Below are 288,358 nucleotides of genomic sequence, written 5' to 3'. Positions count from 1 at the left end.
TCGGAATCTATAACTAATGTCACAGGAATGGTTCAAGACGCAGTCAGTAAGAAGAGTCAGTCTTCTTGTCCTTAAGTCGGGATTGTTCCTTTTGTGTTTAATTCCTATGCTATTTCTGTGTTTCATCGGCAATAAGGTCAGAGGGATACAGTAAACCTGAAGTGAAGCATCGGAATCTATAACTAGTGTCACAGGAATGTTTCAAATATAGACAGTAGGAAGAGTGAGTCGTCTTGTACTTAAGTCGGCATTGTGCCTTTTATATTTAATTCCGATGCAATTTCTATGTTTCATCGTCAATAAGAAGATCAGATGGATACAGTAAACCTGAAGTGAAGCATCGGAATCCAAAACTAGTGTCACAGGAATGGTTCAAAACATAGACAGCAGGAAGAGTCAGTCTTCTTGTACTTAAGTCGGCACTGTGCCTTTTGTATTTAATTCCAATACAATTTCTGTGTTTCATCGTCAATAAGAAGGTCAGAGGGATACAATAAACCTCAATTGAAGCATCGAAATCTATAACTAGTGTCACAGGAAGGGTTCAAAACATTGTCAGTAAGAAAAGTCAGTCTTCTTGTCCTTAAGTCTGCATTGTGCCTTTTGTATTTAATTCCGATGCAATTTCTGTGTTTCATCATCAATAAGAAGGTCCAAGGGATACAGTAAACCTGGAGTGTAGCATCGGAATCTATAACTAGTGTCACAGGAATGGTTCAAAACATAGACAGTAAGAAGAGTCAGTCTTCGTGTACTTAAGTCGGCATTTTGCCTTTTGTACTTAATTCCGATGCAATTTCTGTGTTTCATCGTGAATTAGAAGGTCCAAGGGATACAGTAAACCTGAAGTGAAGCATCTGAATCTATAACTAGTGTCACAGGAATGGTTCAAAGCATAGTCAGTTAGAAGAGTCAGTCTTCTTGTACTTAAGTCGGCATTGTGCCATTTCTATTTAATTCCGATGTAATTTCTGTGTTTCATCGTCAAATTAGAAGGTCAGAGGGATACAGTAAACCTGAAGTGAAGCATCGGAATCTATAACTGGTGTCACAGGAATGGTTCAAAACATAGTCAGTAAGAAGACTCAGTCTTCTTGTTGTTATGTTGGCATTGTGCCTTTCGTATTTAATTCCGATGCAATTTCTGTGTTTCACCGTCAATAAGAAGGTCAGAGGGATACAGTAAACCTGAAGTGAAGCATCGGAATCTAAAACTAGTGGCACAGGAATGGTTCAAACATAGACTGTAAGAAGAGTCAGTCTTCTTGTACTTAAGTCGGCATTGTGCCTTTTGTATTTAATTCCGATGCAATTTCTGTGATTCATCGTCAATAAGAAGGTCAGAGGGATACAGTATACCTGAAGTGAAGCATCGGAATCTATAACTAGTGTTACAGGAATGGTTCAAATCATAGTCAGTAAGAAGAGTCAGTCTTCTTGTCCTTAAGTCGGCATTGTGCCTTTTGTATTTAATTCCGATGAAATTTGTATGTTTCATCGTCAATAAGAAGGTCCAAGGGATACAGTAAACATGAAGTGAAGCATCGGACTCTATAACTAGTGTCACTGAAATGGTTCAAAACATATACAGTAGGAGGAGTCAGTCTACTTGTACATAAGTCGGCATTGTGCCTTTTGTATTTAATTCCGATGCAATTTCTGTGTTTCATCGTCAATAAGAAGGTCCAAGGGATACAGTAAACCTGAAGTGAGGCATCGGAATCTATTACTAGTGTCACAGGAATGGTTCAAAACATAGCCAGTAGGAAGAGTCATTCTTCTAGTACCTAAGTCGGCATTGTGCCTTTTGTATTTAATTCCGATGCAATTTTTGTGTTTCATCGTCAGTAAGACGGTTAGAGGGATACAGTAAACCTGAAGTGAAGCATCGGAATCTATAACTAGTGTCACAGGAATTGTTCAAAACATAGTCAGTAACAAGAGTCAGTCCTATAGTACTTAAGTCGGCATTGTGCCTTATCTATTTAATTCCGATGCAATTTCTGTGTTTCATCGACAATAACAAGGTCCAAGGGATACAGTAAAATTGGAGTGAAGCATCGGAATCTATAACTAGTGTCAATGGAATGGTTCAAGACATAGACAGTAAGAAGAGTCAGTCTTCTGTACTTAGGACGGCATTGTGCATTTTGTATTTAATTCCGATGCAATTTCTGTGTTTCATCGTCAATAAGAAGGTCAGAGGGATACAGTAAACCTGAGGTGAATCATCGGAATCTATAACAAAGTGTTACAGGAATGGTTCAAAGCATAGTCAGTAAGAAGAGTCAGTCTTCTTGTCCTTAAGTCGGCATTGTGCCTTTGGTATTTAATTCCGATGCAATTTCTGTGTTTCATCGTCAATAAGAAGGTCAGAGGGATACAGTAAACCTGAAGTGAAGCGTCGGAATCTATAACTAGTGTCACAGGAATGGTTCAAATCATAGTCAGTAAGAAGAGTCACTCTTCTTGTCCTTAAGTCGGCATTGTGCCTTTTGTATTTAATTCCGATGAAATTTGTATGTTTCATCGTCAATAAGAAGGTCTAAGGGATACAGTAAACATGAAGTAAAGCATCGGACTCTATAACTAGTGTCACAGAAATGGTTTAAAACATATACAGTAGGAGGAGTCAGTCTACTTGTACATAAGTCAGCATTGTGCCTTTCGTATTTAATTCCGATGCAATTTCTGTGTTTCATCGTCAATAAGACGGTCAGAGGGATACAGTAAACCTGAAGTGAAGATTCGGAATCTATAACTAGTGTCACAGGAATGGGTCAAATCATAGACACTAAGAATAGTCAGTCTTTTTGTACTTAATTCGGCATTGTGTCTTTTGTATTTAATTCCGATGCATTTTCTGTGTTTCATCGTCAATAAGAAGGTCCAAGGGATACAGTAAACTTGAAGTGAAGCATCGGAATCTACAACTAGTGTCACAGGAATGCTTCAAAACATAGACAGTGAGAAGAGTCAGTCTTCTTGACTTGAGTCGGCATCGTGCCTTTTCTATTTAATTACGATGCGTATTCTGTGTTTCATCGTCAATAAGAAGGTCAGAGGGATACAGTAAACCTGAAGTGAAGCATCGGAATCTATAACTAGTGGCACAGGAATGGTTCAAACATAGACCGTAAGAAGAGTCAGTCTTCTTGTACTTAAGTCGGCATTGTGCCTTTTGTATTTAATTCCGATGCAATTTCTGTGATTCATCGTCAATAAGAAGGTCAGAGGGATACAGTAAACCTGAAGTGAAGCATCGGAATCTATAACTAGTGTCACAGGAATGGTTCAAATCATAGTCAGTAAGAAGAGTCAGTCTTCTTGTCCTTAAGTCGGCATTGTGCCTTTTGTATTTAATTCCGATGAAATTTGTATGTTTCATCGTCAATAAGAAGGTCCAAGGGATACAGTAAACGAGAAGTGAAGCATCGGACTCTATAACTAGTGTCACAGAAATGGTTTAAAACATAAACAGTAGGAGGAGTCAGTCTACTTGTACATAAGTCGGCATTGTGCCTTTTCTATTTAGATCCGATGCAATTTCTGTATTTCATCGTCAATAAGAAGGTCCAATGGATATAGTAAACCAGGAGCGAAGCATCGGAATCTATAACTAGTGTCACAGGAATGGTTCAAATCATAGTCAGTAAGAAGAGTGAGTATTCTTGTACTTAAGTCGGCATTGTGCTTTTTGTATTTAATTCCGATGCAATTTCTGTGTTTCATCGTCACTAAGAAGGTCAGAGGGATACAGTAATCCTGAAGTTAAGCATCGGAATCTATAACTAGTGTCACAGCAATGGTTCAAATCATAGTCAGTAAGGAGAGTCAGTCTTCTTGTAGTTATGTCGGCATTGTGCATTTTGTATCGATTTCCGAAGCAACTTCTGTGTTTCATCGTCAATACGAAGGTCAGATGGATACATTAAACCTGAAGTGAAGCATCGGAATCCAAAACTAATGTCACAGGATTGGTTCAAAACATAGACAGCAGGAAGAGTCAGTCTTCTTGTACTTAAGTAGGCATTGTGGAGTTTCTATTTAATTCCGATGCAATTTCTGTGTTTCATCGTCAATAAGGAGGTCCAAGGGATACATAAAACCTGGAGTGAAGCATCGGAATCTATAACTAGTGTCACAGGAATGGTTCAAAACATAGATAGTAAGAAGAGTCAGTCTTTGTGTACTTAAGTCGGGATTTTGCCTTTTGTATTTAATTCCGATGCAATTTCTGTGTTTCATCGTCAATAAAAAGGTCCAAGGGATACAGTAAACCTGAAGCGAAGCATCGGAATCTATAACTAGTGTCATTGGAATTGTTCAAAACATAGTCAGTAAGAAGAGTCCGTCCTATAGTACTTAAGTCGGCATTGTGCCTTATCTATTTAATTCCGATGCAATTTCTGTGTTTCATCGACAATAACAAGGTCCAAGGGATACAGTAAAATTGGAGCGAAGCATCGGAATCTATAACTAGTGTCAAAGGAATGGCTCAAAACATAGACATTAAGAAGAGTCAGTCTTCTCTACTTAAGACAGCATTGTGCATTTTGTATTTAATTCCGATGAAATTTCTGTGTTTCATCGTCAATAAGAAGGTCAGCGGGATACAGTAAACCTGAGGTGAAGCATCGGAATCTATAACTAGTGTTACAGGAATGGTTCAAAGCATAGTCAGTAAGAAGAGTCAGTCATTTTGTCCTTAAGTCGGCATTGTGCCTTTTGTATTTAATTCCGATGCAATTTCTGTGTTTCATCGTCTATAAGAAGGTCCAAGGGATACAGTATACCTGGAGTGAAGCCTCGGAATCTATAACTAGTGTCACAGGAATTGTTCAAAACATAGACAGTAAGAAGAGTCAGTCATCTTGTACTTAAGTCGGCATTGTGCCTTTTCTATTTAATTCCAATGCAATTTCTGTGTTTCATCGTCAATAAGAAGGTCAGAGGGATACAGTAAACCTGAAGTGAAGCGTCGCAATCTATAACTAGTGTCACAGGAATGGTTCAAAACATAGTCAGTAAGAAGAGTCAGTCTTCTTGTACTTAAGTCGGCATTGTGCCTTTTGTATTTAATTCCGATGCAATTTCTGTGTTTCATCGTCAATAAGAAGGTCAGAGGGATACAGTAAACCTGAAGTGAAGAATCGGAATCTATAAATAGTGTCACAGGAATGGTTCAAAACGTAGACAGCAACAAGTGTCAGTCCTCTTGTACTTAAGTCGGCATTGTGCCTTTTGTTTTTCATTCCGATGCAATTTCTGTGTTTCAGCGTCAATAAGAAGGTGCAAGGGATACAGTAAAATGGAAGTCAACCATCGGATTCTATAACTAGTGTCACAGGAATGGTTCAAGACATAGCCTGTAAGTAGAGTCAGTCTTCTTGTACTTAAGTAGGCATTGTGGCGTGTCTATTTAATTCCGATGCAATTTCTGTGATTCACCGTCAATAAGAAGGTCAGAGGGATACAGTAAACCTGAAGTGAAGCATCGGAATCTGTAACTAGTGGCACAGGAATGGTTCAAACATAGACTGTAAGAAGAGTCAGTCTTCTTGTACTTAAGTCGGCATTGTGCCTTTTGTATTAAATTCCGATGCAATTTCTGTGTTTCATCGTCACTAAGAAGGTCAGAGGGATACAGTAATCCTGACGTTAAGCATCGGAATCTATAACTAGTGTCACAGGAATGGTTCAAAGCATAGTCAGTAAGAAGAGTCAGTCTTCGTGTCCTTAAGTCGGCATTGTGCCTTTTGTATTTAACTCCGATGCAATTTCTGTGTTTCATCGTCAATAAGAAGGTCCAAGGGATACAGTAAACCTGGAGTGTAGCATCGGAATCCATAACTAGTGTCACAGGAATGGTTCAAAACATAGTTAGTAAGAAGACTCAGTCTTCTTGTTGCTATGTTGGCATTGTGCCTTTCGTATTTAATTCCGATGCAATTTCTGTGTTTCACCGTCAATAAGAAGGTCAGAGGGATACAGTAAACCTGAAGTGAAGCATCGGAATCTGTAACTAGTGGCACAGGAATGGTTCAAACATAGACTGTAAGAAGAGTCAGTCTTCTTGTACTTAAGTCGGCATTGTGCCTTTTGTATTAAATTCCGATGCAATTTCTGTGTTTCATCGTCACTAAGAAGGTCAGAGGGATACAGTAATCCTGACGTTAAGCATCGGAATCTATAACTAGTGTCACAGGAATGGTTCAAAGCATAGTCAATAAGAAGAGTCAGTATTCTTGTACTTAAGTCGGCATTGTGCTTTTTGTATTTAATTCTGATGCAATTTCTGTGATTCATCGTCAATAAGAAGGTCAGAGGGGTACAGTAAACCTGAAGTGAAGCATCGGAATCTATAACTAGTGTCACAGGAATGCTTCAAAACATAGACAGTGAGAAGAGTCAGTCTTCTCGTACTTAAGTCGGCATTGTGCCTTTTCTATTTAATTCCGATGCAATTTCTGTGTTTCATCGTCAATAAGAAGGTCAGAGGGATTCAGTAAACATGAAGTGAAGCATAGGAATCTATAACTAGTGTCACAGGAATGGTTCAAAACATAGTCAGTAAGAAGAGTCAGTCTTCTTGTACTTAAGTTGGCATTGTGCTTCTCGTATTTAATTCCGATGCAATTTTTGTGTTTCACCGTCAATAAGAAGGTCACAGGGATACAGTAAACCTGAAGTGAAGCAACGGAATTCATAACTAGTGTCACGGGAATGGTACCAAACATAGACAGTAAGAAGAGTCAGTCTTTTTGTATTTAAGTCGGCATTGTGCCTTTTGTATTTAATTCCGATGCAATTTCTGTGTTTCATCGTCAATAAGAAGGTCAGAGGGATTCAGTAAACAAGAAGTGAAGCATAGGAATCTATAACTAGTGTCACAGGAATGGTTCAAAACATAGTCAGTAAGAAGAGTCAGTCTTCCTGTCCTTAAGTCGGCATTGTGTTTTTGTATTTAATTCCGATGCAATTTCTGTGTTTCATCGTCAACAAGAAGGTCCAAGGGTTACAGTAAACCTGGAGTGAAGCATCGGAATCTTTAACTAGTGTCACAGTAATGGTTCAAAACATAGACAGTAAGAAGAGTCAGTCTTCGTGTACGTAAGTTGGCATTGTGCCTATTGTATTTAATTCCGATGCAATCTCTGTGTTTAATCGTCAATAAGAAGGTCCAAGAGATATAGTAAACCTGAAGTGAAGCATCGGAATCTATAACTAGTGTCACAGGAATAGTTCAAAACATAGACAGTAAGAATAGTCAGTCTTCGTGTACTTAAGTCGGCATTGTGGCTTTAGTATTTAATTCCGATGCAATTCCTGTGTTTCATCGTCAATAAGAAGGTCAGAGGGATACAGTTAACCTGAAGTGAAGCATCGGAATCTATAACTAGTGTCACAGGAATGGTTCAAGACGCAGTCAGTAAGAAGAGTCAGTCTTCTTGACCTTAAGTCGGGATTGTTCCTTTTGTGTTTAATTCCGATGCAATTTCTGTGTTTCATCGGCAATAAGGTCAGAGGGATACAGTAAACCTGAAGTGAAGCATCGGAATCTATAACTAGTGTCACAGGAATGTTTCAAAATATAGACAGTAGGAAGAGTGAGTCGTCTTGTACTTAAGTCGGCATTGTGCCTTTTATATTTAATTCCGATGCAATTTCTATGTTTCATCGTCAATAAGAAGATCAGATGGATACAGTAAACCTGAAGTGAAGCATCGGAATCCAAAACTAGTGTCACAGGAATGGTTCAAATCATAGACAGCAGGAAGAGTCAGTCTTCTTGTACTTAAGTCGGCATTGTGCCTTTTGTATTTAATTCCAATACAATTTCTGTGTTTCATCGTCAATAAGAAGGTCAGAGGGATACAATAAACCTGAATTGAAGCATCGAAATCTATAACTAGTGTCACAGGAATGGTTCAAAGCATTGTCAGTAACAAAAGTCAGTCTTCTTGTCCTTAAGTCGGCATTGTGCCTTTTGTAATAAATTCCGATGCAATTTCTGTATTTCATCATCAATAAGAAGGTCCAAGGGATACAGTAAACCTGGAGTGTAGCATCGGAATCTATAACTAGTGTCACAGGAATGGTTCAAAACATAGACAGTAAGAAGAGTCAGTCTTCGTGTACTTAAGTCGGCATTTTGCCTTTTGTGCTTAATTCCGATGCAATTTCTGTGTTTCATCGTGAATTAGAAGGTCCAAGGGATACAGTAAACCTGAAGTGAAGCATCGGAATCTATAACTAGTGTCACAGGAATGGTTCAAAGCATAGTCAGTAAGAAGAGTCAGTCTTCTTGTACTTAAGTCGGCATTGTGCCATTTCTATTTAATTCCGATGTAAATTCTGTGTTTCATCGTCAAATAAGAAGGTCAGAGGGATACAGTAAACCTGAAGTGAAGCATCGGAATCTATAACTGGTGTCTCAGGAATGGTTCAAAACATAGTCAGTAAGAAGACTCAGTCTTCTTGTTGTTATGTTGGCATTGTGCCTTTCGTATTTAATTCCGATGCAATTTCTGTGTTTCACCGTCAATAAGAAGGTCAGAGGGATACAGTAAACCTGAAGTGAAGCATCGGAATCTAAAACTAGTGGCACAGGAATGGTTCAAACATAGACTGTAAGAAGAGTCAGTCTTCTTGTACTTAAGTCGGCATTGTGCCTTTTGTATTTAATTCCGATGCAATTTCTGTGTTTCATCGTCACTAAGAAGGTCAGAGGGATACAGTAATCCTGACGTTAAGCATCGGAATCTATAACTAGTGTCACAGGAATGGTTCAAAGCATAGTCAGTAAGAAGAGTCAGTATTCTTGTACTTAAGTCGGCATTGTGCTTTTTGTATTTAATTCTGATGCAATTTCTGTGATTCATCGTCAATAAGAAGGTCAGAGGGGTACAGTAAACCTGAAGTGAAGCATCGGAATCTATAACTAGTGTCACAGGAATGCTTCAAAACATAGACAGTGAGAAGAGTCAGTCTTCTCGTACTTAAGTCGGCATTGTGCCTTTTCTATTTAATTCCGATGCAATATCTGTGTTTCATCGTCAATAAGAAGGTCAGAGGGATTCAGTAAACATGAAGTGAAGCATAGGAATCTATAACTAGTGTCACAGGAATGGTTCAAAACATAGTCAGTAAGAAGAGTCAGTCTTCTTGTACTTAAGTTGGCATTGTGCTTCTCGTATTTAATTCCGATGCAATTTTTGTGTTTCACCGTCAATAAGAAGGTCACAGGGATACAGTAAACCTGAAGTGAAGCAACGGAATCCATAACTAGTGTCACGGGAATGGTACCAAACATAGACAGTAAGAAGAGTCAGTCTTTTTGTATTTAAGTCGGCATTGTGCCTTTTGTATTTAATTCCGATGCAATTTCTGTGTTTCATCGTCAATAAGAAGGTCAGAGGGATTCAGTAAACAAGAAGTGAAGCATAGGAATCTATAACTAGTGTCACAGGAATGGTTCAAAACATAGACAGTAAGAAGAGTCACTCTTCCTGTCCTTAAGTCGGCATTGTGTTTTTGTATTTAATTCCGATGCAATTTCTGTGTTTCATCGTCAACAAGAAGGTCCAAGGGTTACAGTAAACCTGGAGTGAAGCATCGGAATCTTTAACTAGTGTCACAGTAATGGTTCAAAACATAGACAGTAAGAAGAGTCAGTCTTCGTGTACGTAAGTTGGCATTGTGCCTTTTGTATTTAATTCCGATGCAATCTCTGTGTTTAATCGTCAATAAGAAGGTCCAAGAGATATAGTAAACCTGAAGTGAAGCATCGGAATCTATAACTAGTGTCACAGGAATAGTTCAAAACATAGACAGTAAGAATAGTCAGTCTTCGTGTACTTAAGTCGGCATTGTGGCTTTAGTATTTAATTCCGATGCAATTCCTGTGTTTCATCGTCAATAAGAAGGTCAGAGGGATACAGTTAACCTGAAGTGAAGCATCGGAATCTATAACTAGTGTCACAGGAATGGTTCAAGACGCAGTCAGTAAGAAGAGTCAGTCTTCTTGACCTTAAGTCGGGATTGTTCCTTTTGTGTTTAATTCCGATGCAATTTCTGTGTTTCATCGGCAATAAGGTCAGAGGGATACAGTAAACCTGAAGTGAAGCATCGGAATCTATAACTAGTGTCACAGGAATGTTTCAAAATATAGACAGTAGGAAGAGTGAGTCGTCTTGTACTTAAGTCGGCATTGTGCCTTTTATATTTAATTCCGATGCAATTTCTATGTTTCATCGTCAATAAGAAGATCAGATGGATACAGTAAACCTGAAGTGAAGCATCGGAATCCAAAACTAGTGTCACAGGAATGGTTCAAATCATAGACAGCAGGAAGAGTCAGTCTACTTGTACTTAAGTCGGCATTGTGCCTTTTGTATTTAATTCCAATACAATTTCTGTGTTTCATCGTCAATAAGAAGGTCAGAGGGATACAATAAACCTGAATTGAAGCATCGAAATCTATAACTAGTGTCACAGGAATGGTTCAAAGCATTGTCAGTAAGAAAAGTCAGTCTTCTTGTCCTTAAGTCGGCATTGTGCCTTTTGTAATAAATTCCGATGCAATTTCTGTATTTCATCATCAATAAGAAGGTCCAAGGGATACAGTAAACCTGGAGTGTAGCATCGGAATCTATAACTAGTGTCACAGGAATGGTTCAAAACATAGACAGTAAGAAGAGTCAGTCTTCGTGTACTTAAGTCGGCATTTTGCCTTTTGTGCTTAATTCCGATGCAATTTCTGTGTTTCATCGTGAATTAGAAGGTCCAAGGGATACAGTAAACCTGAAGTGAAGCATCGGAATCTATAACTAGTGTCACAGGAATGGTTCAAAGCATAGTCAGTAAGAAGAGTCAGTCTTCTTGTACTTAAGTCGGCATTGTGCCATTTCTATTTAATTCCGATGTAATTTCTGTGTTTCATCGTCAAATAAGAAGGTCAGAGGGATACAGTAAACCTGAAGTGAAGCATCGGAATCTATAACTGGTGTCTCAGGAATGGTTCAAAACATAGTCAGTAAGAAGACTCAGTCTTCTTGTTGTTATGTTGGCATTGTGCCTTTCGTATTTAATTCCGATGCAATTTCTATGTTTCACCGTCAATAAGAAGGTCAGAGGGATACAGTAAACCTGAAGTGAAGCATCGGAATCTAAAACTAGTGGCACAGGAATGGTTCAAACATAGACTGTAAGAAGAGTCAGTCTTCTTGTACTTAAGTCGGCTTTGTGCCTTTTGTATTTAATTCCGATGCAATTTCTGTGATTCATCGTCAATAAGAAGGTCAGAGGGATACAGTAAACCTGAAGTGAAGCATCGGAATCTATAACTAGTGTCACAGGAATGGTTCAAATCATAGTCAGTAAGAAGAGTCAGTCTTCTTGTCCTTAAGTCGGCATTGTGCCTTTTGTATTTAATTCCGATGAAATTTGTATGTTTCATCGTCAATAAGAAGGTCCAAGGGATACAGTGAACATGAAGTGAAGCATCGGACTCTATAACTAGTGTCACAGAAATGGTTCAAAACATATACAGTAGGAGGAGTCAGTCTACTTGTACATAAGTCGGCATTGTGCCTTTTGTATTTAATTCCGATGCAATTTCTGTGCTTCATCGTCAATAAGAAGGTCCAAGGGATACAGTAAACCTGAAGTGAGGCATCGGAATCTATTACTAGTGTCACAGGAATGGTTCAAAACATAGACAGTAGGAAGAGTCAGTCTTCTAGTACCTAAGTCGGCATTGTGCCTTTTGTATTTAATTCCGATGCAATTTTTGTGTTTCATCGTCAATAAGACGGTCAGAGGGATACAGTAAACCTGAAGTGAAGCATCGGAATCTATAACTAGTGTCACAGGAATTGTTCAAAACATAGTTAGTAAGAAGAGTCAGTCCTATAGTACTTAAGTCGGCATTGTGCCTTATCTATTTAATTACGATGCAATTTCGGTGTTTCATCGACAATAACAAGGTCCAAGGGATACAGTAAAATTGGAGTGAAGCATAGGAATCTATAACTAGTGTCAATGGAATGGTTCAAAACATAGACAGTAAGAAGAGTCAGTCTTCTTGTCCTTAAGTCGGCATTGTGCCTTTGGTATTTAATTCCGATGCAATTTCTGTGTTTCATCGTCAATAAGAAGGTCAGAGGGATACAGTAAACCTGAAGTGATGCATCGGAATCTATAACTAGTGTCACAGGAATGGTTCAAATCATAGTCAGTAAGAAGAGTCAGTCTTCTTGTCCTTAAGTCGGCATTGTGCCTTTTGTATTTAATTCCGATGAAATTTGTATGTTTCATCGTCAATAAGAAGGTCCAAGGGATACAGTAAACATGAAGTGAAGCATCGGACTCTATAACTAGTGTCACAGAAATGGTTTAAAACATATACAGTAGGAGGAGTCAGTCTACTTGTACATAAGTTGGCATTGTGCCTTTTGTATTTAATTCCGATGCAATTTCTGTATTTCATCGTCAATAAGAAGGTCCAATGGATATAGTAAACCAGGAGTGAAGCATCGGAATCTGTAACTAGTGTCACAGGAATGGTTCAAATCATAGTCAGTAAGAAGAGTCAGTAATCTTGTACTTAAGTCGGCATTGTGCTTTTTGTGTTTAATTCCGATGCAATTTCTGTGTTTCATCGTGAATAAGAAGGTCCAAGGAATACAGTAAACCTGAAGTGAAGCATCGGAATCTATAACTAGTGTCACAGGAATGGTTCAAAGCATAGTCAGTAAGAAGAGTCAGTCTTCTAGTACTAAAGTCGGCATTGTGCCTTTTCTATTTAATTTCGATGCAATTTTTTTGTTTCATCGTCGATAATAAGGTCCAAGGGATACAGTAAACCTGGAGTGAGGCATCGGAATCTATAACTAGTGTCACAGGAATGGTTAAAAACATAGACAGTAATAAGAGTCCGTCATCTTGTACCTAAGTCGGCATTGTGCCTTTTCTATTTAATTCCGATGCTATTTCTGTGTTTCATCGTCAATAAGAAGGTCTGAGGGATACAGTAAACCTGAAGTAAAGCATCGGAATCTATAACTAGTGTCACAGGAATGGTTCAAAACATAGTCAGTAAGAAGAGTCAGTCTTCTTGTCCTTAAGTCGGAATTGTGCCTTTTGTATTTAATTCTAATGCAATTTCTGTGTTTCATCGTCTATAAGTAGGTCCAAGGGATACAGTAAACCTGGAGTGAAGCATCGGAATCTATAACTAGTGCCACAGGAATCGTTCAAAACATAGACAGTAAGAAGAGTCAGTCTTCTTGTACTTAAGACGGCATTGTGCCTTTTGTACTTAATTCCGATGCATTTTCTGTGTTTCATCGTCAAAAAGAAGGTCCAAGGGATATAGTAAACCTGCAGTGAAGCATCGGAATCTTTAACTAGTGCCACAGTAATGTTTCAAAACATAGACAGTAAGAAGAGTCAGTCTTCGTGTACTTAAGTTGGCATTGTGCGTTTTGTATTTAATTCCGATGCAATCTCTGTGTTTCATCGTCAATAAGAAGGTCCAAGGGATGCAGTAAACTTGAAGTGAAGCATCGGAGTCTATAACTAGTGTCACTGGAATGGTTCAAAATATAGAAAGTAAGAGGAGTCAGTCTTCTTGTACTTAAGTCGGCATTGTGCCTTTTGTATTTAATTCCGATGCAATTTCTGTGATTCATCGTCAATAAGAAGGTCCAAGGGAAACAGTAAACCTGAAGTGAAGCATCGGAATCTATAACTAGTGTCATAGGAATGGTTCAAAACATAGACAGTAAGAAGAGTCAGTCCTCTTGTACTTAAGTCGGCATTGTTGCTTTTGTATTTAATATCGATGCAATTTCTGTGTTTCATCGTCAATAAGAAGGTCAGAGGGATACAATAAATCAGTAGTGAAGCATCGGAATCTTTAACTAGTGTCACAGGAATGGTTCAAAACATAGTCAGTAAGAAGTGTCAGTCTACTTTCTTTAAGTCGGCATTGGCCTTTTGTATTTAATTCCGATGCAATTTCTGTGTTTCATCGGCAATAATGTCAGAGGGATACAGTAAACCTGAAGTGAAGCATCGGAATCTATAACTGGTGTCACAGGAATGGTTCAAATTATAGACAGTAGGAAGAGTCAGTCTACTTGTACTTAAGTCGGCGTTGTGCCTTTTATATTTAATTCCGATGCAATGTCTGTGTTACATCGTCAATAAGAAGGTCAGATGGATACATTAAACCTGAAGTGAAGCATCGGAATCCAAAACTAATGTCTCAGGATTGGTTCAAAACATAGACAGCAGGAAGAGTCAGTCTTCTTGTACTTAAGTCGGCATTGTGCCTTTTTAATTTAATTCCGATGCAATTTCTGTGTTTCATAGTCAATAAGAAGGTCCAAGGTATACAGCAAACCTGAAGTGAAGCATCGGAATCTATAACTAGTGTCACAGGTATGGTTCAAAGCATAGTCAGTAAGAAGAGTCAGTCATCTTGTACTTAAGTCGGCATTGTGCCTCTTCTATTTAATTCCGATGCAATTTCTGTGTTTCATCGTCAATAAGGAGGTCCAAGGGATACATAAAACCTGGAGGGAAGCATCGGAATCTATAACTAGTGTCACAGGAATTGTTCAAAACATAGTCAGTAAGAAGAGTCAGTCCTATAGTACTTAAGTCGGCATTGTGCCTTATCTATTTAATTCCGATGCAATTTCTGTGTTTCATCGACAATAACAAGGTCCAAGGAATACAGTAAAATTGGAGTGAAGCATCGGAATCTATAACTAGTGTCAATGGAATGGTTCAAAACATAGACAGTAAGAAGAGTCAGTATTCTGTACTTGGGACGGCATTATGCATTTTGTATTTAATTCCGATGCAATTTCTGTGTTTCATCGTCAATAAGAAGGTCAGAGCTATACAGTACACCTGAGGTGAATCATCGGAATCTATAACAAAGTGTTACAGGAATGGTTCAAAGCATAGTCAGTAAGAAGAGTCAGTCTTCTTGTCCTTAAGTCGGCATTGTAACTTTGGTATTTAATTCCGATGCAATTTCTGTGTTTCATCGGCAATAATGTCAGAGGGATACAGTAAACCTGAAGTGAAGCATCGGAATCTATAACTGGTGTCACAGGAATGGTTCAAATTATAGACAGTAGGAAGAGTCAGTCTACTTGTACTTAAGTCGGCGTTGTGCCTTTTATATTTAATTCCGATGCAATGTCTGTGTTACATCGTCAATAAGAAGGTCAGATGGATACATTAAACCTGAAGTGAAGCATCGGAATCCAAAACTAATGTCACAGGATTGGTTCAAAACATAGACAGCAGGAAGAGTCAGTCTTCTTGTACTTAAGTCGGCATTGTGCCTTTTTAATTTAATTCCGATGCAATTTCTGTGTTTCATAGTCAATAAGAAGGTCCAAGGTATACAGCAAACCTGAAGTGAAGCATCGGAATCTATAACTAGTGTCACAGGTATGGTTCAAAGCATAGTCAGTAAGAAGAGTCAGTCATCTTGTACTTAAGTCGGCATTGTGCCTCTTCTATTTAATTCCGATGCAATTTCTGTGTTTCATCGTCAATAAGGAGGTCCAAGGGATACATAAAACCTGGAGGGAAGCATCGGAATCTATAACTAGTGTCACAGGAATTGTTCAAAACCTAGTCAGTAAGAAGAGTCAGTCCTATAGTACTTAAGTCGGCATTGTGCCTTACCTATTTAATTCCGATGCAATTTCTGTGTTTCATCGACAATAACAAGGTCCAAGGAATACAGTAAAATTGGAGTGAAGCATCGGAATCTATAACTAGTGTCAATGGAATGGTTCAAAACATAGACAGTAAGAAGAGTCAGTATTCTGTACTTGGGACGGCATTATGCATTTTGTATTTAATTCCGATGCAATTTCTGTGTTTCATCGTCAATAAGAAGGTCAGAGCTATACAGTACACCTGAGGTGAATCATCGGAATCTATAACAAAGTGTTACAGGAATGGTTCAAAGCATAGTCAGTAAGAAGAGTCAGTCTTCTTGTCCTTAAGTCGGCATTGTACCTTTGGTATTTAATTCCGATGCAATTTCTGTGTTTCATCGTCAATAAGAAGGTCAGAGGGATACAGTAAACCTGAAGTGAAGCGTCGCAATCTATAACCAGTGTCACAGGAATGGGTCAAAACATAGTCAGTAAGAAGAGTCAGTCTTCTTGTACTTAAATCGGCATTGTGCCTTTTGTATTTAATTCCGATGCAATTTCTGTGTTTCATCGTCAATACGAAGGTCAGAGGGATACAGTAAACCTGAAGTGAAGCATCGGAATCTATAACTAGTGTCACAGGAATGGTTCAAAACGTAGACAGTAAGAAGGGTCAGTCCTCTTGTACTTAAGTCGGCATTGTGCCTTTTATATTTAATTCCGATGCAATTTCTGTGTTTCAGCGTCAATAAGAAGGTCCAAGGGATACAGTAAAACGGAAGTCAACCATTGGAATCTATAACTAATGTCACATGAATGGTTCAAGACATAGCCAGTAAGTAGAGTAAGTCTTCTTGTACTTAAGTAGGCATTGTGGCGTTTCTATTTAATTCCGATGCAATTTCTGTGTTTCCTCGTCAATAAGAAGGTCAGAGGGATGCAGTAAACCGGAAGTGAACCGTTGGGATCTATAACTAGTGTCACAGGAATGGTTCAAAACAAAGTCAGTAAGAAGAGACCGTCTTCTTGTACTTAAGTCGGCATTGTGCCTTCTGTATTTAATTCAGATGCAATTTCTGTTTTTCATCGTCAATACGAACGTCCAACGGATACAGTAAACCTGAAGTGAAGCATCGGAATCTATAAAAAGTGCCACAGGAATGGTTCAAAACATAGTCAGTAAGAAGAGTCAGTTTTTTTTGTACTTAAGTCGGCATTGTGCCTTTTGTGTTTAATTCCGATTCAATTTCTGTGTTTAATCGACAATAAGAAGCTCCAAGGGATACAGTAAACCTGAAGTGAAGCGTCGGAATTTATAACTAGTGTCACAGGAATGATTCAAATCATAGACAGTAAGAAGAGTCAGTCTTCATTACTTAAGTCGGCATTGTGCCTTTTCTATTTAATTACGATGCAATTTCTTTGTTTCATCGTCAATACGAAGGTCCAAGGGATACAGTAAACCTGAAGTGAAGCATCGGAATCTATAACTAGTGTCACAGGAATGGTTCAAAACATAGACAGTAAGAAGGGTCAGTCTTCTTGTACTTGAGTCGGCATTGTGCCTTTTGTATTTAATTCCGATGCAATTTCTGTGTTTCATCGTCCATAAGAAGGTCCAAGGGATACAGTAAATCTGAAGTCAAGCATCGGAATCTATAACTAGAGCCACAGGAATGGTTCAAAACACAGCCAGTAAGAAGAGTCAGTCTTCTTGTACTTAAGTAGGCATCGTGGCGTTTCTATTTAATTCCGATGCAATTTCTGTGTTTCCTCGTCAATAAGAAGGTCAGAGGGATACAGTAAACCTGAAGCGGAGCATCGGGATCGATAACTATTGTCACAGGAATGGTTCAAAACATAGTCAGTAAGAAGAGTCAGTCTTCATGTACTTAAGTCGGCTTTGTGCCATTTGTATTTAATTCCGATTCAATTTCTGTGTTTCATCGTCAATAAGAGGGTCAAAGGGATACAGTAAACCTGAAGTGAAGCATCGGATTCTATAACTAGTGTCACAGGAACGGTTCAAAACATAGACAGTAAGAAAAGTCAGTCGTCTTGTACTTAAGTCGGCATTGTGCCTTTTCCATATAATTCCTATGCAACTTCTGTGTTTCATCGTCAATAAGAAGGTCAGAGGGATACAGTACACCTGAAGTGAAGCATCCCAATCTATAATTAGTGTCACAGGAATGGTTCAGAACATAGTCAGTTAAAAGAGTCAGTCTTCTTGTACTTAAGTCGGCATTGTGCCATTTCTATTTAATTCCGATGTAATTTCTGTGTTTCATCGTCAAATAAGAAGGTCAGAGGGATACAGTAAACCTGAAGCGAAGCATCGGAATGTGTTACTAGTGTCACAGGAATGGTTCAAACATTGACAATAGGAAGAGTCAGTCTTCTTGTACATAAGTCGGCACTGTGCTTTATCTATTTAATTCCGATCCAATTTCTGTGTTTCATCGTCTATAAGAAGGTCCAAGGGATACGGTAAATCTGAAGGGAAGCATCGGAATCTATAACTAGTGTCACAGGAATGGTTCAAGTCATAGTCACTAAGAAGAGTCAGTCTTCTTGCACTTGAGTCGGCATTGTGCCTCTTTAAATCCGATGCAATATCTGTGTTTCATCGACAATAAGAAGGTCCAAGGGATACAGTAAACCTGGAGTGAAGCATCGGAATCTATAACCAGTGTAACAGGAATAGTTTTAAACATAGACAGTAGGAAGATACAGTCTTCTTGTACTTAAGTCGGCATTGTGCATTTTGTATTTAATTCCGATGCAATTTCTGTGTTTCATCGTCAATAAGAAGTTCCAAGGGATACAGTAGACCTGAATTGAAGCATCGGAATCTATAACTAGTGTCACAGGAATGGTTCACAACATAGACAGTAAGAAGAGTCAGTCTTCTTGTACTTAAGTTGGCTTTGTGCCTTTTGTATTTAATTCCGATGCAATTTCTGTGTTTCATCGTCAATAAGAAGGTCCAAGGGATACAGTAAACCTGAAGTGAAGCATCCCAATCTATAATTAGTGTCACAGAAATGGTTCAAAACATAGTCAGTTAAAAGAGTCAGTCTTTTTGTACTTAAGTCGGCATTGTGCCTTTTGTAATTAATTCAGCTGCAATTTCTGTGTTTCATCGTCAATAAGAAGGTCAAAGGGATACAGTAAACCTGAAGTGAAGCATCGGAATCTGTAACTAGAGTCACAGGAATGATTCAAAACATAGACAGTAAGAAGTGTCAGTCTTCTTGTACTTAAGTCGGCATTTTGCCTTTTGTATTTAATTCCGATGCAATTTCTGTGTTTCATCGTCAATAAGAAGGTTCAAGGGATACAGTGAACCTGAATTGAAGCATCGAAATCTATAACTAGTGTCACAAGAATGGTTCAAAGTATAATCAGTAAGAAGAGTTAGTCTTCTTGTACTTAAGTCGGTATTGTGCCTTTTGCATTTAATTCCGATGCAATTTCTGTGTTTCATCGTCAACAAGAACGTGCAAGGGATACAGTAAACCTGAAGTGAAGCATCGAAAACTATAACTAGTGTCACAGGAATGGTTCAAAACATAGACAGTAATTAGAGTCGGTCTTCTTGTACTTAAGTCGGCATTGTGCCTTTTCTATTTAATTCCGATGCAATTTCTGTGTTTCATCGTCAATAAGAAGAACCAAGGAATACAGTAAACCTGAAGTGAAGCATCGGAATCTATAACCAGTGTCACAGGAATGGTTCAAATCATAGTCAGCAAGAAGAGTCAGTCTTCTTGTACTTAAGTCGGCATTGTGCCTTTTGTATTTAATTCCGATGCAATCTCTGTGTTTCATCCTCAATAAGAAGGTCCAAGGGATACAGTAAACCTGGTGTGATGCATTGGAATCTATAACTAGTGTCACAGGAATGGTTTTAAACATAGACAGTAGGAAGAGGCAGTCTTATTGTACTTAAGTCGGCATTGTGCAGTTTGTATTTAATTCCGATGCAATTTCTGTGTTTCATCGTCAATAAGAAGCTCCAAGGGATACAGTAGACCTGAATTGAAGCATCGGAATCTATAACTAGTGTCACAGGAATTTTTCAAATCATAGACAGTAAGAAGAGTCAGTCTTCTTGTACTTAAGTTGGCATTGTGCCTTTTGTATTTAATTCCGATGCAATTTCTGTGTTTCATCATCAATAAGAAGGTCAGAGGGATACAGTAAACCTGAAGTGAAGCATCGGAATCTATAACTAGAGTCACAGGAATGGTTCAAAATATAGACAGTAAGAGGAGTCAGTCTTTTTGTACTTAAGTCGGCATTGTGCCTTTTGTATTAAATTCCGATGCAATTTCTGTGTTTCATCGTCAATAAGAAGGTTTAAGGGATACAGTGAACCTGAATTGAAGCATCGGAATCTATAACTAGTGTCACAAGAATGGTTCAAAACATAGTCAGTAAGAAGAGTCAGTCTTCTTGTACTTAAGTCGGCATTGTGCATTTTGTATTTAATTCTGATGCAATTTCTGTGTTTCACCGTAAATAAGAAGGTTTAAGGGATACAGTAAAACGGAAGTCAAGCATCGGAATCTATAACTAGTGTCACAGGAATGGTTCAAGACATAGCCAGTATGAAGAGTCAGTCTTCTTGTACTTACGTAGGCATTGTGGCGCTTCTATTTCATTCCGATGCAATTTCTTTGTTTCCACATCAATAACAAGGTCAGAGGGATACAGTAAACTGGAAGTGAAACATTGGGATCTATAACTAGTGTCACAGGAATGGTTCAAAACAAAGTCAGTAAAAAGAGTCAGTCTTCTTGTACTTAAGTCGGCATTGTGCCTTTTGTATTTAATTCCGATGCAATTTCTGTGTTTCATCGTCAATAAGAACGTCCAAGGGATACAGTAAACCTGAAGTGAAGCATCGGAATCTATAACTAGTGTCACAGGAATGGTTCAAAACATAGACAGTAAGAAAAGTCAGTCGTCTTGTACATAAGTCGGCATTGTGCCTTTTCTATTAAATTCCGATGCAATTTCTGTGTATCATCGTCAACAAGAAGGTCAGAGAAATACAGTAAACCTGAAGTGAAGCATCCGAATCTATAACTAGTGTCACAGGAACGGTTCAAAACATAGTCAGGAAAAAGAGTCAGTCTTCTTGTACTTAAGTCGGCATTGTGCCTTTTGTATTTAATTCCGATGCAATTTCTGTGTTTCATCGTCAATATAAAGGTCAGTGGGATACAGTAAACCTGAAGTGAAGCATCGGAATCTATAAATAGTGTCACAGGAATGGTTCAAAACATAGTCAGTATAAAGAGTCAGTCTTTTTGTACTTAAGTCGGCATTGTGCCCTTTGTGTTTAATTCCGATGCAATTTCTGTGTTTCATCGTCAATAAGAAGGTCCAAGGGATACCGTAAACCTGAAGTGAATCATCGGAATCTATAACTAGTGTCACAGGAATGGTTCAAAACATATACAGTAAGAAGAGTCTGTCTTCTTGTACTTAAGTCGGCATTGTGCCTTTTGTGTTTAATTCCGAAGCAATTTCTGTGTTTCATCGTCAATAAGAAGGTCCAAGGGATACCGTAAACCTGAAGTGTATCATCGGAATCTATAACTAGTCTCACAGGAATGGTTCAAAACATAGACAGTAAGAAGAGTCAGTCTTCTTGTACTTAAGTCGGCATTGTGCCTTTTCTATTTAATTCCGATGCAATTTCTATGTTTCATCGTCAATAAGATGGTCAGAGGGATACAGTAAACCTGAAGTGAAGCATCGGAATCTATAACTAGTGTCACAGGAATGGTTCAAATCATAGACAGTAAGAAGAGTCAGTCTTAATGTACTTAAGTCGGCATTGTGCCTTTTCTATTTAATTACGATGCAATTTCCGTGTTTCATCGTCAATAAGAGGGTCAAATGGATACAGTAAACCTGAAGTGAAGCATCGGATTCTATAACTAGTGTCACAGGAACGGTTCAAATCATAGACAGTAAGAAAAGTCAGTCGTCTTGTACTTAAGTCTGCATTGTGCCTTTTCCATATAATTCCTATGCAACTTCTGTGTTTCATCGTCAATAGGAAGGCCAAGGGATACAGTAAAACTGAAGTCAAGCATCGGAATCTATAACTAGTGTCACAGGAATGGTTCAAAACACAGCCCGTGAGAAGAGTCAGTCTTCTTGTACTTAAGTAGGCATTGTGGCGTTTCTATTTAATTCCGATGCAATTTCTGTGTTTCCTCGTCAATACGAAGGTCAGAGGGATACAGAAAACCTGAAGTGAAGCATCGGAATCTATAACTAGCGTCACAGGAATGGTTCAATACATAGACAGTAAGAAGAGTCAATCTTCTTGTACTTAATTCGGCATTGTGCCTTTTGTATTTAATTCCGATGCCATATCTGTGTTTCATCGTCAATATGAGGATCAGAATGATACAGTAAACCTGAAGTGAAGCAACGGAATGTATTACTAGTGTCACAGGAATGGTTCAAACATTGACAATAGGAAGAGTCAGTGTTCTTGTACGTAAGTCTGCATTGTGCATTTTGTATTTAATTCCGGTGCAATTTCTGTGTTTCATCGTCAATAAGAAGGCCCAAGGGATACAGTAGACCTGAATTGAAGCATCGGAATGTATGACTAGTGTCACACGAATGGTTCAAACATAGTCAGTAAGAAAAGTCAGTCTTTTTGTACTTAAGTCGGCATTGTGCCTTTTGTGTTTAATTCCGACGCAATTTCTGTGTATCATCGTCAATAAGAAAGTCCGAGGGATACAGTTAAACCGAAGTGAAGCATTGGAATCTATAACTAGTGTCACAGGAATGGTTCAAACCATAGACAGTAAGAAGAGTCAATCTTCTTGTACTTAAGTCCACATTTTGTCCTTTGTATTTAATTCCGATGCAATTTCTGTGTTTCATCGTCAATAAGAAGATCAGAGGGATACAGTATACCTGAAGTGAAGCATCGGAATGTATTACTAGTGTCACAGGAATGGTTCAAAACATTGACAGTAGGAAGAGTCAGTCTTCTTGTACTTAAGTCGGCATTGTGCCTTTTGTATTTTATTCCGATGCAATTTCTGTGATTCATCGTCAATACGAAGGTCCAATTGTTACAGTAAACCTGAAGTGAAGCAACGGAATCTATAACTAGTGTCACAAGAATGGTTCAAACATAGTCAGTAAGAAGAGTCAGTCTTCTTGTACTTAATTCGGCATTGTGACTTTTGTATTTAATTCCGATGCAATTTCTGTGTTTCATCGTCAATTTGAAGATCAGAGGGATACAGTAAACCTGAAGTGAAGCATCGGAATGTATTACCAGTGTCACAGGAATGGTTCAAACATTGACAATAGGAAGTGTCAGTCCTCTTGTACTTAAGTCGTCATTGTGCCTTTTCTATTTAATTCCGATGCAATTTCTGTGTTTCATCGTCAATAAGAAGGTCCAAGGGATATTGTAAACCTGGAGTGAAGGATCGGAATCTATAACCAGTGTTACTGGAATGGTTTTAAACATAGACAGCAGGGAGAGTCAGTCTTCTTGTACTTAAGTCGGCATTGTGCATTTTGTATTTCATCCCGAAGCAATTTCTGTGTTTCATCGTCAATAAGAAGGTCCAAGGGATACAGTAGACCTGAATTGAAGCATCGGAATCCATAACTAGTATCACAGGATGGGTTCAAAACGTAGTCAGTAAGAAAAGTCAATCTTCTTGTACTTAGCTATGCATTTTGTCCTTTGTATTTAATTCCGATGCAATTTCTGTGTTTCATCGTCAATATGAGGATCAGAATGATACAGTAAACCTGAAGTGAAGCATCGGAATGTATTACTAGTGTCACAGGAATGGTTCAAACAATGACAATAGGAAGAGTCAGTCTTCTTGTACGTAAGTCGGCATTGTGCCTTTCCTATTTAATTCCGATCCAATTTCTGTGTTACATCGTCTATAAGAAGGTCCAAGAAATACAGTAAACCTGAAGGGAAGCGTCGGAATATATAACTAGTGTCACAGGTATGGTTCAAATCATAGTCAGTAAGAAGAGTCAGTCTTCTTGCACTTGAGTCGGCATTGTGCCTTATGTATTTAATTCCGATACAATTTTTGTGTTTCATCGTCAATAAGAAGGTCCAAGGGATACTGTAAACCTGGAGTGAAGCATCGGAATCTATAACCAGTGTCACAGGAATGGTTTTAAACATAGACAGTAGGAAGAGTCAGTCTTCTTGTACTTAAGTCGGCATTGTGCATTTTGTATTTAATTCCGGTGCAATTTCTGTGTTTCATCGTCAATAAGAAGGCCCAAGGGATACAGTAGACCTGAATTGATGAATCGGAATGTATAACTAGTGTCACAGGAATGGTTCAAAACATAGTCAGTAAGGAAAGTCAGTCTTTTTGTACTTAAGTCGGCATTGTGCCTTTTGTGTTTAATTCCGACGCAATTTCTGTGTATCATCGTCAATAAGAAAGTCCGAGGGATACAGTTAACCCGAAGTGAAGCATCGGAATCTGTAACTAGTGTCACAGGAATGGTTCAAAACATAGACAGTAAGAAGAGTCAATCTTCTTGTACTTAAGTCGGCATTTTGTCCTTTGTATTTAATTCCGATGCAATTTCTGTGTTTCATTGTCAATAAGAAGATCAGAGGGATACAGTAAACCTGAAGTGAAGCATCGGAATGTATTACTAGTGTCACAGGAATGGTTCAAAACATTGACGGTAGGAAGAGTCAGTCTTCTTGTACTTAAGTCGGCATTGTGCCTTTTGTATTTTATTCCGATGCAATTTCTAAGATTCATCGTCAATACGAAGGTCCAATTGTTACAGTAAACCTGAAGTGAAGCATCGGAATCTATAACTAGTGTCACAAGAATGGTTCAAACATAGTCAGTAAGAAGAGTCAGTCTTCTTGTACTTAAATCGGCATTGTGACTATTGTATTTAATTCCGATGCAATTTCTGTGTTTCATCGTCAATATGAAGATCAGAGGGATACAGTATACCTGAAGTGAAGCATCGGAATGTATTACTAGTGTCACAGGAATGGTTCGAAACATTGACAGTAGGAAGAGTCAGTCTTCTTGTACTTAAGTCGGCATTGTGCCTTTTGTATTTTATTCCGATGCAATTTCTGTGATTCATCGTCAATACGAAGGTCCAATTGTTACAGTAAACCTGAAGTGAAGCAACGGAATCTATAACTAGTGTCACAAGAATGGTTCAAACATAGTCAGTAAGAAGAGTCAGTCTTCTTGTACTTAATTCGGCATTGTGACTTTTGTATTTAATTCCGATGCAATTTCTGTGTTTCATCGTCAATTTGAAGATCAGAGGGATACCGTAAACCTGAAGTGAAGCATCGGAATGTATTACCAGTGTCACAGGAATGGTTCAAACATTGACAATAGGAAGAGTCAGTCCTCCTGTACTTAAGTCGGCATTGTGCCTTTTCTATTTAATTCCGATGCAATTTCTGTGTTTCATCGTCAATAAGAAGGTCAAAGGGATATTGTAAACCTGGAGTGAAGCATCGGAATCTATAACCAGTGTTACTGGAATGGTTTTAAACATAGACAGCAGGGAGAGTCAGTCTTCTTGTACTTAAGTCGGCATTGTGCATTTTGTATTGCATCCCGAAGCAATATCTGTGTTTCATCGTCAATAAGAAGGTCCAAGGGATACAGTAGACCTGAATTGAAGCATCGGAATCCATAACTAGTATCACAGGATGGGTTCAAAACGTAGTCAGTAAGAAAAGTCAATCTTCTTGTACTTAGCTATGCATTTTGTCCTTTGTATTTAATTCCGATGCAATTTCTGTGTTTCATCGTCAATATGAGGATCAGAATGATACAGTAAACCTGAAGTGAAGCATCGGAATGTATTACTAGTGTCACAGGAATGGTTCAAACATTGACAATAGGAAGAGTCAGTCTTCTTGTACGTAAGTCGGCATTGTGCCTTTCCTATTTAATTCCGATCCAATTTCTGTGTTACATCGTCTATAAGAAAGTCCGAGGGATACAGTTAACCCGAAGTGAAGCATCGGAATCTGTAACTAGTGTCACAGGAATGGTTCAAAACATAGACAGTAAGAAGAGTCAATCTTCTTGTACTTAAGTCGGCATTTTGTCCTTTGTATTTAATTCCGATGCAATTTCTGTGTTTCATTGTCATTAAGAAGATCAGAGGGATACAGTAAACCTGAAGTGAAGCATCGGAATGTATTACCAGTGTCACAGGAATGGGTCAAACATTGACAATACGAAGAGTCAGTCCTCTTGTACTTAAGTCGGCATTGTGCCTTTTCTATTTAATTCCGATGCAATTTCTGTGTTTCATCGTCAATAAGAAGGTCCAAGGGATACTGTAAACCTGGAGTGAAACATCGGAATCTATAACCAGTGTCACAGGAATGGTTTTAAACATAGAGAGCAGGGAGAGTCAGTCTTCTTGTACTTAAGTCGGCATTGTGCCTTTTGTATTTAATTCCGATGCATTTTCTGTGTTTCATCGTCAATAAGAAGGTCCAAGGGATACAGTCGACCTGAATTGAGGCATCGGAATCTATAAGTAGTGTCACAGGAATGGTTCTACACATAGACAGTAAGAAGAGTTAGTCTTCTTGTACTTAAGTTCGCATTGTGCCTTTTGTATTTAATTCCGATGCAATTTCTGTGTTTCATCATCAATAAGAAGGTCAGAGGGATACAGTAAACCTGAAGTGAAGCATCGGAATCTATAACTAGAGTCACAGGATTGGTTCAAAGCATAGACAGTAAGAAGAGGCGGTCTTCTTGTACTTAAGTTGGCATTGTGCCTTTTGTATTTAATTCCGATGAAATTTCTGTGTTTCATCGGCAATAAGGTCAGAGGGATACAGTAAACCTGAAGTGAAGCATCGGAATCTATAACTAGTGTCACAGGAATGGTTCAAATTATAGACAGTAGGAAGACTCAGTCTTCTTGTACTTAAGTCGGCATTGTGCCTTTTATATTTTATTCCGATGGAATTTCTGTGTTTCATCGTCAATAAGAAGGTCAGAGGGTTACAGTTAACCTGAAGTGAAGCATCGGAATCTATAACTAGTGTCACAGGAATGGTTCGACACATAGACAGTAGGAAGAGTCAGTCTTCTTGTACGTAAGTCGTTATTGTGAATTTTGTATTTAATTCGGATGCAATTTCTGTGTTTCATCGTCAATAGGAAGGTCAGAGGGATACAGTAAACCTGAAGTGAAGCATCGGAATCTATAACTAGTGTCACAGGAATGGTTCAAAACATAAACAGTAAGAATGGTCAGTCTTCTTGTACTTAAGTCGGCATTGTGCCTTTTCTATTTAATTCCGATGCAATATCTGTGTTTCAACAACAATTAGAAGGTCCAAGGGATACAGTAAACCTGAAGTGAAGCATCGTAATCTATAACTAGTGTCACAGGAATGGTTCAAAACACAGTCAGTAAGAAGCGTTAGTCTTCTTGTACTTAAGTCGGCATTGTGCCTTTTCTATTTAATTATGATGCAATTTCTGTGTTTCGTCGTCAATAAGAAATTCCAAGGGATACTGCAAACCTGGAGTGAAGCACCGGAATCTAAAACCATTGTCACAGGAATGGTTCAAAACATAGACTGTAAGAAGAGTCAGTCTTCTTGTACTTTAGTCGGCATTGTGCCTTTTGTATTTAATTCCGATGCAATTTCTGTGTTTCATCGTGAATAAGAAGGTATAAGGGATATAGTAAGCCTGGAGTGAAGCATCGGAATCTATAACTAGTGTCACAGGTATGGTTCAAAACATAGACAGTAAGAAGAGTCAGTCTTATTGTACTTAAGTCGGCACTCTGCCTATTGTATTTAAATCTGATGCGATTTCTGTGTATCATCGTGAATAAGAAGGTCCAAGGGAAACAGTAAACCTGAAGTGAAGCATCGGAATCTATAACTAGTGTCACAGAAATGGTTCAAACCATAGACAGTAAGAAGAGTCAGTCTTCTTGTACTTAAGTTGGCATTGTGGCTTTTGTATTTAATTCCGATGCAATTTCTGTGTTTCATCGTCAATTAGAAGGTCAGAGGGATACAGTAAACCTGAAGTGAAGCATCGGAATCTATAACTAGTGTCACAGGAATGGTTCAAGGCATAGTCAGTAAGAAGAGTCAGTCTTCTTGTCCTTAAGTCGGCATTGTTCCTTTTGTGTTTAATTCCGATGCAATTTCTGTGTTTCATCGGCAATAAGGTCAGAGGGATACAGTAAACCTGAAGTGAAGCATCGGAATCTATAACTAGTGTCACAGGAATGGTTCAAAATATAGACAGTAGGAAGAGTGAGTCGTCTTGTACTTAAGTCGGCATTGTGCCTTTTGTATTCAATTCCGATACAATTTCTGTGTTTCATCGTCAATAAGAAGGTCAGAGGTATACAATAAACATGAATTGAAGCATCGGAATCTATAACTAGTGTCACAGGAATGGTTCAAAACATAGACAGTAAGAAGAGTCAGTCTTCTTGTACATAAGTCGGCATTGTGCATTTTGTATTTAATTCCGATGCAATTTCTGTGTTTCATCGTCAATAAGAAGGTCCAAGGGAAACAGTAAACCTGAAGTGAAGCATCGGAATCTATAACTAGTGACATAGGAAGGGTTCAAAACATAGACAGTAAGAAGAGTCAGTCCTCTTGTACTTAAGTCGGCATTGTGGCTTTTGTATTTAATATCGATGCAATTTCTGTGTTTCAACGTCAATAAGAAGGTCAGAGGGATACAGTAAATCAGTAGTGAAGCATCGGAATCTATAGCTAGTGTCACAGGAATGGTTCAGAACATAGTCAGTAAGAAAAGTCAGTCTACTTGCCCTTAAGTCGGCATTGTGCCTTTTGTATTTAATTCCGATGCAATTTCTGTGTTTCATCGGCAATAAGGTCAGAGGGATACAGTAAACCTGAAGTGAAGCATCGGAATCTACAACTAGTGTCACAGGAATGGTTCAAATTATAGACAGTAGGAAGTGTCAGTCTTCTTGTACTTAAGTCAGCATTGTGCCTTTTATATTTAATTCCGATGCAATTTCTGTGTTTCATCGTCAATAAGAAGGTCAGATGGATACATTAAACCTGAAGTGAAGCAACGGAATCGAAAACTAATGTCTCAGGATTGGTTCAAAACATAGACAGCAGGAAGAGTCAGTCTTCTTGTACTTAAGTCGGCATTGTGCCTTTTGTATTCAATTCCGATGTTTCATAGTCAATAAGAAGGTCCAAGGTATACAGTAAACCTGAAGTGAAGCATCGGAATCTATAACTAGTGTCACAGGTATGGTTTAAAGCATAGTCAGTAAGAAGAGTCAGTCTTCTTGTACTTAAGTCGGCATTGTGCCTCTTCTATTTAATTCCGATGCAATTTCTGTGTTTCATCGTCAATAAGGAGGTCCAAGGGATACAGAAAACCTGGAGTGAAGCATCAGAATCTATAACTAGTGTCACAGGAATGGTTCAAGACATAGACAGTAAGAAGAGTCAGTCTTCTTGTACTTAAGTCGACATTGTGCCTTTTCTATTTAATTCCGATGCAATTTCTGTGTTTCATCGTCAATAAGAAGGTCAGAGGGATACAATAAACCTGAAGTGAAGCATCGGAATCTATAACTAGTGCCACAGGAATGGTTCAAAACATAGTCAGTAAGAAAAGTCAGTCTTCTTTTCCTTAAGTCGGCATTGTGACTTTTGTATTTAATTCCGATGCAATTTCTGTGTTTCTTCGTCAATAAGAAGGTCCAAGGGATACAGTAAACCTGGAGTGTAGCATCGGAATCTATTACTAGTGTCACAGGAATGGTTCAATACTTAGACAGTAAGAAGAGGCAGTCTTTGTGTACTTAAGTCGGCATTTTGCCTTTTGTATTTAATTCCGATGCACTTTCTGTGTTTCATCGTCAATAAAAAGGTCCAAGGGATACAGTAAACCGGAAGTGAAGCATCGGAATCTGTAACTAGTGTCACAGGAATTGTTCAAAACATAGTCAGTAAGAAGAGTCAGTCCTATAGTACTTAAGTCGGCATTGTGCCTTATCTATTTAATTCCGATGCAATTTCTGTGTTTCATCGTCATTACGAGGGTCCAAGGGATACAGTAAAACGGAAGTCAAGCATCGGAATCTATAACTATTGTCACAGGAATGGATCAAGACATAGCCAGTAAGTAGAGTCAGTCTTCTTGTACTTCAGTAGGCATTGTGGCGTTTCTATTTAATTCCGATGCAATTTCTGTGTTTCCTCGTCAATAAGAAGGTCAGAGGGATACAGTAAACCTGAAGTGAAGCATCGGAATCCATAATTAGTGTCACAGGAATGGTTCAAAGCATAGTCAGTAAGAAGAGTCAGTCTACTTGTCCTCAAGTCGGCATTGTGCCTTTTGTATTTAATTCCGATGCAATTTCTGGGTTTCATCGGCAATAAGGTCCAAGGGGTACAGTAAACCTGCAGTGAAGCATCGGAATCTATAACTAGTGTCACAGGAATGGTTCAAATTATAGACAGTAGGAAGAGTCAGTCTTCTTGTACTTAAGTCGGCATTGTGCCTTTCATATTTAATTCCGATGCAATTTCTGTGTTTCATCGTCAATAAGAAGGTCAGATGGATACATTAAACCTGAACTGTAGCATCATAATGCAAAACTAATGTCTCAGGATTGGTTCAAAACATAGACAGCAGGAAGAGTCAGTCTTCTTGTACTTAAGTCGGCATTGTGCCTTTTGTATTTAATTCCGATGCAATTTCTGTGTTTCATAGTCAATAAGAAGGTCCAAGGTATACAGTAAACCTGAAGTAAAGCATCGGAATCTATAACTAGTGTCACAGGTATGGTTCAAAGCATGGTCAGTAAGAAATGTCTGTCTTCTTGTACTTAAGTCGGCATTGTGCCTATTCTATTTAATTCCGATGCAATTTCAGTGTTTCATCGTCAATAAGGAGGTCCAAGGGATGCAGAAAACCTCGAGTGAAGCATCGGGATCTATAACTAGTGTCACAGGAATGGTTCAAAACATAGACAGTAAGAAGAGTCAGTCTTCTTGTACTTAAGTCGACATTGTGCCGTTTCTATTTAATTCCGATGCAATTTCTGTGTTTCATCGTCAATAAGAAGGTCAGAGGGATACAATAAATCTTAAGTGAAACATCGGAATCTATAACTAGTGTCACAGAAATGGTTCAAAACATAGACAGTAAGAAGGGTCACTCTTGTTGTACTTAAGTCGGCATTGTGCCTTTTGTATTTAATTCCGATGCAATTTCTGTGTTTCATCGTCAATAAGAAGGTCCAAGGGATACAGTAAACCTGGAGTGTAGCATCGGAATCTATTACTAGTGTCACAGGAATGGTTCAAAGCATAGACAGTAAGAAGAGTCAGTCTTTGTGTACTTAAGTCGGCATTTTGCCTTTTGTATTTAATTCCGATGCAATTTCTGTGTTTCATCGTCAATAAAAAGGTCCAAGGGATACAGTAAACCTGAAGTGAAGCATCGGAATCTCTAACTAGTGTCACAGGAATGGTTCAAAGCATAGTCAGTAAGAAGAGTCAGTTTTTTTGTACTTAAGTCGGCATTGTGCCTTTTGTGTTTAATTCCGATTCAATTTCTGTGTTTCATCGTCAATAAGAAGGTCCAAGGGATACAGTAAACCTGACGTGAAGCATCGGAATCATAACTAGTGTCACAGGAATGGATCATAACATAGACAGTAAGACGAGTCAGTCTTCATGTACTTATGTCGGCATTGTGCCTTTTGTATTTATTCCGATGCAATTTCTATGTTTCATCGTCAATAAGAAGGTCCAAGGGATACAGTAAACCTGAAGTGAAGCGTCGGAATCTATAACTAGTGTCACAGGAATGGTTCAAAACATAGACAGTAAGAAGAGTCAGTCTTCTTGCACTTAAGTAGGCATTGTGGCGTTTCTATTTTATTCCGATGCAATTTCTGTGTTTCCTCGTCAATAAGAAGGTCAGAGGGATACAGTAAACCTGAAGCGAAGCATCGGGATCGATAACTAGTGTCACAGGAATGGTTCAAAACGTAGTCAGTAAGACGAGTCAGTCTTCTTGTACTTAAGTCGGCTTTGTGCCATTTGTATTTAGTTCCGATTAAATTTCTGTGTTTCATCGTCAATAAGAAGGTCAAAAGGATACAGTAAATCTGAAGTGAAGCATCGGATTCTATAACTAGTGTCACAGAAACGGTTCAAAACATAGACAGTAAGAAAAGTCAGTCGTCTTGTACTTAAGTCGGCATTGTGCCTTTTCCATATAATTCCTATGCAATTTCTGTGTTTCATCGTCAATAAGAAGGTCAGAGGGATACAGTAAACCTGAAGTGAAGCATCCCAATCTATAATTAGTGTCACAGGAATGGTTCAAATCATAGTCAGTAAAAGGAGTCAGTCTTCTAGTTCTTAAGTCGGCATTGTGCCTTTTGTATTTTATTCCGATGCAATTTCTGTGATTCATCGTCAATACGAAGGTCCAATTGTTACAGTAAACCTGAAGTGAAGCATCGGAATCTATAACTAGTGTCACAAGAATGGTTCAAACATAGTCAGTAAGAAGAGTCAGTCTTCTTATACTTCAATCGGCATTGTGACTTTTGTATTTGTTTCCGATGCAATTTCTGTGTTTCATCGTCAATATGAAGATCAGAGGGATACAGTAAACCTGAAGTGAAGCATCGGAATGTATTACCAGTGTCACAGGAATGGTTCAAACATTGACAATAGGAAGAGTCAGTCCTCTTGTACTTAAGTCGGCATTGTGCCTTTTCTATTTAATTCCGATGCAATTTCTGTGTTTCATCGTCAATAAGAAGGTCCAAGAGATACTGAAAACCTGGAGTGAAGCATCGGAATCTATAACCAGTGTCACAGGAAAGGTTTTAAACATAGACAGCAGGAAGGGTCAGTCTTCTTGTACTTAAGTCGGCATTGTGCATTTTGTATTTCATTCCGGTGCAATTTCTGTGTTTCATCGTCAATAAGAAGGTCCAAGGGATACAGTAGACCTGAGTTGAAGCATCGGAATCTATAACTAGTATCACAGGATGGGTTCAAAACGTAGTCAGTAAGAAAAGTCAATCTTCTTGTACTTAACTATGCATTTTGTCCTTTGTATTTAATTCCGATGCAATTTCTGTGTTTCATCGTCAATAAGAAGATCAGAGGGATAAAGTAAACCTGAAGTGAAACATCGGAATGTATTACTAGTGTCACAGGAATGGTTCAAATCATTGACAGTAGGAAGAGTCAGTCTTCTTGTACTTAAGTCGGCATTGTGCCTTTTGTATTTCATTTCGATGCAACTTCTGTGATTCATCGTCAATACGAAGGTCCAAGGGATACAGTCGACCTGAATTGAGGCATCGGAATCTATAAGTAGTGTCACAGGAATGGTTCAACACATAGACAGTAAGAAGAGGCAGTCTTCTTGTACTTAAGTTCGCATTGTGCCTTTTGTATTTAATTCCGATGCAATCTCTGTGTTTCATCCTCAATAAGAAGGTCCAAGGGATACAGTTAACCTGGAGTGATGCATTGGAATCTATAACTAGTGTCACAGGAATGGTTTTAAACATAGACAGTAGGAAGAGTCAGTCTTCTTGTACTTAAGTCGGCATTGTGCATTTTGTATTTAATTCCGATGCATTTTCTGTGTTTCATCGTTAATAAGAAGGTCCAAGGGATACAGTCGACGTGAATTGAGGCATCGGAATCTATACGTAGTGTCACAGGAATGGTTCAACACATAGACAGTCAGAAGAGTCAGTCTTCTTGTACTTAAGTTCGCCTTGTGCCTTTTGTATTTGATTCCGATGCAATTTCTGTGTTTCATCATCAATAAGAAGGTCAGAGGGATACAGTAAACCTGAAGTGAAGCATCGGAATCTATAACTAGAGTCACAGGATTGGTTCAAAGCATAGACAGTAAGAAGAGGCAGTCTTCTTGTACTTAAGTCGGCATTGTGCCTTTTGTATTTAATTCCGATGCAATTTCTGTGTTTCATCGTCAATAAGAAGGTCAGAGGGTTACAGTAAACCTGAAGTGAAGCATCGGAATCTATAACTAGTGTCACAGGAATGGTTCGAAACATAGACAGTAGGAAGAGTCAGTCTTCTTGTACGTAAGTCGGCATTGTGCCTTTTGTATTTAATTCGGATGCAATTTCTGTGTTTCGTCGTCAATAAGAAGGTCCAAGGAATACTGCAAACCTGGAGTGAAGCACCGGAATCTATAACCATTGTCACAGGAATGGTTCAAATCATAGACTGTAAGAAGAGTCAGTCTTCTTGTACTTTAGTCGGCATTGTGCCTTTTGTATTTAATTCCGATGGAATATCTGTGTTTCATCGTCAATAAGAGGGTCCAAGGGATACAGTAATCCTGAAGGTAAGCATTGGAATCTATGACTAGTGTCACAGGAATGGTTCAAATCATAGTCAGTAAGAAGAGTCAGTCTTCTAGCACTTAAGTCGTTATTGTGCCTTTTGTATTTAATTCCGATGCAATTTCTGTGTTTCATCGGCAATAAGGTCAGAGGGATACAGTAAGCCTGAAGTTAAGCATCGGAATCTATAACTAGTGTCACAGGAATGGTTCAAATTATAGACAGTAGGAAGAGTCAGTCTTCTTGTACTTAAGTCGGCATTGTGCCTTTTATATTTAATTCCGATGCAATTTCTGCGTTTCATCGTCAATAAGAAGGTCAGATGGATACATTAAACCTGAAGTGAAGCATCGGAATCAAAAACTAATGTCTCAGGATTGGTTCAAAACATAGACAGCAGGAAGTGTCAGTCTTCTTGTACTTAAGTCGGCATTGTGCCTTTTGTATTCAATTCCGATGCAATTTCGGTGTTTCATAGTCAATAAGAAGGTCCAAGGTATACAGTAAACCTGAAGTGAAGCATCGGAATCTATAACTAGTGTCACAGGTATGGTTCAAAACATAGTCAGTAAGAAGAGTCAGTCTTCTTGTACTTAAGTCGGCATTGTGCCTTTTTTATTTAATTCCGATGCAATTTCTGTGTTTCATCGTCAATAAGAAGGTCCAAGGGATACAGTAAACCTGAAGTGAAGCATCGGAATCTATAACTAGTGTCACAGGGATGGTTCAAAGCATAGACAGTAAGAAGATTCAGTATTCTTTTACTCAAGTCGGCATTGTGCCTTTTGTATTTCATTCCGATGCAATTTCTTTGTTTCATCGTCAATAAGTAGGTCCAAGGGATCCATTAAACCTGAAGTGAAGCACCGGAATCTATAAGTAGTGTCACGGGATGGTTCAAAACCTAGTCAGTAAGAAGAGTCAGTCTTCTTGTACATAAGTCGCCATTGTGCCTTTTGTATTTAATTCCGAAGCAATTTCTGTGTTTCATCGTCAATAAGAAGGTCCAAGGGATACAGTAAACCTGGAGTGTAGCATCGGAATCTATTACTAGTGTCACAGGAATGGATCAATACATAGACAGTAAGAAGAGTCAGTTTTTGTGTACTTAAGTCGGCATTTTGCCTTTTGTATTTAATTCCGATGCAATTTCTGTGTTTCATCGTCAATAAAAAGAACCAAGGCATACAGTAAACCGGAAGTGAAGCATCGGAATCTATAACTAGTGTCACAGGAATTGTTCAAAACATAGTCAGTAAGAAGAGTCAGTCCTATAGTACTTAAGTCGGCATTGTGCCTCTTGTATTTAATTCCGATGCAATTTCTGTGTTTCATCGTCATTACGAAGGTCCAAGGGATACAGTAAAACGGAAGTCAAGCATCGGAATCTATAACTAGTGTCACAGGAATGGATCAAGACATAGCCAGTAAGTAGAGTCAGTCTTCTTGTACTTCAGTAGGCATTGTGGCGTTTCTATTTAATTCCGATGCAATTTCTGTGTTTCCTCGTCAATAAGAAGGTCAGAGGGATACAGTAAACCTGAAGTGAAGCATCGGAATCTATAATTAGTGTCACAGGAATGGTTCAAAGCATAGTCAGTAAGAAGAGTCAGTCTACTTGTCCTCAAGTCGGCATTGTGCCTTTTGTATTTAATTCCGATGCAATTTCTGTGTTTCATCGGCAATAAGGTCCAAGGGGTATAGTAAACCTGCAGTGAAGTATCGGAATCTATAACTAGTGTCACAGGAATGGTTCAAAACATAGTCAGTAAGAAAAGTCAGTCTTCTTTTCCTTAAGTCGGCATTGTGACTTTTATATTTAATTCCGATGCAATTTCTGTGTTTCATCGCCAATAAGAAGGTCCAAGGTATACAGTAAACCTGAAGTAAAGCATCAGAATCTATAACTAGTGTCACAGGTATGGTTCAAAGCATAGTCAGTAAGAAATGTCAGTCTTCTTGTACTTAAGTCGGCATTGTGCCTATTCTATTTCATTCCGATGCAATTTCTGTGTTTCATCGTCAATTGCGAGGTCCAAGGGATAGAGAAAACCTGGAGTGAAGCATCGGGATCTATAACTAGTGTCACAGGAATGGTTCAAAACATAGACAGTAAGAAGAGTCAGTCTTCTAGTACTTAAGTCGACATTGTGCCGTTTCTATATAATTCCGATGCAATTTCTGTGTTTCATCGTCAATAAGAAGGTCAGAGGGATACAATAAAGCTTAAGTGAAGCATCGGAATCTATAACTAGTGTCACAGGAATGGTTCAAAACATAGTCAGTAAGAAAAGTCAGTCTTCTTTTCCTTAAGTCGGCATTGGGACTTTTATATTTAATTCCGATGCAATTTCTGAGTTTCATCGTCAATAAGAAGGTCCAAGGGATACTGTAAACCTGGAGTGTAGCATCGGAATCTCTTACTAGTGTCACAGGAATGGTTCAGAACATAGACAGTAAGAAGAGTCAGTCTTTGTGTACTAAATCGGCATTTTGCCTTTTGTATTTAATTCCGTTGCAATTTCTGTGTTTCATCGTCAATAAAAAGGTCCAAGGGATACAGTAAACCTGAAGTGAAGCATCGGAATCTCTAACTAGTGTCACAGGAATTGTTCAAAACATAGTGTGTAAGAAGAGTCAGTCCTATAGTACTTAAGTCGGCATTGTGCCTTATCTATTTAATTCCGATGCAATTTCTGTGTTTCAGCGTCAATAAGAAGGTCCAAGGGATACAGTAAAACGGAAGTCAAGCATCGGAATCTATAACTAGTGTCACAGGAATGGATCAAGACATAGCCTGTAAGTAGAGTCAGTCTTCTTGTACTTAAGTAGGCATTGTGGAGTTTCTATTTAATTCCGATGCAATTTCTACGTTTCCTCGTCAATACGAAGGTCAGAGGGATACAGTAAACCAGAAGCGAAGCATCGGGATCGATAACTAGTGTCACAGGAATGGTTCAAAACATAGTCAGTAAGAAGAGTCAGTTTCTTTGTACTTAAGTCGGCATTGTGCCCTTTGTGTTTAATTTCGATTCAATTTCTGTGTTTCATCGTCAATAAGAAAGTCCAAGGGATACAGTAAACCTGACGTGAAGCATCGGAATCATAACTAGTGTCACAGGAATGGTTCAAAACATAGACAGTAAGACGAGTCAGTCTTCATGTACTTAAGTCGGCATTGTGCCTTTTGTATTTAATTCCGATGCAATTTCTGTGTTTCATCGTCAATAAGAAGGTCCAAGGGATACAGTAAACGTGAAGTGAAGCATCGGATTCTATAACTAGTGTCACAGAAACGGTTCAAAACATAGACAGTAAGAAAAGTCAGTCGTCTTGTACTTAAGTCGGCATTGTGCCTTTTCCATATAATTCCTATGCAATTTCTGTGTTTCATCGTCAATAAGAAGGTCAGAGGGATACAGTAAACCTGAAGTGAAGCATCCCAATCTATAATTAGTGTCACAGGAATGGTTCAAAACATAGTCAGTAAAAAGGGTCTGTCTTCTAGTACTTAAGTCGGCATTGTGCCTTTTGTATTTATTTCCGCTGCAATTTCTGTGTTTCATCGACAATAAGAAGGTCAGTGGGATACAGTAAACCTGAAGTGAAGCATCGAAATCTATAACTAGTGTCACAGGAATGGTTCAAAACATAGACAGTAAGATAAGTCGATCTTCTTGTACTTAAGTCGGCATTGTGCCTTTTGTATTTAATTCCGATGCAATTTCTGTGTTTCATCGTCAATATGAAGATCAGAGGGATACAGTAAACCTGAAGTGAAGTATCGGAATGTATTACTAGTGTCACAGGAATGGTTCAAACATTGACAATAAGAAGAGTCAGTCTTCTTGAACTTAAGTCGGCATTCTGCCTTTTCTATTTAATTCCGATCCAATTTCTGTGTTTCATCGTCAATAAGAAGGTCCAAGGGATACAGTAGACCTGAATTGAAGCATCGGAATCTATAACTAGTGTCACAGGAATGGTTCACAACATAGACAGTGGGAAGAGTCAGTCTTCTTGTACTTAAGTTGGCATTGTGCCTTTTGTATTTAATTCCGATGCAATTCCTGTGTTTCATCATCAATAAGGGGGTCAGAGGGATACAGTAAACCTGACGTGAAACATCGGAATCTATAACTAGAGTCACAGGAATGATTCAAAACATAGAGAGTAAGAACTGTCAGTCTTCTTGTACTTAAGTCAGCATTGTGCCTTTTGTATTTAATTCCGATGCAATTTCTGTGTTTCATCGTCAATACGAACGTCCAAGGGATACAGTAAACTTGAAGTGAAGCATCGAAAACTATAACTAGTGGCACAGGAATGGTTCATAACATAGACAGTAATAGAGTCGGTCTTCTTGTACTTAAGTCGGCACTGTGCCTTTTCTATTTAATTCCGATGCAATTTCTGTGTTTCATAGTCAATAAGAAGGTCGAAGGGATTCAGTAAACCTGAAGTGAAGCATCGGAATCTATAACTAGTGTCACTGGATTGGTTCAAATCATAGTCAGTAAGAAGAGGCAGTCTTCTTGTACTTAACTTGGCATTTGTGCATTTTTATTTAATTCCGATGCAATTTATGTGTTTCATCGTCAATATGAAGATCAGAGGGATACAGTAAACCTGAAGAGAAGCATCGGAATGTATTACTAGTGTCACAGGAATGGATCAAACATTGACAATAGGAAGAGTCAGTCTTCTTGTACTTAAGTCGGCATTGTGCCTTTTCTATTTAATTCCGATCCAATTTCTGTGTTTCATCGTCTATAAGAAGGTCCAAGGGATACAGTAAACCTGAAGGGAAGCATCGGAATCTATAACTAGTGTCACAGGAATGGTTCAAATCATAGTCAGTAAGAAGAGTCAGTCTTCTTGCACTTGAGTCGGCATTGAGCCTTTTGTATTTAATTCCAATGCAATTTCTGTGTTTGATCGTCAATAAGAAGGTCCAAAGGATACAGTAAACCTGGTGTGAAGCGTCGGAATCTATAGCCAGTGTCACAGGAATGGTTTTAAACATGGACAGTAGGAAGATACAGTCTTCTTGTACTTAAGTCTGCATTGTGCATTTTGTATTTAATTCCGATGCAATTTCTGTGTTTCATCGTCAATAAGAAGGTCCAAGGGATACAGTAGACCTGAATTGAAGCATTGGCATCTATAACTAGTGTCACAGGAATGGTTCACAACATAGACAGTAAGAAGAGTCAGTCTTCTTGTACTTAAGTTGGCATTGTGCCTTTTGTATTTAATTCCGATGCAATTTCTGTCTTTCATCGTCAATAAGAAGGTTTAAGGGATACAGTGAACCTGAATTGAAGCATCGGAATCTATAACTAGTGTCACAAGAATGGTTCAAAGCATAGTCAGTAAGAAGAGTTAGTCCTCCTGTACTTAAGTCGGAATTGTGCCTTTTGTATTTAAGTCCGATGCAATTTCTGTGTTTCATCGTCAATAAGAACGTCTAAGGGATACAGTAAACCTGAAGAGAAGCATCGAAAACTATAACTAGTGTCACAGGAATGGTTCAAAACATGGACAGTAATTAGAGTCGGTCTTCTTGTACTTAAGTCGGCATTGTGCCTTTTCTAGTTAATTCCGATGCAATTTCTGTGTTTCATAGTCAATAAGAAGCTCCAAGGGATACAGTAAACCTGAAGTGAAGCATCGGAATCTATAACTAGTTTCACAGGAATGGTTCAAATCATAGTCAGTAAGAAGAGTCAGTCTTCTAGTACTTAAGTCGGCATTGTGCCTTTTGTATTTAATTCCGATGCAATCTCTGTGTTTCATCCTCAATAAGAAGGGCCAAGGGATACAGTAAACCTGGAGTGAACCATTGGAATCTATAACTAGTGTCACAGGAATGGTTTTAAACATAGACAGTAGGAAGAGTCAGTCTTATTGTACTTAAGTCGGCATTGTGCAGATTGTATTTAATTCCGATGCAATTTCTGTGTTTCATCGTCAATAAGAAGGTCCAAGGGATACAGTAGACATGAATTGAAGCATCGGAATCTATAACCAGTGTCACAGGAATGGTTCAAAACATAGACAGTAAGAAGAGTCAGTCTTTTTGTACTTAGGTTGGCATTGTGCATTTTGTATTTAATTCCGATGCAATTTCTGTGTTTCATCATTAATAAGACGGTCAGAGGGATACAGTAAACCTGAAGTGAAGCATCGGAATCTATAACCAGAGTCACAGGAATGGTTCAAAACATAGACAGTAAGAAGAGTCAGTCTTCTTGTACTTAAGTCGGCAATGTGCCTTTTGTATTTAATTCCGATGCAATTTCTGTGTTTCATCGTCAATACGAAGGTTTAAAGGATACAGTGAACCTGAATTGAAGCATCGGAATCTATAACTAGTGTCACAAGAATGGTTCAAAACATAGTCAGTAAGAAGAGTCAGTCATCTTGTAGGTAAGTCGGCATTGTACATTTTGTATTTAATTCCGATGCAATTCCTGTGTTTCATCGTCAATAGGAACGTCAGAGGGATACAGTAAATCTGAAGTGAAGCATCGGAATCTATAACTAGTGTCACAGGAGTGGTTCAAAACATAAACAGTAAGAGGAGTCAGTCTTGTTGTACTTAAGTCGGCATTGTGCCTTTTCTATTTAATTCTGATGCAATTTCTGTGTTTCATCGTCAATAAGAAGGTACAAGGGATACAGTAAACCTGGAGTGAAGCACCGGAATCTATAACTAGTGTCACAGGAATGGTTCAAAACATAGACTGAATGAAGAGTCAGTCTTATTGTACTTTAATCGGCATTGTGCCTTTTCTATTTAATTCCGATGCAATTTCTGTGTTTCATCGTCAATAAGTAGGTCCAAGGGATACAGTAAACCTGGAGTGAAACTTCGGAATCTGTAACTAGTGTCACAGGAATGGTCCAAAACATAAACGGTAAGAAGAGTCAGTCTTCTTGTACTTAAGTCGGCATTGTTACTTTTCTATTTAATTCCGATGCAATATCTGTGTTTCATCGTCAATAAGAAGGTCCAAGGGATACGGTAAACCTGAAGTGAAGCATCGGAATCTATAACTAGTGTCACAGCAATGGTTCAAAGCATAGTCAGGAAGAAGCGTCAGTCTTCTTGTATTTAAGTCAGCATTGTGCATTTTCTATTTAATTCTGATGCAATTTCTGTGTTTCATCGTCAATAAGAAGGTCCAAGGGATACAGTAAAACGGAAGTCATACATCGGAATCTATAACTAGTGTCACAGGAATGGTTCAAGGCATAGCCAGTAAGTAGAGTCAGTCTTCTTGTACTTAAGTAGGCATTGTGGCGCTTCTATTTAATTCCGATGCAATTTCTGTGTTTCCTCGTCAATAAGAAGGTCAGAGGGATACAGTAAACTGGAAGTGAAGCATTGGGATCTATAACTAGTGTCACAGGAATGGTTCAAAACAAAATCAGTAAAAAGAGTCAGTCTTCTTGTACTTAAGTCGGCATTGTGCCTTTTGTATTTAATTCCGATGCAATTTCTGTGTTTGATCGTCAATAAGAACGTCCAAGGGATACAGTAAACCTGAAGTGAAGCATCGGAATCTACAACTAGTGTCACAGGAATGGTTCAAAACATAGACAGTAAGAAAAGTCAGTCGTCTTGTACATAAGTCGGCATTGTGCCTTTTCTATCAAATTCCGATGCAATTTCTGTGTATCATCGTCAACAAGAAGGTCAGAGAAATACAGTAAACCTGAAGTGAAGCATCCGAATCTATAACTAGTGTCACAGGAACGGTTCAAAACATAGTCAGTAAAAAGAGTCAGTCTTCTTGTACTTAAGTCGGCATTGTGCCTTTTGTATTTAATTCCAATGCAGTTTCTGTGTTTCATCGTCAATATGAAGGTCAGAGGGATGCGGTAAACCTGAAGTGAAGCATCGGAATCTATAAATAGTGTCACTGGAATGGTTCAATACATAGTCAATATAAAGAGTCAGTCTTTTTGTACTTAAGTCGGCATTTGCCTTTTGTGTTTATTCCGACGCAATTTCAGTGTATCACCGTCAATAAGAAGGTCCGAGGGATACAGTTAACCTGAAGTGAAGCATCGGAATCTATAACTAGTGTCACAGGAATGGTTCAAAACATAGACATTAAGAAGAGTCAATCTTCTTGTACTTAACTCGGCATTTTGTCCTTTGTATTTAATTCCGATGCCATTTCTGTGTTTCATCGTCAATAAGAAGATCTAAGGGATACAGTAAACCTGAAGTGAAGCATCGGAATGTAATTCTAGTGTCACAGGAATGGTTCAAAACATAAACCGTAAGAAGAGTCAGTCTTCATGTACTTAAATCGGCATTGTACCTTTTCTATTTAATTCCGATGCAATATCTGCGTTTCATCACCAATAAGAAGGTCCAAGGGATGCAGTACACCTTAAGTGAAGCATCGTAATCTATAACTAGTGTCACAGGAATGGTTCAAAACATAGTCAGTAAGAAGCGTCAGTATTCTTGTACTTAAGTCGGCATTGTGCCTTTTCTATTTAATTCTGATGCAACTTCTGTGTTTCGTCGTCAATAAGAAGGTCCAAGGGATACTGTAAACCTGGAGTGAAGCACCGGAATCTATAACCATTGTCACAGGAATGGTTCAAAACATAGACTGTAAGAAGAGTCAGTCATCTTGTACTTTAGTCGGCATTGTGCTTTTTGTATTTAATTCCGATGCAATTTCTGTGTTTCATCGTCAATAAGAAGGGCCAAGGGATACAGTAATCTTGAAGTTGAGCATCGGAATCTACGACTAGTGTCACAGGAATGGTTCAAATCATAGTCAGTAAGAAGAGTCAGTCTTCTAGTACTTAAGTCGTTATTGTGCCTTTTGTATTTAATTCCGATGCAATTTCTGTGTTTCATCGTGAATAAGAAGGTCCAAGGGATACAGTAAACCTGGAGTGAAGCATCGGAATCTATAACTAGTGTCACAGGTATGGTTCAAAGCATAGACAGTAAGAAGAGTCAGTCTGCTTGTACTTAAGTCGGCATTCTGCCTATTGTATTTAAATCTGATGCAATTCCTGTGTATCATCGACAATAAGAATGTCCAAGGGATACAGTAAACCTGGAGGGAAGCATCGGAGTCTATAACTAGTGTCACAGGAATGGTTCAAAACATAGACAGTAAGAAGAGTCAGTCTTCTTGTACTTAATTCTGCATTGTGCCTGTAGTATTTAATTCCGATGCAATTTTGTGTTTCATCGTCAATAAGAAGGTCAGAGGGATACAGTAAACCTGGAGTGAAGCACCGGAATCTATAACTATTGTCACAGGAATGGCTCAAAACATAGACTGTAAGAAGAGTCAGTCTTCTTGTACTTTAGTAGGCATTTTGCCTTTTGTATTTAATTCCGATGCAATTTCTGTGTTTCATCGTCAATAAGAAGGTCCAAGGGATACAGTAATCCTGAAGTTAAGCATCGGAATCTATGACTAGTGTCACAGGAATGGTTCAAATCATAGTCAGTAAGAGGAGTCAGTCTTCTAGAACTTAAGTCGTTATTGTGCCTTTTGTATTTAATGCCGATGCAATTTCTGTGTTTCATCGTGAATAAGAAGGTCCAAGTGATACTGTAAACCTGGAGTGAAGCACCGGAATCTATAACTATTGTCACAGGAATGGTTCAAAACCTTGACTGTAAGAAGAGTCAGTCTTCTTGTACTTAATTCGGCATTGTGCCTGTAGTATTTAATTCCGATGCAATTTGGTGTTTCATCGTCAATAAGAAGGTCAGAGGGATACAGTAAACCTAAAGTGAAGCACCGTAATCTATAACTAGTGTCACAGGAATTGTTCAAACCATAGTCCGTAAGAAGAGTCAGTTTTCTTGTACTCAAGGCGGCATTGTGCCTTTTGTATTTAATTCCGATGCCATTTATGTGTTTCACTGTCAATAAGAAGGTCCAAGGGATGCAGTAAACCTCGACTGAAGCATCGTAATCTATAACTAGTGTCACAGGGACGGTTGAAAACATAGACAGTAAGATGAGTCAGTATTCTTGTACTTAAGTCGGCATTGTGCAATTCCTATTTAATTCCGATGCAATTTCTGTGTTTAATCGTCAATAAGAAGGGCCAAGCGATACAGTAAACCTGAAGTGAAGCATCGGAATCTATAACTAGTGTCACAGGAATGGTTCAAATCATGGTCAGTAAGAAGAGACAGTCTTCTTGTACTCAAGTCATCATTGTGCATTTTCTGTTTAATTCTGATACAATTTCTGTGTTTCATTGTCAATAAGATGGTGCAAGGGATACAGTAAACCTGGAGTGAAGCATCGGAATCTATAAGTAGTGTCACAGGGACGGTTCAAAACATAGACAGTAAGATGAGTCAGTATTCTTGTACTTAAGTCGGCATTGTGCTTTTTGTATTTAATTCCGTTGCAATTTCTGTGATTCATCGTCACTAAGTAGGTCAGAGGGATACAGTAAACCTGAAATGAACCATCATAATCTATAACTAGTGTCACAGGAATGGTTCAAAACATAGACACTAGGAAAAGTCAATCTACATGTACCTAAGTCGGCATTGTGCCGTTTGTATTTAATTCCGATGCAATTTCTGTGTTTCATCGTCAATTAGAACTTCAGAGGGATACAGTAAACCTCGAGTGAAGCAGCGGAGTCCATAACTAGTGTCACAGGAATGGTTCAAAATATAGACAGTAAGAAGAGTCAGTCTTCTTGTACTTAAGTCGGCATTGAGATTTTTGTATTTAATTCCGATGCAATTTCTGTGTTTCATCGTCAATAAGAGGGTCAGAGGGATACAGTAAACCTGAAGTGAAGCATCGGAATCTATAACTAGTGTCACAGGAATGGTTCCAAACATAGTCAGTAAGAAGAGTCAGTCTTCTTGTACTTAAGTCGGCATTGTGCCTTTTGCATTTAATTCCGATGCAATATCTGTGTTTCATCGTCAATACGAAGGTCCAAGGGATACAGTAATCCTGAAGCTAAGCATCGGAATCTATAACTAGTGTCACAGGAATGGTTCAAAGCATAGTCAGTAAGAAGAGTCAGTCTTCTTGTAGATAAGTCGGCATTGTGCTTTTTGTATTTAATTCCGATGCAATATCTGTGTTTGATCGTCAATAAGAAGGTCCAAGGGATACAGTAACCGGAAGTGAAGCATCGGAATCTGTAACTAGTGTTACAGGAAAGGTTCAAAACATAGACAGTAGGAAGAGTCAGTCTTCTAGTACTTAAGTCGGCATTGTGCATTTTCTATTTATTTCCTCTGCAATTTCTGTGTTTCATCGTCAATAAGACGGTCAGAGGGATACAGTAAACCTGAGGTGAAACATCGGAATCTATAACTAGTGTCACAGGAATGGTTCAAAACATAGACAGTTGGAAGAGTCAGTCTTCTTGTACTTAATTCGGCATTGTGCCTTTTGTGTTTAATTCCGATGCAATTTCTTTGTTTCATCGTCAATAAGAAGGTCCAAGGGATACAGTAAACCTGAAATGAACCATCGGAATCCATAACTAGTGTCACAGGAATGGTTCAAAACATAAACAGTATGAAAAGTCAGTCTACATGTACTTAAGTCGGCATTGTGCCTTTTGTATTTAATTCCGATGAAATTTTTGTGTTTCATCGTCAATAAGATGGTCAGAGGGATACAGTAGACCTGATGTGAAGCATCGGAATCTATAACTAGAGTCACAGGAATTGTTCAAAACATAGACTGTAAGAAGAGTCAGTCTTCTTGTACTTTAGTTGGCATTGTGCCTTTTGTATTTAATTCCGATGCAATTTCTGTGTTTCATCGTCAATAAAAAGGTCTAAGGGATACAGAAAACCGGGAGTGAAGCATCAGAATCTATAACTAGTGTCACAGAAATGGTTCAAAGCATGGACAATAAGAAGAGTCAGTCTTCATGTACTTAACTCTGCATTGTGCCTTTTGTATTTAATTCCGATGCAATTTCTGTTTCATCGTCAATAAGAAGGTCCAAGGGATACAGTAAACCTGAAGTGAAGCATCGGAATTTATAACTAGTGTCACAGGAATGGTTCAAAACATAGTCAGTAAGAAGAGTCAGTCTTCTTGTACTTAAGTCGGCATTGTGCCTTTTGTATTTAATTCAGATACAATTTCTGTGTTTCATCGTCAATAAGAAGGTATAAGGGATACAGTAAACCTGGAGTGATGCATCGGAATTTATAACTAGTGTCACAGGAATTGTTCAAATCATAGTCAGTAAGAAGAGTCAGTCTTCTTGTACTTATGTCGGCATTGTGGCTTTTGTATTTAATTCCGATGCAATTTCTGTGTTTCATCGTCAATAAGAAGGTCAGAGGGATACAGTAATACTGACGTTAAGCACCGGAATCTATAACTATTGTTACAGGAATGGTTCAAAACCTTGACTGTAAGAAGAGTCAGTCTTCTTGTACTTAATTCGGCATTGTGCCTGTAGTATTTAATTCCGATGCAATTTGGTGTTTCATCGTCAATAAGAAGGTCAGAGGGATACAGTAAACCTGAAGTGAAGCACCGTAATCTATAACTAGTGTCACAGGAATTGTTCAAAGCATAGTCCGTAAGAAGAGTCAGTTTTCTTGTACTTAAGTCGGCATTGTGCCTTTTCTATTTAATTACGATGCAATTTCTGTGTTTCACTGTCAATAAGAAGGTCCAAGGGATGCAGTAAACCTCGACTGAAGCATCGGAATCTATAACTAGTGTCACAGGGACGGTTGAAAACATAGACAGTAAGATGAGTCAGTATTCTTGTACTTAAGTCGGCATTGTGCAATTCATATTTAATTCCGATGCAATTTCTGTGTTTAATCGTAAATAAGAAGGGCCAAGCGATACAGTAAACCTGAAGTGAAGCATCGGAATCTATAACTAGTGTCACAGGAATGGTTCAAATCATGGTCAGTAAGAAGAGACAGTCTTCTTGTACTCAAGTCATCATTGTGCATTTTCTATTTAATTCTGATGCAATTTCTGTGTTTCATTGTCAATAAGATGGTGCAAGGGATACAGTAAACCTGGAGTGAAGCATCGGAATCTATAACTAGTGTCACAGGGACGGTTTAAAACACAGACAGTAAGACGAGTCAGTATTCTTGTACTTAAGTCGGCATTGTGCTTTTTGTATTTAATTCCGATGCAATTTCTGTGATTCATCGTCACTAAGTAGGTCAGAGGGATACAGTAAACCTGAAATGAACCATCATAATCTATAACTAGTGTCACAGGAATGGTTCAAAACATAGACACTAGGAAAAGTCAATCTACATGTACTTAAGTCGGCATTTTGCCGTTTGTATTTAATTCCGATGGAATTTCTGTGTTTCATCGTCAATAAGAAGGTCAGAGGGATACAGTAAACCTCGAGTGAAGCAGTGGAGTCTATAACTAGTGTCACAGGAATGGTTCAAAATACAGACAGTAAGAAGAGTCAGTCTTCTTGTACTTAATTCGGCATTGTGCCTTTTGTATTTAATTCCGATGCAATTTCTGTGTTTCATCGTCAATAAGAGGGTCAGAGGGATACAGTAAACCTGAAGTGAAGCATCGGAATCTATAACTAGTGTCACAGGAATGGTTCCAAACATAGTCAGTAAGAAGAGTCAGTCTTTTTGTACTTAAGTCGGCATTGTGCCTTTTGCATTTAATTCCGATGCAATATCTGTGTTTCATCGTCAATACGAAGGTCCAAGGGATACAGTAATCCTGAAGCTAAGCATCGGAATCTATAACTAGTGTCACAGGAATGGTTCAAAGCATAGTCAGTAAGAAGAGTCAGTCTTCTTGTAGATAAGTCGGCATTGTGATTTTTGTATTTAATTCCGATGCAATATCTGTGTTTCATCGTCAATAAGAAGGTCCAAGGGATACAGTAACCGGAAGTGATGCATCGGAATCTGTAACTAGTGTTACAGGGAAGGTTCAAAACATAGACAGTAGGAAGAGTCAGTCTTCTAGTACTTAAGTCGGCTTTGTGCATTTTCTATTTATTTCCTCTGCAATTTCTGTGTTTCATCGTCAATAAGACGGTCAGAGGGATACAGTAAACCTGAGGTGAATCCTCGGAAACTATAACTAGTGTCACAGGAATGGTTCAAAACATAGACAGTTGGAAGAGTCAGTCTTCTTGTACTTAATTCGGCATTGTGCCTTTTGTGTTTAATTCCGATGCAATTTCTTTGTTTCATCGTCATTAAGAAGGTCCAAGGGATACAGTAAACCTGAAATGAACCATCGGAATCCATAACTAGTGTCACAGGAATGGTTCAAAACATAAACAGTATGAAAAGTCAGTCTACATGTACTTAAGTCGGCATTGTGCCTTTTGTATTTAATTCCGATGAAATTTTTGTGTTTCATCGTCAATAAGATGGTCAGAGGGATACAGTAGACCTGATGTGAAGCATCGGAATCTTTAACTAGTGTCACAGGAGTGGTTCAAAACATAGACAGTAAGAAGAGTCAGTCTTCTTATTCTTAAGTCGGCATTGTGGCTTTTGTATTTAATTCCGATGCAATTTCTGTATTACATCGTCAATAAGAACGTCAGAGGGATACAGTAAACCTGAAGTGAAGCATCGGAATCTATAACTAGAGTCACAGGAATGGTTCAAAACATAGACAGTAAGAAGAGTCAGTCTTCTTGTACTTAAGTCGGCATTGAGATTTTTGTATCTAATTCCGATGCAATTTCTGTGTTTCATCGTCAATAAGAGGGTCAGAGGGATACAGTAAAACTGAAGTGAAGCATCGGAATCTATAACTAGTGTCACAGGAATGGTTCCAAACATAGTCAGTAAGAAGAGTCAGTCTTCTTGTACTTAAGTCGGCATTGTGCCTTTTGCATTTAATTCCGATGCAATATCTGTGTTTCATCGTCAATACGAAGGTCCAAGGGATACAGTAATCCTGAAGCTAAGCATCGGAATCTATAACTAGTGTCACAGGAATGGTTCAAAGCATAGTCAGTAAGAAGAGTCAGTCTTCTTGTAGATAAGTCGGCATTGTGCTTTTTGTATTTAATTCCGATGCAATATCTGTGTTTCATCGTCAATAAGAAGGTCCAAGGGATACAGTAACCGGAAGTGAAGCATCGGAATCTGTAACTAGTGTTACAGGGAAGGTTCAAAACATAGACAGTAGGAAGAGTCAGTCTTCTAGTACTTAAGTCGGCATTGTGCATTTTCTATTTATTTCCTCTGCAATTTCTGTGTTTCATCGTCAATAAGACGGTCAGAGGGATACAGTAAACCTGAGGTGAAACATCGGAATCTATAACTAGTGTCACAGGAATGGTTCAAAACATAGACAGTTGGAAGAGTCAGTTTTCTTGTACTTAATTCGGCATTGTGCCTTTTGTGTTTAATTCCGATGCAATTTCTTTGTTTCATCGTCAATAAGAAAGTCCAAGGGATACAGTAAACCTGAAATGAACCATCGGAATCCATAACTAGTGTCACAGGAATGGTTCAAAACATAAACAGTATTAAAAGTCAGTCTACATGTACTTAAGTCGGCATTGTGCCTTTTGTATTTAATTCCGATGAAATTTTTGTGTTTCATCGTCAATAAGATGGTCAGAGGGATACAGTAGACCTGATGTGAAGCATCGGAATCTTTAACTAGTGTCACAGGAATTGTTCAAAACATAGACTGTAAGAAGAGTCAGTCTTCTTGTACTTTAGTCGGCATTGTGCCTTTTGTATTTAATTCCGATGCAATTTCTGTGTTTCATCGTCAATAAAAAGGTCTAAGGGATACAGAAAACCGGGAGTGAAGCATCAGAATCTATAACTAGTGTCACAGAAATGGTTCAAAGCATGGACAGTAAGAAGAGTCAGTCTTCATGTACTTAACTCTGCATTGTGCCTTTTGTATTTAATTCCGATGCAATTTCTGTTTCATCGTCAATAAGAAGGTCCAAGGGATACAGTAAACCTGAAGTGAAGCATCGGAATTTATAACTAGTGTCACAGGAATGGTTCAAAACATAGTCAGTAAGAAGAGTCAGTCTTCTTGTACTTAAGTCGGCATTGTGCCTTTTGTATTTAATTCAGATACAATTTCTGTGTTTCATCGTCAATAAGAAGGTATAAGGGATACAGTAAACCTGGAGTGAAGCATCGGAATTTATAACTAGTGTCACAGGAATTGTTCAAATCATAGTCAGTAAGAAGAGTCAGTCTTCTTGTACTTATGTCGGCATTGTGGCTTTTGTATTTAATTCCGATACAATGTCTGTGTTTCATCGTCAATAAGAAGGTCAGAGGGATACAGTAATACTGAAGTTAAGCATCGGAATCTATGACTGGTGTCACAGGGAAGGTTCAAAACATAGACAGTAGGAAGAGTCAGTCTTCTTGTACTTAAGTCGGTACTGTGCCTTTTCTAATTAATTCCGATGCAATTTCTGTGTTTCATCTTCACTAAGAAGGTAAGAGGGATACAGTAAACCTGAAGTGAAGCATCGGAATCTATGACTTGTGTCACAGGAATGGTTCAAAACATAGACAGTAAGAAAAGTCAGTCTTCTTGTACTTAAGTCGGCAATGTGCCTCTTGTATTTAATTCCGATGCAATTTCTGTGTTTCATCGTCAATGAGAAGGTCCAAGGGATACAGTAAACCTGAAGTGAAGCATCGGAATCTATAACTTGTGTCACAGGAATGGTTCAAAACATAGTCGGTAAGAAGAGTCAGTCTTCTTGTACTTAAGTCGGCATTGTGCCTTTTGCATTAAATTCCGATGCAATTTCTGTGTTTCATCGTCAATAAGAAGGTCAGAGGGATACAGTAACCCTTAAGTGAGGCATTGGAATCTTTAACTAGTGTCACAGGAATGGTTCAAAACATAGTCAGTAAAAAGAGTCGGTCCTCTTGTACTTAAGTCGGCATTGTGCTTTTTGTATTTAATTCCGGTGCAAGTTCTGTGTTTCATCGTCAATACGAAGGTCCAAGCGATACAGTAAACCTGGAGTGAAGCATCGGAATCTATAACTAGTGTCACAGGGACGGTTCAAACATAGACAGTAAGAAGTGTCAGACTTCTTTTACTTAAGTCGGCATTGTGCCTTTTGTATTTAATTCCGATGCAATTTCTGTGTTTCATCGTCAATAAGAAGGTCCAAGGGATACAGTAAACCTGGAGTGAAGCATCGGAGTCTACAACTAGTGTCACAGGAATGGTTCATAACATTGACAGTAAGATGAGTTAGTCTTCTTGTACTTAATTCGGCACTGTGCATTTTGTATTTAATTCCGATGCAATTTCTGTGTTTCATCGTCAATAAGAAGGTCAGAGGGTTACATTAAACCTGATGTGAAGCATCGGATTTATAACTAGTGTCACAGGAATGGTTCAAAACATAGTCAGTAAGAAGAGTCAGTCTTCTTGTACTTAAGTCGGCATTGTGCCTTTGTATTTAATTCCGATTGAATTTCTGTGTAAGCATCGGAATCTATAACTAGTGTCACAGGGACGGTTCAAAACATAGACAGTAAGATGAGTCCGGATTCTTGTCCTTTGGTCGGCATTGTGCTTTTTGTATTTAATTCCGAAGCAATTTCTGTGTTTCATCGTCACTAAGAAGGGCAGTGGGATACAGTAATCCTGAAGTTAAGCATCAGAATCTATAACTAGTGTCACGTTAATGGTTCAAAATATAGTCAGTAAGAAGAGTCAGTCTTCTGGTTGCCCGCATCTCGTGGTCGTGCGGTAGCGTTCTCGCTTCCCACGCCCGGGTTCCCGGGTTCGATTCCCGGCGGGGTCAGGGATTTTCTCTGCCTCGTGATGGCTGGGTGTTGTGTGCTGTCCTTAGGTTAGTTAGGTTTAAGTAGTTCTAAGTTCTAGGGGACTTATGACCACAGCAGTTGAGTCCCATAGTGCTCAGAGCCATTTCTTCTTGTTGTTAAGTCGGCATTGTGCTTTTTCTATTTATATCCGATGCAATTTCTGTGTTTCATCGTGAATAAGGAGGTCAGAGGGATACAGTAAACCTGAAGTGAAGCATCGGAATCTATAACTAGCGTCTCACGAATGGTTCTAAACATAGACAGTTGGAAGAGTCAATCTTCTTGTACATAAGTCAGCATTGTGCCTTTTCTATTTAATTCTGATGCAATTTCTGTGTTTCATCGTCAATAAGACGGTCCAAGGGATACATTACACCTGAAATGAAGCATCGGAATCTATAACTAGTGTCACAGGAATGGTTAAAAACATAGACAGTAAGAAGAGTCAGACTTCGTTTACTTCAGTCGGCATTGTGCCTTTTGTATTTAATTCCGTTGCAATTTCTGTGTTTCATCGTCAATAAGAAGGTCAGAGGGTTACATTAAACCTGATGTGAAGCATCGGAATTTGTAACTAGTGTCACAGGAATGGTTCAAAACATAGTCAGTAAGAAGAGTCAGTCTTCTTGTACTTAAGTCGGCATTGTGCCTTTTGTATTTAATTCCGATGCAATTTCTGTGTTTCATTGTCAATAAGAAGGTCCAAGGGATATAGTAAACCTGGAGTGAAGCATCGGAATCTATAACTAGGGTCACAGGGACGGTTCAAAACATAGACAGTAAGATGAGTCAATATTCTTGTACTTAAGTCGGCATATTGATTTTTCTATTTAATTCCGATGCATTTACTGTGTTTCATCGTCAATAAGAAGGTCCAAGGGATACAGTAAACATGAAGTGAAGCATCGGAATCTATAACTAGTGTCACAGGAATGGTTGAAAACATGGTCAGCAAGAAGAGTCAGTTTTCTTGTACTTATGTCATCATTGTGCATTTTCTATTTAATTCCGATGCAATTTCTGTGTTTCATCGTCAATAAGAAGGTCCAAGCGATAAAGTAAACCTGGAGTGAAGCATCGGAATCTATATCTAGCGTCACAGGAATGGTTCCAAACATTGACAGTAAGAAGAGTCAGACTTCTTTTACTTAATCTCATTGTGCATTTTGTATTTAATTCCGATGCAATTTCTGTGTTTTATCGTCAATAAGAAGGTCAGAGGGATACAGTAAACCTGAAGTGAACCATCGGAATCTATAACTAGTGTCACAGAAATGGTTCAAATCATAGACAGTAGGAAAAGTCAGTCTACATGTACTTAAGCCGGAATAGTGCCTTTTCTATTTAATTCCGATGCAATTTCTGTGTTCCATCGTCCATAAGAAGGTCAAACGGATACAGTAAACCTCAAGTGAAGCATCGGAATAAAAAAATACTGCCACAGGAATGGTTCAAAACATAGACAGTAGGAAGAGTCAGCCTTCTTGTACTTAATTCGGAATTGTTCTTTTTCTATTTAATTCCGATGCGATTTCTATGTCTCATCGTCAACGGGAAGGTCCAAGGGATACAGTAAACCTGAAGTGAAGCATCCGAATCTATAAATAGTGTCACAGGAATTGTTCAAAACATAGTCAGTAAGAAGAGTCAGTCTTCTTTAAGTTAAGTCGGCATTGTGCCTTTTCTATTTAATTCCGATGCAATCTCTGTGTTTCATCGTCAATAAGAAGGTCAGAGGGATACAGTAAACCTGAAGTGAAGCATCGGAATCTATAACTAGTGTCACAGGAATGGTTCAAAACATAGTCAGTAAAAAGAGTCCGTCTTCTTACACTTAAGTCGGCATTGTGCTTTTGTATTTAATGCCGATGCAATTTCTGTGTTTCATCGTCAATAAGAAGGTCCAAGGGATGCAGTAAACCTGGAGTGAAGAAGCATCGGAATCTATAACTAGTGTCACAGGAATGGTTCAAAACATAGACAGTAAGATGAGTCAGTCTTCTTGTACTTAAGTCGTCATTGTGCATTTTGTATTTAATTCCGATGCAATTTCTGTGTTTCATCGCCAATAAGAAGGTCAAGGGATACAGAAAAACCTGGAGTGAAGCATCAGAATCTATAACTAGTGTCACAGGAATGGTTCAAAACATATTCAGTAACAAGAGTCATGCTTCTTGTACTTAAGTCGGCATTGTGTCTTTGTATTTAATTCCGATGCAATTTCAGTGTTTCATCGTCAATAAGATGGTCCAAGGGATACAGTACGCCTGAAGTGAAGCATCGAAATCTATAACTAGTAATACAGGAATGGTTCAAATCATAGACAGTAAGCGGAGTCAGTCTTCTTGTACTTAAGTCGGCATTGTGCCTTTTCCATTTAATTCCGATGTAATTTCTGTGTTTCATCGTCAATAAGAAGGTCCAAGGGAAACAGTGAATCTGAAGTGAAGCATCTGAATCTATAACTAGTGTCACAGGAATGGTTCAAAGCATAGTCAGTAAGAAGAGCCAGTCTTCTTGTACTTAAGTCGGCATTGTGCCTTTTGTGTATAATTCCGATGCAATTTCTATGTTTCTTCGTCAATAATAAGGTCCAAGGGATGCAGTAAACCTAGAGTGAAACATCGGAATCTATAACTAGTGTCACAGGAATGGTTCAAAACATAGACAGTAAGAAGAGTCAGTCTTCTTGTACTTAATTCGGCATTGTGCTTTTTGTATTCAATTCCGACGCAATTTCTGTGTTTCATCGTCAATACAAACGTCAGAGGGATACAGTAAATGTGAAGTGAAGCATCGGAGTCTATAACTAGTGTCACAGGAATGGTTCAAAACATAGACAGTGGGAAGAGTCAGTCTTCTTGTACTTAAGTAGGCATTGTGCCTTTTCTATTTAATTCCGATGCAATTTCTGTGTTTCACCGTCAATAAGAAGGTCAGAGGGAAACAGTAAACCTGAATGAAGCATCGGAATCTATAACTAGTGTCACAGGAATGGTTCAAAACATAGACAGTAGGAAGAGTCTGTCTTCTTGTACTTAAGTGGGCATTGTGCCTTTTCTATTTAATTCCGAAGCAATTTCTGTGTTTCATCGTCAATAAGAAGGTCCAAGGGATATAGTAAACCTGGAGTGAAGCATCGGAATCGATAACTAGTGTCACAGGAATGGTTCAAAACATAGACAGTAAAAAGAGTCAGTCTTCTTGTACTTAAGTCGGCATTGTGCCTTTTGTATTTGATTCCGATGCAATTTCTGTGTTTCATCGTCAATAAGAAGGTCCAAGGGATACAGTAAACCTGAAGTGAAGCATCAGTATCTATAACTAGTGTCACATGAATGGTTCAAAACATAGTCAGTTAGAAGAGTCAGTTTTCTTGCACATGAGTCGCCATTGTGCCTTTTGTATTTAATTCCGATGCAATTTCTGTGTATCATCGTCAATAAGAAGGTCCATTTGATACAGTAAACCCGGAGTGAAGCATCGGAATCTATAACTAGTGTCACATGCATGGTTCAAAACATAGACAGTAAGAAGAGTCAGTCTTCTTGTACTTAATTCAGCATTGTGCCTTTTGCTTTTAATTCCGATGCAATGTCTGTGTTCCATCGTCAATAAGAAGGTCAGAGGGATACAGTAAACCTGAAGTGAATCATCGGAATGTAAAACTAGTGTCACAGGAATGGTTCATATCGTAGTCAGTAGGAAGAGTCAGTCTTCTTATACTTAAGTCTTCTTTGTGCCTTTTGTATTTAATTCCGATGCATTTCTGTGTTTCATTGTCAATAAGTAGGTCCAAGGGATCCAGTAAACCTGAAGTGAAGCACCGGAATCTATAACTAGCGTCATAGGAATGGTTCAAAACATAGTCAGTTAGAAGAGTCAGTCTTCTTGTACTGAAGTCGCCATTGTGCCTTTTGTATTAAATTCCGATGCAATTTCTGTGTTTCATCGTTAATAAGAAGGTCCAAAGGATACAGTAAACCTGAAGTGAAGCATCGAAATCTATAACTAGTGTCACAGGAATGGTTCAGAACATAGACAGTAGGGAGAGTCAGTCTTCTTGTACTTATGTCGGCATTGTGCCTTTTGTATTTAATTCCGATGCAATTTCTGTGTTTCATCGTCAATAAGAAAAGCAGAGGGGTGCAGTAAACCTGAAGTGAAGCATCGGAATCTATAACTAGTGTCACATGCATGGTTCAAAACATAGACAGTAAGAAGAGTCAGTCTTCTTGTACTTCATTCAGCATTGTGATTTTTGCATTTAATTCCGATGCAATGTCTGTGTTCCATCGTCAATAAGAAGGTCAGAGGGATACACTAAACCTGAAGTGAATCAACGGAATCTATAAGTAGTGTCACAGGAATGGTTCAAACCATAGTCAGTAAGAACAGTCAGTCTTCCTGTACTTAAGTCGGCATTGTGCCTTTTGTATTTAATTCCGATGCAATTTCTATGTGTTTCATCGTCAATAAGAAGGTCCAAGGGATACAGTAAACCTGAAGTGAAGCATCGAAATCTATAACTAGTGTCACAGGAATGGTTCAGAACATAGACAGTAGGGAGAGTCAGTCTTCTTGTACTTAAGTCGGCATTGTGCCTTTTGTATTTAATTCCGATGCAATTTCTGTGTTTCATCGTCAATAAGAAAAGCAGAGGGGTGCAGTAAACCTGAAGTGAAGCATCGGAATCTATAACTAGTGTCACAGGAATGGTTTAAAACATAGACAGTAGGAAGAGTCAGTCTTCTTGTACTTAAGTCGGCATTTTGCTTTTTCTATTTAATTCCGATGCAATTTCTGTGTTACATCTTCAGTAAGGAGGTCCAAGGGATACAGTAAACCTGAAGTGAAGCATCAGAATCTATAACTAGTGTCACAGGAGTGGTTCAAAACGTAGACAGTGGGAAGAGTCAGTCTTCTTGTACTTAAGTCGGCATTGTGCCTTTTCTAATTAATTCCGATGCAATTTCTGTGTTTCATTGTCAATAAGTAGGTCCTAGGTACCCAGTAAACCTGAAGTGAAGCACCGGAATCTATAGCTAGTGTCACAGGAATGGTTCAAAACATAGTCAGTATGAAGAGTCTGTCTTCTTGTACTTAAGTCGCCATTGTGCCTTTTGTATTAAATTCCGATGCAATTTCTGTGTTTCATCGTCAATAAGAAGGTTCAAAGGATACAGAATACCGTCAATAAGAAGGTCAGAGGGATACAGTAAACCTGAAGTGAATCATCGGAATCTGTAACTAGTGTCACAGGAATGGTTCAAAACATAGTCAGTAAGAAGAGTCAGTCTTCTAGTACTTAAGTCGCCATTGTGCCATTTGTATTTAATTCCGATGCAATTTCTGTGTTTCATCGTCAATAAGAAGGTCCAAGGGATACAGTAAACCTGAAGTGAAGCATCGAAATCTATAACTAGTGTCACAGGAATGGTTCAAAACATAGACAGAAGAAGAATCAGTCATCTTGTACTTGTGTCGGCATTGTGCCTTTTGTATTTAATTCCGGTATAATTTCTGTGTTTCATCGTCAATATGAAGGGCAGAGGGGTGCAGTAAACCTGAAGTGAAGCATTGGAATCTATAACTAGTGTCACAGGAATGGATCAAAGCATAGACAGAAGGAAGAGTCAGTCTTCTTGTACTTAAGTCGTCATTGTGCATTTTCTATATAATTCCGATGCAATTTCTTTGTTTCATCGTCAATAAGAAGGTCCAAGGGACCTGCTGCAGCCATGTTTAAAATCTTGAAAAAGGTCCAAGGGATATAGTAAACCTGGAGTGAAGCATCGGAATCTATAACTAGTGTCACAGGAATGGTTCAAAACATAGACAGTAAGAAGAATCAGTCTTCTTGTACTTAAGTCGGCATTGTGCCTTTTGTATTTAATTCCGATGCAATTTCTGTGTTTCATCTTTAATAAGAAGAATCAAGGGATACAGTAAACCTGAAGTGAAGCATATAAAGGCACATTTGCATGCCGAGCGTGAGTTTCCTCGGAAACGCGAGATATTAATTAAATAAATAATCAGTGACAAATAAATAAAGCCTATGGCACACAACTGCAGCGCTGTGTCGCTGATAAAACAAAAGTACATTTTCGTTAGTCGTATGTTTGATTAAGAAAAAAGAGCTCTCGTTGAAGTGGTGCGAGAAGCACGTATTTTAGTTTATTGTCTGGCACACCGCCATATTTCATGATATAGAAAATTACTGCGAGTTGCAACCATACTAGGCACTCGATTCTGTAAAGAATTTATATTTATAAAAGTAAGTAGGATTATGAACTGTAGGCTTATTCATTGAATATATCTGATTTAACTAACTGTGTAATTTTTTGTTTAGTAGACAATCACCTCTGTACGACGTTTTGGCATGGCTGGCAAATTATTGTAATATTGAGATTTAGATTATGAGTCCGCACCTACCGCAGCAGTCTTTGGAAACGATTTAATTACGAAGTCCGATTATTTCAGTTTTATTTCACGGTCAACTACGAGTAACATTGCCTTTACGAAAAAGCCATTGTCAAGCGTCTGATACCGAATAATCAAAACCTGACGACTCATAGGAGAGCCAATCAGACAGATAAAAATAATTAATATTTAATTTAATTTTATTTTATTTTATTTATTTTATATTGGCGACTGCGTGTCGGACTTGTTATTTTGTCATTTGTTACATTGTTCTCTTTGTTTCATGTGAAAAATCAACCTTCTGGTCCTGGACTTGACTATATGAGAAATAAAAAAAAATCAGAAGATATTTGCCAATTATAAAATTTTGCGGGAAGACGCAAAGAAGCTTCCAGCAAAATAAGGTAAGACGCAGCATCTTTGCATTAGCAGGCTTGACCAGACGTATAATTCAGTGTATTAGCTTTTCAGTAAAATTCTGTAGTGTTTCTTTTCCGCATAACAGTTTCAGTGATAAATTCCATTCTCAGTATTTTTCCTTAAACAATAACGTATGCAACAATACCAATACACGAGTGTACAATATGGCCGACTTCTGTACGATATCATGTAACATGGCCAGCAGCCATTACCAATAATCTCAAATTCAGTTTATATTTTTAAATTAACAGACAGCCATTGTTGCTACGACCGATTCATGCTCAACTGCATTTTATTTTAAAACCAGTGTCAAACATTAATTTCTTGAAATATATAGCACGTGTGGCATGGTAATAACTAGAAAACAATACGCAAAAATGGAACAGCAAAGACGTACTATTCAGACGCAATCCGACTCGGACGAGAGACAAATGTTAGAAAATGACTTTACGACAGCAACCGGTAGTGACGATACATCAAATATTGACGCAAGTGTCAACGGAAATTTTGACAATAGGCCGTCCACCACAAAAATTTCAAAGTCTCAGTCAGAGCCCATGTTAATACATGACGTCACGTCTAATGACGCGGCGGGGGCAGAGACCTTGCAAACAGTAAACATTGCCAACATGTTACAAATGCTAATGAAACAAAACGCAGAAAATATGGCAACCTTAAGGATGCAGAACGCGGAAAACATGGCAACCTTAAAGACACAAAATGAACAGTTAAAGACACAAAATGACGAAATTAAATCTGATCTCATAGCAATCAAGGCATGTAATGACACTTTGTGTAAACGTGTGGAACTTATAGACGCCACACTGACCGAACAGATGACTGAACTCAGTACGAAATTTTCCAAGCTTAATACGAGACAAGAAAAGACTACAAATGACGTAGCACTTTTACTGAAACAATTAAAAAACCTTAATGTCACGTGTGAAGCTCTTACTGAACAAATTCAAACATATCCTTCAGTACACGACAACCTTGAAAAACGAATTACTGACGTGCAGAATAAATTTGACGATGTTGAACAACACCTGACTGACATCTTACAATCTGATGCCACAGCTCATTTTCAAAATATTAATAAAGAATTTCATGATTGGGTAGAGAACAAAGACAAACATTTTGATAGATGCATACGTGAAAATTTACCAACAATTGTGCACGACTCCGTAGCGGAATACATCACTAATAACAAACAGCTGATTAGTGACGCAGTACAATCCGTCACTGCACCCATGAGACAATTCACCGATCAACCACAGTCTGAATGTAACGAAAATATCAGTCAAAATGTACAGTTCAGAAACCAATATACATTCGAGTATGACGCACACATACCGCACACCACAAACACACAAGAACAAAACACACCACGACTACAACACATACCACGACGTGCAACCACAAACACAAGCTATTATCATGGTAAACCACAGCAACATTATCGTAATTACTCGCCAGCTGAGCATTGCAGTAATTACAGTGGAACAAATCCATATCATAATGCAAAGGAAGACGAAAGCTTAATAAAACACAGGCAATTTCAGGCTTTTATCCCAGAGAAACGAACCATTCATCCGGTGATTTTTCTTAAATCTTTTAGTAACGCATTTCCACGCACTTGGAGTGACCGGAAAAAGATTTCATATATTGTCGGTTACATCCAAGGCGATGCAGCTGTCTGGGCATACAGTCAAGCTGACGTATGTACCACGTACAGTGAGTTTGAGCGTGCCTTTCTGAACAAATTCTGGTCGCAATCCGTCCAGGAGCGACTCAGGAGACAAATTTTAGAACCTGAAACTTTTAACAGTAAAAATGGTAACTTACGCAGATATTTTGAAAAATACTTGAACATGGGACATTTTTTAGACGAACCAGTCGCAACACGTGATATACTCCGAGCGTTGAAGGCCAAATTGCCTTTCAACATTAAGGAAAAACTTCTACATATCCCGGATGACGATTCAGATTATTTTTTAACAGCTTTAGATTCGGTTGACATGTTACTTGAAGATCAGCGCTTCGCGCGGCAAAACAGCAGCCACAATGTTTACACTAGTGGTATGCAAAACATGCAGGCTTGCCAACACAATTCTGGCGCGCCCACAGTTGGATACGCGGTACAACAAAAACAGCAAACTCACATGCCGTCTCAGTACGGAAATCAAAATCAACACGCGTATTCCAATACGAACAATAGTTACAACAGTAATAACATTTCATGCGGCAATCCATACAAAAGGCACCGCGGTAATAACTGCAACGGTAACAACGGATACAAAGGTAATAACAAAAACACAAACAGAAATAGAAATAATAATAACTACGAGCCAAGACAGCATCAAGGTTGGACTCGTAACGATCAGTACTTTCATTCAAACTCTGCTTTACCACAGCAGCCACCAGGTCAAAATTGGAGCATACCTTACGACCGACAGGTAAGTTATAATGCGCAACAGCAACAACAACCGCAAAAGTTTGGAGATCATAATAGGCAATATCCGAATGTGAATATAATAGAAATGACACCTGATGCACAACCTCAATCTGTGTCAGTACCTAGTACAAATGATAATCCAACAAACTAGAAACAGTCACTACTTTGCCCCAGGTCGTGGCTGAAGAATCCTTGGGGGGCGGCTTCAATGTTAATCAGTTATTTGACACCACACTTGAACAACAGAATAATGATATGCCGAGTAATTCTAAACAAAAACTACCTGTTTTATTTATAAGATACAACCACAATAACAATATATCAGATGAACTTTTACAAGACAGTACACAATGTCGTTTAAACACAAATGAAATTGTTTTAGCATCCACTACTGGTGTAGTAGGTGGGATTCCAACTACTATTATCCTAGATACAGGTGCAGCTGTGAGCGTTTTATCTTTTAATTTTTATAAAAAGATGTGTGAATTGGAACCTGTGCCTGAGTTTCCTGCCCAAAACTGTAAAATAACTACTGCACTAGGTAATAAGTCATGTAGGGTTACGAAGCAAGTTTTTGTAAACGTTAAAATAGGTAATGGAACCGTACAATGGCCATTCCTGGTTGTACAAAACCTTGTGACTAATTGCATATTAGGAATAGATATTATGAGCGAGAAGGACTGCATTATAGACTTCTCCAAAGGTAAATGTATTTTAAATGATAAAAGCAGGGTAATTATTATTGATTTGGACAGGAGAACTCTAAAGCATGACAAACACTGTACAGGGTACAAGGTACAGTTAGTACTTGACAAAGACATTCAAGACATGCAAACACACTCATCTGACAGAGAGCTAATGGACTTGAAAACATTGCTTGATCATAAGATAAGTGAAGCTACAGCTCTCAGTGTACATGAACGTATAAAACTACAGGAAGTGTTATCCAAATATTTACAAGTTTTTACCAAACGATTAGGTGTTATCAACACGTATGTGTACAAGATTGAAGTTAAGCCTCACAAGATCTTCTACCATAAGACATATAACGTACCGTTATCTCAACGACCTGCTGTGTGGCAAGAATTAAAACAAATGTTAGACTGGAAGGTCATTGAACCATCCACCTCACCTTATTGTAGTCCTCTACTTGTTGTCAAAAAATCAAATGGAGGCATTAGGTTAGTGTTAGACGCACGAGCTATTAATGAAATAATTTTACCGGTTCACACAAAACCTGAAAATTTAGAAGAGCAATTACAGAAATTTCTAGATGCAAAATATTTTTCCACAATAGATCTCGCTAATTCGTTTTGGCAGGTGGGTATCACTCCTGATTCTCGGAAATATACTGCATTTATGTTCGGGGGGCGAACCTATCAGTTTTGTGTTCTACCCTTCGGACTGAATGTCAGCTCTGGGGTATTCATTACAGCCCTGGATACCGTGCTTGGCGACGATTTAGTTGAGACAGTCACACACTATGTAGATGATATACTGATAGCTACACAATCCTGGAATGAACACGTTGACACACTTCAAGGAATTTTAGAAAAATTTGCACAAGCTGGAGTCACAGCCAACCTAAGAAAATCAAAATTTGGTTGCAGTGAGATAAAGTATTTAGGACATATCATTAATTCACAGGGCATACGTCCGGATCCCAGTAAATTAGATGCTATCAGAAACTTTCCTAGCCCTCGAACTAAAAAGCAGTTAAAATCATTCCTTGGGCTATGTTCATTTTTCAGACGTTTTTTGCCACAACCACTTTTGAACAGTAAACATCTGCTAAATCTACTCAGAAGGAATCAAGTTTGGATCTGGTCGGAACAGTGCCAGAATGACTTTAATACAATTAAACATGCTTTAGTGAATGCTAACATTTTGAGCCATCCAGATTTCAATTTAGATTTTTGTATGACTTGTGACGCTTCACGTACTGGCTTGGGCTGTTGCTTATTTCAAGTTGTAAAGAATAAAGAGGAGGAACAGATAAGAATTATTGGGTTTGCGAGTCGCACTCTAACTGAATGTGAGCGTACATACTCCACTACTGAGTTAGAAACACTTTCCATAGTATGGGCATTCAAGAAATTCAATTATTATTTATTTGGAAAACATACGGTAATTTACACCGATCACCAGGCCCTGACATTTTTGTTAACTTGTAAACTTGTACATCCTAGACTATCACGATGGGCAGTTACACTTCAGAACTACTCTTTTGAAATTAAGTACATAAGAGGTAAGGACAACACCATTGCAGACACTTTGTCTAGACTTCCACAAGGTATGAATGATACCAACAGTGACTTAGAAAATATAAATGACTACAGGATTCTCTTAATGCAAGACAAGCAGTATCACCAATACTATATTGATATGTGCAGAAACATGGCTGAATTACAAAAATCTGATCCTCACTGGTATAAGATAATAACATTACTGGTAGAAAAACACAACCATCCTTTGACTCAGTATTACAAGTTACACAATGATGTGTTATTTTACCGCCGACATCCAAATGCTACTAACTGGTGTGTATGCATTCCCAAAGAGTCTGAACGTAATCTAATTTGGCACACACACTTAGTTTGGGGTCATTATGGGACGAAAAAGTGTTTGGCAAAGCTCAGTACATACTGTTATTTTAGCAATATGAGAAGAAAAATTTACAGGGAACTAAAAACATGTGTCATATGTCAAAAATCAAAACCTCAGAATTTATCCACAAAAACAGATTTACATTCTATTTTACCTGGTAGACCCCTGGAAATTCTGTGTACTGACATTAGTGGACCGCATCCAGCAAGCTCTGGAGGCGTCAAATATATCTTAGCTTTTTACGATATATTTTCTAAACACGTAAAACTTTATGCTTTAAAATCCGCCACTGCAAATGCTATAATACGAAGATTCTCAAGTGATTACCTGACGCACGTGGGAAAACCTAAAGCAATTCTGTCAGATAATGCAGCATACTACTCTGGGTACAAATGGAGAAATTTCTTGAAGGACAATAACATTAAAAGTATATTTATTTCGAGGTTTAGTCCACAATGTAACGCGACTGAGAGACTTTTCCGAGAATTAAATCGATTCATGAGGACCTATATTTCATCAAAACATACTAATTGGGTGTCCTACCTAAGTCTTTTCGAAGACGTACACAATAACTTAAATATTTACGATACAAATTACACACCTAACGAGATCATGTTCAATTGCAAACAGAACGATCAGTGGATAGAACCATTACCTAAGTTGTCAGACAAGGAAATCACACCTGAACAGAAAATAAAAGAAGTATTGACTACGCTGACACATCACGCACAGATACGAAACAAACATCACAGAAACATAATAAAAAGAAAACAAAAATTCGAGGTAGGAATGCTTGTACTACTTCGTACTCATCATAAATCTGTTGCACTCAAACGACGCAACGCTAAGTGGCGTCTGCTATATGAAGGACCTTATATAATTGTTAACATACCGCACCCTGGTGCGTATCTGTTACAACATCGTAGAACTAACAAAATTATTGGGCTATACGCACACCGAGATCTTAGAGCATTTCATGCTGAATAATGTAAAAGTCATACCCATCAAAATATTGCTAAGCAACTCGAAAAACTCTGTTGCTACAACACAGATAATAAGTAGTATAGAAATTTTCATTTCAGCGTTCCAGAGTCGCAGTTGAAGACAGAAGAACTTTTCTTTCAACGCCGCGGTTCCACCGAGAAGACTGAATATTAAAGTAAAATTTATGATTACGTAGCAGTGAATGATATATAAATTTTTCACGGAACATTTGTGACTGTAGGTACCACTGACTTGATATGACACCTGACGAACTGACAGACGTCATCTGTGAAGCGATCTTTTACTTTGAGAAATAGATTAGACGCACATCTCTCAACACGAAAAGCATCTATCAGTAGTCAAGGCCACACAGACACTCTACACACACGCACAAAACGCGAGGAATCGAACATTTTCTCTCTCTTACTATTTTGGATATTTATTGAGTAGTGAAAACGCCTGGTCTTGCCTACTGATGTAATGAATGTTGTGTCTAACCTATCTTAATTTCAGATGACATCACAAAAAAACATCGATAATATCCCAGCAAAACCGCTAAAGAGGATGTAAATATCTGCAATTCATGTAATCAAATATGACACAATGTAATAACCTATAGCTATGTAATGATGATGTAAACATGTTTATGTGCAACTGTATTATGTTTATGCTAAGAAAATATGTGACGTGTGTATGTATTATTACTTATGTTTTTTTTAAACTGATGTATAATGTAACTGTTACTGTGTGAAAATTTGAACGATAACGAGTGCCAAAATGTGAAAAACTTTTTTTAAAAAAAAAAAAAAAAATTGCGTAGTGAACCACTATTCACGGACATTAACGTACATTACTAAGTCTGCAACTACGCAGAAACCTATGTGAAAGAAACTGTTAATGACATTCATGATGCATCGTACCTTTGTTAACGCGATGAACGATTTCTTCGATGAGTAACCACGAACATTTAGGTGAGCTATATTTAAAAAAAAAAAAAACTGAATATGTGAAGTGCATAATTCGTGCATCGTCTAGCGACATTACTACAGTACCCAACTTCAAGATGTTAACTGGATTAAATGGACACAAAGTGCCTGTCCAGAAAACAACACGACGGGTGGAAGAATTTTGGTTGGAACTTCAGGGAATGAAATGTTCTCGAAATGTGACGGACACGCTTACCTGGACTGTCCAAGGATCGACGCCAGCTATGTGCCGTCCGAGGTTCTGCAACCAAGCTTCCACGGAATATCGAAAACGAACTGCATATGGACTAATTACTCGACGGGTCACGTCTGATCTGTAATAAACAATGCTTTTTGTCACAACGAACTGCATCACAACGACTATAATGGAAATAGGAAATGGACATGCTTATGTATCAATCACGTTGTTATACAGCGATGTTACTGTGATCAAAAAACTTTACCACGACGACACTAACCTGTGAAACAGTACTGTGCAGTAGATGAATATAAACTGTAATAACGACACGATGTGCATAGGTCAACGCACCTGAAACAACAGAACATTTTTCGTTGAAGCATTTCATTGCAATGCTATGTAACTAAGAACATTCAACAATCTAAAGTTGTATTGTATTATAACAAATATTGTAATTTTAAAACTAAGTTACCTGTCATAGAATGTAGTCTTCATATGTAATCTTGGTGGAATATTTTCTTTGTGCAACGACTAAGAAATGCGCGCGCACACGAACAATATGAACTGCAATACTGTGCCGCGTGATCTAAATTTACGAAATAACGGCAGTGCCGTAGTTACACAGACGCTTCTGCGCATGCGCGCACTCTGTTTTGCCAACATAAGAACTTTTTCGGCGCACGCGCGTCATTCAAATTTTGTGTATAATATACAGTATAATGTAAGTCATGTAAATAGTTGTAGATAACTTAGATTTTCTTGTGCCTTTAGGTGAATTGCTCGCCTGCAGGTGCATCCTTTCGCCTCGCAATTCAGGGGGCAATATAAAGGCACATTTGCATGCCGAGCGTGAGTTTCCTCGGAAACGCGAGATATTAATTAAATAAATAATCAGTGACAAATAAATAAAGCCTATGGCACACAACTGCAGCGCTGTGTCGCTGATAAAACAAAAGTACATTTTCGTTAGTCGTATGTTTGATTAAGAAAAAAGAGCTCTCGTTGAAGTGGTGCGAGAAGCACGTATTTTAGTTTATTGTCTGGCACACCGCCATATTTCATGATATAGAAAATTACTGCGAGTTGCAACCATACTAGGCACTCGATTCTGTAAAGAATTTATATTTATAAAAGTAAGTAGGATTATGAACTGTAGGCTTATTCATTGAATATATCTGATTTAACTAACTGTGTAATTTTTTGTTTAGTAGACAATCACCTCTGTACGACGTTTTGGCATGGCTGGCAAATTATTGTAATATTGAGATTTAGATTATGAGTCCGCACCTACCGCAGCAGTCTTTGGAAACGATTTAATTACGAAGCCCGATTATTTCAGTTTTATTTCACGGTCAACTACGAGTAACATTGCCTTTACGAAAAAGCCATTGTCAAGCGTCTGATACCGAATAATCAAAACCTGACGACTCATAGGAGAGCCAATGAGACAGATAAAAATAATTAATATTTTATTTTATTTTATTTTATTTTATTTATTTTATAAGCATCAGAGTCTATAACCAGTGTCACAGGAATGGTTCAAAACATAGTCAGTAAGAAGAGTCAGACAACTTGTACTTAAGTCGGCATTGTGCCTTTTGTATTTAATTCCGATGCAATATCTGTGTTTCATCGTCAATAAGAAGGTCCAAGGGATACAGTAAACCTGAAGTGAAGCATCGGAATCTATAACTAGTGTCACAGGAGTGGTTCAAAACATAGAGAGTGGGAAGAGTCAGTCTTCTTGTACGTAAGTTGGCATTGTGCATTTTCTATTTAATTCCGATGCAATTTCTGCGTTTTATCGTCAATACGAAGGTCAGAGCGATACAGTAAACCTGAAGTGAAGCATCGGAATCTATAACTAGTGTCACAGGAATGGTTCAGATCATACACAGTAGGATGAGTCAGTATTGTTGCACTTAAGTCGGCATTGTGCATTTTCTAATTAATTCCGATGCAATTTCTGTGTTTCATCGTCAATAAGAAGGTCCAAGGGATATAGTAAACCTGGAGTGAAGCATCGGAATCTATAACTAGTGTCACAGGAATGGTTCAAAACATAGACAGTAAGAAGAGTCAGTCTTCTTGTACTTAAGTCGGCAATGTGCCTTTTATTATTTAATTCCGATGCAATTTCTGTGTTTCATCGTCAATAAGACGGTCAGAGGGATACAATAAACCTGAAGTGAAGCATCGGAATTTAAAACTAGTGTCACAGGAATGGTTCAAATCGTAGACAGTAGGAAGAGTCAGTCTTCTTGTACTTAAGTCGGCTTGTGCCTTTTGGATTTAATTCCGATGCAATTTCTGTGTTTCATCGTCAATAAGAGGGTCCAAAGGATACAGTAAACCTGGAGTGAAGCATCGGAATTTATAATTAATGTCACAGGAATGGTTCAAAACATAGATAGTAAGAAGAGTCAGTCTTCTTGTACTTAATTCGGCACTGTGCCTTTTGGATTTAATTACGATGCAATTTCTGTGTTTCATCGTCAATAAGAAGGTCAGAGGGATACAGTAAACCTAAAGTGAAGCATCAGAATCTGAACTAGTGTCACAGGAATGGTTTAAAACATAGTCATTAAGAAGAGTCAGTCTTCCTGTACTTAAGTCAGCATTGTGCCTCTTGTATTTAATTCCGATGCAATTTCTGTGTTTCAGCGTCAATAAGAAGGTCCAAGGGATACAGTAAACCTGAAGTGAAGCATCGAAATCTATAACTAGTATCACAGATGTGGTTCAAAACATAGACAGTAAGCAGGGTCAGTCTTCTTGTACTTAAGTCGGCATTGTGCCTTTTGTATTTAATTCCGATGCAACTTCCGTGTTTCATCGTCAATAAGAAGGGCAGAGGGATACAGGTAACCTGAAACGAAGCATCAGAATCTATGACTAGTGTCACAGGAACGGTTCAAAGATAGACAGTAGGAAGAGTCAGTCTTCTTGTACGTAAGTCGGCATTGTGCATTTTCTAATTAATTCCGATGCAATTTCTGTGTTTCATCGTCAATAAGATGGTCCAAGGGATACAGTGAAACTGAAGTGAAGCATCGGAATCTATAACTAGTGTCACAGGAATGGTTCAAAGCATTGTCAGTAAGAAGAGCCAGACTTCTTGTACTTAAGTCGGCATTGTGCCTTTTGTATTTAATTCCGATGCAATTTCTGTGTTTCATCGTCAATAAGAAGGTCCAAGGGATTCAGTAAACCTGGAGTGAAGCATCAGAATCTGTAACTAGTGTCACAGGAATGGTTCAAAGCATAGACAGTAAGAAGAGTCAGTCTTCTTGTACTTAAGTCGGCATTGTGCCTTTTTTATTTAATTCCGATGCAATTTCTGTGTTTCATCGTCAATAAGAAGGTCCAAGGGATACAGTAAACCTGAAGTGAAGCATCGGAATCTATAACTAGTGTCACAGGGATGGTTCAAAGCATAGACAGTAAGAAGATTCAGTATTCTTTTACTCAAGTCGGCATTGTGCCTTTTGTATTTCATTCCGATGCAATTTCTTTGTTTCATCGTCAATAAGTAGGTCCAAGGGATCCATTAAACCTGAAGTGAAGCACCGGAATCTATAAGTAGTGTCACGGGATGGTTCAAAACCTAGTCAGTAAGAAGAGTCAGTCTTCTTGTACATAAGTCGCCATTGTGCCTTTTGTATTTAATTCCGAAGCAATTTCTGTGTTTCATCGTCAATAAGAAGGTCCAAGGGATGCAGTAAACCTGGAGTGAAGCATCGGAATCTATAATTATTGTCTCAGGGATGGTTCAAAACATAGACAGTAAGAAGAGTCAGAATTCTTGTACTTAATTCGGCACTGTGCCTTTTGTATTTAATTCCGATGCAATTTCTGTGTTTAATCTTCAGTAAGAAGGTCCAAGGGATACAGTAAACATGAAGTGAAGCATCGGAGTCTATAACTAGAGTCACAGGAATGGTTCACAACAGAGTCAGTAAGAGGAGTCAGCCTTCTTGTACTTAAGTCGGCATTGTGCTTTTTGTATTTAATTCCGATGCAATATCTGTGTTTCATCGTCAATAAGAAGGTCCAAGTGATACAGTAAACCTGAAGTGAAGCATCGGAATCTATAACTAGTGTCACAGGAATGGTTCAAAACATAGACAGTGGGAAGAGTCAGTCTTCTTGTACTTAAGTCGGCATTGTGTCTTTTCTATTTAATTCCGATGCAATTTCTGTGTTTCATCGTCAATAAGAAGGTCAGAGGGATACAGTAAACCTGAAGTGAAGCATCGGAATCCATAACTAGTGTCACAGGAATGGTTCAAAACATAGACAGTAGGAAGAGTCAGTCCTGTTGTACTTAAGTCGGCATTGTGCGTTTTGTATTTAATTCCGATGCAATTTCTGTGTTTCATCGTCAATAAGAAGGTCCAAGGGATATAGTAAACCAGGAGTGAAGCATCGGAATCTATAACTAGTGTCACAGGAATGGTTCAAAGCAATGACAGTGGGAAGAGTCAGTCTTCTTGTACTTAAGTCGGCATTGTGCCTTTTGTATTTAATTCCGATGCAATTTCTGTGTTTCATCGCAACAAGAAGATCAGAGGGATACAGTAAACCTGAAGTGAAGCATCGGAATCTATAACTAGTGTCACAGGAATGGTTCAAAACATAGACACTAGGAAGAGTCAGTCTTATTGTACTTAAGTCGGCATTGTGCCTTTTGTATTTAATTCCGATGCAATTTCTGTGTTTCATTGTCAATAAGTAGGTCCAAGGGATCCAGTAAACCTGAAGTAAGCACCGGAATCAATAACTAGTGTCACAGGAATGGTTCAAAACATAGTCAGTGAGAAGAGTCAGTCTTCTTGTACTTAAGTCGGCATTGTGACTTTTGTATTTAATTCCGATGCAATTTCTGTGTTTCATCGTCAAAAAGAAGGTCAGATCGATACAGAAAACCCGAAGCGAAGCATCGGAATCTATAACTAGTCTCACAGGAATGGTTCAAAACATAGACAGTGGGAGGAGTCAGTCTTCTTGTACTTAAGTCGGCATTGAGCCTTTCCTATTTCTTTGAGATGCAATTTCTGTGTTTCATCGTCAATAAGAAGGACAGAGGGATACAGTAAACCTGAAGTGAAGCATCGGAATCTATAACTAGTGTCACAGGAATGGTTCAAAACATAGACAGTAGGAAGGGTCAGTCTTCTTGTACTTAAGTCGGTAATGTGCATTTTCTATTTAATTCCGATGCAATTTCTGTGTTTCATCGACAATAAGAAGGTCCAAGGGATATAGTAAACCTGAAGCGAAGCATCGGAATCTATAACTAGTGTCACAGGAATGGTTCCAAACATAGACAGTGGGAAGAGTCAGTCTTCTTGTACTTAAGTCGGCATTGAGCCTTTCCTATTTCTTTGAGATGCAATTTCTGTGTTTCATCGTCAATGCGAAGGTCAGAGGGATACAGTAAACCTGAAGTGAAGCATCGGAATCTATAACTAGTGTCACAGGAAGGGTTCAAAACATAGACAGTAGGAAGGGTCAGTCTTCTTGTACTTAAGTCGGCATTGTGCATTTTCTATTTAATTCCGATGCAATTTCTGTGTTTCATCGTCAATAAGAAGGTCCAAGGGATACAGTAAACCTGAAGTGAAGCATCGAAATCTATAACTAGTATCACAGATGTGGTTCAAAACATAGACAGTAAGCAGGGTCAGTCTTCTTGTACTTAAGTCGGCATTGTGCCTTTTGTATTTAATTCCGATGCAACTTCCGTGTTTCATCGTCAATAAGAAGGGCAGAGGGATACAGGTAACCTGAAACGAAGCATCAGAATCTATGACTAGTGTCACAGGAACGGTTCAAAGATAGAAAGTAGGAAGAGTCAGTCTTCTTGTACGTAAGTCGGCATTGTGCCTTTTGTATTTTCTTCCGATGCAATTTCTGTGTTTCATCGTCAATAAGAAGGTCAGAGCTATACAGTAAATCTAAAGTGAAGCATCGGAAACTATAACTAGTGTCACAGGAATGGTTAAACATAGACAGTAAGAAGAGTCAGTCTTCTTGTACTTAAATCGGCATTGTGCCTTTTGTATTTAATTCCTATGCAATTTCTGTGTTTCATCGTCAATAAGAAGGTCCAAGGGATACAGTAAACCTGAAGTGAAGCATCGGAATCTACAACTAGTGTCACAGGAATGGTTCAAAACATAGTCAGTAAGAAGAGTCAGTCTTCTTGTACTTAAGTCGGCATTGTGCCCTTTTGTATTTAATTCTGTTCCAATTTCTGTGTTTCATCGTCAATAAGAAGGTCAGAGGGATACAGTAAACCTGAAGTGAAGCATCGGAATCTAAAACTAGTGTCACAGGAGTGGTTCAAATCGTAGACAGTAGGAAGATTCAGTCTTCTTGTACTTAAGTCGGCATTGTGTCTTTTGTATTTAGTTCCAATGCAATTTCTGTGTTTCATTGTCAATAAGTAGGTCCAAGGGAACCAGTAAACCTGAAATAAAGCATCGGAATCTATAACTAGTGTCACAGGAATGGTTAAACATAGACAGTAAGAAGAGTCAGTCTTCTTGTACTTAAATCGGCATTGTGCCTTTTGTATTTAATTCCGATGCAATTTCTGTGTTTCATCGTCAATAAGAAGGTCCAAGGGATACAGTAAACCTGAAGTGAAGCATCGGAATCTACAACTAGTGTCACAGGATTGGTTCAAAACATAGTCAGTAAGAAGAGTCAGTCTTCTTGTACTTAAGTCGGCATTGTGCCCTTTTGTATTTAATTCTGTTCCAATTTCTGTGTTTCATCGTCAATAAGAAGGTCAGAGGGATACAGTAAACCTGAAGTGAAGCATCGGAATCTAAAACTAGTGTCACAGGAGTGGTTCAAATTGTAGACAGTAGGAAGATTCAGTCTTCTTGTACTTAAGTCGGCATTGTGGCTTTTGTATTTAATTCCGATGCAATTTCTGTGTTTCATTGTCAATAAGTAGGTCCAAGGGATCCAGTAAACCTGAAGTAAGCACCGGAATCAATAACTAGTGTCACAGGAATGGTTCAAAACATAGTCAGTAAGAAGAGTCAGTCTTCTTGTACTTAAGTCGCCATTGTGCCTTTTGTATTACATTCCGATGCAATTTCTGTGTTTCATCGTCAATAAGAAGGTCGAAAGGATACAGTAAACCTGGAGTGAAGGTTCGGAAACTATAACTAGTGTCACAGGAATGGTTCAAAACATAGACAGAAGAAGAATCAGTCTTCTTGTACTTAAGTCGGCATTGTGCCTTTTGTATTTAATTCCGATGCAATTTCTGTGTTTCATCGTCAATAAGAAGGGCGGAGGGGTGCAGTAAACCTGAAGTGAAGCATCGGAATCTATAACTAGTGTCACAGGAATGGTTCAAAACATAGTCAGTAGGAAGAGTCAGTCTTCTTGTACTTAAGTCGGCATTGTGCTTTTTGTATTTACTTCCGATGCAATATCTGTGTTTCATCGTCAATAAGAAGGTCCAAGGGATACAGTAAACCTGAAGCGAAGCATCGGAATCTATAACTAGTGTCACAGGAATGGTTCCAAACATAAACAGTGGGAAGAGTCAGTCTTCTTGTACTTAAGTCGGCATTGAGCCTTTCCTATTTCTTTGAGATGCAATTTCTGTGTTTCATCGTCAATAAGAAGGTCAGAGGGATACAGTAAGCCTGAAGTGAAGAATCGTAATCTATAACTAGTGTCACAGGAATGGTTCAAAACATAGACAGTAGGAAGGGTCAGTCTTCTTGTACTTAAGTCGGCATTGTGCATTTTCTATTTAATTCCGATGCAATTTCTGTGTTTCATCGTCAATAAGAAGGTCCAAGGGATATAGTAAACCTGAAGCGAAGCATCGGAATCTATAACTAGTGTCACAGGAATGGTTCCAAACATAGACAGTGGGAAGAGTCAGTCTTCTTGTACTTAAGTCGGCATTGAGATTTTCCTATTTCTTTGAGATGCAATTTCTGTGTCTCATCGTCAATAAGAAGGTCAGAGGGATACAGTAAACCTGAAGTGAAGCATCGGAATCTATAACTAGTGTCACAGGAATGGTTCAAAACATAGACAGTAGGAAGGGTCAGTCTTCTTGTACTTAAGTCGGCATTGTGTATTTTCTATTTAATTCCGATGCAATTTCTGTGTTTCATCGTCAATAAGAAGGTCCAAGGGATATAGTAAACCTGGAGTGAAGCATCGGAATCTATAACTAGTGTCACAGGAATGGTTCAAAACATAGACAGTGGGAAGAGTCAGTCTTCTTGTACTTAAAACTGCATTGTGCCTTTTGTATTTAATTCCGATGCAATTTCTGTGTTTCATCGCAACAAGAAGGTCAGAGGGATACAGTAAACCTGAAGTGAAGCATCGGAATTTATAACTAGTGTCACAGGAATGGTTCAAAACATAGACACTAGGAAGAGTCAGTCTTATTGTACTTAAGTCGGCATTGTGCCTTTTCTATTTAATTCCGATGCAATTTCTGTGTTTCATCGTCAATAAGAAGGTCAGAGCTATACAGTAAACCTGAAGTGAAGCATCGGAATCTATAACTAGTGTCACAGGAATGGTTAAACATAGACAGTAAGAAGAGTCAGTCTTCTTGTACTTTAATCGGCATTGTGCCTTTTGTATTTAATTCCGATGCAATTTCTGTGTTTCATTGTCAATAAGTAGGTCCAAGGGATCCAGTAAACCTGAAGTAAGCACCGGAATCAATAACTAGTGTCACAGGAATGGTTCAAAACATAGACAGTAGGAAGGGTCAGTCTTCTTGTACTTATGTCGGCATTGTGCATTTTCTATTTAATTCCGATGCAATTTCTGTGTTTCATCGTCAATAAGAAGGTCCAAGGGATATAGTAAACCTGGAGTGAAGCATCGGAATCTATAACTAGTGTCACAGGAATGGTTCAAAACATAGTCAGTAGGAAGAGTCAGTCTTCTTGTACTTATGTCGGCATTGTGCTTTTTGTATTTAATTCCGATGCAATATCTGTGTTTCATCGTTAATAAGAAGGTCCAAGGGATACAGTAAACCTGAAGTGAAGCATCGGAATCTACAACTAGTGTCACAGGAATGGTTCAAAACATAGTCAGTAAGAAGAGTCAGTCTTCTTGTACTTAAGTCGGCATTGTGCCCTTTTGTATTTATATCTGCTCCAATTTCTGTGTTTCATCGTCAATAAGAAGGTCAGAGGGATACAGTAAACCTGAAGTGAAGCATCGGAATCTATAACTAGTGTCACAGGAATATTTCCAAACATAGACAGTGGGAAGAGTCAGTCTTCTTGTACTTAAGTCGGCATTGGGCCTTTTCTATTTCTTTGAGGTGCAATTTCTGTGTTTCATCGTCAAGAAGAAGGTCAGAGGGATACAGTAAACCCGAAATGAAGCATCGGAATCTATAACTAGTGTCACAGGAATGGTTCAAAACATAGTCAGTAGGAAGAGTCAGTCTTCTTGTACTTAAGTCGGCATTGTGCATTTTCTATTTAATTCCGATGCAATTTCTGTGTTTCATCGTCAATAAGAAGGTCCAAGGGATATAGTAAACCTGGAGTGAAGCATCGAAATCTATAACTAGTGTCACAAGCATGGTTCAAACCATAGACAGTAAGAAGAGTCAGTCTTCTTGTGCTTAATTCGGCATTGTGCCTTTTTTATTTAATTCCGATGCATTTTCTGTGTTTCATCGTCAATAAGACGGTCAGAAGGGTTACAGTAAACCTGATGTGAAGCATCGGAATCTAAATCTAGTGTCACAGGAATGGTTGAAATCGTAGACAGTAGGATGAGTCAGTCTTCTTGTACTTCAGTCGGCATTGTGCCTTTTGTATTTAATTCCGTTGCAATTTCTGTGTTTCGTTGTTAATAAGTAGTTCCAAGGGATCCAGTAAACCTGAAGTGAAGCACCGGAATCTATAACTAGTGTCACAGGAATGGTTCAAAACATAGTCAGTAAGAAGAGTCAGTCTTCTTGTACTTAAGTCGCCATTGTGCCTTTTGTATTACATTCCGATGCAATTTCTGTGTTTCATCGTCAATACGAAGGTCCAAAGGATACAGAAAACCTGGAGTGAAGCATCGGAATCTGCAACTAGTGTCACAGGATTGGTTCAAAACATAGATAGTAAAAAGAGTCAGTCTTCTTGTACTTAAGTCGGCATTGTGCCCTTTTGTATTTAATTCTGTACCAATTTCGGTGTTTCATCGTCAATACGAAGGTCAGAGGGATACAGTAAACCTGAAGTGAAGCATCAGAATCTAAAACTAGTGTCACAGGAGTGGTTCAAATCGTAGACAGTAGGAAGATTCAGTCTTCTTGTACTTAAGTCGGCATTGTGCCTTTTGTATTCAATTCCGAAGCAATTTCTGTGTTTCATTGTCAATAAGTAGGTCCAAGGGATCCAGTAAACCTGAAGTAAGCACCGGAATCAATAACTAGTGTCACAGGTATGGTTCAAAACATAGTCAGTAAGAAGAGACAGTCTTCTTGTACTTAAGTCGCCATTGTGCCTTTTGTATTAAATTCCGATGCAATTTCTGTGTTTCATCTTCAATAAGAAGTTCCAAGGGATACAGTAAACTTGAAGTGAAGCATCAGAGTCTATAACTAGTGTCACAGGAATGGTTCAAAACATAGTCAGTATGAAGAGTGAGTCTTCTTGTACTTAAGTCGGCATTGTGCTTTTTGTATTTAATTGCGATGCAATATCTGTGTTTCATCGTCAATAAGAAGGTCCAAGGGATACAGTAAACCTGAAGCGAAGCATCGGAATCTATAACTAGTGTCACAGGAATGGTTCCAAACATAGTCAGTGCGAAGAGTCAGTCTTCTTGTACTTAAGTCGCCATTGTGCATTCTGTATTAAATTCCGATGCAATTTGTGTGTTTCATCGTCAATAAGAAGGTCCAAAGGATACAGAAAACCTGGAGTGAAGCATCGGAATCTACAACTAGTGTCACAGGAATGGTTCAAAACATAGACAGTAAGAAGAGTGAGTCTTCTTGTACTTAAGTCGGCATTGTGCTTTTTGTATTTAATTCCGATGCAATATCTGTGTTTCATCGTCAATAAGAAGGTCCAAGGGATACAGTAAACCTGGAGTGAAGCATCGGAATCTATAACTAGTGTCACGAGAATGGTTCAAAACATAGACAGTAAGAAGAGTCAGTCTTCTTGTACTTAATTCGGCATTGTGCCTTTTTTATTTAATTCCGATGCATTTTCTGTGTTTCATCGTCAATAAGACGGTCAGAGGGATACAGTAAACCTGAAGTGAAGCATTGGAATCTAAATCTAGTGTCACAGGAATGGTTCAAATCGTAGACAGTAGGAAGAGTCAGTCTTCTTGTACTTCAGTCGGCATTGTGCCTTTTGTATTTAATTCCGTTGCAATTTCTCTGTTTCATTGTCAATACGTAGTTCCAAGGGAGCCAGTAAACCTGAAGTGAAGCACCGGAATCTATAACTAGTGTCACAGGAATCGATCAAAACATAGTCAGTAAGAAGAGTCAGTCTTCTTGTACTTAAGTCGCCATTGTGCCTTTTGTATTAAATTCCGATGCAATTTCTGTGTTTCATCGTCAATAAGAAGGTCCAAAGGATACAGAAATCCTGGAGTGAAGCATCGGAATCTATAACTAGTGTCACAGGAATGGTTCAAAACATAGACAGTAAGAAGAGTCAGTCTTCTTGTACTTAATTCGGCACTGTGCCTTTTGGATTTAATTCCGATGCAATTTCTGTGTTTCATTTTCAATAAGAAGGTCCAAGGGATACAGTAAACCTGAAGTGAAGCATCAGAGTCTATAACTAGTGTCACAGGAATGGTTCAAAACATAGTCAGTAAGAAGAGTCAGTCTTCTTGTACTTAAGTCGGCATTGTGCTTTCTGTATTTAATTCCGATGCAATTTCTGTGGTTCATCGTCAATAAGAAGGTCCAAGGGATACAGTAAACCTGAAGTGAAGCATCGGAATCTATAACTAGTGTCACAGGAATGGTTCAAAACATAGACAGTGGGAAGAGTCAGTCTTCTTGTACATAAGCTGGCATTGTGCCTTTTCTATTTAACTCCGATGCAATTTCTGTGTTTCATCGTCAATAAGAAGGTCAGAATGATACAGTAAACCTGAAGTGAAGCATCGGAATCTATAACTAGTGTCACGGGAATGGTTCAAAACATAGACAGTAGGAAGAGTCAGTCTTCTTGCACTTAAGTCGGCATTGTGCATTTTTTATTTAATTCCGATGCAATTTCTGTGTTTCATCGTCAATAAGAAGGTCCATGGGATACAATAAACCTGGAGTGAAGCATCGGAATCTATAACTAGTGTCACAGGAATGGTTCAAAACATAGACAGTAGGAAGGGTCAGTCTTCTTGTACTTAAGTCGGCATTGTGTATTTTCTATTTAATTCCGATGCAATTTCTGTGTTTCATCGTCAATAAGAAGGTCCAAGGGATATAGTAAACCTGGAGTGAAGCATCGGAATCTATAACTAGTGTCACAGGAATGGTTCAAAACATAGACAGTGGGAAGAGTCAGTCTTCTTGTACTTAAAACTGCATTGTGCCTTTTGTATTTAATTCCGATGCAATTTCTGTGTTTCATCGCAACAAGAAGGTCAGAGGGATACAGTAAACCTGAAGTGAAGCATCGGAATTTATAACTAGTGTCACAGGAATGGTTCAAAACATAGACACTAGGAAGAGTCAGTCTTATTGTACTTAAGTCGGCATTGTGCCTTTTCTATTTAATTCCGATGCAATTTCTGTGTTTCATCGTCAATAAGAAGGTCAGAGCTATACAGTAAACCTGAAGTGAAGCATCGGAATCTATAACTAGTGTCACAGGAATGGTTAAACATAGACAGTAAGAAGAGTCAGTCTTCTTGTACTTTAATCGGCATTGTGCCTTTTGTATTTAATTCCGATGCAATTTCTGTGTTTCATTGTCAATAAGTAGGTCCAAGGGATCCAGTAAACCTGAAGTAAGCACCGGAATCAATAACTAGTGTCACAGGAATGGTTCAAAACATAGACAGTAGGAAGGGTCAGTCTTCTTGTACTTATGTCGGCATTGTGCATTTTCTATTTAATTCCGATGCAATTTCTGTGTTTCATCGTCAATAAGAAGGTCCAAGGGATATAGTAAACCTGGAGTGAAGCATCGGAATCTATAACTAGTGTCACAGGAATGGTTCAAAACATAGTCAGTAGGAAGAGTCAGTCTTCTTGTACTTATGTCGGCATTGTGCTTTTTGTATTTAATTCCGATGCAATATCTGTGTTTCATCGTTAATAAGAAGGTCCAAGGGATACAGTAAACCTGAAGTGAAGCATCGGAATCTACAACTAGTGTCACAGGAATGGTTCAAAACATAGTCAGTAAGAAGAGTCAGTCTTCTTGTACTTAAGTCGGCATTGTGCCCTTTTGTATTTATATCTGCTCCAATTTCTGTGTTTCATCGTCAATAAGAAGGTCAGAGGGATACAGTAAACCTGAAGTGAAGCATCGGAATCTATAACTAGTGTCACAGGAATGGTTCCAAACATAGACAGTGGGAAGAGTCAGTCTTCTTGTACTTAAGTCGGCATTGGGCCTTTTCTATTTCTTTGAGGTGCAATTTCTGTGTTTCATCGTCAAGAAGAAGGTCAGAGGGATACAGTAAACCCGAAATGAAGCATCGGAATCTATAACTAGTGTCACAGGAATGGTTCAAAACATAGTCAGTAGGAAGAGTCAGTCTTCTTGTACTTAAGTCGGCATTGTGCATTTTCTATTTAATTCCGATGCAATTTCTGTGTTTCATCGTCAATAAGAAGGTCCAAGGGATATAGTAAACCTGGAGTGAAGCATCGAAATCTATAACTAGTGTCACAAGCATGGTTCAAACCATAGACAGTAAGAAGAGTCAGTCTTCTTGTGCTTAATTCGGCATTGTGCCTTTTTTATTTAATTCCGATGCATTTTCTGTGTTTCATCGTCAATAAGACGGTCAGAAGGGTTACAGTAAACCTGATGTGAAGCATCGGAATCTAAATCTAGTGTCACAGGAATGGTTGAAATCGTAGACAGTAGGATGAGTCAGTCTTCTTGTACTTCAGTCGGCATTGTGCCTTTTGTATTTAATTCCGTTGTAATTTCTGTGTTTCGTTGTTAATAAGTAGTTCCAAGGGATCCAGTAAACCTGAAGTGAAGCACCGGAATCTATAACTAGTGTCACAGGAATGGTTCAAAACATAGTCAGTAAGAAGAGTCAGTCTTCTTGTACTTAAGTCGCCATTGTGCCTTTTGTATTACATTCCGATGCAATTTCTGTGTTTCATCGTCAATACGAAGGTCCAAAGGATACAGAAAACCTGGAGTGAAGCATCGGAATCTGCAACTAGTGTCACAGGAATGGTTCAAAACATAGATAGTAAAAAGAGTCAGTCTTCTTGTACTTAAGTCGGCATTGTGCCCTTTTGTATTTAATTCTGTACCAATTTCGGTGTTTCATCGTCAATACGAAGGTCAGAGGGATACAGTAAACCTGAAGTGAAGCATCAGAATCTAAAACTAGTGTCACAGGAGTGGTTCAAATCGTAGACAGTAGGAAGATTCAGTCTTCTTGTACTTAAGTCGGCATTGTGCCTTTTGTATTCAACTCCGAAGCAATTTCTGTGTTTCATTGTCAATAAGTAGGTCCAAGGGATCCAGTAAACCTGAAGTAAGCACCGGAATCAATAACTAGTGTCACAGGTATGGTTCAAAACATAGTCAGTAAGAAGAGACAGTCTTCTTGTACTTAAGTCGCCATTGTGCCTTTTGTATTAAATTCCGATGCAATTTCTGTGTTTCATCTTCAATAAGAAGTTCCAAGGGATACAGTAAACTTGAAGTGAAGCATCAGAGTCTATAACTAGTGTCACAGGAATGGTTCAAAACATAGTCAGTATGAAGAGTGAGTCTTCTTGTACTTAAGTCGGCATTGTGCTTTTTGTATTTAATTGCGATGCAATATCTGTGTTTCATCGTCAATAAGAAGGTCCAAGGGATACAGTAAACCTGAAGCGAAGCATCGGAATCTATAACTAGTGTCACAGGAATGGTTCCAAACATAGTCAGTGCGAAGAGTCAGTCTTCTTGTACTTAAGTCGCCATTGTGCATTCTGTATTAAATTCCGATGCAATTTGTGTGTTTCATCGTCAATAAGAAGGTCCAAAGGATACAGTAAACCTGAAGTGAAGCATTGGAATCTAAATCTAGTGTCACAGGAATGGTTCAAATCGTAGACAGTAGGAAGAGTCAGTCTTCTTGTACTTCAGTCGGCATTGTGCCTTTTGTATTTAATTCCGTTGCAATTTCTCTGTTTCATTGTCAATACGTAGTTCCAAGGGAGCCAGTAAACCTGAAGTGAAGCACCGGAATCTATAACTAGTGTCACAGGAATCGATCAAAACATAGTCAGTAAGAAGAGTCAGTCTTCTTGTACTTAAGTCGCCATTGTGCCTTTTGTATTAAATTCCGATGCAATTTCTGTGTTTCATCGTCAATAAGAAGGTCCAAAGGATACAGAAATCCTGGAGTGAAGCATCGGAATCTATAACTAGTGTCACAGGAATGGTTCAAAACATAGACAGTAAGAAGAGTCAGTCTTCTTGTACTTAATTCGGCACTGTGCCTTTTGGATTTAATTCCGATGCAATTTCTGTGTTTCATTTTCAATAAGAAGGTCCAAGGGATACAGTAAACCTGAAGTGAAGCATCAGAGTCTATAACTAGTGTCACAGGAATGGTTCAAAACATAGTCAGTAAGAAGAGTCAGTCTTCTTGTACTTAAGTCGGCATTGTGCTTTCTGTATTTAATTCCGATGCAATTTCTGTGGTTCATCGTCAATAAGAAGGTCCAAGGGATACAGTAAACCTGAAGTGAAGCATCGGAATCTATAACTAGTGTCACAGGAATGGTTCAAAACATAGACAGTGGGAAGAGTCAGTCTTCTTGTACATAAGTTGGCATTGTGCCTTTTCTATTTAACTCCGATGCAATTTCTGTGTTTCATCGTCAATAAGAAGGTCAGAATGATACAGTAAACCTGAAGTGAAGCATCGGAATCTATAACTAGTGTCACGGGAATGGTTCAAAACATAGACAGTAGGAAGAGTCAGTCTTCTTGCACTTAAGTCGGCATTGTGCATTTTTTATTTAATTCCGATGCAATTTCTGTGTTTCATCGTCAATAAGAAGGTCCATGGGATACAATAAACCTGGAGTGAAGCATTGGAATCTATAACTAGTGTCACAGGAATGGTTCAAAACATAGACAGTAAGAAGAGTCAGTCTTCTTGTACTTAAGTCGGCATTGTGCTTTTTTATTTAATTCCGATGCAATTTCTGTGTTTCATAGTCAATATGAAGGTCCACAGGCTACAGTAAACCTGGAGTGAAGCATCGGTATCTATAACTAGTGTCACAGGAATGGTTCAAAACATAGACAGTAAGAAGAGTCAGTCTTCTTGTACTTAATTCGGCACTGTGCATTTTGGATTTAATTGCGATGCAATTTCTGTGTTTCATCGTCAATAAGAAGGTCAGAGGGATACAGTAAAACTGAAGTGAATCATCGGAATCTATAACTAGTGTCATAGGAAAGGTTCAAAAAATAGTCAGTAAGAAGAGTCAGTGTTGTAGTACTTAAGTCGGCATTGTGTGTTTTTTGTATTTAATTCCGATGCAATTTCTGTGTTTCATCGTCAATAAGAAGGTCCAAGGGATACAGTAAACCTGAAGTGAAGCATCGAAATCTATAACTAGTGTCACGGGAATGGTTCAAAACATAGACAGAAGATGAATCAGTCTTCTTGTACTTAAGTTGGCATTGTGCATTTTCTATTAAATTCCGATGCAACTTCTGTGTTTCATCGTCGATAAGAAGGTCCAAGGGATATAGTAAACCTGGAGTGAAGCATCGGAATCTATATCTAGTGTCACAGGAATGGTTCAAAACATACTTAGTGGGAAGAGTCAGTCTTCTTGTACTTAAGTCGGCATTGTGCCTTTTCTATTTAATTCCGATGCAATTTCTGTGTTTCATCGTCAGTAAGAAGGTCAGAGGGATACAGTAAACCTGAAGTGAAGCATCGGAATCTATAACTAGTGTCAAAGGAATGGTTCAAAACGTAGACAGTTGGAAGAGTCAGTCTTCATCTACTTAAGTCGGCATTGTACCTTTTCTATTTAATTCCGATGCAATTTCTGTGTTTCATCGTCAATAAGAAGGTCCAAGGGATATAGTAAACCTGGAGTAAAGCATCGGAATCTATAACTAGTGTCACAGGAATGGTTCAAAACATAGACAGTGAGAAGAGTCAGTCTTCTTGTACTTAAGTCGGCATTGTGCCTTTTTTATTTAATTCCGATGCAATTTCTAAGTTTCATCGTCAATAAGAAGGTCCAAGGTATACAGTAAACCTGGAGTGTAGCATCGGAATCTATAACTAGTGTCACAGGAATGGTACAAAACATCGACAGTAGGAAGAGTCAGTCTTCTTGTACTTAATTCGGCATTGTTCCTTCAGTATTTAATTCCGATGCAACTTCTGTGTTACATCGTTAATAAGAAGGTCAGAGGGATACAGTAAACCTGAAGTGAAGCATCGGAATCTATAACTAGTGTCACAGGAATGGTTCAAAACATAGTCAGTAAGAAGAGTCAGTCTTCTTGTACCTAAGTCGGCATTGTGCCGTTTGTATTTCATTCCGATGCAATTTTTGTGTTTCATCGTCAACAAGAAGTTCCAAGGGATACAGTACACCTGAAGTGAAGATTCGGAATCTATAACTAGTGTCACAGGATTGGTTCAGAACAGAGACAGTAAGAAGAGTCAGTCTTCTTGTGCTTAATTCGGCATTGTGCCTTTTTTATTTAATTCCGATGCATTTTCTGTGTTTCATCGTCAATAAGACGGTCAGAAGGGTTACAGTAAACCTGATGTGAAGCATCGGAATCTAAATCTAGTGTCACAGGAATGGTTCAAATCGTAGACAGTAGGAAGAGTCAGTCTTCTTGTACTTCAGTCGGCATTGTGCCTTTTGTATTTAATTCCGTTGCAATTTCTGTGTTTCATTGTTAATAAGTACTTCCAAGGGATCCAGTAAACCTGAAGTGAAGCACCGGAATCTATAACTAGTGTCACAGGAATGGTTCAAAACATAGTCAGTAAGAAGAGTCAGTCTTCTTGTACTTAAGTCGCCATTGTGCCTTTTGTATTACATTCCGATGCAATTTCTGTGTTTCATCGTCAATAAGAAGGTCCAAAGGATACAGTAAACCTGGAGTGAAGGTTCGGAATCTATAACTAGTGTCACAGGAATGGTTCAAAACATAGACTGAAGAAGAATCAGTCTTCTTGTTCTTAAGTCGGCATTGTGCCTTTTGTACTTAATTCCGATGCAATTTCTGTGTTTCATCGTCAATAAGAAAGGCAGAGGGGTGCAGTAAAGCTGACGTGAAGCATCGGAATCTATAACTAGTGTCACAGGAGTGGTTCAAATCGTAGACAGTAGGAAGATTCAGTCTTCTTGTACTTAAGTCGGCATTGTGCCTTTTGTAATCAAATCCGAAGCAATTTCTGTGTTTCATTGTCAATAAGTAGGTCCAAGGGATCCAGTAAACCTGAAGTAAGCACCGGAATCAATAACCAGTGTCACAGGAATGGTTCAAAACATAGTCAGTAAGAAGAGTCAGTCTTCTTGTACTTAAGTCGCCATTGTGCCTTTTGTACTAAATTCCGATGCAATTTCTGTGTTTCATCGTCAATAAGAAGGTCCAAAGGATACAGTAAACCTGGAGTGAAGGTTCGGAATCTATAACTAGTGTCACAGGAATGGTTCAAAACATAGACTGAAGAAGAATCAGTCTTCTTGTTCTTAAGTCGGCATTGTGCCTTTTGTACTTAATTCCGATGCAATTTCTGTGTTTCATCGTCAATAAGAAAGGCAGAGGGGTGCAGTAAAGCTGAAGTGAAGCATCGGAATCTATAACTAGTGTCACAGGAATGGTTCAAAACGTAGACAGTAGGAAGAGTCAGTATTCTTGTACTTAAGTCGGCATTGTGCATTTTCTATTTAATTCCGATGCAATTTGTGTGTTTCATCGTCAATAAGAAGGTCCAAGGGATATAGTAAAACCTGGAGTGAAGCATCGGAATCTATAACTAGTGTCACAGGAATGGTTCAAAACATAGACAGTAAGAAGAGTCAGTCTTTTTGTACTTAAGTCGGCATTGTGAATTTTGTATTTAATTCCGATGCAATTTCTGTGTTTCATCTTCAATAAGAAGTTCCAAGGGATACAGTAAAATTGAAGTGAAGCATCAGAGTCTATAACTAGTGTCACAGGAATGGTTCAAAACATAGTCAGTAAGAAGAGTGAGTCTTCTTGTACTTAAGTCGGCATTGTGCTTTTTGTATTTAATTCCGATGCAATATCTGTGTTTCATCGTCAATAAGAAGGTCCAAGGGATACAGTAAACCTGAAGCGAAGCATCGGAATCTATAACTAGTGTCACAGGAATGGTTCCAAACATAGTCAGTGAGAAGAGTCAGTCTTCTTGTACTTAAGTCGCCATTGTGCCTTCTGTATTAAATTCCGATGCAATTTGTGTGTTTCATCGTCAATAAGAAGGTCCAAAGGATACAGAAAACCTGGAGTGAAGCATCGGAATCTACAACTAGTGTCACAGGAATGGTTCAAAACATAGACAGTACGAAGAGTCAGTCTTCTTGTACTTAAGTCGGCATTGTGCCTTTTGTATTTAACTCCGAAGCAATTTCTGTGTTTCATTGTCATTAAGTAGGTCCAAGGGATCCAGTAAACCTGAAGTAAGCACCGGAATCAATAACTAGTGTCACAGGAATGGTTCAAAACATAGTCACTAAGAAGAGTCAGTCTTCTTGTACTTAAGTCGGCATTGTGCTTTTTGTATTAATTCCGATGCAATATCTGTGTTTCATCGCAAATAAGAAGGTCCAAGGGATACAGAAAACCTGGAGTGAAGCATCGGAATCTACAACTAGTGTCACAGGAATGGTTCCAAACATAGACAGTGGGAAGAGTCAGTCTTCTTGTACTTATGTCGGCATTGTGCCTTTCCTATTTCTTTGACATGCAATTTCTGTGTTTCATCGTCAATAAGAAGGTCAGAGGGATACAGTAAACCTGAAGTGAAGCATCGGAATCTATAACTAGTGTCACAGGAATGGTTCAAAACATAGTCAGTAAGAAGAGTCAGTCTTCTTGTACCTAAGTCGGCATTGTGCCGTTTGTATTTCATTCCGATGCAATTTTTGTGTTTCATCCTCAACAAGAAGTTCCAAGGGATACAGTACACCTGAAGTGAAGCATCGGAATCTATAACTAGTGTCACAGGATTGGTTCAGATCAGAGACAGTAGGAAGAGTCAGTCTTCTTGTACTTAAGTTGGCATTATGCCTTTTGTATTTAATTCCGATGCAATTTTTGTGTTTCATCGTCAACAAGAAGTTCCAAGGTATACAGTACACCTGAAGTGAAGCATCGGAATCTATAACTGGTGTCACAGGATTGGTTAAAAACATAGAGAGTAGGAAGAGTCAGTCTTCTTGTACTTAAGTCGGCATTGTGCCATTTCTATTTAATTCCGATGAAATTTCTGTGTTTCATCGGCAATAAGAAGGTCAGAGGAATACAGTAAAACTGAAGTGAAGCATCGGAATCTATAACTAGTGTCACAGGAATGGTTCAAAACATAGACAGTAGGAAGAGTCAGTCTTCTTGTACTTAAGTCGGCATTGTGCCTTTTGTATTTAAATCCAATGCAATTTCTGTGTTTCATCGTCAATAACAATGTCCAAGGGATACAGTAAACCTGAAGTGAAGCATCGTAATCTATAACTAGTGTCACAGGAATGGTTCAAAACATAGTCAGTAAGAAGAGTCAGTCTTCTTGTACTTAAGTCGGCATTGTGCCTTTTGTATTTAATTCCGATGCAACATCTGTGTTTCATCGTCAATAATAAGGTCAGAGGGATACAGTAAACCTGAAGTGAAGCATCGGAATCTAAAACTAGTGTCACAGGAATGGTTCAAATCGTAGACAGTAGGAAGAGTCAGTCTCCTTGTACTTAAGTCGGCATTGTGCCTTTGGTATTTAATTCCGATGCAAATTCTGTGTTTCATCGTCAATAAGTAGGTCCAAGGGATCCAGTAAACCTGAAGTGAAGCACCGGAATCTATGACTAGTGTCACAGGAATGGTTCAAAACATAGTCAGTAAGAAGAGTCAGTCTTCTTGTACTTAAGTCGCCATTGTGCCTTTTGTATTAAATTCCGATGCAATTTCTGTGTTTCATCATCAATAAGACGGTACAAAGGATACAGTAACCCTGGAGTGAAGCATCGGAATCTATAACTAGTGTCACAGGAATGGTTCAAAACATAGACAGTAAGAAGAGTCAGTCTTTTAGTACTTAATTCGGCACTGTGAGTTTTGGATTTAATTCCGATGCAATTTCTGTGTTTCATCGTCAATAAAAAGGTCCAAGGGATACAGTAAACCTGAAGTGAAGCCTCGGAATCTATAACTAGTGTCACAGGAATGGATCAAAGCATAGGCAGTAAGAAGGGTCAGTCCTCTTGTACTTAAGGCGGCATTGTGCCTTTCGTATATAATTCCGATGCTATTTCTGTGTTTCATCGTCAATAAGAAGGTCCAAGGGATACAGTAAACCTGGAGTGAAGCATCGGAATCTGTAACTAGTGTCACAGGAATGGTTCAAACATAGACAGTAAGATGAGTCAGTCTTCTTGTACTTATGTCGGCATTGTGCCTTTTTTATTTAATTCCGATGCAATTTCTGTGTTTCATCGTCAGTAAGATGGTCAGAGGGATACAGTAAACCTGAAGTGAAGCATCGAAATCTATAACTAGTGTCACAGGAATGGTTCAAAACATAGACAGAAGAAGAATCAGTCTTCTTGTACTTAAGTCGGCATTGTGCCATTTGTATTTAATTCCGCTGCAATTTCTGTGTTTCATCGTCAATAAGAAGGGCAGAGGGGTGCAGTATACCTGAAGTGAAGCATCGGAATCTATAACTAGTGTCACAGGAATGGTTCAAAGCATAGACAGTAGGAAGAGTCAGTCTTCTTGTACTTACGTCGGCATGGTGCCTTTTCTATTTAATTCCGATGCAATTGCTGTGTTTCATCGTCAATAAGAAGGTCCAAGGGATACAGTCAAACTGAAGTGAAGCATCGGATTCTATAACTAGTGTCACAGGAATGGATGAGAGCATAAACAGTAAGAAGAGTCAGTCTTCTTGTACTTAAGTCGGCATTGTGCCTTTCGGATACAATTACGATGCTATTTCTGTGTTTCATCGTCAATAAGAAGGTCCAAGGGATACAGCAAACCTGAAGTGAAGCATCAGAATCTGTAACTAGTGTCACAGGAATGGTTCATACATAGACAGTAAGATGAGACAGTCTTCTTGTACTTAAGTCGGCATTGTGCCTTTTTTATTTAATTCCGATGCAATTTCTGTAATTCATCGTCAATAAAAAGGTCCAAGGGATACAGAAAACCTAGAATGAAGGATCGGAATCTAGTACTAGTGTCACAGGAATGGTTCAAAACATAGACAGTGAGAAGAATCAGTCTACTTGTACTTAATTCGGCATTGTGCCTTTTGTATTTAATTCCGACGGAATTTCTGTGTTTCATCGTCACAAAGAACGACAGAGGGATACAGTAAACCTGAAGTGAAGCATCGGAATCTGTAACTAGTGTCACAGAAATGGTTCAAAACATAGACTGTATAAAGAGTCAGTCTTCTTGTACATAAGTCGGCATTGTGCGTTTTCTATTTAATTCCGATGCAATTTCTGTAATTCATCGTCAATAAAAAGGTCCAAGGGATATAGGAAACCTGGAGTGAATCATCGGAATCTATAACTAGTGTCACAGGAATGGTTCAAACATAGACAGTAAGGAGAGTCAGTATTCTTGTACATAACACGGCATTGTGGCTTTTTATTTAATTCCGATGCAATATCTGTGTTTCATCGTCAACAAGAAGGTCCAAGGGATACAGTAAACCTGGAGTGAAGCATTGGAATCTATAACTAGTGTCACAGGAATGGTTCAAAACATAGACAGTAGGAAGAGTCAGTATTCTTGTACTTAAGTCGGCACTGTGCCTTTTGTATTTAATTCCGATGCAATTTCTGTGTTTCATCTTCAATAAGTAGGTCCAAGGGATACAGTAAACCTGAAGTGAAGCATCAGAGTCTATAACTAGTGTCACACGAATGGTTCAAAACATAGTCAGTGGGAAGAGTCAGCCTTCTTGTACTTAAATTGGCATTGTGCCTTTTGTATTTAATTCCGATGCAATTTCTGTGTTTCATCGTCAATAAGAAGGTCAGAGGGATACAGTAATCCTGAAGTGAAGCATCGGAATCTATAACTAGTATCAGAGGAATGGTTCAAAATATAGACAGTAAGAAGAGTCAGTCTTTTTGTACTTAAGTCGGCATTGTGCCTTTTGTATTTAATTCCGATGAAATTTCTGTGTTTCATCGTCAATAAGTAGGTAAAAGGGATCCAGTAAACCTGAAGTGAAACACCGGAATCTATAACTAGTGTCACAGGAATGGTTCAAAACATAGTCTGTAAGAAGAGTCAGTATTCTTGTACTTATGTCGGCATTGTGCCTTTTTTATTTAATTCCGATGCAATTTCTGTGTTTCATCGTCACTAAGATGGTCCAAGGGATACAGTAAACCTAGAGTGAAGCATCGGTATCTATTACTAGTGTCACAGGAATGGTTCAAACATAGACAGTAAGGAGAGTCAGTCTTCTTGTACTTAATTCGGCATTGTGCCTTTTGTATTTAATTCCGATACAATTTCTGTGTTTCATCGTCAATAAGAAAGTCAGAGGGATACAGTAAATCTGAAGTGAAGCTTCGGAATCTATAACTAGTGTCACAGGAATGGTTCAAAACATAGTCAGTAAGAAGAGTCAGTCTTCTAGTACGTAAGTGGGCATTGCGCCTTTTGTATTTAATTCCGATGCAATTTCTGTGTTTCATCGTCAATAAGGAGGTCCAAGGGATGCAGTAAACCTGGAGTGAAGCATCGGAATCTATAACTAGTGTCACAGGAATGGTTCAAAGCATAGTCAGTAAGAAGAGTCAGTCTTCTTATACTTAAGTCGGCATTGTGCCTTTCATATTAATTTCCGATGCAATTCCTGTGTTTCATCGTCAATAAGAAGGCCAAGGGATACAGTAAACCGGGAGTGGAGCATCGAAATCTATAACTAGTGTCACAGGAATGGTTCAAAACATAGTCAGTAAGAAGAGTCAGTCTTCTTGTACTTAAGTCGGCATTGTACCTTTTGTATTTAATTCCGATGCAATTTCAGTGTTTCATCGTCAATAAGAAGGTCCAAGGGATACAGTAAACCTGGAGTGTAGCATCGGAACCTATAACTAGTGCCTCAGCGATGGTTCAAAGCATAGTCAGTAAGAAGAGCAGTCATCTTGTACTTAAGTCGGCATTGTGCCTTTTGTATTTAATTCCGATGCAATTTCTGTGTTTGATCGTCAACAAGATGGCCCAAGGGATACAGTAAACCTGGAATGAAGCATCGGAATCTAAAACTAGTGTCACAGGAATGGTTCAAATCATAGACAGTAGGAAGAGTCAGACTTCTTGTACTTAAGTCGGCATTGTGCTTTTTGTATTAAATTCCGAAGCAATTTCTGTGTTTCATCGTCAAAAAGAAGGTCCAAGGGATACAGCAAACCAGAAGTGAAGCATCGGAATGTATAGCTAGTGTCACAGGAATGGTTCAAAGCATAGTCAGTAAGAAGAGTCAGTCTACTTGTACTTAAGTCGGCATTGTACCTTTTGTATTTATTTCCGATGCAATGTCTGTGTTTCATCGTCAATAGGAAGGTCCAAGGGATACAGTAAACCTGGAGTGAAGCATCGGAATCTATAACTAGTGTCACAGGGATGTTTCAAAACATAGACAGTAAGAAGAGTCAGTATTCTTGTACTTAAGTCGGCATTGTGCCTTTGTATTTAATTCCGATGCGATTTCTGTGTTGCATCGTCAATAAGAAGGTCCAAGGGAAACAGTAAACCTGGAGTGAAGCATCGGAATCTATAACTAGTGTCTCAGCGATGGTTCAAAACATAGACAGTAAGAAGAGTCAGACTTCTTGTACTTAAGTCGGCATTGTGCTTTTTGTATATAGTTCCGTTGCAATTTCTGTGCTTCATCGTCAATAAGAAGGTCAGAGGTAATCAGTAAACCTGAAGTTAAGCATCGGAATCAATAACTACTCTCACAGGAACAGTTCAAAACATAGTCAGTAAGAAGAGTCAGTCTTCTTGTACTCAAGTCGGCATTGCACCTTTTGTATTTAATTCGGATATATTTTATGTCTTTCATCTTCAATAAGAAGGTCCAAGTGATACAGTAAACCTGAAGTGAAGCTTTGGAATCTATAACCAGTGTCACAGGAATGGTTCAAAACATAGACTGTAGGAAGAGTCAGTCTTCTTGTACTTAAGTCGGCATTGTGCTTTTTGTATTCAATTACGATGCAATTTCTGTGTTTAATCGTCAATAAGAAGGTAATAGGGATACAGTAAACCTGTAGTGAAGCATCGGAATCTATAACTAGTGACATAGGAATGGTTCAAAGTATAGATCGTAAGAGGAGTCAGTATTCTTGTACTTAAGTCGGCATTGTGCCTTTTGTATTTATTTCCGATGCAATTTCTGTGTTTCATCGTCAATAAGAAGGTAATAGGGATACAGTAAACCTGAAGTGAAGCATCGGAATCTATAACTAGTGTCACAGGAATGGTTCAAACATAGACAGTAAGAGGAGTCAGTATTCTTGTACTTAAGTCGGCATTGTGCCTTTTGTATTTAATTCCGAGGCAATTTCTGTGTTTCATCGTCATTAATAAGGTCAGAGGGATACAGTAAACCTGAAGAGAAGCTTCGGAATCTATAACTAGTGTCACAGGAATGGTTCAAAACATAGTCAGTAAGAAGAGTCAGTCTTCTTGTACCTAAGTCGGCATTGTGCCTTTTCTATTTAATTCCGATGCAATTTCTGTGTTTCATCGCCAATAAGTAGGTCCAAGGGATACAGTAAACGTGAAGTGAAGCATCTAAATCTATAACTAGTGTCACAGGAATGGTTCAAAGCATAGTCAGTAAGAAGAGTCAGTCTTCTTGTACTAAAGTCGGCAATGTGCCTTTTGTATTTAATTCCGATGCTATTTCTGTGTTTCATCGCCAATAAGAAGGTCCAAGGGATACAGTAAACCTGGAGTGAAGTATCGGAATCTATAACTAGTGTCACAGGGATGGTTCAAAACATAGACAGTAGGAAGAGTCAGTATTCTAGTACTTAAGTCGGCATTGTGCCTTTTGTATTTAATTCCGATGCAATTTCTGTTTTTTGTCGTCAATAAGTAGGTCCAAGGGATCCATTAAACCTGAAGTGAAGCACCGGAATCTATAACTAGTGTCACAGGAATAGTTCAAAACATAGTCAGTAAGAAGAGTCAGTCTTCTTGTACTTAAGTCGCCATTGTGCCTTTTGTATTAAATTCCGTTGCAATTTCTGTGTTTCTTCGTCATCAAGAAGGTCCAAGGGATACAGTAAACCTGGAGTGAAGCATCGGAATCTATAACTAGTGTCACAGGAATGGTTCAAATCATAGACAGTAGGAGGAGTCAGTCTTCTTGTACTTAATTCGGCACTGTGCTTTTTGGATTTAATTCCGATGCAATTTCTGTGTTTCATCAGAAATAAGAAGGTCAGAGGGATACCGTAAACCTGAAGTGAAGCATCGGTATCCATAACTAGTATCAGAGGATTGGTTGAAAACATAGACAGTAAGAAGAGTCCGTCTTCTTGTACTTAATTCGGCATTGTGCCTTTTGTATTTAATTCCGACGCAATTTCTGTGTTTCATCGTCAATATGAACGTCAGCGGGATACAGTAAATCTGAAGTGAAGCATCGGAATCTATAACTAGTGTCACAGGAATGGTTCAAAACATAGTCAGTATGAAGAGTCAGTCTTCTTGTACTAAAGTCGGCATTGTGACTTTTGTATTTTAAGTCCGGTGCAATTTCTGTGTTTCATCGTCAATAAGAAGATCCAAGGGATACGGTAAACCTGGAGTGAAGCATCGGAATCTATAACTAGTGTCACAGGGATGGTTCAAAACACAGACAGTAAGAAGAAACAGTATTCTTGTACTTAAGTCGGCTTTGTGCCTTTTGTATTTAATTCCGATGCAATTTCTGTGTTTCATCTTCAATAAGAAGGTGCAAGGGATACAGTAAACCTGAAGAGAAGCATCACAGTCTATAACTAGAGTCACAGGAATGGTTCAAAACATAGTCAGTAAGAAGAGTCAGACTTCTTGTACTTAAGTCGGCATTGCGCCTTTTGTATTTAATTCCGATGAAATTTCTGTGTTTCACAGCCTATAAGAAGGTCCAAGGGATTCAGTAAACCTTAAGTGAAGCATCGGAATCTATAACTAGTGTCACAGGAATGGTTCGAAACATAGATAGTAAGAAGAGTCAGTCTTCTTGTACTTAAGTCGGCATTGTGCCTTTTGTATTTAATTCTGATGCAATTTCTGTGTTTCATCGTCAATAAGAAGGTCCAAGGGATACAGTATACGTGAAGTGAAGCACCTAAATCTATAACTAGTGTCACAGGAATGGTTCAAAACATAGACAGAAGAAGAGTCAGTCTTCTTGTACTTAAGTCGGCATTGTGCCTTTTGTATATAATATCGATGCAATTTCTGTGTTTCATCGTCAATAAGAAGGTCCAAGGGATACAGTAAACCTGGAGTGAAGTATCGGAATCTATAACTAGTGTCACAGGGATGGTTCAAAACATAGACAGTAAGAAGAATCAGTATTCATGTACTTAAGTCGGCATTGTGCCTTTTGTATTTAATTCCGATGCAATTTCTGTGTTTCATCGTCAATAAATAGGTCCAAGGGATCCATTAAACCTGAAGTGAAGCACCGGAAACTATAACTTGTGTCACAGGAATGGTTCAAAACATAGTCAGTAAGAAGAGTCTGTCGTTTTGTACTTAAGTCGCCATTATGCCTTTTGCATTAAATTCCGATACAATTTCTGTGTTTCATCGTCAATAAAAAGGTCCAAGGGATACAGTAAACCTGGAGTGAAGCATCGGAATCTATAACTAGTGTCACAGGGATGGTTCAAAACATAGACAGTAAGAAGAGTCAGTATTCTCGTACTTAAGTCGGCAATGTGCCTTTTGTATTTAATTCCGATGCAATTTCTGTGTTTCATCGTCAAAAAGAAGGTCCAAGGGATACAGTAAACCTGGAGTGAAGTATCGGAATCTATAACTAGTGTCACAGGGATGGTTCAAAACATAGACAGTAAGAAGAGTCAGTAATCAGGTACTTAGGTCGGCATTGTGCCTTTTGTATTTAATTCCGATGCAATTTCTGTGTTTCATCTTCAATGAGAAGGTCCAAGGGATACAGTAAACCTGAAGTGAAGCATCAGAGTCTATAACTAGTGTCACAGGAATGGTTCAAAGCATAGTCAGTAAGAAGAGTCAGTCTTCTTGTACTTAAGTCGGCATTGTGCCATTTCTATTTAATTCCGATGCAATGTCTGTGTTTCATCTTCAATAGGAAGGTCCAAGGGATACAGTAAACCTGAAGTGAAGCATCAGAGTCTATAACTAGTGACACAGGAATGGTTCAAAACATAGACAGTAAAAAGAGTCAGTCTTCTTGTACTTAAGTCGGCATTGTGCCTTTTTTTTTAAATTCCGATGCAATTTCTGTGTTTGATCGTCAATAAGAAGGGCCAAGGGATACAGTAAACCTGAAGTGAAGCATCGGAATCTGTAAGTAGTGTCACAGGAATGGTTCAAAACATAGTCAGTAAGAAGAGTCAGTCTTCTTGTACTAAAGTCGGCAATGTGCCTTTCGTATTTAATTCCGATGCAATTTCTGTGTTTCATCGTCAAAAAGAAGGTCCAAGGGATACAGTAAACCTGGAGTGAAGTATCGGAATCTATAACTAGTGACACAGGGATGGTACAAAACATAGACAGTAAGAAGAGTCAGTATTTATGTACTTAAGTCGGCATTGTGCCTTTTGTATTTAATTCCGATGCAATTTCTGTGTTTCATCGTCAACAAATAGGTCCAAGGGATCCATTAAACCTGAAGTGAAGCACCGGAATCTATAACTAGTGTCACAGGAATGGTTCAAAACACAGTCAGTAAGAATAGTCAGTCTTCTTGTCCTTAATTCGGCACTGTGCCTTTTGGATTTAATTCCGATGCAATTTCTGTGTTTCGACAGAAATAAGAAGGTCAGAGGGATACAGTAAACCTGAAGTGAAGCATCGGAATGTATAACTAGTATCACAGGAATGGCTCAAAACATAGACAGTAAGAAGAGTCAGTCTTCTTGCACTTAATTCGGCATTGTGCCTTTTGTAATTAATTCCGACGCAATTTCTGTGTTTCATCGTCAATAATAACGTCAGCGGGACACAGTAAATCTGAAGTGAAGCTTCGGAATCTATAACTATTACCACAGGAATGGTTCAAAACATAGTCAGTAAGAAGAGTCAGTCTTCTTGTACTAAAGTTGGCATTGTGCCTTTTGTATTTAATTCCGATGCAATTTCTGTGTTTCATCGTCAATAAGAAGATCCAAGGGATAGAGTAAACCTGGAGTGAAGCATCGGAATCTATAACTAGTGTCACAGGGATGGTTCAAAACATAGACAGTAAGAAGAATCAGAATTCTTGTACTTAAGTCGGCATTGTGCCTTTTGTATTTAATTCCGATGCAATTCCTGTGTTTCACATTCAATAGGAAGGTCCAAGGGATACAGTAAACCTGAAGTGAAGCATCAGAGTCTATAACTAGTGTCACACAAATGGTTCAAAAAATAGACAGTAAAAAGAGTCAGTCTTCTTGTACTTAAGTCGGCATTGTGCCTTTTTTATTCAATTCCGATGCAATTTCTGTGTTTGATCGACAATAAGAAGGACCAAGCGGTACAGTAAACCTGGAGTGAAGCGTCGGAATCTATAACTAGTGTCACAGGAATGGTTCATAGCATCGACAGTTAGAAGAAACAGTCTTCTTGTACTTAATTCGGCATTGTGCCTTTAGTATTTAATTCCGATGCAATTTCTGTGTGTCATCGTCAATAAGAAGGTCAGAGGGATACAGTAAATCTGAAGTGAAGCATCGGAAACTATAACTAGTGTCACAGGAATGGTTCAAAACATAGTCAGTAAGAAGAGTCAGACTTCTTGTACTTAAGTCGGCATTGCGCCTTTTGTATTTAATTCCGATGAAATTTCTGTGTTTCACAGCCTATAAGAAGGTCCAAGGGATTCAGTAAACCTTAAGTGAAGCATCGGAATCTATAACTAGTGTCACAGGAATGGTTCAAAACATAGACAGTAAGAAGAGTCAGTCTTTTTGTACTTAATTCGGCACTGTGCCTTTTGGATTTAATTCCGATGCAATTTCTGTGTTTCATCAGAAATAAGAAGGTCAGAGGGATACAGTAAACCTGAAGTGAAGCATCGGAATCTATAACTAGTATCACAGGAATGGTTCAAAACATAGACAGTAAGAAGAGTCAGTTTTCTTGTACGTAATTCGGCATTGTGCCTTTTGTATTTAATTCCGACGCAATTTCTGTGTTTCATCGTCAATAAGAACGTCAGCGGGATACAGTAAATCTGAAGTGAAGCATCGGAACCTATAACTATTGTCACAGGAATGGTTCAAACATAGTCAGTAAGAAGAGTCAGTCTTCTTGTACTAAAGTCGGCATTGTGCCTTTTGTATTTAATTCCGATGCAATTTCTGTGTTTCATCGTCAATAAGAAGATCCAAGGGATAGAGTAAACCTGGAGTGAAGCATCGGAATCTATAACTAGTGTCACAGGGATGGTTCAAATCATAGACAGTAAGAAGAGTCAGTATTCTCGTACTTAAGTCGGCATTGTGCCTTTTGTATTTAATTCCGATGCAATTTCTGTGTTTCATCGTCAAAAAGAAGGTCCAAGGGATACAGTAAACCTGGAGTGAAGTATCGGAATCTATAACTAGTGTCACAGGGATGGTTCAAAACATAGACAGTAAGAAGAGTCAGTAATCAGGTACTTAGGTCGGCATTGTGCCTTTTGTATTTAATTCCGATGCAATTTCTGTGTTTCATCTTCAATGAGAAGGTCCAAGGGATACAGTAAACCTGAAGTGAAGCATCAGAGTCTATAACTAGTGTCACAGGAATGGTTCAAAACATAGTCAGTAAGAAGAGTCAGTCTTCTTGTACTTAAGTCGGCATTGTGCCATTTCTATTTAATTCCGATGCAATTTCTGTGTTTCATCTTCAATAGGAAGGTCCAAGGGATACAGTAAACCTGAAGTGAAGCATCAGAGTCTATAACTAGTGACACAGGAATGGTTCAAAACATAGACAGTAAAAAGAGTCAGTCTTCTTGTACTTAAGTCGGCATTGTGCCTTTTTTTTTTAATTCCGATGCAATTTCTGTGTTTGATCGTCAATAAGAAGGGCCAAGGGATACAGTAAACCTGAAGTGAAGCATCGGAATCTATAAGTAGTGTCACAGGAATGGTTCAAAACATAGTCAGTAAGAAGAGTCAGTCTTCTTGTACTAAAGTCGGCAATGTGCCTTTCGTATTTAATTCCGATGCAATTTCTGTGTTTCATCGTCAAAAAGAAGGGCCAAGGGATACAGCAAACCTGGAGTGAAGTATCGGAATCTATAACTAGTGACACAGGGATGGTACAAAACATAGACAGTAAGAAGAGTCAGTCTTCTTGTACTTAAGTCGGCATTATGCCTTTTCTATTTAATTCCGATGCAATTTCTGTGTTTCATCGTCAATAAGAAGGTCCAAGGCATACAGTAAACCTAAAGTGAAGCATCGGACTCTATAACTAGTGTCACATGAATGGTTCAAAACATAGTCGGTTAGAGGAGTCAGTCTTCTTGTACTTAAGTCGCCATTGTGCCTTTTGTATTTAATTCCGATGGAATTTCTGTGTTTCATCGTCAATAAGTAGGTCCAAGGGATCCATTAAACCTGAAGTGAAGCACCGGAATCTATAACTAGTGTCACAGGAATGGTTCAAAACACAGTCAGTAAGAAGAGTCAGTCGTCTTGTACTTAAGTCGCCATTGTCCCTTTTGTATTAAATTCCGATGCAATTTCTGTGTTTCATCGTCAATAAAAAGGTCCAAGGGATACAGTAAACCTGGAGTGAAGCATCGGAATCTATAACTAGTTTCACAGGAGTGGTTCAAAACATAGACAGTAAGAAGAGTCAGTCTTCTTGTACTTAATTCGGCACTGTGCCTTTTGGATTTAATTCCGATGCAATTTCTGTGTTTCATCAGAAATAAGAAGGTCAGAGGGGTACAGTAAACCTGAAGTGAAGCATCGGAATCTATAACTAGTATCACAGGAATGGTTCAAAACATAGACAGTAAGAAGAGTCAGTCTTCTTGTACTTAATTCGGCATTGTGCCTTTTGCATTTAATTCCGACGCAATTTCTGTGTTTCATCGTCAATAAGAACATCAGCGGGATACAGTAAATCTGAAGTGAAGCATCGGAATGTATAACTATTGTCAGAGGAATGGTTCAAAACATAGTCAGTAAGAAGAGTCAGTCTTCTTGTACTAAAGTTGGCATTGTGCCTTTTGTAGATATTTCTGATGCAATTTCTGTGTTTCATCGTCAATATGAAGGTCCAAGGGATTGAGTAACCCTGGAGTGAAGCATCCGAATCTATAACTAGTGTCACAGGGATGGTTCAAAACGTAGACAAAAAGAAGAGTCAGTATTCTTGTACTTAAGTCGGCATTGTGCCTTTTGTATTTAATTCCGATGCAATTTCTGTGTTTCATCTTCAATAGGAAGGTCCAAGGGATACAGTAAACCTGAAGTGAAGCATCAGAGTCTATAACTAGTGACACAGGATTGGTTCAAAACATAGACAGTAAAAAGAGTCAGTCTTCTTGTACTTAAGTCGGCATTGTGCCTTTTTTTTAATTCCGATGCAATTTCTGTGTTAGATCGTCAATAAGAAGGTCCAAGGGGTACAGTAAACGTGGAGTGATGCATCGGAATCTATAACTAGTGTCACAGGAATGGTTCGTAGCATCGACAGTAAGAAGAGTCAGTCTTCTTGTACTTAGTTCGGCACTGTGCCTTTAGTAATTAATTCCGATGCAATTTCTGCGTGTCATCGCCAATAAGAAGGTCAGAGGGATACAGTAAATCTGAAGTGAAGCATCGGAAACTATAACTAGTGTCGCAGGAATAGTTCAAAACATAGTCAGTAAGAAGAGTCAGTCTTCTTGTACTTAAGTCGGCATTGTGCCATTTGTATTTAATTCCGAAGCAATTTCTGTGTTTCATCGTCAATAAGAAGGTGCAAGGGATACAGTAAACCTGAAGTGAAGCATCAGAATCGATAACAAGTGTCACAGGAATGGTTCAAAACATAGTCGGTAAGAAGAGTCAGTCTTCTTGTACTTAATTCGGCCTTGTGCCTTTTGTATTTAATTCCGATGCAATTTCTGTGTTTCGTCGTCAATAAGATGGTACAAGGGATACAGTAAACCTGAAGTGAAGCATCAGAATCGATAACAAGTGTCACAGGAATGGTTCAAAACATAGTCGGTAAGAAGAGTCAGTCTTCTTGTACTTAATTCGGCATTGTGCTTCATGTATTTAATTCCGATGCAATTTCTGTGTTTCATCGTCAATAAGAAGGTAATAGGCATACAGTAAACCTGAAGTGAAGCGTCGGAATCTATAACTAGTGTCACAGGAATGGTTCAAAGCATAGACAGTAAAAAGAGTCACTATTCTTGTACTTAAGTCGGCATTGAGCCTTTTGTATTTAATTCCGAGGCAATTTCTGTGTTTCATCATCAATAATAAGGTCCAAGGGATACTGTAAACCATGAGTGAAGCATCGGAATCTATAACTAGTGTCACAGGAATGGTTCAAAACATAGTCAGTAAGAAGAGTCCGTCTTCCTGTACTGAAGTCGGCATTGTGCCTTTTGTATTTAATTCCGATGCAATTTCTGTGTTTCATCGTCAATAAGAAGGTCCAAGGGATACAGTAAACCTGGAGTGAAGTATCGGAATCTATAACTAGTGTCACAGGGATGATTCAAAACATTGACAGTAAGAAGAGTCAGTATTCTTGTACTTATGTCGGCATTGTGCCTTTTGTATGTAATTCCGATGCAATTTCTGTGTTTCATCGTCAATAAGTAGGTCCGAGGGATCCATTACACCTGAAGTGAAGCACCGGAATCTATAACTAGTGTCACAGGAATGGTTCAAGTCATAGTCAGTAAGAAGAGTCAGTCTTCTTGTACCTAAGTCGCCATTGTGCCTTTTGTATTAGATTCCGATGTAATTTCTGTGTTTCATCGTCAATAAGAATGTCCAAGGGATACAGTAAACATGGAGTGAAGCATCGGAATTTATAACTAGTGTCACAGGAATGGCTCAAAGCATAGACAGTAAGGAGAGTCAGTCTTCTTGTACTTAATTCGGCATTGTGCCTTTTGTACTTAATTCCGACGCAAATTCTGTGTTTCATCGTCAATAAGAACGTCAGCGGGATACAGTAAATCTGAAGTGAAGCTTCGGAATCCATAACTAGTGTCACAGGAATGATTCAAAACATAGTCGGTTAGAAGAGTCAGTCTTCTTGTACTTAAGTCGCCATTGTGCCTTTTGTATTTAATTCCGATGCAATTTCTGTGTTTCGTCGTCAATAAGTAGGTCCAAGGGATCCATTAAACCTGAAGTGAAGCACCGGAATCTACAACTAGTGTCATAGGAATGGTTCAGAACACAGTCAGTAAGAAGAGTCAGTCGTCTTGTACTTATGTCGCCATTGTGCATTTTGTATTATATTCCGATGCAATTCCTGTGTTTCATCGTCAATAAAAAGGTCCAAGGGATACAGTAAACCTGGAGTGAAGCATCGGAATCTATAACTAGTGTCACAGGAATGGTTCAAAACATAGACAGTAAGAAGAGTCAGTCTTCTTGTACTTAATTCGGCACTGTGCCTTTTGGATTTAATTCCGATGAAATTTCCTGTGTTTCATCAGAAATAAGAAGGTCAGAGGGATACAGTAAACCTGAAGTGAAGCATCAGAATCTATAACTAGTGTCACAGGAATGGTTCAAAACATAGTCAGTAAGAAGAGTCAGTCTTCTTGTACTTAAGTCGGCATTGTGCCTTTTGTATTTAATTCCGATGCAATTTCTGTGTTTCATCGTCAATAAGAAGGTCCAAGGGATACAGTAAACCTGAAGTGAAGCATCGGAATCTATAACTAGTGTCACATAAATGGTTCAAAGCATAGTCGGTTAGAAGAGTCAGTCTTCTTGTACTTAAGTCGCCATTGTGCCTTTTGTATTTAATTCCGATGCAATTTCTGTGTTTCATCGTCAATAAGAAGGTCCAAGGGATACAGTAAACCTGGAGTGATGCATCGTAATCTATAACTAGTGACACAGGGATGGTTCAAAACATAGACAGTAAGAAAAGTCAGTAATCTTGTACTTAAGTCGGCATTGTGCCTTTTGTATTTAATTCCGATGCAATTTCTGTGTTTCATCGTCAATAAGAAGGTCCAAGGGATACAGTAAACCTGAAGTGAAGCACCGGAATCTATAACTAGTGTCACAGGCATGGTTCAAAACATAGTCAGTAAGAAGAGTCAGTCTTCTTGTACTTAATTCGGCATTGTTCCTTTAGTATTTAATTCCGATGCAATTTCTGTGTTTCATCGTCAATAAGAAGGTCCAAGGGTTACACTAAAACCTGGAGTGAAGTATCAGAATCTATAACTAGTGTCACAGGGATGATTCAAAACATTGACAGTAAGAAGAGTCAGTATTCTTGTACTTAAGTCGGCATTGTGCCTTTTGTATTTAATTCCGATGCAATTTCTGTGTTTCATCGTCAGTAAGTAGGTCCAAGGGATCCATTGAACCAGAAGTCATGCACCGGAATCTATAACTAGTGTCACAGGAATGGTTCAAAACATAGTCAGTAAGAAGAGTCAGTCTTCTTGTACTTAAGTCGCCATTGTGCCATTTGTATTGAATTCCGATGCAATTTCTGTGTTTCATCGTCAATAAGAATGTCCAAGGGAAACAGTAAACCTGGAGTGAAGCATCGGAATTTATAACTAGTGTCACAGGAATGGTTCAAAGCATAGGCAGTAAGAAGAGTCAGCCTTCTTGTACTTAATTCGGCATTGTGCTTTTGTATTTAATTCCGACGCAAATTCTGTGTTTCATCGTCAATAAGAACGTGAGCGGGACACAGGAAATCTGAAGTGAAGCCTCGGAATCCATAACTAGTGTCACAGGAATGGTTCAAAACATAGTCAGTAAGAAGAGTCAGTCTTCTAGTATTACAGTCGGCATTGTGCCTTTTGTATTTAATTATGATGCAATTTCTGTGTTTCATCGTCAATAAGAAGATCCAAGGGATACAGTAAACCTGGAGTGAAGCATCGGAATCTATAACTAGCGTCACAGGGATGGTTCTGAACATAGACAGTAAGAAGAGTCAGTATTCTTGTACTTAAGTCGCCATTGTGCCATTTGTATTGAATTCCGATGCAATTTCTGTGTTTCATCGTCAATAAGAATGTCCAAGGGATACAGTAAACCTGGAGTGAAGCATCGGAATTTATAACCAGTGTCACAGGAATGGTTCAAAGCATAGACAGTAAGATGAGTCAGCCTTCTTGTACTTAATTCGGCATTGTGCCTTTGTATTTAATTCCGACGCAAACTCTGTGTTTCATCGTCAATAAGAACGTGAGCGGGACACAGGAAATCTGAAGTGAAGCTTCGGAATCCATAACTAGTGACACAGGAATGGTTCAAAACATAGTCAGTAAGAAGAGTCAGTCTTCTAGTACTACAGTCGGCATTGTGCCTTTTGTATTTAATTACGATGCAATTTCTGTGTTTCATCTTCAATAGGAAGGTCCAAGGGATACAGTAAACCTGAAGTGAAGCATCGGAATCTATAACAAGTGTCACAGGAATGGTTCAAGGCATAGACAGTAGGAAGAGTCAGTCTTCTTGTACTTAAATCGGCATTGTGCATTTTCTATTTAATGGGGATGCAATTTCTGTGTTTCATCGTCAATGAGAGGGTCCAAGTGATATAGTAAACCTGGAGTGTAGCATCGGAATCTATAACTAGTGTCACAGGAATGGTTCAAAACATCGACAGTAAGAAGAGTCAGTCTTCTTGTACTTACTTCGGCATTGTGCCTTTAGTATTTCATTCCGATGCAATTTCTTTGTGTCATCGTCAATAAGAAGGTCAGAGGGATACAGAAAATCTGAAGTGAAGCATCGGAATCTATAACTAGTGTCGCAGGAAATGTTCAAAACATAGTCAGTAAGAAGAGTAAGTCTTCTTGTACTTAAGTCGGCATTGTGCCTCTTGTATTTAAATCCGATGCAATTTCTGTGTTTCATCGTCAATAAGAAGGTGCAAGGGATACAGTAAACCTGAAGTGAAGCATCAGAATCGATAACAAGTGTCACAGGAATGGTTCATAACATAGTCGGTAAGAAGAGTCAGTCTTCTTGTACTTAATTCGGCATTGTGCCTTTTGTATTTAATTCCGATGCAATTTCTGTGTTTCGTCGTCAATAAGATGGTACAAGGGATACAGTAAACCTGAAGTGAAGCATCAGAATCGATAACAAGTGTCACAGGAATGGTTCAAAACATAGTCGGTAAGAAGAGTCAGTCTTCTTGTACTTAATTCGGCATTGTGCTTCATGTATTTATTTCCAATGCAATTTCTGTGTTTCATCGTCAATAAGAAGGTAATAGGGATACAGTAAACCTGAAGTGAAGCATCGGAATCTATAACTAGTGTCACAGGAATGGTTCAAAGCATAGACAGTAAAAAGAGTCAGTATTCTTGTACTTAAGTCGGCATTGTGCCTTTTGTATTTAATTCCGAGGCAATTTCTGTGTTTCATCGTCAATAATAAGGTCCAAGGGATACAGTAAACCCTGAGTGAAGCATCGGAATCTATAACTAGTGTCACAGGAATGGTTCAAAACATAGTCAGTAAGAAGAGTCCGTCTTCCTGTACTGAAGTCGGCATTGTGCCTTTTGTATTTAATTCCGATGCAATTTCTGTGTTTCATCGTCCATAAGAAGGTCCAAGGGATACAGTAAACCTGGAGTGAAGTATCGGAATCCATAACTAGTGTCACAGGGATGATTCAAAACATTGACAGTAAGAAGAGTCAGTATTCTTGTACTTATGTCGGCATTGTGCCTTTTGTATTTAATTCCGATGCAATTTCTGTGTTTCATCGTCAATAAGTAGGTCCAAGGGATCCATTAAACCTGAAGTGAAGCACCGGAATCTATAACTAGTGTCACAGGAATGGTTCAAGTCATAGTCAGTAAGAAGAGTCAGTCTTCTTGTACCTAAGTCGCCATTGTGCCTTTTGTATTAAATTCCGATGCAATTTCTGTGTTTCATCGTCAATAAGAATGTCCAAGGGATACAGTAAACATGGAGTGAAGCATCGGAATTTATAACTAGTGTCACAGGAATGGTTCAAAGCGTAGACAGTAAGAAGAGTCAGTCTTCTTGTACTTAATTCGGCATTGTGCCTTTTGTATTTAATTCCGACGCAAATTCTGTGTTTCATCGTCAATAAGAACGTCAGCGGGATACAGTAAATCTGAAGTGAAGCTTCGGAATCCATAACTAGTGTCACAGGAATGGTTCAAAACATAGTCGGTTGGAGGAGTCAGTCTTCTTGTACTTAAGTCGCCATTGTGCCTTTTGTATTTAATTCCGATGCAATTTTTGTGTTTCATCGCCAATAAGTGGGTCCAAGGGATCCATTAAACCTGAAGTGAAGCACCGGAATCCACAACTAGTGTCACAGGAATGGTTCAAAACACAGTCAGTAAGAAGAGTCAGTCGTCTTGTACTTATGTCGCCATTGTGCCTTTTGTATTATATTCCGATGCAATTTCTGTGTTTCATCGTCAATAAAAAGGTCCAAGGGATACAGTAAACCTGGAGTGAAGCATCGGAATCTAAAACTGGTGTCACAGGAATGGTTCAAAACATAGACAGTAAGAAGAGTCAGTCTTCTTGCACTTAATTCGGCACTGTGCCTTTTGGATTTAATTCCGATGCAATTTCTGTGTTTCATCAGAAATAAGAAGGTCAAAGGGATACAGTAAACCTGAAGTGAAGCATCAGAATCTATAACTAGTGTCACAGGAATGGTTCAAAACATAGTCAGTAAGAAGAGTCAGTCTTCTTGTACTTAAGTCGGTATTGTGCCTTTTGTATTTAATTCCGATGCAATTTCTGTATTTCATCGTCAATAAGAAGGTCCAAGGGATACAGTAAACCTGAAGTGAAGCATCGGAATCTATAACTAGTGTCACATGAATGGTTCAAAACATAGTCGGTTAGAAGAGTCAGTCTTCTTGTACTTAAGTCGGCATTGTGTCTTTTGTATTTAATTCCGATGCAATTTCTGTGTTTCATCGTCAATAAGAAGGTCCAAGGGATACAGTAAACCTGGAGTGATGCATCCGAATCTATAACTAGTGATACAGGGATGGTTCAAAACATAGACAGTAAGAAAAGTCAGTAATCTTGTACTTAAGTCGGCATTGCGCCTTTTGTATTTAATTCCGATGCAATTTCTGTGTTTCATCGTCAATAAGAAGGTCCAAGGGATACAGTAAACCTGAAGTGAAGCACCGGAATCTATAACTAGTGTCACAGGCATGGTTCAGAACATAGTCAGTAAGAAGAGTCAGTCTTCTTGTACTTAATTCGGCATTGTGCCTTTAGTATTTAATTCCGATGCAATTTCTGTCTTTCATCGTCAATAAGAAGGTCCAAGGGTTACACTAAAACCTGCAGTGAATTATCAGAATCTATAACTAGTGTCACAGGGATGATTCAAAACATTGACAGTAAGAAGAGTCAGTATTCTTGTACTTAAGTCGGCATTGTGCCTTTTGTATTTAATTCCGATGCAATTTCTGTGTTTCATCGTCAGTAAGTAGGTCCAAGGGATCCATTGAACCAGAAGTCATGCACCGGAATCTATAACTAGTGTCACAGGAATGGTTCAAAACATAGTCAGTAAGAAGAGTCAGTCTTCTTGTACTAAAGTCGCCATTGTGCAATTTGTATTGAATTCCGATGCAACTTCTGTGTTTCATCGTCAATAAGAATGTCCAAGGGATACAGTAAACCTGGAGTGAAGCATCGGAATTTGTAACTAGTGTCACAGGAATGGTTCAAAGCATAGACAGTAAAAAGAGTCAGCCTTCTTGTACTTAATTCGGCATTGTGCCTTTTGTATTTAATTCCGACGCAAATTCTGTGTTTCATCGTCAATAAGAACGTCAGCGGGACACAGGAAATCTGAAGTGAAGCTTCGGAATCCATAACTAGTGTCACAGGAATGGTTCAAAACATAGTCAGTAAGAAGAGTCAGTCTTCTAGTACTACAGTCGGCATTGTGCCTTTTGTATTTAATTACGATGCAATTTCTGTGTTTCATCGTCAATAAGAAGATCCAAGGGATACAGTAAATCTGGAGTGAAGCATCAGAATCTATAATTAGTGTCACAGGGATGGTTCTGAACATAGACAGTAAGAAGAGTCAGTATTCTTGTACTTAAGTCGGCATTGTGCCTTTTGTATTTAATTCCGATGCAATTTCCGTGTTTCATCTTCAATAAGATGGTCCAAGGGATACAGTAAACCTGAAGTGAAGCATCGGAATCTATAACAAGTGTCACAGGAATGGTTCAAGGCATAGACAGTAGGAAGAGTCAGTCTTCTTGTACTTAAATCGGCATTGTGCATTTTCTATTTAATGCGGATGCAATTTCTGTGTTTCATCGTCAATGAGAGGGTCCAAGTGATATAGTAAACCTGGGGTGTAGCATCGGAATCTATAACTAGTGTCACAGGAATGGTTCAAAACATCGACAGTAAGAAGAGTCAGTCTTCTTGTACTTACTTCGGCATTGTGCCTTTAGTATTTCATTCCAATGCAATTTCTTTGTGTCATCGTCAATAAGGTCAGAGGGATACAGAAAATCTGAAGTGAAGCATCGGAATCTATAACTAGTGTCGCAGGAAATGTTCAAAACATTGTCAGTAAGAGGAGTAAGTCTTCTTGTACTTAAGTCGGCATTGTGCCTCTTGTATTTAAATCCGATGCAATTTCTGTGTTTCATCGTCAATAAGAAGGTCCAAGGGATACAGTAAACCTGAAGTGAAGCATCAGAATCTATAACTAGTGTCACAGGAATGGTTCAAAACATAGTCAGTAACAAGAGTCAGGCTTCTTGTACTTAAGTCGGCATTGTGCCTTTTGTATTTAATTCCGATGCAATTTCTGTGTTTCATCGTCAATAAGAAGGTCCAAGGGATACAGTAAACCTGAAGTGAAGCATCGGAATCTATAACTAGTGTCACATGAATGATTCAAAACATAGTCGGTTAGAAGAGTCAGTCTTCTTGTACTTAAGTCGGCATTGTGCCTTTCGTATTAAATTCCGATGCAATTTCTGTGTTTCATCGTCAATAAGGAGGTCCAAGGGATACAGTAAACCTGGAGTGAAGCATCGGAATCTATAACTAGTGTCACAGGAATGGTTCAAAACATAGACAGTAAGAAGAGTCAGTCTTCTTGTACTTAATTCGGCACTGTTCCTTTTGGATTTAATTCCGATGGAATTTCTGTGTTTCATCGTCAATAAGAAGGTCCAAGGGATACAGTAAACCTGAAGTGAAGCATCAGAATCAATAACTAGTGTCACAGGAATGGTTCAAAACATAGTCAGTAAGAAGAGTCAGTCTTCTTGTACTTACTTCGGCATTGTGCCTTTAGTATTTCATTCCGATGCAATTTCTTTGTGTCATCGTCAATAAGAAGGTCAGAGGGATACAGTAAATCTGAAGTGAAGCATCGGAATCTATAACTAGTGTCACAGGAATGGTTCAAAACATAGACAGAAGAAGAATCAGTCTTCTTTTACTTAGGTCGGCATTGTGCCTTTTGTATTTAATTCCGCTGCAATTTCTGTGTTTCGTCGTCAATAAGAAGGGCAGAGGGATGCAGTAAACCTGAAGTGAAGCATCGGAATCTATAACTAGTGTCACAGGAATGGTTCAAATCATAGACAGTAGGAGGAGTCAGTCTTCTTGTACTTAAGTCGGCATTGTGCCTTTTCTATTTAATTCCGATGCAATTGCTGTGTTTCATTGTCAATAAGAAGGTCCAAGGGAAACAGTAAACCTGAAGTGAAGCATCGGAATCTATAACTAGTGTCCCAGGAATGGTTCGAAGCATAGTCAGTAAGAAGAGCCAGTCTTCTTGTACTTAAGGCGGCATTGTGCCTTTTGTATTTAATTCCGATGCAATTTCTGTGTTTCATCGTCAATAAGAAGGTCCAAGGGATACAGTAAACCTTAAGTGAAGCATCAGAATCCATAACTAGTGTCACAGGAATGGTTCAAAACATAGTCAGTAAGAAGAGTCAGTCTTCTTGTACTTAAGTCGGCATTGTGCCTTTTGTATTTAATTCCGATGCAATTTCTGTGTTTCATCGTCAATATGAAGGTCCAAGGGATACAGTAAACCTGAAGTGAAGCATCGGAATCTATAACTAGTGTGCCATGAATGGTTCAAAACATAGTCGGTTAGAAGAGTCAACTTCTTGTACTTAAGTAGGGATTGTGCCTTTTGTATTTAATTCCGATGCAATTTCTGTGTTTCATCGTCAATAAGAAGGTCCATGGGATACAGGAAACCTGGAGTCTTCTTGTACTTACGTCGGGATTGTGCCTTTTGTATTTAATTCCGATGCAATTCTGTGTTTCATCGTCAATGAGAAGGTCCAAGGGATACAGTAAACCTAAAGTGATGCATCGGTATCTATAACTAGTGTCACAGGGATGGTTCAAAACATAGACAGTATGAAGAGTCAGTCTTGTTGTACTTAAGTTGGCATTGTGCCTTTTTATTTAATTCCTATGCAATCTCTGTCTTTCAACGTCAATAAGAAGGTCAGAGGGATACAGTAAACCTGTAGTGAAGCATCGGAATCTATAACTAGTGTCACAGGAATGGTTCCAAACATAGACAGTAGGAAGAGTCAGTCTTCTTGTACTTTAGTCGGCATTGCGCCTTTTCTATTTAATTCCGATGCAATTTCTGTGTTTCATCGTCAATAAGAAAGTCCAATGGATACAGTAAACCTGAAGTGAAACATAGGAATCTATAACTAGTGTCACAGGAATGGTTCAAATCATAGTCAGTAAGAAGAGTCAGTCTTCTTGTACATAAGTCCGCATTATGCCTTTTCTATTTAATTCCGATACAATTTCTGTGTTTCATCATCAATAAGAAGGTCCAAGGGATACAGTAAACCTGGAGTGAAGGATCGGAATATATAACTAGTGTCACAGGAATGGTTCAAAACATAGACAGTAAGAAGAGTCAGTCTTCTTGTAATTAAGTCGGCATTGTGCCTTTTTACTTAATTCCGATGCAATTTCTGTGTTTCATGGGCAACAAGAAGGTCCAAGGGATACAGTAAACCTGAAGTGAAGCATCGGAATCGATAACTAGTGTCACTGGAATGGTTCAAAACATAGACAGTACGAAGAGTCAGTCTTCTTGTACTTAAGTCGGCATTGTGCCTTTTTCTATTTCATTTCGATGCAATATCTGTATTTCATCGTCAATAAGAAGGTCCAACTGATACAGTAAACCTGAAGTGAATCATCGGAGTCTATAACTAGTGTCACAGGAATGGTTCAAAACATAGTCAGTAAGAAGAGTCAGTCCTCTTGTACTTAAGTCGGCATTGTGCCTTTTGTATTTAATTCCGATGCAATTTCTGTGTTTCATCGTCAATACGAAGGTCCAAGGGATACAGTAAACCTGAAGTGAAGCATCGGAATCTAAAACTAGTGTCACAGGAATGGTTCAAATCATAGTCAGTAAGAAGAGTCAGTCTTCTTGTGCTTAAGTCGCCATTGTGCCTTTCGTATTAAATTCCGATGAAATATCTGTGTTTCATCATCAATAAGGAGGTCCAAGGGATACAGTAAACCTGGAGTGAAGCATCGGAATCTATAACTAGTGTCACAGAAATGGTTCAAAACATAGACAGTAAGTAGAGTCAGTCTTCTTCTACTTAATTCGGCACTGTGCCTTTTGGATATAATTCCGATGCAATTTCTGTTTTTCATCGTCAATAAGAAGGTCAGAGGGATACAGTAAACCTGAAGTGAATCATCGGAATCTATAACTAGTGTCACAGGAATGGTTCAAAACGTAGTCAGTAAGAAGAGTCAGTCTTCTTGTACTTAAGTCGGCATTGTGCCTTTTTATTTAATTCCGATGCAATCTCTGTGTTTCATTGTCAACAAGAAGGTCCAAGGGATACAGTAAACCTGAAGTGAAGCATCGGAATCTATAACTAGTGTCACAGGAATGTTTCAAACATATACAGTAAGTTGAGTCAGTCTTCTTGTACTTAAGTCGGCATTGTGCCTTTTTTATTTAATTCCGATGCAATTTCTGTGTTTCATCGCCAATAAGGAGGTCCAACGGATACAGTAATCCTAGAGTGAAGCATCGGAATTTTTTTCTAGAGTCACAGGAATGGTTCAAATAATAGACAGTAAGAAAGGGCAGTCTTCTTGTACTAAATTCGGCATTGTGCCATTTGTATTTAACTCCGATGCAATTTCTGTGTTTCATCTTAAATAAGAAGGTCAAAGGGATACAGTAAACCTGAAGTGAAGCATCAGAGTCTATAACTAGTGTCACAGGAATGGTCCAAAACATAGTCAGTAAGAAGAGTCGGTCTTCTTGTACTTAAGTCAGCATTGTGCACTTTGTATTTAATTCCGATGCAATTTCTGTGCTTCATCGTCAATAAGAAGGTCCAAGGGATGCAGTAAACCTGAAGTGAAGCATCGGAATCTATAACCAGCGTCACAGGAAAGGTTCAAAACATAGACAGTGGGAAGAGTTAGTCTTCTTGTACTTAACTCGGCATTGTGTCTTTTGTATTTAATTCCGATGCAATTTCTGTGTTTCAACGTCAATAAGAAGGTCAGAGGGATACAGTATACCTGAAGTGAAGCATTGGAATCTATAACTAGTGTTACAGGAATGGTTCAAACATAGACAGTAGGAAGAGTCATGCTTCTTGTACTTAAGTCGGCATTTTCCTTTTCTATTTAATTCCGATGCAATTTCTGTATTTCATCGTCAATAAGAAGGTCCAATGGATATAGTAAACCAGGAGTGAAGCATCGGAATCTATAACTAGTGTCACAGGAATGGTTCAAAACATAGACAGTAAAAAGAGTCAGTCTTCTTGTACTTAAGTCCTCATTGTGCCTCATTTATGTAATTCCGATGCAATTTCTGTGTTTCATCGTCAACAAGAAGGTTCAAGGGATACAGTAAACCTAAAGTGAAGCATCGTAATCTATAACTAGTGTCACAGGAATGGTTCAAAACATAGACAGTAGGAAGAGTCAGTCTTCTTGTACTTAAGTCGGCATTGTACATTTTCTATTTAATTCCGATGCAATTTCTGTGATTCATCGTCAAAAAAATGGTCCAAGGGATACAGTATACCTGGAGTGAAGCACCGGAATCTATAACTAGTGTCACAGGAATGGTGCAGAACATAGACAGTAGGAAAAGTCAGTCTTCTTGTACTCAAGTCGACATTGTGCCTTTTGTATTTAATTCCGATGCAATTTCTGTGTTTCATCGTCAATAAAAAGGTCCAAGGGATACAGTAAACCTGAAGTGAAGCATCGAAATCTATAACTAGTGTCACAGGAATGGTTCAAAACATAGACAGAAGAAGAATCAGTTTTCTTGTTCTTCGGTCGGCATTGTGCCTTTTGTATTTAATTCCGCTGCAATTTCTGTGTTTCATCGTCAATAAGAAGGGCAGAGGGATGCAGTAAACCTGAAGTGAAGCATCGGAATCTATAACTAGTGTCACAGGAATGGTTCAAAACATAGACAGTAGGAGGAGTCAGTCTTCTTGTACTTAAGTCGGCATTGTGCCTTTTCTATTTAATTCCGATGCAATTGCTGTGATTCATTGTCAATAAGAAGGTCCAAGGGATACAGTAAACCTGAAGTGAGGCATCGGAATCTATAACTAGTGTCCCAGGAGTGGTTCAAAACATAGACAGTAAGATGAGTCAGTATTCTAGTACTTAAGTCGGCATTGTGCCTTTCGTATATAATTCCGATGCAATTTCTGTGCATCATCGTCAATAAGAAGGTCCAAGGGATGCAGTAAACCTGAAGTGAAGCATCGGAATCTATAACTAGCGTCACAGGAATGGTTCAAAGCATAGACAGTGGGAAGAGTCAGTCTTCTTGTAGTTAACTCGGCATTGTGCCTTTTGTATTTAATTCCGATGCAATTTCTGTTTTTCATCTTAAATAAGAAGGTCAAAGGGATACAGTAAACCTGAAGTGAAGCATTTTAGTCTATAACTAGTGTCACAGGAATGGTTGAAAACATAGTCAGTAAGAAGAGTCGGTCTTCTTGTACTTAAGTCAGCATTGTGCACTTTGTATTTAATTCCGTTGCAATTTCTGTGCATCATCGTCAATAAGAAGGTCAGAGGGATACAGTATACCTGAAGTGAAGCATTGGAATCTATAACTAGTGTTACAGGAATGGTTCAAAACATAGACAGTAGGCAGAGTCATGCTTCTTGTACTTATGTCGGCATTGTGCCTTTTCTATTTAATTCCGATGCAATTTCTGTATTTCATCGTCAATAAGAAGGTCCAATGGATATAGTAAACCAGGAGTGAAGCATCGGAATCTATAACTAGTGTCACAGGAATGGTTCAAAACATACACAGTAAAAAGAGTCAGTCTTCTTGTACTTAAGTCCTCATTGTGCCTCTTTTATGTAATTCCGATGCAATTTTTGTGTTTCATCGTCAACAAGAAGGTTCAAGGGATACAGTAAACCTGAAGTGAAGCATCGTAATCTATAACTAGTGTCACAGGAATGGTTCAAAACATAGACAGTAGGAAGAGTCAGTCTTCTTGTACTAAAGTCGGCATTGTACATTTTCTATTTAATTCCGATGCAATTTCTGTGATTCATCGTCAGAAAAATGGTCCAAGGGATACAGTAAACCTGGAGTGAAGCACCGGAATCTATAACTAGTGTCACAGGAATGGTTCAGAACATAGACAGTAGGAAAAGTCAGTCTTCTTGTACTTAAGTCGACATTGTGCCTTTTGTATTTAATTCCGATGCAATTTCTGTGTTTCATCGTCAATAAAAAGGTCCAACTGATACAGTAAACCTGAAGTGAAGCATCGAAATCTATAACTAGTGTCACAGGAATGGTTCAAAACATAGACAGAAGAAGAATCAGTTTTTTTGTACTTAGGTCGGCATTGTGCCTTTTGTATTTAATTCCGCTGCAATTTCTGTGTTTCATCGTCAATAAGAAGGGCAGAGGGATGCAGTAAACCTGAAGTGAAGCATCGGAATCTATAACAAGTGTCACAGGAATGGTTCAAAACATAGACAGTAGGAGGAGTCAGTCTTCTTGTACTTAAGTCGGCATTGTGCCTTTTCTATTTAATTCCGATGCAATTCCTGTGATTCATTGTCAATAAGAAGGTCCAAGGGATACAGTAAACCTGAAGTGAGGCATCGGAATCTATAACTAGTGTCCCAGGAGTGGTTCAAAACATAGACAGTAAGAAGAGTCAGTCTTCTAGTACTTAAGTCGGCATTGTGCCTTTCGTATATGATTCCGATGCAATTTCTGTGTTTCATCGTCAATAAGAAGGTCCAAGGGATACAGTAAACCTGGAGTGAAGCATCGGAATCTTTAACTAGTGTCACAGGAATGGTTTAAAACATAGACAGTAAAAAGAGTCAGTCTTCTTGTACTTAAGTCAGCATTGTGCACTTTGTATTTAATTCCGATGCAATTTCTGTGCATCATCGTCAATAAGTAGGTCCAAGGGATGCAGTAAACCTGAAGTGAAGCATCGGAATCTATAACTAGCGTCACAGGAATGGTTCAAAACATAGGCAGTGGGAAGAGTCAGTCTTCTTGTACTTAACTCGGCATTGTGCCTTTTGTATTTATTCCGATGCAATTTCTGTTTTTCATCTTAAGTAAGAGGGTCAAAGGGATAAAGTAAACCTGAAGTGAAGCATCAGAGTCTGTAAGTAGTGTCACAGGAATGGTTGAAAGCATAGTCAGTAAGAAGGGTCGGTCTTCTTGTACTTAAGTCAGCATTGTGCACTTTGTATTTAATTCCGATGCAATTTCTGTGCATCATCGTCAATAACAAGGTCCAAGGGATGCAGTAAACCTGAAGTGAAGCATCGGAATCTATAACTAGCGTCACAGGAATGGTTCAAAACATAGACAGTGGGAAGAGTCAGTCTTCTTGTACTTAACTCGGCATTGTGCCTTTTGTATTTAATTCCGATGCGATATCTGTGTTTCAACGCCAATAAGAAGGTCAGAGGGATACAGTAAACCTGAAGTGAAGCATCGGAATCTATAACTAGTGTCACAGGAATGGTTCAAAACATAGACAGTAGGAAGAGTCATGCTTCTTGTACTTAAGTCGGCATTGTGCCTTTTTTCTTTAATTCCGATGCCATTTCTGTATTTCATCGTCAATAAGAAGGTCCAATGGATGTAGTAAACCAGGAGTGAAGCATCGGAATTTATAACTAGTGTCACAGGAATGGTTCAAAACATAGACGGTAAAAAGAGTCAGTCTTCTTGTACTTAAGTCGGCATTGTGCCTCTTTTATGAAATTCCGATGCAATTTCTGTGTTTCATCGTCAACAAGAAGGTTCAAGGGATACAGTAAACCTGAAGTGAAGCATCGGAATCTATAACTAGTGTCACAGGAATGGTTCAAAACATAGACAGTAGGAAGAGTCAGTCTTCTTGTACTTAAGTCGGCATTGTACATTTTCTATTTAATTCCGATGCAATTTCTGTGTTTCATCGTCAATAAAAAGGTCCAAGGGATACAGTAAACCTGGAGTGAAGCACCGGAATCTATAACTAGTGTCACAGGAATGGTTCAGTACATAGACAGTAGGAAGAGTCAGTCTTCTTGTACTTAAGTCGGCATTGTGCATTTTGTATTTAATTCCGATGCAATTTCTGTATTTCATCGTCAATAAAAAGGTCCAAGGGATACAGTAAAACTGAAGTGAAGCATCGAAATCTATAACTAGTGTCACAGGAATGATTCAAACCATAGACAGAAGAAGAATCAGTCTTCTTGTACTTAATTCGGCATTGTGCCTTTTGTATTTAATTCCGACGCAATTTCTGTGTTTCATCGTCAATAAGTAGGTCCAAGGGATCCAGTAAACCTGAAGTGAATCACCGGAATCTATAACTAGTGTCACAGGAATGGTTCAAAACATAGTCAGTAAGAAGAGTCAGTCTTCTTGTACTTAAGTCGCCATTGTGCCTTTTGTATTAAATTCCGATGCAATTTCTGTGTTTCATCGTCAACAAGAAGGTTCAAGGGATACAGTAAACCTGAAGCGAAGCATCGGAATCTATAACTAGTGTCACAGGAATGGTTCAAAACATAGACAGTAGGAAGAAACAGTCTTCTTGTACTTAAGTCGGCATTGTACATTTTCTATTTAATTCCGATGCAATTTCTGTATTTCATCGTCAATAAGAAGATCCAAGGGATATAGTAAACCAGGAGTGAAGCATCGGAATCTATAACTAGTGTCACAGGAATGGTTCAAAACATAGACAGTAAGAAGAGTCAGTCTTCTTGTACTTAAGTCGGCATTTTGCCTCTTTTATGTAATTCCGATGCAATTTCTGTGTTTCATCGTCAACAAGAAGGTCCAAGGGATACAGTAAACCTGAAGTGAAGCATCGGATTCTATAACTAGTGTCACAGGAATGGTTCAAAACATAGACAGTAGGAAGAGTCAGTCTTCTTATACTTAAGTCGGCATTGTACCTTTTCTATTTAATTCCGATGCAATTTCTGTATTTCATCGTCAATGAAAAGGTCCAAAGGATACAGTAAACCTGGAGTGAAGCACCGGAATCTATAACTAGTGTCACAGGAATGGTTCAAAACATAGACAGTAGGAAGAGTCAGTCTTCTTGTACTTAAGTCGGCATTCTGCCTTTTGTATTTAATTCCGATGCAATTTCTGTGTTTCATCGTCAAAAAGAAGTTCCAAGGGATACAGTAAACCTGAAGTGAAGCATCGAAATCTATAACTAGTGTCACAGGAATGATTCAAAACATAGACAGAAGAAGAATCAGTCTTCCTGTACTTAATTCGGCATTGTGCCTTTTGTATTTAATTCCGACGCAATTTCTGTGTTTCATCGTCAATAAGTAGGTCCAAGGGATCCAGTAAACCTGAAGTGAAGCACCGGAATCTATAACTAGTGTCACAGGAATGGTTCAAAACATAGTCAGTAAGAAGAGTCAGTCTTCTTGTACTTAAGTCGCCATTGTGCCTTTTGTATTAAATTCCGATGCAATTTCTGTGTTTCATCGTCAACAAGAAGGTTCAAGGGATACAGTAAACCTGAAGTGAAGCATCGGAATCTATAACTAGTGTCACAGGAATGGTTCAAAACATAGACAGTAGGAAGAAACAGTCTTCTTGTACTTAAGTCGGCATTGTACATTTTCTATTTAATTTCGATGCAATTTCTGTGTTTCATCGTCAATAAAAAGGTCCAAGGGATACAGTAAACCTGAAGTGAAGCATCGAAATCTATAACTAGTGTCACAGGAATGATTCAAAACATAGACAGAAGAAGAATCAGTCTTCTTGTACTTAATTCGGCATTGTGCCTTTTTTATTTAATTCCGACGCAATTTCTGTGTTTCATCGTCAATAAGTGGGTCCAAGGGATCCAGTAAACCTGAAGTGAATCACCGGAATCTATAACTAGTGTCACAGGAATGGTTCAAAACATAGTCAGTAAGAAGAGTCATCCTTCTTGTACTTAAGTCGCCATTGTGCATTTTGTATTAAATTCCGATGCAATTTCTGTGTTTCATCGTCAACAAGAAGGTTCAAGAGACACAGTAAACCTGAAGTGAAGCTTCGGAATCTATAACTAGTGTCACAGGAATGGTTCAAACCATAGACAGTAGGAAGAAACAGTCTTCCTGTACTTAAGTCGGCATTGTACATTTTCTATTTAATTCCGATGCAATTTCTGTGTTTCATCGTCAATAAAAAGGTCCAAGGGATACAGTAAACCTGGAGTGAAGCACCGGAATCTATAACTAGTGTCACAGGAATGGTTCAAAACATAGTCAGTAAGAAGAGTCAGTCATCTTGTACTTAAGTCGGCATTGTGCCTTTTCTATTTAATTCCGATGCAATTTCTGTGTTTCATCGTCAATAAAAAGGTCCAAAGGATACAGTAAACCTGGAGTGAAGCACCGGAATCTATAACTAGTGTCACAGGAATGGTTTAGAACATAGACAGTAGGAAGAGTCAGTCACCTTGAACTTAAGTCGGCATTCTGCCTTTTGTATTTAATTCCGATGCAATTTCTGTGTTTCATCGTCAACAAGAAGGTTCAAGGGATACAGTAAACCTGAAGTGAAGCATCGGAATCTATAACTAGTGTCACAGGAATGGTTCAAAACATAGACAGTAGGAAGAAACAGTCTTCTTGTACTTAAGTCGGCATTGTACATTTTCTATTTAATTTCGATGCAATTTCTGTGTTTCATCGTCAATAAAAAGGTCCAAGGGATACAGTAAACCTGAAGTGAAGCATCGAAATCTATAACTAGTGTCACAGGAATGATTCAAAACATAGACAGAAGAAGAATCAGTCTTCTTGTACTTAATTCGGCATTGTGCCTTTTGTATTTAATTCCGACGCAATTTCTGTGTTTCATCGTCAATAAGTGGGTCCAAGGGATCCAGTAAACCTGAAGTGAATCACCGGAATCTATAACTAGTGTCACAGGAATGGTTCAAAACATAGTCAGTAAGAAGAGTCATCCTTCTTGTACTTAAGTCGCCATTGTGCATTTTGTACTAAATTCCGATGCAATTTCTGTGTTTCATCGTCAACAAGAAGGTTCAAGAGACACAGTAAACCTGAAGTGAAGCTTCGGAATCTATAACTAGTGTCACAGGAATGGTTCAAACCATAGACAGTAGGAAGAAACAGTCTTCCTGTACTTAAGTCGGCATTGTACATTTTCTATTTAATTCCGATGCAATTTCTGTGTTTCATCGTCAATAAAAAGGTCCAAGGGATACAGTAAACCTGGAGTAAAGCACCGGAATCTATAACTAGTGTCACAGGAATGGTTCAAAACATAGTCAGTAAGAAGAGTCAGTCATCTTGTACTTAAGTCGGCATTGTGCCTTTTCTATTTAATTCCGATGCAATTTCTGTATTTCATCGTCAATAACAAGATCCAAGGGGTATAGTAAACCAGGAGTGAAGCATCGGAATCTATAACTAGTGTCACAGGAATGGTTCAAAACATAGACAGTAAGAAGAGTCAGTCTTCTTGTACTTAAGTCGGCATTTTGCCTCTTTTATGTAATTCCGATGCAATTTCTGTGTTTCATCGTCAACAAGAAGGTCCAAGGGATACAGTAAACCTGAAGTGAAGCATCGGATTCTATAACTAGTGTCACAGGAATGGTTCAAAACATAGACAGTAGGAAGAGTCAGTCTTCTTATACTTAAGTCAGCATTGTACCTTTTCTATTTAATTCCGATGCAATTTCTGTGTTTCATCGTCAATGAAAAGGTCCAAAGGATACAGTAAACCTGGAGTGAAGCACCGGAATCTATAACTAGTGTCACAGGAATGGTTCAAAACATAGACAGTAGGAAGAGTCAGTCTTCTTGTACTTAAGTCGGCATTCTGCCTTTTGTATTTAATTCCGATGCAATTTCTGTGTTTCATCGTCAAAAAGAAGTTCCAAGGGATACAGTAAACCTGAAGTGAAGCATCGAAATCTATAACTAGTGTCACAGGAATGATTCAAAACATAGACAGAAGAAGAATCAGTCTTCTTGTACTTAATTCGGCATTGTGCCTTTTGTATTTAATTCCGACGCAATTTCTGTGTTTCATCGTCAATAAGTAGGTCCAAGGGATCCAGTAAACCTGAAGTGAAGCACCGGAATCTATAACTAGTGTCACAGGAATGGTTCAAAACATAGTCAGTAAGAAGAGTCAGTCTTCTTGTACTTAAGTCGCCATTGTGCCTTTTGTATTAAATTCCGATGCAATTTCTGTGTTTCATCGTCAACAAGAAGGTTCAAGGGATACAGTAAACCTGAAGTGAAGCATCGGAATCTATAACTAGTGTCACAGGAATGGTTCAAAACATAGACAGTAGGAAGAAACAGTCTTCTTGTACTTAAGTCGGCATTGTACATTTTCTACTTAATTTCGATGCAATTTCTGTGTTTCATCGTCAATAAAAAGGTCCAAGGGATACAGTAAACCTGAAGTGAAGCATCGAAATCTATAACTAGTGTCACAGGAATGATTCAAAACATAGACAGAAGAAGAATCAGTCTTCTTGTACTTAATTCGGCATTGTGCCTTTTGTATTTAATTCCGACGCAATTTCTGTGTTTCATCGTCAATAAGTGGGTCCAAGGGATCCAGTAAACCTGAAGTGAATCACCGGAATCTATAACTAGTGTCACAGGAATGGTTCAAAACATAGTCAGTAAGAAGAGTCGTCCTTCTTGTACTTAAGTCGCCATTGTGCATTTTGTATTAAATTCCGATGCAATTTCTGTGTTTCATCGTCAACAAGAAGGTTCAAGAGACACAGTAAACCTGAAGTGAAGCTTCGGAATCCATAACTAGTGTCACAGGAATGGTTCAAACCATAGACAGTAGGAAGAAACAGTCTTCCTGTACTTAAGTCGGCATTGTACATTTTCTATTTAATTCCGATGCAATTTCTGTGTTTCATCGTCAATAAAAAGGTCCAAGGGATACAGTAAACCTGGAGTGAAGCACCGGAATCTATAACTAGTGTCACAGGAATGGTTCAAAACATAGTCAGTAAGAAGAGTCAGTCATCTTGTACTTAAGTCGGCATTGTGCCTTTTCTATTTAATTCCGATGCAATTTCTGTATTTCATCGTCAATAACAAGATCCAAGGGGTATAGTAAACCAGGAGTGAAGCATCGGAATCTATAACTAGTGTCACAGGAATTTTTCAAAACATAGACAGTAAGAAGAGTCAGTCTTCTTGTACTTAAGTCGGCATTTTGCCTCTTTTATGTAATTCCGATGCAATTTCTGTGTTTCATCGTCAACAAGAAGGTCCAAGTGATACAGTAAACCTGAAGTGAAGCATCGGATTCTATAACTAGTGTCACAGGAATGGTTCAAAGCATAGACAGTAGGAAGAGTCAGTCTTCTTATACTTAAGTCGGCATTGTACCTTTTCTATTTAATTCCGATGCAATTTCTGTGTTTCATCGTCAATAAAAAGGTCCAAAGGATACAGTAAACCTGGAGTGAAGCACCGGAATCTATAACTAGTGTCACAGGAATGGTTTAGAACATAGACAGTAGGAAGAGTCAGTCTTCTTGAACTTAAGTCGGCATTCTGCCTTTTGTATTAAATTCCGATGCAATTTCTGTGTTTCATCGTCAACAAGAAGGTTCAAGGGATACAGTAAACCTGAAGTGAAGCATCGGAATCTATAACTAGTGTCACAGGAATGGTTCAAAACATAGACAGTAGGAAGAAACAGTCTTCTTGTACTTAAGTCGGCATTGTACATTTTCTATTTAATTTCGATGCAATTTCTGTGTTTCATCGTCAATAAAAAGGTCCAAGGGATACAGTAAACCTGAAGTGAAGCATCGAAATCTATAACTAGTGTCACAGGAATGATTCAAAACATAGACAGAAGAAGAATCAGTCTTCTTGTACTTAATTCGGCATTGTGCCTTTTGTATTTAATTCCGACGCAATTTCTGTGTTTCATCGTCAATAAGTGGGTCCAAGGGATCCAGTAAACCTGAAGTGAATCACCGGAATCTATAACTAGTGTCACAGGAATGGTTCAAAACATAGTCAGTAAGAAGAGTCATCCTTCTTGTACTTAAGTCGCCATTGTGCATTTTGTACTAAATTCCGATGCAATTTCTGTGTTTCATCGTCAACAAGAAGGTTCAAGAGACACAGTAAACCTGAAGTGAAGCTTCGGAATCTATAACTAGTGTCACAGGAATGGTTCAAACCATAGACAGTAGGAAGAAACAGTCTTCCTGTACTTAAGTCGGCATTGTACATTTTCTATTTAATTCCGATGCAATTTCTGTGTTTCATCGTCAATAAAAAGGTCCAAGGGATACAGTAAACCTGGAGTAAAGCACCGGAATCTATAACTAGTGTCACAGGAATGGTTCAAAACATAGTCAGTAAGAAGAGTCAGTCATCTTGTACTTAAGTCGGCATTGTGCCTTTTCTATTTAATTCCGATGCAATTTCTGTATTTCATCGTCAATAACAAGATCCAAGGGGTATAGTAAACCAGGAGTGAAGCATCGGAATCTATAACTAGTGTCACAGGAATGGTTCAAAACATAGACAGTAAGAAGAGTCAGTCTTCTTGTACTTAAGTCGGCATTTTGCCTCTTTTATGTAATTCCGATGCAATTTCTGTGTTTCATCGTCAACAAGAAGGTCCAAGGGATACAGTAAACCTGAAGTGAAGCATCGGATTCTATAACTAGTGTCACAGGAATGGTTCAAAACATAGACAGTAGGAAGAGTCAGTCTTCTTATACTTAAGTCGGCATTGTACCTTTTCTATTTAATTCCGATGCAATTTCTGTGTTTCATCGTCAATGAAAAGGTCCAAAGGATACAGTAAACCTGGAGTGAAGCACCGGAATCTATAACTAGTGTCACAGGAATGGTTCAAAACATAGACAGTAGGAAGAGTCAGTCTTCTTGTACTTAAGTCGGCATTCTGCCTTTTGTATTTAATTCCGATGCAATTTCTGTGTTTCATCGTCAAAAAGAAGTTCCAAGGGATACAGTAAACCTGAAGTGAAGCATCGAAATCTATAACTAGTGTCACAGGAATGATTCAAAACATAGACAGAAGAAGAATCAGTCTTCTTGTACTTAATTCGGCATTGTGCCTTTTGTATTTAATTCCGACGCAATTTCTGTGTTTCATCGTCAATAAGTAGGTCCAAGGGATCCAGTAAACCTGAAGTGAAGCACCGGAATCTATAACTAGTGTCACAGGAATGGTTCAAAACATAGTCAGTAAGAAGAGTCAGTCTTCTTGTACTTAAGTCGCCATTGTGCCTTTTGTATTAAATTCCGATGCAATTTCTGTGTTTCATCGTCAACAAGAAGGTTCAAGGGATACAGTAAACCTGAAGTGAAGCATCGGAATCTATAACTAGTGTCACAGGAATGGTTCAAAACATAGACAGTAGGAAGAAACAGTCTTCTTGTACTTAAGTAGGCATTGTACATTTTCTATTTAATTTCGATGCAATTTCTGTGTTTCATCGTCAATAAAAAGGTCCAAGGGATACAGTAAACCTGAAGTGAAGCATCGAAATCTATAACTAGTGTCACAGGAATGATTCAAAACATAGACAGAAGAAGAATCAGTCTTCTTGTACTTAATTCGGCATTGTGCCTTTTGTATTTAATTCCGACGCAATTTCTGTGTTTCATCGTCAATAAGTGGGTCCAAGGGATCCAGTAAACCTGAAGTGAATCACCGGAATCTATAACTAGTGTCACAGGAATGGTTCAAAACATAGTCAGTAAGAAGAGTCATCCTTCTTGTACTTAAGTCGCCATTGTGCATTTTGTATTAAATTCCGATGCAATTTCTGTGTTTCATCGTCAACAAGAAGGTTCAAGAGACACAGTAAACCTGAAGTGAAGCTTCGGAATCTATAACTAGTGTCACAGGAATGGTTCAAACCATAGACAGTAGGAAGAAACAGTCTTCCTGTACTTAAGTCGGCATTGTACATTTTCTATTTAATTCCGATGCAATTTCTGTGTTTCATCGTCAATAAAAAGGTCCAAGGGATACAGTAAACCTGGAGTGAAGCACCGGAATCTATAACTAGTGTCACAGGAATGGTTCAAAACATAGTCAGTAAGAAGAGTCAGTCATCTTGTACTTAAGTCGGCATTGTGCCTTTTCTATTTAATTCCGATGCAATTTCTGTATTTCATCGTCAATAACAAGATCCAAGGGGTATAGTAAACCAGGAGTGAAGCATCGGAATCTATAACTAGTGTCACAGGAATGGTTCAAAACATAGACAGTAAGAAGAGTCAGTCTTCTTGTACTTAAGTCGGCATTTTGCCTCTTTTATGTAATTCCGATGCAATTTCTGTGTTTCATCGTCAACAAGAAGGTCCAAGTGATACAGTAAACCTGAAGTGAAGCATCGGATTCTATAACTAGTGTCACAGGAATGGTTCAAAGCATAGACAGTAGGAAGAGTCAGTCTTCTTATACTTAAGTCGGCATTGTACCTTTTCTATTTAATTCCGATGCAATTTCTGTGTTTCATCGTCAATAAAAAGGTCCAAAGGATACAGTAAACCTGGAGTGAAGCACCGGAATCTATAACTAGTGTCACAGGAATGGTTTAGAACATAGACAGTAGGAAGAGTCAGTCTTCTTGAACTTAAGTCGGCATTCTGCCTTTTGTATTAAATTCCGATGCAATTTCTGTGTTTCATCGTCAACAAGAAGGTTCAAGGGATACAGTAAACCTGAAGTGAAGCATCGGAATCTATAACTAGTGTCACAGGAATGGTTCAAAACATAGACAGTAGGAAGAAACAGTCTTCTTGTACTTAAGTCGGCATTGTACATTTTCTATTTAATTTCGATGCAATTTCTGTGTTTCATCGTCAATAAAAAGGTCCAAGGGATACAGTAAACCTGAAGTGAAGCATCGAAATCTATAACTAGTGTCACAGGAATGATTCAAAACATAGACAGAAGAAGAATCAGTCTTCTTGTACTTAATTCGGCATTGTGCCTTTTGTATTTAATTCCGACGCAATTTCTGTGTTTCATCGTCAATAAGTGGGTCCAAGGGATCCAGTAAACCTGAAGTGAATCACCGGAATCTATAACTAGTGTCACAGGAATGGTTCAAAACATAGTCAGTAAGAAGAGTCATCCTTCTTGTACTTAAGTCGCCATTGTGCATTTTGTATTAAATTCCGATGCAATTTCTGTGTTTCATCGTCAACAAGAAGGTTCAAGAGACACAGTAAACCTGAAGTGAAGCTTCGGAATCTATAACTAGTGTCACAGGAATGGTTCAAACCATATACAGTAGGAAGAAACAGTCTTCCTGTACTTAAGTCGGCATTGTACATTTTCTATTTAATTCCGATGCAATTTCTGTGTTTCATCGTCAATAAAAAGGTCCAAGGGATACAGTAAACCTGGAGTGAAGCACCGGAATCTATAACTAGTGTCACAGGAATGGTTCAAAACATAGTCAGTAAGAAGAGTCAGTCATCTTGTACTTAAGTCGGCATTGTGCCTTTTCTATTTAATTCCGATGCAATTTCTGTATTTCATCGTCAATAACAAGATCCAAGGGGTATAGTAAACCAGGAGTGAAGCATCGGAATCTATAACTAGTGTCACAGGAATGGTTCAAAACATAGACAGTAAGAAGAGTCAGTCTTCTTGTACTTAAGTCGGCATTTTGCCTCTTTTATGTAATTCCGATGCAATTTCTGTGTTTCATCGTCAACAAGAAGGTCCAAGTGATACAGTAAACCTGAAGTGAAGCATCGGATTCTATAACTAGTGTCACAGGAATGGTTCAAAGCATAGACAGTAGGAAGAGTCAGTCTTCTTATACTTAAGTCGGCATTGTACCTTTTCTATTTAATTCCGATGCAATTTCTGTGTTTCATCGTCAATAAAAAGGTCCAAAGGATACAGTAAACCTGGAGTGAAGCACCGGAATCTATAACTAGTGTCACAGGAATGGTTTAGAACATAGACAGTAGGAAGAGTCAGTCTTCTTGAACTTAAGTCGGCATTCTGCCTTTTGTATTTAATTCCGATGCAATTTCTGTGTTTCATCGTCAACAAGAAGGTTCAAGGGATACAGTAAACCTGAAGTGAAGCATCGGAATCTATAACTAGTGTCACAGGAATGGTTCAAAACATAGACAGTAGGAAGAAACAGTCTTCTTGTACTTAAGTCGGCATTGTACATTTTCTATTTAATTTCGATGCAATTTCTGTGTTTCATCGTCAATAAAAAGGTCCAAGGGATACAGTAAACCTGAAGTGAAGCATCGAAATCTATAACTAGTGTCACAGGAATGATTCAAAACATAGACAGAAGAAGAATCAGTCTTCTTGTACTTAATTCGGCATTGTGCCTTTTGTATTTAATTCCGACGCAATTTCTGTGTTTCATCGTCAATAAGTGGGTCCAAGGGATCCAGTAAACCTGAAGTGAATCACCGGAATCTATAACTAGTGTCACAGGAATGGTTCAAAACATAGTCAGTAAGAAGAGTCATCCTTCTTGTACTTAAGTCGCCATTGTGCATTTTGTATTAAATTCCGATGCAATTTCTGTGTTTCATCGTCAACAAGAAGGTTCAAGAGACACAGTAAACCTGAAGTGAAGCTTCGGAATCTATAACTAGTGTCACAGGAATGGTTCAAACCATAGACAGTAGGAAGAAACAGTCTTCCTGTACTTAAGTCGGCATTGTACATTTTCTATTTAATTCCGATGCAATTTCTGTGTTTCATCGTCAATAAAAAGGTCCAAGGGATACAGTAAACCTGGAGTGAAGCACCGGAATCTATAACTAGTGTCACAGGAATGGTTCAAAACATAGTCAGTAAGAAGAGTCAGTCATCTTGTACTTAAGTCGGCATTGTGCCTTTTCTATTTAATTCCGATGCAATTTCTGTATTTCATCGTCAATAACAAGATCCAAGGGGTATAGTAAACCAGGAGTGAAGCATCGGAATCTATAACTAGTGTCACAGGAATGGTTCAAAACATAGACAGTAAGAAGAGTCAGTCTTCTTGTACTTAAGTCGGCATTTTGCCTCTTTTATGTAATTCCGATGCAATTTCTGTGTTTCATCGTCAACAAGAAGGTCCAAGTGATACAGTAAACCTGAAGTGAAGCATCGGATTCTATAACTAGTGTCACAGGAATGGTTCAAAGCATAGACAGTAGGAAGAGTCAGTCTTCTTATACTTAAGTCGGCATTGTACCTTTTCTATTTAATTCCGATGCAATTTCTGTGTTTCATCGTCAATAAAAAGGTCCAAAGGATACAGTAAACCTGGAGTGAAGCATCGGAATCTATAACTAGCGTCACAGGAATGGTTCAAAACATAGTCAGTAAGAAGAGTCAGTCTTCTTGTACTTAACTCGGCATTGTGCCTTTTGTATTTAATTCCGATGCAATTTCTGTGTTTCATCGTCAACAAGAAGGTTCAAGGGATACAGTAAACATGAAGTGAAGCATCGGAATCTATAACTAGTGTCACAGGAATGGATCAAAACATAGACAGTAGGAAGAAACAGTCTTCTTGTACTTTAGTCGGCATTGTACATTTTCTATTTAATTCCGATGCAATTTCTGTGTTTCATCGTCAATAAAAAGGTCCAAGGGATACAGTAAACCTGAAGTGAAGCATCGAAATCTATAACTAGTGTCACAGGAATGATTCAAAACATAGACAGAAGAAGAATCAGTCTTCTTGTACTTAATTCGGCATTGTGCCTTTTGTACTTAATTCCGACGCAATTTCTGTGTTTCATCGTCAATAAGTAGGTCCAAGGGATCCAGTAAACCTGAAGTGAATCACCGGGATCTATAAGTAGAGTCACAGGAATGGTTCAAAACATAGTCAGTAAGAAGAGTCAGTCTTGTCAGTAAGAAGAGGCAGTCTTCTTGTACTTAAGTCGCCATTGTGCCTTTTGTATTAAATTCCGATGCAATTTCTGTGTTTCATCGTCAACAAGAAGGTTCAAGGGATACAGTAAACCTGAAGTGAAGCATCGTAATCTATAACTAGTGTCACAGGAATGGTTCTAAACATAGACAGTAGGAAGAGTCAGTCTTCTTGTACTAAAGCCGGCATTGTACATTTTCTATTTAATTCCGATGCAATTTCTGTGATTCATCGTCAGAAAAATGGACCAAGGCATACAGTAAACCTGGAGTGAAGCACCGGAATCTATAACTAGTGTCACAGGAATGGTTCAGAACATAGACAGTAGGAAAAGTCAGTCTTCTTGTACTTAAGTCGACATTGTGCCTTTTGTATTTAATTCCGATGCAATCTCTGTGTTTCATCGTCAATAAAAAGGTCCAACTGATTCAGTAAACCTGAAGTGAAGCATCGAAATCTATAACTAGTGTCACAGGAATGGTGCAAAACATAGACAGAAGAAGAATCAGTTTTTTTGTACTTAGGTCGGCATTGTGCCTTTTGTATTTAATTCCGCTGCAATTTCTGTGTTTCATCGTCAATAAGAAGGGCAGAGGGATGCAGTAAACCTGAAGTGAAGCATCGGAATCTATAACAAGTGTCACAGGAATGGTTCAAAACATAGACAGTAGGAGGAGTCAGTCTTCTTGTACTTAAGTCGGCATTGTGCCTTTTCTATTTAATTCCGATGCAATTCCTGTGATTCATTGTCAATAAGAAGGTCCAAGGGATACAGTAAACCTGAAGTGAGGCATCGGAATCTATAACTAGTGTCCCAGGAGTGGTTCAAAACATAGACAGTAAGAAGAGTCAGTCTTCTAGCACTTAAGTCGGCATTGTGCCTTTCGTATATAATTCCGTTGCAATTTCTGAGTTTCATCGTCAATAAGAAGGTCCAAGGGATACAGTAAACCTGGAGTGAAGCATCGGAATCTATAACTAGTGTCACAGGAATGGTTTAAAACATAGACAGTAAAAAGAGTCAGTCTTCTTGTACTTAAGTCAGCATTGTGCACTTTGTATTTAATTCCGATGCAATTTCTGTGCATCATCGTCAATAAGAAGGTCCAAGGGGTGCAGTAAACCTGAAGTGAAGCATCGGAATCTATAACTAGCGTCACAGGAATGGTTCAAAACATAGGCAGTGGGAAGAGTCAGTCTTCTTGTACTTAACTCGGCATTGTGCCTTTTGTATTTAATTCCGATGCAATTTCCGTTTTTCATCTTAAATAAGAGGGTCAAAGGGATACAGTAAACCTGAAGTGAAGCATCAGAGTCTATAAGTAGTGTCACAGGAATGGTTGAAAGCATAGTCAGTAAGAAGAGTCGGTCTTCTTGTACTTAAGTCTGCATTGTGCACTTTGTATTTAATTCCGATGCAATTTCTGTGCATCATCGTCAATAAGAAGGTCCAAGGGATGCAGTAAACCTGAAGTGAAGCATCGGAATCTATAACTAGAGTCACAGGAATGGTTCAAAACATAGACAGTGGGAAGAGTCAGTCTTCTTGTACTTAACTCGGCATTGTGCCTTTTGTATTTAATTCCGATGCGATTTCTGTGTTTCAACGCCAATAAGAAGGTCAGAGGGTTACAGTAAACCTGAAGTGAAGCATCGGAATCTATAACTAGTGTCACAGGAATGGTTCAAAACATAGACAGTAGGAAGAGTCATGCTTCTTGTACTTAAGTCGGCATTGTGCCTTTTTTCTTTAATTCCGATGCCATTTCTGTATTTCATTGTCAATAAGAAGGTCCAATGGATATAGTAAACCAGGAGTGAAGCATCGGAATTTATAACTAGTGTCACAGGAATGGTTCAAAACATAGACGGTATAAAGAGTCAGTCTTCTTGTACTTAAGTCGGCATTGTGCCTCTTTTATGAAATTCCGATGCAATTTCTGTGTTTCATCGTCAACAAGAAGGTTCAAGGGATACAGTAAACCTGAAGTGAAGCATCGGAATCTATAACTAGTGTCACAGGAATGGTTCAAAACATAGACAGTAGGAAGAGTCAGTCTTCTTGTACTTAAGTCGGCATTGTACATTTTCTATTTAATTCCGATGCAATTTCTGTGTTTCATCGTCAATAAAAAGGTCCAAGGGATACAGTAAACCTGGAGTGAAGCACCGGAATCTATAACTAGTGTCACAGGAATGGTTCAGTACATAGACAGTAGGAAGAGTCAGTCTTCTTGTACTTAAGTCGGCATTGTGCATTTTGTATTTAATTCCGATGCAATTTCTGTATTTCATCGTCAATAAAAAGGTCCAAGGGATACAGTAAAACTGAAGTGAAGCATCGAAATCTATAACTAGAGTCACAGGAATGATTCAAAACATAGACAGTGGGAAGAGTCATGCTTCTTGTACTTAAGTCGGCATTGTGCCTTTTCTATTTAATTCCGATGCAATTTCTGTATTCCATCGTCAATAAGAAGGTCCAATGGATATAGTAAACCAGGAGTGAAGCATCGGAATCTATAACTAGTGTCACAGGAATGGTTCAAAACATAGACAGTAAAAAGAGTCAGTCTTCTTGTACTTCAGTCGGCATTGTGCCTATTTTATGTAATTCCGATGCATTTTCTGTAATTCATCGTCAACAAGAAGGTTCAAGTGATACAGTAAACCTGAAGTGAAGCATCGGAATCTATAACTAGTGTCACAGGAATGGTTCAAAACATAGACAGTAGGAAGAGTCAGTCTTCTTGTACTTAAGTCGGCATTGTACATTTTCTATTTAATTCCGATGCAATTTCTGTGTTTCATCGTCAATTATAACGTCAGAGGGATACAGTAAACCTGAAGTGAAGCATCGGAATTTAAAACTAGTGTAACAGGAATGGTTCAAAACATAGTCAGTAGGATGAGTCAGTCTTCTTGTACTTAAGTCGTCATTGTGCCTTTTGTATTAATTTCCGATGTAATATCTGTGTTTCATCGTCAATAAGAAGGTCCAAGGGATCCAGTAGACCTGAAGTGGAGCCTCGGAATCTATAACTAGTGTCACAGGAATGGTTCAAAACATAGTCAGTAAGAAGAGTCAGTCATCTTGTACTTAAGTCGGCATTGTACCTTTTCTATTTAATTCCGATGCAATTTCTGTGTTGCATCGTCAATAAAAAGGTCCAAAGGATACAGTAAACCTGGAGTGAAGCACCGGAATCTATAACTAGTGTCACAGGAATGGTTCAAAACATAGACAGTAGGAAGAGTCAGTCTTCTTGTACTTAAGTCGGCATTCTGCCTTTTGTTTTTAATTCCGATGCAATTTCTGTGTTTCATCGTCAAAAAGAAGTTCCAAGGGATACAGTAAACCTGAAGTGAAGCATCGAAATCTATAACTAGTGTCACAGGAATGATTCAAAACATAGACAGAAGAAGAATCAGTCTTCTTGTACTTAATTCGGCATTGTGCCTTTTGTATTTAATTCCGACGCAATTTCTGTGTTTCATCGTCAATAAGTAGGTCCAAGGGATCCAGTAAACCTGAAGTGAATCACCGGAATCTATAACTAGTGTCACAGGAATGGTTCAAAACATAGTCAGTAAGAAGAGTCAGTCTTCTTGTACTTAAGTCGCCATTGTGCCTTTTGTATTAAATTCCGATGCAATTTCTGTGTTTCATCGTCAACAAGAAGGTTCAAGGGATACAGTAAACCTGAAGTTAAGCATCGGAATCTATAACTAGTGTCACAGGAATGGTTCAAAACATAGACAGTAGGAAGAAACAGTCTTCTTGTACTTAAGTCGGCATTGTACATTTTCTATTTAATTCCGATGCAATTTCTGTGTTTCATCGTCAATAAAAAGGTCCAAGGGATACAGTAAACCTGAAGTGAAGCATCGAAATCTATAACTAGTGTCACAGGAATGATTCAAAACATAGACAGAAGAAGAATCAGTCTTCTTGTACTTAATTCGGCATTGTGCCTTTTGTATTTAATTCCGACGCAATTTCTGTGTTTCTTCGTCAATAAGTAGGTCCAAGGGATCCAGTAAACCTGAAGTGAATCACCGGAATCTATAACTAGTGTCACAGGAATGGTTCAAAACATAGTCAGTAAGAAGAGTCATCCTTCTTGTACTTAAGTCGCCATTGTGCATTTTGTATTAAATTCCGATGCAATTTCTGTGTTTCATCGTCAACAAGAAGGTTCAAGAGACACAGTAAACCTGAAGTGAAGCTTCGGAATCTATAACTAGTGTCACAGGAATGGTTCAAACCATAGACAGTAGGAAGAAACAGTCCTCCTGTACTTAAGTCGGCATTGTACATTTTCTATTTAATTCCGATGCAATTTCTGTGTTTCATCGTCAATAAAAAGGTCCAAGGGATACAGTAAACCTGGAGTGAAGCACCGGAATCTATAACTAGTGTCACAGGAATGGTTCAGAACATAGACAGTAGGAAGAGTCAGTCTTCTTGTACTTAAGTCGGCATTCTGCCTTTTGTATTTAATTCCGATGCAATTTCTGTGTTTCATCGTCAAAAAGAAGATCCAAGGGATACAGTAAACCTAAAGTGAAGCATCGAAATCTATAACTAGTGTCACAGGAATGGTTCAAAACATAGACAGAAGAAGAATCATTCTTCTTGTACTTAATTCGGCATTGTGCCTTTTGTAATTAATTCCGACGCAATTTCTGTGTTTCATCGTCAAAAAGAAGTTCCAAGGGATACAGTAAACCTGGAGTGAAGCATCGGAATTCATAACTAGTGTCACAGGAATGGTTCAAAACATAGACTGTAAGAAGAGTCAGTCTTCTTGTACTTAATTCGGCACTGTGCATTTTGGATTTAATTCCGATGCAATTTCTGTGTTTCATCGTCAATAAGAAGGTTAGAGGGAAACTGTAAACCAGAAGTGAATCATCGGAATCCTTAACTAGTGTCACAGGAATGATTCAAATCATAGTCAGTAGGATGAGTCAGTCTTCTTGTACTTAAGTCGTCATTGTGCCTTTTGTATTTATTTCCGATGTAATTTCTGTGTTTCATCGTCAATATGAAGGTCCAAGGGATCCAGTAAACCTGAAGTGGAGCCTCGGAATGTATAACTAGTGTCACAGGAATGGTTCAAAACATGGTCAGTAAGAAGAGTCAGTCATCTTGTACTTAAGTCGGCATTGTGCCTTTTCTATTTTATTCCGATGCAATTTCTGTATTTCATCGTCAATAAGAAGATCCAAGGGATATAGTAAACCAGGAGTGAAGCATCGGAATCTATAACTAGTGTCACAGGAATGGTTCAAAACATAGACAGTAAGAAGAGTCAGTCTTCTTGTACTTAAGTCTTCATTTTGCCTCTTTTATGTAATTCCGATGCAATTTCTGTGTTTCATCGTCAACAAGAAGGTCCAAGGGATACAGTAAACCTGAAGTGAAGCATCGGATTTCATAACTAGTGTCACAGGAATGGTTCAAAGCATAGACAGTAGGAAGAGTCAGTCTTCTTATACTTAAGTCGGCATTGTACCTTTTCTATTTAATTCCGATGCAATTTCTGTGTTTCATCGTCAAAAAGAAGCTCCAAGGGATACAGTAAACCTGAAGTGAAGCATCGAATTCTATAACTAGTGTCACAGGAATGATTCAAAACATAGACAGAAGAAGAATCAGTCTTCTTGTACTTAATTCGGCATTGTGCCTTTTGTATTTAATTCCGACGCAATTTCTGTGTTTCATCGTCAATAAGTAGGTCCAAGGGATCCAGTAAACCTGAAGTGAATCACCGGAATCTATAACTAGTGTCACAGGAATGGTTCAAAACATAGTCAGTAAGAAGAGTCAGTCTTCTTGTACTTAAGTCGCCATTGTGCCTTTTGTATTAATATCCGATGCAATTTCTGTGTTTCATCGTCAACAAGAAGGTTCAAGGGATACAGTAAACCTGAAGTGAAGCATCGGAATCTATAACTAGTGTCACAGGAATGGATCAAAACATAGACAGTAGGAAGAAACAGTCTTCTTGTACTTAAGTCGGCATTGTACATTTTCAATTTAATTCCGATGCAGTTTCTGTGTTTCATCGTCAATAAAAAGGTCCAAGGGATACAGTAAACCTGAAGTGAAGCATCGAAATCTATAACTAGTGTCACAGGAATGATTCAAAACATAGACAGAAGAAGAATCAGTCTTCTTGTACTTAATTCGGCATTGTGCCTTTTGTATTTAATTCCGACGCAATTTCTGTGTTTCATCGTCAATAAGTAGGTCCAAGGGATCCAGTAAACCTGAAGTGAATCACCGGAATCTATAACTAGTGTCACAGGAATGGTTCAAAACATAGTCAGTAAGAAGAGTCAGTCTTGTCAGGAAGAAGAGACAGTCTTCTTGTACTTAAGTCGCCATTGTGCCTTTTGTATTAAATTCCGATGCAATTTCTGTGTTTCATCGTCAACAAGAAGGTTCAAGGGATACAGTAAACCTGAAGTGAAGCATCGGAATCTATAACTAGTGTCACAGGAATGGTTCAAAACATAGACAGTAGTAAGAAACAGTCTTCTTGTACTTAAGTCGGCATTGTACATTTTCTATTTAATTCCGATGCAATTTCTGTGTTTCATCGTCTATAAAAAGGTCCAAGGGATACAGTAAACCTTGAGTGAAGCACCGGAATCTATTACTAGTGTCACAGGAATGGTTCAGAACATAGACAGTAGGAAGAGTCAGTCTTCTTGTACTTAAATCGGCATTGTGCCTTTTGAATTTAATTCCGATGCAATTTCTGTGTTTCATCGTCAAAAAGACGTTCCAAGGGATACAGTAAACCTGAAGTGAAGCATCGAAATCTATAACTAGTGTCACAGGAATGGTTCAGAACATAGACAGAAGAAGAATCATTCTTCTTGTACTTAATTCGGCATTGTGCCATTTGTAATTAATTCCGACGCAAATTCTGTGTTTCATCGTCAAAAAGAAGTTCCAAGGGATACAGTAAACCTGAAGTGAAGCATCGAAATCTATAACTAGTGTCACAGGAATGGTTCAAAACATAGACAGAAGAAGAATCAGTCTTCTTGTACTTAATTCAGTATTGTGACTTTTGCATTTATTTCCGATGCAATTTCTGTGTTTCATCGTCAATAAGTAGGTCCAAGGGATCCAGTAAACCTGAAGTGAAGCACCGGAATCTATAACTAGTGTCACAGGAATGGTTCGAAACATAGTCAGTAAGAAGAATCAGTCTTCTTGTACTTAAGTCGGCATTGTGCCTTTTGTATTTAATTCCGATGCAATTTCTGTGTTTCATGGTCAATACGAAGGTCCAAGGGATACAGTAAACCTGGAGTGAAGCATCGGATTCTATAACTAGTGTCACAGGAATGGTTCAAAGCATAGACAGTAGGAAGAGTCAGTCTTCTTGTACTTAATTCGGCATTGTGCCTTTTGTATTTAATTCCGACGCAATTTCTGTGTTTCATCGTCAATAAGAACGTCAGTGGGATACAGTAAATCTGAAGTGAAGCATCGGAATCTATAACTAGTGTCATAGGCATGGTTCAAAACATAGTCAGTAAGGAGAGACAGTCTTCTTGTACTAAAGTCGGCATTGTGCCTTTTGTATTAAATTCCGATGCAATTTCTGTGTTTCATCGTCAATAAGAAGGTCCAAGGGATACAGTAAACCTGGAGTGAAGCATCGGAATTCATAACTAGTGTCACAGGAATGGTTCAAAACATAGACTGTAAGAAGAGTCAGTCTTCTTGTACTTAATTCGGCACTGTGCCTTTTGGATTTAATTCCGATGCAATTTCTGTGTTTCATCGTCAATAAGAAGGTCAGAGGGATACAGTAAACCAGAAGTGAATCTTCGGAATCCTTAACTAGTGTCACAGGAATGATTCAAAACATAGTCAGTAAGAAGAGTCAGTCTTCTTGTACTTAAGTCGGCATTGTGCCTTTTGTATTTAATTCCGAAGCAATTTCTGTGTTTCATCGTCAATAAGAAGGTCCAAGGGATACAGTAAACCTGAAGTGAAGCATCGAAATCTATTACAGGTGTCACAGGAATGGTTCAAATCATAGACAGAAGAAGAATCAGTCTACTTGTACTTAAGTCGGTATTGTGCCTTTTGTATTTTATTCCGCTGCAATTTCTGTGTTTCATCGTCAATAATAAGGGCAGAGAGATGCAGTAAACCTGAAGTGAAGCATCGGAATTTATAACTAGTGTCACAGAATGGTTCAAAGCATAGACAGTAGGAAGAGTCAGTCTTCTTGTACTTAAGTCGGCATTGTACATTTTCTATTTAATTCCGATGCAATTTCTGTGTTTCATCGTCAATAAAAAGGACCAAGGGATACAGTAAACCTGAAGTGAAGCATCGAAATCTATAACTAGTGTCACAGGAATGGTTCGAAACATAGTCAGTAAGAAGAGTCAGTCTTCTTGTACTTAAGTCGCCATTGTGCCTTTTGTATTAATTTCCGATGCAATTTCTGTGTTTCATCGTCAATAAAAAGGTCCAAGGGACACAGTAAACCTAGAGTGAAGCATCGGAATCTGTTACTAGTGCCACAGGAACGGTTCAAATCATAGACAGTAAGAAGAGTCAGTCTTCTTGTACTTAATTCGGAACTGTGCCTTTTGAATAGTATTCCGATGCAATTGTTGTGTTTCATCGTCAATAGGAAGGTCCAAGGGATACAGTAAACTTAAAGTGAATCATCGGAATCTATAACTAGTGTGACAGGAATGGTTCAAAGCATAGTCAGTAAGAAGAGTCCGTCTTCTTGTACTTAAGTCGGCATTGTGCCTTTTGTATATAACTCCGATGCAATTTCTGTGTTTCATCGTCAATAAGAAGGTCCAAGGGACACAGCAAAACCTGGAGTGAAGCATCGGAATCTATTACTAGTGTCACAGGAATGGTTCAAGTCATAGACAGTAAGAAGAGTCAGTCTTATTGTACTTAAGTCGCCATTGTGCCTTTTGTATTAAATTCCGATGTAATTTCTGTGTTTCATCGTCAACAAGAAGGTTCAAGGGATACAGTAAACCTGAAGTGAAGCATCGGAATCTATAACTAGTGTCACAGGAATGGTTCAAAACATAGACAGTAGGAAGAAACAGTCTTCTTGTACTTAAGTCGGCATTGTACATTTTCTATTTAATTCCGATGCAATTTCTGTGTTTCATCGTCAATAAAAAGGACCAAGGGATACAGTAAACGTGAAGTGAAGCATCGAAATCTATAACTAGTGTCACAGGAATGATTCAAAACATAGACAGAACAAGAATCAGTCTTCTTGTACTTAATTCGGCATTGTGCCTTTTGTATTTAATTCCGACGCAATTTCTGTGTTTCATCATCAATAAGTTGGTCCAAGGGATCCAGCAAACCTGAAGTGAATCACCGGAATCTATAACTAGTGTCACAGGAATGGTTCAAAACATAGTCAGTAAGAAGAGTCAGTCTTCTTGTACTTAAGTCGCCATTGTGCCTTTTGTATTAAATTCCGATGCAATTTCTGTGTTTCATCGTCAACAAGAAGGTTCAAGGGAGACAGTAAACCTGAAGTGAAGCATCGGAATCTATAACTAGTGTCACAGGAATGGTTCAAAACATAGACAGTAGGAAGAAACAGTCTTCTTGTACCTAAGTCGGCATTGTACATTTTCTATTTAATTCCGATGCAATTTCTGTGTTTCATCGTCAATAATAAGGTCCAAGGGATACAGTAAACCTAGAGTGAAGCACCGGAATCTATAACTAGTGTCACAGGAATGTTTCAGAACATAGACAGTAGGAAGAGTCAGTCTTCTTGTACTTAAGTCGGCATTGTGCCTTTTTTATTTAATTCCGATGCAATTTCTGTGTTTCATCGTCAATAAGTAGGTCCAAGGGATCCAGTAAACCTGAAGTGAAGCACCGGAATCCATAACTAGAGTCGCAGGAATAGTTCAAAACATAGTCAGTAGGAAGAGTCAGTCTTCTTGTACTTACGTCGGCATTCTGCCTTTTGTATTTAATTCCGATGCAATTTCTGTGTTTCATCGTCAAAAAGAAGTTCCAAGGGATACAGTAAACCTGAAGTGAAGCATCGAAATCTATAACTAGTGTCACAGGAATGGTTCAAAACATAGACAGAAGAAGAATCAGTCTTCTTGTACTTAATTCAGCATACTGCCATTCGTATTTAATTCCGATGCAATTTCTGTGTTTCATCGTCAAAAAGAAGTTCCAAGGGATACAGTAAACCTGAAGTGAAGCATCGAAATCTATAACTAGTGGCACAGGAATGGTTCAAAGCATAGACAGAAGAAGAATCAGTCATCTTGTACTTAATTCAGCATTGTGCCTTTTGTATTTATTTCCGATGCAATATCTGTGTTTCATCGTCAATAAGTAGGTCCAATGGATCCAGTAAACCTGAAGTGAAGCACCGGAATCTATAAATAGTGTCACAGGAATGGTTCGAAACATAGTCAGTAAGAAGAGTCAGTCTTCTTGTACTTATGTCGCCATTGTGCCTTTTGTATTAAATTCCGATGCAATTTCTGTGTTTCATCGTCAATAAAAAGGTCCAAGGGATACAGTAAACCTGGAGTGAAGCACCGGAATCTATAACTAGTGTCACAGGAATGGTTCAAAACATAGACAGTAGGAAGAGTCAGTCTTCTTGTACTTAAGTCGGCATTCTGCCTTTTGTATTTAATTCCGATGCAATTTCTGTGTTTCATCGTCAAAAAGAAGTTCCAAGGGATACAGTAAACCTGAAGTGAAGCATCGAAATCTATAACTAGTGTCACAGGAATGGTTCAAAACATAGACAGTAGAAGAATCAGTCTTCTTGTACTTAATTCAGCATTCTGCCATTCGTATTTAATTCCGATGCAATTTCTGTGTTTCATCGTCAAAAAGAAGTTCCAAGGGATACAGTAAACCTGAAGTGAAGCATCGAAATCTATAACTAGTGTCACAGGAATGATTCAAAACATAGACTGAAGAAGAGTCAGTCTTCTTGTACTTAATTCGGAACTGTGCCTTTTGGATTGAATTCCGATGCAATTGTTGTGTTTCATCGTCAATAAGAAGGTCCAAGGGATACAGTAAACTTAAAGTGAATCACCGGAACTAAAACTAGTGTCACAATAATGGTTCAAAACATAGTCAGTAAGAAGAGTCAGTCTTCTTGTACTTAAGTCGCCATTGTGCCTTTTCTATTTAATTCCGATGCAATTTCTGTGTTTCATCGTCAACAATATGGTTCAAGGGATACAGTAAACCTGAAGTGAAGCATCGGAATCTATAACAGGAATGGTTCAAAACATAGTCAGTAAGAAGAGTCAGTCTTCTTGTACTTAAGTCGCCATTGTGCCTTTTCTATTTAATTCCGATGCAATTTCTGTGTTTCATCGTCAACAATATGGTTCAAGGGATACAGTAAACCTGAAGTGAAGCATCGGAATCTATAACTAGTGTCACAGGAATGGTTGAAAACATAGACAGTAGGAAGAAACAGTCTTCTTGTACTTAAGTCGGCATTGTACATTTTCTATTTAATTCCGATGCTACTTCTGTGTTTCATCGTCAATAAAAAGGTCCAAGGGATACAGTAAACCTGAAGTGAAGCATCGAAATCTATAACTAGTGTCACAGGAATGGTTCAAAACATAGACAGAAGAAGAATCATTCTTCTTGTACTTAATTCGGCATTGTGCCTTTTGTAATTAATTCCGACGCAATTTCTGTGTTTCATCGTCAAAAAGAAGTTCCAAGGGATACAGTAAGCCTGAAGTGAAGCATCGAAATCTATATCTAGTGTCACAGGAATGGTTCAAAACATAGACAGGAGAAGAATCAGTCTTCTTGTACTTAATTCAGCATTGTGCCTTTTGTATTTATTTCCGATGCAATTTCTGTGTTTCATCGTCAATAAGTAGGTCCAAGGGATCCAGTAAACCTGAAGTGAAGCACCGGAATCTATAACTAGTGTCACAGGAATGGTTCGAAACATAGTCAGTAAGAAGAGTCAGTCTTCTTGTACTTAAGTCGGCATTGTGCCTTTTGTATTTAATTCCGATGCAATTTCTGTGTTTCATCGTCAATACGAAGGTCCAAGGGATACAGTAAACCTGAAGTGAAGCATCGGATTCTATAACTAGTGTCACAGGAATGGTTCAAAACATAGACAGTAGGAAGAGTCAGTCTTCTTGTACTTAATTCGGCATTGTGCCTTTTGTATTTAATTCCGACGCAATTTCTGTGTTTCATCGTCAATAAGAACGTCAGTGGGATACAGTAAATCTGAAGTGAAGCATCGGAATCTATAACTAGTGTAATAGGCATGGTTCAAAGCATAGTCAGTAAGAAGAGACAGTCTTCTTGTACTAAAGTCGGCATTGTGCCTTTTGTATTAAATTCCGATGCAATTTCTGTGTTTCATCGTCAATAAGAAGGTCCAAGGGATACAGTAAACCTGGAGTGAAGCATCGGAATTGATAACTAGTGTCACAGGAATGGTTCAAAACATAGACTGTAAGAAGAGTCAGTCTTCTTGTACTTAATTCGGCACTGTGCCTTTTGGATTTAATTCCGATGCAATTTCTGTGTTTCATCGTCAATAAGAAGGTCAAAGGGATACAGTAAACCAGAAGTGAATCATCGGAATCCTTAACTAGTGTCACAGGAATGATTCAAAACATAGTCAGTAAGAAGAGTCAGTCTTCTTGTACTTAAGTCGGCATTGTGCCTTTTGTATTTAATTCCGATGCAATTTCTGTGTTTCATCGTCAGTAATAAGGGCAGAGAGATGCAGTAAACCTGAAGGGAAGCATCGGAATTTATAACTAGTGTCACAGGAATTGTTCAAAGCATAGACAGTAGGAAGAGTCAGTCTTCTTGTACTTAAGTCGGCATTGTGCCTTTTCTATTTCATTCCGATGCAATTGCTGTGTTTCATAGTCAATAAGAAGGTCCAAGGAACACAGTAAACCTGAAGTGAAGCATCGGAATCTATAACTAGTGTCACAGGAATGGTTCAAAGCATAGACAGTAAGAAGAGTCAGTCTTCTTGTACTTAAGTCGGCATTGTGCCTTTCGTATAGAGTTCCGATGCACATTCTGTGTTTCATCGTCAAGAGGTAGGTCCAAGGGATACACTAAACCTGGAGTGAAGCATCGGAATCTGTAACTAGTGTCACAGGAATGGTTCAAACATAGACAGTAAGATGAGTCAGTCTTCTTGCACTTAAGTCGGCATTGTGCCTTTTTTATGTAATTCCGATGCAATTTCTGTGTTTCATGGTCAATAAAAAGGTCCTAGGGATACAGTAAACCTAGAGTGAAGCATCGGAATCTATTACTAGTGCCACAGGAATGGTTTAAATCATAGACAGTAAGAAAAGTCAGTCTTCTTGTACTTATTTCAGCATTGTGCCTTTTGTATTTAATTCCGACACAATATCTGTGTTTCGTCGTCAATAAGAACGTCAGAGTGATACAGTAAATCTGAAGTGAAGCATCGGAATCTATAACTAGTGTCACAGGAATGGTTCAAATCATAGTCAGTAAGAAGAGACAGTCTTCTTGTATTAAAGTCGGCATTGTGCCTATTGTATTTATTTCCGATGCAATTTCTGTGTTTCATCGTCAATAAGAAGGTCCAAGGGATACAGTAAACCTGGAGTTAAGCATCGGAATCTATAACAAGTGTCACAGGGGTGGCTCAAAACATTGACAGTAAGAAGAGTCAGTATTCTTGTACTTAAGTCGGCATTGTGCCTTTTGTATTTAATTCCGATGCAATTTCTGTGTTTCATCGTCAATAAGAAGGTAAAAGGGATACAGTAAACCTGGAGTGAAGCATCAGAATCTATAACTAGTGTCACAGGAAAGGTTCAAAACATAGACAGTAAGAAGAGTCAGTCTTCTTGTACTTAATTCGGAACTGTGCCTTTTGGATTGAATTCCGATGCAATTGTTATGTTTCATCGTCAATAAGAACGCCAGAGGGATACAGTAAATCTGAAGTGAAGCATCGTAATCTATAACTAGTGTCACAGGAATGGTTCAAAACATAGTCAGTAAGAAGAGTCAGTCTTCTTGTACTTAAGTCGCCATTGTGCCTTTTGTATTAAATTCCGACGCAATTTCTGTGTTTCATCGTCAAAAAGAAGTTCCAAGGGATACAGTAAACCTGAAGTGAAGCATCGAAATCTACAACTAGTGTCACAGGAATGGTTCAAAACATAGACAGAAGAAGAATCAGTCTTCTTGTACTTAATTCAGCATTGTGCCTTTTGTATTTATTTCCAATGCAATTTCTGTGTTTCAACGTCAATAAGTAGGTCCAAGGGATCCAGTAAACCTGAAGTGAAGCACCGGAATCTATAACTAGTGTCACAGGAATGGTTCGAAACATAGTCGGTAAGAAGAGTCAGTCTTCTTGTACTTAAGTCGGCATTGTGCCTTTTGTATTAAAATTCCGATGCAATTTCAGTGTTTCATCGTCAATAAGAAGGTCCAAGGGATACAGTAAACCTGGAGTGAAGCATCGGAATTCATAACTAGTGTCACAGGAATGGTTCAAAACATAGACTGTAAGAAGAGTCAGTCTTCTTGTACTTAATTCGGCACTGTGCCTTTTGGATTTAATTCCGATGCAATTTCTGTGTTTCATCGTCAATAAGAAGGTCAGAGGGATACAGTAAACCAGAAGTGAATCATCGGAATCCTTACCAAGTTCACAGGAATGATTCAAAACATAGTCAGTAAGAAGAGTCAGTCTTCTTGTACTTAAGTCGGCATTGTGCCTTTTGTATTTAATTCCGATGCAATTTCTGTGTTTCATCGTCAATAAGAAGGTCCAAGGGATACAGTAAACCTGAACTGAAGCATCGAAATCTATTACAGGTGTCACAGGAATGGTTCAAATCATAGACAGAAGGAGAATCAGTCTACTTGTACTTAAGTCGGTATTGTGCCTTTTGTATTTAATTTCGCTGCAATTTCTGTGTTTCATCGTCAGTAATAAGGGCAGAGAGATGCAGTAAACCTGAAGTGAAGCATCGGAATTTATAAGTAGTGTTACAGGAATGGTTCAAAGCATAGACAGTAGGAAGAGTCAGTCTTCTTGTACTTAAGTCGGCATTGTGCCTTTTATATTTAATTCCGATGCAATTGCTGTGTTTCATAGTCAATAAGAAGGTCCAAGGAACACAGTAAACCTGAAGTGAAGCATCGGAATCTATAACTAGTGTCACAGGAATGGTTCAAAGCATAGACAGTAAGAAGAGTCAGTCTTCTTGTACTTAAGTCGGCATTGTGCCTTTCGTATAGAGTTCCGATGCAATTTCTGTGTTTCATCGTCAAGAGGTAGGTCCAAGGGATACACTAAACCTGGAGTGAAGCATCGGAATCTGTAACTAGTGTCACAGGAATGGTTCAAACATAGACAGTAAGATGAGTCAGTCTTCTTGCACTTAAGTCGGCATTGTGCCTTTGTTATGTAATTCCGATGCAATTTCTGTGTTTCATGGTCAATAAAAAGGTCCTAGGGATACAGTAAACCTAGAGTGAAGCATCGGAATCTATTACTAGTGCCACAGGAATGGTTCAAATCATAGACAGTAAGAAGAGTCAGTCTTCTTGTACTTATTTCGGCATTGTGCCTTTTGTATTTAATTCCGACACAATTTCTGTGTTTCGTCGTCAATAAGAACGTCAGAGGGATACATAAAATCTGAAATGAAGCATCGGAATCTATAACTAGTGTCACAGGAATGGTTCAAATCATAGTCAGTAAGAAGAGACAGTCTTCTTGTATTAAAGTCGGCATTGTGCCTATTGTATTTATTTCCGATGCAATTTCTGTGTTTCATCGTCAATAAGAAGGTCCAAGGGATACAGTAAACCTGGAGTTAAGCATCGGAATCTATAACAAGTGTCACAGGGGTGGCTCAAAACATAGACAGTAAGAAGAGTCCGTCTTCTTGTACTTAAGTCGGCATTGTGCCTTTTGTATATAACTCCGATGCAATTTCTGTGTTTCATCGTCAATAAGAAGGTCCAAGGGATACAGCAAAACCTGGAGTGAAGCATCGGAATCTATTACTAGTGTCACAGGAATGGTTCAAATCATAGACAGTAAGAAGAGTCAGTCTTCTTGTACCTAATTCGGCATTGTGCCTTTTGTATTTAATTCCGACGCAATTTCTGTGTTTCATCGTCAATAAGAACGCCAGAGGGATACAGTAAATCTGAAGTGAAGCATCGTAATCTATAACTAGTGTCACAGGAATGGTTCAAAACATAGTCAGTAAGAAGAGTCAGTCTTCTTGTACTTAAGTCGCCATTGTGCCTTTTGTATTAAATTCCGACGCAATTTTTGTGTTTCATCGTCAACAAGAAGGTTCAAGGGATACAGTAAACCTGAAGTGAAGCATCGGAATCTATAACTAGTGTCACAGGAATGGTTCAAAACATAGACAGTAGGAAGAAACAGCCTTCTTGTACTTGAGTCGGCATTGTACATTTTCTATTTAATTCCGATGCAATTTCTGTGTTTCATCGTCAATAAAAAGGTCCAAGGGATACAGTAAACCTGAAGTGAATCACCGGAATCTATAACTAGTGTCACAGGAATGGTTCAAAACATAGTCAGTAAGAAGAGTCAGTCTTCTTGTACTTAAGTCGCCATTGTGCCTTTTGTATTAAATTCCGATGCAATTTCTGTGTTTCATCGTCAACAAGAAGGTTCAAGGGAGACAGTAAACCTGAAGTGAAGCATCGGAATCTATAACTAGTGTCACAGGAATGGTTCAAAACATAGACAGTAGGAAGAAACAGTCTTCTTGTACCTAAGTCGGCATTGTACATTTTCTATTTAATTCCGATGCAATTTCTGTGTTTCATCGTCAATAATAAGGTCCAAGGGATACAGTAAACCTAGGGTGAAGCACCGGAATCTATAACTAGTGTCACAGGAATGTTTCAGAACATAGACAGTAGGAAGAGTCAGTCTTCTTGTACTTAAGTCGGCATTGTGCCTTTTTTATTTAATTCCGATGCAATTTCTGTGTTTCATCGTCAATAAGTAGGTCCAAGGGATCCAGTAAACCTGAAGTGAAGCACCGGAATCCATAACTAGAGTCGCAGGAATAGTTCAAAACATAGTCAGTAGGAAGAGTCAGTCTTCTTGTACTTACGTCGGCATTCTGCCTTTTGTATTTAATTCCGATGCAATTTCTGTGTTTCATCGTCAAAAAGAAGTTCCAATTGATACAGTAAACCTGAAGTGAAGCATCGAAATCTATAACTAGTGTCACAGGAATGGTTCAAAACATAGACAAAAGAAGAATCATTCTTCTTGTACTTAATTCGGCATTGTGCCTTTTGTAATTAATTCCGATGCAATTTCTGTGTTTCATCGTCAAAAAGAAGTTCCAAGGGATACAGTAAACCTGAAGTGAAGCATCGAAATCTATAACTAGTGTCACAGGAATGGTTCAAAACAAAGACAGAAGAAGAATCAGTCTTCTTGTACTTAATTCAGCATACTGCCATTCGTATTTAATTCCGATGCAATTTCTGTGTTTCATCGTCAAAAAGAAGTTCCAAGGGATACAGTAAACCTGAAGTGAAGCATCGAAATCTATAACTAGTGGCACAGGAATGGTTCAAAGCATAGACAGAAGAAGAATCAGTCATCTTGTACTTAATTCAGCATTGTGCCTTTTGTATTTATTTCCGATGCAATTTCTGTGTTTCATCGTCAATAAGTAGGTCCAATGGATCCAGTAAACCTGAAGTGAAGCACCGGAATCTATAAATAGTGTCACAGGAATGGTTCGAAACATAGTCAGTAAGAAGAGTCAGTCTTCTTGTACTTATGTCGCCATTGTGCCTTTTGTATTAAATTCCGATGCAATTTCTGTGTTTCATCGTCAATAAAAAGGTCCAAGGGATACAGTAAACCTGGAGTGAAGCACCGGAATCTATAACTAGTGTCACAGGAATGGTTCAAAACATAGACAGTAGGAAGAGTCAGTCTTCTTGTACTTAAGTCGGCATTCTGCCTTTTGTATTTAATTCCGATGCAATTTCTGTGTTTCATCGTCAAAAAGAAGTTCCAAGGGATACAGTAAACCTGAAGTGAAGCATCGAAATCTATAACTAGTGTCACAGGAATGGTTCAAAACATAGACAGAAGAAGAATCAGTCTTCTTGTACTTAATTCAGCATTCTGCCATTCGTATTTAATTCCGATGCAATTTCTGTGTTTCATCGTCAAAAAGAAGTTCCAAGGGATACAGTAAACCTGAAGTGAAGCATCGAAATCTATAACTAGTGTCACAGGAATGATTCAAAACATAGACTGAAGAAGAGTCAGTCTTCTTGTACTTAATTCGGAACTGTGCCTTTTGGATTGAATTCCGATGCAATTGTTGTGTTTCATCGTCAATAAGAAGGTCCAAGGGATACAGTAAACTTAAAGTGAATCACCGGAACTAAAACTAGTGTCACAGGAATGGTTCAAAACATAGTCAGTAAGAAGAGTCAGTCTTCTTGTACTTAAGTCGCCATTGTGCCTTTTCTATTTAATTCCGATGCAATTTCTGTGTTTCATCGTCAACAATAAGGTTCAAGGGATACAGTAAACCAGAAGTGAAGCATCGGAATCTATAACTAGTGTCACAGGAATGGTTGAAAACATAGACAGTAGGAAGAAACAGTCTTCTTGTACTTAAGTCGGCATTGTACATTTTCTATTTAATTCCGATGCTACTTCTGCGTTTCATCGTCAATAAAAAGGTCCAAGGGATACAGTAAACCTGAAGTGAAGCATCGAAATCTATAACTAGTGTCACAGGAATGGTTCAAAACATAGACAGAAGAAGAATCATTCTTCTTGTACTTAATTCGGCATTGTGCCTTTTGTAATTAATTCCGACGCAATTTCTGTGTTTCATCGTCAAAAAGAAGTTCCAAGGGATACAGTAAACCTGAAGTGAAGCATCGAAATCTATATCTAGTGTCACAGGAATGGTTCAAAACATAGACAGGAGAAGAATCAGTCTTCTTGTACTTAATTCAGCATTGTGCCTTTTGAATTTATTTCCGATGCAATTTCTGTGTTTCATCGTCAATAAGTAGGTCCAAGGGATCCAGTAAACCTGAAGTGAAGCACCGGAATCTATAACTAGTGTCACAGGAATGGTTCGAAACATAGTCAGTAAGAAGAGTCAGTCTTCTTGTACTTAAGTCGGCATTGTGCCTTTTGTATTTAATTCCGATGCAATTTCTGTGTTTCATCGTCAATACGAAGGTCCAAGGGATACAGTAAACCTGAAGTGAAGCATCGGATTCTATAACTAGTGTCACAGGAATGGTTCAAAACATAGACAGTAGGAAGAGTCAGTCTTCTTGTACTTAATTCGGCATTGTGCCTTTTGTATTTAATTCCGACGCAATTTCTGTGTTTCATCGTCAATAAGAACGTCAGTGGGATACAGTAAATCTGAAGTGAAGCATCGGAATCTATAACTAGTGTCATAGGCATGGTTCAAAGCATAGTCAGTAAGAAGAGACAGTCTTCTTGTACTAAAGTCGGCATTGTGCCTTTTGTATTAAATTCCGATGCAATTTCTGTGTTTCATCGTCAATAAGAAGGTCCAAGGGATACAGTAAACCTGGAGTGAAGCATCGGAATTGATAACTAGTGTCACAGGAATGGTTCAAAACATAGACTGTAAGAAGAGTCAGTCTTCTTGTACTTAATTCGGCACTGTGCCTTTTGGATTTAATTCCAATGCAATTTCTGTGTTTCATCGTCAATAAGAAGGTCAAAGGGATACAGTAAACCAGAAGTGAATCATCGGAATCCTTAACTAGTGTCACAGGAATGATTCAAAACATAGTCAGTAAGAAGAGTCAGTCTTCTTGTACTTAAGTCGGCATTGTGCCTTTTGTATTTAATTCCGATGCAATATCTGTGTTTCATCGTCAGTAATAAGGGCAGAGAGATGCAGTAAACCTGAAGTGAAGCATCGGAATTTATAACTAGTGTCACAGGAATGGTTCAAAGCATAGACAGTAGGAAGAGTCACTCTTCTTGTACTTAAGTCGGCATTGTGCCTTTTCTATTTAATTCCGATGCAATTGCTGTGTTTCATAGTCAATAAGAAGGTCCAAGGAACACAGTAAACCTGAAGTGAAGCATCGGAATCTATAACTAGTGTCACAGGAATGGTTCAAAGCATAGACAGTAAGAAGAGTCAGTCTTCTTGTACTTAAGTCGGCATTGTGCCTTTCGTATAGAGTTCCGATGCACATTCTGTGTTTCATCGTCAAGAGGTAGGTCCAAGGGATACACTAAACCTGGAGTGAAGCATCGGAATCTGTAACTAGTGTCACAGGAATGGTTCAAACATAGACAGTAAGATGAGTCAGTCTTCTTGCACTTAAGTCGGCATTGTGCCTTTTTTATGTAATTCCGATGCAATTTCTGTGTTTCATGGTCAATAAAAAGGTCCTAGGGATACAGTAAACCTAGAGTGAAGCATCGGAATCTATTACTAGTGCCACAGGAATGGTTTAAATCATAGACAGTAAGAAGAGTCAGTCTTCTTGTACTTATTTCAGCATTGTGCCTTTTGTATTTAATTTCGACACAATATCTGTGTTTCGTCGTCAATAAGAACGTCAGAGGGATACAGTAAATCTGAAGTGAAGCATCGGAATCTATAACTAGTGTCACAGGAATGGTTCAAATCATAGTCAGTAAGAAGAGACAGTCTTCTTGTATTAAAATCGGCATTGTGCCTATTGTATTTATTTCCGATGCAATTTCTGTGTTTCATCGTCAATAAGAAGGTCCAAGGGATACAGTAAACCTGGAGTTAAGCATCGGAATCTATAACAAGTGTCACAGGGGTGGCTCAAAACATAGACAGTAAGAAGAGTCAGTATTCTTGTACTTAAGTCGGCATTGTGCCTTTTGTATTTAATTCCGATGCAATTTCTGTGTTTCATCGTCAATAAGAAGGTAAAAGGGATACAGTAAACCTGGAGTGAAGCATCAGAATCTATAACTAGTGTCACAGGAAAGGTTCAAAACATAGACAGTAAGAAGAGTCAGTCTTCTTGTACTTAATTCGGAACTGTGCCTTTTGGATTGAATTCCGATGCAATTGTTATGTTTCATCGTCAATAAGAACGCCAGAGGGATACAGTAAATCTGAAGTGAAGCATCGTAATCTATAACTAGTGTCACACGAATGGTTCAAAACATAGTCAGTAAGAAGAGTCAGTCTTCTTGTACTTAAGTCGCCATTGTGCCTTTTGTATTAAATTCCGACGCAATTTCTGTGTTTCATCGTCAACAAGAAGGTTCAAGGGATACAGTAAACCTGAAGTGAAGCATCGGAATCTATAACTAGTGTCACAGGAATTGTTCAAAACATAGACAGTAGGAAGAAACAGCCTTCTTGTACTTAAGTCGGCATTGTACATTTTCTATTTAATTCCGATGCAATTTCTGTGTTTCATCGTCAATAAAAAGGTCCAAGGGATACAGTAAACCTGAAGTGAAGCACCGGAATCTATAACTAGTGTCACAGGAATGGTTCGAAACATAGTCAGTAAGAAGAGTCAGTCTTCTTGTACTTAAGTCGCCATTGTGCCTTTTGTATTAAATTCCGATGCAATTTCTGTGTTTCATCGTCAATAAAAAGGTTCAAGGGATACAGTAAACCTGGAGTGAAGCACCGGAATCTATAACTAGTGTCACAGGAATGGTTCAAAACATAGACAGTAGGATGAATCAGTCTTCTTGTACTTAAGTCGGCATTCTGCCTTTTGTATTTAATTCCGATGCAATTTCTGTGTTTCATTGTCAAAAAGAAGTTCCAAGGGATACAGTAAACCTGAAGTGAAGCATCGAAATCTATAACTAGTGTCACAGGAATGGTTCAAAACATAGACAGAAGAAGAATCAGTCTTCTTGTACTTAATTCGGCATTGTGCCTTTTGTAATTAATTCCGACGCAATTTCTGTGTTTCATCGTCAAAAAGAAGTTCCAAGGGATACAGTAAACCTGAAGTGAAGCATCGAAATCTATAACTAGTGTCACAGGAATGGTTCAAAACATAGACTGTAAGAAGAGTCAGTCTTCTTGTACTTAAGTCGGCATTGTGCCTTTTGTATTTAATTCCGATGCAATTTCTGTGTTTCATCGTCAATAAGAAGGTCCAAGGGATACAGTAAACCTGAAGTGAAGCATCGAAATCTATTACAGGTGTCACAGGAATGGTTCAAATCATAGACAGAAGAAGAATCAGTCTTCTTGTACTTAAGTCGGTATTGTGCCTTTTGTATTTAATTTCGCTGCAATTTCTGTGTTTCATCGTCAGTAATAAGGGCAGAGAGATGCAGTAAACCTGAAGTGAAGCATCTTAATTTATAACTAGTGTCACAGGAATGGTTCAAAGCATAGACAGTAGGAAGAGTCAGTCTTCTTGTACTTAAGTCGGCATTGTGCCTTTTCTATTTAATTCCGATGCAATTGCTGTGGTTCATAGTCAATAAGAAGGTCCAAGGAACACAGTAAACCTGAAGTGAAGCATCGGAATCTATAACTAGTGTCACAGGAATGGTTCAAAGCATAGACAGTAAGAAGAGTCAGTCTTCTTGTACTTAAGTCGGCATTGTGCCTTTCGTATAGAGTTCCGATGCAATTTCTGTGTTTCATCGTCAAGAGGTAGGTCCAAGGGATACACTAAACCTGGAGTGAAGCATCGGAATCTGTAACTAGTGTCACAGGAATGGTTCAAACATAGACAGTAAGATGAGTCAGTCTTCTTGCACTTAAGTCGGCATTGTGCCTTTGTTATGTAATTCCGATGCAATTTCTGTGTTTCATGGTCAATAAAAAGGTCCTAGGGATACAGTAAACCTAGAGTGAAGCATCGGAATCTATTACTAGTGCCACAGGAATGGTTCAAATCATAGACAGTAAGAAGAGTCAGTCTTCTTGTACTTATTTCGGCATTGTGCCTTTTGTATTTAATTCCGACACAATTTCTGTGTTTCATCGTCAATACGAACGTCAGAGGGATACAGTAAATCTGAAATGAAGCATCGGAATCTATAACTAGTGTCACAGGAATGGTTCAAATCATAGTCAGTAAGAAGAGACAGTCTTCTTGTATTAAAGTCGGCATTGTGCCTATTGTATTTATTTCCGATGCAATTTCTGTGTTTCATCGTCAATAAGAAGGTCCAAGGGATACAGTAAACCTGGAGTTAAGCATCGGAATCTATAACAAGTGTCACAGGGGTGGCTCAAAACATAGACAGTAAGAAGAGTCCGTCTTCTTGTACTTATTTCGGCATTGTGCCTTTTGTATTTAATTCCGACGCAATTTCTGTGTTTCATCGTCAATAAGAACGCCAGAGGGATACAGTAAATCTGAAGTGAAGCATCGTAATCTATAACTAGTGTCACAGGAATGGTTCAAAACATAGTCAGTAAGAAGAGTCAGTCTTCTTGTACTTAAGTCGCCATTGTGCCTTTTGTATTAAATTCCGACGCAATTTTTGTGTTTCATCGTCAACAAGAAGGTTCAAGGGATACAGTAAACCTGAAGTGAAGCATCGGAATCTATAACTAGTGTCACAGGAATGGTTCAAAACATAGACAGTAGGAAGAAACAGCCTTCTTGTACTTAAGTCGGCATTGTACATTTTCTATTTAATTCCGATGCAATTTCTGTGTTTCATCGTCAATAAAAAGGTCCAAGGGATACAGTAAACCTGAAGTGAAGCACCGGAATCTATAACTAGTGTCACAGGAATGGTTCGAAACATAGTCAGTAAGAAGAGTCAGTCTTCTTGTACTTAAGTCGCCATTGTGCCTTTTGTATTAAATTCCGATGCAATTTCTGTGTTTCATCGTCAATAAAAAGGTTCAAGGGATACAGTAAACCTGGAGTGAAGCACCGGAATCTATAACTAGTGTCACAGGAATGGTTCAAAACATAGACAGTAGGATGAATCAGTCTTCTTGTACTTAAGTCGGCATTCTGCCTTTTGTATTTAATTCCGATGCAATTTCTGTGCTTCATTGTCAAAAAGAAGTTCCAAGGGATACAGTAAACCTGAAGTGAAGCATCGAAATCTATAACTAGTGTCACAGGAATGGTTCAAAACATAGACAGAAGAAGAATCAGTCTTCTTGTACTTAATTCGGCATTGTGCCTTTTGTAATTAATTCCGACGCAATTTCTGTGTTCCATCGTCAAAAAGAAGTTCCAAGGGATACAGTAAACCTGAAGTGAAGCATCGAAATCTATAACTAGTGTCACAGGAATGGTTCAAAACATAGACAGAAGAAGAATCAGTCTTCTTGTACTTAATTCGGCATTGTGCCTTTTGTAATTAATTCCGACGCAATTTCTGTGTTCCATCGTCAAAAAGAAGTTCCAAGGGATCCAGTAAACCTGAAGGGAAGCACCGGAATCTATAACTAGTGTCACAGGAATGGTTCGAAACATAGTCGGTAAGAAGAGTCAGTCTTCTTGTACTTAAGTCGGCATTGTGCCTTTTCTATTAAATTCCGATGCAACATCAGTGTTTCATCGTCAATAAGAAGGTCCAAGGGATACAGTAAACCTGGAGTGAAGCATCGGAATTCATAACTAGTGTCACAGGAATGGTTCAAAACATAGACTGTAAGATGAGTCAGTCTTCTTGTACTTAATTCGGCACTGTGCCTTTTGGATTTAATTCCGATGCAATATCTGTGTTTCATCGGCAATAAGAAGGTCAGAGGGATACAGTAAACCAGAAGTGAATCATCGGAATCCTTACCAAGTTCACAGGAATTTTTCAAAACATAGTCAGTAAGAAGAGTCAGTCTTCTTGTACTTAAGTCGGCATTGTGCCTTTTGTATTTAATTCCGATGCAATTTCTGTGTTTCATCGTCAATAAGAAGGTCCAAGGGATACAGTAAACCTGAAGTGAAGCATCGAAATCTATTACAGGTGTCACAGGAATGGTTCAAATCATAGACAGAAGAAGAATCAGTCTACTTGTACTTAAGTCGGTATTGTGCCTTTTGTATTTAATTCCGCTGCAATTTCTGTGTTTCATCGTCAATAATAAGGGCAGAGAGATGCAGTAAACCTGAAGTGAAGCATCGGAATTTATAACTAGTGTCACAGGAATGGTTCAAAGCATAGACAGTAGGAAGAGTCAGTCTTCTTGTACTTAAGTCGGCATTGTGCCTTTTCTATTTAATTCCGATGCAATTGCTGTGTTTCATAGTCAATAAGAAGGTCCAAGGAACACAGTAAACCTGAAGTGAAGCATCGGAATCTTTAACTAGTGTCACAGGAATGGTTCAAAGCATAGACAGTAAGAAGAGTCAATCTTCTTGTACTTAAGTCGGCATTGTGCCTTTCGTATAGAGTTCCGATGCAATTTCTGTGTTTCATCGTCAAGAGGTAGGTCCAAGGGATACACTAAACCTGGAGTGAAGCATCGGAATCTGTAACTAGTGTCACAGGAATGGTTCAAACATAGACAGTAAGATGAATCAGTCTTCTTGCACTTAAGTCGGCATTGTGCCTTTGTTATGTAATTCCGATGCAATTTCTGTGTTTCATGGTCAATAAAAAGGTCCTAGGGATACAGTAAACCTAGAGTGAAGCATCGGAATCTATTACTAGTGCCACAGGAATGGTTCAAATCATAGACAGTAAGAAGAGTCAGTCTTCTTGTACTTATTTCGGCATTGTGCCTTTTGTATTTAATTCCGACACAATTTCTGTGTTTCGTCGTCAATAAGAATGTCAGAGGGATACAGTAAATCTGAAGTGAAGCATCGGAATCTGTAACTAGTGTCACAGGAATGGTTCAAATCATAGTCAGTAAGAAGAGTCAGTCTTCTTGTATTAAAGTCGGCATTGTGCCTATTGTATTTATTTCCGATGCAATTTCTGTGTTTCATCGTCAATAAGAAGGTCCAAGGGATACAGTAAACCTGGAGTTAAGCATCGGAATCTATAACAAGTGTCACAGGGGTGGCTCAAAACATAGACAGTAAGAAGAGTCAGTATTCTTGTACTTAAGTCGGCATTGTGCCTTTTGTATTTAATTCCGATGCAATTTCTGTGTTTCATCGTCAATAAGAAGGTAAAAGGGATACAGTAAACCTGGAGTGAAGCATCAGAATCTATAACTAGTGTCACAGGAAAGGTTCAAAACATAGACAGTAAGAAGGGTCAGTCTTCTTGTACTTAATTCGGAACTGTGCCTTTTGGATTGAATTCCGATGGAATTGTTGTGTTTCATCGTCAATAAGAAGGTCCAAGGGATACAGTAAACTTAAAGTGCATCATCGGAATCTATAACTAGTGTGACAGGAATGGTTCAAAGCATAGTCAGTAAGAAGAGTCCGTCTTCTTGTACTTAAGTCGGCATTGTGCCTTTTGTATTTAATTCCGATGCAATTTCTGTGTTTCATCGTCAATACGAAGGTCCAAGGGATACAGTAAACCTGAAGTGAAGCATCGGATTCTATAACTAGTGTCACAGGAATGGTTCAAAACATAGACAGTAGGGAGAGTCAGTCTTCTTGTACTTAATTCGGCATTGTGCCTTTTGTATTTAATTCCGACGCAATTTCTGTGTTTCATCGTCAATAAGAACGTCAGTGGGATACAGTAAATCTGAAGTGAAGCATCGGAATCTATAACTAGTGTCATAGGCATGGTTCAAATCATAGTCAGTAAGAAGAGACAGTCTTCTTGTAGTAAAGTCGGCATTGTGCCTTTTGTATTAAATTCCGATGCAATTTCTGTGTTTCATCGTCAATAAGAAGGTCCAAGGGATACAGTAAACCTGGAGTGAAGCATCGGAATTGATAACTAGTGTCACAGGAATGGTTCAAAACATTGACTGTAAGAAGAGTCAGTCTTCTTGTACTTAATTCGGCACTGTGCCTTTTGGATTTAATTCCGATGCAATTTCTGTGTTTCATCGTCAATAAGAAGGTCAAAGGGATACAGTAAACCAGAAGTGAATCATCGGAATCCTTAACTAGTGTCACAGGAATGATTCAAAGCATAGTCAGTAAGAAGAGTCAGTCTTCTTGTACTTAAGTCGGCATTGTGCCTCTTGTATTTAATTCCGATGCAATTTCTGTGTTTCATCGTCAATAAGAAGGTCCAAGGGATACAGTAAACCTGAAGTGAAGCATCGAAATCTATTACAGGTGTCACAGGAATGGTTCAAATCATAGACAGAAGAAGAATCAGTCTACTTGTACTTAAGTCGGTATTGTGCCTTTTGTATTTAATTTCGCTGCAATTTCTGTGTTTCATCGTCAGTAATAAGGGCAGAGAGATGCAGTAAACCTGAAGTGAAGCATCGGAATTTATAACTAGTGTCACAGGAATGGTTCAAAGCATAGACAGTAGGAAGAGTCGGTCTTCTTGTACTTAAGTCGGCATTGTGCCTTTTCTATTTAATTCCGATGCAATTGCTGTGTTTCATAGTCAATAAGAAGGTCCAAGGAACACAGTAAACCTGAAGTGAAGCATCGGAATCTATAACTAGTGTCACAGGAATGGTTCAAAGCATAGACAGTAAGAAGAGTCAGTCTTCTTGTACTTAAGTCGGCATTGTGCCTTTCGTATAGAGCTCCGATGCACATTCTGTGTTTCATCGTCAAGAGGTAGGTCCAAGGGATACACTAAACCTGGAGTGAAGCATCGGAATCTGTAACTAGTGTCACAGGAATGGTTCAAACATAGACAGTAAGATGAGTCAGTCTTCTTGCACTTAAGTCGGCATTGTGCCTTTTTTATGTAATTCCGATGCAATTTCTGTGTTTCATGGTCAATAAAAAGGTCCTAGGGATACAGTAAACCTAGAGTGAAGCATCGGAATCTATTACTAGTGCCACAGGAATGGTTCAAATCATAGACAGTAAGAAGAGTCAGTCTTCTTGTACTTATTTCAGCATTGTGCCTTTTGTATTTAATTCCGACACAATATCTGTGTTTCGTCGTCAATAAGAACGTCAGAGGAATACAGTAAATCTGAAGTGAAGCATCGGAATCTATAACTAGTGTCACAGGAATGGTTCAAATCATAGTCAGTAAGAAGAGACAGTCTTCTTGTATTAAAGTCGGCATTGTGCCTATTGTATTTATTTCCGATGCAATTTCTGTGTTTCATCGTCAATAAGAAGGTCCAAGGGATACAGTAAACCTGGAGTTAAGCATCGGAATCTATAACAAGTGTCACAGGGGTGGCTCAAAACATAGACAGTAAGAAGAGTCAGTATTCTTGTACTTAAGTCGGCATTGTGCCTTTTGTATTTAACTCCGATGCAATTTCTGTGTTTCATCGTCAATAAGAAGGTAAAAGGGATACAGTAAACCTGGAGTGAAGCATCAGAATCTATAACTAGTGTCACAGGAAAGGTTCAAAACATAGACAGTAAGAAGAGTCAGTCTTCTTGTACTTAATTCGGAACTGTGCCTTTTGGATTGAATTCCGATGCAATTGTTATGTTTCATCGTCAATAAGAAGGTCCAAGGGATACAGTAAACTTAAAGTGAATCATCGGAATCTGTAACTAGTGTGACAGGAATTGTTCAAAGCATAGTCAGTAAGAAGAGTCCGTCTTCTTGTACTTAAGTCGGCATTGTGCCTTTTGTATATAACTCCGATGCAATTTCTGTGTTTCATCGTCAATAAGAAGGTCCAAGGGATACAGCAAAACCTGGAGTGAAGCATCGGAATCTATTACTAGTGTCACAGGAATGGTTCAAATCATAGACAGTAAGAAGAGTCAGTCTTCTTGTACTTAATTCGGCATTGTGCCTTTTGTATTTAATTCCGACGCAATTTCTGTGTTTCATCGTCAATAAGAACGCCAGAGGGATACAGTAAACCTGAAGTGAAGCATCGTAATCTATAACTAGTGTCACAGGAATGGTTCAAAACATAGTCAGTAAGAAGAGTCAGTCTTCTTGTACTTAAGTCGCCATTGTGCCTTTTGTATTAAATTCCGACGCAATTTCTGTGTTTCATCGTCAACAAGAAGGTTCAAGGGATACAGTAAACCTGAAGTGGAGCATCGGAATCTATAACTAGTGTCACAGGAATGGTTCAAAACATAGACAGTAGGAAGAAACAGTCTTCTTGTACTTAAGTCGGCATTGTACATTTTCTATTTAATTCCGATGCAATTTCTGTGTTTCATCGTCAATAAAAAGGTCCAAGGGATACAGTAAACCTGAAGTGAAGCACCGGAATCTATAACTAGTGTCACAGGAATGGTTCGAAATATAGTCAGTAAGAGGAGTCAGTCTTCTTGTACTTAAGTCGCCATTGTGCCTTTTGTACTAAATTCCGATGCAATTTCTGTGTTTCATCGTCAATAAAAAGGTTCAAGGGATACAGTAAACCTGGAGTGAAGCACCGGAATCTATAACTAGTGTCACAGGAGTGGTTCAAAACATAGACAGTAGGAAGAGTCAGTCTTCTTTTACTTAAGTCGGCATTCTGCCTTTTGTATTTAATTCCGATGCAATTTCTGTGTTTCATTCTCAAAAGGAAGTTCCAAGGGATACAGTAAACCTGAAGTGAAGCATCGAAATCTATAACTAGTGTCACAGGAATGGTTCAAAACATAGACAGAAGAAGAATCAGTCTTCTTGTACTTAATTCGGCATTGTGCCTTTTGTAATTAATTCCGACGCAATTTCTGTGATTCATCGTCAAAAAGAAGTTCCAAGGGATACAGTAAACCTGAAGTGAAGCATCGAAATCTATAACTAGTGCCACAGGAATGGTTCAAAACATAGACAGAAGAAGAATCAGTCTTCTTGTACTTAATTCAGCATTGTGCCTTTTGTATTTATTTCCAATGCAATTTCTGTGTTTCATCGTCAATAAGTAGGTCCAAGGGATCCTGTAAACCTGAAGTGAAGCACCGGAATCTATAACTAGTGTCACAGGAATGGTTCGAAACATAGTCGGTAAGAAGAGTCAGTCTTCTTGTACTTAAGTCGGCATTGTGCCTTTTGTATTAAATTCCGATGCAATTTCAGTGTTTCATCGTCAATAAGAAGGTCCAAGGGATACAGTAAACCTGGAGTGAAGCATCGGAATTCATAACTAGTGTCACAGGAATGGTTCAAAACATAGACTGTAAGAAGAGTCAGTCTTCTTGTACTTAATTCGGCACTGTGCCTTTTGGATTTAATTCCGATGCAATTTCTGTGTTTCATCGTCAATAAGAAGGTCAGAGGGATACAGTAAACCAGAAGTGAATCATCGGACTCCTTACCAAGTTCACAGGAATGATTCAAAACATAGTCAGTAAGAAGAGTCAGTCTTCTTGTACTTAAGTCGGCATTGTGCCTTTTGTATTTAATTCCGATGCAATTTCTGTGTTTCATCGTCAATAAGAAGGTCCAAGGGATACAGTAAACCTGAAGTGAAGCATCGAAATCTATTACAGGTGTCACAGGAATGGTTCAAATCATAGACAGAAGAAGAATCAGTCTACTTGTACTTAAGTCGGTATTGTGCCTTTTGTATTTAATTCCGCTGCAATTTCTGTGTTTCATCGTCAATAATAAGGGCAGAGAGATGCAGTAAACCTAAAGTGAAGCATCGGAATTTATAACTAGTGTCACAGGAATGGTTCAAAGCATAGACAGTAGGAAGAGTCAGTCTTCTTGTACTTAAGTCGGCATTGTGCCTTTTCTATTTAATTCCGATGCAATTGCTGTGTTTCATAGTCAATAAGAAGGTCCAAGGAACACAGTAAACCTGAAGTGAAGCATCGGAATCTATAACTAGTGTCACAGGAATGGTTCAAAGCATAGACAGTAAGAAGAGTCAGTCTTCTTGTACTTAAGTCGGCATTGTGCCTTTCGTATAGAGTTCCGATGCAATTTCTGTGTTTCATCGTCAAGAGGTAGGTCCAAGGGATACACTAAACCTGGAGTGAAGCATCGGAATCTGTAACTAGTGTCACAGGAATGGTTCAAACATAGACAGTAAGATGAGTCAGTCTTCTTGCACTTAAGTCGGCATTGTGCCTTTGTTATGTAATTCCGATGCAATTTCTGTGTTTCATGGTCAATAAAAAGGTCCTAGGGATACAGTAAACCTAGAGTGAAGCATCGGAATCTATTACTAGTGCCACAGGAATGGTTCAAATCATAGACAGTAAGAAGAGTCAGTCTTCTTGTACTTATTTCGGCATTGTGCCTTTTGTATTTAATTCCGACACAATTTCTGTGTTTCGTCGTCAATAAGAACGTCAGAGGGATACAGTAAATCTGAAATGAAGCATCGGAATCTATAACTAGTGTCACAGGAATGGTTCAAATCATAGTCAGTAAGAAGAGACAGTCTTCTTGTATTAAAGTCGGCATTGTGCCTATTGTATTTATTTCCGATGCAATTTCTGTGTTTCATCGTCAATAAGAAGGTCCAAGGGATACAGTAAACCTGGAGTTAAGCATCGGAATCCATAACAAGTGTCACAGGGGTGGCTCAAAACATAGACAGTAAGAAGAGTCCGTCTTCTTGTACTTAAGTCGGCATTGTGCCTTTTGTATATAACTCCGATGCAATTTCTGTGTTTCATCGTCAATAAGAACGCCAGAGGGATACAGTAAATCTGAAGTGAAGCATCGTAATCTATAACTAGTGTCACAGGAATGGTTCAAAACATAGTCAGTAAGAAGAGTCAGTCTTCTTGTACTTAAGTCGCCATTGTGCCTTTTGTATTAAATTCCGATGCAATTTCTGTGTTTCATCGTCAATAAAAAGGTTCAAGGGATACAGTAAACCTGGAGTGAAGCACCGGAATCTATAACTAGTGTCACAGGAATGGTTCAAAACATAGACAGTAGGATGAATCAGTCTTCTTGTACTTAAGTCGGCATTCTGCCTTTTGTATTTAATTCCGATGCAATTTCTGTGTTTTATTGTCAAAAAGAAGTTCCAAGGGATACAGTAAACCTGAAGTGAAGCATCGAAATCTATAACTAGTGTCACAGGAATGGTTCAAAACATAGACAGAAGAAGAATCAGTCTTCTTGTACTTAATTCGGCATTGTGCCTTTTGTAATTATTTCCGACGCAATTTCTGTGTTCCATCGTCAAAAAGAAGTTCCAAGGGATACAGTAAACCTGAAGTGAAGCATCGAAATCTATAACTAGTGTCACAGGAATGGTTCAAAACATAGACAGAAGAAGAATCAGTCTTCTTGTACTTAATTCAGCATTGTGCCTTTTGTATTTATTTCCGATGCAATATCTGTGTTTCATCGTCAATAAGTAGGTCCAAGGGATCCAGTAAACCTGAAGGGAAGCACCGGAATCTATAACTAGTGTCACAGGAATGGTTCGAAACATAGTCGGTAAGAAGAGTCAGTCTTCTTGTACTTAAGTCGGCATTGTGCCTTTTGTATTAAATTCCGATGCAATATCAGTGTTTCATCGTCAATAAGAAGGTCCAAGGGATACAGTAAACCTGGAGTGAAGCATCGGAATTGATAACTAGTGTCACAGGAATGGTTCAAAACATAGACTGTAAGATGAGTCAGTCTTCTTGTACTTAATTCGGCACTGTGCCTTTTGGATTTAATTCCGATGCAATTTCTGTGTTTCATCGTCAATAAGAAGGTCAGAGGGATACAGTAAACCAGAAGTGAATCATCGGAATCCTTACCAAGTTCACAGGAATGATTCAAAACATAGTCAGTAAGAAGAGTCAGTCTTCTTGTACTTAAGTCGGCATTGTGCCTTTTGTATTTAATTCCGATGCAATTTCTGTGTTTCATCGTCAATAAGAAGGTCCAAGGGATACAGTAAACCTGAAGTGAAGCATCGAAATCTATTACAGGTGTCACAGGAATGGTTCAAATCATAGACAGAAGAAGAATCAGTCTACTTGTACTTAAGTCGGTATTGTGCCTTTTGTATTTAATTCCGCTGCAATTTCTGTGTTTCATCGTCAATAATAAGGGCAGAGAGATGCAGTAAACCTGAAGTGAAGCATCGGAATTTATAACTAGTGTCACAGGAATGGTTCAAAGCATAGACAGTAGGAAGAGTCAGTCTTCTTGTACTTAAGTCGGCATTGTGCCTTTTCTATTTAATTCCGATGCAATTGCTGTGTTTCATAGTCAATAAGAAGGTCCAAGGAACACAGTAAACCTGAAGTGAAGCATCGGAATCTTTAACTAGTGTCACAGGAATGGTTCAAAGCATAGACAGTAAGAAGAGTCAATCTTCTTGTACTTAAGTCGGCATTGTGCCTTTCGTATAGAGTTCCGATGCAATTTCTGTGTTTCATCGTCAAGAGGTAGGTCCAAGGGATACACTAAACCTGGAGTGAAGCATCGGAATCTGTAACTAGTGTCACAGGAATGGTTCAAACATAGACAGTAAGATGAGTCAGTCTTCTTGCACTTAAGTCGGCATTGTGCCTTTGTTATGTAATTCCGATGCAATTTCTGTGTTTCATGGTCAATAAAAAGGTCCTAGGGATACAGTAAACCTAGAGTGAAGCATCGGAATCTATTACTAGTGCCACAGGAATGGTTCAAATCATAGACAGTAAGAAGAGTCAGTCTTCTTGTACTTATTTCGGCATTGTGCCTTTTGTATTTAATTCCGACACAATTTCTGTGTTTCGTCGTCAATAAGAACGTCAGAGGGATACAGTAAATCTGAAGTGAAGCATCGGAATCTGTAACTAGTGTCACAGGAATGGTTCAAATCATAGTCAGTAAGAAGAGTCAGTCTTCTTGTATGAAAGTCGGCATTGTGCCTATTGTATTTATTTCCGATGCAATTTCTGTGTTTCATCGTCAATAAGAAGGTCCAAGGGATACAGTAAACCTGGAGTTAAGCATCGGAATCTATAACAAGTGTCACAGGGGTGGCTCAAAACATAGACAGTAAGATGAGTCAGTATTCTTGTACTTAAGTCGGCATTGTGCCTTTTGTATTTAATTCCGATGCAATTTCTGTGTTTCATCGTCAATAAGAAGGTAAAAGGGATACAGTAAACCTGGAGTGAAGCATCAGAATCTATAACTAGTGTCACAGGAAAGGTTCAAAACATAGACAGTAAGAAGAGTCAGACTTCTTGTACTTAATTCGGAACTGTGCCTTTTGGATTGAATTCCGATGCAATTGTTGTGTTTCATCGTCAATAAGAAGGTCCAAGGGATACAGTAAACTTAAAGTGAAACATCGTAATCTATAACTAGTGTCACAGGAATGATTTAAAACGTAGTCAGTAAGAAGAGTCAGTCTTCTTGTACTTAAGTCGCCATTGTGCCTTTTGTATTAAATTCCGACGCAATTTCTGTGTTTCATCGTCAACAAGAAGGTTCAAGGGATACAGTAAACCTGAAGTGAAGCATCGGAATCTATAACTAGTGTCACAGGTATGGTTCAAAACATAGACAGTCGGAAGAAACAGTCTTCTTGTACTTAAGTCGGCATTGTACATTTTCTATTTAATTCCGATGCAATTTCTGTGTTTCATCGTCAATAAAAAGGTCCAAGGGATACAGTAAACCTGGAGTGAAGCACCGGAATCTATAACTAGTGTCACAGGAATGGTTCAGAACATAGACAGTAGGAAGAGTCAGTCTTCTTGTACTTAAGTCGGCATTGTGCCTTTTGTATTTAATTCCGATGCAATTTCTGTGTTTCATCGTCAATAAGTAGGTCCAAGGGATCCAGTAAACCTGAAGTGAAGCACCGGAATCCATAACTAGTTTCGCAGGAATGGTTCAAAACATAGTCAGTAGGAAGAGTCAGTCTTCTTGTACTTAAGTCGCCATTGTGCCTTTTGTATTAAATTCCGATGCAATTTCTGTGTTTCATCGTCAATAAAAAGGTCCAAGGGATACAGTAAACCTGAAGTGAAGCATCGAAATCTATAACTAGTGTCACAGGAATGGTTCAAAACATAGACAGAAGAAGAATCATTCTTCTTGTACTTAATTCGGCATTGTGCCTTTTGTATTTAATTCCGACGCAATTTCTGTGTTTCATCGTCAAAAAGAAGTTTCAAGGGATACAGTAAACCTGAAGTGAAGCATCGAAATCTATAACTAGTGTCACAGGAATGGTTCAAAACAAAGACAGTGTGCTCCCTGCCGCCGTTGGATAAGCAGCTGCAGCAGCAAGTCGTATACTCCTAGCTCACTCATTTGTTACATAGTTTAATTCTGAATTTCTTTGCGTGTTTTTGGTACTTGCATTGTTTAATTCATAAATTTCGAGCGTATTATAGTATTTGAGAGTTGTAGCATCGCGTTTTAGTACCTGAATAGTGTAAATTCGCGTAGTCGTTTGTCTGCTGTTTTGTTTTGAACGGCCAGTGTCGGTTGGTCGCAGTCAGTGTGCTCCCTGCCGCCGTTGGATAAGCAGCTGAGCAGCAAGTCGTTTACTCCTAGCTCACTCATTTGTTACATAGTTTAATTCTTAATTTCTTTGCGTGTTTTTGGTTCTTGCATTGTTTAATTCATACATTTTGGGCGTATTATAGTATTTGAGAGTGTAGCATCGTGTTTTAGTACCTGAATAGTGTAATTTCGCTTAGTCTCCTTCCGCCGCCGAGCAGTGTCAGCAGTGCGCAAGTAGCAGCATTACTGCATTTACTAGGCAATCTTGTATTTTAATAACCGTTTAAATTTTGTCGATTTGTTTGCGCTCTCTGTAGATTAGTTCAGACGTTCTTAGCAAAACAGTTTTTAGCATGGATAGGGACTGCAACTGCTGTGTTCGGATGCAGGCTGAGTTGGCATCCCTTCGCTCCCAGCTTCAGGCAGTGTTGGCTTCGGTCACACAGCTTGAGGCTGTTGCCAATGGGCATCACTGTGGGGGTCGGGATGGGGGTTTGTCGGGGACGGCCAGCTCGTCCCACGCATCCCCTGATCGGACTACGACTGTGGTTGCCCGGGATACTGCCCGCATTGAGGCTGATCCCTCACCTGTGGTAGAGTGGGAGGTCGTTTCAAGGTGTGGCAGGGGGCGAAAGACATTCCGGAGGGCTGAACGGAAAGCCTCTCCAGTTTGTCTGACGAACCGGTTTCAGGCTCTGTCTCAGGCTGATACTGATCTTCGGCCTGACATGGCTGCTTGTCCTGTTCCAGAGGTTGTCCCTCAGTCTGCAAGATCCGGGCGGTCGCAGAGGGTGGGCTTACTGGTAGTTGGGAGCTCCAACGTCAGGCGCGTAATGGGGCCCCTTAGGGAAATGGCAGCAAGAGAGGGGAAGAAAACCAATGTGTACTCCGTGTGCATACCGGGGGGAGTCATTCCAGATGTGGAAAGGGTCCTTCCGGATGCCATGAAGGGTACAGGGTGCACCCATCTGCAGGTGGTCGCTCATGTCGGCACCAATGATGTGTGTCGCTATGGATCGGAGGAAATCCTCTCTGGCTTCCGGCGGCTATCTGATTTGGTGAAGACTGCCAGTCTCGCTAGCGGGATGAAAGCAGAGCTCACCATCTGCAGCATCGTCGACAGGACTGACTGCGGACCTTTGGTACAGAGCCGAGTGGAGGGTCTGAATCAGAGGCTGAGACGGTTCTGCGACCGTGTGGGCTGCAGATTCCTCGACTTGCGCCATAGGGTGGTGGGGTTTCGGGTTCCGCTGGATAGGTCAGGAGTCCACTACACGCAACAAGCGGCTACACGGGTAGCAGGGGTTGTGTGGCGTGGGCTGGGCGGTTTTTTAGGTTAGATGGCCTTGGGCAAGTACAGAAAGGGCAACAGCCTCAACGGGTGCGGGGCAAAGTCAGGACATGCGGGGAACAAGCAGCAATCGGTATTCTAATTGTCAACTGTCGAAGCTGCGTTGGTAAAGTACCGGAACTTCAAGCGCTGATAGAAAGCACCGAAGCTGAAATCGTTATAGGTACAGAATGCTGGCTTAAGCCAGAGATAAATTCTGCCGAAATTTTTACAAAGGTACAGACGGTGTTTAGAAAGGATAGATTGCATGCAACCGGTGGTGGAGTGTTCATCGCTGTTAGTAGTAGTTTATCCTGTAGTGAAGTAGAAGTGGATAGTTCCTGTGAATTATTATGGGTGGAGGTTACACTAAACAACCGAACTAGGTTAATAATTGGCTCCTTTTACCGACCTCCCGACTCAGCAGCATTAGTGGCAGAACAACTGAGAGAAAATTTGGAATACATTTCACATAAATTTTCTCAGCATGTTATAGTCTTAGGTGGAGATTTCAATTTACCAGATATAGACTGGGACACTCAGATGTTTAGGACGGGTGGTAGGGACAGAGCATCGAGTGACATTATACTGAGTGCACTATCCGAAAATTACCTCGAGCAATTAAACAGAGAACCGACTCGTGGAGATAACATATTGGACCTACTGATAACAAACAGACCCGAACTTTTCGAATCTGTATGTACAGAGCAGGGAATCAGTGATCATAAGGCCGTTGCAGCATCCCTGAATATGGAAGTTAATAGGAATATAAAAAAAGGGAGGAAGGTTTATCTGTTTAACAAGAGTAATAGAAGGCAGATTTCAGACTACCTAACAGATCAAAACGAAAATTTCGGTTCCGACACTGACAATGTTGAGTGTTTATGGAAAAAGTTCAAGGCAATCGTAAAATGCGTTTTAGACAGGTACGTGCCGAGTAAAACTGTGAGGGACGGGAAAAACCCACCGTGGTACAACAACAAAGTTAGGAAACTACTGCGAAAGCAAAGAGAGCTCCACTCCAAGTTTAAACGCAGCCAAAACCTCTCAGACAAACAGAAGCTAAACGATGTCAAAGTTAGCGTAAGGAGGGCTATGCGTGAAGCGTTCATTGAATTCGAAAGTAAAATTCTATGTACCGACTTGACAGAAAATCCTAGGAAGTTCTGGTCTTACGTTAAATCAGTAAGTGGCTCGAAACAGCATATCCAGACACTACGGGATGATGATGGCATTGAAACAGAGGATGACTCGCGTAAAGCTGAAATACTAAACACCTTTTTCCAAAGCTGTTTCACAGAGGAAGACCGCACTGCAGTTCCTTCTCTAAATCCTCGCACAAACGAAAAAATGGCTGACATCGAAATAAGTGTCCAAGGAATAGAAAAGCAACTGGAATCACTCAATAGAGGAAAGTCCACTGGACCTGACGGGATACCAATTCGATTCTACACAGAGTACGCGAAAGAACTTGCCCCCCTTCTAACAGCCGTGTACCGCAAGTCTCTAGAGGAACGGAGGGTTCCAAATGATTGGAAAAGAGCACAGATAGTCCCAGTCTTCAAGAAGGGTCGTCGAGCAGATGCGCAAAACTATAGACCTATATCTCTTACGTCGATCTCTTGTAGAATTTTAGAACATGTTTTTTGCTCGCGTATCATGTCATTTCTGGAAACCCAGAATCTACTATGTAGGAATCAACATGGATTCCGGAAACAGCGATCGTGTGAGACCCAACTCGCCTTATTTGTTCATGAGACCCAGAAAATATTAGATACAGGCTCCCAGGTAGATGCTATTTTTCTTGACTTCCGGAAGGCGTTCGATACAGTTCCGCACTGTCGCCTGATAAACAAAGTAAGAGCCTACGGAATATCAGACCAGCTGTGTGGCTGGATTGAAGAGATTTTAGCAAACAGAACACAGCATGTTGTTATCAATGGAGAGACGTCTACAGACGTTAAAGTAACCTCTGGCGTGCCACAGGGGAGTGTTATGGGACCATTGCTTTTCACAATATATATAAATGACTTAGTAGATAGTGTCGGAAGTTCCATGCGGCTTTTCGCGGATGATGCTGTAGTATACAGAGAAGTTGCTGCATTAGAAAATTGTAGCGAAATACAGGAAGATCTGCAGCGGATAGGCACTTGGTGCAGGGAGTGGCAACTGACCCTTAACATAGACAAATGTAATGTATTGCGAATACATAGAAAGAAGGATCCTTTATTGTATGATTATATGATAGCGGAACAAACACTGGTAGCAGTTACTTCTGTAAAATATCTGGGAGTATGCGTACGGAACGATTTGAAGTGGAATGATCATATAAAACTAATTGTTGGTAAGGCGGGTACCAGGTTGAGATTCATTGGGAGAGTGCTTAGAAAATGTAGTCCATCAACAAAGGAGTTGGCTTACAAAACACTCGTTCGACCTATACTTGAGTATTGCTCATCAGTGTGGGATCCGTACCAGGTCGGGTTGACGGAGGAGATAGAGAAGATCCAAAGAAGAGCGGCGCGTTTCGTCACTGGGTTATTTGGTAACCGTGATAGCGTTACGGAGATGTTTAATAAACTCAAGTGGCAGACTCTGCAAGAGAGGCGCTCTGCATCGCGGTGTAGCTTGCTCGCCAGGTTTCGAGAGGGTGCGTTTCTGGATGAGGTATCGAATATATTGCTTCCCCCTACTTATACTTCCCGAGGAGATCACGAATGTAAAATTAGAGAGATTAGAGCGCGCACGGAGGCTTTCAGACAGTCGTTCTTCCCGCGAACCATACGCGACTGGAACAGGAAAGGGAGGTAATGACAGTGGCACGTAAAGTGCCCTCCGCCACACACCGTTGGGTGGCTTGCGGAGTATCAATGTAGATGTAGATGTAGAAGAATCAGTCTTCTTGTACTTAATTCAGCATTGTGCCTTTTGTATTTATTTCCGATGCAATTTCTGTGTTTCATCGTCAATAAGTAGGTCCAAGGGATCCAGTAAACCTGAAGTGAAGCACCGGAATCTATAACTAGTGTCACAGGAATGGTTCGAAACATAGTCAGTAAGAAGAGTCAGTCTTCTTGTACTTAATTCGGCATTGTGCCTTTTGTATTTAATTCCGACGCAATTTCTGTATTTCATCGTCAATAAGAACGTCAGTGGGATACAGTAAATCTGAAGTGAAGCATCGGAATCTATAACTAGTGTCATAGGCATGGTTCAAAACATAGTCAGTAAGAAGAGACAGTCTTCTTGTACTAAAGTCGGCATCGTGCCTTTTGTATTAAATTCCGATGCAATTTCTGTGTTTCGTCGTCAATAAGAAGGTCCAAGGGATACAGTAAACCTGGAGTGAAGCATCGGAATTCAAAACTAGTGTCACAGGAATGGTTCAAAACATAGACTGTAAGAAGAGTCAGTCTTCTTGTACTTAATTCGGCACTGTGCCATTTGGATTTAATTCCGATGCAATTTCTGTGTTTCATCGTCAATAAGAAGGTCAGAGGGACACAGTAAACCAGAAGTGAATCGTCGGAATCCTTAACTAGTGTCACAGGAATGATTCAAAACATAGTCAGTAAGAAGAGTCAGTCATCTTGTACTTAAGTCGGCATTGTGCCTTTTGTATTTAATTCCGATGCAATTTCTGTGTTTCATCGTCAATAAGAAGGTCCAAGGGATACAGTAAACCTGAAGTGAAGCATCGAAATCTATTACAGGTGTCACAGGAATGGTTCAAATCATAGACAGAAGAAGAATCAGTCTACTTGTACTTAAGTCGGTATTGTGCCTTTTGTATTTAATTCCGCTGCAATTTCTGTGTTTCTCGTCAATAAGAAGGGCAGAGAGATGCAGTAAACCTGAAGTGAAGCATCGGAATTTATAACTAGTGTCACAGGAATGGTTCAAAGCATAGACAGTAGGAAGAGTCAGTCTTCTTGTACTTAAGTCGGCATTGGGCCTTTTCTATTTACTTCCGATGCAATTGCTGTGTTTCATAGTCAATAAGAAGGTTCAAGGGACACAGTAAACCTGAAGTGAAGCATCGGAATCTATAACTAGTGTCACAGGAATGGTTCAAAGCATAGACAGTAAGAAGAGTCAGTCTTCTTGTACTTAAGTCGGCATTGTGCCTTTCGTATAGAGTTCCGATGCAATTTCTGTGTTTCATCGTCAAGAGGAATGTCCAAGGGATACACTAAACCTGGAGTGAAGCATCGGAATCTGTAACTAGTGTCACAGGAATGGTTCAAACATAGACAGTAAGATGAGTCAGTCTTCTTGTACTTGTACGGCATTGTGACTTTTTTATGTAATTCCGATGCAATTTCTGTGTTTCATGGTCAATAAAAAGGTCCTAGGGATACAGTAAACCTAGAGTGAAGCATCGGAATCTATTACTAGTGCCACAGGAATGGTTCAAATCATAGACAGTAAGAAGAGTCAGTCTTCTTGTATTAAAGTCGGCATTGTGCCTATTGTATTTAATTCCGATGCAATTTCTGTGTTTCATCGTCAATAAGAACGTCAGAGGGATACAGTAAATCTGAAGTGAAGCATCGGAATCTATAACTAGTGTCACAGGAATGGTTCAAATCATAGTCAGTAAGAAGAGACAGTCTTCTTGTATTAAAGTCGGCATTGTGCCTATTGTATTTAATTCCGATGCAATTTCTGTGTTTCATCGTCAATAAGAAGGTCCAAGGGATACAGTAAACCTGGAGTTAAGCATCGGAATCTATAACAAGTGTCACAGGGATGGCTCAAAACATAGACAGTAAGAAGAGTCAGTATTCTTGTACTTAAGTCGGCATTGTGCCTTTTGTATTTAATTCCGATGCAATTTCTGTGTTTCATCGCCAATAAGAAGGTCCAAGGGATACAGTAAACCTGGAGTGAAGCATCGGAATCTATTACTAGTGTCACAGGAATGGTTCAAAACATAGACAGTAAGAAGAGTCAGTCTTCTTGTACTTAATTCCTCATTGTGCCTTTTGTATTTAATTCCGACAAAATTTCTGTGTTTCATCGTCAATAAGAACGTCAGAGGGATACAGTAAATCTGAAGTGAAGCATGGGAATCTATAACTAGTGTCACAGGAATGGTTCTAAACATAGTCAGTAAGAAGAGACAGTCTTCTTGTACAAATGTCGGCATTGTGCCTTTTGTATTTAATTCCGATGCAATTTCTGTGTTTCATCGTCAATAAGAAGGTCCTTGGGATACAGTAAATCTGAAGTGAATCATCGGAATCTGTAACTAGTGTCACAGGAATGGCTCAAATCATAGTCAATAAGAAGAGTCAGTCTTCTTGTACTTAAGTCGGCATTGTGCCTTTTGTATTTAATTCCGATGCAATTTCTGTGTTTCATCGTCAATAAGAAGTTCCAAGGGATACAGTAAACTTGAAGTGAATCATCAGAATGTATAACTAGTGTCACAGGAATGGTTCAAAACATAGGCAGTAAGAAGAGTCAGTCTTCTTATACTTAAGTCGTCATTGTGCCTTTTGTATTTAATTCCGATGCAATTTCTGTGTTTCATTGTCAATAAGAAGGTCCAAGGGATACAATAAACCTGAAGTGAAGCACCTGAATCTGTAACTAGTGTCACAGGAATGTTTCAAAACATAGTCAGTAAGATGAGTCAGTCTTCTTGTACTTAAGTCGGCATTGTGCCTTTTGAATTTAATTCCGATGCAATTTCTGTGTTTCATCGTCAGTAAGAAGGTTCAAGGGATACAGTAAACCTGAAATGAATCACCGGAATCTATAACTAGTGTCACAGGAATGGTTCAAAACATAGTCAGTAAGAAGAGTCAGGCTTCTTGTACTTAAGTCGGCATTGTGCCTTTCGTATTTGATTCCGATGCAATTTCTGTGTTTCATCGTCAATAAGAACGTAAGAGGGATACAGTAAAACTGAAATGAAGCATCAGAATCTATAACTAGTGTCATAGGAATGGTTCAAAACATAGACAGTAAGATGAGTCAGTCTTCTTGTACTTAAGTCGGCATTGTGCCTTTTTTATTTAATTACGATGCAAATTCTGTGTTTCATCGTCAATACGAAGTTCCAAGGGATACAGTAAACCTAGAGTGAAGCATCGGAATCTATTACTAGTGTCACAGGAATGGTTCAAAACATAGACAGTAAGAAGAGTCAGTCTTCTTGTACTTAATTCGGCATTGTGCCTTTTGTATTTAATTCCGATGCAATTTCTGTGTTTCATCGTCAATAAGAAGGTTTAAGGGATACAGTAAACCTGAAGTGAATCACCGGAATCTATAACTAGTGTCACAGGAATGGTTCAAAACATAGTCAGTAAGAAGGGACAGTCTTCTTGTACTTAAGTCGGCATTGTGCATTTTCTATTTCATACCGGTGCAATTTCTGTGCTTCATCGTCAATAAGAAGGTCCAAGGGATACAGTAAACCTGAAGTGAAGCATTGGATGCTATAACTAGTGTCACAGGAATGGTTCAAAACACAGACATTGGGAAGAGTCAGTCTTCTTGAACTTAAGTCGGCATTGTGCCTTTTGAATTTAATTCCGATGCAATTTCTGTGTTTCATCGTCAATAAGAAGGTCAGAGGGTTACAGTAAACCTGAAGTGAAGCATCGGAATCTATAACTAGTGTGACAGGAATGGTTCAAATCATAGACAGTAGGAAGAGTCAGTCTTCTTGTACTTAAGTCGGCATTGTGCCTTTTCTATTTAATTCCGATGCAATTTCTGTATTTCATCGTCAATAAGAAATTCCAAGAGATATAGTAAACCTGGAGTGAAGCATCGGAATCAATAACTAGTGTCACAGGAATGGTTCAAAGCATAGACAGTAAGAAGAGTCAGTCTTCTTGTACTTAAGTCGGCATTCTGCCTTTTTTATTTTATTCCGATGAAATTTCTGTGTTTCATCGTCAATACGATAGACCAAGGGATACATTAAACCTGGAGTGAAGCATCGGAATCTATAACTAGTGTGACAGGAATGGTTCTAATTATAGTCAGTGAGAAGAGTCAGTCTTCTTGTACTTATGTCGGCATTGTGCCTTTTCTATTTCATTCCGATGCAATTTCTGTATTTCATCGTCAATACGAAGGTCCGAGGGATATAGTAAACCTGGAGTGAACCATCGGAATCTATAACTAGTGTTACAGGAATGGTTCAAAACATAGACAGTAAGAAGAGTCAGTCTTCGTGTACTTGAGTCGGCATTGTGCCTTTTTTATTTACTTCCGATACAATTTCTGTGTTTCATCGTCAATACGAAGGTCCAAGGGATACATTAAACCTGGAGTGAAGCATGGGAATCTATAACTAGTGTCACAGGAATGGTTCAAAACATCGACAGTAAGAAGAGTCAGTCTTCTTGTACTTAATTCGGCATTGTGCCTTTAGTATTTAATTCCGATGCAATTTCTGTGTTTCATCGTCAATAAGAAGGTCAGAGGGATACAGTAAATCTGAAGTGAATCATCGGAATCTATAACTAGTGTCACAGGAATGGTTCAAAACATAGTCAGTAAGAAGAGTCAGTCTTCTTGTACTTAAGTCGGCATTGTGCCTTTTGTATTTAACTCCGATGCATTTTCTGTGTTTCATCGTCAATAATAGTTCCAAGGGATACAGAAACCTGAAGTGAAGCATCAGAATCTATAACTAGTGTCACAGGAATGGTTCAAAACATAGTCAGTAAGAAGAGTCAGTCTTCTTGTACTTAAGTCGGCATTGTGCCTTTTGTATTTAATTCCGATGCAATTTCTGTGTTTCATCGTCAATAAGAAGGTCCAAGGGATACAGTAAACCTGAAGTGAAGCACCTGAAACTGTAACTAGTGTCACAGGAATGGTTCAAAACATAGACAGTGGGAAGAGTCAGTCTTCTTGAACTTAAGACGGCATTGTGCCTTTTGAATTTAATTCCGATGCAATTTCTGTGTTTCATCGTCAATAAGAAGGTCAGAGGGTTACAGTAAACCTGAAGTGAAGCATCGGAATCTATAACTAGTGTGACAGGAATGGTTCAAAACATAGACAGTAGGAAGAGTCAGTCTTCTTGTACTTAAGTCGGCATTGTGCCTTTTCCGTTTAATTCCGATGCAATTTCTGTATCTCATCGTCAATACGAAGGTCCAAGAGATATAGTAAACCTGGAGTGAAGCATCGGAATCTATAACTAGTGTCACAGGAATGTTTCAAAGCATAGACAGTAAGAAGAGTCAGTCTTCTTGTATTTAAGTCGGCATTGTGCCTTTTTTATTTCATTCCGATGCAATTTCTGTTTTTCATCGTCAATACGAAAGTCCAAGGGATACATTAAACCTGGAGTGAGGCATCGGAATCTATAACTAGTGTGACAGGAATGGTTCAAAACATAGACAGTAGGAAGAGTCAGTCTTCTTGTACTGAAGTCGGCATTGTGCCTTTTCTATTTAATTCCGATGCAATTTCTGCATTTCATCGTCAATAAGAAGGTCCAAGAGATATACTAAACCTGAAGTGAAGCATCGGAATCTATAACTAGTGTCACAGGAATTTTTCAAAGCATAGACAGTAAGAAGAGTCAGTCTTCTTGTACTGAAGTCGGCAATATGCCTTTTTTATGTCATTCCGATGGAATTTCTGTGTATCATCGTCAACACGAAGGTCCAAGGGATACAGTAAACCTGAAGTGAAGCATCGGAATCTATAACTAGTGTCACAGGAATGGTTCAAAACATAGTCAGTGAGAAGAGTCAGTCTTCTTGTACTTATGTCGGCATTGTGCCTTTTCTATTTAATTCCGATGCAATTTCTGTATTTCATCGACAATACGGAGGTCCGAGGGATATAGTAAACCTGGAGTGAAGCATCGGAATCTATAACTAGTGTCACAGGAATGGTTCTAAACATAGACAGTAAGAAGAATCAGTCTTCGTGTACTTGAGTCGGCATTGTGCCTTTTTTATTTGCTTCCGATGCAATTTCTGTGTTTCATCGTCAATAAGAAGGTCCAAGGGATACATTAAACCTGGAGTGAAGCATATGAATCTATAACTAGTGTCACAGGAATGGTTCAAAACATCGACAGTAAGAAGAGTCAGTCTTCTTGTACTTAATTCGGCATTGTGCCTTTAGTATTTAATTCCGATGCAATTTCTGTGTTTCATCGTCAATAAGAAGATCAGAGGGATACAGTAAATCTGAAGTGAATCATCGGAATCTATAACTAGTGTCACAGGAATGGTTTAAAACATAGTCAGTAAGAAGAGTCAGTCTTCTTGTACTTATTTCGGCATTGTGCCTTTTGTATTTAATTCCGACACAATTTCTGTGTTTCGTCGTCAATAAGAGCGTCAGAGGGATACAGTAAATCTGAAGTGAAGCATCGGAATCTATAACTAGTGTCACAGGAATGGTTCAAATCATAGTCAGTAAGAAGAGACAGTCTTCTTGTATTAAAGTCGGCATTGTGCCTATTGTAATTAATTCCGATGCAATTTCTGTGTTTCATCGTCAATAAGAAGGTCCAAGGTATACAGTAAAACTGGAGTTAAGCATCGGAATCTATAACAAGTATCACAGGGATGGCTCAAAACATAGACAGTAAGAAGAGTCAGTATTCTTGTACTTAAGTCGGCATTGTGCCTTTTGTATTTAATTCCGATGCAATTTCTGTGTTTCATCGTCAAAAAGAAGGTCCAAGGGATACAGTAAACCTGGAGTGAAGCATCGGAATCTATAACTGGTGTCACAGGAATGGTTCAAACCATAGACAGTAAGAAGAGTCAGCCTTCTTGTACTTAATTCGGAACTGTGCCTTTTGGATTGAATTCCGATGCAATTGTTGTGTTTCATCTTCAATAAGAAGGTCCAAGGGATACAGTAAACTTAAAGTGAATCATCGGAATCTGTAACTAGTGTGACAGGAATGGTTCAAAGCATAGTCAGTAAGAAGAGTCCGTCTTCTTGTACTTAAGTCGGCATTGTGCCTTTTGTATATAACTCCGATGCAATTTCTGTGTTTCATCGTCAATAAGAAGGTCCAAGGGATACAGCAAAACCTAAAGTGAAGCATTGGAATCTATTACTAGTGTCACAGGAATGGTTCAAATCATAGACAGTAAGAAGAGTCAGTCTTCTTGTACTTAATTCGGCTTTGTGCCTTTTGTATTAAATCCGACGCAATTTCTGTGTTTCATCGTCAATAAGAACGTCTGAGGGATACAGTAAATCTGAAGTGAAGCATCGGAATCTATAACTAGTGTCATAGGAATGGTTCAGAACATAGTCAGTAAGATGAGACAGTGTTCTTGTACTAAAGTCGGCGTTGTGCCTTTTGTATTTAATTCCGATGCAATTTCTGTGTTTAATCTTCAATAAGAAGGTCCAAGGGATACAGTAAACCTGAAGTGAAGCATCAGAGTCTATAACTAGTCTCACAGGAATGGTTCAAAACATAGCCAGTAAGAAGAGTCAGTCTTCTTGTACTTAAGTCGGCATTGTGCATTTTTTACTTCATTCCGATGCAATTTCTGTGTATCATCGTCCACAAGAATGTCCAAGGGATACAGTAAACCGGAAGTGAAGGATCAGAGTCTATAACTAGTGTCACAGGAAAGGTTCAAAACATAGTCAGTGAGAAGACTCAGTCTTCTTGTACTTATGTCGGCATTATGCCTTTTCAATTTAATTCCGTTGCAATTTCTGTATTTCACCGTCAATAAAAAGATCCAAGGGTTATAGTAAACCTGGAGTGAAGCATCGGAATCTATAACTAGTGTCACAGGAATGGTTCAAAACATAGACAGTAAGAAGAGTCAGTCTTCTTGTATTTGAGTCGGCATTGTGCCTTTTTATTTACTTCCGACGCAATTTATGTGTCTCATCGTCAATATGAAGGTCCAAGGGATACATTAAACCTGGAGTGAAGCATCGGAATCTATATCTAGTGTCACAGGAATGGTTCAAAACATCGACAGTAAGAAAAGTCAGTCTTCTTGTACCTAATTCGGCATTGTGCCATTAGTATTTAATTCCGATGCAATTTCTGTGTTTCATCGTCAATAAGAAGGTCAGAGGGATACAGTAAATCTGAAGTGAATCATCGGAATCTGCAACTAGTGTCACAGGAATGGTTCAAATCATAGTCAATAAGAAGAGTCAGTCTTCTTGTACTTAAGTCGGCATTGTGCCTTTTGTATTTACTTCCGATGCAATTTCTGTGTTTCATCGTCAATAAGTAGGTCCAAGCGATCCAGTAAAACTGAAGTGAAGCACCGGAATCTATAACTAGTGTCACAGGAATGGTTCAAAACATAGTCAGTAAGAAGAGTCAGTCTTCTTGTACTTAAGTCGCCATTGTGCCTTTTGTATTAAATTCCGATGCAATTTCTGTGTTTCATTGTCAATAAGAAGGTCCAAGGGATACAGTAAACCTGGAGTGAAGCATCTGAATCTATATCTAGTGTCACAGGAATGGTTCAAAACATAGACAGTAAGAAGAGTCAGTCTTCTTGTACTTACGTCGGCATTGTGCCTTTTGTATTTAATTCTGATGCAGTTTCTGTGTATCATCGTCAATAAGAAGGTCCAAGGGATACAGTAAACCTGAAGTGAAGCATCGAAATCTATAACTGTTGTCACAGGAATGGTTCAAAGCATAGACAGAAGAAGAATCAGACTACTTGTACTTAATTCGGTATTGTGCCTTTTGTATTTCATTCCGCTGCAATTTCTGTGTTTCATCGTCAATAAGAAGGGCAGAGGAATGCTGTAAACCTGAAGTGAAGCATCGGAATCAATAACTAGTGTCACAGGAATGGTTCAAAGCATAGACAGTAGGAAGAGTCAGTCTTCTTGTACTTATGTCGGCGTTGTGCCTTTCGTGTATAATTGCGATGCAATTTCTGTGCTTCATCGTCAATAAGAAGGTCCAAGGGATACAGTAAACCTGGAGTGAAGCATCGGAATCTGTAACTAGTGTCAGAGGAATGGTTCAAACATAGACAGTAAGATGCGTCAGTCTTTTTGTACTTAAGTCGGCATTGTGCCTTTTTTATTTAATTCCGATGCAATTTCTGTGTTTCATCGTCAATGAGAAGGTCCTAGGGATATAGTAAACCTAGAGTGAAACATCGGAATCTATTACTAGTGTCACAGGAATGGTTCAAAACATAGACAGTAAGAAGAGTCAGTCTTCTTGTACTTACTTCCTCATTGTGCCTTTTGTATTTAATTCCGACAAAATTTCTGTGTTTCATCGTCAATAAGAACGTCAGAGGGATACAGTAAATCTGAAGTGAAGCATGGGAACCTATAACTAGTGTCACAGGAATGGTTCTAAACATAGTCAGTAAGAAGAGACAGTCTTCTTGTACTAAAGTCGGCATTGTGCCTTTTGTATTTAATTCCGATGCAATTTCTGTGTTTCATCATCAATAAGAAGTTCCTTGGGATACAGTAAACCTAGAGTGAAGCACCGGAATCTATAACAAGTGTCACAGGGATGGCTCAAAACATAGACAGTAAGAAGAGTCAGTGTTCTTGTACTAAAGTCGGCGTTGTGCCTTTTGTATTTAATTCCGATGCAATTTCTGTGTATAATCTTCAATAAGAAGGTCCAAGGGATACAGTAAACCTGAAGTGAAGCATCAGAGTCTATAACTAGTCTCACAGGAAAGGTTCAAAACATAGCCAGTAAGAAGAGTCAGTCTTCTTGTACTTAAATCGGCATTGTGCATTTTTTATTTCATTCCGATGCAATTTCTGTGTATTATCGTCCACAAGAAGGTCCAAGGGATACAGTAAACCGGAAGTGAAGGATCAGAGTCTATAACTAGTGTCACAGGAATGGTTCAAAACATAGTCAGTGAGAAGACTCAGTCTTCTTGTACTTATGTCGGCATTATGCCTTTTCAATTTAATTCCGTTGCAATTTCTGTATATCACCGTCAATAGGAATATCCAAAGGATATAGTAAACCTGGAGTGAAGCATCGGAATCTATAACTAGTGTCACGGAATGGTTCAAAACATAGACAGTAAGAAGAGTCAGTCTTCTTGTATTTAAGTCGGCATTGTGCCTTTTTATTTACTTCCGACGCAATTTATGTGTTTCATCGTCAATAAGAAGGTCCAAGGGATACATTAAACCTGGAGTGAAGCATCGGAATCTATATCTAGTGTCACAGGAATGGTTCAAAACATAGACAGTAAGAAAAGTCAGTCTTCTTGTACCTAATTCGGCATTGTGCCATTAGTATTTAATTCCGATGCAATTTCTGTGTTTCATCGTCAATAAGAAGGTCAGAGGGATACAGTAAATCTGAAGTGAATCGTCGGAATCTGTAACTAGTGTCACAGGAATGGTTCAAATCATAGTCAATAAGAAGAGTCAGTCTTCTTGTACTTAAGTCGGCATTGTGCCTTTTGTATTTAATTCCGATGCAATTTCTGTGTTTCATCGTCAATAAGAAGTTCCAAGGGATACAGTAAACCTGAAGTGAAGCATCAGAATGTATAACTAGTGTCACAGGAATGGTTCAAAACATAGGCCGTAAGAAGAGTCAGTCTTCCTATACTTAAGTCGGCATTGTGCCTTTTGTATTTAATTCCGATGCAATTTCTGTGTTTCATCGTCAATAAGAAGTTCCAAGGGATACAGTAAACCTGAAGTGAAGCATCAGAATCTATAACTAGTGTCACAGGAATGGTTCACAACATAGTCAGTGAGAAGAGTCAGTCTTCTTGTACTTATGTCCGCATTGTGCCTTTTTATTTACTTCCGATGCAAATTCTGTGTTTCATCGTCAATAAGAAGGTCCAAGGGATACATTAAACTTGGAGTGAAGCATCGGAATCTATAACTAGTGTCACAGGAATGGTTCAAAACATCGACAGTAAGAAAAGCCAGTCTTCTTGTACTTAATTCGGCATTGTGCCTTTTTCATTTAATTACGATGCAAATTCTGTGTTTCATCGTCAATACGAAGTTCCAAGGGATACAATAAACCTAGAGTGAAGCATCGGAATCTGTTACTAGTGTCACATGAATGGTTCAAAACATAGGCAGTAAGAAGAGTCAGTCTTCTTGTACTTAATTCGGCATTGTGCCTTTTGTATTTAATTCCGATGCAATTTCTGTGTTTCATCGTCAATAAGAGGGTTTCAGGGATACAGTAAACCTGAAGTGAATCACCGGAAACCATAACTAGTGTCACAGGAATGGTTCAAAACATAGTCAGTAAGAAGGGACAGTCTTCTTGTACTTAAGTCGGCATTGTGCATTTTCTATTTCATACCGATGCAATTTCTGTGCTTCATCGTCAATAAGAAGGTCCAAGGGATACAGTAAACCTGATGTGAAGCATCGGAATCTATAACTAGTGTCACAGGAATGGTTCAAAACATAGACATTGGGAAGAGTTAGTCTTCTTGAACTTAAGTCGGCATTGTGCCTTTTGAATTTAATTCCGATGCAATTTCTGTGTTTCATCGTCAATAAGAAGGTCAGAGGGTTACAGTAAACCTGAAGTGAAGCATCGGAATCTATAACTAGAGTGACAGGAATGGTTCAAATCATAGACAGTAGGAAGAGTCAGTCTTCTTGTACTTAAGTCGATATTGTGCCTTTCTATTTAATTCCGATGCAATTTCTGTATTTCATCGTCAATAAGAAGGTCCAAGAGATATAGTAAACCTGGAGTGAAGCATCGGAATCTATAACTAGTGTCACAGGAATGGTTCAAACCATAGACAGTAAGAAGAGTCAGTCTTCTTGTACTTAAGTCGGCATTATGCCTTTTTTATTTCATTCCGATGAAATTTCTGTGTTTCATCGGCAATAAGAAGGTCCAAGGGATACATTAGACCTGGAGTGAAGCATCGGAATCTATAACTAGTGTCACAGGAATGGTTCAAAACATCGACAGTAAGAAGAGTCAGTCTTCTTGTACTTAATTCGACATTGTGCCTTTAGTATTTAATTCCGATGCAATTTCTGTGTTTCATCGTCAGTAAGAAGGTCAGAGGGATGCAGTAAATCTGAAGTGAATCATCGGAATCTGTAACTAGTGTCACGGGAATGGTTCAAAACATAGTCAGTAAGAAGAGTCAGTCTTCTTGTACTTAAGTCGGCATTGTGCCTTTTGTATTTAATTCCGATGCAATTTCTGTGTTTCATCATCAATAAGAAGTTCCAAGGGATACAGTAAACCTGAAGTGACGCATCAGAATGTATTACTAGTGTCACAGGAATGGTTCAAAACATAGTCAGTAAGAAGAGTCAGTCTACTTGTACTTAAGTCGGCATTGTGCCTTTTGTATTTAATTCCGATGAAATTTCTGTGTTTCATCGTCAATAAGAAGGTCCAAGGGATACAGTAAACCTGAAGTGAAGCATCTGAATCTATAACTAGTGTCACAGGAATGGTTCAAAACATAGACAGTGGGAAGAGTCCGTCTTTTTGTACTTAAATCGGCATTGTGGCTTTTGAATGTAATTCCGATGCAATTTCTGTGTTTCATCGTCAATAAGAAGGTCAGAGTGTTGCAGTAAACCTGAGGTGAAGCATCGGAATCTATAACTAGTGTGACAGGAATGGTTCAAAACATAGACAGTAGGAAGAGTCAGTCTTCTTGTACTGAAGTCGGGATTGTGCCTTTTCTATTTAATTCCGATGCAATTTCTGTATTTCATCGTCAATAAGAAGGTCCAAGAGATATAGTAAACCTGGAGTGAAGCATCGGAATCTATAACTAGTGTCACAGGAATGGTTCAAAGCATAGACAGTAAGAAGAGTCAGTCTTCTTGTAATGAAGTCGGCATTATGCCTTTTTTATGTCATTCCGATGCAATTTCTGTGTATCATCGTCAACACGAAGGTCCAAGGGATACAGTAAACCTGAAGTGAAGCATCGGAATCTATAACTAGTGTCACAGGAATGGTTCAAAACATAGTCAGTGAGAAGAGTCAGTCTTCTTGTACTTATGTCGGCATTGTGCCTTTTCTATTTAATTCCGATGCAATATCTGTATTTCATAGTCAATACGAAGGTCCGAGGGATATAGTAAACCTGGAGTGAAGCATCGGAATCTATAACTAGTGTTACAGGAATGGTTCAAAACATAGACAGTAAGAAGAGTCAGTCTTCGTGTACTTGAGTCGATATTGTGCCTTTTTTATTTACTTCCGATGCAATTTCTGTGTTTCAACGTCAATAAGAAGGTCCAAGGGATACATTAAACCTGGAGTGAGGCATGGGAATCTATAACTAGTGTCACAGGAATGGTTCAAAACATCGACAGTAAGAAGAGTCAGTCTTCTTGTACTTAATTCAGCATTGTGCCTTTAGTATTTAATTCCGATGCAATTTCTGTGTTTCATCGTCAATAAGAAGGTCAGAGGGATACAGTAAACCTGAAGTGAAGCATCGGAATCTATAACTAATGTCACAGGAATGGTTCAAGACGCAGTCAGTAAGAAGAGTCAGTCTTCTTGTCCTTAAGTCGGCATTGTTCCTTTTGTGTTTAATTCCTATGCTATTTCTGTGTTTCATCGGCAATAAGAAGGTTCAAGGGATACAGTAAACCTGAAATGAATCACTGGAATCTATAACTAGTGTCACAGGAATGGTTCAAAACATAGTCAGTAAGAAGAGTCAGTCTTCTTGTACTTAAGTCGGCATTGTGCCTTTTGTATTTAATTCCGATGCAATTTCTGTGTTTCATCGTCAATTAGAAGGTCCAAGGGATGCAGTAAACCTGAAGTGAAGCACCTGAATCTGTAACTAGTGTCACAGGAATGGTTCAAAACATAGGCAGTGGGAAGAGTCAGTCTTCTTGAACTTAAGTCGGCATTGTGCCTTTTGAATTTAATTCCGATGCAATTTCTGTGTTTCATCGTCAATAAGAAGGTCAGAGGGTTACAGTAAACTTGAAGTGAAGCATCGGAATCTATAACTAGTGTGACAGGAATGGTTCAAAACATAGACAGTAGGAAGAGTCAGTCTTCTTGTACTTAAGTCGGCATTGTGCCTTTTCTGTTTAATTCCGATGCAATTTCTGTATCTCATCGTCAATAAGAAGGTCCAAGAGATATAGTAAACCTGGAGTGAAGCATCGGAATCTATAACTAGTGTCACAGGAATGGTTCAAAGCATAGACAGTAAGAAGAGTCAGTCTTCTTGTACTTAAGTCGGCATTGTGCCTTTTTTATTTCATTCCGATGCAATTTCTGTGTTTCATCGTCAATAAGAAGGTCAGAGGGATACAGTAAATCTGAAGTGAATCATCGGAATCTATAACTAGTGTCACAGGAATGGTTCAAAACATAGTCAGTAAGATGAGTCAGTCTTCTTGTACATACGTCGGCATTGTGCTTTTTGAATTTAATTCCGATGCAATTTCTGTGTTTCATCGTCAATAAGAAGGTTCAAGGGATACAGTAAACCTGAAATGAATCACTGGAATCTATAACTAGTGTCACAGGAATGGTTCAAAACATAGTCAGTAAGAAGAGTCAGGCTTCTTGTACTTAAGTCGGCATTGTGCCTTTTGTATTTAATTCCGATGAAATTTCTGTGTTTCATCATCAATAAGAACGTAAGAGGGATACAGTAAATCTGAAGTGAAGCATCAGAATCTATAACTAGTGTCATAGGAATGGTTCAAAACATAGACAGTAAGATGAGTCAGTCTTCTTGTACTTAAGTCGGCATTGTGCCTTTTTTATTTAATTACGATGCAAATTCTGTGTTTCATCGTCAATACGAAGTTCCAAGGGATACAATAAACCTAGAGTGAAGCATCGGAATCTGTTACTAGTGTCACATGAATGGTTCAAAACATAGGCAGTAAGAAGAGTCAGTCTTCTTGTACTTAATTCGGCATTGTGCCTTTTGTATTTAATTCCGATGCAATTTCTGTGTTTCATCGTCAATAAGAGGGTTTCAGGGATACAGTAAACCTGAAGTGAATCACCGGAAACCATAACTAGTGTCACAGGAATGGTTCAAAACATAGTCAGTAAGAAGGGACAGTCTTCTTGTACTTAAGTCGGCATTGTGCATTTTCTATTTCATACCGATGCAATTTCTGTGCTTCATCGTCAATAAGAAGGTCCAAGGGATACAGTAAACCTGATGTGAAGCATCGGAATCTATAACTAGTGTCACAGGAATGGTTCAAAACATAGACATTGGGAAGAGTTAGTCTTCTTGAACATAAGTCGGCATTGTGCCTTTTGAATTTAATTCCGATGCAATTTCTGTGTTTCATCGTCAATAAGAAGGTCAGAGGGTTACAGTAAACCTGAAGTGAAGCATCGGAATCTATAACTAGAGTGACAGGATTGGTTCAAATCATAGACAGTAGAAGAGTCAGTCTTCTTGTACTTAAGTCGATATTGTGCCTTTCTATTTATTTCCGATGCAATTTCTGTATTTCATCGTCAATAAGAAGGTCCAAGAGATATAGTAAACCTGGAGTGAAGCATCGGAATCTATAACTAGTGTCACAGGTATGGTTCAAAGCATAGACAGTAAGAAGAGTCAGTCTTCTTGTACTTAAGTCGGCATTATGCCTTTTTTATTTCATTCCGATGCAATTTCTGTGTTTCATCGGCAATAAGAAGGTCCAAGGGATACATTAGACCTGGAGTGAAGCATCGGAATCTATAACTAGTGTCACAGGAATGGTTCAAAACATCGACAGTAAGAAGAGTCAGTCTTCTTGTACCTAATTCGACATTGTGCCTTTAGTATTTAATTCCGATGCAATTTCTGTGTTTCATCGTCAGTAAGAAGGTCAGAGGGATGCAGTAAATCTGAAGTGAATCATCGGAATCTGTAACTAGTGTCACGGGAATGGTTCAAAACATAGTCAGTAAGGAGAGTCAGTCTTCTTGTACTTAAGTCGGCATTGTGCCTTTTGTATTTAATTCCGATGCAATTTCTGTGTTTCATCATCAATAAGAAGTTCCAAGGGATACAGTAAACCTGAAGTGACGCATCAGAATGTATAACTAGTGTCACAGGAATGGTTCAAAACATAGTCAGTAAGAAGAGTCAGTCTACTTGTACTTAAGTCGGCATTGTGCCTTTTGTATTTAATTCCGATGAAATTTCTGTGTTTCATCGTCAATAAGAAGGTCCAAGGGATACAGTAAACCTGAAGTGAAGCATCTGAATCTATAACTAGTGTCACAGGAATGGTTCAAAACATAGACAGTGGGAAGAGTCAGTCTTCTTGTACTTAAATCGGCATTGTGCCTTTGAATGTAATTCCGATGCAATTTCTGTGTTTCATCGTCAATAAGAAGGTCAGAGTGTTGCAGTAAACCTGAGGTGAAGCATCGGAATCTATAACTAGTGTGACAGGAATGGTTCAAAACATAGACAGTAGGAAGAGTCAGTCTTCTTGTACTGAAGTCGGGATTGTGCCTTTTCTATTTAATTCCGATGCAATTTCTGTATTTCATCGTCAATAAGAAGGTCCAAGAGATATAGTAAACCTGGAGTGAAGCATCGGAATCTATAACTAGTGTCACAGGAATGGTTCAAAGCATAGACAGTAAGAAGAGTCAGTCTTCTTGTAATGAAGTCGGCATTATGCCTTTTTTATGTCATTCCGATGCAATTTCTGTGTATCATCGTCAACACGAAGGTCCAAGGGATACAGTAAACCTGAAGTGAAGCATCGGAATCTATAACTAGTGTCACAGGAATGGTTCAAAACATAGTCAGTGAGAAGAGTCAGTCTTCTTGTACTTATGTCGGCATTGTGCCTTTTCTATTTAATTCCGATGCAATTTCTGTATTTTATCGTCAATACGAAGGTCCGAGGGATATAGTAAACCTGGAGTGAAGCATCGGAATCTATAACTAGTGTTACAGGAATGGTTCAAAACATAGACAGTAAGAAGAGTCAGTCTTCGTGTACTTGAGTCGATATTGTGCCTTTTTTATTTACTTCCGATGCAATTTCTGTGTTTCAACGTCAATAAGAAGGTCCAAGGGATACATTAAACCTGGAGTGAGGCATGGGAATCTATAACTAGTGTCACAGGAATGGTTCAAAACATCGACAGTAAGAAGAGTCAGTCTTCTTGTACTTAATTCAGCATTGTGCCTTTAGTATTTAATTCCGATGCAATTTCTGTGTTTCATCGTCAATAAGAAGGTCAGAGGGATACAGTAAACCTGAAGTGAAGCATCGGAATCTATAACTAATGTCACAGGAATGGTTCAAGACGCAGTCAGTAAGAAGAGTCAGTCTTCTTGTCCTTAAGTCGGGATTGTTCCTTTTGTGTTTAATTCCTATGCTATTTCTGTGTTTCATCGGCAATAAGAAGGTTCAAGGGATACAGTAAACCTGAAATGAATCACTGGAATCTATAACTAGTGTCACAGGAATGGTTCAAAACATAGTCAGTAAGAAGAGTCAGTCTTCTTGTACTTAAGTCGGCATTGTGCCTTTTGTATTTAATTCCGATGCAATTTCTGTGTTTCATCGTCAATAAGAAGGTCCAAGGGATGCAGTAAACCTGAAGTGAAGCACCTGAATCTGTAACTAGTGTCACAGGAATGGTTCAAAACATAGGCATTGGGAAGAGTCAGTCTTCTTGAACTTAAGTCGGCATTGTGCCTTTTGAATTTAATTCCGATGCAATTTCTGTGTTTCATCGTCAATAAGAAGGTCAGAGGGTTACAGTAAACTTGAAGTGAAGCATCGGAATCTATAACTAGTGTGACAGGAATGGTTCAAAACATAGACAGTAGGAAGAGTCAGTCTTCTTGTACTTAAGTCGGCATTGTGCCTTTTCTGTTTAATTCCGATGCAATTTCTGTATCTCATCGTCAATAAGAAGGTCCAAGAGATATAGTAAACCTGGAGTGAAGCATCGGAATCTATAACTAGTGTCACAGGAATGGTTCAAAGCATAGACAGCAAGAAGAGTCAGTCTTCTTGTACTTAAGTCGGCATTGTGCCTTTTTTATTTCATTCCGATGCAATTTCTGTGTTTCATCGTCAATAAGAAGGTCAGAGGGATACAGTAAATCTGAAGTGAATCATCGGAATCTATAACTAGTGTCACAGGAATGGTTCAAAACATAGTCAGTAAGATGAGTCAGTCTTCTTGTACATACGTCGGCATTGTGCTTTTTGAATTTAATTCCGATGCAATTTCTGTGTTTCATCGTCAATAAGAAGGTTCAAGGGATACAGTAAACCTGAAATGAATCACTGGAATCTATAAGTAGTGTCACAGGAATGGTTCAAAACACAGTCAGTAAGAAGAGTCAGGCTTCTTGTACTTAAGTCGGCATTGTGCCTTTTGTATTTAATTCCGATGAAATTTCTGTGTTTCATCATCAATAAGAACGTAAGAGGGATACAGTAAATCTGAAGTGAAGCATCAGAATCTATAACTAGTGTCATAGGAATGGTTCAAAACATAGACAGTAAGATGAGTCAGTCTTCTTGTACTTAAGTCGGCATTGTGCCTTTTTTATTTAATTACGATGCAAATTCTGTGTTTCATCGTCAATACGAAGTTCCAAGGGATACAATAAACCTAGAGTGAAGCATCGGAATCTGTTACTAGTGTCACATGAATGGTTCAAAACATAGGCAGTAAGAAGAGTCAGTCTTCTTGTACTTAATTCGGCATTGTGCCTTTTGTATTTAATTCCGATGCAATTTCTGTGTTTCATCGTCAATAAGAGGGTTTCAGGGATACAGTAAACCTGAAGTGAATCACCGGAAACCATAACTAGTGTCACAGGAATGGTTCAAAACATAGTCAGTAAGAAGGGACAGTCTTCTTGTACTTAAGTCGGCATTGTGCATTTTCTATTTCATACCGATGCAATTTCTGTGCTTCATCGTCAATAAGAAGGTCCAAGGGATACAGTAAACCTGATGTGAAGCATCGGAATCTATAACTAGTGTCACAGGAATGGTTCAAAACATAGACATTGGGAAGAGTTAGTCTTCTTGAACTTAAGTCGGCATTGTGCCTTTTGAATTTAATTCCGATGCAATTTCTGTGTTTCATCGTCAATAAGAAGGTCAGAGGGTTACAGTAAACCTGAAGTGAAGCATCGGAATCTATAACTAGAGTGACAGGAATGGTTCAAATCATAGACAGTAGAAGAGTCAGTCTTCTTGTACTTAAGTCGATATTGTGCCTTTCTATTTAATTCCGATGCAATTTCTGTATTTCATCGTCAATAAGAAGGTCCAAGAGATATAGTAAACCTGGAGTGAAGCATCGGAATCTATAACTAGTGTCACAGGAATGGTTCAAAGCATAGACAGTAAGAAGAGTCAGTCTTCTTGTACTTAAGTCGGCATTATGCCTTTTTTATTTCATTCCGATGCAATTTCTGTGTTTCATCGGCAATAAGAAGGTCCAAGGGATACATTAGACCTGGAGTGAAGCATCGGAATCTATAACTAGTGTCACAGGAATGGTTCAAAACATCGACAGTAAGAAGAGTCAGTCTTCTTGTACTTAATTCGACATTGTGCCTTTAGTATTTAATTCCGATGCAATTTCTGTGTTTCATCGTCAGTAAGAAGGTCAGAGGGATGCAGTAAATCTGAAGTGAATCATCGGAATCTGTAACTAGTGTCACGGGAATGGTTCAAAACATAGTCAGTAAGGAGAGTCAGTCTTCTTGTACTTAAGTCGGCATTGTGCCTTTTGTATTTAATTCCGATGCAATTTCTGTGTTTCATCATCAATAAGAAGTTCCAAGGGATACAGTAAACCTGAAGTGACGCATCAGAATGTATAACTAGTGTCACAGGAATGGTTCAAAACATAGTCAGTAAGAAGAGTCAGTCTACTTGTACTTAAGTCGGCATTGTGCCTTTTGTATTTAATTCCGATGAAATTTCTGTGTTTCATCGTCAATAAGAAGGTCCAAGGGATACAGTAAACCTGAAGTGAAGCATCTGAATCTATAACTAGTGTCACAGGAATGGTTCAAAACATAGACAGTGGGAAGAGTCAGCCTTCTTGTACTTAAATCGGCATTGTGCCTTTGAATGTAATTCCGATGCAATTTCTGTGTTTCATCGTCAATAAGAAGGTCAGAGTGTTGCAGTAAACCTGATTTGAAGCATCGGAATCTATAACTAGTGTGACAGGAATGGTTCAAAACATAGACAGTAGGAAGAGTCAGTCTTCTTGTACTGAAGTCGGGATTGTGCCTTTTCTATTTAATTCCGATGCAATTTCTGTATTTCATCGTCAATAAGAAGGTCCAAGAGATATAGTAAACCTGGAGTGAAGCATCGGAATCTATAACTAGTGTCACAGGAATGGTTCAAAGCATAGACAGTAAGAAGAGTCAGTCTTCTTGTAATGAAGTCGGCATTATGCCTTTTTTATGTCATTCCGATGCAATTTCTGTGTATCATCGTCAACACGAAGGTCCAAGGGATACAGTAAACCTGAAGTGAAGCATCGGAATCTATAACTAGTGTCACAGGAATGGTTCATAACATAGTCAGTGAGAAGAGTCAGTCTTCTTGTACTTATGTCGGCATTGTGCCTTTTCTATTTAATTCCGATGCAATTTCTGTATTTCATCGTCAATACGAAGGTCCGAGGGATATAGTAAACCTGGAGTGAAGCATCGGAATCTATAACTAGTGTTACAGGAATGGTTCAAAACATAGACAGTAAGAAGAGTCAGTCTTCGTGTACTTGAGTCGATATTGTGCCTTTTTTATTTACTTCCGATGCAATTTCTGTGTTTCAACGTCAATAAGAAGGTCCAAGGGATACATTAAACCTGGAGTGAGGCATGGGAATCTATAACTAGTGTCACAGGAATGCTTCAAAACATCGACAGTAAGAAGAGTCAGTCTTCTTGTACTTAATTCAGCATTGTGCCTTTAGTATTTAATTCCGATGCAATTTCTGTGTTTCATCGGCAATAAGAAGGTCAGAGGGATACAGTAAATCTGAAGTGAATCATCGGAATCTATAACTAGTGACACGGGAATGGTTCAAAACATAGTCAGTAAGAAGAGTCAGTCTTCTTGTACTTAGGTCGGCATTGTGCCTTTTGTATTTAATTCCGATGCATTTTCTGTGTTTCATCGTCAATAAGAAGTTCCAAGGGATACAGTAAACCTGAAGTGAAGCATCAGAATCTATAACTAGTGTCACAGGAATGGTTCAAAACATAGTGAGTAAGAAGAGTCAGTCTTCTTGTACTTAAGTCGGCATTGTGCCTTTTGTATTTAATTCCGGTGCAATTTCTGTGTTTCATCGTCAATAAGAAGGTCCAAGGGATGCAGTAAACCTGAAGTGAAGCACCTGAATCTGTAACTAGTGTCACAGGAATGGTTCAAAACATAGGCAGTGGGAAGAGTCAGTCTTCTTGAACTTAAGTCGGCATTGTGCCTTTTGAATTTAATTCCGATGCAATTTCTGTGTTTCATCGTCTATAAGAAGGTCAGAGGGTTACAGTAAACTTGAAGTGAAGCATCGGAATCTATAACTAGTGTGACAGGAGTGGTTCAAAACATAGACAGTAGGAAGAGTCAGTCTTCTTGTACTTAAGTCGGCATTGTGCCTTTTCTGTTTAATTCCGATGCAATTTCTGTATCTCATCGTCAATAAGGAGGTCCAAGAGATATAGTAAACCTGGAGTGAAGCATCGGAATCTATAACTAGTGTCACAGGAATGGTTCAAAGCATAGACAGTAAGAAGAGTCAGTCTTCTTGTACTTAAGTCGGCATTGTGCCTTTTTTATTTCATTCCGATGCAATTTCTGTGTTTCATCGTCAATACGAAAGTCCAAGGGATACATTAAACCTGGAGTGAAGCATCGGAATCTATAACTAGTGTGACAGGAATGGTTCAAAACATAGACAGTAGGAAGAGTCAGTCTTCTTGTACTGAAGTCGGCATTGTGCCTTTTCTATTTAATTCCGATGCAATTTCTGTATTTCATCGTCAATACGAATGTCCAAGAGATATAGTAAACCTGGAGTGAAGCATCGGAATCTATAACTAGTGTCACAGGAATGGTTCAAAGCATAGACAGTAAGAAGAGTCAGTCTTCTTGTACTTAAGTCGGCATTATGCCTTTTTTATGTCATTCCGATGCAATTTCTGTGTATCATCGTCAACACGAAGGTCCAAGGGATACAGTAAACCTGAAGTGAAGCATCGGAATCTATAACTAGTGTCACAGGAATGGTTCAAAACATAGTCAGTGAGAAGAGTCAGTCTTCTTGTACTTATGTCGGCATTGTGCCTTTTCTATTTAATTCCGATGCAATTTCTGTATTTCATCGTAAATAGGAAGGTCCGATGGATATAGTAAACCTGGAGTGATGCATCGGAATCTATAACTAGTGTCACAGGAATGGTTCAAAACATCGACAGTAAGAAGAGTCAGTCTTCGTGTACTTGATTCGGCATTGTGCCTTTTTTATTTACTTCCGATGCAATTTCTGTGTTTCATCGTCAATAAGAAGGTCCAAGGGATACATTAAACCTGGAGTGAAGCATGGGAATTTATAACTAGTGTCACAGGAATGGTTCAAGACATCGACAGTAAGAAGAGTCAGTCTTCTTGTACTTAATTCGGCATTGTGCCTTTAGTATTTAATTCCGATGCAATTTCTGTGTTTCATCGTCAATAAGAAGGTCAGAGGGATACAGTAAATCTGAAGTGAATCATCGGAATCCAAAACTAGTGTCACAGGAATTGTTCAAAACATAGTCAGTAAGAAGAGTCAGTCTTCTTGTACTTAAGTCGGCATTGTGCCTTTTGTATTTAATTCCGATGCATTTTCTGTGTTTCATCGTCAATAAGAAGTTCCAAGGGATACAGTAAACCTGAAGTGAAGCATCAGAATCTATAACTAGTGTCACAGGAATGGTTCAAAACATAGTCAGTAAGAAGAGTCAGTCTTCTTGTACTTAAGTCGGCATTGTGCCGTTTGTATTTAATTTCGATGCAATTTCTGTATTTCATCGTCAATAAGAAGGTCCAAGGGATACAGTAAACCTGAAGTGAAGCACTTGAATCTGTAACTAGTGTCACAGGAATGGTTCAAAACATAGACAGTGGGAAGAGTCAGTCTTCTTGAACTTAAGTCGGCATTGTGCCTATTGAATTTAATTCCGATGCAATTTCTGTGTTTCATCGTCAATAAGAAGGTCAGAGGCATACAGTAAACCTGAAGTGAAGCATCGGAATCTATAACTAGTGTGAGAGGAATGGTTCAAAACATAGACAGTAGGAAGAGTCAGTCTTCTTGTACTTATGTCGGCATTGTGCCTTTTCTGTTTAATTCCGATGCAATTTCTGTATCTCATCGTCAATAATAAGGTCCAAGAGATATAGTAAACCTGGAGTGAAGCATCGGAATCTAGAACTAGTGTCACAGGAATGGTTCAAAGCATAGACAGTAAGAAGAGTCAGTCTTCTTGTACTTAAGTCGGCATTGTGCCTTTTTTATTTCATTCCGATGCAATTTCTGTGTTTCATCGTCAATACGAAAGTCCAAGGGATACATTAAACCTGGAGTGAAGCATCGGAATCTATAACTAGTGTCACAGGAATGGTTCAAATCATCGACAGTAAGAAGAGTCAGTCTTCTTGTACTTAATTCGGCATTGTGCCTTTAGTATTTAATTCCGATGCAATTTCTGTATTTCATCGTCAGTAAGAAGGTCAGAGGGATACAGTAAATCTGAAGTGAATCATCGGAATCTATAACTAGTGTCACAGGAATGGTTCAAACATAGTCAGTAAGAAGAGTCAGTTTTCTTGTACTTAAGTCGGCATTGTGCCTTTTGCATTTAATTCCGATGTAATATCTGTGTTTCATCGTCAATAAGAAGTTCCAAGGGATACAGTAAACCTGAAGTGAAGCATCAGAATCTATAACTAGTGTCACAGGAATGGTTCAAAACATAGTCAGTAAGAAGAGTCAGTCTTCTTGTACTTAAGTCGGCATTGTGCCTTTTGTATTTAATTCGGATGCAATTTCTGTGTTTCATAGTCTATAGGAAGGTCCAAGGGATACAGTAAACCTGAAGTGAAGCACCTGAATCTAAAACTAGTGTCACAGGAATGGTTCAAACATAGTCAGTAAGAAGAGTCAGTCATCTTGTACTTAAGTCGGCATTGTGCCTTTTGTATTTCATTCCGATGCAATTTCTGTGTTTCATCGTCAATAAGAAGGTCCAAGGGATACATTAAACCTGGAGTGAAGCATCGGAATCTATAACTAGTGTCACAGGAATGGTTCAAAACATCGACAGTAAGAAGAGTCATCCTTCTTGTACTTAAGTCGGCATTGTGCCTTTTGTATTTAATTCCGATGAAATTTCTGAGTTTCATCGACAATAAGAAATTCCAAGGGATACAGTAAACCTGAAGTGAAGCATCAGAATGTATAACTAGTGTCACAGGAATGGTTCAAAACATAGTCAGTAAGAAGTGTCAGTCCTCTTGTACATAAGTCGGCATTGTGCCTTTTGTATTTAATTCCGTTGCATTTTCTGTGTTTCATCGTCAATAAGAAGTTCCAAGGGATACAGTAAACCTGAAGTGAAGCATCAGAATGTATAACTAGTGTCACAGGAATGGTTCAAAATATAGTCAGTAAGAAGAGTCAGTCTTCTTGTACTTAAGTCGGCATTGTGCCTTTTGCATTTAATTCCGATGCAATTTCTGTGTTTCATCGTCAATAAGAAGGTCCAACGGATACAGTAAACCTGAAGTGAAGTGCCTGAATATGTAACTAGTGTCACAGGAATGGTTCAAAGCATAGACAGTAAGAAGAGTCTGTCTTCTTGTACTTAAGTCGGCATTCTGCCTTTTTTATTTCATTCCGATTCAATTTCTGTGTTTCATCGTCAATAAGAAGGTCCAAGGGATACATTAAACCTAGAGTGAAGCATCGGAATCTATAATTAGTGTCACAGGAGTGGTTCAAAACATCGACAGTAAGAAGAGTCAGTCTTCTTGTACTTAATTCGGCATTGTGCCTTTAGTATTTAATTCCGATGCAATTAATGTTTTTCATCGTCAATAAGAAGGTCAGAGGGATACAGTAATTCTGAAGTGAATCATCGGAATCTATAACTAGTGTCACAGAAATGGTTCAAAACATAGTCAGTAAGAAGAGTCAGTCTTCTTGTACTTAAGTCGGCATTGTGCCTTTTGTATTTAATTCCTATGCAATTTCTGTGTTTCATCGTCAATAAGAAGGTCAGAGGGTTACAGTAAACCAGAAGTGAAGCATCGGAATCTATAACTAGTGTGACAGGAATGGTTCAAAACATAGACAGTAGGAAGAGTCAGTCTTCTTGTACTTTAGTCGGCATTGTGCCTTTTCTGTGTAATTCCGATGCAATGTCTGTATTTCATCGTCAATAAGAAGGTCCAAGAGATATAATAAACCTGGAGTGAAGCATCGGAATCTATAACTAGTGTCACAGGAATGGTTCAAAGCATAGACAGTAAGAAGAGTCAGTCTTCTTGTACTTAAGTCGGCATTGTGCATTTTTTATTTCATTCCGATGCAATTTCTGTGTTTCATCGTCAATAAGAAGGTCCAAGGGATACATTAAACCTGGTGTGAAGCATCGAAATCTATAATTAGTGTCACAGGAATGGTTCAAAACATCGACAGTAAGAAGAGTCACTCTTCTTGTACTTAATTCGGCATTGTGCCTTTAGTATTTAATTTCGTTGCAATTTCTGTGTTTCATCGTCAGTAAGAAGGTAAGAGGGATACAGTAAATCTGAAGTGAATCATCGGAATCTATAACTAGTGTCACAGGAATGGTTAAAAACATAGTCAGTAAGAAGATTCAGTCTTCTTGTACTTAAGTCGGCATTGTGCCTTTTGTATTTAATTCCGATGCAATTTCTGTGTTTCATCGTCAATAAGAAGTTCCAAGGGATACAGTAAACCTGAAGTGAAGCATCAGAATCTATAACTAGTGTCACATGAATGGTTCAAAACATAGTCAGTAAGAAGAGTCAGTCTTCTTGTACCTAAGTCGGCATTGTGCCTTTTGTATTTAATTCCGTTGCAATTTCTGTGTTTCATAGTCTATAAGAAGGTCCAAGGGATACAGTAAACTTGAAGTGAAGCACCTGAATCTGTAACTAGTGTCACAGGAATTGTTCAAACATAGTCAGTAAGAAGAGTCAGTCATCTTTTACTTATGTCGGCATTGTGCCTTTTGTATTTAATTCCGATGCCATTTCTGTGTTTCATCGTCAATAAGAAGGTCCAAGGGATACATTAAACCTGGAGTGAAGCATCGGAATTTATTACTAGTGTCACAGGAATGTTTCAAAACATCGACAGTAAGGAGAGTCATCCTTCTTGTACTTAATTCGGCATTGTGCAATTAGTATTTAATTCCGATGCATTTTCTGTGTTTCATCGTCAATAAGAAGGTCAGAGGGATACAGTAAAGCTGAAGTGAATCATCGGAATCTATAACTAGTGTCACAGAAATGGTTCAAATCATAGTCAGTAAGAAGAGTCAGTCTTCTTGTACTTAAGTCGGCATTGTGCCTTTTGTATTTAATTCCGATGCAATTTCTGTGTTTCATCGTCAATAAGAAGGTCCAAGGGATACCGTAAACCTGAAGTGAAGCACCTGAATCTGTAACTAGTGTCACAGGAATGGTTCAAAGCATAGTCAGTAAGAAGAGTCAGTCTTCTTGTACTTAATTCGGCATTGTGCCTTTAGTATTTAATTCCGATGCAATTAATGTTTTTCATCGTCAATAAGAAGGTCAGAGGGATACAGTAATTCTGAAGTGAATCATCGGAATCTATAACTAGTGTCACAGAAATGGTTCAAAACATAGTCAGTAAGAAGAGTCAGTCTTCTTGTACTTAAGTCGGCATTGTGCCTTTTGTATTTAATTCCTATGCAATTTCTGTGTTTCATCGTCAATAAGAAGGTCAGAGGGTTACAGTAAACCAGAAGTGAAGCATCGGAATCTATAACTAGTGTGACAGGAATGGTTCAAAACATAGACAGTAGGAAGAGTCAGTCTTCTTGTACTTTAGTCGGCATTGTGCCTTTTCTGTGTAATTCCGATGCAATGTCTGTATTTCATCGTCAATAAGAAGGTCCAAGAGATATAATAAACCTGGAGTGAAGCATCGGAATCTATAACTAGTGTCACAGGAATGGTTCAAAGCATAGACAGTAAGAAGAGTCAGTCTTCTTGTACTTAAGTCGGCATTGTGCATTTTTTATTTCATTCCGATGCAATTTCTGTGTTTCATCGTCAATAAGAAGGTCCAAGGGATACATTAAACCTGGTGTGAAGCATCGAAATCTATAATTAGTGTCACAGGAATGGTTCAAAACATCGACAGTAAGAAGAGTCACTCTTCTTGTACTTAATTCGGCATTGTGCCTTTAGTATTTAATTTCGTTGCAATTTCTGTGTTTCATCGTCAGTAAGAAGGTAAGAGGGATACAGTAAATCTGAAGTGAATCATCGGAATCTATAACTAGTGTCACAGGAATGGTTAAAAACATAGTCAGTAAGAAGATTCAGTCTTCTTGTACTTAAGTCGGCATTGTGCCTTTTGTATTTAATTCCGATGCAATTTCTGTGTTTCATCGTCAATAAGAAGTTCCAAGGGATACAGTAAACCTGAAGTGAAGCATCAGAATCTATAACTAGTGTCACATGAATGGTTCAAAACATAGTCAGTAAGAAGAGTCAGTCTTCTTGTACCTAAGTCGGCATTGTGCCTTTTGTATTTAATTCCGTTGCAATTTCTGTGTTTCATAGTCTATAAGAAGGTCCAAGGGATACAGTAAACTTGAAGTGAAGCACCTGAATCTGTAACTAGTGTCACAGGAATTGTTCAAACATAGTCAGTAAGAAGAGTCAGTCATCTTTTACTTATGTCGGCATTGTGCCTTTTGTATTTAATTCCGATGCCATTTCTGTGTTTCATCGTCAATAAGAAGGTCCAAGGGATACATTAAACCTGGAGTGAAGCATCGGAATTTATTACTAGTGTCACAGGAATGTTTCAAAACATCGACAGTAAGGAGAGTCATCCTTCTTGTACTTAATTCGGCATTGTGCAATTAGTATTTAATTCCGATGCATTTTCTGTGTTTCATCGTCAATAAGAAGGTCAGAGGGATACAGTAAAGCTGAAGTGAATCATCGGAATCTATAACTAGTGTCACAGAAATGGTTCAAATCATAGTCAGTAAGAAGAGTCAGTCTTCTTGTACTTAAGTCGGCATTGTGCCTTTTGTATTTAATTCCGATGCAATTTCTGTGTTTCATCGTCAATAAGAAGGTCCAAGGGATACCGTAAACCTGAAGTGAAGCACCTGAATCTGTAACTAGTGTCACAGGAATGGTTCAAAGCATAGTCAGTAAGAAGAGTCAGTCTTCTTGTACTTAAGTCGGCATTGTGCCTTTTGTATTTAATTCCGATGCAATTTCTGTGTTTCATCGTCAACAAGAAGGTCCAAGGGATACAGTAAACCTGAAGTGAATCCCCGGAATCTATAACTAGTGTCACAGGAATGGTTCAAAACATAGACAGTGGGAAGAGTCAGTCTTCTTGTACTTAAGTCGGCATTGTGCCTTTCGAATTTAATTCCGATTCAATTTCTGTGTTTCATCGTCAACAAGAAGGTCAGAGGGTTGCAATAAACCTGAAGTGAAGCATCGGAATCTATAACTAGTGTGACAGGAATGGTTCAAAACATAGACAGTAGGAAGAGTCAGTCTTCTTGTACTGAAGTCGGCATTGTGCCTTTTCTATTTCATTCCGATGCAATTTCTGTATTTCATCGTCAATAAGAAGGTCCAGGAGATATTGTAAACCTGGAGTGAAGCATCGGAATCTATAACTAGTGGCACAGGAATGGTTCAAAGCATTGACAGTAAGAAGAGTCAGTCTTCTTGTACTTAAGTCGGCATTGTGCGTTTTTTATTTCTTTCCGATGCAATTTCTGTGTTCCATCGTCAACACGAAGGTCCAAGGGAGACAGTAAACCTGAAGTGAAGCATCGGAATCTATAATTAGTGTCACAGGAATGGTTCAAAACATAGACAGTAGGAAGAGTCAGTCTTCTTGTATTTAAGTCGGCATTGAACCTTTCCTATTTAATTCCGATGCAATTTCTGTGTTTCATCGTCAATAAGAAGGTCCAAGGGATACAGTAAACCTGAAGTGAAGCATCAGAGTCTATAACTAGTGTCACAGGAATGGTTCAAAACATAGTCAATGAGAAGAGTCAGTCTTCTTGTACTTATGTCGGCATTGTGCCTTTTCTATTTAATTCCGATGCAATTTCTGTATTTCATCGTCAATACGAAGGTCCAAGGGATATAGTAAACCTGGAGTAAAGCATCGGAATCTATAACTAGTGTCACAGGAATGGTTCAAACATAGACAGTAAGAAGAGTCAGTCTTCGTGTACTTAAGTCGGCATTGTGCCTTTTTTATTTACTTCCGATGCAATTTCTGTGTTTCATCGTCAAAAAGAAGGTCCAAGGGATACATTAAACCTGGAGTGAAGCATCGGAATCTATAACTAGTGTCACAGGAATGGTTCAAAACATCGACAGTAAGAAGAGTCAGTCTTCTTGTACTTAATTCGGCATTGTGCCTTTAGTATTTAATTGCGATGCAATTTCTGTGTTTCATCGTCAATAAGAGGGTCAGAGGGATACAGTAAATCTGAAGTGAATCATCGGAATCTATAACTAGTGTCACAGGAATGGTTCAAAACATAGTCAGTAAGAAGAGGCAGTCTTCTTGTACTTAAGTCGGCATTGTGCCTTTTGTATTTAATTCCGATGCATTTTCTGTGTTTCATCGTCAATAAGAAGTTCCAAGGGAAACAGTAAACCTGAAGTGAAGCGTCAGAATCTATAACTGGTGTCACAGGAATGGTTCAAAGCATAGTCAGTAAGAAGAGTCAGTCTTCTTGTACTAAAGTCGGCATTGTGCCTTTTGTATTTAATTCCGATGCAATATCTGTGTTTCATCGTTAATAAGAAGGTCCAAGGTATACAGTAAACCTGAAGTGAAGCACCTGAATCTGTAACTAGTGTCACAGGATTGGTTCAAAACATATTCAGTAAGAAGAGTCAGTCTTCTTGTTCATAAGTCGGCATTGTGCCTTTTGTATTTAATTCCGATGCAATTTCTGTGTTTCATCGTCAATAAGAAGGTACAAGGGATACAGTAAACCTGAAGTGAATCACCGGAATCTATAACTAGTGTCACAGGAATGGTTCAAAACATAGTCAGTAAGAAGAGTCAGGCTTCTTGCGCTTAAGTCGGCATTGTGCCTTTTGTATTTAATTCCGATGCAATTTCTGTGTTTCATCGTCAATAAGAAGGTCCAAGGGATACAGTAAACCTGAAGTGAATCACCGGAATCTATAACTAGTGTCACAGGAATGGTTCAAATATAGACAGTGGGAAGAGTCAGTCTTCTTGAACTTAAGTCGGCATTGTGCCTTTTGAATTTAATTCCCATGCAATTTCTGTGTTTCATCGTCAATAAGAAGGTCAGAGGGTTACAGTAAACCTGAAGTGAAGCATCGGAATCTATAACTGGTGTGACAGGAATGGTTCAAAACATAGATAGCAGGAAGAGTTAGTCTTCTTGTACTTAAGTCGGCATTGTGCCTTTTCTGTTAATTCCGATGCAATTTCTGTATTTCATCGTCAATAAGAAGGTCCAAGAGATATAGTAAACCTGGAGTGAAGCATCGGAATCTATAACTAGTGTCACAGGAATGGTTCAAAACATAGTCAGTAAGAAGAGTCAGTCTTCTTGTACTTAAGTCGGCATTGTGCCTTTTGTATTTAATTCTTATGCAATTTCTGTGTTTCATCGTCAATAAGAAGGTCCAACGGATACAGTAAACCTGAAGTGAAGCACCTGAATCTGTAACTAGTGTCAAAGGAATGGTTCAAAACATAGACAGTGGGAAGAGTCAGTCTTCTTGAACTTAAGTCGGCATTGTGCCTTTTGAATTTAATTCCGATGCAATTTCTGTGTTTCATCGTCAATAAGAAGGTCCAAGGGATACATTAAACCTGGAGTGAAGCATCGGAATCTATAACTAGTGTCACAGGAATGGTTCAAAACATCGACAGTAAGAAGAGTCATCCTTCTTGTACTTAATTCGGCATTGTGCAATTAGTATTTAATTCCGATGCAATTTCTGTGTTTCATCGTCAATAAGAAGGTCAGAGGGATACAGTAAATCTGAAGTGAATCATCGGAATCTATAACTAGTGTCACAGGAATGGTTCAAATCATAGTCAGTAAGAAGAGTCAGTCTTCTTGTACTTAAGTAGGCATTGTGCCTTTTGTATTTAATTCTGATGCAATATCTGTGTTTCATCGTCAATAAGAAGTTCCAAGGGATACAGTAAACCTGAAGTGAAGCATCAGAATGTATAACTAGTGTCACAGGAATGGTTCAAAACATAGTCAGTAAGAAGAGTCAGTCTTCTTGTACTTAAGTCGGCATTGTGTCTTTTGTATTTAATCACGATGCAATTTCTGTGTTTGATCGTCAATAAGAAGGTCCAAGGGATACCGTAAACCTGAAGTGAAGCACCTGAATCTGTAACTAGTGTCACAGGAATGGTTCAAAGCATAGTCAGTAAGAAGAGTCAGTCTTCTTGTACTTAAGTCGGCATTGTGCCTTTTGTATTTAATTCCGATGCAATTTCTGTGTTTCATCGTCAATAAGAAGGTCCAAATGATACAGTAAACCTGAAGTGAATCACCGGAATCTATAACTAGTGTCACAGGATTGGTTCAAAACATAGACAGTGGGAAGAGTCAGTCTTGTTGTACTTAAGTCGGCAATGTGCCTTTCGAATTTAATTCCGATGCAATTTCTGTGTTTCATCGTCAATAAGAAGGTCAGAGGGTTGCAATAAACCTAAAGTGAAGCATCGGAATCTATAACTAGTGTGACAGGAATGGTTTAAATCATAGACAGTAGGAAGAGTCAGTCTTCTTGTACTGAAGTCGGCATTGTGCCTTTTCTATTTAATTCCGATGCAATTTCTGTATTTCATCGTCAATAAGAAGGTCCAAGAGATATAGTAAACCTGGAGTGAAGCATCGGAATCTATAACTAGTGGCACAGGAATGGTTCAAAGCATTGACAGTAAGAAGAGTCAGTCTTCTTGTACTTAAGTCGGCATTGTGCCTTTTTTATTTCTTTCCGATGCAATTTCTGTGTTTCATCGTCAACACGAAGGTCCAAGGGAGACAGTAAACCTGAAGTGAAGCATCGGAATCCATAACTAGTGTCACAGGAATGGTTCATAACGCAGACAGTAGGAAGAGTCAGTCTTCTTGTATTTAAGTCGGCATTGAACCTTTCCAATTTAATTCCGATGCAATTTCTGTGTTTCATCGTCAATAAGAAGGTCCAAGGGATACAGTAAACCTGAAGTGAAGCATCAGAGTCTATAACTAGTGTCACAGGAATGGTTCAAAACATAGTCAGTGAGAAGAGTCAGTCTTCTTGTACTTATGTAGGCATTGTGCCTTTTCTATTTAATTCCGATGCAATTTCTGTATTTAATCGTCAATACGAAGGTCCAAGGGATATAGTAAACCTGGAGTGAAGCATCGGAATCTATAACTAGTGTCACAGGAATGGTTCAAAACATAGACAGTAAGAAGAGTCAGTCTTCGTGTACTTAAGTCGGCATTGTGCCCTTTTTATTTACTTCCGATGCAATTTCTGTGTTTCATCGTCAAAAAGAAGGTCCAAGGGATACATTAAACCTGGAGTGAAGCATCGGAATCTATAACTAGTGTCACAGGAATGGTTCAAAACATCGACAGTAAGAAGAGTCAGTCTTCTTGTACTTAATTCGGCATTGTGCCTTTAGTATTTAATTCCGATGCAATTTCTGTGTTTCATCGTCAATAAGAGGGTCAGAGGGATACAGTAAATCTGAAGTGAATCATCGGAATCTATAACTAGTGTCACAGGAATGGTTCAAAACATAGTCAGTAAGAAGAGTCAGTCTTCTTGTACTTAAGTCGGCATTGTGCCTTTTGTATTTAATTCCGATGCATTTTCTGTGTTTCATCGTCAATAAGAAGTTCCAAGGGATACAGTAAACCTAAAGTGAAGCATCAGAATGTATAACTAGTGTCACAGGAATGGTTCAAAACATAGTCAGTAAGAAGAGTCAGTCTTCTTGTACTTAAGTCGGCATTGTGCCTTTTGTATTTAATTCCGATGCAATGTCTGTGTTTCATCGTTAATAAGAAGGTCCATGGGATACAGTAAACCTGAAGTGAAGCACCTGAATCTGTGACTAGTGTCACAGGAATGGTTCAAAACGTAGTCTGTAAGAAGAGTCAGTCTTCTTGTACGTAAGTCGGCATTGTGCCTTTTGTATTTAATTCCAATGCAATATCTGTGTTTCATCGTCAATAAGAAGGTTCAAGGGATACAGTAAACCTGAAGTAAATCACCGGAATCTATAAATAGTGTCACAGGAATGGTTCAAAACACAGTCAGTAAGAAGAGTCAGGCTTCTTGCACTTAAGTCGGCATTGTGCCTTTTGTATTTAATTCCGATGCAATTTCTGTGTTTCATCGTCAATAAGAAGGTCCAAGGGATACAGTAAACCTGAAGTGAAGCATCGGAATCTATAACTGGTGTGACAGGAATGGTTCAAAACATAGACAGTAGGAAGAGTCAGTCTTCTTGTACTTAAGTCGGCATTGTGCCTTTTCTGTTTAATTCCGATGCAATTTCTGTATTTCATCGTCAATAAGAAGGTCCAGGAGATATTGTAAACCTGGAGTGAAGCATCGGAATCTATAACTAGTGGCACAGGAATGGTTCAAAGCATTGACAGTAAGAAGAGTCAGTCTTCTTGTACTTAAGTCGGCATTGTGCGTTTTTTATTTCTTTCCGATGCAATTTCTGTGTTCCATCGTCAACACGAAGGTCCAAGGGAGACAGTAAACCTGAAGTGAAGCATCGGAATCTATAATTAGTGTCACAGGAATGGTTCAAAACATAGACAGTAGGAAGGGTCAGTCTTCTTGTATTTAAGTCGGCATTGAACCTTTCCTATTTAATTCCGATGCAATTTCTGTGTTTCATCGTCAATAAGAAGGTCCAAGGGATACAGTAAACCTGAAGTGAAGCATCAGAGTCTATAACTAGTGTCACAGGAATGGTTCAAAACATAGTCAATGAGAAGAGTCAGTCTTCTTGTACTTATGTCGGCATTGTGCCTTTTCTATTTAATTCCGATGCAATTTCTGTATTTCATCGTCAATACGAAGGTCCAAGGGATATAGTAAACCTGGAGTAAAGCATCGGAATCTATAACTAGTGTCACAGGAATGGTTCAAACATAGACAGTAAGAAGAGTCAGTCTTCGTGTACTTAAGTCGGCATTGTGCCTTTTTTATTTACTTCCGATGCAATTTCTGTGTTTCATCGTCAAAAAGAAGGTCCAAGGGATACATTAAACCTGGAGTGAAGCATCGGAATCTATAACTAGTGTCACAGGAATGGTTCAAAACATCGACAGTAAGAAGAGTCAGTCTTCTTGTACTTAATTCGGCATTGTGCCTTTAGTATTTAATTGCGATGCAATTTCTGTGTTTCATCGTCAATAAGAGGGTCAGAGGGATACAGTAAATCTGAAGTGAATCATCGGAATCTATAACTAGTGTCACAGGAATGGTTCAAAACATAGTCAGTAAGAAGAGGCAGTCTTCTTGTACTTAAGTCGGCATTGTGCCTTTTGTATTTAATTCCGATGCATTTTCTGTGTTTCATCGTCAATAAGAAGTTCCAAGGGAAACAGTAAACCTGAAGTGAAGCGTCAGAATCTATAACTGGTGTCACAGGAATGGTTCAAAGCATAGTCAGTAAGAAGAGTCAGTCTTCTTGTACTAAAGTCGGCATTGTGCCTTTTGTATTTAATTCCGATGCAATATCTGTGTTTCATCGTTAATAAGAAGGTCCAAGGGATACAGTAAACCTGAAGTGAAGCACCTGAATCTGTAACTAGTGTCACAGGATTGGTTCAAAACATATTCAGTAAGAAGAGTCAGTCTTCTTGTTCATAAGTCGGCATTGTGCCTTTTGTATTTAATTCCGATGCAATTTCTGTGTTTCATCGTCAATAAGAAGGTACAAGGGATACAGTAAACCTGAAGTGAATCACCGGAATCTATAACTAGTGTCACAGGAATGGTTCAAAACATAGTCAGTAAGAAGAGTCAGGCTTCTTGCGCTTAAGTCGGCATTGTGCCTTTTGTATTTAATTCCGATGCAATTTCTGTGTTTCATCGTCAATAAGAAGGTCCAAGGGATACAGTAAACCTGAAGTGAATCACCGGAATCTATAACTAGTGTCACAGGAATGGTTCAAATATAGACAGTGGGAAGAGTCAGTCTTCTTGAACTTAAGTCGGCATTGTGCCTTTTGAATTTAATTCCCATGCAATTTCTGTGTTTCATCGTCAATAAGAAGGTCAGAGGGTTACAGTAAACCTGAAGTGAAGCATCGGAATCTATAACTGGTGTGACAGGAATGGTTCAAAACATAGATAGCAGGAAGAGTTAGTCTTCTTGTACTTAAGTCGGCATTGTGCCTTTTCTGTTAATTCCGATGCAATTTCTGTATTTCATCGTCAATAAGAAGGTCCAAGAGATATAGTAAACCTGAAGTGAAGCACCTGAATCTGTAACTAGTGTCAAAGGAATGGTTCAAAACATAGACAGTGGGAAGAGTCAGTCTTCTTGAACTTAAGTCGGCATTGTGCCTTTTGAATTTAATTCCGATGCAATTTCTGTGTTTCATCGTCAATAAGAAGGTCCAAGGGATACATTAAACCTGGAGTGAAGCATCGGAATCTATAACTAGTGTCACAGGAATGGTTCAAAACATCGACAGTAAGAAGAGTCATCCTTCTTGTACTTAATTCGGCATTGTGCAATTAGTATTTAATTCCGATGCAATTTCTGTGTTTCATCGTCAATAAGAAGGTCAGAGGGATACAGTAAATCTGAAGTGAATCATCGGAATCTATAACTAGTGTCACAGGAATGGTTCAAATCATAGTCAGTAAGAAGAGTCAGTCTTCTTGTACTTAAGTAGGCATTGTGCCTTTTGTATTTAATTCTGATGCAATATCTGTGTTTCATCGTCAATAAGAAGTTCCAAGGGATACAGTAAACCTGAAGTGAAGCATCAGAATGTATAACTAGTGTCACAGGAATGGTTCAAAACATAGTCAGTAAGAAGAGTCAGTCTTCTTGTACTTAAGTCGGCATTGTGTCTTTTGTATTTAATCACGATGCAATTTCTGTGTTTGATCGTCAATAAGAAGGTCCAAGGGATACCGTAAACCTGAAGTGAAGCACCTGAATCTGTAACTAGTGTCACAGGAATGGTTCAAAGCATAGTCAGTAAGAAGAGTCAGTCTTCTTGTACTTAAGTCGGCATTGTGCCTTTTGTATTTAATTCCGATGCAATTTCTGTGTTTCATCGTCAATAAGAAGGTCCAAGGGATACAGTAAACCTGAAGTGAATCACCGGAATCTATAACTAGTGTCACAGGAATGGTTCAAAACATAGACAGTGGGAAGAGTCAGTCTTGTTGTACTTAAGTCGGCAATGCGCCTTTCGAATTTAATTCCGATGCAATTTCTGTGTTTCATCGTCAATAAGAAGGTCAGAGGGTTGCAATAAACCTAAAGTGAAGCATCGGAATCTATAACTAGTGAGACAGGAATGGTTCAAATCATAGACAGTAGGAAGAGTCAGTCTTCTTGTACTGAAGTCGGCATTGTGCCTTTTCTATTTAATTCCGATGCAATTTCTGTATTTCATCGTCAATAAGAAGGTCCAAGAGATATAGTAAACCTGGAGTGAAGCATCGGAATCTATAACTAGTGGCACAGGAATGGTTCAAAGCATTGACAGTAAGAAGAGTCAGTCTTCTTGTACTTAAGTCGGCATTGTGCCTTTTTTATTTCTTTCCGATGCAATTTCTGTGTTTCATCGTCAACACGAAGGTCCAAGGGAGACAGTAAACCTGAAGTGAAGCATCGGAATCCATAACTAGTGTCACAGGAATGGTTCAAAACGCAGACAGTAGGAAGAGTCAGTCTTCTTGTATTTAAGTCGGCATTGAACCTTTCCAATTTAATTCCGATGCAATTTCTGTGTTTCATCGTCAATAAGAAGGTCCAAGGGATACAGTAAACCTGAAGTGAAGCATCAGAGTCTATAACTAGTGTCACAGGAATGGTTCAAAACATAGTCAGTGAGAAGAGTCAGTCTTCTTGTACTTATGTAGGCATTGTGCCTTTTCTATTTAATTCCGATGCAATTTCTGTATTTAATCGTCAATACGAAGGTCCAAGGGATATAGTAAACCTGGAGTGAAGCATCGGAATCTATAACTAGTGTCACAGGAATGGTTCAAAACATAGACAGTAAGAAGAGTCAGTCTTCGTGTACTTAAGTCGGCATTGTGCCCTTTTTATTTACTTCCGATGCAATTTCTGTGTTTCATCGTCAAAAAGAAGGTCCAAGGGATACATTAAACCTGGAGTGAAGCATCGGAATCTATAACTAGTGTCACAGGAATGGTTCAAAACATCGACAGTAAGAAGAGTCAGTCTTCTTGTACTTAATTCGGCATTGTGCCTTTAGTATTTAATTCCGATGCAATTTCTGTGTTTCATCGTCAATAAGAGGGTCAGAGGGATACAGTAAATCTGAAGTGAATCATCGGAATCTATAACTAGTGTCACAGGAATGGTTCAAAACATAGTCAGTAAGAAGAGTCAGTCTTCTTGTACTTAAGTCGGCATTGTGCATTTTGTATTTAATTCCGATGCATTTTCTGTGTTTCATCGTCAATAAGAAGTTCCAAGGGATACAGTAAACCTAAAGTGAAGCATCAGAATGTATAACTAGTGTCACAGGAATGGTTCAAAACATAGTCAGTAAGAAGAGTCAGTCTTCTTGTACTTAAGTCGGCATTGTGCCTTTTGTATTTAATTCCGATGCAATGTCTGTGTTTCATCGTTAATAAGAAGGTCCATGGGATACAGTAAACCTGAAGTGAAGCACCTGAATCTGTGACTAGTGTCACAGGAATGGTTCAAAACGTAGTCAGTAAGAAGAGTCAGTCTTCTTGTACGTAAGTCGGCATTGTGCCTTTTGTATTTAATTCCAATGCAATATCTGTGTTTCATCGTCAATAAGAAGGTTCAAGGGATACAGTAAACCTGAAGTAAATCACCGGAATCTATAACTAGTGTCACAGGAATGGTTCAAAACACAGTCAGTAAGAAGAGTCAGGCTTCTTGCACTTAAGTCGGCATTGTGCCTTTTGTATTTAATTCCGATGCAATTTCTGTGTTTCATCGTCAATAAGAAGGTCCAAGGGATACAGTAAACCTGAAGTGAAGCATCGGAATCTATAACTGGTGTGACAGGAATGGTTCAAAACATAGACAGTAGGAAGAGTCAGTCTTCTTGTACTTAAGTCGGCATTGTGCCTTTTCTGTTTAATTCCGATGCAGTTTCTGTATTTCATCGTCAATAAGAAGGTCCAAGAGATATAGTAAACCTGGAGTGAAGCATCGGAATCTATAACTAGTGTCACAGGATTGGTTCAAAGCATAGACAGTAAGATGAGTCATTCTTCTTGTACTTAAGTCGGCATTGTGCCTTTTGTATTTAATTCCGATGCAATATCTGTATTTCATCGTCAGTAAGAAGGTCAGAGGGGAAACAGTAAATCTGAAGTGAATCATCGGAATCTATAACTAGTGTCACAGGAATGGTTCAAAATATAGTCAGTAAGAAGAGTCAGTCTTCTTGTACTTAAGTCGGCATTGTGCCTTTTGTATTTAATTCCGATGTAATATCTGTGTTTCATCGTCAATAAGAAGTTCCAAGGGATACAGTAAACCTGAAGTGAAGCATCAGAATCTATAACAAGTGTCACAGGAATAGTTCAAAACATAGTCAGTAAGAAGAGTCAGTCTTCTTGTACTTAAGTCGGCATTGTGCCTTTTGTATTTAATTCCGATGCAATTTCTATGTTTCATAGTCTATAAGAAGGTCCAAGGGATACAGTAAACCTGAAGTGAAGCACCTGAATCTGTAACTAGTGTCACAGGAATGGTTCAAAGCATAGTCAGTAAGAAGAGACAGTCATCTTGTACTTAAGTCGGCATTGTGCCTTTTGTATTTTAATCCGATGCAATTTCTGTGTTTCATCGTCAACACGAAGGTCCAAGGGAGACAGTAAACCTGAAGTGAAGCATCGGAATCCATAACTAGTGTCACAGGAATGGTTCAAAACGCAGACAGTAGGAAGAGTCAGTCTTCTTGTATTTAAGTCGGCATTGAACCTTTCCAATTTAATTCCGATGCAATTTCTGTGTTTCATCGTCAATAAGAAGGTCCAAGGGATACAGTAAACCTGAAGTGAAGCATCAGAGTCTATAACTAGTGTCACAGGAATGGTTCAAAACATAGTCAGTGAGAAGAGTCAGTCTTCTTGTACTTATGTAGGCATTGTGCCTTTTCTATTTAATTCCGATGCAATTTCTGTATTTAATCGTCAATACGAAGGTCCAAGGGATATAGTAAACCTGGAGTGAAGCATCGGAATCTATAACAAGTGTCACAGGAATGGTTCAAAACATAGACAGTAAGAAGAGTCAGTCTTCGTGTACTTAAGTCGGCATTGTGCCCTTTTTATTTACTTCCGATGCAATTTCTGTGTTTCATCGTCAAAAAGAAGGTCCACGGGATACATTAAACCTGGAGTGAAGCATCGGAATCTATAACTAGTGTCACAGGAATGGTTCAAAACATCGACAGTAAGAAGAGTCAGTCTTCTTGTACTTAATTCGGCATTGTGCCTTTAGTATTTAATTCCGATGCAATTTCTGTGTTTCATCGTCAATAAGAGGGTCAGAGGGATATAGTCAATCTGAAGTGAATCATCGGAATCTATAACTAGTGTCACAGGAATGGTTCAAAACATAGTCAGTAAGAAGAGTCAGTCTTCTTGTACTTAAGTCGGCATTGTGCCTTTTGTATTTAATTCCGATGCATTTTCTGTGTTTCATCGTCAATAAGAAGTTCCAAGGGATACAGTAAACCTAAAGTGAAGCATCAGAATGTATAACTAGTGTCACAGGAATGGTTCAAAACATAGTCAGTAAGAAGAGTCAGTCTTCTTGTACTTAAGTCGGCATTGTGCCTTTTGTATTTAATTCCGATGCAATGTCTGTGTTTCATCGTTAATAAGAAGGTCCATGGGATACAGTAAACCTGAAGTGAAGCACCTGAATCTGTGACTAGTGTCACAGGAATGGTTCAAATATAGACAGTGGGAAGAGTCAGTCTTCTTGAACTTAAGTCGGCATTGTGCCTTTTGAATTTAATTCCGATGCAATTTCTGTGTTTCATCGTGAATAAGAAGGTCAGAGGGTTACAGTAAACCTGAAGTGAAGCATCGGAATCTATAACTGGTGTGACAGGAATGGTTCAAAACATAGACAGTGGGAAGAGTCAGTCTTCTTGTACTTAAGTCGGCATTGTGCCTTTTCTGTTTAATTCCGATGCAGTTTCTGTATTTCATCGTCAATAAGAAGGTCCAAGAGATATAGTAAACCTGGAGTGAAGCATCGGAATCTATAACTAGTGTCACAGGATTGGTTCAAAGCATAGACAGTAAGATGAGTCAGTCTTCTTGTACTTAAGTCGGCATTGTGCTTTTTGTATTTAATTCCGATGCAATATCTGTATTTCATCGTCAGTAAGAAGGTCAGAGGGGAAACAGTAAATCTGAAGTGAATCATCGGAATCTATAACTGGTGTCACAGGAATGGTTCAAAACATAGTCAGTAAGAAGAGTCAGTCTTCTTGTACTTAAGTCGGCATTGTGCCTTTTGTATTTAATTCCGATGTAATTTCTGTGTTTCATCGTCAATAAGAAGTTCCAAGGGATACAGTAAACCTGAAGTGAAGCATCAGAATCTATAACAAGTGTCACAGGAATGGTTCAAAGCATAGTCAGTAAGAAGAGACAGTCATCTTGTACTTAAGTCGGCATTGTGCCTTTTGAGTTTAATTCCGATGCAATTTCTGTGTTTCATCGGCAATAAGAGGGTCCAAGGGATACATTAAACCTGGAGTGAAGCATCGGAATCTATAATTAGTGTCACTGGAATGGTTCAAAACATCGACAGTAAGAAGAGTCAGTCTTCTTGTACTTATTTCGGCATTGTGCCTTTAGCATTTAATTTCGATGCAATTTCTGTGTTTCATCGTCAGTAAGAAGGTCAGAGGGATACAGTAAATCTGAAGTGAATCATCGGAATCTGTAACTAGTGTCACAGGAATGGTTAAAAACATAGTCAGTAAGAAGATTCAGTCTTCTTGTACTTAAGTCGGCATTGTGCCTTTTGTATTTAATTCCGATGCAATTTCTGTGTTTCATCGTCAATAAGAAGTTCCAAGGGATACAGTAAACCTGAAATGAAGCATCAGAATCTATAACTAGTGTCACAGGAATGCTTCAAATCATAGTCAGTAAGAAGAGTCAGTCTTCTTGTACCTAAGTCGGCATTGTAACTTTTGTATTTAATTCCGTTGCAATTTCTGTGTTTCATAGTCTATAAGAAGGTCCAAGGGATACAGTAAACTTGAAGCGAAGCACCTGAATCTGTAACTAGTGTCACAGGAATGGTTCAAAATATAGTTAGTAAGAAGAGTCAGTCATCTTGTACTTATGTCGGCATTGTGCCTTTCGTATTTAATTCCGATGCAATTTCTGTGTTTCATCGTCAATAGGAAGGTCCAAGGGATACATTAAACCTGGAGTGAAGCATCGGAATCTATAACTAGTGTCACAGGAATGGTTCAAAACATCGACAGTAAGAAGAGTCATCCTTCTTGTACTTAATTCGCCTTTGTGCCATTAGTATTTAATTCCGATGCAATTTCTGTGCTTCATCGTCAATAAGAAGGTCAGAGGGATACAGTAAATCTGAAGTGAATCATCGGAATCTATAACTAGTGTCACAGGAATGGTTCAAATCATAGTCAGTAAAAAGCGTCAGTCTTCTTGTACTTAAGTCGGCATTGTGCCTTTTGTATTTAATTCCGATGCAATTTCTGTGTTTCATCGTCAATAAGAAGGTCAGAGGTTTGCAATAAACCTGAAGTGAAGCATCGGAATCTATAACTAGTGTGACAGGAATGGTTCAAAACATAGACAGTAGGAAGAGTCAGTTGTCTTGTACTGAAGTCAGCATTGTGCCTTTTCTATTTAATTCCGATGCGATTTCTTTATTTCATAGTCAATAAGAAGGTCCAAGAGATATAACAGACCTGGAGTGAAGCATCGGAATCTATAGCTAGTGGCACAGGAATGGTTCAAAGCATTGACAGTAAAAAGAGTCAGTCTCCTTGTACTTAAGTCGGCATTGTGCCTTTTTTATTTCTTTCCGATGCAATTTCTGTGTTTCATCGTCAATAAAAAGGTCCAAGGGATACAGTAAACCTGGAGTGAAGCTCCGGAATCTATAACTATTGCCACAGGAATGGTTCAAAACATAGACAGTAGGAAGAGTCAGTCTTCTTGTACTTACGTCGGCATTGTGCCTTTTGTATTTAATTCCGATGCAATTTCTGTGTTTCATCGTCAGTAAGAAGGTCAGAGGGATACAGTAAATCTGAAGTGAATCATCGGAATCTATAACTAGTGTCACAGGAATGGTTCAAAACATAGTCAGTAAGAAGAGTCAGTCTTCTTGTACTTAAGTCGGCATTGTGCCTTTTGTATTTAATTCTTATGCAATTTCTGTGTTTCATCGTCAATAAGAAGGTCCAACGGATACAGTAAACCTGAAGTGAAGCACATGAATCTGTAACTAGTGTCACAGGAATGGTTCAAAGCATAGACAGTGGGAAGAGTCAGTCTTCTTGAACTTAAGTCGGCATTGTGCCTTTTGAATTTAATTCCGATGCAATTTCTGTGTATCATCGTCAATAAGAAGGTCCAAGGGATACATTAAACCTGGAGTGAAGCATCGGAATCTATAACTAGTGTCACAGGAATGGTTCAAAACATCGACAGTAAGAAGAGTCATCCTTCTTGTACTTAATTCGGCATTGTGCAATTAGTATTTAATTCCGATGCAATTTCTGTGTTTCATCGTCAATAAGAAGGTCAGAGGGATACAGTAAATCTGAAGTGAATCATCGGAATCTATAACTAGTGTCACAGGAATGGTTCAAATCATAGTCAGTAAGAAGAGTCAGTCTTCTTGTACTTAAGTAGGCATTGTGCCTTTTGTATTTAATTCTGATGCAATTTCTGTGTTTCATCGTCAATAAGAAGTTCCAAGGGATACAGTAAACCTGAAGTGAAGCATCAGAAATGTATAACTAGTGTCACAGGAATGGTTCAAAACATAGTCAGTAAGAAGAGTCACTCTTCTTGTACTTAAGTCGGCATTGTGTCTTTTGTATTTAATCACGATGCAATTTCTGTGTTTGATCGTCAATAAGAAGGTCCAAGGGATACCGTAAACCTGAAGTGAAGCACCTGAATCTGTAACTAGTGTCACAGGAATGGTTCAAAGCATAGTCAGTAAGAAGAGTCAGTCTTCTTGTAATTAAGTCGGCATTGTGCCTTTTGTATTTAATTCCGATACGATTTCTGTGATTCATCGTCAATAAGAAGGTCCAAGGGATACAGTAAACCTGAAGTGAATCACCGGAATCTATAACTAGTGTCACAGGAATGGTTCAAAACATAGACAGTGGGAAGAGTCAGTCTTCTTGTACTGAAGTCGGCATTGTGCCTTTTCTATTTAATTCCGATGCAATTTCTGTATTTCATCGTCAATATGAAGGTCCAAGAGATATAGTAAACCTGGAGTGAAGCATCGGAATCTATAACTAGTGGCACAGGAATGGTTCAAAACATAGACAGTAAGAAGAGTCAGTCTTCGTGTACTCAAGTCGGCATTGTGCCTTTTTTATTTACTTCCGATGCAATTTCTGTGTTTCATCGTCAAAAAGAAGGTCCAAGGGATACATTAAACCTGGAGTGAAGCATCGGAATCTATAACTAGTGTCACAGGAATGGTTCAAAACATCGACAGTAAGAATAGTCAGTCTTCTTGTACTTAATTCGGCATTGTGCCTTTAGTATTTAATTCCGATGCAATTTCTGTGTTTCATCGTCAATAAGAGGGTCAGAGGGATACAGTAAATCTGAAGTGAATCATCGGAATCTATAACTAGTGTCACAGGAATGGTTCAAAACATAGTCAGTAAGAAGAGTCAGTCTTCTTGTACTTAAGTCGGCATTGTGCCTTTTGTATTTATTTCCGATGCATTTTCTGTGTTTCATCGTCAATACGAAGTTCCAAGGGATACAGTAAACCTGAAGTGAAGCATCAGAATGTGTAACTAGTGTCACAGGAATGGTTCGAAACATAGTCAGTAAGAAGAGTCAGTCTTCTTGTACTTAAGTCGGCATTGTGCCTTTTATATTTAATTCCAATGCAATGTCTGTGTTTCATCGTTAATAAGAAGGTCCAAGGGATACTGTAAACCTGAAGTGAAGCACCTGAATCTGTAACTAGTGTCACAGGAATGGTTCAAAACGTAGTCAGTAAGAAGAGTCAGTCTTCTTGCACTTAAGTCGGCATTGTGCCTTTTGTATTTAATTCCGATGCAATTTCTGTGTTTCATCGTCAATAAGAAGGTCCAAGGGATACAGTAAACCTGAAGTGAATCACCGGAATCTATAACTAGTGTCACAGGAATGGTTCAAATATAGACAGTGGGAAGAGTCAGTCTTCTTGAACTTAAGTCGGCATTGTGCCTTTTGAATTTAATTCCGATGCAATTTCTGTGTTTCATCGTCAATAAGAAGGTCAGAGGGTTACAGTAAACCTGAAGTGAAGCATCGGAATCTATAACTGGTGTGACAGGAATGGTTCAAAACATAGACAGTAGGAAGAGTCAGTCTTCTTGTACTTAAGTCGGCATTGTGCCTTTTCTGTTTAATTCCGATGCAGTTTCTGTATTTCATCGTCAATAAGAAGGTCCAAGAGATATAGTAAACCTGGAGTGAGGCATCGGAATCTATAACTAGTGTCACAGGAACGGTTCAAAGCATAGACAGTAAGATGAGTCAGTCTTCTTGTACTTAAGTCGGCATTGTGCCTTTTGCATTTAATTCCGATGCAATATCTGTATATCATCGTCAGAAAGAAGGTCAGAGGGATACAGTAAATCTGAAGTGAATCATCGGAATCTATAACTAGTGTCACAGGAATGGTTCAAAACATAGTCAGTAAGAAGAGTCAGTCTTCTTGTACTTAAGTCGGCATTGTGCCTTTTGTATTTAATTCCGATGTAATTTCTGTGTTTCATCGTCAATAAGAAGTTCCAAGGGATACAGTAAACCTGAAGTGAAGCATCAGAATCTATAACAAGTGTCACAGGAATAGTTCAAAACATAGTCAGTAAGAAGAGTCAGTCTTCTTGTACTTAAGTCGGCATTGTGCCTTTTGTATTTAATTCCGATGCAATTTCTGTGTTTCATAGTCTATAAGAAGGTCCAAGGGATACAGGAAACCTGAAGTGAAGCACCTGAATCTGAAACTAGTGTCACAGGAATGGTTCAAAGCATAGTCAGTAAGAAGAGACAGTCATCTTGTACTTAAGTCGACATTGTGCCTTTTGTATTTAATTCCGATGCAATTTCTGTGTTTCATCGTCAATAAGAAGGTCCAACGGATACAGTAAATTTGAAGTGAAGCACCTGAATCTGTAACTAGTGTCACAGGAATGGTTCAAAACATAGACAGTGGGAAGAGTCAGTCTTCTTGAACTTAAGTCGGCATTGTGCCTTTTGAATTTATTTCCGATGCAATTTCTGTGTTTCATCGTCAATAAGAAGGTCAGAGGGTTACAGTAAACCTGAAGTGAAGCATCGGAATCTATAACTAGTGTGACAGGAATGGTTCAAAACATAGACAGTAGGAAGAGTCAGCATTCTTGTACTTAAGTCGGCATTGTGCCTTTTCTATTTAATTCCGATGCAATTTCTGTGTTTCATAGTCCATAAGAGGGTCCAAGGGATACAGTAAACCTGAAGTGAAGCACCTGAATCTGTAACTAGTGTCACAGGAATGGTTCAAAGCATAGTCAGTAAGAAGAGACAGTAATCTAGTACTTAAGTCGGCATTGTGCCTTTTGTATTTAATTCCGATGCATTTTCTGTGTTTCATCGTCAATAAGAAGGTCCAACGGATACAGTAAACCTGAAGTGAATCACCGGAATCTATAACTAGTGTCACAGGAATGGTTCAAATATAGACAGTGGGAAGAGTCAGTCTTCTTGAACTTAAGTCGGCATTGTGCCTTTTGAATTTAATTCCGATGCAATTTCTGTGTTTCATCGTCAATAAGAAGGTCAGAGGGTTACAGTAAACCTGAAGTGAAGCATCGGAATCTATAACTGGTGTGACAGGAATGGTTCAAAACATAGACAGTAGGAAGAGTCAGTCTTCTTGTACTTAAGTCGGCATTGTGGCTTTTCTGTTTAATTCCGATGCAGTTTCTGAATTTCATCGTCAATAAGAAGGTCCAAGAGATATAGTAAACCTGGAGTGAGGCATCGGAATCTATAACTAGTGTCACAGGAACGGTTCAAAGCATAGACAGTAAGATGAGTCAGTCTTCTTGTACTTAAGTCGGCATTGTGCCTTTTGTATTTAATTCCGATGCAATATCTGTATATCATCGTCAGTAAGAAGGTCAGAGGGATACAGTAAATCTGAAGTGAATCATCGGAATCTATAACTAGTGTCACAGGAATGGTTCAAAACATAGTCAGTAATAAGAGTCAGTCTTCTTGTACTTAAGTCGGCATTGTGCCTTTTGTATTTAATTGCGATGTAATTTCTGTGTTTCATCGTCAATAAGAAGTTCCAAGGGATACAGTAAACCTGAAGTGAAGCATCAGAATCTATAACAAGTGTCACAGGAATAGTTCAAAACATAGTCAGTAAGAAGAGTCAGTCTTCTTGTACTTAAGTCGGCATTGTGCCTTTTGTATTTAATTCCGATGCAGTTTCTGTGTTTCATAGTCTATAAGAAGGTCCAAGGGATACAGGAAACCTGAAGTGAAGCACCTGAATCTGTAACTAGTGTCACAGGAATGGTTCAAAGCATAGTCAGTAAGAAGAGACAGTCATCTTGTACTTAAGTCGACATTGTGCCTTTTGTATTTAATTCCGATGCAATTTCTGTGTTTCATCGTCAATAAGAAGGTCCAACGGATACAGTAAATTTGAAGTGAAGCACCTGAATCTGTAACTAGTGTCAGTGGAATGGTTCAAAACATAGACAGTGGGAAGAGTCAGTCTTCTTGAACTTAAGTCGGCATTGTGCCTTTTGAATTTATTTCCGATGCAATTTCTGTGTTTCATCGACAATAAGAAGGTCAGAGGGTTACAGTAAACCTGATGTGAAGCATCGGAATCTATAACTAGTGTGACAGGAATGGTTCAAAACATAGACAGTAGGAAGAGTCAGCATTCTTGTACTTAAGTCGGCATTGTGCCTTTTCTATTTAATTCCGATGCAATTTCTGTGTTTCATAGTCCATAAGAAAGGTCCAAGGGATACAGTAAACCTGAAGTGAAGCACCTGAATCTGTAACTAGTGTCACAGGAATGGTTCAAAGCATAGTCAGTAAGAAGAGACAGTAATCTAGTACTTAAGTCGGCATTGTGCCTTTTGTATTTAATTCCGATGCATTTTCTGTGTTTCATCGTCAATAAGAAGGTCCAACGGATACAGTAAACCTGAAGTGAAGCACCTGAATCTGTAACTAGTGTCACAGGAATGGTTCAAAACATAGGCAGTGGGAAGAGTCAGTCTTCTTGAACTTAAGTCGGCATTGTGCCTTTTGAATTTTATTCCGATGCAATTTCTGTGTTTCATCGGCAATAAGAAGGTCCAAGGGATACAGTAAACCTGGAGTGAAGCATCGGAATCTATAATTAGTGTCACTGGAATGGTTCAAAACATCGACAGTAAGAAGAGTCAGCCTTCTTGTACTTATTTCGGCATTGTGCCTTTTGTATTTAATTCCGATGCAATTTCTGTGTTTCATCGTCAATAAGAAGTTCCAAGGGATACAGTAAACCTGAAGTCAAGCATCAGAATCTATAACTAGTGTCACAGGAATGGTTCAAATCATAGTCAGTAAGAAGAGTCAGTCTTCTTGTACCTAAGTCGGCATTGTGACTTTTGTATTTAATTCCGTTGCAATTTCTGTGTTTCATAGTCTATAAGAAGGTCCAAGGGATACAGTAAACTTGAAGTGAAGCACCTGAATCTGTAACTAGTGTCACAGGAATGGTTCAAAATATAGTTAGTAAGAAGAGTCAGTCATCTTGTACTTATGTCGGCATTGTGCCTTTCGTATTTAATTCCGATGCAATTTCTGTGTTTCATCGTCAATAAGAAGGTCCAAGGGATACATTAAACCTGGAGTGAAGCATCGGAATCTATAACTAGTGTCACAGAAATGGTTCAAAACATAGACAGTAAGAAGAGTCAGTCTTCGTGCACTTAAGTCGGCATTGTGCCTTTTTTATTTACTTCCGATGCAATTTCTGTGTTTCATCGTCAAAAAGAAGGTCCAAGGGATACATTAAACCTGGAGTGAAGCATCGGAATCTATAACTAGTGTCACAGGAATGGTTCAAAACATCGGCAGTAAGAATAGTCAGTCTTCTTGTACTTAATTCGGCATTGTGCCTTTAGTATTTAATTCCGAAGCAATTTCTGTGTTTCATCGTCAATAAGAGGGTCAGAGGGATACAGTAAATCTGAAGTGAATCATCGGAATCTATAACTAGTGTCACAGGGATGGTTCAAAACATAGTCAGTAAGAAGAGTCAGTCTTCTTGTACTTAAGTCGGCATTGTGCCTTTTGTATTTAATTCCGATGCATTTTCTGTGTTTCATCGTCAATAAGAAGTTCCAAGGGATACAGTAAACCTGAAATGAAGCATCAGAATGTATAACTAGTGTCACAGGAATGGTTCAAAACATAGTCAGTAAGAAGAGTCAGTCTTCTTGTACTTAAGTCGGCATTGTGCCTTTTATATTTAATTCCGATGCAATGTCTGTGTTTCATCGTTAATAAGAAGGTCCAAGGGATACAGTAAACCTGAAGTGAAGCACCTGAATCTCTAACTAGTGTCACAGGAATGGTTCAAAACGTAGTCAGTAAGAAGAGTCAGTCTTCTTGCACTTAAGTCGGCATTGTGCCTTTTGTATTTAATTCCGATGCAATTTCTGTGTTTCATCGTCAATAAGAAGGTCCAAGGGATACAGTAAACCTGAAGTGAATCACCGGAATCTATAACTAGTGTCACAGGAATGGTTCAAATATAGACAGTGGGAAGAGTCAGTCTTCTTGAACTTGAGTCGGCATTGTGCCTTTTGAATTTAATTCCGATGCAATTTCTGTGTTTCATCGTCAATAAGAAGGTCAGAGGGTTACAGTAAACCTGAAGTGAAGCATCGGAATCTATAACTGGTGTGACAGGAATGGTTCAAAACATAGACAGTAGGAAGAGTCAGTCTTCTTGTACTTAAGTCGGCATTGTGCCTTTTCTGTTTAATTCCGATGCAGTTTCTGTATTTCATCGTCAATAAGAAGGTCCAAGAGATATAGTAAACCTGGAGTGAGGCATCGGAATCTATAACTAGTGTCACAGGAACGGTTCAAAGCATAGACAGTAAGATGAGTCAGTCTTCTTGTACTTAAGTCGGCATTGTGCCTTTTGTATTTAATTCCGATGCAATATCTGTATATCATCGTCAGAAAGAAGGTCAGAGGGATACAGTAAATCTGAAGGGAATCATCAGAATCTATAACTAGTGTCACAGGAATGGTTCAAAACATAGTCAGTAAGAAGAGTCAGTCTTCTTGTACTTAAGTCGGCATTGTGCCTTTTGTATTTAATTCCGAAGTAATTTCTGTGTTTCATCGTCAATAAGAAGTTCCAAGGGATACAGTAAACCTGAAGTGAAGCATCAGAATCTATAACAAGTGTCACAGGAATAGTTCAAAACATAGTCAGTAAGAAGAGTCAGTCTTCTTGTACTTAAGTCGGCATTGTGCCTTTTGTATTTAATCCCGATGCAATTTCTGTGTTTCATAGTCTATAAGAAGGTCCAAGGGATACAGGAAACCTGAAGTGAAGCACCTGAATCTGTAACTAGTGTCACAGGAATGGTTCAAAGCATAGTCAGTAGGAAGAGACAGTCATCTTGTACTTAAGTCGACATTGTGCCTTTTGTATTTAATTCCGATGCAATTTCTGTGTTTCATCGTCAATAAGAAGGTCCAACGGATACAGTAAATTTGAAGTGAAGCACCTGAATCTGTAACTAGTGTCACAGGAATTTTTCAAAACATAGACAGTGGGAAGAGTCAGTCTTCTTGAACTTAAGTCGGCATTGTGCCTTTTGAAATTATTTCCGATGCAATTTCTGTGTTTCATCGTCAATAAGAAGGTCAGAGGGTTACAGTAAACCTGAAGTGAAGCATCGGAATCTATAACTAGTGTGTCAGGAATGGTTCAAAACATAGACAGTAGGAAGAGTCAGCATTCTTGTACTTAAGTCGGCATTGTGCCTTTTCTATTTAATTCCGATGCAATTTCTGTGTTTCATAGTCCATAAGAGGGTCCAAGGGATACAGTAAACCTGAAGTGAAGCACCTGAATCTGTAACTAGTGTCACAGGAATGGTTCAAAGCATAGTCAGTAAGAAGAGACAGTAATCTAGTACTTAAGTCGGCATTGTGCCTTTTGTATTTAATTCCGATGCATTTTCTGTGTTTCATCGTCAATAAGAAGGTCCAACGGATACAGTAAACCTGAAGTGAATCACCGGAATCTATAACTAGTGTCACAGGAATGGTTCAAATATAGACAGTGGGAAGAGTCAGTCTTCTTGAACTCAAGTCGGCATTGTGCCTTTTGAATTTAATTCCGATCCAATTTCTGTGTTTCATCGTCAATAAGAAGGTCAGAGGGTTACAGTAAACCTGAAGTGAAGCATCGGAATCTATAACTGGTGTGACAGGAATGGTTCAAAACATAGACAGTAGGAAGAGTCAGTCTTCTTGTACTTAAGTCGGCATTGTGCCTTTTCTGTTTAATTCCGATGCAGTTTCTGAATTTCATCGTCAATAAGAAGGTCCAAGAGATATAGTAAACCTGGAGTGAGGCATCGGAATCTATAACTAGTGTCACAGGAACGGTTCAAAGCATAGACAGTAAGATGAGTCAGTCTTCTTGTACTTAAGTCGGCATTGTGCCTTTTGTATTTAATTCCGATGCAATATCTGTATATCATCGTCAGTAAGAAGGTCAGAGGGATACAGTAAATCTGAAGTGAATCATCGGAATCTATAACTAGTGTCACAGGAATGGTTCAAAACATAGTCAGTAAGAAGAGTCAGTCTTCTTGTACTTAAGTCGGCATTGTGCCTTTTGTATTTAATTGCGATGTAATTTCTGTGTTTCATCGTCAATAAGAAGTTCCAAGGGATACAGGAAACCTGAAGTGAAGCACCTGAATCTGTAACTAGTGTCACAGGAATGGTTCAAAGCATAGTCAGTAAGAAGAGACAGTCATCTTGTACTTAAGGCGACATTGTGCCTTTTGTATTTAATTCCGATGCAATTTCTGTGTTTCATCGTCAATAAGAAGGTCCAACGGATACAGTAAATTTGAAGTGAAGCACCTGAATCTGTAACTAGTGTCAGTGGAATGGTTCAAAACATAGACAGTGGGAAGAGTCAGTCTTCTTGAACTTAAGTCGGCATTGTGCCTTTTGAATTTATTTCCGATGCAATTTCTGTGTTTCATCGTCAATAAGAAGGTCAGAGGGTTACAGTAAACCTGAAGTGAAGCATCGGAATCTATAACTAGTGTGACAGGAATGGTTCAAAACATAGACAGTAGGAAGAGTCAGCATTCTTGTACTTAAGGCGGCATTGTGCCTTTTCTATTTAATTCCGATGCAATTTCTGTGTTTCATAGTCCATAAGAAGGTCCAAGGGATACAGTAAACCTGAAGTGAAGCACCTGAATCTGTAACTAGTGTCACAGGAATGGTTCAAAGCATAGTCAGTAAGAAGAGACAGTAATCTAGTACTTAAGTCGGCATTGTGCCTTTTGTATTTAATTCCGATGCATTTTCTGTGTTTCATCGTCAATAAGAAGGTCCAACGGATACAGTAAACCTGAAGTAAAGCACCTGAATCTGTAACTAGTGTCACAGGAATGGTTCAAAACATAGGCAGTGGGAAGAGTCAGTCTTCTTGAACTTAAGTCGGCATTGTGCCTTTTGAATTTAATTCCGATGCAATTTCTGTGTTTCATCGGCAATAAGAAGGTCCAAGGGATACATTAAACCTGGAGTGAAGCATCGGAATCTATAATTAGTGTCACTGGAATGGTTCAAAACATCGACAGTAAGAAGAGTCAGTCTTCTTGTACTTATTTCGGCATTGTGCCTTTTGTATTTAATTCCGATGCAATTTCTGTGTTTCATCGTCAATAAGAAGTTCCAAGGGATACAGTAAACCTGAAGTGAAGCATCAGAATCTATAACTAGTGTCACAGGAATGGTTCAAATCATAGTCAGTAAGAAGAGTCAGTCTTCTTGTACTTAAGTCGGCATTGTGCCTTTTGTATTTAATTCCGATGCAATTTCTGTGTTTCATCGTCAATAAGAAGGTCCAAAGGATACAGTAAACCTGAAGTGAAGCACCTGAATCTGTAACTAGTGTCACAGGAATGGTTCAAAGCATAGTCAGTAAGAAGAGTCAGTCTTCTTGTACTTAAGTCGGCATTGTGCCTTTTGTATTTAATTCCGATGCAATTTCTGTGTTTCATCGTCAATAAAAAGGTCCAAGGGATACAGTAAACGTGAAGTGAATCGCCGGAATCTATAACTAGTGTCACAGGAATGGTTCAAAACATAGACAGTAGGAAGAGTCAGTCTTCTTGTACTTAAGTCGGCATTGTGCCTTTCGAATTTAATTCCGATGCAATTTCTGTGTTTCATCGTCAATAGGAAGGTCAGCGGGTTGCAATAAACCTGAAGTGAAGCATCCGAATCTATAACTAGTGTGACAGGAATGGTTCAAAACATAGACAGTAGGAAGAGTCAGTTTTCTTGTACTGAAGGCGGCATTGTGCCATTTCTATTTAATTCCGATGCAATTTCTTTATTTCATAGTCAATAAGAAGGTCCAAGAGATATAGTAGACCTGGAGTGAAGCTTCGGAATCTATAGCTAGTGGCACAGGAATGGTTCAAAGCATTGACAGTAAGAAGAGTCAGTCTTCCTGTACTTAAGTCGGCATTGTGCCTTTTTTCTTTCTTTCCGATGCAATTTCTGTGTTTCATCGTCAACACGAAGGTCCAAGGGAGACAGTAAACCTGAAGTGAAGCATCGGAATCTATAATTAGTGTCACAGGAATGGTTCAAAACATAGACAGTAGGAAGAGTTAGTCTTCTTGTATTTAAGTCGGCATTTAACCTTTCCTATTTAATTCCGATGCAATTTCTGTGTTTCATCGTCAATAAAAAGGTCCAAGGGATACAATAAACCAGGAGTGAAGCACCGGAATCTATAACTATTGTCACAGGAATGGTTCTAAACATAGACAGTAGGAAGAGTCAGTCTTCTTGTACTTACGTCGGCATTGTGCCTTTTGTATTTAATTCCGATGCAATTTCTGTGTTTCATCTCAATGAGAAGGTCCAAGGGATACAGTAAACCTGAAGTGAAGCATCAGAGTCTATAACTAGTGTCACAGGAATGGTTGAAAACATAGTCAGTGAGAAGAGTCAGTCTTCTTGTACTTATGTCGGCATTGTGCCTTTTCTATTTAATTTCGATGCAATTTCTGTGTTTCATCGTCAGTAAGAAGGACAGAGGGATACAGTAAATCTGAAGTGAATCATCGGAATCTATAACTAGTGTCACAGGAATGGTTCAAAACGTAGTCAGTAAGAAGAGTCAGTCTTCTTGTACTTAAGTCGGCATTGTGCCTTTTGTATTTAATTCTTATGCAATTTCTGTGTTTCATCGTCAATAAGAAGGTCCAACGGATACAGTAAACCTGAAGTGAAGCACCTGAATCTGTAACTAGTGTCACAGGAATGGTTCAAAACATAGACAGTGGGAAGAGTCAGTCTTCTTGAACTTAAGTCGGCATTGTGCCTTTTGAATTTAATCCCGATGCAATTTCTGTGTTCCATCGTCAATAAGAAGGTCAGAGGGTTACAGTAAACCTGAAGTGAAGCATCGGAATCTATAACTAGTGTGACAGGAATGGTTCAAAACATAGACAGTAGGAAGAGTCAGTATTCTTGTACTTATGTCGGCATTGTGCCTTTTCTATTTAATTCCAATGCAATTTCTGTATTTCATCGTCAATAAGAAGGTCCAAGAGATATAGTAAACCTGGAGTGAAGCATGGGAATCTATAACTAGTGTCACAGGAATGGTTCAAAGCATAGACAGTAAGAAGAGTCAGTCTTCTTGTACTTAAGTCGGCATTGTGCCTTTTTTATTTCATTCCGATGCAATTTCTGTGTTTCATCGTCAATAAGAAGGTCCAAGGGTTACATTAAACCTGGAGTGAATCATCGGAATCTATAATTAGTGTCACAGGAATGGTTCAAAACATCGACAGTAAGAAGAGTCAGTCTTCTTGTACTTAAGTCGGCATTGTGCCTTTAGTATTTAATTTCAATGCAATTTCTGTGTTTCATCGACAGTAAGAAGGTCAGAGGGATACAGTAAATCTGAAGTGAATCATCGGAATCTATAACTAGTGTCACAGGAATGGTTAAAAACATAGTCAGTAAGAAGATTCAGTCTTCTTTTACTTAAGTCGGCATTGTGCCTTTTGTATTTAATTCCGATGCAATTTCTGTGTTTCATCGTCAATAAGAAGGTCCAAGGGATACAGTAAACTTGAAGTGAAGCACCTGAATCTGTAACTAGTGTCATAGGAATAGTTCAAAACATAGACAGTAAGATGAGTCAGTCTTCTTGTACTTAAGTCGGCATTGTGCCTTTTTTATTTATTTACGATGCAAATTCTGTGTTTCATCGTCAATACGAAGGTCCAAGGGATACAGTAAACCTAGAGTGAAGCATCGGAATCTATAACTAGTGTCACAGGAATGGTTTAAAACATAGACAGTAAGAAGAGTCAGTATTCTTGTACTTAATTCGGCATTGTGCCTTTTGTATTTAATACCGATGCAATTTCTGTATTTCATCGTCAATAAGAAGGTCCAAGGGATACAGTAAACCTGTAGTGAATCACCGGAATCTATAACTAGTGTCACAGGAATGGTTCAAAACACAGTCAGTAAGAATGGTCAGTCTTCTTGTACTTAAGTCGGCATTGTGCATTTTGTATTTCATACCGATGCAATTTCTGTGTTTCATCGTCAATAAGAAGGTCAGAGGGTTACAGTAAACCTGAAGTGAAGCATCGGAATCTATAACTAGTGTGACAGGAATGGTTCAAAACATAGACAGTAGGAAGAGTCAGTCTTCTTGTACTTAAGTCGGCATTGTGCCTTTTGTATTTAATTCCGATGCAATTTCTGTGTTTCATCGACAATAAGAAGTTCCAAGGGATACAGTAAACCTGAAGTGAAGCATCAGAATGTATAACTAGTGTCACAGGAATGGTTCAAAACATAGTCAGTAAGAAGAGTCAGTCTTCTTGTACTTAAGTCGGCATTGTGCCTTTTGTATTTAATTCCGTTGCAGTTTCTGTGTTTCATCGTCAATAAGAAGGTCCAACGGATACAGTAAACCTGAAGTGAAGCACCTCAATCTGTAGCTAGTGTCACAGGAATGGTTCAAAACATAGACAGTGGGAAGAGTCAGTCTTCTTGTACTTCATTCGGCATTGTGCCTTTAGTATTTAATTCCGATGCAATTTCTGTGTTTCATCGTCAATAAGAGGGTCAGAGGGATACAGTAAATCTGAAGTGAATCATCGGAATCTATAACTAGTGTCACAGGAATGGTTCAAAACATAGTCAGTAAGAAGAGTCAGTCTTCTTGTACTTAAGTCGGCATTGTGCCTTTTGTATTTAATTCCGTTGCATTTTCTGTGTTTCATCGTCAATAAGAAGTTCCAAGGGATACAGTAAACCTGAAGTGAAGCATCAGAATGTATAACTAGTGTCACAGGAATGGTTCAAAACATAGTCAGTAAGAAGAGTCAGTCTTCTTGTACTTAAGTCGGCATTGTGCCTTTTGTATTTAATTCTTATGCAATTTCTGTGTTTCATCGTCAATAAGAAGGTCCAACGGATACAGTAAACCTGTAGTGAAGCACCTGAATCTGTAATTAGTGTCACAGGAATGGTTTAAAACATAGACAGTGGGAAGAGTCAGTCTTCTTGAACTTAAGTCGGCATTGTGCCTTTTGAATTTAATTCCGATGCAATTTCTGTGTTTCATCGTCAATAAGAAGGTCAGAGGGTTACAGTAAACCTGAAGTGAAGCATCGGAATCTATAACTAGTGTGACAGGAATGGTTCAAAACATAGACAGTAGGAAGAGTCAGTATTCTTGTACTTATGTCGGCATTGTGCCTTTTCTATTTAATTCCGATGCAATTTCTGTATTTCATCGTCAATAAGAAGGTCCAAGAGATATAGTAAACCTGGAGTGAAGCATGGGAATCTGTAACTAGTGTCACAGGAATGGTTCAAAGCATAGACAGTAAGAAGAGTCAGTCTTCTTGTACTTAAGTCGGCATTGTGCCTTTTTTATATCATTCCGATGCAATTTCTGTGTTTCATCGTCAATAAGAAGGTCCAAGGGTTACATTAAACCTGGAGTGAAGCATCGGAATCTATAATTAGTGTCTCAGGAATGGTTCAAAACATCGACAGTAAGAAGAGTCAGTCTTCTTGTACTTAATTCGGCATTGTGCCTTTAGTATTTAATTTCAATGCAATTTCTGTGTTTCATCGTCAGTAAGAAGGTCAGAGGGATACAGTAAATCTGAAGTGAATCATCGGAATCTATAACTAGTGTCACAGGAATGGTTAAAACATAGTCAGTAAGAAGATTCAGTCTTCTTGTACTTAAGTCGGCATTGTGTCTTTTTTATTTAATTCCGATGCAATTTCTGTGTTTCATCGTCAATAAGAAGGTCCAAGGGATACAGTAAACTTGAAGTGAAGCACCTGAATCTGTAACTAGTGTCATAGGAATGGTTCAAAACATAGACAGTAAGATGAGTCAGTCTTCTTGTACATAAGTCGGCATTGTGCCTTTTTTATTTATTTACGATGCAAATTCTGTGTTTCATCGTCAATAAGAAGGTCCAAGGGATACAGTAAACCTAGAGTGAAGCATCGGAATCTATAACTAGTGTCACAGGAATGGTTTAAAACATAGACAGTAAGAGGAGTCAGTATTCTTGTACTTAATTCGGCATTGTGCCTTTTGTATTTAATACCGATGCAATTTCTGTATTTCATCGTCAATAAGAAGGTCCAACGGATACAGTAAACCTGAAGTGAAGCACCTGAATCTGTAACTAGTGTCACAGGAATGGTTCATAACATAGGCAGTGGGAAGAGTCAGTCTTCTTGAACTTAAGTCGGCATTGTGCCTTTTGAATTTAATTCCGATGCAATTTCTGTGTTTCATCGGCAATAAGAAGGTCCAAGGGATACATTAAACCTGGAGTGAAGCATCGGAATCTATAATTAGTGTCACTGGAATGGTTCAAAACATCGACAGTAAGAAGAGTCAGTCTTCTTGTACTTATTTCGGCATTGTGCCTTTTGTATTTAATTCCGATGCAATTTCTGTGTTTCATCGTCAATAAGAAGTTCCAAGGGATACAGTAAACCTGAAGTGAAGCATCAGAATTTATAACTAGTGTCACAGGAATGGTTCAAATCATAGTCAGTAAGAAGAGTCAGTCTTCTTGTACCTAAGTCGGCATTTTGACTTTTGTATTTAATTCCGTTGCAATTTCTGTGTTTCATAGTCTATAAGAAGGTCCAAGGGATACAGTAAACTTGAAGTGAAGCACCTGAATCTGTAACTAGTGTCACAGGAATGGTTCAAAATATAGTTAGTAAGAAGAGTCAGTCATCTTGTACTTATGTCGGCATTGTGCCTTTCGTATTTAATTCCGATGCAATTTCTGTGTTTCATCGTCAATAAGAAGGTCCAAGGGATACATTAAACCTGGACTGAAGCATCGGAATCTATAACTAGTGTCACAGAAATGGTTCAAAACATCGACAGTAAGAAGAGTCATCCTTCTTGTACTTAATTCGCCTTTGTGCCATTAGTATTTAATTCCGATGCAATTTCTGTGTTTCAACGTCAATAAGAAGGTCAGAGGGTTGCAATAAACCTGAAGTGAAGCATCGGAATCTATAACTAGTGTGACAGGAATGGTTCAAAACATAGACAGTAGGAAGAGCCAGTTTTCTTGTACTGAAGTCAGCATTGTGCCTTTTCTATTTAATTCCGATGCAATTTCTTTATTTCATAGTCAATAAGAAGGTCCAAGAGATATAGTAGACCTGGAGTGAAGCATTGGAATCTATAGCTAGTGGCACAGGAATGGTTCAAAGCATTGACAGTAAGAAGAGTCAGTCTAGTTGTACTTAAGTCGGCATTGTGCCTTTTTTATTTCTTTCCGATGCAATTTCTGTGTTTCATCGTCAACACGAAAGTCCAAGGGAGACAGTAAACCTGAAGTGAAGCATCGGAATCTATAAATAGTGTCACAGGAATGGTTCAAAACATAGAAAGTAGGAAGAGTCAGTCTTCTTGTATTTAAGTCGGCATTTAACCTTTCCTTTTAATTCCGATGCAATTTCTGTGTTTCATCGTCAATAAAAAGGGCCAAGGGATACAGTAAACCTGGAGTGAAGCACCGGAATCTATAACTATTGTCACAGGAATGGTTCAAAACATAGACAGTAGGAAGAGTCAGTCTTCTTGTACTTACGTCGGCATTGTGCCTTTTGTATTTAATTCCGATGCAATTTCTGTGTTTCATCGTCAATAAGAAATCCCAAGGGATACAGTAAACCTGGAGTGAAGCATCGGAATCAATAACAAGTGTCACAGGGATGGTTCAAAACATAGACAGTAAGAAGAGTCAGTATTCTTGTACTTAAGTCGGCATTGTGCCTTTAGTATTTAATTCCGATGCAATTTCTGTGTTTCATCTTCAATAAGAAATCCCAAGGGATACAGTAAACCTGGAGTGAAGCATCGGAATCAATAACAAGTGTCACAGGGATGGTTCAAAACATAGACAGTAAGAAGAGTCAGTATTCTTGTACTTAAGTCGGCATTTAACCTTTCCTATTTAATTCCGATGCAATTTCTGTGTTTCATTGTCAATAAAAAGGTCCAAGGGATACAGTAAACCAGGAGTGAAGCACCGGAATTTATAACTATTGTCACAGGAATGGTTCAAACATAGACAGTAGGAAGAGTCAGTCTTCTTGTACTTACGTCGGCATTGTGCCTTTTGTATTTAATTCCGATCCAATTTCTGTGTTTCTTCTTCAATAAGAAGGTCCAAGGGATACAGTAAACCTAAAGTGAAGCATCAGAGTCTATAACTAGTGTCACAGGAATGGTTCAAAACATAGTCAGTGAGAGGAGTCAGTCTTCTTGTACTTATGTCGGCATTGTGCCTTTTCTATTTAATTCGGATGCAATTTCTGTATTTCATCGTCAATAAGAAGGTCCAAGGGATACAGTAAACCTGAAGTGAAGCATCAGAGTCTATAACTAGTGTCACAGGAATGGTTCATATCATAGACAGTAAGAAGAGTCAGTCTTCGTGTACTGATGTCGGCATTGTGCCTTTTTTATTTACTTCCGATGCAATTTCTGTGTTTCATCGTCGAAAAGAAGGTCCAAGGGATACAGTAAACCTGAAGTGAAGCATCAGAATGTATAACTAGTGTCACAGGAATGGTTCAAAACATAGTCAGTAAGAAGAGTCAGTCTTCTTGTACTTAAGTCGGCATTGTGCCTTTTGTATTTAATTCTTATGCAATTTCTGTGTTTCATTGTCAATAAGAAGGTCCAACGGATACAGTAAACCTGAAGTGAAGCACCTGAATCTGTAACTAGTGTCACAGGAATGGTTCAAAACATAGACAGTGGGAAGAGTCAGTCTTCTTGAACTTAAGTCAGCATTGTGCCTTTTGAATTTAATTCCGATGCAATTTCTGTGTTTCATCGTCAATAAGAAGGTCAGAGGGTTACAGTAAACCTGAAGTGAAGCATCGGAATCTATAACTAGTGTGACAGGAATGGTTCAAAACATAGACAGTAGGAAGAGTCAGTATTCTTGTACTTATGTCGGCATTGTGCCTTTTCTATTTAATTCCGATGCAATTTCTGTATTTCATCGTCAATAAGAAGGTCCAAGAGATATAGTAAACCTGGAGTGAAGCATCGGAGTCTATAACTAGTGTCACAGGAATGGTTCAAAGCATAGACAGTAAGAAGAGTCAGTCTTCTTGTACTTAAGTCGGCATTGTGCCTTTTGTATTTAATTCCGATGCAATTTCTGTGTTTCATCGTCAGTAAGAAGGTCAGAGGGATACAGTAAATCTGAAGTGAATCATCGGAATCTATAACTAGTGTCACAGGAATGGTTAAAAACATAGTCAGTAAGAATTTTCAGTCTTCTTGTACTTAAGTCGGCATTGTGCCTTTTGTATTTAATTCCGATGCAATTTCTGTGTTTCATCGTCAATAAGAAGGTCCAAAGGATACAGTAAACATGAAGTGAAGCACCTGAATCTGTAACTAGTGTCACAGGAATGGTTCAAAGCATAGTCAGTAAGAAGAGTCAGTCTTCTTGTACTTAAGTCGGCATTGTGCCTTTTGTATTTAATTCCGATGCAATTTCTGTGTTTCATCGTCAATAAAAAGGTCCAAGGGATACAGTAAACGTGAAGTGAATCACCGGAATCTATAACTAGTGTCACAGGAATGGCTCAAAACATAGACAGTAGGAAGAGTCAGTCTTCTTGTACTTAAGTCGGCATTGAGCCTTTCGAATTTAATTCCGATGCAATTTCTGTGTTTCATCGTCAATAAGAAGGTCAGAGGGTTGCAATAAACCTGAAGTGAAGCATCCGAATCTATAACTAGGGTGACTGGAATGGTTCAAAACATAGACAGTAGGAAGAGTCAGTTTTCTTGTACTGAAGGCGGCATTGTGCCATTTCTATTTAATTCCGATGCAATTTCTTTATTTCATAGTCAATAAGAAGGTCCAAGAGATATAGTAGACCTGGAGTGAAGCATCGGAATCTATAGCTAGTGGCACAGGAATGGTTCAAAGCATTGACAGTAAGAAGAGTCAGTCTTCTTGTACTTAAGTCGGCATTGTGCCTTTTTTATTTCTTTCCGATGCAATTTCTGTGTTTCATCGTCAACACGAAGGTCCAAGGGAGACAGTAAACCTGAAGTGAAGCATCGGAATCTATAATTAGTGTCACAGGAATGGTTCAAAACATAGACAGTAGGAAGAGTTAGTCTTCTTGTATTTAAGTCGGCATTTAACCTTTCCTATTTAATTCCGATGCAATTTCTGTGTTTCATCGTCAATAAAAAGGTCCAAGGGATACAATAAACCAGTAGTGAAGCACCGGAATCTATAACTATTGTCACAGGAATGGTTCTAAACATAGACAGTAGGAAGAGTCAGTCTACTTGTACTTACGTCGGCATTGTGCCTTTTGTATTTAATTCCGATGCAATTTCTGTGTTTCATCTCAATGAGAAGGTCCAAGGGATACAGTAAACCTGAAGTGAAGCATCAGAGTCTATAACTAGTGTCACAGGAATGGTTCAAAACATAGTCAGTGAGAAGAGTCAGTCTTCTTGTACTTATGTCGGCATTGTGAGTTTTCTATTTAATTTCGATGCAATTTCTGTGTTTCATCGTCAGTAAGAAGGTCAGAGGGATACAGTAAATCTGAAGTGAATCGTCGGAATCTATAACTAGTGTCACAGGAATGGTTCAAAACATAGTCAGTAAGAAGAGTCAGTCTTCTTGTACTTAAGTCGGCATTGTGCATTTTGTATTTAATTCCGTTGCATTTTCTGTGTTTCATCGTCAATAAGAAGTTCCAAGGGATACAGTAAACCTGAAGTGAAGCATCAGAATGTATAACTAGTGTCACAGGAATGGTTCAAAACATAGTCAGTAAGAAGAGTCAGTCTTCTTGTACTTAAGTCGGCATTGTGCCTTTTGTATTTAATTCTTATGCAATTTCTGTGTTTCATCGTCAATAAGAAGGTCCAACGGATACAGTAAACCTGAAGTGAAGCACCTGAATCTGTAACTAGTGTCACAGGAATGGTTCAAAACATAGACAGTGGGAAGAGTCAGTCTTCTTGAACTTAAGTCGGCATTGTGCCTTTTGAATTTAATTCCGATGCAATTTCTGTGTTCCATCGTCAATAAGAAGGTCAGAGGGTTACAGTAAACCTGAAGTGAAGCATCGGAATCTATAACTAGTGTGACAGGAATGGTTCAAAACATAGACAGTAGGAAGAGTCAGTATTCTTGTACTTATGTCGGCATTGTGCCTTTTCTATTTAATTCCAATGCAATTTCTGTATTTCATCGTCAATAAGAAGGTCCAAGAGATATAGTAAACCTGGAGTGAAGCATGGGAATCTATAACTAGTGGCACAGGAATGGTTCAAAGCATAGACAGTAAGAAGAGTCAGTCTTCTTGTACTTAAGTCGGCATTGTGCCTTTTGTATTTAATTCCGATGCAATTTCTGTGTTTCATCGTCAATAAGAAGGTCCAAAGGATACAGTAAACCTGGAGTGAAGCATGGGAATCTATAACTAGTGTCACAGGAATGGTTCAAAGCATAGACAGTAAGAAGAGTCAGTCTTCTTGTACTTAAGTCGGCATTGTGCCTTTTGTATTTAATTCCGATGCAATTTTTGTGTTTCATCGTCAATAAGAAGGTCAGAGGGTTGCAATAAACCTGAAGTGAAGCACCCGAATCTATAACTAGTGTGACAGGAATGGTTCAAAACATAGACAGTAGGAAGAGTCAGTTTTCTTGTACTGAAGGCGGCATTGTGCCATTTCTATTTAATTCCGATGCAATTTCTTTATTTCATAGTCAATAAGAAGGTCCAAGAGATATAGTAGACCTGGAGTGAAGCATCGGAATCTATAGCTAGTGGCACAGGAATGGTTCAAAGCATTGACAGTAAGAAGAGTCAGTCTTCTTGTACTTAAGTCGGCATTGTGCCTTTTTTATTTCTTTCCGATGCAATTTCTGTGTTTCATCGTCAATAAGAAGGTCCAAGGGTTACATTAAACCTGGAGTGAATCATCGGAATCTATAATTAGTGTCACAGGAATGGTTCAAAACATCGACAGTAAGAAGAGTCAGTCTTCTTGTACTTAAGTCGGCATTGTGCCTTTAGTATTTAATTTCAATGCAATTTCTGTGTTTCATCGTCAATAAAAAGGTCCAAGGGATACAATAAACCAGGAGTGAAGCACCGGAATCTATAACTATTGTCACAGGAATGGTTCTAAACATAGACAGTAGGAAGAGTCAGTCTTCTTGTACTTACGTCGGCATTGTGCCTTTTGTATTTAATTCCGATGCAATTTCTGTGTTTCATCTCAATGAGAAGGTCCAAGGGATACAGTAAACCTGAAGTGAAGCATCAGAGTCTATAACTAGTGTCACAGGAATGATTCAAAACATAGTCAGTGAGAAGAGTCAGTCTTCTTGTACTTATGTCGGCATTGTGCCTTTTCTATTTATTTTCGATGCAATTTCTGTGTTTCATCGTCAGTAAGAAGGTCAGAGGGATACAGTAAATCTGAAGTGAATCATCGGAATCTATAACTAGTGTCACAGGAATGGTTCAAAACATAGTCAGTAAGAAGAGTCAGTCTTCTTGTACTTAAGTCGGCATTGTGCCTTTTGTATTTAATTCCGTTGCATTTTCTGTGTTTCATCGTCAATAAGAAGTTCCAAGGGATACAGTAAACCTGAGGTGAAGCATCAGAATGTATAACTAGTGTCACAGGAATGGTTCAAAACATAATCAGTAAGAAGAGTCAGTCTTCTTGTACTTAAGTCGGCATTGTGCCTTTTGTATTTAATTCTTATGCAATTTCTGTGTTTCATCGTCAATAAGAAGGTCCAACGGATACAGTAAACCTGAAGTGAAGCACCTGAATCTGTAACTAGTGTCACAGGAATGGTTCAAAACATAGACAGTGGGAAGAGTCAGTCTTCTTGAACTTAAGTCGGCATTGTGCCTTTTGAATTTAACTCCGATGCAATTTCTGTGTTCCATCGTCAATAAGAAGGTCAGAGGGTTACAGTAAACCTGAAGTGAAACATCGGAATCTAAAACTAGTGTGACAGGAATGGTTCAAAACATAGACAGTAGGAAGAGTCAGTATTCTTGTACTTATGTCGGCATTGTGCCTTTTCTATTTAATTCCAATGCAATTTCTGTATTTCATCGTCAATAAGAAGGTCCAAGAGATATAGTAAACCTGGAGTGAAGCATGGGAATCTATAACTAGTGTCACAGGAATGGTTCAAAGCATAGACAGTAAGAAGAGTCAGTCTTCTTGTACTTAAGTCGGCATTGTGCCTTTTTTATTTCATTCCGATGCAATTTCTGTGTTTCATCGTCAATAAGAAGGTCCAAGGGTTACATTAAACCTGGAGTGAATCATCGGAATCTATAATTAGTGTCACAAGAATGGTTCAAAACATCGACAGTAAGAAGAGTCAGTCTTCTTGTACTTAAGTCGGCATTGTGCCTTTAGTATTTAATTTCAATGCAATTTCTGTGTTTCATCGACAGTAAGAAGGTCAGAGGGATACAGTAAATCTGAAGTGAATCATCGGAATCTATAACTAGTGTCACAGGAATGGTTAAAAACATAGTCAGTAAGAAGATTCAGTCTTCTTGTACTTAAGTCGGCATTGTGCCTTTTGTATTTAATTCCGATGCAATTTCTGTGTTTCATCGTCAATAAGAAGGTCCAAGGGATACAGTAAACTTGAAGTGAAGCACCTGAATCTGTAACTAGTGTCATAGGAATAGTTCAAAACATAGACAGTAAGATGAGTCAGTCTTCTTGTACTTAAGTCGGCATTGTGCCTTTCTGTTTAATTCCGATGCAATTTCTGTATTTCATCGTCAATAAGAAGGTCCAAGAGATATAGTAAACCTGGAGTGAAGCATCGGAATCTATAACTAGTGTCACAGGAATGGTTCAAAGCATAGACAGTAAGAAGAGTCAGTCTTCTTGTACCTAAGTCGGCATTGTGCCTTTTTTATTTCATTCCGATGCAATTTCTGTGTTTCATCGTCAATAAGAAAGTCCAAGGGATTCATTAAACCTGGAGTGAAGCATCGGAATATATAACTAGTGTCACAGGAATGGTTCAAATCATCCACAGTAAGAAGAGTCAGTCTTCTTGTACTTAATTCGGCATTGTGCCTTTAGTATTTAATTCCGATGCAATTTCTGTGTTTTGTCGTCAGTAAGAAGGTCAGAGGGATACAGTAAATCTGAAGTGAATCATCGGCATCTATAACTAGTTTCACAGGAATGGTTAAAAGCATAGTCAGTAAAAAGAGTCAGTCTTCTTGTACATAAGTCGGCATTGTGCCTTTTGTATTTAATTCCGATGCAATTTCTGTGTTTCATCGACAATAAGAAGTTCCAAGGGATACAGTAAACCTGAAGTGAAGCATCAGAATGTATAACTAGTGTCACAGGAATGGTTCAAAACATAGTCAGTAAGAAGAGTCAGTCTTCTTGTACTTAAGTCGGCATTGTGCCTTTTGTATTTAATTCCGTTGCATTTTCTGTGTTTCATCGTCAATAAGAAGTTCAAGGGATACAGTAAACCTGAAGTGAAGCATCAGAATCTATAACTAGTGTCACAGGAATGGTTCAAAACATAGTCAGTAAGAAGAGTCAGACTTCTTGGACTTAAGTCGCTATTGTGCCTTTTGTATTTAATTCCGATGCAGTTTCTGTGTTTCATCGTCAATAAGAAGGTCCAACGGATACAGTAAACCTGAAGTGAAGCACCTCAATCTGTAGCTAGTGTCACAGGAATGGTTCAAAACATAGACAGTGGGAAGAGTCAGTCTTCTTGTACTTCATTCGGCATTGTGCCTTTAGTATTTAATTCCGATGCAATTTCTGTGTTTCATCGTCAATAAGAGGGTCAGAGGGATACAGTAAATATGAAGTGAATCATCGGAATCTATAACTAGTGTCACAGGAATGGTTCAAAACATAGTCAGTAAGAAGAGTCAGTCTTCTTGTACTTAAGTCGGCATTGTGCCTTTTGTATTTAATTCCGTTGCATTTTCTGTGTTTCATCGTCAATAAGAAGTTCAAGGGATACAGTAAACCTGAAGTGAAGCATCAGAATGTATAACTAGTGTCACAGGAATGGTTCAAAACATAGTCAGTAAGAAGAGTCAGTCTTCTTGTACTTAAGTCGGCATTGTGCCTTTTGTATTTAATTCTTATGCCATTTCTGTGTTTCATCGTCAATAAGAAGGTCCAACGGATACAGTAAACCTGTAGTGAAGCACCTGAATCTGTAATTAGTGTCACAGGAATGGTTTAAAACATAGACAGTGGGAAGAGTCAGTCTTCTTGAACTTAAGTCGGCATTGTGCCTTTTGAATTTAATTCCGATGCAATTTCTGTGTTTCATCGTCAATAAGAAGGTCAGAGGGTTACAGTAAACCTGAAGTGAAGCATCGGAATCTATAACTAGTGTGACAGGAATGGTTCAAAACATAGACAGTAGGAAGAGTCAGTATTCTTGTACTTATGTCGGCATTGTGCCTTTTCTATTTAATTCCGATGCAATTTCTGTATTTCATCGTCAATAAGAAAGTCCAAGAGATATAGTAAACCTGGAGTGAAGCATGGGAATCTGTAACTAGTGTCACAGGAATGGTTCAAAGCATAGACAGTAGGAAGAGTCAGTCTTCTTGTACTTAAGTCGGCATTGTGCCTTTTGTATTTAATTCTTATGCAATTTCTGTGTTTCATTGTCAATAAGAAGGTCCAACGGATACAGTAAACCTGAAGTGAAGCACCTGAATCTGTAACTAGTGTCACAGGAATGGTTCAAAACATAGACAGTGGGAAGAGTCAGTCTTCTTGAACTTAAGTCAGCATTGTGCCTTTTGAATTTAATTCCGATGCAATTTCTGTGTTTCATCGTCAATAAGAAGGTCAGAGGGTTACAGTAAACCTGAAGTGAAGCATCGGAATCTATAACTAGTGTGACAGGAATGGTTCAAAACATAGACAGTAGGAAGAGTCAGTATTCTTGTACTTATGTCGGCATTGTGCCTTTTCTATTTAATTCCGATGCAATTTCTGTATTTCATCGTCAATAAGAAGGTCCAAGAGATATAGTAAACCTGGAGTTAAGCATCGGAGTCTATAACTAGTGTCACAGGAATGGTTCAAAGCATAGACAGTAAGAAGAGTCAGTCTTCTTGTACTTAAGTCGGCATTGTGCCTTTTGTATTTAATTCCGATGCAATTTCTGTGTTTCATCGTCAGTAAGAAGGTCAGAGGGATACAGTAAATCTGAAGTGAATCATCGGAATCTATAACTAGTGTCACAGGAATGGTTAAAAACATAGTCAGTAAGAATTTTCAGTCTTCTTGTACTTAAGTCGGCATTGTGCCTTTTGTATTTAATTCCGATGCAATTTCTGTGTTTCATCGTCAATAAGAAGGTCCAAAGGATACAGTAAACATGAAGTGAAGCACCTGAATCTGTAACTAGTGTCACAGGAATGGTTCAAAGCATAGTCAGTAAGAAGAGTCAGTCTTCTTGTACTTAAGTCGGCATTGTGCCTTTTGTATTTAATTCCGATGCAATTTCTGTGTTTCATCGTCAATAAAAAGGTCCAAGGGATACATTAAACGTGAAGTGAATCACCGGAATCTATAACTAGTGTCACAGGAATGGTTCAAAACATAGACAGTAGGAAGAGTCAGTCTTCTTGTACTTAAGTCGGCATTGTGCCTTTCGAATTTAATTCCGATGCAATTTCTGTGTTTCATCGTCAATAAGAAGGTCAGAGGGTTGCAATAAACCTGAAGTGAAGCATCCGAATCTATAACTAGGGTGACAGGAATGGTTCAAAACATAGACAGTAGGAAGAGTCAGTTTTCTTGTACTGAAGGCGGCATTGTGCCATTTCTATTTAATTCCGATGCAATTTCTTTATTTCATAGTCAATAAGAAGGTCCAAGAGATATAGTAGACCTGCAGTGAAGCATCGGAATCTATAGCTAGTGGCACAGGAATGGTTCAAAGCATTGACAGGAAGAAGAGTCAGTCTTCTTGTACTTAAGTCGGCATTGTGCCTTTTTTATTTCTTTCCGATGCAATTTCTGTGTTTCATCGTCAACACGAAGGTCCAAGGGAGACAGTAAACCTGAAGTGAAGCATCGGAATCTATAATTAGTGTCACAGGAATGGTTCAAAACATAGACAGTAGGAAGAGTTAGTCTTCTTGTATTTAAGTCGGCATTTAACCTTTCCTATTTAATTCCGATGCAATTTCTGTGTTTCATCGTCAATAAAAAGGTCCAAGGCATACAATAAACCAGGAGTGAAGCACCGGAATCTATAACTATTGTCACAGGAATGGTTCTAAACATAGACAGTAGGAAGAGTCAGTCTTCTTGTACTTACGTCGGCATTGTGCCTTTTGTATTTAATTCCGATGCAATTTCTGTGTTTCATCTCAATGAGAAGGTCCAAGGGATACAGTAAACCTGAAGTGAAGCATCAGAGTCTATAACTAGTGTCACAGGAATGGTTCAAAACATAGTCAGTGAGAAGAGTCAGTCTTCTTGTACTTATGTCGGCATTGTGCCTTTTCTATTTAATTCCGATGCAATTTCTGTGTTTCATCGTCAGTAAGAAGGTCAGAGGGATACAGTAAATCTGAAGTGAATCATCGGAATCTATAACTAGTGTCACAGGAATGGTTCAAAACATAGTCAGTAAGAAGAGTCAGTCTTCTTGTACTTAAGTCGGCATTGTGCCTTTTGTATTTAATTCTTATGCAATTTCTGTGTTTCATCGTCAATAAGAAGGTCCAACGGATACAGTAAACCTGAAGTGAAGCACCTGAATCTGTAACTAGTGTCACAGGAATGGTTCAAAACATAGACAGTGGGAAGAGTCAGTCTTCTTGAACTTAAGTCGGCATTGTGCCTTTTGAATTTAATTCCGATGCAATTTCTGTGTTCCATCGTCAATAAGAAGGTCAGAGGGTTACAGTAAACCTGAAGTGAAGCATCGGAATCTATAACTAGTGTGACAGGAATGGTTCAAAACATAGACACTAGGAAGAGTCAGTATTCTTGTACTTATGTCGGCATTGTGCCTTTTCTATTTAATTCCAATGCAATTTCTGTATTTCATCGTCAATAAGAAGGTCCAAGAGATATAGTAAACCTGGAGTGAAGCATGGGAATCTATAACTAGTGTCACAGGAATGGTTCAAAGCGTAGACAGTAAGAAGAGTCAGTCTTCTTGTACTTAAGTCGGCATTGTGCCTTTTTTATTTCATTCCGATGCAATTTCTGTGTTTCATCGTCAATAAGAAGGTCCAAGGGTTACATTAAACCTGGAGTGAATCATCGGAATCTATAATTAGTGTCACAGGAATGGTTCAAAACATCGACAGTAAGAAGAGTCAGTCTTCTTGTACTTAAGTCGGCATTGTGCCTTTAGTATTTAATTTCAATGCAATTTCTGTGTTTCATCGACAGTAAAAAGGTCAGAGGGATACAGTAAATCTGAAGTGAATCATCGGAATCTATAACTAGTGTCACAGGAATGGTTAAAAACATAGTCAGTAAGAAGATTCAGTCTTCTTGTACTTAAGTCGGCATTGTGCCTTTTGTATTTAATTCCGATGCAATTTCTGTGTTTCATCGTCAATAAGAAGGTCCAAGGGATACAGTAAACTTGAAGTGAAGCACCTGAATCTGTAACTAGTGTCATAGGAATAGTTCAAAACATAGACAGTAAGATGAGTCAGTCTTCTTGTACTTAAGTCGGCATTGTGCCTTTTTTATTTATTTACGATGCAAATTCTGTGTTTCATCGTCAATACGAAGGTCCAAGGGATACAGTAAACCTAGAGTGAAGCATCGGAATCTATAACTAGTGTCACAGGAATGGTTTAAAACATAGACAGTAAGAAGAGTCAGTATTCTTGTACTTAATTCGGCATTGTACCTTTTGTATTTAATACCGATGCAATTTCTGTATTTCATCGTCAATAAGAAGGTCCATGGGATACAGTAAACCTGAAGTGAATCACCGGAATCTATAACTAGTGTCACAGGAATGGTTCAAAACACAGTCAGTAAGAATGGTCAGTCTTCTTGTACTTAAGTCGGCATTGTGCATTTTGTATTTCATACCGATGCAATTTCTGTGTTTCATCGTCAATAAGAAGGTCAGAGGGTTACAGTAAACCTGAAGTGAAGCATCGGAATCTATAACTAGTGTGACAGGAATGGTTCAAAACATAGACAGTAGGAAGAGTCAGTCTTCTTGTACTTAAGTCGGCATTGTGCCTTTCTGTTTGATTCCGATGCAATTTCTGTATTTCATCGTCAATAAGAAGGTCCGAGAGATATAGTAAACCTGGAGTGAAGCATCGGAATCTATAACTAGTGTCACAGGAATGGTTCAAAGCATAGACAGTAAGAAGAGTCAGTCTACTTGTACCTAAGTCGGCATTGTGCCTTTTTTATTTCATTCCGATGCAATTTCTGTGTTTCATCGTCAATAAGAAAGTCCAAGGGATTCATTAAACCTGGAGTGAAGCATCGGAATATATAACTAGTGTCACAGGAATGGTTCAAATCATCCACAGTAAGAAGAGTCAGTCTTCTTGTACTTAATTCGGCATTGTGCCTTTAGTATTTAATTCCGATGCAATTTCTGTGTTTCATCGTCAGTAAGAAGGTCAGAGGGATACAGTAAATCTGAAGTGAATCATCGGAATCTATAACTAGTTTCACAGGAATGGTTAAAAGCATAGTCAGTAAAAAGAGTCAGTCTTCTTGTACTTAAGTCGGCATTGTGCCTTTTGTATTTAATTCCGATGCAATTTCTGTGTTTCATCGACAATAAGAAGTTCCAAGGGATACAGTAAACCTGAAGTGAAGCATCAGAACGTATAACTAGTGTCACAGGAATGGTTCAAAACATAGTCAGTAAGAAGAGTCAGTCTTCTTGTACTTAAGTCGGCATTGTGCCTTTTGTATTTAATTCCGTTGCATTTTCTGTGTTTCATCGTCAATAAGAAGTTCAAGGGATACAGTAAACCTGAAGTGAAGCATCAGAATCTATAACTAGTGTCACAGTAATGGTTCAAAACATAGTCAGTAAGAAGAGTCAGACTTCTTGGCCTTAAGTCGCTATTGTGCCTTTTGTATTTAATTCCGATGCAGTTTCTGTGTTTCATCGTCAATAAGAAGGTCCAACGGATACAGTAAACCTGAAGTGAAGCACCTCAATCTGTAGCTAGTGTCACAGGAATGGTTCAAAACATAGACAGTGGGAAGAGTCAGTCTTCTTGTACTTCATTCGGCATTGTGCCTTTAGTATTTAATTCCGATGCAATTTCTGTGTTTCATCGTCAATAAGAGGGTCAGAGGGATACAGTAAATCTGAAGTGAATCATCGGAATCTATAACTAGTGTCACAGGAATGGTTCAAAACATAGTCAGTAAGAAGAGTCAGTCTTCTTGTACTTAAGTCGGCATTGTGCCTTTTGTATTTAATTCCGTTGCATTTTCTGTGTTTCATCGTCAATAAGAAGTTCCAAGGGATACAGTAAACCTGAAGTGAAGCATCAGAATGTATAACTAGTGTCACAGGAATGGTTCAAAACATAGTCAGTAAGAAGAGTCAGTCTTCTTGTACTTAAGTCGGCATTGTGCCTTTTGTATTTAATTCTTATGCAATTTCTGTGTTTCATCGTCAATAAGAAGGTCCAACGGATACAGTAAACCTGTAGTGAAGCACCTGAATCTGTAATTAGTGTCACAGGAATGGTTTAAAACATAGACAGTGGGAAGAGTCAGTCTTCTTGAACTTAAGTCGGCATTGTGCCTTTTGAATTTAATTCCGATGCAATTTCTGTGTTTCATCGTCAATAAGAAGGTCAGAGGGTTACAGTATACCTGAAGTGAAGCATCGGAATCTATAACTAGTGTGACAGGAATGGTTCAAAACATAGACAGTAGGAAGAGTCAGTATTCTTGTACTTATGTCGGCATTGTGCCTTTTCTATTTAATTCCGATGCAATTTCTGTATTTCATCGTCAATAAGAAGGTCCAAGAGATATAGTAAACCTGGAGTGAAGCATGGGAATCTGTAACTAGTGTCACAGGAATGGTTCAAAGCATAGACAGTAAGAAGAGTCAGTCTTCTTGTACTTAAGTCGGCATTGTGCCTTTTTTATATCATTCCGATGCAATTTCTGTGTTTCATCGTCAATAAGAAGGTCCAAGGGTTACATTAAACCTGGAGTGAAGCATCGGAATCTATAATTAGTGTCTCAGGAATGGTTCAAAACATCGACAGTAAGAAGAGTCAGTCTTCTTGTACTTAATTCGGCATTGTGCCTTTAGTATTTAATTTCAATGCAATTTCTGTGTTTCATCGTCAGTAAGAAGGTCAGAGGGATACAGTAAATCTGAAGTGAATCATCGGAATCTATAACTAGTGTCACAGGAATGGTTAAAACATAGTCAGTAAGAAGATTCAGTCTTCTTGTACTTAAGTCGGCATTGTGTCTTTTTTATTTAATTCCGATGCAATTTCTGTGTTTCATCGTCAATAAGAAGGTCCAAGGGATACAGTAAACTTGAAGTGAAGCACCTGAATCTGTAACTAGTGTCATAGGAATGGTTCAAAACATAGACAGTAAGAAGAGTCAGTCTTCGTGTACTGATGTCGGCATTGTGCCTTTTTTATTTACTTCCGATGCAATTTCTGTGTTTCATCGTCGAAAAGAAGGTCCAAGGGATACAGTAAACCTGAAGTGAAGCATCAGAATGTATAACTAGTGTCACAGGAATTTTTCAAAACATAGTCAGTAAGAAGAGTCAGTCTTCTTGTACTTAAGTCGGCATTGTGCCTTTTGTATTTAATTCTTATGCAATTTCTGTGTTTCATCGTCAATAAGAAGGTCCAACGGATACAGTAAACCTGAAGTGAAGCACCTGAATCTGTAACTAGTGTCACAGGAATGGTTCAAAACATAGACAGTGGGAAGAGTCAGTCTTCTTGAACTTAAGTCAGCATTGTGCCTTTTGAATTTAATTCCGATGCAATTTCTGTGTTTCATCGTCAATAAGAAGGTCAGAGGGTTACAGTAAACCTGAAGTGAAGCATCGGAATCTATAACTAGTGTGACAGGAATGGTTCAAAACATAGACAGTAGGAAGAGTCAGTATTCTTGTACTTATGTCGGCATTGTGCCTTTTCTATTTAATTCCGATGCAATTTCTGTATTTCATCGTCAATAAGAAGGTCCAAGAGATATAGTAAACCTGGAGTGAAGCATCGGAGTCTATAACTAGTGTCACAGGAATGGTTCAAAGCATAGACAGTAAGAAGAGTCAGTCTTCTTGTACTTAAGTCGGCATTGTGCCTTTTGTATTTAATTCCGATGCAATTTCTGTGTTTCATCGTCAGTAAGAAGGTCAGAGGGATACAGTAAATCTGAAGTGAATCATCGGAATCTATAACTAGTGTCACAGGAATGGTTAAAAACATAGTCAGTAAGAATTTTCAGTCTTCTTGTACTTAATTCGCATTGTGCCTTTTGTATTTAATTCCGATGCAATTTCTGTGTTTCATCGTCAATAAGAAGGTCCAAAGGATACAGTAAACCTGAAGTGAAGCACCTGAATCTGTAACTAGTGTCACAGGAATGGTTCAAAGCATAGTCAGTAAGAAGAGTCAGTCTTCTTGTACTTAAGTCGGCATTGTGCCTTTTGTATTTAATTCCGATGCAATTTCTGTGTTTCATCGTCAATAAAAAGGTCCAAGGGATACAGTAAACGTGAAGTGAATCACCGGAATCTATAGCTAGTGTCACAGGAATGGTTCAAAACATAGACAGTAGGAAGAGTCAGTCTTCTTGTACTTAAGTCGGCATTGTGCCTTTCGAATTTAATTCCGATGCAATTTCTGTGTTTCATCGTCAATAAGAAGGTCAGAGGGTTGCAATAAACCTGAAGTGAAGCATCCGAATCTATAACTAGTGTGACAGGAATGGTTCAAAACATAGACAGTAGGAAGAGTCAGTTTTCTTGTACTGAAGGCGGCATTGTGCCATTTCTATTTAATTCCGATGCAATTTCTTTATTTCATAGTCAATAAGAAGGTCCAAGAGATATAGTAGACCTGGAGTGAAGCATCGGAATCTATAGCTAGTGGCACAGGAATGGTTCAAAGCATTGACAGTAAGAAGAGTCAGTCTTCTTGTACTTAAGTCGGCATTGTGCCTTTTTTCTTTCTTTCCGATGCAATTTCTGTGTTTCATCGTCAACACGAAGGTCCAAGGGAGACAGTAAACCTGAAGTGAAGCATCGGAATCTATAATTAGTGTCACAGGAATGGTTCAAAACATAGACAGTAGGAAGAGTTAGTCTTCTTGTATTTAAGTCGGCATTTAACCTTTCCTATTTAATTCCGATGCAATTTCTGTGTTTCATCGTCAATAAAAAGGTCCAAGGGATACAATAAACCAGGAGTGAAACACCGGAATCTATAACTATTATCACAGGAATGGTTCTAAACATAGACAGTAGGAAGAGTCAGTCTTCTTGTACTTACGTCGGCATTGTGCCTTTTGTATTTAATTCCGATGCAATTTCTGTGTTTCATCTCAATGAGAAGGTCCAAGGGATACAGTAAACCTGAAGTGAAGCATCAGAGTCTATAACTAGTGTCACAGGAATGGTTCAAAACATAGTCAGTGAGAAGAGTCAGTCTTCTTGTACTTATGTCGGCATTGTGCCTTTTCTATTTAATTTCGATGCAATTTCTGTGTTTCATCGTCAGTAAGAAGGTCAGAGGGATACAGTAAATCTGAAGTGAATCATCGGAATCTATAACTAGTGTCACAGGAATGGTTCAAAACATAGTCAGTAAGAAGAGTCAGTCTTCTTGTACTTAAGTCGGCATTGTGCCTTTTGTATTTAATTCTTATGCAATTTCTGTGTTTCATCGTCAATAAGAAGGTCCAACGGATACAGTAAACCTGAAGTGAAGCACCTGAATCTGTAACTAGTGTCACAGGAATGGTTCAAAACATAGACAGTGGGAAGAGTCAGTCTTCTTGAACTTAAGTCAGCATTGTGCCTTTTGAATTTAATTCCGATGCAATTTCTGTGTTTCATCGTCAATAAGAAGGTCAGAGGGTTACAGTAAACCTGAAGTGAAGCATCGGAATCTATAACTAGTGTGACAGGAATGGTTCAAAACATAGACAGTAGGAAGAGTCAGTATTCTTGTACTTATGTCGGCATTGTGCCTTTTCTATTTAATTCCGATGCAATTTCTGTATTTCATCGTCAATAAGAAGGTCCAAGAGATATAGTAAACCTGGAGTGAAGCATCGGAGTCTATAACTAGTGTCACAGGAATGGTTCAAAGCATAGACAGTAAGAAGAGTCAGTCTTCTTGTACTTAAGTCGGCATTGTGCCTTTTGTATTTAATTCCGATGCAATTTCTGTGTTTCATCGTCAGTAAGAAGGTCAGAGGGATACAGTAAATCTGAAGTGAATCATCGGAATCTATAACTAGTGTCACAGGAATGGTTAAAAACATAGTCAGTAAGAATTTTCAGTCTTCTTGTACTTAATTCGCATTGTGCCTTTTGTATTTAATTCCGATGCAATTTCTGTGTTTCATCGTCAATAAGAAGGTCCAAAGGATACAGTAAACCTGAAGTGAAGCACCTGAATCTGTAACTAGTGTCACAGGAATGGTTCAAAGCATAGTCAGTAAGAAGAGTCAGTCTTCTTGTACTTAAGTCGGCATTGTGCCTTTTGTATTTAATTCCGATGCAATTTCTGTGTTTCATCGTCAATAAAAAGGTCCAAGGGATACAGTAAACGTGAAGTGAATCACCGGAATCTATAACTAGTGTCACAGGAATGGTTCAAAACATAGACAGTAGGAAGAGTCAGTCTTCTTGTACTTAAGTCGGCATTGTGCCTTTCGAATTTAATTCCGATGCAATTTCTGTGTTTCATCGTCAATAAGAAGGTCAGAGGGTTGCAATAAACCTGAAGTGAAGCATCCGAATCTATAACTAGTGTGACAGGAATGGTTCAAAACATAGACAGTAGGAAGAGTCAGTTTTCTTGTACTGAAGGCGGCATTGTGCCATTTCTATTTAATTCCGATGCAATTTCTTTATTTCATAGTCAATAAGAAGGTCCAAGAGATATAGTAGACCTGGAGTGAAGCATCGGAATCTATAGCTAGTGGCACAGGAATGGTTCAAAGCATTGACAGTAAGAAGAGTCAGTCTTCTTGTACTTAAGTCGGCATTGTGCCTTTTTTCTTTCTTTCCGATGCAATTTCTGTGTTTCATCGTCAACACGAAGGTCCAAGGGAGACAGTAAACCTGAAGTGAAGCATCGGAATCTATAATTAGTGTCACAGGAATGGTTCAAAACATAGACAGTAGGAAGAGTTAGTCTTCTTGTATTTAAGTCGGCATTTAACCTTTCCTATTTAATTCCGATGCAATTTCTGTGTTTCATCGTCAATAAAAAGGTCCAAGGGATACAATAAACCAGGAGTGAAACACCGGAATCTATAACTATTATCACAGGAATGGTTCTAAACATAGACAGTAGGAAGAGTCAGTCTTCTTGTACTTACGTCGGCATTGTGCCTTTTGTATTTAATTCCGATGCAATTTCTGTGTTTCATCTCAATGAGAAGGTCCAAGGGATACAGTAAACCTGAAGTGAAGCATCAGAGTCTATAACTAGTGTCACAGGAATGGTTCAAAACATAGTCAGTGAGAAGAGTCAGTCTTCTTGTACTTATGTCGGCATTGTGCCTTTTCTATTTAATTTCGATGCAATTTCTGTGTTTCATCGTCAGTAAGAAGGTCAGAGGGATACAGTAAATCTGAAGTGAATCATCGGAATCTATAACTAGTGTCACAGGAATGGTTCGAAACATAGTCAGTAAGAAGAGTCAGTCTTCTTGTACTTAAGTCGGCATTGTGCCTTTTGTATTTAATTCTTATGCAATTTCTGTGTTTCATCGTCAATAAGAAGGTCCAACGGATACAGTAAACCTGAAGTGAAGCACCTGAATCTGTAACTAGTGTCACAGGAATGGTTCAAAACATAGACAGTGGGAAGAGTCAGTCTTCTTGAACTTAAGTCGGCATTGTGCCTTTTGAATTTAATTCCGATGCAATTTCTGTGTTCCATCGTCAATAAGAAGGTCAGAGGGTTACAGTAAACCTGAAGTGAAGCATCGGAATCTATAACTAGTGTGACAGGAATGGTTCAAAACATAGACAGTAGGAAGAGTCAGTATTCTTGTACTTATGTCGGCATTGTGCCTTTTCTATTTAATTCCAATGCAATTTCTGTATTTCATCGTCAATAAGAAGGTCCAAGAGATATAGTAAACCTGGAGTGAAGCATGGGAATCTATAACTAGTGTCACAGGAATGGTTCAAAGCATAGACAGTAAGAAGAGTCAGTCTTCTTGTACTTAAGTCGGCATTGTGCCTTTTTTATTTCATTCCGATGCAATTTCTGTGTTTCATCGTCAATAAGAAGGTCCAAGGGTTACATTAAACCTGGAGTGAATCATCGGAATCTATAATTAGTGTCACAGGAATGGTTCAAAACATCGACAGTAAGAAGAGTCAGTCTTCTTGTACTTAAGTCGGCATTGTGCCTTTAGTATTTAATTTCAATGCAATTTCTGTGTTTCATCGACAGTAAGAAGGTCAGAGGGATACAGTAAATCTGAAGTGAATCATCGGAATCTATAACTAGTGTCACAGGAATGGTTAAAACATAGTCAGTAAGAAGATTCAGTCTTCTTGTACTTAAGTCGGCATTGTGCCTTTTGTATTTAATTCCGATGCAATTTCTGTGTTTCATCGTCAATAAGAAGGTCCAAGGGATACAGTAAACTTGAAGTGAAGCACCTGAATCTGTAACTAGTGTCATAGGAATAGTTCAAAACATAGACAGTAAGATGAGTCAGTCTTCTTGTACTTAAGTCGGCATTGTGCCTTTTTTATTTATTTACGATGCAAATTCTGTGTTTCATCGTCAATACGAAGGTCCAAGGGATACAGTAAACCTAGAGTGAAGCATCGGAATCTATAACTAGTGTCACAGGATTGGTTTAAAACATAGACAGTAAGAAGAGTCAGTATTCTTGTACTTAATTCGGCATTGTGCCTTTTGTATTTAATACCGATGCAATTTCTGTATTTCATCGTCAATAAGAAGGTCCAAGGGATACAGTAAACCTGAAGTGAATCACCGGAATCTATAACTAGTGTCACAGGAATGGTTCAAAACACAGTCAGTAAGAATGGTCAGTCTTCTTGTACTTAAGTCGGCATTGTGCATTTTGTATTTCATACCGATGCAATTTCTGTGTTTCATCGTCAATAAGAAGGTCAGAGGGTTACAGTAAACCTGAAGTGAAGCATCGGAATCTATAACTAGTGTGACAGGAATGGTTCAAAACATAGACAGTAGGAAGAGTCAGTCTTCTTGTACTTAAGTCGGCATTGTGCCTTTCTGTTTAATTCCGATGCAATTTCTGTATTTCATCGTCAATAAGAAGGTCCAAGAGATATAGTAAACCTGGAGTGAAGCATCGGAATCTATAACTAGTGTCACAGGAATGGTTCAAAGCATAGACAGTAAGAAGAGTCAGTCTTCTTGTACCTAAGTCGGCATTGTGCCTTTTTTATTTCATTCCGATGCAATTTCTGTGTTTCATCGTCAATAAGAAAGTCCAAGGGATTCATTAAACCTGGAGTGAAGCATCGGAATATATAACTAGTGTCACAGGAATGGTTCAAATCATCCACAGTAAGAAGAGTCAGTCTTCTTGTACTTAATTCGGCATTGTGCCTTTAGTATTTAATTCCGATGCAATTTCTGTGTTTCATCGTCAGTAAGAAGGTCAGAGGGATACAGTAAATCTGAAGTGAATCATCGGAATCTATAACTAGTTTCACAGGAATGGTTAAAAGCATAGTCAGTAAAAAGAGTCAGTCTTCTTGTACTTAAGTCGGCATTGTGCCTTTTGTATTTAATTCCGATGCAATTTCTGTGTTTCATCGACAATAAGAAGTTCCAAGGGATACAGTAAACCTGAAGTGAAGCATCAGAATGTATAACTAGTGTCACAGGAATGGTTCAAAACATAGTCAGTAAGAAGAGTCAGTCTTCTTGTACTTAAGTCGGCATTGTGCCTTTTGTATTTAATTCCGTTGCATTTTCTGTGTTTCATCGTCAATAAGAAGTTCAAGGGATACAGTAAACCTGAAGTGAAGCATCAGAATCTATAACTAGTGTCACAGGAATGGTTCAAAACATAGTCAGTAAGAAGAGTCAGACTTCTTGGCCTTAAGTCGCTATTGTGCCTTTTGTATTTAATTCCGATGCAGTTTCTGTGTTTCATCGTCAATAAGAAGGTCCAACGGATACAGTAAACCTGAAGTGAAGCACCTCAATCTGCAGCTAGTGTCACAGGAGTGGTTCAAAACATAGACAGTGGGAAGAGTCAGTCTTCTTGTACTTCATTCGGCAATGTGCCTTTAGTATTTAATTCCGATGCAATTTCTGTGTTTCATCGTCAATAAGAGGGTCAGAGGGATACAGTAAATCTGAAGTGAATCATCGGAATCTATAACTAGTGTCACAGGAATGGTTCAAATCATAGTCAGTAAGAAGAGTCAGTCTTCTTGTACTTAATTCGGCATTGTGCCTTTTGTATTTAATTCCGTTGCATTTTCTGTGTTTCATCGTCAATAAGAAGTTCCAAGGGATACAGTAAACCTGAAGTGAAGCATCAGAATGTATAACTAGTGTCACAGGAATGGTTCAAACATAGTCAGTAAGAAGAGTCAGTCTTCTTGTACTTAAGTCGGCATTGTGCCTTTTGTATTTAATTCTTATGCAATTTCTGTGTTTCATCGTCAATAAGAAGGTCCAACGGATACAGTAAACCTGTAGTGAAGCACCTGAATCTGTAATTAGTGTCACAGGAATGGTTTAAAACATAGACAGTGGGAAGAGTCAGTCTTCTTGAACTTAAGTCGGCATTGTGCCTTTTGAATTTAATTCTTATGCAATTTCTGTGTTTCATCGTCAATAAGAAGGTCAGAGGGTTACAGTAAACCTGAAGTGAAGCATCGGAATCTATAACTAGTGTGACAGGAATGGTTCAAAACATAGACAGTAGGAAGAGTCAGTATTCTTGTACTTATGTCGGCATTGTGCCTTTTCTATTTAATTCCGATGCAATTTCTGTATTTCATCGTCAATAAGAAGGTCCAAGAGATATAGTAAACCTGGAGTGAAGCATGGGAATCTGTAACTAGTGTCACAGGAATGGTTCAAAGCATAGACAGTAAGAAGAGTCAGTCTTCTTGTACTTAAGTCTGCATTGTGCCTTTTTTATATCATTCCGATGCAATTTCTGTGTTTCATCGTCAATAAGAAGGTCCAAGGGTTACATTAAACCTGGAGTGAAGCATCGGAATCTATAATTAGTGTCTCAGGAATGGTTCAAAACATCGACAGTAAGAAGAGTCAGTCTTCTTGTACTTAATTCGGCATTGTGCCTTTAGTATTTAATTTCAATGCAATTTCTGTGTTTCATCGTCAATAAGAAGGTCCAAGGGATACAGTAAACTTGAAGTGAAGCACCTGAATCTGTAACTAGTGTCATAGGAATGGTTCAAAACATAGACAGTAAGATGAGTCAGTCTTCTTGTACATAAGTCGGCATTGTGCCTTTTTTATCTATTTACGATGCAAATTCTGTGTTTCATCGTCAATAAGAAGGTCCAAGGGATACAGTAAACCTAGAGTGAAGCATCGGAATCTATAACTAGTGTCACAGGAATGGCTTAAAACATAGACAGTAAGAGGAGTCAGTATTCTTGTACTTAATTCGGCATTGTGCCTTTTGTATTTAATACCGATGCAATTTCTGTATTTCATCGTCAATAAGAAGGTCCAACGGATACAGTAAACCTGAAGTGAAGCACCTGAATCTGTAACTAGTGTCACAGGAATGGTTCAAAATATAGTTAGTAAGAAGAGTCAGTCATCTTGTACTTATGTCGGCATTGTGCCTTTCGTATTTAATTCCGATGCAATTTCTGTGTTTCATCGTCAATAAGAAGGTCCAAGGGATACATTAAACCTGGAGTGAAGCATCGGAATCTATAACTAGTGTCACAGAAATGGTTCAAAACATCGACAGTAAGAAGAGTCATCCTTCTTGTACTTAATTCGCCTTTGTGCCATTAGTATTTAATTCCGATGCAATTTCTGTGTTTCAACGTCAATAAGAAGGTCAGAGGGTTGCAATAAACCTGAAGTGATGCATCGGAATCTATAACTAGTGTGACAGGAATGGTTCAAAACATAGACAGTAGGAAGAGCCAGTTTTCTTGTACTGAAGTCAGCATTGTGCCTTTTCTATTTAATTCCGATGCAATTTCTTTATTTCATAGTCAATAAGAAGGTCCAAGAGATATAGTAGACCTGGAGTGAAGCATCGGAATCTATAGCTAGTGGCACAGGAATGGTTCAAAGCATTGACAGTAAGAAGAGTCAGTCTCCTTGTACTTAAGTCGGCATTGTGCCTTTTTTATTTCTTTCCGATGCAATTTCTGTGTTTCATCGTCAACACGAAAGTCCAAGGGAGACAGTAAACCTGAAGTGAAGCATCGGAATCTATAAATAGTGTCACAGGAATGGTTCAAAACATAGAAAGTAGGAAGAGTCAGTCTTCTTGTATTTAAGTCGGCATTTAACCTTTCCTTTTAATTCCGATGCAATTTCTGTGTTTCATCGTGAATAAAAAGGTCCAAGGGATACAGTAAACCTGGAGTGAAGCACCGGAATCTATAACTATTGTCACAGGAATGGTTCAAAACATAGACAGTAGGAAGAGTCAGTCTTCTTGTACTTACGTCGGCATTGTGCCTTTTGTATTTAATTCCGATGCAATTTCTGTGTTTCATCGTCAATAAGAAATCCCAAGGGATACAGTAAACCTGGAGTGAAGCATCGGAATCAATAACAAGTGTCACAGGGATGGTTCAAAACATAGACAGTAAGAAGAGTCAGTATTCTTGTACTTAAGTCGGCATTGTGCCTTTAGTATTTAATTCCGATGCAATTTCTGTGTTTCATCTTCAATAAGAAATCCCAAGGGATACAGTAAACCTGGAGTAAAGCATCGGAATCAATAACAAGTGTCACAGGGATGGTTCAAAACATAGACAGTAAGAAGAGTCAGTATTCTTGTACTTAAGTCGGCATTTAACCTTTCCTATTTAATTCCGATGCAATTTCTGTGTTTCATTGTCAATAAAAAGGTCCAAGGGATACAGTAAACCAGGAGTGAAGCACCGGAATTTATAACTATTGTCACAGGAATGGTTCTAAACATAGACAGTAGGAAGAGTCAGTCTTCTTGTACTTACGTCGGCATTGTGCCTTTTGTATTTAATTCCGATCCAATTTCTGTGTTTCTTCTTCAATAAGAAGGTCCAAGGGATACAGTAAACCTAAAGTGAAGCATCAGAGTCTATAACTAGTGTCACAGGAATGGTTCAAAACATAGTCAGTGAGAAGAGTCAGTCTTCTTGTACTTATGTCGGCATTGTGCCTTTTCTATTTAATTCGGATGCAATTTCTGTATTTCATCGTCAATAAGAAGGTCCAAGGGATACAGTAAACCTGAAGTGAAGCATCAGAGTCTATAACTAGTGTCACAGGAATGGTTCATATCATAGACAGTAAGAAGAGTCAGTCTTCGTGTACTGATGTCGGCATTGTGCCTTTTTTATTTACTTCCGATGCAATTTCTGTGTTTCATCGTCGAAAAGAAGGTCCAAGGGATACTGTAAACCTGAAGTGAAGCATCAGAATGTATAACTAGTGTCACAGGAATGGTTCAAAACATAGTCAGTAAGAAGAGTCAGTCTTCTTGTACTTAAGTCGGCATTGTGCCTTTTGTATTTAATTCTTATGCAATTTCTGTGTTTCATTGTCAATAAGAAGGTCCAACGGATACAGTAAACCTGAAGTGAAGCACCTGAATCTGTAACTAGTGTCACAGGAATGGTTCAAAACATAGACAGTGGGAAGAGTCAGTCTTCTTGAACTTAAGTCAGCATTGTGCCTTTTGAATTTAATTCCGATGCAATTTCTGTGTTTCATCGACAATAAGAAGGTCAGAGGGTTACAGTAAACCTGAAGTGAAGCATCGGAATCTATAACTAGTGTGACAGGAATGGTTCAAAACATAGACAGTAGGAAGAGTCAGTATTCTTGTACTTATGTCGGCATTGTGCCTTTTCTATTTAATTCCGATGCAATTTCTGTATTTCATCGTCAATAAGAAGGTCCAAGAGATATAGTAAACCTGGAGTGAAGCATCGGAGTCTATAACTAGTGTCACAGGAATGGTTCAAAGCATAGACAGTAAGAAGAGTCAGTCTTCTTGTACTTAAGTCGGCATTGTGCCTTTTGTATTTAATTCCGATGCAATTTCTGTGTTTCATCGTCAGTAAGAAGGTCAGAGGGATACAGTAAATCTGAAGTGAATCATCGGAATCTATAACTAGTGTCACAGGAATGGTTAAAAACATAGTCAGTAAGAATTTTCAGTCTTCTTGTACTTAAGTCGGCATTGTGCCTTTTGTATTTAATTCCGATGCAATTTCTGTGTTTCATCGTCAATAAGAAGGTCCAAAGGATACAGTAAACATGAAGTGAAGCACCTGAATCTGTAACTAGTGTCACAGGAATGGTTCAAAGCATAGTCAGTAAGAAGAGTCAGTCTTCTTGTACTTAAGTCGGCATTGTGCCTTTTGTATTTAATTCCGATGCAATTTCTGTGTTTCATCGTCAATAAAAAGGTCCAAGGGATACAGTAAACGTGAAGTGAATCACCGGAATCTATAACTAGTGTCACAGGAATGGTTCAAAATATAGACAGTAGGAAGAGTCAGTCTTCTTGTACTTAAGTCGGCATTGTGCCTTTCGAATTTAATTCCGATGCAATTTCTGTGTTTCATCGTCAATAAGAAGGTCAGAGGGTTGCAATAAACCTGAAGTGAAGCATCCGAATCTATAACTAGTGTGACAGGAATGGTTCAAAACATAGACAGTAGGAAGAGTCAGTTTTCTTGTACTGAAGGCGGCATTGTGCCATTTCTATTTAATTCCGATGCAATTTCTTTATTTCATAGTCAATAAGAAGGTCCAAGAGATATAGTAGACCTGGAGTGAAGCATCGGAATCTATAGCTAGTGGCACAGGAATGGTTCAAAGCATTGACAGTAAGAAGAGTCAGTCTTCTTGTACTTAAGTCTTCATTGTGCCTTTTTTATTTCTTTCCGATGCAATTTCTGTGTTTCATCGTCAACACGAAGGTCCAAGGGAGACAGTAAACCTGAAGTGAAGCATCGGAATCTATAATTAGTGTCACAGGAATGGTTCAAAACATAGACAGTAGGAAGAGTTAGTCTTCTTGTATTTAAGTCGGCATTTAACCTTTCCTATTTAATTCCGATGCAATTTCTGTGTTTCATCGTCAATAAAAAGGTCCAAGGGATACAATAAACCAGGAGTGAAGCACCGGAATCTATAACTATTGTCACAGGAATGGTTCTAAACATAGACAGTAGGAAGAGTCAGTCTTCTTGTACTTACGTCGGCATTGTGCCTTTTGTATTTAATTCCGATGCAATTTCTGTGTTTCATCTCAATGAGATGGTCCAAGGGATACAGTAAACCTGAAGTGAAGCATCAGAGTCTATAACTAGTGTCACAGGAATGGTTCAAAACATAGTCAGTGGGAAGAGTCAGTCTTCTTGAACTTAAGTCGGCATTGTGCCTTTTGAATTTAATTCCGATGCAATTTCTGTGTTCCATCGTCAATAAGAAGGTCAGAGGGTTACAGTAAACCTGAAGTGAAGCATCGGAATCTATAACTAGTGTCACAGGAATGGTTCAAAACATAGTCAGTAAGAAGAGTCAGTCTTCTTGTACTTAAGTCGGCATTGTGCATTTTGTATTTAATTCCGTTGCATTTTCTGTGTTTCATCGTCAATAAGAAGTTCCAAGGGATACAGTAAACCTGAAGTGAAGCATCAGAGTCTATAACTAGTGTCACAGGAATGGTTCAAAACATAGTCAGTGGGAAGAGTCAGTCTTCTTGAACTTAAGTCGGCATTGTGCCTTTTCTATTTAATTTCGATGCAATTTCTGTGTTTCATCGTCAGTAAGAAGGTCAGAGGGATACAGTAAATCTGAAGTGAATCATCGGAATCTATAACTAGTGTCACAGGAATGGTTCAAAACTTAGTCAGTAAGAAGAGTCAGTCTTCTTGTACTTAAGTCGGCATTGTGCATTTTGTATTTAATTCCGTTGCATTTTCTGTGTTTCATCGTCAATAAGAAGTTCCAAGGGATACAGTAAACCTGAAGTGAAGCATCAGAATGTATAACTAGTGTCACAGGAATGGTTCAAAACATAGTCAGTAAGAAGAGTCAGTCTTCTTGTACTTAAGTCGGCATTGTGCCTTTTGTATTTAATTCTTATGCAATTTCTGTGTTTCATCGTCAATAAGAAGGTCCAACGGATACAGTAAACCTGAAGTGAAGCACCTGAATCTGTAACTAGTGTCACAGGAATGGTTCAAAACATAGACAGTGGGAAGAGTCAGTCTTCTTGAACTTAAGTCGGCATTGTGCCTTTTGAATTTCATTCCGATGCAATTTCTGTGTTCCATCGTCAATAAGAAGGTCAGAGGGTTACAGTAAACCTGAAGTGAAGCATCGGAATCTATAACTAGTGTGACAGGAATGGTTCAAAACATAGACAGTAGGAAGAGTCAGTATTGTTGTACTTATGTCGGCATTGTGCCTTTTCTATTTAATTCCAATGCAATTTCTGTATTTCATCGTCAATAAGAAGGTCCAAGAGATATAGTAAACCTGGAGTGAAGCATGGGAATCTATAACTAGTGTCACAGGAATGGTTCAAAGCATAGACAGTAAGAAGAGTCAGTCTTCTTGTACTTAAGTCGGCATTGTGCCTTTTGTATTTAATTCCGATGCAATTTCTGTGTTTCATCGTCAGTAAGAAGGTCAGAGGGATACAGTAAATCTGAAGTGAATCATCGGAATCTATAACTAGTGTCACAGGAATGGTTAAAAACATAGTCAGTAAGAATTTTCAGTCTTCTTGTACTTAAGTCGGCATTGTGCCTTCTGTATTTTATTCCGATGCAATTTCTGTGTTTCATCGTCAATAAGAAGGTCCAAAGGATACAGTAAACCTGGAGTGAAGCATGGGAATCTATAACTAGTGTCACAGGAATGGTTCAAAGCATAGACAGTAAGAAGAGTCAGTCTTCTTGTACTTAAGTCGGCATTGTGCCTTTTGTATTTAATTCCGATGCAATTTCTGTGTTTCATCGTCAATAAGAAGGTCAGAGGGTTGCAATAAACCTGAAGTGAAGCATCCGAATCTATAACTAGTGTGACAGGAATGGTTCAAAACATAGACAGTAGGAAGAGTCAGTTTTCTTGTACTGAAGGCGGCATTGTGCCATTTCTATTTAATTCCGATGCAATTTCTTTATTTCATAGTCAATAAGAAGGTCCAAGAGATATAGTAGACCTGGAGTGAAGCATCGGAATCTATAGCTAGTGGCACAGGAATGGTTCAAAGCATTGACAGTAAGAAGAGTCAGTCTTCTTGTACTTAAGTCGGCATTGTGCCTTTTTTATTTCTTTCCGATGCAATTTCTGTGTTTCATCGTCAACACGAAGGTCCAAGGGAGACAGTAAACCTGAAGTGAAGCATCGGAATGTATAATTAGTGTCACAGGAATGGTTCAAAACATAGACAGTAGGAAGAGTTAGTCTTCTTGTATTTAAGTCGGCATTTAACCATTCCTATTTAATTCCGATGCAATTTCTGTGTTTCATCGTCAATAAAAAGGTCCAAGGGATACAATAAACCAGGAGTGAAGCACCGGAATCTATAACTATTGTCACAGGAATGGTTCTAAACATAGACAGTAGGAAGAGTCAGTCTTCTTGTACTTACGTCGGCATTGTGCCTTTTGTATTTAATTCCGATGCAATTTCTGTGTTTCATCTCAATGAGAAGGTCCAAGGGATACAGTAAACCTGAAGTGAAGCATCAGAGTCTATAACTAGTGTCAAAGGAATGGTTCAAAACATAGTCAGTGAGAAGAGTCAGTCTTCTTGTACTTATGTCGGCATTGTGCCTTTTCTATTTATTTTCGATGCAATTTCTGTGTTTCATCGTCAGCAAGAAGGTCAGAGGGATACAGTAAATCTGAAGTGAATCATCGGAATCTATAACTAGTGTCACAGGAATGGTTCAAAACATAGTCAGTAAGAAGAGTCAGTCTTCTTGTACTTAAGTCGGCATTGTGCCTTTTGTATTTAATTCCGTTGCATTTTCTGTGTTTCATCGTCAATAAGAAGTTCCAAGGGATACAGTAAACCTGAAGTGAAGCATCAGAATGTATAACTAGTGTCACAGGAATGGTTCAAAACATAATCAGTAAGAAGAGTCAGTCTTCTTGTACTTAAGTCGGCATTGTGCCTTTTGTATTTAATTCTTATGCAATTTCTGTGTTTCATCGTCAATAAGAAGGTCCAACGGATACAGTAAACCTGAAGTGAAGCACCTGAATCTGTAACTAGTGTCACAGGATTGGTTCAAAACATAGACAGTGGGAAGAGTCAGTCTTCTTGAACTTAAGTCGGCATTGTGCCTTTTGAATTTAATTCCGATGCAATTTCTGTGTTCCATCGTCAATAAGAAGGTCAGAGGGTTACAGTAAACCTGATGTGAAGCATCGGAATCTATAACTAGTGTGACAGGAATGGTTCAAAACATAGACAGTAGGAAGAGTCAGTATTCTTGTACTTATGTCGGCATTGTGCCTTTTCTATTTAATTCCAATGCAATTTCTGTATTTCATCGTCAATAAGAAGGTCCAAGAGATATAGTAAACCTGGAGTGAAGCATGGGAATCTATAACTAGTGTCACAGGAATGGTTCAAAGCATAGACAGTAAGAAGAGTCAGTCTTCTTGTACTTAAGTCGGCATTGTGCCTTTTTTATTTCATTCCGATGCAATTTCTGTGTTTCATCGTCAATAAGAAGGTCCAAGGGTTACATTAAACCTGGAGTGAATCATCGGAATCTATAATTAGTGTCACAAGAATGGTTCAAAACATCGACAGTAAGAAGAGTCAGTCTTCTTGTACTTAAGTCGGCATTGTGCCTTTAGTATTTAATTTCAATGCAATTTCTGTGTTTCATCGACAGTAAGAAGATCAGAGGGATACAGTAAATCTGAAGTGAATCATCGGAATCTATAACTAGTGTCACAGGAATGGTTAAAAACATAGTCAGTAAGAAGATTCAGTCTTCTTGTACTTAAGTCGGCATTGTGCCTTTTGTATTTAATTCCGATGCAATTTCTGTGTTTCATCGTCAATAAGAAAGTCCAAGGGATTCATTAAACCTGGAGTGAAGCATCGGAATATATAACTAGTGTCACAGGAATGGTTCAAATCATCCACAGTAAGAAGAGTCAGTCTTCTTGTACTTAAGTCGGCATTGTGCCTTTTGTATTTAATTCCGTTGCATTTTCTGTGTTTCATCGTCAATAAGAAGTTCCAAGGGATACAGTAAACCTGAAGTGAAGCATCAGAATGTATAACTAGTGTCACAGGAATGGTTCAAAACATAGTCAGTAAGAAGAGTCAGTCTTCTTGTACTTAAGTCGGCATTGTGCCTTTTGTATTTAATTCTTATGCAATTTCTGTGTTTCATCGTCAATAAGAAGGTCCAACGGATACAGTAAACCTGTAGTGAAGCACCTGAATCTGTAATTAGTGTCACAGGAATGGTTTAAAACATAGACAGTGGGAAGAGTCAGTCTTCTTGAACTTAAGTCGGCATTGTGCCTTTTGAATTTAATTCCGATGCAATTTCTGTGTTTCATCGTCAATAAGAAGGTCAGAGGGTTACAGTAAACCTGAAGTGAAGCATCGGAATCTATAACTAGTGTGACAGGAATGGTTCAAAACATAGACAGTAGGAAGAGTCAGTATTCTTGTACTTATGTCGGCATTGTGCCTTTTCTATTTAATTCCGATGCAATTTCTGTATTTCATCGTCAATAAGAAGGTCCAAGAGAAATAGTAAACCTGGAGTGAAGCATGGGAATCTGTAACTAGTGTCACAGGAATGGTTCAAAGCATAGACAGTAAGAAGAGTCAGTCTTCTTGTACTTAAGTCGGCATTGTGCCTTTTGTATTTAATTCTTATGCAATTTCTGTGTTTCATTGTCAATTAGAAGGTCCAACGGATACAGTAAACCTGAAGTGAAGCACCTGAATCTGTAACTAGTGTCACAGGAATGGTTCAAAACATAGACAGTGGGAAGAGTCAGTCTTCTTGAACTTAAGTCAGCATTGTGCCTTTTGAATTTAATTCCGATGCAATTTCTGTGTTTCATCGTCAATAAGAAGGTCAGAGGGTTACAGTAAACCTGAAGTGAAGCATCGGAATCTATAACTAGTGTGACAGGAATGGTTCAAAACATAGACAGTAGGAAGGGTCAGTAGTCTTGTACTTATGTCGGCATTGTGCCTTTTCTATTTAATTCCGATGCAATTTCTGTATTTCATCGTCAATAAGAAGGTCCAAGAGATATAGTAAACCTGGAGTGAAGCATCGGAGTCTATAACTAGTGTCACAGGAATGGTTCAAAGCATAGACAGTAAGAAGAGTCAGTCTTCTTGTACTTAAGTCGGCATTGTGCCTTTTGTATTTAATTCCGATGCAATTTCTGTGTTTCATCGTCAGTAAGAAGGTCAGAGGGATACAGTAAATCTGAAGTGAATCATCGGAATCTATAACTAGTGTCACAGGAATGGTTAAAAACATAGTCAGTAAGAATTTTCAGTCTTCTTGTACTTAAGTCGGCATTGTGCCTTTTGTATTTAATTCCGATGCAATTTCTGTGTTTCATCGTCAATAAGAAGGTCCAAAGGATACAGTAAACATGAAGTGAAGCACCTGAATCTGTAACTAGTGTCACAGGAACGGTTCAAAGCATAGTCAGTAAGAAGAGTCAGTCTTCTTGTACTTAAGTCGGCATTGTGCCTTTTGTATTTAATTCCGATGCAATTTCTGTGTTTCATCGTCAATAAAAAGGTCCAAGGGAAACAGTAAACGTGAAGTGAATCACCGGAATCTATAACTAGTGTCACAGGAATGGTTCAAAACATAGACAGTAGGAAGAGTCAGTCTTCTTGTACTTAAGTCGGCATTGTGCCTTTCGAATTTAATTCCGATGCAATTTCTGTGTTTCATCGTCAATAAGAAGGTCAGAGGGTTGCAATAAACCTGAAGTGAAGCATCCGAATCTATAACTAGGGTGACAGGAATGGTTCAAAACATAGACAGTAGGAAGAGTCAGTTTTCTTGTACTGAAGGCGGCATTGTGCCATTTCTATTTAATTCCGATGCAATTTCTTTATTTCATAGTCAATAAGAAGGTCCAAGAGATATAGTAGACCTGGAGTGAAGCATCGGAATCTATAGCTAGTGGCACAGGAATGGTTCAAAGCATTGACAGTAGGAAGAGTTAGTCTTCTTGTATTTAAGTCGGCATTTAACTTTTCCTATTTAATTCCGATGCAATTTCTGTGTTTCATCGTCAATAAGAAGGTCCAAAGGATACAGTAAACATGAAGTGAAGCACCTGAATCTGTAACTAGTGTCACAGGAATGGTTCAAAGCATAGTCAGTAAGAAGAGTCAGTCTTCTTGTACTTAAGTCGGCATTGTGCCTTTTGTATTTAATTCCGATGCAATTTCTGTGTTTCATGGTCAATAAAAAGGTCCAAGGGATACAGTAAACGTGAAGTGAATCACCGGAATCTATAACTAGTGTCACAGGAATGGTTCAAAACATAGACAGTAGGAAGAGTCAGTCTTCTTGTACTTAAGTCGGCATTGTGCCTTTCGAATTTAATTCCGATGCAATTTCTGTGTTTCATCGTCAGTAAGAAGGTCAGAGGGATACAGTAAATCTGAAGTGAATCATCGGAATCTATAACTAGTGTCACAGGAATGGTTCAAGACATAGTCAGTAAGAAGAGTCAGTCTTCTTGTACTTAAGTCGGCATTGTGCCTTTTGTATTTAATTCCGTTGCATTTTCTGTGTTTCATCGTCAATAAGAAGTTCCAAGGGATACAGTAAACCTGAAGTGAAGCATCAGAATGTATAACTAGTGTCACAGGAATGGTTCAAAACATAATCAGTAAGAAGAGTCAGTCTTCTTGTACTTAAGTCGGCATTGTGCCTTTTGTATTTAATTCTTATGTAATTTCTGTGTTTCATCGTCAATAAGAAGGTCCAACGGATACAGTAAACCTGAAGTGAAGCACCTGAATCTGTAACTAGTGTCATAGGAATAGTTCAAAACATAGACAGTAAGATGAGTCAGTCTTCTTGTACTTAAGTCGGCATTGTGCCTTTTTTATTTATTTACGATGCAAATTCTGTGTTTCATCGTCAATAAGAAGGTCCAAGGGATACAGTAAACCTAGAGTGAAGCATCGGAATCTATAACTAGTGTCACAGGAATGGTTTAAAACGTAGACAGTAAGAAGAGTCAGTATTCTTGTACTTAATTCGGCATTGTGCCTTTTGTATTTAATACCGATGCAATTTCTGTATTTCATCGTCAATAAGAAGGTCCAAGGGATACACTAAACCTGAAGTGAATCACCGGAATCTATAACTAGTGTCACAGGAATGGTTCAAAACACAGTCAGTAAGAATGGTCAGTCTTCTTGTACTTAAGTCGGCATTGTGCATTTTGTATTTCATACCGATGCAATTTCTGTGTTTCATCGTCAATAAGAAGGTCAGAGGGTTACAGTAAACCTGAAGTGAAGCATCGGAATCTATAACTAGTGTGACAGGAATGGTTCAAAACATAGACAGTAGGAAGAGTCAGTCTTCTTGTACTTAAGTCGGCATTGTGCCTTTCTGTTTAATTCCGATGCAATTTCTGTATTTCATCGTCAATAAGAAGGTCCAAGAGATATAGTAAACCTGGAGTGAAGCATCGGAATCTATAACTAGTGTCACAGGAATGGTTCAAAGCATAGACAGTAAGAAGAGTCAGTCTTCTTGTACCTAAGTCGGCATTGTGCCTTTTTTATTTCATTCCGATGCAATTTCTGTGTTTCATCGTCAATAAGAAAGTCCAAGGGATTCATTAAACCTGGAGTGAAGCATCGGAATATATAACTAGTGTCACAGGAATGGTTCAAATCATCCACAGTAAGAAGAGTCAGTCTTCTTGTACTTAAGTCGGCATTGTGCCTTTTGTATTTAATTCCGTTGCATTTTCTGTGTTTCATCGTCAATAAGAAGTTCCAAGGGATACAGTAAACCTGAAGTGAAGCATCAGAATGTATAACTAGTGTCACAGGAATGGTTCAAAGCATAGTCAGTAAGAAGAGTCAGTCTTCTTGTACTTAAGTCGGCATTGTGCCTTTTGTATTTAATTCCGATGCAATTTCTGTGTTTCATCGTCAATAAAAAGGTCCAAGGGATACAGTAAACGTGAAGTGAATCACCGGAATCTATAACTAGTGTCACAGGAATGGTTCAAAACATAGACAGTAGGAAGAGTCAGTCTTCTTGTACTTAAGTCGGCATTGTGCCTTTCGAATTTAATTCCGATGCAATTTCTGTGTTTCATCGTCAATAAGAAGGTCAGAGGGTTGCAATAAACCTGAAGTGAAGCATCCGAATCTATAACTAGGGTGACAGGAATGGTTCGAAACATAGACAGTAGGAAGAGTCAGTTTTCTTGTACTGAAGGCGGCATTGTGCCATTTCTATTTAATTCCGATGCAATTTCTTTATTTCATAGTCAATAAGAAGGTCCAAGAGATATAGTAGACCTGGAGTGAAGCATCGGAATCTATAGCTAGTGGCACAGGAATGGTTCAAAGCATTGACAGTAGGAAGAGTTAGTCTTCTTGTATTTAAGTCGGCATTTAACCTTTCCTATTTAATTCCGATGCAATTTCTGTGTTTCATCGTCAATAAAAAGGTCCAAGGGATACAATAAACCAGGAGTGAAGCACCGGAATCTATAACTATTGTCACAGGAATGGTTCTACACATAGACAGTAGGAAGAGTCAGTCTTCTTGTACTTACGTCGGCATTGTGCCTTTTGTATTTAATTCCGATGCAATTTCTGTGTTTCATCTCAATGAGAAGGTCCAAGGGATACAGTAAACCTGAAGTGAAGCATCAGAGTCTATAACTAGTGTCACAGGAATGGTTCAAAACATAGTCAGTGAGAAGAGTCAGTCTTCTTGTACTTATGTCGGCATTGTTCCTTTTCTATTTAATTTCGATGCAATTTCTGTGTTTCATCGTCAGTAAGAAGGTCAGAGGGATACAGTAAATCTGAAGTGAATCATCGGAATCTATAACTAGTGTCACAGGAATGGTTCAAAACATAGTCAGTAAGAAGAGTCAGTCTTCTTGTACTTAAGTCGGCATTGTGCATTTTGTATTTAATTCCGTTGCATTTTCTGTGTTTCATCGTCAATAAGAAGTTCCAAGGGATACAGTAAACCTGAAGTGAAGCATCAGAATGTATAACTAGTGTCACAGGAATGGTTCAAAACATAGTCAGTAAGAAGAGTCAGTCTTCTTGTACTTAAGTCGGCATTGTGCCTTTTGTATTTAATTCTTATGCAATTTCTGTGTTTCATCGTCAATAAGAAGGTCCAACGGATACAGTAAACCTGAAGTGAAGCACCTGAATCTGTAACTAGTGTCACAGGAATGGTTCAAAACATAGACAGTGGGAAGAGTCAGTCTTCTTGAACTTAAGTCGGCATTGTGCCTTTTGAATTTAATTCCGATGCAATTTCTGTGTTCCATCGTCAATACGAAGGTCAGAGGGTTACAGTAAACCTGAAGTGAAGCATCGGAATCTATAACTAGTGTGACAGGAATGGTTCAAAACATAGACAGTAGGAAGAGTCAGTATTCTTGTACTTATGTCGGCATTGTGCCTTTTCTATTTAATTCCAATGCAATTTCTGTATTTCATCGTCAATAAGAAGGTCCAAGAGATATAGTAAACCTGGAGTGAAGCATGGGAATCTATAACTAGTGTCACAGGAATGGTTCAAAGCATAGACAGTAAGAAGAGTCAGTCTTCTTGTACTTAAGTCGGCATTGTGCCTTTTGTATTTAATTCCGATGCAATTTCTGTGTTTCATCGTCAGTAAGAAGGTCAGAGGGATACAGTAAATCTGAAGTGAATCATCGGAATCTATAACTAGTGTCACAGGAATGGTTAAAAACATAGTCAGTAAGAATTTTCAGTCTTCTTGTACTTAAGTCGGCATTGTGCCTTCTGTATTTTATTCCGATGCAATATCTGTGTTTCATCGTCAATAAGAAGGTCCAAAGGATACAGTAAACCTGGAGTGAAGCATGGGAATCTATAACTAGTGTCACAGGAATGGTTCAAAGCATAGACAGTAAGAAGAGTCAGTCTTCTTGTACTTAAGTCGGCATTGTGCCTTTTGTATTTAATTCCGATGCAATTTCTGTGTTTCATCGTCAATAAGAAGGTCAGAAGGTTGCAATAAACCTGAAGTGAAGCATCCGAATCTATAACTAGTGTGACAGGAATGGTTCAAAACATAGACAGTAGGAAGAGTCAGTTTTCTTGTACTGAAGGCGGCATTGTGCCATTTCTATTTAATTCCGATGCAATTTCTTTATTTCATAGTCAATAAGAAGGTCCAAGAGATATAGTAGACCTGGAGTGAAGCATCGGAATCTATAGCTAGTGGCACAGGAATGGTTCAAAGCATTGACAGTAAGAAGAGTCAGTCTTCTTGTACTTAAGTCGGCATTGTGCCTTTTTTATTTCTTTCCGATGCAATTTCTGTGTTTCATCGTCAACACGAAGGTCCAAGGGAGACAGTAAACCAGAAGTGAAGCTTCGGAATGTATAATTAGTGTCACAGGAATGGTTCAAAACATAGACAGTAGGAAGAGTTAGTCTTCTTGTATTTAAGTCGGCATTTAACCTTTCCTATTTAATTCCGATGCAATTTCTGTGTTTCATCGTCAATAAAAAGGTCCAAGGGATACAATAAACCAGGAGTGAAGCACCGGAATCTATAACTATTGTCACAGGAATGGTTCTAAACATAGACAGTAGGAAGAGTCAGTCTTCTTGTACTTACGTCGGCATTGTGCCTTTTGTATTTAATTCCGATGCAATTTCTGTGTTTCATCTCAATGAGAAGGTCCAAGGGATACAGTAAACCTGAAGTGAAGCATCAGAGTCTATAACTAGTGTCACAGGAATGGTTCAAAACATAGTCAGTGAGAAGAGTCAGTCTTCTTGTACTTATGTCGGCATTGTGCCTTTTCTATTTATTTTCGATGCAGTTTCTGTGTTTCATCGTCAGTAAGAAGGTCAGAGGGATACAGTAAATCTGAAGTGAATCATCGGAATCTATAACTAGTGTCACAGGAATGGTTCAAAACATAGTCAGTAAGAAGAGTCAGTCTTCTTGTACTTAAGTCGGCATTGTGCCTTTTGTATTTAATTCCGTTGCATTTTCTGTGTTTCATCGTCAATAAGAAGTTCCAAGGGATACAGTAAACCTGAAGTGAAGCATCAGAATGTATAACTAGTGTCACAGGAATGGTTCAAAACATAGTCAGTAAGAAGAGTCAGTCTTCTTGTACTTAAGTCGGCATTGTGCCTTTTGTATTTAATTCTTATGCAATTTCTGTGTTTCATCGTCAATAAGAAGGTCCAACGGATACAGTAAACCTGAAGTGAAGCACCTGAATCTGTAACTAGTGTCACAGGAATGGTTCAAAACATAGACAGTGGGAAGAGTCAGTCTTCTTGAACTTAAGTCGGCATTGTGCCTTTTGAATTTAATTCCGATGCAATTTCTGTGTTCCATCGTCAATAAGAAGGTCAGAGGGTTACAGTAAACCTGAAGTGAAGCATCGGAATCTATAACTAGTGTGACAGGAATGGTTCAAAACATAGACAGTAGGAAGAGTCAGTATTCTTGTACTTATGTCGGCATTGTGCCTTTTCTATTTAATTCCAATGCAATTTCTGTATTTCATCGTCAATAAGAAGGTCCAAGAGATATAGTAAACCTGGAGTGAAGCATTAGAATCTATAACTAGTGTCACAGGAATGGTTCAAAGCATAGACAGTAAGAAGAGTCAGTCTTCTTGTACTTAAGTCGGCATTGTGCCTTTTTTATTTCATTCCGATGCAATTTCTGTGTTTCATCGTCAATAAGAAGGTCCAAGGGTTACATTAAACCTGGAGTGAATCATCGGAATCTATAATTAGTGTCACAAGAATGGTTCAAAACATCGACAGTAAGAAGAGTCAGTCTTCTTGTACTTAAGTCGGCATTGTGCCTTTAGTATTTAATTTCAATGCAATTTCTGTGTTTCATCGACAGTAAGAAGGTTAGAGGGATACAGTAAATCTGAAGTGAATCATCGGAATCTATAACTAGTGTCACAGGAATGGTTAAAAACATAGTCCGTAAGAAGATTCAGTCTTCTTGTACTTAAGTCGGCATTGTGCCTTTTGTATTTAATTCCGATGCAATTTCTGTGTTTCATCGTCAATAAGAAGGTCCAAGGGATACAGTAAACTTGAAGTGAAGCACCTGAATCTGTAACTAGTGTCATAGGAATAGTTCAAAACATAGACAGTAAGATGAGTCAGTCTTCTTGTACTTAAGTCGGCATTGTGCCTTTTTTATTTATTTACGATGCAAATTCTGTGTTTCATCGTCAATAAGAAGGTCCAAGGGATACAGTAAACCTAGAGTGAAGCATCGGCATCTATAACTAGTGTCACAGGAATGGTTTAAAACATAGACAGTAAGAAGAGTCAGTATTCTTGTACTTAATTCGGCATTGTGCCTTTTGTATTTAATACCGATGCAATTTCTGTATTTCATCGTCAATAAGAAGGTCCAAGGGATACACTAAACCTGAAGTGAATCACCGGAATCTATAACTAGTGTCACAGGAATGGTTCAAAACACAGTCAGTAAGAATGGTCAGTCTTCTTGTACTTAAGTCGGCATTGTGCATTTTGTATTTCATACCGATGCAATTTCTGTGTTTCATCGTCAATAAGAAGGTCAGAGGGTTACAGTAAACCTGAAGTGAAGCATCGGAATCTATAACTAGTGTGACAGGAATGGTTCAAAACATAGACAGTAGGAAGAGTCAGTCTTCTTGTACTTAAGTCGGCATTGTGCCTTTCTGTTTAAATCCGATGCAATTTCTGTATTTCATCGTCAATAAGAAGGTCCAAGAGATATAGTAAACCTGGAGTGAAGCATCGGAATCTATAACTAGTGTCACAGGAATGGTTCAAAGCATAGACAGTAAGAAGAGTCAGTCTTCTTGTACCTAAGTCGGCATTGTGCCTTTTTTATTTCATTCCGATGCAATTTCTGTGTTTCATCGTCAATAAGAAAGTCCAAGGGATTCATTAAACCTGGAGTGAAGCATCGGAATATATAACTAGTGTCACAGGAATGGTTCAAATCATCCACAGTAAGAAGAGTCAGCCTTCTTGTACTTAATTCGGCATTGTGCCTTTAGTATTTAATTCCGATGCAATTTCTGTGTTTTATCGTCAGTAAGAATGTCAGAGGGATACAGTAAACCTGAAGTGAATCATCGGAATCTATAACTAGTTCCGCAGGAATGGTTAAAAGCATAGTCAGTAAAAAGAGTCAGTCTTCTTGTACTTAAGTCGGCATTGTGCCTTTTGTATTTAATTCCGATGCAATTTCTGTGTTTCATCGACTATAAGAAGTTCCAAGGGATACAGTAAACCTGTAGTGAAGCATCAGAATGTATAACTAGTGTCACAGGAATGGTTCAAAACATAGTCAGTAAGAAGAGTCAGTCTTCTTGTACTTAAGTCGGCATTGTGCCTTTTGTATTTAATTCCGTTGCATTTTCTGTGTTTCATCGTCAATAAGAAGTTCAAGGGATACAGTAAACCTGAAGTGAAGCATCAGAATCTATAACTAGTGTCACAGGAATGGTTCAAAACATAGTCAGTAAGAAGAGTCAGACTTCTTGGACTTAAGTCGCTATTGTGCCTTTTGTATTTAATTCCGATGCAGTTTCTGTGTTTCATCGTCAATAAGAAGGTCCAACGGATACAGTAAACCTGAAGTGAAGCACCTCAATCGGTAGCTAGTGTCACAGGAATGGTTCAAAACATAGACAGTGGGAAGAGTCAGTCTTCTTGTACTTCATTCGGCATTGTGCCTTTAGTATTTAATTCCGATGCAATTTCTGTGTTTCATCGTCAATAAGAGGGTCAGAGGGATACAGTAAATATGAAGTGAATCATCGGAATCTATAACTAGTGTCACAGGAATGGTTCAAAACATAGTCAGTAAGAAGAGTCAGTCTTCTTGTACTTAAGTCGGCATTGTGCCTTTTGTATTTAATTCCGTTGCATTTTCTGTGTTTCATCGTCAATAGGAAGTTCCAAGGGATACAGTAAACCTGAAGTGAAGCATCAGAATGTATAACTAGTGTCACAGGAATGGTTCAAAACATAGTCAGTAAGAAGAGTCAGTCTTCTTGTACTTAAGTCGGCATTGTGCCTTTTGTATTTAATTCCGATGCAATTTCTGTGTTTCATCGTCAATAAGAAGGTCCAAGGGATACAGTAAACTTGAAGTGAAGCACCTGAATCTGTAACTAGTGTCATAGGAATAGTTCAAAACATAGACAGTAAGATGAGTCAGTCTTCTTGTACTTAAGTCGGCATTGTGCCTTTTTTATTTATTTACGATGCAAATTCTGTGTTTCATCGTCAATAAGAAGGTCCAAGGGATACAGTAAACCTAGAGTGAAGCATCGGAATCTATAACTAGTGTCACAGGAATGGTTTAAAACATAGACAGTAAGAAGAGTCAGTATTCTTGTACTTAATTCGGCATTGTGCCTTTTGTATTTAATACCGATGCAATTTCTGTATTTCATCGTCAATAAGAAGGTCCAAGGGATACACTAAACCTGAAGTGAATCACCGGAATCTATAACTAGTGTCACAGGAATGGTTCAAAACACAGTCAGTAAGAATGGTCAGTCTTCTTGTACTTAAGTCGGCATTGTGCATTTTGTATTTCATACCGATGCAATTTCTGTGTTTCATCGTCAATAAGAAGGTCAGAGGGTTACAGTAAACCTGAAGTGAAGCATCGGAATCTATAACTAGTGTGACAGGAATGGTTCAAAACATAGACAGTAGGAAGAGTCAGTCTTCTTGTACTTAAGTCGGCATTGTGCCTTTCTGTTTAATTCCGATGCAATTTCTGTATTTCATCGTCAATAAGAAGGTCCAAGAGATATAGTAAACCTGGAGTGAAGCATCGGAATCTATAACTAGTGTCACAGGAATGGTTCAAAGCATAGACAGTAAGAAGAGTCAGTCTTCTTGTACCTAAGTCGGCATTGTGCCTTTTTTATTTCATTCCGATGCAATTTCTGTGTTTCATCGTCAATAAGAAAGTCCAAGGGATTCATTAAACCTGGAGTGAAGCATCGGAATATATAACTAGTGTCACAGGAATGGTTCAAATCATCCACAGTAAGAAGAGTCAGTCTTCTTGTACTTAATTCGGCATTGTGCCTTTAGTATTTAATTCCGATGCAATTTCTGTGTTTTATCGTCAGTAAGAATGTCAGAGGGATACAGTAAACCTGAAGTGAATCATCGGAATCTATAACTAGTTTCGCAGGAATGGTTAAAAGCATAATCAGTAAAAAGAGTAAGTCTTCTTGTACTTAAGTCGGCATTGTGCCTTTTGTATTTAATTCCGATGCAATTTCTGTGTTTCATCGACTATAAGAAGTTCCAAGGGATACAGTAAACCTGTAGTGAAGCATCAGAATGTATAACTAGTGTCACAGGAATGGTTCAAAACATAGTCAGTAAGAAGAGTCAGTCTTCTTGTACTTAAGTCGGCATTGTGCCTTTTGTATTTAATTCCGTTGCATTTTCTGTGTTTCATCGTCAATAAGAAGTTCAAGGGATACAGTAAACCTGAAGTGAAGCATCAGATTCTATAACTAGTGTCACAGGAATGGTTCAAAACATAGTCAGTAAGAAGAGTCAGACTTCTTGGACTTAAGTCGCTATTGTGCCTTTTGTATTTAATTCCGATGCAGTTTCTGTGTTTCATCGTCAATAAGAAGGTCCAACGGATACAGTAAACCTGAAGTGAAGCACCTCAATCTGTAGCTAGTGTCACAGGAATGGTTCAAAACATAGACAGTGGGAAGAGTCAGTCTTCTTGTACTTCATTCGGCATTGTGCCTTTAGTATTTAATTCCGATGCAATTTCTGTGTTTCATCGTCAATAAGAGGGTCAGAGGGATACAGTAAATATGAAGTGAATCATCGGAATCTATAACTAGTGTCACGGGAATGGTTCAAAACATAGTCAGTAAGAAGAGTCAGTCTTCTTGTACTTAAGTCGGCATTGTGCCTTTTGTATTTAATTCTTATGCAATTTCTGTGTTTCATCGTCAATAAGAAGGTCCAACGGATACAGTAAACCTGTAGTGAAGCACCTGAATCTGTAATTAGTGTCACAGGAATGGTTTAAAACATAGACAGTGGGAAGAGTCAGTCTTCTTGAACTTAAGTCGGCATTGTGCCTTTTGAATTTAATTCCGATGCAATTTCTGTGTTTCATCGTCAATAAGAAGGTCAGAGGGTTACAGTAAACCTGAAGTGAAGCATCGGAATCTATAACTAGTGTTACAGGAATGGTTCAAAACATAGACAGTAGGAAGAGTCAGTATTCTTGTACTTATGTCGGCATTGTGCCTTTTCTATTTAATTCCGATGCAATTTCTGTATTTCATCGTCAATAAGTAGGTCCAAGAGATATAGTAAACCTGGAGTGAAGCATGGGAATCTGTAACTAGTGTCACAGGAATGGTTCAAAGCATAGACAGTAAGAAGAGTCAGTCTTCTTGTACTTAAGTCGGCATTGAGCCTTTTTTATATCATTCCGATGCAATTTCTGTGTTTCATCGTCAATAAGAAGGTCCAAGGGTTACATTAAACCTGGAGTGAAGCATCGGAATCTATAATTAGTGTCTCAGGAATGGTTCAAAACATCGACAGTAAGAAGAGTCAGTCTTCTTGTACTTAATTCGGCATTGTGCCTTTAGTATTTAATTTCAATGCAATTTCTGTGTTTCATCGTCAGTAAGAAGGTCAGAGGGATACAGTAAATCTGAAGTGAATCATCGGAATCTATAACTAGTGTCACAGGAATGGTTAAAACATAGTCAGTAAGAAGATTCAGTCTTCTTGTACTTAAGTCGGCATTGTGTCTTTTTTATTTAATTCCGATGCAATTTCTGTGTTTCATCGTCAATAAGAAGGTCCAAGGGATACAGTAAACTTGAAGTGAAGCACCTGAATCTGTAACTAGTGTCATAGGAATGGTTCAAAACATAGACAGTAAGATGAGTCAGTCTTCTTGTACATAAGTCGGCATTGTGCCTTTTTTATTTATTTACGATGCAAATTCTGTGTTTCATCGTCAATAAGAAGGTCCAAGGGATACAGTAAACCTAGAGTGAAGCATCGGAATCTATGACTAGTGTCACAGGAATGGTTTAAAACATAGACAGTAAGAAGAGTCAGTATTCTTGTACTTAATTCGGCATTGTGCCTTTTGTATTTAATACCGATGCAATTTCTGTATTTCATCGTCAATAAGAAGGTCCAAGGGATACAGTAAACCTGAAGTGAATCACCGGAATCTATAACTAGTGTCACAGGAATGGTTCAAAACACAGTCAGTAAGAATGGTCAGTCTTCTTGTACTTAAGTCGGCATTGTGCATTTTGTATTTCATACCGATGCAATTTCTGTGCGTCATCGTCAATAAGAAGGTCCAAGGGATACAGTAAACCTGAAGTGAAGCATCGGAATCTATAACTAGTGTCACAGGAATGGTTCAAAACATAGACAGTGGGAACTGTCAGTCTTCTTGTACTTAAGTCGGCATTGTGCCATTTGAATTTAATTCCGATGCAATTTCTGTGTTTCGTCGTCAATAAGAAGGTCAAAGGGATACAGTAAATCTGAAGTGAATCATCGGAATCTATAACTAGTGTCACAGAAATGGTTCAAAACATAGTCAGTAAGAAGAGTCAGTCTTCTTGTACTTAGGTCGGCATTGTGCCTTTAGTATTTAATTCCGATGCAATTTCTGTGTTTCATCGTCAGTAAGAAGATCAGAGGGATACAGTAAATCTGAAGTGAATCATCGGAATCTATAACTAGTGTCACAGGAATGGTTCAAAACATAGTCAGTAAGAAGAGTCAGTCTTCTTGTACTTAAGTCGGCATTGTGCCTTTTGTATTTAATTCCGATGCAATTTCTGTGTTTCATAGTCTATAAGAAGGTCCAAGGGATACAGTAAACCTGAAGTGAAGCACCTGAATCTGTAACTAATGTCACAGGAATGGTTCAAAGCATAGTCAGTAAGAAGAGTCAGTCATCTTGTACTTAAGTCGGCATTGTGCCTTTTGTATTTAATTCCGATGCAATTTCTGTGTTTCATCGTCAATAAGAAGGTCCAAGGGATACATTAAACCTGGAGTGAAGCATCGGAATCTAAAACTAGTGTCACAGGAATGGTTCAAAACATCGACAGTAAGAAGATTCATCCTTCTTGTACATAATTCGGCATTGTGCCATTAGTATTTAATTCTGATGCAATTTCTGTGTTTCATCGTCAATAAGAGGTCAGAGGGATACGGTAAATCTGAAGTGATTCATCGGAATCTATAACTAGTGTCACAGGAATGGTTCAAATCATAGTCAGTAAGAAGAGTCAGTCTTCTTGTACTTAAGTCGGCATTGTGCCTTTTGTATTTAATTCCGATGCAATTTCTGTGTTTCATCGACAATAAGAAGTTCCAAGGGATACAGTAAACCTGAAGTGAAGCATCAGAATGTATAACTAGTGTCACAGGAATGGTTAAAAACATAGTCAGTAAGAAGATTCAGTCTTCTTGTACTTAAGTCGGCATTGTGCATTTTTTATTTAATTCCGATGCAATTTCTGTGTTTCATCGTCAATAAGAAGGTCCAAGGGATACAGTAAACTTGAAGTGAAGCACCTGAATCTGTAACTAATGTCACAGGAATGGTTCAAATCATAGTCAGTAAGATGAGTCAGTCTTCTTGTACATAAGTCGGCATTGTGCCTTTTTTATTTATTTACGATGCAAATTCTGTGTTTCATCGTCAATAAGAAGGTCCAAGGGATACAGTAAACCTAGAGTGAAGCATCGGAATCTATAACTAGTGTCACAGGAATGGTTTAAAACATAGACAGTAAGAAGAGTCAGTATTCTTGTACTTAATTCGGCATTGTGCCTTTTGTATTTAATACCGATGCAATTTCTGTATTTCATCGTCAATATGAAGGTCCAAGGGATACAGTAAACCTGAAGTGAATCACCGGAATCTATAACTAGTGTCACAGGAATGGTTCAAAACACAGTCAGTAAGAATGGTCAGTCTTCTTGTACTTAAGTCGGCATTGTGCATTTTGTATTTCATACCGATGCAATTTCTGTGCGTCATCGTCAATAAGAAGGTCCAAGGGAAACAGTAAACCTGAAGTGAAGCATCGGAATCTACAACTAGTGTCACAGGAATGGTTCAAAACATAGACAGTGGGAACAGTCAGTCTTCTTGTACTTAAGTCGGCTTTGTGCCATTTGAATTTAATTCCGATGCAAATTCTGTGTTTCGTCGTCAATAAGAAGGTCAAAGGGATACAGTAAAACTGAAGTGAATCATCGGAATCTATAACTAGTGTCACAGGAATGGTTCAAAACACAGTCAGTAAGAATGGTCAGTCTTCTTGTACTTAAGTCGGCATTGTGCATTTTGTATTTCATACCGATGCAATTTCTGTGTTTCATCGTCAATAAGAAGGTCAGAGGGTTACAGTAAACCTGAAGTGAAGCATCGGAATCTATAACTAGTGTGACAGGAATGGTTCAAAACATAGACAGTAGGAAGAGTCAGTCTTCTTGTACTTAAGTCGGCATTCTGCCTTTCTGTTTAATTCCGATGCAATTTCTGTATTTCATCGTCAATAAGAAGGTCCAAGAGATATAGTAAACCTGGAGTGAAGCATCGGAATCTATAACTAGTGTCACAGGAATGGTTCAAAGCATAGACAGTAAGAAGAGTAGGTCTTCTTGTACTTAATTCGGCATTGTGCCTTTAGTATTTAATTCCGATGCAATTTCTGTGTTTTATCGTCAGTAAGAATGTCAGATCGATACAGTAAACCTGAAGTGAATCATCGGAATCTATAACTAGTTTCGCAGGAATGGTTAAAAGCATAGTCAGTAAAAAGAGTCAGTCTTCTTGTACTTAAGTCGGCATTGTGCCTTTTGTATTTAATTCCGATGCAATTTCTGTGTTTCATCGACTATAAGAAGTTCCAAGGGATACAGTAAACCTGTAGTGAAGCATCAGAATGTATAACTAGTGTCACAGGAATGGTTCAAAACATAGTCAGTAAGAAGAGTCAGTCTTCTTGTACTTAAGTCGGCATTGTGCCTTTTGTATTTAATTCCGTTGCATTTTCTGTGTTTCATCGTCAATAAGAAGTTCAAGGGATACAGTAAACCTGAAGTGAAGCATCAGAATCTATAACTAGTGTCACAGGAATGGTTCAAAACATAGTCAGTAAGAAGAGTCAGACTTCTTGGACTTAAGTCGCTATTGTGCCTTTTGTATTTAATTCCGATGCAGTTTCTGTGTTTCATCGTCAATAAGAAGGTCCAACGGATACAGTAAACCTGAAGTGAAGCACCTCAATCTGTAGCTAGTGTCACAGGAATGGTTCAAAACATAGACAGTGGGAAGAGTCAGTCTTCTTGTACTTCATTCGGCATTGTGCCTTTAGTATTTAATTCCGATGCAATTTCTGTGTTTCATCGTCAATAAGAGGGTCAGAGGGATACAGTAAATATGAAGTGAATCATCGGAATCTATAACTAGTGTCACAGGAATGGTTCAAAACATAGTCAGTAAGAAGAGTCAGTCTTCTTGTACTTAAGTCGGCATTGTGCCTTTTGTATTTAATTCCGTTGCATTTTCTGTGTTTCATCGTCAATAAGAAGTTCCAAGGGATACAGTAAACCTGAAGTGAAGCATCAGAATGTATAACTAGTGTCACAGGAATGGTTCAAAACATAGTCAGTAAGAAGAGTCAGTCTTCTTGTACTTAAGTCGGCATTGTGCCTTTTGTATTTAATTCTTATGCAATTTCTGTGTTTCATCGTCAATAAGAAGGTCCAACGGATACAGTAAACCTGTAGTGAAGCACCTGAATCTGTAATTAGTGTCACAGGAATGGTTTAAAACATAGACAGTGGGAAGAGTCAGTCTTCTTGAACTTAAGTCGGCATTGTGCCTTTTGAATTTAATTCCGATGCAATTTCTGTGTTTCATCGTCAATAAGAAGGTCAGAGGGTTACAGTAAACCTGAAGTGAAGCATCGGAATCTATAACTAGTGTGACAGGAATGGTTCAAAACATAGACAGTAGGAAGAGTCAGTATTCTTGTACTTATGTCGGCATTGTGCCTTTTCTATTTAATTCCGATGCAATTTCTGTATTTCATCGTCAATAAGTAGGTCCAAGAGATATAGTAAACCTGGAGTGAAGCATGGGAATCTGTAACTAGTGTCACAGGAATGGTTCAAAGCATAGACAGTAAGAAGAGTCAGTCTTCTTGTACTTAAGTCGGCATTGAGCCTTTTTTATATCATTCCGATGCAATTTCTGTGTTTCATCGTCAATAAGAAGGTCCAAGGGTTACATTAAACCTGGAGTGAAGCATCGGAATCTATAATTAGTGTCTCAGGAATGGTTCAAAACATCGACAGTAAGAAGAGTCAGTCTTCTTGTACTTAATTCGGCATTGTGCCTTTAGTATTTAATTTCAATGCAATTTCTGTGTTTCATCGTCAGTAAGAAGGTCAGAGGGATACAGTAAATCTGAAGTGAATCATCGGAATCTATAACTAGTGTCACAGGAATGGTTAAAACATAGTCAGTAAGAAGATTCAGTCTTCTTGTACTTAAGTCGGCATTGTGTCTTTTTTATTTAATTCCGATGCAATTTCTGTGTTTCATCGTCAATAAGAAGGTCCAAGGGATACAGTAAACTTGAAGTGAAGCACCTGAATCTGTAACTAGTGTCATAGGAATGGTTCAAAACATAGACAGTAAGATGAGTCAGTCTTCTTGTACATAAGTCGGCATTGTGCCTTTTTTATTTATTTACGATGCAAATTCTGTGTTTCATCGTCAATAAGAAGGTCCAAGGGATACAGTAAACCTAGAGTGAAGCATCGGAATCTATGACTAGTGTCACAGGAATGGTTTAAAACATAGACAGTAAGAAGAGTCAGTATTCTTGTACTTAATTCGGCATTGTGCCTTTTGTATTTAATACCGATGCAATTTCTGTATTTCATCGTCAATAAGAAGGTCCAAGGGATACAGTAAACCTGAAGTGAATCACCGGAATCTATAACTAGTGTCACAGGAATGGTTCAAAACACAGTCAGTAAGAATGGTCAGTCTTCTTGTACTTAAGTCGGCATTGTGCATTTTGTATTTCATACCGATGCAATTTCTGTGCGTCATCGTCAATAAGAAGGTCCAAGGGATACAGTAAACCTGAAGTGAAGCATCGGAATCTATAACTAGTGTCACAGGAATGGTTCAAAACATAGACAGTGGGAACTGTCAGTCTTCTTGTACTTAAGTCGGCATTGTGCCATTTGAATTTAATTCCGATGCAATTTCTGTGTTTCGTCGTCAATAAGAAGGTCAAAGGGATACAGTAAATCTGAAGTGAATCATCGGAATCTATAACTAGTGTCACAGAAATGGTTCAAAACATAGTCAGTAAGAAGAGTCAGTCTTCTTGTACTTAGGTCGGCATTGTGCCTTTAGTATTTAATTCCGATGCAATTTCTGTGTTTCATCGTCAGTAAGAAGATCAGAGGGATACAGTAAATCTGAAGTGAATCATCGGAATCTATAACTAGTGTCACAGGAATGGTTCAAAACATAGTCAGTAAGAAGAGTCAGTCTTCTTGTACTTAAGTCGGCATTGTGCCTTTTGTATTTAATTCCGATGCAATTTCTGTGTTTCGTAGTCTATAAGAAGGTCCAAGGGATACAGTAAACCTGAAGTGAAGCACCTGAATCTGTAACTAATGTCACAGGAATGGTTCAAAGCATAGTCAGTAAGAAGAGTCAGTCATCTTGTACTTAAGTCGGCATTGTGCCTTTTGTATTTAATTCCGATGCAATTTCTGTGTTTCATCGTCAATAAGAAGGTCCAAGGGATACATTAAACCTGGAGTGAAGCATCGGAATCTAAAACTAGTGTCACAGGAATGGTTCAAAACATCGACAGTAAGAAGAGTCATCCTTCTTGTACATAATTCGGCATTGTGCCATTAGTATTTAATTCTGATGCAATTTCTGTGTTTCATCGTCAATAAGAGGTCAGAGGGATACGGTAAATCTGAAGTGATTCATCGGAATCTATAACTAGTGTCACAGGAATGGTTCAAATCATAGTCAGTAAGAAGAGTCAGTCTTCTTGTACTTAAGTCGGCATTGTGCCTTTTGTATTTAATTCCGATGCAATTTCTGTGTTTCATCGACAATAAGAAGTTCCAAGGGATACAGTAAACCTGAAGTGAAGCATCAGAATGTATAACTAGTGTCACAGGAATGGTTAAAAACATAGTCAGTAAGAAGATTCAGTCTTCTTGTACTTAAGTCGGCATTGTGCATTTTTTATTTAATTCCGATGCAATTTCTGTGTTTCATCGTCAATAAGAAGGTCCAAGGGATACAGTAAACTTGAAGTGAAGCACCTGAATCTGTAACTAGTGTCATAGGAATGGTTCAAAACATAGACTGTAAGATGAGTCAGTCTTCTTGTACATAAGTCGGCATTGTGCCTTTTTTATTTATTTACGATGCAAATTCTGTGTTTCATCGTCAATAAGAAGGTCCAAGGGATACAGTAAACCTAGAGTGAAGCATCGGAATCTATAACTAGTGTCACAGGAATGGTTTAAAACATAGACAGTAAGAAGAGTCAGTATTCTTGTACTTAATTCGGCATTGTGCCTTTTGTATTTAATACCGATGCAATTTCTGTATTTCATCGTCAATATGAAGGTCCAAGGGATACAGTAAACCTGAAGTGAATCACCGGAATCTATAACTAGTGTCACAGGAATGGTTCAAAACACAGTCAGTAAGAATGGTCAGTCTTCTTGTACTTAAGTCGGCATTGTGCATTTTGTATTTCATACCGATGCAATTTCTGTGCGTCATCGTCAATAAGAAGGTCCAAGGGAAACAGTAAACCTGAAGTGAAGCATCGGAATCTATAACTAGTGTCACAGGAATGGTTCAAAACATAGACAGTGGGAACAGTCAGTCTTCTTGTACTTAAGTCGGCATTGTGCCATTTGAATTTAATTCCGATGCAAATTCTGTGTTTCGTCGTCAATAAGAAGGTCAAAGGGATACAGTAAAACTGAAGTGAATCATCGGAATCTATAACTAGTGTCACAGGAATGGTACAAAACATAGTCAGTAAGAAGAGTCAGTCTTCTTGTACTTAGGTCGGCATTGTGCCTTTTGTATTTAATTCCGATGCATTTTCTGTGTTCCATCGTCAATAAGAAGTTCCAAGGGATACAGTAAACCTGAAGTGAAGCATCAGAATCTATAACTAGTGTCACAGGAATGGTTCAAAACATAGTCAGTAAGAAGAGTCAGTCTTCTAGAACTTAATTCGGCATTGTGCCTTTTGAATTTAATTCCGATGCAATTTCTGTGTTTCATCGTCAATAAGAAGGTCAGAGGGTTACAGTAAACCTGAAGTGAAGCATCGGAATCTATAACTAGTGTCACAGGAATGGTTCAAAACATAGTCAGTAAGAAGAAACAGTCTTCTTGTACTTAAGTCGGCATTGTGCCTTTTGTATTTAATTCCGATGGAATTTCTGTGCTTCATAGTCTATAAGAAGGTCCAAGGGATACAGTAAACCTGAAGTGAAGCACCTGAATCTGTAACTAATGTCACAGGAATGGTTCAAAGCATAGTCAGTAAGAAGAGTCAGTCATCTTGTACTTAAGTCGGCATTGTGCCTTTTGTATTTAATTCCGATGCAATTTCTGTGTTTCATCGTCAATATGAAGGTCCAAGGGATACATTAAACCTGGAGTGAAGCATCGGAATCTAAAACTAGTGTCACAGGAATGGTTCAAAACATCGACAGTAAGAAGAGTCATCCTTCTTGTACATAATTCGGCATTGTGCCATTAGTATTTAATTCTGATGCATTTTCTGTGTTTCATCGTCAATAAGAGGTCAGAGGGATACAGTAAATCTGAAGTCATTCATCTTAATCTATAACTAGTGTCACAGGAATGGTTCAAATCATAGTCAGTAAGAAGAGTCAGTCTTCTTGTACTTAAGTCGGCATTGTGCCTTTTGTATTTAATTCCGATGCAATTTCTGTGTTTCATCGACAATAAGAAGTTCCAAGGGATACAGTAAACCTGAAGTGAAGCATCAGAATGTATAACTAGTGTCACAGAAATGGTTCAAAACATAGTCAGTAAGAAGAGTCAGTTTTCTTGTACTTAAGTCGGCATTGTGCCTTTTGTATTTAATTCCGTTGCATTATCTGTGTTTCATCGTCAATAAGAATTTCCAAGGGATACAGTAAACCTGAAGTGAAGCATCAGAATCTATAACTAGTGTCACAGGAATGGTTCAAAACATAGTCAGTAAGAAGAGTCAGACTTCTTGTACTTAAGTCGCTATTGTGCCTTTTGTATTTAATTCCGATGCAATTTCTGTGTTTCATCGTCAATAAGAAGGTCCAACGGATACAGTAAACCTGAAGTGAAGCACCTCAATCTGTAGCTAGTGTCACAGGAATGGTTCAAAACATAGACAGTGGAAGAGTCAGTCTTCTTGTACTTAATTCGGCATTGTGCCTTTAGTATTTAATTCCGATGCAATTTCTGTGTTTCATCGCCAATAAGAGGGACAGAGGGATACAGTAAATCTGAAGTGAATCATCGGAATCTATAACTAGTGTCACAGGAATGGTTCAAAACATAGCCAGTTAGAAGAGTCAGTCTTCTTGTACTTATTTCGGCATTGTGCCATTTGTATTTAATTCCGATGCATTTTCTGTGTTTCATCGTCAATAAGAAGTTCCAAGGGATACAGTAAACCTGAAGTGAAGCATCAGAATCTATAACTAGTGTCACAGGAATGGTTCAAAACATAGTCAGTAAGAAGAGTCAGCCTTCTTGTACTTAAGTCGGCATTGTGCCTTTTGTATTTAATTCCGATGCAATATCTGTGTTTCATCGTTAATAAGAAGGTCCAAGGGATACAGTAAACCTGAAGTGAAGCACCTGAATCTGTAACTAGTATCACAGGAATGGTTCATAACATAGTCAGTAAGAAGAGTCAGTCTTCTTGTACATAAGTCGGCATTGTGCCTTTTGTATTTAATTCCGATGCAATTTCTGTGTTTCATCGTCAATAAGAACGTTCAAGGGATACAGTAAACCTGAAGTGAAGCATCTGAATATATAATTAGTGTCATAGGAATGGTTCAAAACATAGACAGTAAGATGAGTCAGTCTTCTTGTACTTAAGTCGGCATTGTGCCTTTTTTATTTATTTACGATGCAAATTCTGTGTTTCATCGTCAATAAGAAGGTCCAAGGGATACAGCAAACCTAGAGTGAAGCATCGGAATCTATTACTAGTGTCACAGGAATGGTTTAAAACATAGACTGTAAGAAGAGTCAGTCTTCTTGTACTTAATTCGACATTGTGCCTTTTGTATTTAATACTGATGCAATTTCTGTGTTTCATCGTCAATAAGAACGTAAGAGGGATACAGTAAATCTGAAGTGAAGCATCTGAATATATAACTAGTGTCATAGGAATGGTTCAAAACATAGACTGTAAGATGAGTCAGTCTTCTTGTACTTAAGTCGGCATTGTGCCTTTTTTATTTATTTACGATGCAAATTCTGTGTTTCATCGTCAATAAGAAGGTCCAAGGGATACAGTAAACCTAGAGTGAAGCATCGTAATCTATTACTAGTGTCACAGGAATGGTTTAAAACATAGACAGTAAGAAGAGTCAGTCTTGTGGTACTTAATTCGACATTGTGCCTTTTGTATTTAATACCGATGCAATTTCTGTGTTTCATCGTCAATACGAAGGTCAAAGGGATACAGTAAGGCTGAAGTGAATCATCGGAATCTATAACTAGTGTCACAGGAATTATTCAAAACATAGTCAGTAAGAAGAGTCAGTCTTCTTGTACTTAAGTCGGCATTGTGCCTTTTGTATTTAATTCCGATGCATTTTCTGTGTTCCATCGTCAATAAGAAGTTCCAAGGGATACAGTAAACCTGAAGTGAAGCATCAGAATCTATAAGTAGTGTCACAGGAATGGTTCAAAACATAGTCAGTAAGAAGAGTCAGTCTTCTTGTACTTAAGTCGGCATTCTATCTTTTGTATTTAATTCCGATGCAATTGCTGCGTTTCATCGTCAATGCGAAGGTCCAAGGGATACAGTAAACCTGAAGTGAAGCACCTGAATCTGTAACTAGTGTCACAGGAATGGTTCAAAACATAGACAGTGGGAAGAGTCAGTCTTCTTGAACATAAGTCGGCATTGTGCCTTTCTGTTTAATTCCGATGCAATTTCTGTATTTCATCGTCAATAAGAAAGTCCAAGGGATACATTAAACCTGGAGTGAAGCATCGGAATCTATAACTAGTGTCACAGGAATGGTTCAAATCATCGACAGTAAGAAGAGTCAGTCTTCTTGTACTTAATTCGGCATTGTGCCTTTAGTATTAAATTCCGATGCAATTTCTGTGTTTCATCGTCAGTAAGAAGGTCAGAGGGATACAGTAAATCTGAAGTGAATCATCGGAATCAATAACTAGTGTCACAGGAATGGTTCAAAACATAGTCAGTAAGAAGAGTCAGTCTTCTTGTACTTAAGTCGGCATTGTGCCTTTTGTATTTAATTCCGATGCAATTTCTGTGTTTCATAGTCTATAAGATGGTCCAAGGTATACAGTAAATCGGAAGTGAAGCACCTGAAGCTGTAACTAGTGTCACAGGAATGGTTCAAAGCATAGTCAGTAAGAAGAGTCAATCATCTTGTACTTAAGTCGGCATTGTGCGTTTTGTATTTAATTCCGATACAATTTCTGTGTTTCATCGTCAATAGGAAGGTCCAAGGGATACATTAAACCTGGAGTGAAGCATCGGAATCTATAACTAGTGTCACAGGAATGGTTCAAAACATCGACAGTAGGAAGAGTCATCCTTCTTGTACTGAATTCGGCATTGTGCCATTAGTATTTAATTCCGATGTAATTTCTGTGTTTCATCGTCAATAAGAAGGTCAGAGGGATACAGTAAATCTGAAGTGATTCATCGCAATCTATAACTAATGTCACAGGAATTGTTCAAAACATAGTCAGTAAGAAGAGTCAGTCTTCTTGTACTTAAGTCGGCATTGTGCCTTTTGTATTTAATTCCGTTGCATTTTCTGTGTTTCATCGTCAATAAGAAGTTCCAAGGGATACAGTAAACCTGAAGTGAAGCATCAGAATCTATAACTAGTGTCACAGGAATGGTTCAAAACATACTCAGTAAGAAGAGTCAGACATCTTGTACTTAAGTCGGCATTGTGCCTTTTGTATTTAATTCCGATGCAATTTCTGTGTTTCATCGTCAATAAGAAGGTCCAACGGATACAGTAAACCTGAAGTGAAGCACCTCAAAGTGTAGCTAGTGTCACAGGAATGGTTCAAAACATAGACAGTGGGAAGAGTCAGTCTTCTTGAACTTAAGTCGGCATTGTGCCTTTTGAATTTAATTCCGATGCAATTTCTGTGTTTCATCGTCAATAAGAAGGTCAGAGGGTTACAGTAAACCTGAAGTGAAGCATCGGAATCTATAACTAGTGTGACAGGAATGGTTCAAAACATAGACAGTAGGAAGAGTCAGTATTCTTGTACTTAAGTCGGCATTGTGCCTTTTCTATTTAATTCCGATGCAATTTCTGTATTTCATCGTCAATAAGAAGGTCTACGAGATATAGTAAACCTGGAGTGAAGCATCGGAATCTATAACTAGTGTCACAGGAATGGTTCAAAGCATAGACAGTAAGAAGAGTCAGTCTTCTTGTACTTAAATCGGCATTCTGCCTTTTTTATTTCATTCCGATGCAATTTCTGTGTTTCATCGTCAATAAGAAGGTCCAAGGGATACATTAAACCTGGAGTGAAGCATCGGAATCTATAACTAGTGTCAAAGGAATGGTTCAAAACAACGAAAGTAAGAAGAGTCAGTCTTCTTGTACTTAATTCGGCATTGTGCCCTTAGTATTTAATTCCGATGCAATTTCTGTGTTTCATCGTCAGTAAGAAGGTCAGAGGGATACAGTAAATCTGAAGTGAATCCTCGGAATCTATAACTAGTGTCACAGGAGTGGTTCAAAACATGGTCAGTAAGAAGAGTCAGTCTTCTTGTACTTAAGTCGGCATTGTGCCTTTTGTATTTAATTCCGATGCAATTTCTGTTTTTCATCGTCATTAAGAAGTTCAAAGGGATACAGTAAACCTGAAGTGAAGCATCAGAATCTATAACTAGTGTCACAGGAATGGTTCAAAACATAGTCAGTAAGAAGAGTCAGTCTTCTTGTACCTAAGTCGGCATTGTGCCTTTTGTATTTAATTCCGATGCAATTTCTGTGTTTCATAGTCTATAAGAAGGTCCAAGGGATACAGTAAATCTGAAGTGAATCATCGGAATCTATAACTAGTATCACAGGAATGGTTCAAATCATAGTCAGTAAGAAGAGTCAGTCTTCTTGTTCTTAAGTCGGCATTGTGCCTTTTGCATTTAATTCCGATGCAATTTCTGTGTTTCATCGTCAATAAGAAGGTCCAAGGGATACAGTAAACCTGAAGTGAAGCACCTGATCTGTAACTAGTGTCACAGGGATGGTTCAAAGCATAGTCAGTAAGAAGAGTCAGTCTTCTTGTACTTAAGTCGGCATTGTACCTTTTGTATTTAATTCCGATGCAATTTCTGTGTTTCATCGTCAATAAGAAGGTCCAAGGGATACAGTAAAACTGAAGTGAATCACCGGAATCTATAACTAGTGTCACCGGAATGGTTCAAAACATAGACAGTGGGAAGAGTCAGTCTTCTTGTACTTAAGTCGGCATTGTGCCTTTTGAATTTAATTCCGATGCAATTTCTGTGTTTCATCGTCAATAAGAAGGTCAGAGGGTTGCAATAAACCTGAAGTGAAGCATCGGAATCTATAACTAGTGTGACAGGAATGGTTCAAAACATAGACAGTAGGAAGAGTCAGTCTTCTTGTACTGAGGTCGGCATTGTGCCTTTTCTATTTAATTCCGATGCAATTTCTGTATTTCATCGTCAATAAGAAGGTCCAAGAGGTATAGTAAACCTGGAGTGAAGCATCGGAATCTATAACTAGTGGCACAGGAATGGTTCAAAGCATTGACAGTAAGAAGAGTCAGTCTTCTTGTACTTAAGTCGGCAATGTGCCTTTTTTATTTCTTTCTGATGCAATTTCTGTGTTTCATCGTCAACACGAAGGTCCAAGGAATACAGTAAACCTTAAGTGAAGCATCGGAATCTATAATTAGTGTCACAAGAATGGTTCAAAACATAGACAGTAGGAAGAGACAGTCTTCTTGTATTTAAGTCGGCATTGTACCTTTTCTATTTAATTCCGATGCAATTTCTGTGTTTCATCGTCAATAAAAAGGTCCAAGGGATACAGTAAACTTGGAGTGAAGCACCGGAATCTATAACTAGTGTCACAGGAATGGTTCAAAACATAGACAGTAGGAAGAGTCAGTCTTCTTGTACTTACGTCGGCATTGTGCCTTTTGTATTTAATTCCGATGCAATTTCTGTGTTTCATCGTCAATAAGAAGGCCCAAGGGATACAGTAAACCTGGAGTGAAGCATCGGAATCTATAACAAGTGTCACAGGGATGGTTCAAAACATAGACAGTAAGAAGAGTCAGTATTCTTGCACTTAAGTGGGCATTGTGCCTTTTGTATTTAATTCCGATGCAATTTCTGTGCTTCATCTTCAATAAGAAGGTCCAAGGGATACAGTTAACCTGAAGTGAAGCATCAGAGTCTATAACTAGTGTCACAGGAATGGTTCAAAACATAGTCAGTGAGAAGAGTCAGTCTTCTTGTACTTATGTCGGCATTGTGCATTATCTATTTAATTCCGATGCAATTTCTGTATTTCATCGTCAATACGAAGGTCCAAGGGATATAGTAAACCTGGAGTGTAGCATCGGAATCTATAACTAGTGTCACAGGAATGGTTCAAAGCAGAGACAGTAAGAAGAGTCAGTCTTCTTGTACCTAAGTCGGCATTGTGCCTTTTTTATTTCATTCCGATGCAATTTCTGTGTTTCATCGTCAAGAAGAAAGTCCAAGGGATACATTAAACCTGGAGTGAAGCATCGGAATCTATAACTAGTGTCACAGGAATGGTTCAATTCATCGACTGTAAGAAGAGTCAGTCTTCTTGTACTTAATTCGGCATTGTGCCTTTAGTATTTAATTCCGATGCAATTTCTGTGTTTCATCGTCAGTAAGAAGGTCAGAGGGATACAGTAGATCTGAAGTGAATCATCGGAATCAGTAACTAGTGTCACAGGAATGGTTCAAAACATAGTCAGTAAGAAGAGTCAGTCTTCTTGTACTTAAGTCGGCATTGTGCCTTTTGTATTTAATTCCGATGCAATTTCTGTGTTTCATCGTCAATAAGAAGGTCCAAGGGATACATTAAACCTGGAGTGAAGCATCGGAATCTATAACTAGTGTCACAGGAATGGTTCAAAACATCGACAGTAGGAAGAGTCATCCTTCTTGTACTGAATTCGGCATTGTGCCATTAGTATTTAATTCTGATGCAATTTCTGTGTTTCATCGTCAATAAGAGGTCAGAGGGATACAGTAAATCTGAAGTGATTCATCGGAAACTATAACTAGTGTCACAGGAATGGTTCAAATCATAGTCAGTAAGAAGAGTCAGTCTTCTTGTACTTAAGTCGGCATTGTGCCTTTTGTATTTAATTCCGATGCAATTTCTGTGTTTCATCGACAATAAGAAGTTCCAAGGGATACAGTAAACCTGAAGTGAAGCATCAGAATGTATAACTAGTGTCACAGGAATGGTTCAAAACATAGTCAGTAAGAAGAGTCAGTCTTCTTGTACTTAGGTCGGCATTGTGCCTTTTGTATTTAATTCCGTTGCATTTTCTGTGTTTCATCGTCAATAAGAATTTCCAAGGGATACAGTAAACCTGAAGTGAAGCATCAGAATCTATAACTAGTGTCACAGGAATGGTTCAAAACATAGTCAGTAAGAAGAGTCAAACTTCTTGTACTTAAGTCGCTATTGTGCCTTTTGTATTTAATTCCGATGCAATTTCTGTGTTTCATCGTCAATAAGAAGGTCCAACGGATACAGTAAACCTGAAGTGAAGCACCTCAATCTGTAGCTAGTGTCACAGGAATGGTTCAAATCATAGACAGTGGGAAGAGTCAGTCTTCTTGTACTTAATTCGGCATTGTGCCTTTAGTATTTAATTCCGATGCAATTTCTGTGTTTCATCGCCAATAAGAGGGACAGAGGGATACAGTAAATCTGAAGTGAATCATCCGAATCTATAACTAGTGTCACAGGAATGGTTCAAAACATAGTCAGTAAGAAGAGTCAGTCTTCTTGTACTTAAGTCGGCATTGTGCCAATTGTATTTAATTCCGATGCATTTTCTGTGTTTCATCGTCAATAAGAAGTTCCAAGGGATACAGTAAACCTGAAGTGAAGCATCAGAATCTATAACTAGTGTCACAGGAATGGTTCAAAACATAGTCAGTAAGAAGAGTCAGTCTTCTTGTACTTAAGTCGGCATTGTGCCTTTTGTATTTAATTCCGATGCAATATCTGTGTTTCATCGTTAATAAGAAGGTCCAAGGGATACAGTAAACCTGAAGTGAAGCACCTGAATCTGTAACTAGTATCACAGGAATGGTTCATAACATAGTCAGTAAGAAGAGTCAGTCTTCTTGTACATAAGTCGGCATTGTGCCTTTTGTATTTAATTCCGATGCAATTTCTGTGTTTCATCGTCAATAAGTAGGTCCAAGGGATCCAGTAAACCTGAAGTGAAGCACCGGAATATATAACTAGTGTCATAGGAATGGTTCAAAACATAGACAGTAAGATGAGTCAATCTTCTTGTACTTAAGTCGGCATTGTGCCTTTTTTATTTATTTACGATGCAAATTCTGTGTTTCATCGTCAATAAGAAGGTCCAAGGGATACAGTAAACCTAGAGTGAAGCATCGGAATCTATTACTAGTGTCACAGGAATGGTTTAAAACTTAGACTGTAAGAAGAGTCAGTCTTCTTGTACTTAATTCGACATTGTGCCTTTTGTATTTAATACCGATGCAATTTCTGTGTTTCATCGTCAATAAGAACGTAAGAGGGATACAGTAAATCTGAAGTGAAGCATCTGAATATATAACTAGTGTCATAGGAATGGTTCAAAACATAGACAGTAAGATGAGTCAGTCTTCTTGTACTTAAGTCGGCATTGTGCCTTTTTTATTTATTTACGATGCAAATTCTGTGTTTCATCGTCAATAAGAAGGTCCAAGGGATACAGTAAACCTAGAGTGAAGCATCGGAATCTATTACTAGTGTCACAGGAATGGTTTAAAACATAGACAGTAAGAAGAGTCAGTCTTCTTGTACTTAAGTCGGCATTGTCCCATTTGAAATTTAATTCCGATGCAATTTCTGTGTTTCATCGTCAATAAGAAGGTCAAAGGGATACAGTAAGGCTGAAGTGAATCATCGGAATCTATAACTAGTGTCACAGGAATTATTCAAAACATAGTCAGTAAGAAGAGTCAGTCTTCTTGTACTTAAGTCGGCATTGTGCCCTTTGAATTTAATTCCGATGCAATTTCCGTGTTTCATCGTCAATAAGAATGTCAGAGGGTTACAGTAAACCTGAAGTGAAGCATCGGAATCTATAACTAGTGTGACTGGAATGGTTCAAAACATAGACAGTAGGAAGAGTCAGTCTTCTTGTACTTAGGTCGGCATTGTGCCTTTCTGTTTAATTCCGATGCAATTTCTGTATTTCATCGTCAATAAGAAGGTCCAAGAGATATAGTAAACCTGGAGTGAAGCATCGGAATCTATAACTAGTGTCACAGGAATGGTTCAAAGCATATCAGTAAGAAGAGTCAGTCTTCTTGTACCTAAGTCGGCATTGTGCCTTTTTTATTTCATTCCGATGCAATCTCTGTGTTTCATCGTCAATAAGAAAGTCCAAGGGATACATTAAACCTGGAGTGAAGCATCGGAATCTATAACTAGTGTCACAGGAATGGTTCAAATCATCGACAGTAAGAAGAGTCAGTCTTCTTGTACTTAATTCGGCATTGTGCCTTTAGTATTTAATTCCGATGCAATTTCTGTGTTTCATCGTCAGTAAGAAGGTCAGAGGGATACAGTAAATCTGAAGTGAATCATCGGAATCAATAACTAGTGTCACAGGAATGGTTCAAAACATAGTCAGTAAGAAGAGTCAGTCTTCTTGTACTTAAGTCGGCATTGTGCCTTTTGTATTTAATTCCGATGCAATTTCTGTGTTTCATAGTCTATAAGATGGTCCAAGGTACACAGTAAATCGGAAGTGAAGCACCTGAAGCTGTAACTAGTGTCACAGGAATGGTTCAAAGCATAGTCAGTAAGAAGAGTCAATCATCTTGTACTTAAGTCGGCATTGTGCCTTTTGTATTTAATTCCGATACAATTTCTGTGTTTCATCGTCAATAAGAAGGTCCAAGGGATACATTAAACCTGGAGTGAAGCATCGGAATCTATAACTAGTGTCACAGGAATGGTTCAAAACATCGACAGTAGGAAGAGTCATCTTTCTTGTACTGAATACGGTATTGTGCCATTAGTATTTAATTCCGATGTAATTTCTGTGTTTCATCGTCAATAAGAAGGTCAGAGGGATACAGTAAATCTGAAGTGATTCATCGCAATCTATAACTAGTGTCACAGGAATTGTTCAAAACATAGTCAGTAAGAAGAGTCAGTCTTCTTGTACTTAAGTCGGCATTGTGCCTTTTGTATTTAATTCCGTTGCAGTTTCTGTGTTTCGTCGTCAATAAGAAGTTCCAAGGGATAGAGTAAACCTGAAGTGAAGCATCGGAATCTATAACTAGTGTGACAGGAATGGTTCAAAACATAGACAGTAGGAAGAGTCAGTATTCTTGTACTGAAGTCGGCATTGTGCCTTTTCTATTTAATTCCGATGCAATTTCTGTATTTCATCGTCAATAAGAAGGTCTACGAGATATAGTAAACCTGGAGTGAAGCATCGGAATCTATAACTAGGGTCACAGGAATGGTTCAAAGCATAGACAGTAAGAAGAGTCAGTCTTCTTGTACTTAAGTCGGCATTCTGCCTTTCTTATTTCATTCCGATGCAATTTCTGTGTTTCATCGTCAATAAGAAGGTCCAAGGGATACATTAAACCTGGAGTGAAGCATCGGAATCTATAACTAGTGTCAAAGGAATGGTTCAAAACATCGAAAGTAAGAAGAGTCAGTCTTCTTGTACTTAATTCGGCATTGTGCCCTTAGTATTTAATTCCGATGCAATTTCTGTGTTTCATCGTCAGTAAGAAGGTCAGAGGGATACAGTAAATCTGAAGTGAATCATCGGAATCTATAACTAGTGTCACAGGAGTGGTTCAAAACATGGTCAGTAAGAAGAGTCAGTCTTCTTGTACTTAAGTCGGCATTGTGCCTTTTGTATTTAATTCCGATGCAATTTCTGTGTTTCATAGTCTATAAGAAGGTCCAAGGGATACAGTAAATCTGAAGTGAATCATCGGAATCTATAACTAGTATCACAGGAATGGTTCAAATCATAGTCAGTAAGAAGAGTCAGTCTTCTTGTTCTTAAGTCGGCATTGTGCCTTTTGCATTTCATTCCGATGCAATTTCTGTGTTTCATCGTCAATAAGAAGGTCCAAGGGATACAGTAAACCTGAAGTGAAGCACCTGAATCTGTAA

The sequence above is a fragment of the Schistocerca serialis genome, unplaced genomic scaffold (assembly GCF_023864345.2).
Source record: "Schistocerca serialis cubense isolate TAMUIC-IGC-003099 unplaced genomic scaffold, iqSchSeri2.2 HiC_scaffold_1362, whole genome shotgun sequence".
Lineage (NCBI taxonomy): Eukaryota > Metazoa > Arthropoda > Insecta > Orthoptera > Acrididae > Schistocerca > Schistocerca serialis.
The sequence above is the reverse complement of the archived record's forward strand: the minus strand, read 5'-3'. Positions refer to the sequence as shown.